The 280476-nt window shown below is 45.2% G+C and overlaps 5 protein-coding genes, 3 long non-coding RNA genes, 1 other non-coding gene and 1 pseudogene across 13 annotated transcripts; 5 read left to right on the top strand and 5 right to left on the bottom strand.

Moving 5' to 3' along the window:
- The first annotated feature begins 37210 nt into the window (after positions 1-37210).
- Positions 37211-68728, top strand: LOC103664559. Its single transcript, XR_005834843.1, has 3 exons — positions 37211-37382; positions 41736-41804; positions 68447-68728. It is a non-coding gene; the product is annotated as an uncharacterized LOC103664559 (long non-coding RNA).
- On the bottom strand, positions 63235-63307 carry TRNAE-CUC. The gene has a single exon. It is a non-coding gene; the product is annotated as a tRNA-Glu (tRNA).
- A 6263-nt stretch (positions 68729-74991) lies between the features above and the next one.
- On the bottom strand, positions 74992-82245 carry LOC121102755. 2 transcript variants are annotated; one of them, XR_005834844.1, is made up of 3 exons: positions 82166-82245; positions 76240-76450; positions 74992-75284 (listed from the first exon to the last, which is right to left on the bottom strand). It is a non-coding gene; the product is annotated as an uncharacterized LOC121102755 (long non-coding RNA). The 2 variants fall into 2 exon arrangements; XR_005834845.1 differs by having other exon boundaries at positions 74992-75267.
- Positions 79844-135642, top strand: LARP1 (La ribonucleoprotein 1, translational regulator). Its single transcript, XM_040630380.1, has 19 exons — positions 79844-80399; positions 112080-112141; positions 112390-112455; positions 113423-113597; positions 114546-114674; positions 114751-114957; positions 115057-115219; positions 116122-116266; positions 119144-119318; positions 119441-119610; positions 121402-121794; positions 122558-122681; positions 122803-123008; positions 123451-123557; positions 124413-124564; positions 127048-127192; positions 129970-130079; positions 130276-130403; positions 131910-135642. Exons 1-19 carry the CDS (start codon positions 79958-79960, stop codon positions 132117-132119), a joined length of 3309 nt encoding a protein of 1102 aa, XP_040486314.1. The 5' UTR covers positions 79844-79957; the 3' UTR covers positions 132120-135642.
- A 1006-nt stretch (positions 135643-136648) lies between these two features.
- Positions 136649-163680, bottom strand: FAXDC2 (fatty acid hydroxylase domain containing 2). Of its 2 annotated transcripts, XM_008692463.1 has the most exons (9): positions 163359-163680; positions 150177-150224; positions 148097-148188; positions 147862-147965; positions 144342-144463; positions 140488-140693; positions 139897-140002; positions 139364-139530; positions 136649-138578 (listed from the first exon to the last, which is right to left on the bottom strand). In XM_008692463.1, the coding sequence occupies exons 1-9, from the start codon at positions 163677-163679 to the stop codon at positions 138422-138424; spliced, it is 1323 nt and encodes a 440-aa protein (XP_008690685.1). In that variant the 5' UTR covers position 163680; the 3' UTR covers positions 136649-138421. The 2 variants fall into 2 exon arrangements, with proteins under 2 accessions (XP_008690685.1, XP_008690687.1); XM_008692465.1 differs by lacking the exon at positions 150177-150224.
- Positions 163681-170744: 7064 nt separating this feature from the next.
- CNOT8 (CCR4-NOT transcription complex subunit 8) lies at positions 170745-187177 on the top strand. Its single transcript, XM_008692462.2, has 7 exons — positions 170745-170966; positions 177226-177411; positions 178374-178567; positions 182127-182288; positions 182829-182973; positions 183696-183806; positions 185631-187177. The coding sequence occupies exons 2-7, from the start codon at positions 177295-177297 to the stop codon at positions 185778-185780; spliced, it is 879 nt and encodes a 292-aa protein (XP_008690684.1). The 5' UTR covers positions 170745-170966; positions 177226-177294; the 3' UTR covers positions 185781-187177.
- A 2081-nt stretch (positions 187178-189258) lies between these two features.
- GEMIN5 (gem nuclear organelle associated protein 5) lies at positions 189259-229541 on the bottom strand. 2 transcript variants are annotated; one of them, XM_008692459.2, is made up of 28 exons: positions 229309-229541; positions 228364-228524; positions 227498-227679; positions 224294-224445; positions 223963-224082; positions 222248-222380; positions 221195-221360; positions 220095-220307; positions 218967-219052; positions 216234-216316; positions 214999-215135; positions 213103-213176; positions 212243-212424; positions 210601-210740; positions 209615-209786; positions 206654-206881; positions 205132-205245; positions 204559-204681; positions 203285-203383; positions 202735-202872; positions 201379-201526; positions 198507-198626; positions 197896-198106; positions 196086-196334; positions 194454-194616; positions 193174-193678; positions 191760-191856; positions 189259-191192 (listed from the first exon to the last, which is right to left on the bottom strand). In XM_008692459.2, exons 1-28 carry the CDS (start codon positions 229472-229474, stop codon positions 191025-191027), a joined length of 4530 nt encoding a protein of 1509 aa, XP_008690681.2. In that variant the 5' UTR covers positions 229475-229541; the 3' UTR covers positions 189259-191024. The 2 variants fall into 2 exon arrangements, with proteins under 2 accessions (XP_008690681.2, XP_008690682.2); XM_008692460.2 differs by having other exon boundaries at positions 203285-203380.
- Positions 229542-230911: 1370 nt separating this feature from the next.
- Positions 230912-256060, top strand: MRPL22 (mitochondrial ribosomal protein L22). Of its 2 annotated transcripts, XM_008692461.2 has the most exons (7): positions 230912-230977; positions 231060-231102; positions 237525-237660; positions 243196-243261; positions 244268-244345; positions 249228-249297; positions 255767-256060. In XM_008692461.2, exons 1-7 carry the CDS (start codon positions 230914-230916, stop codon positions 255976-255978), a joined length of 669 nt encoding a protein of 222 aa, XP_008690683.2. In that variant the 5' UTR covers positions 230912-230913; the 3' UTR covers positions 255979-256060. The 2 variants fall into 2 exon arrangements, with proteins under 2 accessions (XP_008690683.2, XP_040486313.1); XM_040630379.1 differs by lacking the exon at positions 243196-243261.
- Positions 256061-268535: 12475 nt separating this feature from the next.
- Positions 268536-271697, top strand: LOC103664553. Its single transcript, XR_569067.2, has 2 exons — positions 268536-268581; positions 270130-271697. It is a non-coding gene; the product is annotated as an uncharacterized LOC103664553 (long non-coding RNA).
- A 2158-nt stretch (positions 271698-273855) lies between these two features.
- On the bottom strand, positions 273856-277588 carry LOC103664803 (annotated as a pseudogene).
- Between the last annotated feature and the right edge of the window lie 2888 nt (positions 277589-280476).

Below are 280476 nucleotides of genomic sequence, written 5' to 3'. Positions count from 1 at the left end.
CCCCCCCCCCCCCCCCCCCCCCCCCCCCCCGCACGCGTGTGCACCCCTGGTGCCGGCGAGCCCATCCGGCTTCCATTCCAGCCTCGCCGCGCCTCCCTCCTCCGCTTTTGGGACTAAGGGTTCCACCCAGCCCTCTTGAGGCCATCAGAGGAGGGAGTCGGGAAGGGCCCTAGGCCCCCACAGGCAGGCACAAGGATTTTAGCAATTTGCTGGCTGTAAATTTTCCCCCCAGGAATCCCACCCCCTACCCCCGCCCCACTTTCCTTCTCCCCACCCTCTGCTCGCCCCCAAGGTTCTCCTCCAGCTAATCGGTGCGATCCACATGGGACCATTCACCTAGCGATCGTGGGCACCACACCACCATGGCCATTTAGACTGATAATGCTTGAGTCCCAACTCTGCTCTGACCAGGTAGGTGTCAAGTGGACTTGAGCAGTTGAACAAGTGACTTGACCTCTCTTGGCCTCAGGGACTTCCTCTGCGAAATGTGACTAATAACAGTACTTACTTCCCATGGGAATAAGGGACAATGAAAAGAGATCATGCATAAGCCCCTGCCTCAATGCCTAGCGCCTGTGAAATGCTCAAATATGGAATTATAGTTATTCTTATAGGGTCCTTGATATGATTAATCTTAGGCTTCTATTTAGACTTAAAATAGAACTAGACAGGCTCTTAGAGAACCTCTACTACAATCATTTCATTGTAAGCTGGAGATAAAGAAGCCCGGAGAGAGGGAAGTGGCTTGCTCAAAATCACACTGCCAGTCAGTGGTAGAACCATGTCAAGAATTCTGGTCTCTCAAAGAGTTCTTAGACATGACGCCAAAAACACACTCTATAAAAGAGAAAAAACTGTTAAATTGGACTTTATTGAAATTGAGAATTTCTGCATTTTGAAGGACATTATTTTTTTAAGATTTTATTTATTTCTCAGAGGCAGAGCACAAGCAGGAGGAGGAGCAGAGGGAGAAGCAGGCTCCCTACTGAGCAGGGAGCCCCAACACCCTGGGATCATGACCTGAGCTGAAGGCAGATGCATAACTGACTGAGCCACCCCAGGCATCCCTTGAAAGACATTATTAAGGGACTCCTGGGTGGCTCTGTCAGTTGGGCATCTGCCTTTGGCTGGGGTCATGATCCAGGGTCTGGGGATGGAGCCCCGCATCAGGCTCTCTGCTGGGGGTGGTGGGGAGACTGCTTCTCCCTCTGCCTGCCACTGCCTACTTGTGCTTTCTCTCTCTCTGTCAAATAAATGGGTAAAATCTTTAACAACAACAACAACAACAAAAAGACCTTATTAAGAAAATGAAAAAACAAGCCACACAATTGGGAGATAATATTCACAAATCATATATCTGATAAATCACAAGTATCCAACATATATAAAGAATTTGCAAAATTCAATAATAAGAAAACAACCCAATGTTAAAATGGGCAAAAGATTGGAAGAGACACTTCACCAAAGAAGATATATGAATAGTAAAGAAGCACGTGAAAAGATGCTCATCATTAGTCATTAGGGAAATGCGAATTCAAACTGTAATGAGATATACTACACACTTAGTAGAATGGCTAAACTTGAAAGATGAAGCCGACTGACAATACCTGGCACTCATGAGGCTAGGGAGCAACTGGAATTGTCATACATCGCTGGTGGCAATGCGAAATGTGCAGCCACTTCAGAATACAGGTTCACGATTGTTTATAAAGGTAAACACACACTTACAATAAAACCCAGCAATCCCATTTCTAAGTATTTATTTACCAAGTGAGATGAAAATTCATGGGCACACAAAAATCTGTACATAAGTGTTTGTAATAGCTTTATGTATAATCACATAAACTGGAAACAATCCAAATGTCTTTCCACTGGTGAAGAGAGAAAATTATAGCACGAACTTACCCCCAGGAAATGCTGTTTCTAAGTATGAAATACCATTCGATTTGACCAGGGTCCCCTGGTGGAAAAAAAAAGTGTGCAGAACTTGAAAAATACTGTTTTAAATAAAATCACAGTGTAGGTCATAAATTATATGTGTTTTATCTCCCAAACAATTCTTTGTGGTTCTAGGAGAGTCACCTGCAGTGTTTAAAAAAACACACATTTTAGGGTGAATTCTGGAATGGTACTCAGGAATCTTTGAGCGTTTTAACTTTTTTATTGTGATATATAACACCTCCTGAAAATTGCACAAAAAGTAATTTATATAGCTCAAGTAGTTTCCATAAAGCGAAAATACCCATGTGGCCAGCCCCGGTCAACAAATAGAACATTGCCTAACGCCCAAAATCTCCTTCACTCCCTTCCAGATCACACCACCCTCCCTCTTCCCCCAGAGGTCACACCAGCCACCCTGACTTCTAACACCAGCTTTGCCGCTTGCAGACTTCATGTGAATGAAATAACAATGCATGAACTTATTTGTATTTGCTTCTGTTGCTGAGCAACATGTTTTAAAGATTCATTCTTGCCATCGTATGGAACATTTTTATGTTTATTTTTTTAACTTTGTTTTTAAGTAATGTCTACATCCAACATGGGGCTCAGACTTACCACCCGGAGATCAAGAGTCACATGCTCTACAGACTGAGCCAGCCAGGCGCCCCTGAACGGAACGTTTTTAAATCAGCTCTGCTGATTCTTAAGCTCATCTAGGCTTGAAAGTCTTCTCCAAGAAATCTGAGACCAGAGAGGGAGACGAAGTCATCCAAGGTCACGCAGGCAGTCAGTGGAAAAAGCAGGACAAGTTCTTCTAACCCACATCCTGAGCTTTTTGCGTGTCATCACATTTTACTTGTTATTTATGGTTCTGGGGACAGAATTTTGGTTTATTAATCACATTTAGATGGCAAACTACGTAATGGAGTATAGCCATTCTTCCTAACCTGGGCAACCTTCATAGGAAAATACCCAGCACACTGGAAGAAAGCCTGGATGAAAAGCCCAGCTCTGCCACTTAGTGTTGTGTGAGCTTGAATAAGAGGCATGAATGCCTCGATTTCCCCCACTGTGAAAGAGAGATGGAAATACCAAAACCTACTTCACAAGATTGTGGAGAGAGCTGAGATAAAGCATAAAAAGTGTCTCCTCAAGTAGCTTCAAGAACTAAATGGCTTTTATTATTTTCACCCCCCAGGGACTCGCACTGAACCCAGGGAGACAGCAGCTGCTCAAACAAAACCATGGCAAATGCCCTCATGGTATCAGTGGGACACGGGGCATCGCGGTAAGAAGTTCAGTGTAGAGACTATGCTTAGGAAGAGCATGCGGGGGTGCGGTGGTCCAGGGCCCCATTTTAGCCACTAACTGCCTTGCAGCCTTTGGCAAGTTTCTTTCTCTCTGGACTTCAGTTTCCTCCTACTTAAAACGATCGTGTTGAACTAAACGGTCCCTAGGTATCAGAGCGGAGATCTCAAGTCAGTGTACCTACCCACGGTCCTCCAGCTTCAGGGGTGCTCCTCCCTGTCTCTCCCTGAGTAACGAACGTCCTACCTGCTGTGGCCTCTGCACCTTACCAGAGTAAGAGACCCCACCAAGACACAGTGTAACCCAGAAAAATGCACATGCACCCCTACATCACTGGCCACAGGACTTCCTCGTGCCAGGGCTCCCTGGAGCCTCTTCCTAGATCCCCTGAGGTCTCTAACGCCCAGGTTAAGAACCTTCAATCTCTATCCTAGCCTTGAGTTCCAGACACTTTTCTCCCAGTGGTTCACAGGCACTTAAAAAAAAAAAACCCTACAGTTTTATGGAGACAGAATTCACATACCCTTTTAAAGTGTATAGTTAAGTGTTTTGTATATCCAGAGAGCTGCACAACCATCACCACTGTCTAATTCCAGAACATTCCCATCACCTTAGCTGTCACTCCCCATTTCCCCCAACACCTCCCAGCCCAGGGCAACCATTAATCTACTTTCTGTCTTTATGGATTTGCCTGTTCCAGACATTTCATATAAATTGAATCATACAGCATGTGATTTTTTGTGTCTGGCTTCTTTCATTTATCATAATGTTCTCAAGGTTCATCGATGTTGTAGTCTGCGTTGGTACTTTCTTTTTATTGCTGAATAATAGTCCACTGTACGGCTGGCCCGTCATATTTATCCACTCACCATTGATGGGTATTTGAGCTGCTGCCACCTCTTGGCTATTGTGAGTAATGCTGCTGTGAACGTGGGTGTGCAAATATCCGTTCGAGTCCATGCTTTCAGTTCTTTTGGGTACTACCCAGAAACGGAATGGCTTTATCTTATGGTAATTCTATGTTTGATTTTTTGAGGAGCCACCAAACTGTTTTCCACATTGGCCCTAGAGGAGGGCTCCAGGTTCTCCACATCCTCTTCAATCCTTGTTTTTGATTCCAGTCGTCCTACTCTGTGGGATGTGATACCCCATTGTGCTTTTGATTCACATTTCCTGGTGGCTAAATGATGCTGAGCATCTTTTCATGGGTTTATTGGCAATTTGCATATTTTTTTCCAGGGAAATGTCTATCTTTTTCCCAGTACCACACTGCTTTTACTATAGCTTTGTAGTAAATTTAAAAATCAGCAAGTGTGAGTCCTCCAACTTCGTACTTTTCAAGATTGTTTTGGCTATCCTGGGTCCCTCGTGTTTCCATATGAATTTTAGGATCCGCTTGTCAATTTCTGAAAAGAAGCCAGCTTTGATTTTGTAGGCATTGCATTGAATTTACGGACAGTTTGGGGGAGTACTTCCCATGAACATAGGCTGTCTTTCCATTAGGCCTTCTATTTCTTTCAATGGTGTTTTACATTTTTGTTAAATGTGCTCCTGGTATTTTATCCTTTATGATGTTATTGTTTTGGTTTGGTTTGGCTTTGGTTTTGGTTTTTGACAGAAAGAGCACAAGCAGGGGGAGGGGCAGAGGGAGAGGGAGAAGCAGGCTCACCAAGCAGGGAGCCCAATGCGGGGCTCGATCCCAGGACCTGAGCCGAAGGCAGGCACTTAATGACTGAGCCACCCAGGCATCCCTATGATGCTATTGTTAAATGGAATTGCTTTTCTTAATTTCCTTTTCAATTTTTCCATACCAGGGTATAGAAATACAATTGATTTTTGCATATTCAAAAAAAGCCAGTGTGTCTAAAAAGTCTTTCAAAATGCTGATTCCCAGGCCCACCACTATAGAGTCTGTAGTGAGGTCTGGAAATCTGCATTTTTAATCCTCATCCCCAGTGATATGCTTTAGGAAGGGTTAGCCTGGTTCTTTCAGACATCGTGCTCCAGCTCCCATCTGGGTCTTTGCACTGTTCCCGCTGCTTAGGACACTTTTTGTCCAGGTTTCTATATGATGAGAACTACTCAGTCTTCGAAATTCAACTCAGTCCCCCTTCCTCCAGGAAGCAAGAGTCCGTTCCTCCAGGAAACATTCCCAGATGACCACCTCCTCCTACCTGTATTGGGCACCCATAGCACTCTGAGTTTCTCCTTCTCTCTGAGCATGTATAATGTATCATGTTGACTGTCCTTTCTAAATTATGAACACATTTTCCTTGTAAAAACTGAGAACACTGAGGGTAGACGTTAAGTCCTCTTGACAACAAATCTCACTGTTTGGCATGTTTTTTGCCCAGAAGGGTTTCAGTGCATGAAGACTACAGTAGTTGGTTTTGCATAAGTGGTATCATGCCGTGTATATTGTTCTGCGACTTGATTTTTCACCAGTAGCATACGTACGAGATGCATCCGCACGTCAGCACCCACACATCCTGCTTAACTCCCGTGCAGCATGGCGGAGCGCGGCTATACCCCAGCTGACTTCACCACCCCGCTACTGATGAATGTTTCCCCTTCACAACCGTCTTTTCATGTCTCCAATTTCTCCCTAGATTGTCAGCTCTTTGAACAGAATCCACAGGCTCTGAGTCAGACCACCCGGGTTCAAACTGCGGTTCTGCTATTTACCAGCCATGCAACCTTGGGCAAGCTCCCTTGTCTGTCTCATCTGTAAGGCGGGACACTTCACCGCTGATCTGAGTTACAACATAGAAAGCACCTAGCGCAGGCACCTGGGACACAGGAGGTGCTCAATAACTAGTTGTTAGATGTACCAGCAGATGAGGGTGAGCAACCTGCAAGCCGCTTTGTATCCCCCGGAACATAATGCCCCTAAGGAATAAAGACAAGCTCCATGGTTAGCAGACATTAGGAATGGCTGGCGTTAGAATGCTTGTTTTCCACAGCTGGGGGGCTCGGGAAGCTGGATTCGGAGGCAGCTGCTTGGGGTCACCATGCAGATCTGTTAAGCAGGGCTTGCCATGGGCTTTCGTAGCGCCTCTAGCACGGTCAAGGGACTTGCATAAGTCAGGGAGCCAGGGTTTGCCTAGTGGCAAAAGGTGCAGCCTTGGAATCAGACACATTCCAGACAGAACTCGGTTCGAGTCCTGATTCTACTACTTGCTAGTTGCATTGACTTCGGGGAAGTCGCTTTATCTCCCTGAACCTCAGCTTCTTCAACTGTAGAACGGGAAAGTGATGAGGCTTATTTGGGAAGATGTTATGAGGATCACTATAAGGAGTTTGCCTTGGGACGCCTGGGTGGCTCAGTCGTTAAGTGTCTGCCTCTGGCTTAGGTCATGATCCCAGCGTGCTGGGATCGAGCTCCACATCGGGATCCTTGTTTGGTGAGGGGTCTGTTTCTCCCTCTCCCTCTCCCTCAGCCTGCCATTCCCCCTGCTTGTGCGCTCTTTCTCTCTCTCTCTCAAAATAAATAAATACAATCTAAAAAAAAAAAAGTTTTGCCTTGTTGCTCGGTATATGATGATACTCGCTTTGTTGGTCCTCTGGACCTAGTTGTGCCTGAGCTCGGCCCCCCCAACTTTTTAGTTAACTGAGCCAATAAATAAATAATTTTGGCTTAAGCCCATTACAGCTGGGTTTCTGTCCTTAGCAGCTCAAAGACTTTGACTAACAGCCTGGGTGAACTTTGTTGTAAAGCTCCATATTCTGACCCCCTATCCAACTCCCAGTTTCCGTTAATACCCTGAATAAAACAGCCACATACTTCTAGATGGTCACGTTAGGATAAAATGAGCTCGGCGTCTCACCACTTCCTTCTCATCTCCCCTTATTTAAGCCCCATCTCACAGGGTCTGGGGAAGCAGCATTTATTCCAGCAAATCAGAGGAAAGGCAGCCTTCCATCCTGGCCCTGGGGGAGCCCTACCCCAGCCCTCGCCACAAGCATCCTCCCCAATTCCTTCCAACTGAGGAGATGGTCTCTCTCTGTGCATCACGGGAGGTGGGGAAAAGGCTACCCCTGGAGCCATCCGTGCTCGGTTTAAAGCCCAGTTCTGCCGCTTGCTAGCTGTGTGACCTTGGGCATGTTACTTGCTTCTCTGGACTCCATGACGTCAACTACAAAAAAGGGAAAATAGAGACAATAAAATCTATCTCAGGGGATTTTGACACCAAATATACTAAACGCTAACACAAAGCTGACACACAGTAACACCGCAGAAAGGGTCGCCACTGTTATTGTTAATAACAACGGAACATCAGCACCTGGTGTAGTGCTGTCAGGCGCTCAAATATTTCACTCAGTAAATATCTGCTGGAATGAGTTAAATTCAAATCAATGTCATTAAGTTTGGGGGAGGGAGGAAAGGAAACTGGGGAATATTTTTAAAAATCATTAAAAGACTCTTAGACTTTAAAGACTTGAAAGTATTTAAGAGAAGTTCACAAATACGGTGAGTAGATCTTGTTTGGACCTTCATTTGTCATTGTTATACAATTTGTATAAACTAACTGAATATGGGCAAAATTTTAACTTTGGTGAGTGTGATAACCACTTTGTGATTATGTAAGAAACTGCCTCTCTGTTTTTTTCAAATGCATACTGAGCAATCTAGAAGTGAAAGACATGACTCCTGAGATTTGCTTTGTAACACTCCACACAAAAAACATTAAAGACAGAGAAGGCTGGGGAGAGGGAGTATGCAAAGTGTAGAGAGTTGTTGAAGCTGCGTGATGGTACCTAGATGCCCACTGCACTCTCTGCTTTTGCGTATGTTTGGAAATATTCACAATGAAAAACGAAGTAGTGAATTAACTTGACTCCGTGACATCCAAGCAAGGTGGGCTATACCCTTGTCCAGGAACTCAGGTCTCGCAGCATGAGACTAAAACACAGGCTTCGGGCAAGCTGAATGCTGTAAACTCCAAAATGGGGGATCCCAGGGACAAGCGGTGCTCAGCCATGCCACTCCTGGGAGCCTGGGTTCCTGGTGGGGACATTTCCCATCTGGGAGCCTCACGCACAGGCTGTCAGAAGACCCCACAGACCCCCTACCCCACCCACTCTCACACACACAAAACTGGCCTGAGGAGTAGGGGGAGAACCAGGGCTGCTTTTGATGATACCTCTGATTAAATGAGGGCTGGTTTTGATTAAACTTTCCCAGTAAATTATTATTCAGCCTAGAGCCCCATTGGGAAGCTGTTGTTTAGGATGGCATCTAGAATTTGCGGTCACGTCAGAAGCACCTGATGTCTGAGAAGTTCACTTCGGTCACCCAGAGGATCTTTCTGGGTCACTGGGGTCCTTGAACTGCCGCTGGAGAGCTCCTGGCTGGATCTGGAGGAAGAAACACGGCACTGGGTGGGGAGTCAGAGCCCAAGCCCCAGTCCTGACTCTGCAGCCTACTTGTGAGCGACAAGATAAGCACTCAGTGTAGGGACAGAGGAGCCTGCAGAATCCCACAGACAGGGCACAGGGCAGGTGCCAACTGATGTCCGGGGCCCCTCCGCTCACTGGCTCCATACCAGGCACTGCTTTACCTGTCGGAGCCTCTGTCTCCTAGTTTATCAGATGGGGAGGTAGATCTTTCTGGGTCTGATCCCATGTCACTTCCCTGACATCCGGAAGGGGTCACACTTGCTCCCTGTACCTGCCGCCCCCCCCCCACCCCCGTGCTTCCCCAGTTTGCAATCACACATTGCTTGTTGACTTGCTTATTTCCTGTGTCCCTCCCCAAGCCCACTCCCCAGCTGCAAGCTCTGGGAGGCTGTGCTCTCTTTAATCTGCCATCTCATCACCAGCACCCGGCCCAGCACCCAGCCCAGTACTGGACCCCTGTGTAAGTATACACTGGATAGATGCAAGAAAAGGGCTTGGCCCCTGGTCTGATACATAGTAAGTGCTCAGTTAAGTATAGCTAGTCTTCTTAGCAGTGGTAGTATTGCTATTATAATTCCCGAGCTTCGGTTTCTTCTCTGCAGCGTGAAGATCCTCGTATTTACACCCCCAGAAGTATTGTGAGGACTGACAATGGTAGTGTGTGGACGGATTTTGATTAACCAGGGTGAATGCAAAGAACTGCTAGCAAGTGTCTAGTGGAATGGAAAGCCAACAGCAGGGGGCTGCCGGGCCACAGGCAACCGGCTTTAGCAAGGCAGACGTCTCTGTGAGACGGCAGGCATGGTCTTCCTTCCCTTTGCTTTTCATTTTTGATGCAAATGTTCAAACTTTCACACTTGCAGAGCAAATAAAAAGTGATTTATAGTTCACAGTTTTCAAGTGTCTTTTAACCATTCCAGCATGTGTCTAACAATTGTGGTTTCCCCTTCCAGAACACAACTTGGAGATACTTGGGAAAGAACAAGGAAGTGAAGGGGAGACCTCAGCTACACTTATGGGGAGACCTGTCCACTCCTGGGGAGGATATAGGAGACAAGGTATTCCCAAGTCCCCAGGAGACAAAGGCCAGTGTCCTACCTCCATTGTCTGTTCTCTTTTTCTTCCTTAATAACAGAACCCCAGTTTTCAATGTTCCCAGTTGAAAAACTGAATTTCCTGATCTCCTTTGCAGACAGGGAAGACTAATAAGATTTAAGCAAAAGTCATCAGGTAGGACTTCCAAGAAATCCCTTGAAGGACAACTGACTAGGATGAGAAGTGTGCCTTTTACAAGCCTTCTTCTTCTGTTATGGAGCTCCAGAACTCAGATGTGATGGCTGGAGTTCCAACAGCCATCTTGAACCATGAGGTGACCTCAAGGATGGAAGCCAAACACTAAAGATGGCAGAGCAGAACGATCTTAGGTTCTTGAGGATATCATGGAACAGCCATCCCAGTCACAGACTGCTTAGCTCTAGGCATGTAATCATATGAGAAATTTAAAAATTTAGTCAGATTTTTGTAACTAGAACCTCAATACAATTTTTTACAGGCTGCGAAATGATGAAGGAAAGGGCTTGTCACAGCACTCAACAAGAAGGGAGTAAACAGATGAAATAATTAGTGCGTAAGGTGGGGGGAGGAGGAGTGGAGGGAGGGAGGAGGAAGGAAGGAAGGGAAAGGCAGGAGGAGAAAGGAAGGGAGGCAGAAAGGAAGAGGGGAAGAAAGGCGGGGCAGTCTTTGATGGCCTAAGAGCATCCGCTGATCTGGAAGTGGATGGAAAGTTTGAAATGAGAGATCTATTTGGCAAATTCAAGCCAAGACCCTCTACATGCCTCTCCCTTATAGCACCCTCTTGGGAGAAGCCAGTGGTGCCATTTTGTCAGTGTGACACCCCCCCCCCAAGGTTCTGGGGGCTGACTCCCTCAGAATCTAGTGGACATTGAGGAAAGGCCTGGCCCCCAGTCTCACATCTGCCCCAGAGGACTCCACACACATCTCCTTCCCTGGCTGGGCTTGTTTCTCCGTCTGGACAGTAACGCAGCCACTCTGGAAGGGTCTGTCCAGCTGTGACTAACTCACTCAGTAAGCTGTCTTTACACTTGTCCCCACCCCAGACAGCCTTTCTTATGATAATTGTAACCACTGAGTTCTGAGTTGTCTCCTTTTCTCCTTTATTCCTCAGGCCAGCACTTAAAGAAAGCTTAATGTTATTTTATTAGGCAGATTATACCTTCTGGGGCCGCACAAGCCAGGAGGGCAGAGCGAGCTTTTGGACCCTCATGGGCATGACACCGAAACTGTGCTGTCTGTCAGCTCTGCATTTCATTCCCTTTCCAGAACTTCCTCTTCACCATGTCCCTGAGTTGAAACCCCAACAAGAGGAAGAAGCGGGTGGGAGCTGGCCGCACCACACCCCTAGCCCCTTCCCATCTCTGCCTCCAGTGTGGAGAGGCGGCCGGCCAGCTGCCCAGCCCAACAACCCAGACGCCTCTAGGGGAAAACAAATAAAAATAAAACTGTAATAACTCGGGCCCCAGCCAGTGCATAGACAACAGCTTTAGCCAATTAACATTCCTTCGAGGTTTGGGGCGCCCCCCCCCTTCAGCAGCACCTCGTAAATGTCAGGAGGGGCTTGGGAGTGGTCAGGGTTTCTCCGTGGTCTGGCTGAGGGCAGCACCCCAAGCCAGGCCAGCCTAAGTAGCTTCTCTGGGAGCAGCTTCTCGGCACAGCCTGCCAGGGGCTGAAAGGACACGGGAGTGAACTCTCCCCTGGGAGTGCTAACCAGTGTCCCAACACCAGGGAGAGATTTATGGTGATAACTGGAGAACCCGCCTGCTTTGGGCCTGCAGTGTGTTAAGCCTTGCCCAGCTAGGAGAGAGGGGGAAAGGCACAAAGGCAGCCCCTCCCCAGCTTGATTCCCTTTCTACATCAATAAGAGATGATAAAGTCTTGTCCAGTCTCCTCACATCACCCATTGCACCCATTTCACAGGTACAGAGAGTGAGGCCCAGAGACTGGACATGACTTGCTCCAGGGGTCTGAAAGCCAGTATAAACTACAGGGAACACACCAACCTCTATGCCCTCTTTCTCCGTACTCTGAATTCTGACCCACACACCCTAGCCTGGGAAGGGGATCCCCCAGCTTCTACTTCCTCTTTCCTGGGAGCTCAGCTTCCCTGTGGCCCCTCCGTAGGATCTGATCCCTTCTCATGCCTCTCCAGATCTTTCTCTCGTAGCACATTTTGCATTGTGTACTGATGACTTTCCATCTCCCCCACTGGGCTCGAAGGTTCCAGGGCAGTGGCAGGGGCAGGGTCTGCTCTGCGTCCAGCACGGTGCCTGGTGCCTGTGAATAGATCAGTTCACAAGGGGACAAATGTCCCATCTCTGCCTGAAGGTTCCCAGGTCCCTGGTGGGACAGAGGCCCCTGTCTGGGCCCTTTAGGGCAGCGCTTCTGACAGGCAAGGATCCCAAAGGTGCTGGCACGTCAGAATCTCCTTGGGCTGCGTGTGGCAATGCAGGTTCCCAGGCTCCTCAGCCGGAAATCCTGAAGGAGGGGTGCTGGCAAGCTGCATTTTAGCAAGCATCGCACAAGCTTCCTACGATCCCGTGCAGACCTCTTCACCTTTCTAAGCCTTGCCTTCCTCATTTGTGAAATGGGAGGAAACAGAACAGACCCCAAAGGGCTGCTGACAGGAGTTAAATGGGATTTTATAAAGGGCTACAAAATCACACGCAGGCTACTGCTATCCTATGCACCATCTCTGTCACTGTCATCGTCATCGGTAGCTCGGGACAGGATTAAGGAGGCTTTGAATGCCAGGGTGAGAGATGTATGTTCAGATTTGAAGTCAGAAACGTGTGTTTACTCATTCGTTTGTTTAACGAATGGTTGCTATGTTGTGACCGTGCTCCAGGCCCAGCGCTGGCACTGGGGATACAGACACTGTCCCAGCCCCGAGAAGTCCCCCGGCCAGACCAGGGGCCCCAGCGCCCACAGGGCCAGGCAGATCACGTGGGGGGCGGGGGAGGGGCAGCCAACCAGCAGCCAGAGCCCCCATCTGCACTGGGCAGCCAGTCCTCAGCCCCACCCCTAGGAAGTCAGGTCAAGGGAGGCCAGCTTGGAGTTTTACACAAAAAGCTGGGAACTTGGATGTAACTCTCCTTATTCTTAAATGTTGGCTTCTAATTCAGAAAATTATTTTAAGCTGCGAGCTGAAGCACTGAGTGATAATTCCTCAGGGCCTCAGGGGAAGCCTATCAGCCTAGGGAGGGGGAGGGAGAGGGGGAGGGGTGCCCTCCCCAGAGGAGGGGCCTGATGCAGGCCCTTGGGTTTTGCCCAGAACAGCAAGGCGGCAGGTTCCGGCCCTCTCCTTCCCTCCTGAACAGATGCCCCCTGGGAGGAGGAGCCAGCTCAGACCCCTCACCAGGAGGACCAAGGAAGGACCAAAGTTGCTTTCAGAGATCATCATCCAGGAGAGCAGCACCGTGGGCGTGCGAAAGTTTGAGCGGATCTCCCAGGGAGCCAGAGACCCAGATCCAGATGGGGGCCAGACCCAAGCAAGGTCCCGCAGCAGGGAACTGTGAGGCTCGGCTGAGAACCAGCCTGCGGAGATCCCTGCCCAGGGCGATTTTCGCTTTCCTAGGTCACCTAACCATGACTTGCTGCGGCGGCTCTCTGTCCCCGAGGGGCAGGGGGCGGGGCAGGGGGCGGGCTGGCCGGCTGGGCTAGGGGTGGGGGTGGGCCGGGATGGTCAGCCAGGCCCGGGGTCAGAGGGCAGGCAAGCTGGACAGGGGGAGGACAGAGGTGGAGTCTGATCTGTCGTACTCTCCCTCCCCCACAGATACACCTGTAGACTCAGCACGGAGCTGGGCACGTGCAACAAGTGGAAATTAAATGCGTGCTGACAAACTTGTTCTCTCTGGCTAAGACTGGAAACTCCCCCATGCTCGGCCGGTGGAGTTCGGTATCTCCCCTCTCCCCGCCCACCCACTTTGGGAAACCCTGGAAAGTGGTGGGGGCGGATTTCTCGGAGCCAGTGTGTTGGGAACGCCAGGATCACCGTGACCTCAGCAGTTCTCCGGCAGGCCAGGCGGCACCTGCGGCACCAGCTCTGGGAGCGCGGGGTGAGCGGCGCGCGCTAACAAATCCCGCCACGAGGGGGCGATAAACCCCAAGACCTGAAGCTGCGGACCGGGGAGGTCAGGGTCCTCGAGATTGCGTGCATCTTTGGGCACTGGACCCGCCACTGGCCGACTTGGACCGCACCTCCGCTGTCCGTCGGCGACTCTTTCGAGCGCGCTCCCCAGAGTTTGGGTGAATGTGGGGGAGCAGGGGGAACGCCCCGCGAAGACTCGTAGCCCCGAATCCTAAGGAAGAGATGGCGCGCGTTGGAAAAGCTGGCACAGTGGGAGGAGGGGGCTAGAAAATGCTGGAATATCGGGGAAGACCGCGATTAAGGCACAAGCGAACACTTCTCCACTTCTCGTCTGTGTTTCTCTGTCTCCCTCTAGTGGGAATCAAGGGATCTTTAAAATCTTTTCAACGCAGAAGATTCCTTGTTTGTTTTCCTTTTCTCTCCCTCCCTCCCCCCCACTTCCTTCCTTACCATTGCTTTATGCTTTTGTTTGTTGTTTCTTTTTTTTACTATTAAATGCCCATCCGTAAGAAAAGGGACTATAAAACAACAAATGAAGTAGTAAAATTTATCTGGTTCCTCGCGGAGTTCCAAGTCATATTGTTAATCTACAAAACCAAGTTATGGAAAAATATAAACACATAATTCCGTGTGTGCAGGTGTGTGTATATGAATATAAATAGCCTGAAAAGTTTGGGAAAAGATCCGCAAAAATGAACAGCCAACGCCGTGATTTCTGGGGAGGAAGGGACAGAGATTTTGCTTTACCTGTAATGTGTGCATTGTTACATGAGAATGCACTTTGTGTAATTGAAAATTAATCAAAGAAACCTTTTTAGCATACAATTATGCTTTTTGAAAAAATTACAGTATTCAATATATAGTTAAGTAAAATGCTAGTTATGAAGTAATCCATGTGCTATGATTCCGTATCTTTAAATAACATGTGTGTGCACGGACAGAAAAAAGGCGGGGAAAATATAAACACAATGTTTACCAATTGTTATTTCTGAGTGGTGGGGTTAAGGCCATCTTTGTTATTTACTCAGTAATATATGTCAGTGCTAAAGGTCTGTATTTTCATGTTTAATAGTATGATCTAGTGTTGTATGGGCATACCATAATTTATTTAGCCAATTCCCTAATTTTTTTTAAAGATTTTATTTATTTATTTATTTGAGAGAGAGAGAGCATGAGAGGGGGGAGGGTCAGAGGGAGAAGCCAACTCCCGGCTAAGCCGGGAGCCCTATCCAGGACTCCATCCTGGGACTCCATCCTGGGACTCCAGGGTCATGACCTGAGCCAAAGGCAGACGCTTAACCAACTGAGCCACCCAGGTGCCCAAACGAATTCGCTTATTGATGGACATTTAAGCAGCTTCCAACATTTTCCTATTATAAACGATGCTGTGAGAGACATCTTTCATTACTAAGGATAAATTCTGGAGGAGCAACCTCTGGCTCAGAGAGGTGGCCTTACATTTTGATATTATCAACCCTTTGCCCAGGAAGGTTTGACTCATCCTCAGTCCCCCCACATACACACGCACACAGCAGTGCAGAGAGTGTCTGTCTCCCCACTTCCCCCCACCACTGGAAACTGTCATTCTTCACTTCGCCAGGCTGATCGGTATAAAAGGTGATCTTGGATCACCCGGCTAGTGTATTAAATTCTGCAGAAGACCTCAGTGGTGTTTTGACTGTACTGCTTTGCACTTCTAAACTGGAAAGAGTTGACATCTTTCATCGATGATGGTGATATATCTTGCCGTATATCAGATTTTTGTGTTTTGTTTTTCATCCTTCATTAGTTTTCTAGTTGCCTTTATAAAGGTGACTCTAGGGGTCACATCCTCGGCCACAGCTCACGGCCAGGGGAGCAGTGACAACAACCATGGAAGGAGAGCTGAAAAGCAGGAGCCAGCTCCTTACAGTGTAGCAGTCACGTGCACCTGCCCGTAGGTCTGCAGGCGGTGGAGAGTTCTGCTGAAGACGGCCAGCTGTGGGCTCCATCCACGCTCCACCCCGACGTGCCTGGACAGGTCCCTTGGCCCAGCTCAGCTTTGGTTCTTCTAGGGTAAAATGGAATTAATGATAGGGGCCACCATGTGCTGGCAATTCAGGGAGATGATGCCTATAAAAGTGTTAGCCTAGTGCCTTGCACGCAGGAGTGAGGATTTCAAAATGTGGCCTTTCCACCTTTCAGCTGTGACACCAAATACTAGCTGGGTGATTCCGTCACATTCGTCAACCTTTTGGTTCTTGGGGGTTTTTTCTTTTGTAGAAAGGGATGACCGTGGCATCTCCCCTCAGGATTTTGTATGTGGGTTGAGAGTGGATACGCCTGGGTACGATAAATATCAGACAGAGGTGGCCATTTTACTCCAGGGATGTCATTGGTCAAGTGCTCCGCTGGGGGCTGGGGGATGCAGAGAGAAGCCCCAGGGGGTGCTCCTCAGGAAGGAAGGGCATAACTAAACCAGGTAATATTCGGATAAAAGGGTCAAGTGGGGGGTGCCTGCGTGGCTCAGTCAGTTAAGCGGCTGCCTTCGGCTCAGGTCATGATCTCGGGGTCCCAGGATCATCGAGCCCCCGCTCAGCGGGGGGCCTGCTTCTCCTTCTCCCTCTGCCTGCCGCTCCCCCTGCTTGTGTGCTCTCTGTCAAATAAATAAATAAATAAATTCTTTTTAAAAAAATTAAAAGGGCCAAGTGGAAATGGAGCAGCCCGTGTAGCAGAGGCACGCTGGGGACCAGGCTAAGGAGGGGCTGGGATGGGGCAGGTTTGTCCCAAGCCAAGGGGCAGTGGAAAAATCTCTGTGTTTCTGGGGCTGACTTGGCTGCTTGTTCGAGGGTCTCCTGCCTTTGCACCGGGCCATCTGATTCAAGGGTGCCCTGCCTGCCCCCTGCTGCAGAGAAGGGTGGCTGGTGGCTTTGGCTGAGTGGCAAAGAGCGCCAGCACCAGAGTCCCCTCCCTGGGATTAACTCCCCACCCCCCCACCCCCAGTCTAGGAGACTGGCCCGATGACCCCAGGCCAGAGCTGCCCTGCTCAAGAGCCCTTTGCTGCTTTTTTTTTTTTTTTTTTTTAACTTCCCTGGGTGTGTTCTGGGTCCACTTCCCAGAACCACACTGAGTCACCCGCTGGAGGGCGCCTAACCTCTCTGGACCTGCCTGCTCAGGCCTAACGTGGGAAATGGCAACCTTCTTCCCACAGGGAGGGGCTGTCGAGCCTATCTGTTTAGCGGATGGATGCGGAAGGGATTTGTGGTGAATAAAGCAGCCTGCAAATAGAACGTCCTCTCTAGCCTGAAACCTTAGATCCAGCTGTCACTTAGCCTTGCAGGCCTGGGCTTCCTCGTCTGGGAGTTGAAGGCAAATGTGGCACTTCTTATGAGGTTTTTCACTGGCGTTTCATTCATATAGACAGCCAGTGTTCTGGGGTGCTGGGCACTGTGTGGATCCCGGCCATGCTCAGGCCAACCGCATCCCCTCCTCTCCTCACTTCCCCTGAGCCGGTGTGCTGTCCCGCTCCGGGGAGGAGGTTCCGCTGCTAGGCCAGGCACCAGAGCTCTGCAGAGTGAGGAAACTCAGGACCAGTGGGCATTTCACACGGGGCCACGTGTACTCACCCAAAAGGCCTACCCTTTATTCTGAAATTCTCTCTCTGTACATAGACAAATTATTTAAAAGGTCTGTTTCATTTATGAAATTATGGTAGCCAGAGGTGGGGGGTGATTTTCTAAGTGGGTGACAGGTGTGGCAGAAAGGTTCTAGAACGGCCCCCTGAGATCCCCTCTTCCTGGTATTCAAGCCCCTGTGTTCTCGCCTCCTCTGGAGAATGGGCTAGGCCCAGTGACTCCCTCCTAACAAACAGAACACAGCAAGAATCCCTTCCATGATTAGGCTACGAGAGATTGTGCCTTCCGTCTTGCCTTCTCGCCCTGCTTTACACTTTAATGAAGCAAACTCCCACGTAGGAGAGATCGGTGGTGTGGCCAGGAGCTGAGGGTGGCCTCTGGCCAACAGCTGGGAAGACGTCAGCCCAACCGTCCTTGAGAATGAATCTTGCCAGCAGCCACACGACCTTGGAAGCAGATAGTTTCCCAGTTAGTTCCCTTAAGATTACCAGAGCTCAGCTGCGGGCTGGGACTAGGGGCGACCGGAGCATCTAGGCCACAGAACAGGTTTTAAAGCTATTTGTTTCGCAGCAATAGTCAATGTACATCTGGGTATATTTTTAATGCTCCCGGTATGTGGAATCCAAAATTTAGGAACCAGTGGTGGTTAAAAAAAAAAAAAAAACCAAAACCCTGCTCCCCAAGACTCCTTTTCAGACGAGCATGGGAAATGGTCTCCTGAGGGTGGGGATGCGGCTCCTGGGCAGACTTGGATTCTCACCTTAGCTTTTACTGTCTTAGCCAAGTAGCTTTGGGCAAGTTACCTTGACTTTTCTGAGTCTCAAGTTCCTCATCTGTGAAATGGGCATAATACTGCTTTCCTAAGCAGCAAGGAGATATGTGTGTAAGTACCAATAATTACCATTTCTAGGACATTCTTTTGTGTTGGGGCCATTGTTAAATGCTTTACATGCATCATTGCCTTTTATCCTTACAAAGGTGTGAAGTAAGTAGTTATTACGCCCCTTCTGGAGATGAGAAAACTGAGACTCATGGAGCCCTGGGACCAGTCTCGAGCCTGACCATCCCCAACTCCAAGGCCCAGGACCTGTGTGTGCCTGACGCCTTCTAGGCCCTTGATAAACGGGGACTTGAATGCACAAAAGCAGGAAGGCAGAAGGAAGAATTTCAATGTGCGCTTTCTCACTGTGACCACTAGGTGGCAGCAAAGACAGGCAGACGAGCCTCCAGCACCGAAAGAGGAGTTGAAAATTGACTCCTGAAATAAAATTGTTTCGCTGAAAATTGATTCCTGCTTTACTTCCCTAAATATTTGTGGACTGCTTGTTGTGTGCCAAATGATTTACAATCATTAGTTATACTAATTTTCATCACAAGCCTATGAGGTTTTTATTACCAATTTTTAAAAGGGGGAAACGGAGGCTGAGTTGTCCCTTCCCAAGGTCACACCGCTAGAAATGGCATGCATCAATCATTTGCTGTGACTCCTTCCAGAACTTTCCATGGCAATATACTTGAGTTGCCATATACATTTGTTAAGATAGGGAGAGTAGTTTTGGGTTATGTATGGTTTTCAGAGTTCTGTTCCAACTTATTCTTCAACATGCTTCTTTCACCGGCTGTGAATTTTGGAAACATTTCCAAAGGAGGCCACACCTTGGTGTTCCATAGCGTGGTTGGCTCACACAGTGTGTGGGTCATCAACCGTCTGTGGACTGTCATGTGAAATACTTCCAATATTGTTATGCTTTCTCCCGCTACCCCAGCCCCCACCTGCTTTCACAAACATGCATGAACAGATGATTCTTTGGGAGCGTTTCTGTCCCGTGGATTCCCAGCAATGTGGCCCCTGGGTTGTGGGTTATGTGTGTGGTTGTGTGTTGCTAGAGATGCTAGTCACCAACCTGGGGGCTGTGCTCATGGTCCTTCTCATCCACAGTGAGGGGAGAGCCTGTCTCCTGGGGCCCCGCCAACCCTGGAGGTGGTCCCGGTTCACACTTTCTGCCAGTTTGATACGAAGAATTGTTGGTAAGTGTCTGAGCCTCCTCCTTCCTTGCAGGTGAGTAGTGAGAATTTGTATAAGCAAGACTGTCCTGGGGGAGAGAGGAGAGTAGGTGTCCCCTCCTGGGCGGAGACTCCAGCTGAGTGCACACGCCCTGTGTGTGCACAGGGTCCCGGTCTTTTAAGTTGCAGTGTGCAAAGCCCAGCACCACAGCCAGACCGGAAGCATCTACCCTGTGTTTGTGCCTTTGGTGACTTAAGCTGAGAGATTGCATATAGTGGCCCCAACCATGAGAGGGGTGAATGGGCGCTGGGGAGGAAGCAGGATTCACAGGTGGCTGGGGAGAACATGGAAAGGGACAGGCAAGGACTTCTAGGTCCCACCCTGTGACTTCAGGCTCAGACAGCAGACCCCTAAGCCTCCTTACAGTGCTGTGGGGGCTTCCAGAATGTGGAGCTATCCCTAAAATTAGAGACTCCTGGCACCACCAGGCCTTAGCCCCCGCGCCCCACTCTGCACCCTATCAGGAAACAGCTGTGATGGTCCCCATTTCACAGATGAAGAAGCTGAGGCCCCAGGAGGAAGGCACCGAGCAGCGTCCAAGAAGCGGTGGGTGGTACAAAGCAGGCAGAGAGGCTCAAGGAAGCGGAGCTAAGGGGTCTTGGTGCCCCGAAGCCCGCAGGGGAGATGGAGGTTCCCCAGGCACGGCCCACAGTAGCAGAGCCGGCAGGGGCTCTACCAGGGAGGGCAGCCTGGGGGCCGCTCTTGTCCCATCCTGGGGCTGCCCACCCCTCCCCAGGGCACACATTATCTGCGTCCTGGGCGCACAGCTGCGGACTCTCACCAGCTGAGGCCCTCCCTGGCAGGCCGCGTCCGACCTTTGGACACGTAAACAAGTCTTGGCCTGGCCCAGGGTGGCCCCGCTGGGCGTCCTTGGGGCCTGCAGACGTGGGTATGCCCAGACACGCATGTGCACATGCGCCCAGCATCCCGAGGGTGCCTGGGAGCCTCCACATGTCCCCTCAGAGTTGGAGCTGGGCGCCGAGGACCTCAGGTCTATCCTGCTGGCTGTCCATACACTGGGGACCGTCATGGATGGTTTCATGGTCCAGGTTACTTCCTAAAAGAGGACCAAGCTGGAACTAAAGAATCCCAAGGAAACCTGAGGATCAGAGAAGGCATGAAATGTGCCCAGGGCTGCACAGCAGACAGAGCCAAGTCCACATAGCCCAAGCAGGTCACACCTTCTCTGGGTCTCAGCAGCCTTGTCTGCCCAGCAGGGAGAGACCTCCAACCCCTCTGATGAGTACCGCCCTCCCTGTGGCAGACCCTCACGCTGCTGGTCCTCACCGCCAAGCCCAAGCTCCTGTTATCGCCAGGGCCCGGGAGCCGGCTGATTTCTGGAACAGGGCCCTCCCTCCCTGGGAGGACAAGATGGATGGGACCGTCAGGGCTGCTCAGGCCTGATATGGGGCGCAGTGGGCCCTGGTCTTTATCAGTGGAACTTGGGGCTCTGGGCAGGCATGTGGCCCCGTCTAGAAGAGGGAGCAGAGGGAGAGGGTGCCCTGATCCTGAGCAGACGAGATACAGGACAAGAATGTTTTTCAGTAATTTTTTTTTTAAATCTATACTGCTTTCTCTGATTAGGAAAGTAATTTAGGCAAGTTACAGTAAGTTCAATATAACAGAAGGAGATGGTTTTGAAAGTGAAAGTGCTCATAAATCCACCTCCCAGACATAATCCCTGGGCCCAGATTGGGGTCATCTCTCCAGATTTTGTCTGCATGTAGACTAACATTGCCCATTATTTGCTAGATTGGAACCATTCAGTAGAGTTTAGTGTGGTGGCTCAGGGTGTGTCCCAGGTCCCGGCCGTGGGGCTCGCTGGCTTCATACCCAGGCACATGAGTCCATCTCTTTGAACCTCGGTTTTTTCTTCTATGAAACCTCATATGGACATTGTCAAGGTTAAACAAAGTAATGCACTTGAGGCACTTAGCCTGAGCCTGGCCCGCACTGAGCTCTCCACGACTGTCAAAGTCCACCAACCCGGGCTCGTCCCATAATCTGCTTTTTTTTTTTTCACTTAACAACACAACGTGGACATCTCTCCATATTGATGCCAAAGTTGTGGCCCTCTCTTTTTGACAAATCCAGAGCTTTTCTTGTGTGTGTGAATCATCATTTGTTTGGGGATTTGGGGGTTTTTTAAAGATTTTATTCATTTATTCATGAGAGACAGAAAGACGGGGGGAGGGGCAGAGGGAGAAGCAGGCTTCCCTCTGAGCAGGGAGCCCGATGCGGGGCTCCATCCCAGGACTCTGGGATCATGACCTGAGCCGAAGGCAGATGCTTAACCGACTGAACCCCCCAGGCGCCCTATCATTTGTTTTTTAAATCAATTTTATTATGGTATAATTTGCATACAGTAAAATACACCCATTTTAAGAGTACTTTTCAATGACTTTCAAAAATTGTACAGTCATGCAGCCACCAACCATAATCAAAATCGGGACTATTTTCGTCACTCCAAGAGTTCCTTTGTGTCCCTTTGCAGTCAATCCTTCGCCCCCACATCCTGCCCCAGGCAACCCCTGGACAGTTTCCTGCCCCTATGGCTTAGATTTCCTTTTTCCAGAACTTCACTTCAATGGATTGATACGGGAGGCGCTCGCTAGGTCTTCTTCGCCTCGCACAGTGCTCTTGAGCTTCTGACCCCTGTTGTGTGACCGAGAGGGGACGGCGCGGCGCTGCTGAGAAGCGTTCCATTGTGTGGATGTACCGGTTTGTGTCTCTTTGCACCTGCCGGCGAACGTCTGGATTATTTCCCGTCTGGGGCTATTACCCCCATGTGTTTAAAATCCCAATGAGGAGGGCCATTGAGATGGCTTCTAGATGCTTACCGTTACCTTATAAATGATACTGCAATAAACAGCCACGTGCACTTTCACGGTCATGATTGCCAGAGGAATATCGTGATGCTAGAGGTACAATAGAACTCTTAAAAAATGGACCCCCCAACCCCAGTTCCAGCTGGGGACACAGAGACCCGGACATGGCAAACAGTGTGCCAAAAGCCCCTGTGAACCAGTTTCCCTGCATAAGACAGAACACGACTCTGCATTTACCCATCTCTCCCCAGGGCCTTGAACAAAGCAGGGTGTTCGCTTTATAAGGAACACCCCCAGTGTACCCCCAGCGATGTTCAAGATCTCGGTGATGACGGGGAGGATGACGTGGTGACGGGCTCCTGGTGTTAACTATGGTATTCAATGCTGCAGAGTGTTCTGAGTGCTTGGTGTGGATCGACTCACTTTAATCCACATAAAATCCCAATAAAGGAGGTAAAATTGTGATTTTCATTCTACAGTTAAGAAAACTGAGGCACAGAGAGGTTAAGCCTCTTGCCTGAGGTCACACAGCCTGGAAGTGGCAGGGCTGAGACTGGCACCAGGCAGTCAAGCCGCAGCGCTCTCGAGTCCTTGCTGAGCGAGGAGGGCGGCGTGGCACAGTGGTCACAGCCTGAGTCCGATGCCAAGTGGCCTGGGCCTTTTGTCCCCAACTTGCTGTGTGATGAGGGTTGTCTGGTTCCCTCTGTGGGACTCAGGCTCTTCACTTACCAACAGAGAAAGGGAGCAGTTTGGCAAGATGGTTCTCAGGTCCTCTGACAGTGTGGTTTAGACTCTCTCCTAGAGCTGGGATGATGGGGAAACAGGGAGCTGGAAGCTTCACTCGTGGTAAGGGGTCGGGAGAGGAGGTGGTCTGGTGACTCTTCTGGGCAGGAAATTGGAAGCCTGGCCTCAGTCCCCAGTGGCCAGCTGGCCCCGAGCAGGGGTCCAGCCTCTGTGCCCTGGGGCAGTGAGGCTGGCCCTCCCTTCACACTGCATCTGTCTGTCGGCTTGGACACCCGGAGTCCCGGGAGTCCAGGCCAGCCTGTGCCCACCACTTGAGAACAGCACGCTCTAGTCTGGAAGCCCCTCCCTCACCCTCCGGGCCCCCCGTCTTCCCCCTGCCTTCAGGACCTGTGCTGTAGCTGCCGCCTGCCTCTCTCCAGCTTAAGCGAAACCATGTCCATGGCCCTGTTCCCAAATCTTTGCCAGCTAAAAGGCGTGTATTATATATGACATTTATTGAGCACTGTTACAGTTTACATGAATTAACATTGAATCCTCCCCATGCCCCCGTGATGTCACTATCATATTATCACATTTTTCAGAAGGAGTACCTGAGGCTCAGAGGAGTCGAGCACTTTGCCGCTGGTCACACAGCACATACAGGGCACAGCCGGGATGTGGGTCCAGGCGCTGTTCCCAAGCCCATTATCTTAACCGCCACGCTACGTCCCCCCACTTAGGGTACCCCAGAACCTCTGGCTCCTTCTTGATCCATTCCTCCTACAACTAGTCCATCAGCTAGGGGCTGTTCAATGTTGCTTTTAGGAACTCACTTCCCCAGAGTCGATTATCTTGGATTCAAACCTTGACACCCTTGCTCGCGGGCTGTGGGTCTTTGAGCAAGACTCACAACGTCTCTGAGCCTCATTCGGCTCATCTACAAAATGGAAATAACGACAGGATGCACCTCGCACAGGGTGGTGAAAATAAATCGAGAGTGTAGACCAGTGGTTCTGAAGTATGGTTCCTGGGAACCCCTAAGTTCCCTGAGACCCTTTCAGGGGATCCACGAGGTCAAAATTGTTTGCACTATAAGACTAAGGTGTTATTTGCTTTTTTACTCTCACTCTTTCATGAGTGTACCACGGGGTTTTCCCGAGGCTGTGTGTCATATCTCACAACACGCTGAATACAGACGCAGCTGTGAGAACCCAGTTGTCTTCTTTTAAGCCAGGCATTAAAGAGATTTGGAAAAATGTAAAACAATGCTACTCTTCGCAATTTCTTTGTTTTCAAAAATATGATTATTTTTCATAAAATAGATTCTTTATATTAGAATTTTATTGTTATTTTTACATTAATTAATACTTATTAAATATCCTAGTTTTAATTTTTAATACAGTGAATGTTGGTGGATATAATGACCACAAAAAGATCTTTGGGGTCATCGATAATTTTTAAAAGTATAAAGGGGCCCTGAGACCAAAAAGTTTTAGAACAGCTCTGGGAGTTCAAGGCACTGGCTACATTTGCAAAGGGAGACGCCCTTGTCCTTGGGCTTGCTAAAATGCATCGTTATTTTTCACCAGGGCTGTGTCCCCCTCCTCTGCCTGCCCTGCTGGAGGTCACTGCTAAACCGCAGGTGGCTGAACACTGGCCAAGAGACACATGTCAGACCTTGGCCCTGGTTCCACCATGGTTGATTGCTGTGTGACCCTGGACTAGACCCTGGGATGCTCTTGGCTTTCCCTTTCCTCACCTGAAGGACAGGCATGGTCAGCCAAGCAGATTTCTCGGGCACCTTGAACTGCTAACATGTGGAGAAAGTGTGAACAGTAAATCCTAAATCTTCCAGCCTCAAGGTTGGAGCTTGAGAACTCCAGTAGGAATGCAGCTGTTTGCCCCCAGCCTCCAGGTGACATTTGCAAAGGCCAGGTCAAGAGACAGGATACAAAGTGTGAAAAGCTCCACAGTGGGGTCTCCCGGTCCGGGTTTCCAGCCCCCGCAAACTCTGTGGGGCAGGACCCACAGCCTCGTGACGCCCCAGCAATGGCCTCTGTGAACGGGAGGATTGAACTCTGGCTTCCCGATGCTCTAGCCGGAGCTTGGGAAGCCCCAGTCATGCACACCTCCTTTGTCTTTGTCGTGTCGCCTAGAAGGCAGCAGGGTGCAGAGGAGAGGACACTGAACAGAGGGAAGGGCTGGATTGGAAGCTGTGCAGCCTTATCTGGCTCTGCCAGCATCCCATGTGACCTCAGGCAAGTACCTGTCCTCATCCGAGCCTCAGCTCCCAGGAATTCAACATGGGCATAGCCTGGTGGAACTGAGTTGGCTTCTGCCTGCCCTGCAAATCGGATAGCTGGTTGGGGGTTCATCAGCCACTCCTTTCTCAGGGCCTCACATCCCAGACTGAAATGCCATCCCCAAACTTCCTTGTCTTTCTCCAGAGGGCCAGTCTGTTCCTAAGTCACTCAACGCAACTTTATTCAGCACTTACTGTCACCAAGCCATGGGGCAGGCTGGAGCCCAGATAGTTTCAATTCTTTGTATTCCAGTCTATTTAATCAGGTCTCCTGAAACATTCACTTGGGGCCCAGGGCTGTGCTAGAGATAAAGAAGAATGAATTGTGGTCTTTGTCTTATAATAAGCCTGGCACCTCACTAGGAGAGGCATTCATTCATTCATTCATTCATTCATTCAACAAATACATACTGAGCACCTACTCTATGCCAGGTCCCATGCTATGAACAAAACAGACATGGGCCCTGCCCTCATGGAAATTATAGTTTAGTAGAGGAAGCAGACATTAAACAAATCAACACACAAGTGCAGGTATTATCCTACATTCTGATGACTTACCTGAATGGCATGAGATGGAATAATAGGGAAGATTTTTTAGTGGGGATTGTGAACAGCTCTTCATAACACCTAAAGGACATTAACATAAGCACATAAGAGTCTGGAGGTAGTGGCTGCTGGTATTAATTAAGTTCGGCAATTCAGGAACAGAAGTCTCTGTTGTGCCTCATGTTCCCAAGATGGCTGCTGGAGTGTCAGCCTTCGTGTTTGTATTCCAGACAGAAAGCTGGAAGGATCGGTGAGCAAAAGGGTACACCTTTTAAGAAACCTTCACAGAAATCCACACTCCCTCTGCTTATATCTCATTGGCCAGAACCTAGTCACATAGTCACACCTGGCTGGAAAAGAGGCTGGTAAATGAAGAAATGAGCTGGGCATCCTTAATGAAATAAGAATTCTGTAAGAAGAGTGAAAGGGAGAAAGAATATTGAGTAGATGTATTTGTTTCCTATTGCCACCGTAACAAATTACTATAGTCTGGGTGGCCTAAAACAACAGACATTTACCCTCTCACAGATCCGGAGGCCAGAAGTCCAAAATCAGTATCACTGGGCTGAAATCAAGGGGTTCCCAGGGCTGCACTCCCTCTGGAGCTTCTACCGGAGAATCTATTCCCTGCTTCTTCCAGCTTCCAGTGGCTTCTGGCATTCCTCGGCTTGCGGCCACGTGACTCCAGTGTTCAAGGCCAGCACGTTCACATCTCTCGCTGCTTCATCTTTGTGCTGCCTTCTCCTCCATACACAGGTTCAATCTGCCCCTGCGTCTCTCTTACAAGGATACACGCGATGGATTTAGCCCCACTCCCCCCCCCACCAAATAGTCCAGGATAATCTCCCCACCTCCAGTCCTTAATTTAATCACATCTGCAAATGTAACCCTTTTTCTAAACAAGGGGACACAGGTCCCAGGGATTAGGGCCTGATGGTTTCTGTTTGTTTGTTTGTTTGTTTGTTTGTTTGTTTTTTAAGATTTTTTTATTAATTTGAGAGAGAGAGCGAGCCAGGGGAGGAGCCGAGGGAGAGGGAGAGAGACTCTCAAGCAGACTCCACGCTGAGCGCAGGGCCCAGCACAGGGTTTGATCTCACATCCCTGAGATCGTGACCTGAGCCGAAACCAAGAGCTGAGTGCTTAACCAACTGTGCCACCCAGGCCTCACCTAGGGCCTGATAGCTTTGGGGGCCATTTATCAGCCTTCTACAATAGGGAACCTCAGTTTCTCTTCCCTGGGACTTCATTTAAACTGAGGGGTTTCCAAAGAAGAGATACTGCACCTGAGTTGGAAAGGAGGCATGGGACTTAGCCTGGGGAGGAAGGGAAGAGTATCTTGGAGGGAACAGCATGTGTGAAGGCCTGAGGTGGCAAAGAGCTGGCCATGTGGCTGGTGAAACTGGCAAGGGTGGAGGGCAGTAGAGAAAGATGACCTGGAGTCCAAAAGCCCGGAAGCCACGGTGGGGCTCTTTGTCTTTATTCTATTTTTATTCTTTTTTTTAAGTTCTTGGTTTTGGTCTTTGGGGTTTTTTTTTGTTTTGTTTTGGTTTTTGGGTTTTTTTAGTAATCTGTACACCCAATGTGAAGCTCAAACTCACAATCCTGAGATCAAGGGTCATATGCTCTCCCAACTGAGCCAGCCAGGTGTTCCTGTTCTATTTTTAAAAGATCGCTCAGGCAGCCATTTGGAGACTGAGGCTGCTGCCCTAATCCAGGGGAGGGAGGATGGCAGCTTGGCCGGCGCCGTGGCTGGGGGCTGGGGGCAGTGGCCAGGGAGGGCACAGGGGTTGGTGACAGATTGATGGGGTAGACCTGCCCCCTTGATTCTGGGACATAGGATTCAAGGCTCCCTCAAAAAATTACAATGAAAAAACCCCAGCATCCTGTAATTCTATAGTTCAGAGACTTAGAGTCTGCATCCCAGAGAGGGAACTCTACTTGCCCACGCCACAGTGAAAGAAGAGCAGAGTAGGGACATAAATATCTAATGATGCAAATAGGAAGAGGCCAGAGTAGGCCCATGGAGTCCTGAGGGGCTTCCTGGAGGAGGCAGAAGTTGATAAGATCTGGGTAGAGACAGGGAAGGGCCTTGGGGGGTGCAAAATATATTTGGCCTTATAACAGCGTTTCGTTTTGTCCGGGTTTCAGATCTGGCCTTCTCCTTCTAACTTGGGAGCACTTTGGGCTGGGGATGTGTCTGAGTTTATTTACCAAACCCAAGAATCATGGGTGTGTAGGGCAGGGTAGTGTGAAGGTCACAGTGGAGAGCAGATGACCTTGGACAACCCACTTCCTTTCTAAGCCTTAACTGCTCCATCTACGAAATGGGTAATAACAGAGCCTACAAGATAGAATTGTGAAGATTCAGTGAGGTAGAGAATTAAATCTAAGCTTCTGGATTTAGCCGGAAGCTTAAACCCTCACTTGCCCTAAAGCTTCCCCTGGGAGGGGCCCTCGAAATGCATTCACAGAGTGATCTGGAGGGTGAGGGGCCAAAAACAGGAGCCGAAATACAATAGGGGTGTGTCAGGCTGTTAATTAATAACAGTGTTATTTAATTTATCTGGATTTTGTCATGTTTTATGGAATTGGTCGTTTTAAAAAATGTGTTATTTGCTGTGCTTTCTTCTCACACGCTGTTTAGAATTCTGTATTTAGAATTTTGCATTTTGCACTCCTTTTCCTAAGGAAGGCTCCAAAGGTTGCGTGAGCTTCAGACTTCCCCACACCTGCCCCCGTGGGCCCAGGGGCACGCGCTGACCTCATCGGCTCGCTGATGGGCGCAGGGGCACGTTGCTAGCAGCCTTGCCTGACCTGGAGCCAGGGCCCTGAGCAAGCAGCAGGTGCATAGGGCCTTTTCTCTTTCTACCTGCAAACTCTCTCCTCGGGACTGAACTCCCTGAGGACGGGGATTTCTCCTTTCTGAAACCCCCACCAGACCCCCAACGCTCACACAGCACCCGGCACGGGGCAGGCCTGCGGTCCAGAGGAAGTAAATGGATGACCATGAAGGAATGATGGGTGCTGCGGCCTGGTTTTCGGGAGACAGGTGCTGGAGACCAACCCTGAAGGGACGACAGTGCCTGATCCGGCTGCCCTGAGCTTTTCCAGAAGCTGCGTGCGGTGGAGGTGGGGGTGGGGCTGACCCTGGACCAGCTGGCCCAGGGCGGGAGCAGCGGGGGAGGTAATTCAGAGGGAGGACAGCATGAAGCCTTGGCTGATGAGAAAAGTTCTACCCCAACAAGTTCTTGCTAAGCCACAAGAGCACCTCTCAGAGAGACCTCTCCGGTCAGGCCACCACACCTCTGGCTGCATGGCAGTGGGACCTGCAGTGTCCTGACCTTGGACTGAACTTCAGACTCAGGGCAGGTGACCCAGTGGTTCTCAGGGCTCAGGGTGGGCAGAGAGCAAATCACCTGGAAGTAAAGGGGAACGGACATAGTTTAGTTAACCTCTCTAGAGGTCGGCATCCAGATGTGTAACTTCTGCTTCGCCTTTCTGAACCTCCACTTCCACATCTGGGAATGGGGCAGTGATAGCTTCCCTCTCACAGGCTTGTGGTGAGGACTGAGTGGGATAAGCCCTGCAGAGCACTGAGCGCAAGGCTGGGCATGCAGGAGGCTCAACAAATGCCGTTTATTATTATTCGTTCTACTTATGATTTCCAAAAGCAGTCTGTGAAAGTTTTCTTTGATTCAAGGTGAAATGAGAAAAATTAATATGGGAGAAAGCCTAATAAATATTAATATCTCCATTTCTTCTGTTTATTTTTTTCTACATTGCCATTAATGTACTACTTTTACAATAAGAAAAAAGGAACAGAAGTCATATATAAATTAGAAATACACACACTATATATGTTTAATAAATACTGCGAAGAAAGAGCTGAAATGTTAATGGCAATTACCCCTCTGGGTGCTGAGAATAAGGGTGGGTAATTTTTATTCTGTTCGTGATAAATTTCCTAAATATTTTGCAATGAGTATGTGTTTCTTTGACTACATTCCTGGAAAACAGGAATAAAATTTTATTCAACTTTCTATTCTGTGCTTGTGTCCTTCTCACTAATTTCATGTTAAAATGTTCTTTTTCTGAAATCATGATCAGAATAGATAATTCATTTTTTAATTTTTTATTTTTTCCCCTCCCCTCTCCCATTAATTCATTTTTAAAAAAGATTTTATTTATTTATTTGAGAGAGAGAGAGAGAGAGAGAGATCACGAGCTGGCGGNGGGCGGTGGGGGGGGGGTCGGTCAGAGGGAGAAGAAGGCCCCCCACTGAGCAAGGAGCCTAACGGAGGACTCAATCCCAGGACTTGGGATCATGACCTGAGCTGAAGGCAGATGCTTAACCAACTGAGCCACCCAGGCATCCCCGATCATTCATTTTTAAAAAACCTATTCTGGGCAAAATTTAAAATAGACATCCCTGTTTCCGATTTTTTTTCCTGAAATTTCGCTGGTCTGTGAAGCCCGTTATCTGGTAACCACCCACCGTTCTGGATGAAGTACCTTATTTTAGAGACGGACAAACTGAGGCCTAGAAAGAACGAGCAGGCTTTTATTCTAAAAACACAAACAATATAAACAGTAAGATCACTAACATCAGGTCCTTCCTCTCAGAATTGACAACCGGTAAGAGGTAGTTATATTTGCTCAATCCTGTGTTTTTATTTTTAATTACGAACAGAGTCAAAGCCCCATTGGCCTCCATCTCTGTCCCATCCCCTCCTCCCCACTTCCCCTCTCATGCAGGCCCCACCATCCGCCATCCACCATCATATGCAAAAACAATATGTGTAGTATTGTTGAGTGTGTGTATTTTGAAATTACATAAATGGTATAAAATGACACATCTCATTGCGTCACTTGCTTTTTTTCTCCTCTCTCAACATTATGTTTTCTTTTTTTTTTTTTTTTAAGGTTTTATTTATTTATTCGACAGATAGAGACAGCCAGCGAGAGAGGGAACACAAGCAGGGGGAGTGGGAGAGGAAGAAGCAGGCTCATAACGGAAGAGCCTGATGTGGGGCTCGATCCCATAACCCCGGGATCACGCCCTGAGCCAAAGGCAGATGCTTAACCACTGTGCCACCCAGGTGCCCCTCAACATTATGTTTTCTAGGTATATCTGCATATAAACTCTGAATCATTTCTCCTTAGTATTTAGTGTTCTGGCTGGTCTATCCATTCTCCTTTGAGGTACACTGAGGTTGTTTCCAGATGACTTTTCCCAGGTCACACAGGAGTCAAGTGCCCTTTCTACTGCCCAATGGCATAGTCACTCTGGGGCAGACACAGTTCAGAATTCAGGGCTCCACCACAGTCACCCATGGTCCCATGATCTAACTGTCTCCCTGGACCCACACTTCTCTGTTCTCCTTATATCCTGGGGCCCCAGATATTCAGGGCACCTGGGCTTCACGGTGTAGGCAAGAGAGGGTTTAGAGGCAAGGGTCTTTCCTCAGGGACAGAATGCCAGAGATGCCCAGGCACTTCTGGCCTGGACTTAATGGTTCCAAAATGTGGTTAGGACTGACAGACTGTTTCTAAGTGCAGCAGAGGACAAGGCCTGTGGTGGGCATCAGTACTGTTCACCAAATACTCCAGTTCTCCCCACTTGGGGCACATGGAAGAAAACATGTCTCTTCCCCTTTAGAGTTAAGTGTGCCTATGTGATTTGCTTTGTCAAAAAGGAAAAAAAAAATAGTGAGAGGAAGTAACAAGTCACTTCTGGGTCAAGCTTGAAGAGCCAGTGCGCCATTGACTACATTCTCTCTTGCCTCCTGGAATGGCAATTGGCAGTGTTCAGGTTGGTGGCTGACCACGCAAGAGAACCCGTTGTGACCCCACAATGAATGTTTTAAGCCCCTATCTTGGGGTTGTTTGTCACGGCAACATAACCTGGACTATCCTGTCTGTTACGGGGCCACGTCTGCTGGGCCCAGGCTGCTGGGAGCCTGGTGATAAGCTACCAAGACCTGTCCTTTTAAACCGATGCCTCTTTCAAGTCCAATGCCTCTCATGAACCTGCCACAGAGCAAAGACAGTGCTCCTCAGGGGCCCTATTAGAACAAAGAACTTTAGGACTGAGAAAGCAGGGAATTATGCATCCTTAAAAGGTACTCTGAGTTAGACAAGAACCTTAGAGTGACATTTTCTAGCTGAGTTCCTTTGGCTGGTGGAGGATCAAATGAGGTGCCTAAACCTCCAGTACTTAGGACAGCCCCTGGCACGTGATGAGCTCTGGGCTCCAAAGACGCTCCCTGAAACTCACTGTGACTAGGAAACCCTCAGAAGCTAAGTGTACGACAAGAGGGGAAACAGTTAACTAATTACGGTATGTCCACATACAGGGGTCCCTTACTTTTGGGAAGGTTGCATTCTGCCACTTGCTTTTACAGAAGACCTATATTAGCACCTACTTTACCACTTCATCAGAGACTTCAGCCAGAGCCATTGCAGCTAAATCACTCCCGAATTCCCGATCCACAGGAACCACGAGATAATAAATATTTGTTTTAAGCCACTACGCTTTAGGGTTATTTGCTACATAGCAATAAGTAACAAATACAACTACACAATCACGTACAAGGAAGAACAATGCCTTGACTATCTTTGAAAGAAAACAAAACAATTACCACGTGACTCTCTTCGTCCCCTTTGGCCAAGTGTTGGAAGAACGAACATTTGCACACAGACCATCCTCTCTTATACACTCACCTGGCCACGTTCTCACAGCTCCCGAGAAGTGCACCATCTTTCTCTGGCATCAACTCTAAACCGGGCCTCCCTCTGTCCCTGTGACTTAATGCCTTCCGTACCTTTCCTACAGCCCAATTCAAACAAAAGCACCAGAACAACATATACCCTGGCTGGGAATAAACATAAACTTTATGCGCTAATAAAAACTTGGCAACACCTCTTGGAGGTCAGGCGACCACAGCCTACTGTGCTAGGGATTTCATCAAAAGCTGAAAAAGGGCAACTTCGGCCCTTTATTTTTTTAACTTTTTTTTTCTTAAGAGAGGAGAGTGCAGGGGCGCCTGGGTGGCACAGCGGTTAAGCGTCTGCCTTCGGCTCAGGGCGTGATCCCGGCGTTCTGGGATCGAGCCCCACATCAGGCTCCTCCGCTGTGAGCCTGCTTCTTCCTCTCCCACTCCCCCTGCTTGTGTTCCCTCTCTCGCTGGCTGTCTCTATCTCTGTTGAATAAATAAATTAAAAATCTTAAAAAAAAAAAAAGAGAGAGAGGAGAGTGCAAGTGGCAGAGGGAGAGGGAAGATCTTAAGCAGGCTGCACAGCCAGTTTGGAGCCCCATGTGGGGCTCGATCCCATGACCTCGAGATCATGACCCACGCTGAAATCAAGAGTCGGATGCCCAACCGACTGAGCCACCCAAACACCCCAATCCCTTTTAAGCCAAACCCCTCCTCTGCCCAGGGACTCCCCGCTCTGCCTTCTCCACGTCGCCCACATTTCCCCTGCCCACCCCAGCTGCAGAGGGGACCCGCTTCCTACGGCGAAATCTGCTTTCAGCGGAGAAGATCAGGGTGATTAGGCTCTGCGGGGACAACGCTTGGGTTCGGATTCCTCTTAGCTCTGTCACCCTGAGTAAGTCATTTAGCTTCATCACGTCGGAGCTCCCTCTTCTCTGCTGAGAGACTAATAACAGCGCTTTCCTTACAGAGCTGTTGAAGGGATCAAATGAGAGGGAAAAAAAATTGTCCAGGGCTGAGCGCAAGGCCTGGCAATTAATAAGTGCTCACGTGCCTTTCTTTGTCCCTAAGGAATAATGGCAATCGTGGTAACTGCTATTTATCAGGGGCTCGCTAGGTGTCTTGCAGCCTTTACACGCGCTATCTCATGGAGTCCTGCCAGACCGCGCCACTCCGTATCCCCACTTCAGAAATGAGGAAGCTGAGGCACAGAGAGGTGAAGTGCTTTGTCCGAGATCACACAGACTCAGGTGATGAGCTGCCAGAACCCCCACCTTTAACCCCGTTGCTCTGCGGCCCCCCAAGAGGAAATGGAACGAGGCCCTGCGAACATAGGCACATTGCACGGGGTGCAGGAGAAGAGAAGGAGCGGAGGAGAGACGGTGCAGTGAAGGAACACACGGTCGGGAGAAGAGAGCTTCCGGAGCCCGGAGACAGGGGTGGTGTGGAGGTCGTCTGTGGGTGTTGTCCCCTCTGTCTTGTCTGTAGCAGGAGCCTGGGGCCTCCTGCTTGTGTGACAGAGCTAAGCTCTCTCCTCTCCCTGCCACCCAGGCCCTGCCCCACAGCACGGACACCCTGCCCAGGCCTGGACATGCCGAAAGCCCTGCTGACAGCTCCACCTTGCCCTTCCTGAGCACCTGCTCTGGCTCCCAGGCAGCTCCCGCTCGTTAAAATCAGGCCCTGCTGCTGGGGAAAGTCAGGCTGCTTTCTTTGCAAAAACAAAATAACATAATTATGATAGCATCAAATGGGACCAGCTTTGGCTCAACACTGTAGCCTTGTATTCTCACTGAACCAGGAAAGCGAACTCGCAGAACCAGCGGCATCCACAGCTCTGGCCAGAGAGCTGGCCAGCTTGGGGCCCTCTTTCACCACGTTCTGACCTCAGGGAACCTCTGTGACTCGAATGATAAGAATAAGAGCTGTCGATGTATCGGTGAAGTGCCAAGCTTTCTGTGGCTGGGGTTCAGAGAGGTTGAGTTGCAGAGCAAGGTGGCCCAGCTGGTCAACCTTCTGTTTGTGGCACAGGCAAGGGGCTCCCTGCGTGAAAGTGAGGATCCCTGTGGAAGAAGAGGGGACAGCTGAAGCCACTGGACCAGGTGGAGATGGTGCAGCCCCTCAAGAAACATTTACCCAGGGAGGCAGGCTAGTCTAGCACAGTGGTTCTCAATCAGGGGGTGATTCTGTCCCCAGGGGACATGTGGACCTGTCTAGAGACATTTTGGTTGTCACAACTGGGGAGGGCGGTGTGTCTGGCATCCAGTGCAGAGACCAAGGATGCCAGCATCCTACAGTGCCCAGGCAGCCCCACATCACTGGATTGTCGGGCCTCAAATGTTAATAGTGCCAAGGCTGCAAGCCCCCGGTCTAGCAGTTGAGAGGGCATGCGGCCTCTGGAGTCCGACGCACCCTTCCTAGCTCTGCAAATAGGAGCAGGCACTTGACCAACTCAGTTTCCCCTCTGAAATTGGGGATACTAGATTTCCACCTCACAGAGCTGAACCAATGCCAGTTCGCTGCTTTTTCGGGGGCTGGCACACAGCAAGCGGGCCATAATGTTGCTGCTGTTCCTTACCAAGGACATGTGCTCTGCAGAGGAGCGCTGCCCAGCACTGGCAAGATAAGCCTCGAGGAGGCCACGAGAGAAACAGACCGAGCACCTGAGAGGGCCCAGGAGGCCAGAGGAGGCTACAGAGACTGGTGCTGGCGTTCAAGGTCTTGCTTTCGCTTACCTTGCTCGCCCAGCCTCCCACTGCACAGGATGGTTGCTGGGCCAGCACAACTAGGGCTTTTCCCTACTTCCATGCCCCCCCTCTGCCCCCCATCAAGGGCCTCTTCCTCCAAGAAGCGCCTCGACCAGCCCAACCCTGAATCACATGGCCTTGAAGAAACGAGGAAATCCTATCATGTGCCACAACATGGATGGATCTTGTGGGCATTATGCTAAGTGAAGTAAGTCGGAGAAACAGAAGTACTGTATAATCTCACTTAAATGTGGAATCTAAAAACAAAAACAAACAAAAAACAAGTGATAGAAAAAGAGATCAGACGTGTGGTTACCAGAGGGAGAGGCGAAGGGAAAATGGAGGAAGGTGGTCACAAAACAAACTTCCACTAAGAAGATAAGTGCTAGAGACGTCTTGCACACACGGTGACTATAGCTAACACTCCTGTCGGAGACGTCGGAAAGAAGAATAAATCCTGAGAGCTCTCACCACAAGGAGAACATTTTTCCTTTTTTCTTCTTTCCCTTTATTGTATCTATATAAGAAGATGGGTGTTAGCTGAACCTCTTATGGTAATCGTTTCACAATATGCGTAAGTCAAACCACCATGCCGTACACCTGAAACTTAGACAATGTTGGACGTTATTTTTCAGTGAAACTGGAAAGAATCACATGCCCCTTATCTCAGACCGAATCAGCAGAATGACGACAGGGACACATCAAGACACACAGGTTATATCAGACAGACTCTGAAAGACTCATATATACACACAGACACACACATGCAAACCTCAAGACACACTCCAGCCCTGGTCACAGACTCTCACACACACACACACACACACACACACACGCATGACACGATCTCACTAAGACACATGCAGTCCCCCATACACACACACACACACACACACACACACACAACACTGGCACATAAAAGCAATACATACCCACGGAGATGTAGTCACATACACAAACCTACAAACTCATGTCCATATACATATTTACAAACTCAGGCATGCCCATAGATCTCATGTACACACACACGTTTAACCTTGAAGCACAGGACACCTGTGCATATCCACAGAGACACATTCTAGGCCCACGATTCCTGCACAGCTATCAGTACGCTTCCGTGTACAAGCATGCATATACATATATCATTCAAGACACACACACGCACTCCTATACCGCCAAACACACATGGACACACCTGCAAAAAGACATTAAAAAAAACCAACTGTGCCCTCATACACACATACACGCTCCCATAGCACATTTCATTCATTCATAGATTCATTTATATTATCGAAGAGTTGCTAAGGAAACTTCCTTGGGGCACCTTCCAAATTCAATCTCCTGTTACAGATACTTGTGTAAGCCCAGCAAAACGCGTCAGTAGACCATTTCTCCCTGTGAACTTGCACGTCTGGGACAGGAGGTGTGGGCTATCTCTCGCCCGCAAGCCCCCCGCACGGCCGGGCTCAGGCTCCTTCATCTCGGTCTCTCACTGCTCAGGACCCAAGGCCCCCACGGGGAGGTGCTCACGAAAAGTCCACGGCTCAAGGTGCATTCCCTCCCGCTACTTTATCCGGGGCGAGGGTGGGCCACACGCGCATTCGGGAGTGGGGAGCCACGGGAGGGAGCATGTGACCCTCTCTTCTCCGCCCCAGCCGCGCCCCTCGCTATTCTCCACCCGGCTTCCCGCACCCAGCCAGCCCGACGTCGGTAGGTCCCCGAGAGCGGGGGGGCGGGGCCTTGGCCTTCCCCCGAGCCCCTCCCCTCCTGCCTCCTCCCTCCCTAGCCCCTCCCCTCCGCTCCCCGCAGGCCCCTCCTCTCCGCCTTCCCTCCTCTCCACCCCTCCCTCTCCTCCTCTCTCCTCCCTCGGCGGACCCTTCTTGGCCCCCTCCCTTTCCCGTCTTTCCTCCTTCCTCCTCCCCCCTCTCCCCGCCCTCGCCCTCGCCCTCTCCCTCGCCCCTCCCCCGCCGCGCCCGGGGCCGCCAGAGGCTGAGTCATCGCTGCGGCGCTGCGGGGACGGCGGGTGAGCAGGTAGGGAGGGTGCGAAGAAAGCGACGTGCGCCCGTCGCCGCCACCACCACGGACGGGGCCGAGTCCCTGCGCGCGGCCCTCTGCCGGAGAGGCCTGGGAGGGGGCACCGGTGGGCGCCGGGGCCTTGGTGGGGAGGGGCGGGCGGCCCCGGAGGGCGCGGATTCCGCCTCCCTTGCAGCAGCCGCTTTGCGGCGTTCTGAAAGAGCTACACGTAGGATGGAGTCAGACACTTACACCATTAGGATGGCATCCAGGCCAGGCAGCGTGAGCTGGCGGCCCACGGGCACATCGCCCTGCACCTGATCCCTGCTTGACCTAGAGTGTTAAGTTCAAGCAGATGCCAGTATTTAAACACCATCTGATATTCTGTAGGGGGAACATCAGATTCCCAACCCTTGAAAAATTAGAATACGTGGCGACACTGGACCCATATTTCCCAGGATGACAATAGCCTAATGCTGAGTGCGGCCGCCTTTTTTAGTCAGGGCAGTGCATCCTCTCGTTGGCCACAGTCCCCAGGACCCCTTCCTGTTTCACCTGGGCCACGAAACTTCGTTGAGGCTACCCGCCAAGCCCTTGATCTAGTGATTCCTAGTCCTGACCATCCTACCTACCCATTTCTCAGATGCCAGTGGGGAAGTGGAGACGGAAGTTTCCCAGAGTCACACAACATGTGGCCTTAACGCTAAAAGAGAACCCACTTATCTTTTCGCAAACCGTCTTGTCTCCTTTGGTATGCGGACTAAGAAAGGGAATTGTCCTGTGAAAGGCCGGTTCCAGGACATGATCTGGGGGTCAGAGTGCGCTCCAAATGGAAGATGATTCGGAGCAGTAGTTAACCAGGAGAGGTTTACATTACAAAGCTTTACATTTATTCCTGGATGAGAGCAGATCATACTAAGAAATTGAGCAGAAGCAGAGTGTTCGGCAGCCCCTCCCTGGAGTTGATGGTACATTCGGGGTCTTTCTTTTGGAGTCACAACAGAAAGCAAAACTGGGGCAGGTGGATGGATGGAGCAGTTGGCAATTCTGGCAAATTTGGTTAGAATAAGCTTTTTTCAAGTCACTGGAGACCTGGCCTGCGAGACCTGAGACTTGTGTAAGGGCTGCAAAAGCAGTTATTGCTTGGATTGTTCTCTGGTGCTTCTCAGCCTGTGATGTGTACATGAGTCTGGTAAAATGCAGATTTGAAGTCAGTAGGACTGGGATGGAACTTGAAAGCCTACATTTCTGACAAGTTTCCAGGTGATACCAATACCACAGGCCCCCAGATCCCACTCTGAGTGACAAGGCCCCCAGACTCCTTGTGCCTTCTGGTTTATTCCTGAGGGTCATTCTACATGGCAACCAAAAGGAGGGGCTCAGAATGCTACAGACCTGGGTGTGGGTCCCCGCTCACCCCTGAGTCACCAGGTAACATCAGGCAGGCCGCTTATCTGTGTGCCTCAATTTTCTCAACTGTTCGGTTGGAATCAAAGAATACTGACTCCTTAGGAGGATAGGAAAGGAAGAATGGACTGGACGTGTGGCCCCAGCATGGTGTGTGGCTCGTGGTAGATGCTCTGTAAAGGTGGTTTCTGTTACCATGTGCTCTGTGGGCCTGCCCATAAGCAGTGACACCCATCAGCAATCTGGGTTAGGAAAGGGGATACAGAAAACATTTCAGGATAAGAATCAAACCCCCTACTATGGCCTTTCCAGGCCTTGCATGGGATGGTCACTACCAGGCCACCCCTTGCTGCTCTTCCCCTCTCTGTCCACGCTTCAGCCGCACTAGCCATTTCTTAGGCCCTTCAGCCATGGTACTTTCTCTCCTCAGAGGCCTGGTACATGCTGTTGTTCCTCGTACTTGTATCTGCCTGGCCCCTTCTTATCCTTCTGTCTTAGCTCCTGTATCACTTGCTCAGAGATGATCCCCAGGGGCTCTCAAGTAAGGATTTAGGGAGTATATTCTTTTTTTTTTTTTTTTTAAGATTTTATTTATTTATTTGACAGAGAAAGAGAGAGACAGCAAGCGAGAGAGGGAACACAAGCAGGGGGAATGGGAGAGGAAGAAGCAGGCTCCCAGCGGAGCAGGGAGCCCGATGCGGGGCTCGATCCCAGGACCCTGGGATCATGACCTGAGCTGAAGGCAGACGCTTAACGACCGAGCCACCCAGGCGCCCCAGGATTTAGGGAGTGTATTCTGGTAGAAAGGGAAAGCGGGGACATCTTTTGAGGCTGCGTATAAATAGGGAGGTCACCATTCTTACTTCGAGTCTGCATTTATTTAGAGCCGCTTTTGGAGGGGGTTGGGGGGGTCAGAGAAACTCAACACTGCCCCTGCCTTTCTGCAAATTAGAAAAGGGCACAGCTTGGGCAAGCAAGCAGGGACTGGGCTTTAGCTTTCGTCTGCCCTCTCAGCTGGTTACCTTTGTGCAGTATACAGACTGTGCAACCTTATGTGGCAGCCCGGAGTGCTAATGCTTCCCCCAAGCTGCCTCGTGACCTGCTTAATCCGGCCTGGATTAAGCTCCTTTTATAAAATTTCTTAACTCCATAAAACTCACCGCAATTGGAATTAGGTATCTTGGGAATGATTTATTTAAGCTCTGTCCCCTGCAGTAGACGCTATATTCCATCAAGGCAAAGTCTGTCCGTCTTGTTCTAGGCCGTATTCTTAGCCTGAGGCCTGCAACAAAGCAGGTACTCCTTAAACATTTGTCGACTCTTCCAGGAGCGAGCTCATTGTCTACCAGGGGAGATCGGACTCATTAAAATTAGCTGTGGCACGAGATGGGCATGCACGGAGCCTGGTGCAGCCCCAAGGAGGGAGAGGTCACATCTAGCCAAGGTCATCCGGGGCTGCTCACGGCAGAGGTGGTGTTTCAGCCGGGCCTGACGGAATAGGTGGAGTGCACCAGACCCAGAGGAGTGGGAGGGTGTTCTTGGCAGTGGAAATGGCAAAAGCCAAGGTACAGAGGGAGAAAAGTTCAGTGTGTTCCTATGAGAAGTCACAAATTACGATCAGCTGACGGGCCAAATGTGTTTGGCAAATTAGCTGCCAATATTTAAAAAAAAAAAAAAAATCAGGAGATTTCCCATAAAGATCCAGATTTCCGGATTTTCTTTAAAAGAAATTGGAAGATACCACCAAAGAACAACTGACAGGCCCTGAGAAGGGACAGGCCCTTTAGAACGTGTGCCCTTGCTCGGTTGGCCACAGTCTCCCCCTTTCCCGGCTCTGTTCGTCCACCCAGCTCTCCTTGCTCCTCACGGTTCCTTCCTGGCCTGCTGTGCCGCTGGCTAGCAGACCATTTGATTGACCCGTGGGAGATGTGAGCGAAGTTGGTTCAGATGGTCCAGGCACTTAAATGCCAGACGAAGGAAGTTGGCAGATACCCACCCTGGAGGAAATGAGGAGCCACTGAGGGACGGTGAGCTGTAAACCTTGACTGTAAATCACAGTCTCCAAGAAGGTCCTTGAGGCCTGTAAAGAACAAGAGGCATAATAACCCAGACTGAGGGAGCACCAGCGCCCCAGCGGGTTTTTGTTTTTGTTTTTGTTTTAGACTGGTAAATAACAGGCCTCCTTAGCTCACTGAGTAAGCTGGTAACTGCAGGGATTTGGGGGTCCTGTCCAGCTCCCCAGGGCGCAGCCCACAGCTACCCTGGCTATGCCAGGCCTGACTTCAGAAGCAGGAACTCTGGGCCAAGGAGGCTAGTGAAGTTCTGGAAACCCGAAGGAGTGGGGAGCTCTGCATGGGGATTTCAAAGAAAATAAAACATGGACTGACCCATGCTGGGGGACAGGGTGCTCCCTAAAGGCAGAATTTTCATCTTAAAGGTTTCTGATTACTCACACACGGGTGATCTCTAACTTGCTTCGGCTGAGCCTTGAATATTTTCAGACACATTATTTTTCCTTAAAAATCACTGTAGTTGTCTTCTGTTTATAAAAATAGTATACATATTAGAAAAAGGGAAATATAGAAAAATAGAGATGAAGACAATAGTTTATCAGTAACCCTACCACCCAGAGGTAACTTAACATGTTGGTGGATTTCCTTACCTTTATCTATTTTTGTTTCAGTCTATTTATACTTTTTAACAATGAAGTAGGGGTCACATTTCATATACAATTGATTGCCCTTTTCTGATGAACAATATACCATGAATGTGTTACCATGAGAAAATATTAATGCATCTTGCTGTAAAATCCTTGAATAAGAAATTCACGATAGGGAAGTAAACATTATATGTTGCATCACTTTTCCAGGTTATTAAATATGCTTTGAAAAAACACTTTGTATGTTTGTTTCCTTCCATTCTCAAAGTAGTCAGGAATCTGTATTTTTTGATCTTTCAAAACAGATGAAAGAGGGATTATTACCCCCATTTGACAGAAGATACTGAATCACAAAGATGAAGTGATTTACCCAAGTGAGTAGCTGGGGCTGGGGGGGTGGGTGCCTGCACTACAACCCCCAGGCCTTCGGAGTCTTAAGTTAGTGCCGTGGGGAAGGGGGGGACACGGGATGCTCTTCCCCACCCCAGTCGTAGTTTAGATCATGTCAGCTGTGCTTTAATACTAGAAATCAAGGAAGGCTTTACACTGAATGTGGTTAATCTAGGTGGACTTTGTGGAAGAGGCAGATTTTATTCCAGATCTGGAAGGTTTGTCCAGTTCGTAGGTAAATTAGTGGCAGGCACCCAAGCCTCCTGACTCCCAGGTTAATAATAATAACCAGCCTTTATCATGTGGCAAGTGCCTTACTAGGCCCTTAAATACTACTTATGTTATTTAATCCTCATATCGAACCCTATGAAGCACTGTTATTTTCACCAGTTTAAAAATGAAAAAACAGAAGCACAGAGAGGGGACATGACCACTCAAAGTTGCACAGCTGGTGAGTGAGGGCAGAGATTTGAACCAGGCAGCAGGCCCCAGAGCAGTTCCTGTCACTTCATCTATGCACCCTCCCCACCTAGGCTGAAGGATGGACAGCAAGGGTGCAGGAAGCGGGGAGTCCCCACCCCAGATGGGGGGTGGGGGGTGAGGATGGGGATAACCCGCTGGCTGAGAGGCTGTGCGACAAGAACCAACCGGGGAGGATGCCCCGTCCCTCAGAGAGGATTCCCAAAATGGGAAAATATAAATTAAAAAACGAAGTGTTCCCCAGAGTATTGGGCAACCCAGTGGCTAGTCCAAAGCGGTTTTGTCTTGGTCCCTCTTTGATTCTGAGACTCTATCCTCAAAGAGCAGCAGACTTGGAATTAAAAGAGACGATGTAACTAGTCCTGCCTCTGCCGAGATCTGACTGTGATCTTGGGCCAGTCGCTTCCCCTCTCTGGCTCTCAGAAGTTAAGGCTGGTCCTTCCAGCCGGTCTTTGCCACTCACGTCTCACCGGGACGTAGCCCACAGGTTTCTGGGCCTCTGGGATGGTGCGGTGGAACCCAAGCGGCCTGCAGGGCTCTGGGGTCCCAGAGTGCGGGGCCAGCCCGGCATCTGCCCGGCTCCCCGTGGCTGCGTGCGTGTAGGAAGGCTGCAGGTGTCCAGCGGAACCCAGCTCCCCCCCCCCCCCAGGCCTCCTGATGCCCGGGAGAGTAAGGGTTAGCGCACAGGTCTGGGAGGCACTTGAATTCCTCCCTCCAGCTCTGCTCGCCAGGTCCTGCTGGCCTGAAGGGACACCTAGCTTGCCCCCTAATAGCTCACCCCAGCAGCTGTCCACTCATCCTTCACAGGGCTGAGTTCCCAGGGTGCACGTTCCCAGACACAGCCCTGCTGCCCAGACCAGGAAACCTTCACTCGCTCCCCACTGCCGCTGGAATAACGTCCAAACTATATGCCTGAGAAGGCCTGTCTCCACCTGTCCCCAACCTGCCTCCCCCACTCCTTTGCCCTGTCACCTTAACATAGAGCTTAGTGATTCTTAAATGCAGAGGCTCAGGAATCAGGCGACCGGATTCAAATCCTGAGTCTGCCTGTTTCTAGCTATGTAACCTTAGACGAGTTACCACATACCACTCAACCTTGACTCCACACCCTCAAAATGGGGGTGGTAGCACCCATTCCATAGGACTGGGTGAAGAACTAAATGAGTCACTTAGCATAGTTCCTGGAACACAGTAAACTCGCCGTAAGTGCTTGGTGTTGTTAGAACAGTTCTCAACCACATTTGGCTACCACCTCCTACTTCCTAAAGCTGGCCATTCTCTTTCTCAACACTGTGCCTCCATGTATGCCTGGAAAACCCTTCCTCTTCCTGTTTCTCCACCCAGTAGACTCCTACACACTCTTTAAAGCCCTATTCAAATGTCATTGTGAAGACTTTACCATGCTTCCCAGTTCCTTTCTCCTCTACCTGTCTGTTACCACCTGAACCCAGGGGCCACACGGCATCGCCGGTGATGGGACAGCCAGCATGCCGTGCCTTCTGATAGGATGCAGGAGACTCCACAGCTCCACCTGTTTTGGCTCTTGCCAAAAACGTTCAGCCTAAATCTAATCAGGTCTTTAAAGCTAGCTTCAGTTTACAAGAATTGCAGGGGGAGAGGAACACCTTGAATAACACCCAGAAAAGCAGCCAGACAAATCCAGAATGTGGGACAGCTTATAAGACCACAGGCATGGTCTCTTTAAAGTCAATGTCATGAAAGCAAAAGCAATGGGAGAGGAGGTTCTAGATTTAAAGAGATCTAAGAGTCTTAACAACAAGATATAAGATGTGATTCTTGATTGTATGTTGGTTCATTTTTTTTTTAAAGCTATCGAGACCATGTTTTCAGACAGTAAGGGAAATCTGACTATAAACTGGGTATCAGATGATGTAAGGGAATGATTGTTAATTTTGTGAGTTGAGTGTATTGTGGTTATGGAGGAGAATTATTATTATTATTATTATTATTATTGTTATTATTATTATTATTATTATTTGGAAATGCATGCTGAAGTGCCAGAATATCTGTAATTAACTTTCAAATGTTTTAGCCACAAATTTAACATATAGCGAGATTAAGTAAATATGGTAAAATGTTTACAATTGTTGAATCTGTGTGATTGATATGTAGGTATTCAGTTTACAGTCCTTTCTACTTTTCTGTATGTTCAACATTTCCATAATAAAAAGATTCTTTACTGAAGTGTAATTGACATATAACATGAGTTTCAGGTGTACAACCAACAATTTGATCTATGTACATACTGCAGAATGATCACTATAATAAGTCTAATTACCATCCATCGGTGCACAGAGTTACAATTTTCTTGTGAGGAGAAGTTTTAACTCTCCTAGCAACTTTCAAATACACAGTACTATAACTACAGTCACCATCCCGAATGGGATATTCCCAGGACTCATTTGTTTTATAAAAAGTTTTTTTAAATGTTCCTTCTCCTGGCCTCCCATGGCAAGTTTCTGGGCCTTCATTAAAACATGAATCACAATATATGGAGATGATGTATACCAGTGGGTCTTGCCATTCAGATTACAGATTATGAACTCCTGGGTGTAGGAACCAGATCAACTGTATTTCTCTCACAGTGCCAAATTTATAATAAATACTCTTTAAATATTTGTCAAATGAATGAAGACTGTGCTATGGCTGTAGTGCATGATTCATCAGTAGACTTACTCTTAGAAATTTCCAGAATGGAAAATGATAATGCAAACTTTTATCAAGCACTATGTACCAAGTTTGGTGCCAAGCCCCTAATTTTGTTTGTTGTGGATTTTTTGCCTTAATTTTGGTTTTTAAAATACTGCATTCAAGTATTATTTATCTAGGTTACTAAGTTTTGGGGGGCCTCCCTTATTTTAGCACTGGAGGCACCCTGATATGGGCCTGATAACACAAGTTTTTTGGCACATGACTGAGTAATGCCCCATTGCCCTCTGGGAATCCTTCCAGATCCTATCATTTTATTTGTCTGACAGAATTGATGTTTGTTTGGCCTCACTGTAACATTGCTCTTGTCATCTGACCTGAAGAGAGGTTTGCAATCTGCAGTGCATATTTATTTTGCTGCCCCAGCAACATTCTCCCTTCTCTGGCAACAGCAACTCTGTGGTGCTTGGGGACCTTGCCCTCCCCGTCTGCACGGCGGACTCCAGCTGGTAGCCCAGAAGTGGGCATGTGACTCAGTTCTGCCAATCAGAGCCTTGCAATTCCTGGCCACAGTGATTGCTTTGGAGAGGTCATGTGACTTGATTACAGCCAATGAGACTCAGTTCTGGGGGTTTGACCTGAACTCTGGAGGAGGGACCCTTTCTCTTCTCTGTGGGAACTGAGGCAGGATGGAAACCACCATGGGGGCTTGAACTTCTTTGAGAGTGGCTCTCACGCAGAGGACAGTACAGGGTGAAGGAGTCAGGGAAGAGACATCCCAATAGTGTTTGAGCTCCCGGATCCGGTTGCACGTAAAGCAAGTCTGCTGTCTGGACTTAAGGGATGTGTGGGCCAACTTTGCGTAAGTCAGTTTGAGTTTCCATCACTTACATGATTCACTCCCTCTTGCCTGTGGTCTGGCCAGGCTGGCCCCAGGAGATGCCTTGGGGAGGCCCAGCACCCAGCACCAGACTTCCGCCCTGAAGTTCTCCATCCAAGGTGCCTTTCATCCCTGGGCAGCCGTGGAGGGCAGAGGATTGATAGCAACCACAGGAACTCCACAGAGCATTCCTGAGCACTGGTTCACTGTCAGATCCTGTCGTAAATATTTACACGTCGATTTACTCCTTGTGTCCTATAACAATTCTATGAAGCCCATTCCATGAACTCCAGGCCGAAATCAGCCATCTACTCCCAGGCCAACTGCTCTAAATCGCCAACAAGAGGCAAAGAGAAGGCCCCAGGTAACCAGCAGACAAGCCTGCTTCCCACTCCATTTCGTCTCCTTTGTAAATCGGTAGACTTTCTAGGAGGCAGACTCTTTCTAAAAGAGCCTCTGAGCCTGGGTATTAGCAAACCTCTCCCCGCACACTTTCCCATAACACTGTCTGCATCTCGAAGTCAAGGGCTTCAGGACAGCTTCCTTTGGCTTGGTAGTGTGCTCAGCACCGAGGGCAGTGTAGGCTTTCAAAACTGGCAAGGGGGGTTGACACTGGCCATGGCCGTCTCTGCCATCTGTGCTCATTTGTTCACACAACGAACATTTATCGAGTGCCAGGTACATGCCAGATCCCACTCTAAGCGCTGGGGATATAATCGTGAACCGCACTGGGGGCAGGCTCTGCCCCCAGGTTGCTGACAGTCTTGTCAGGGAGGCACGCATTAAACACATAATTGCACATGCAATTATTTAATTACAAGCCTGAGAAGCACTGAGAGGGGACAGCCCGAGCTGTTAGGATTGTTAGGATCCTGCGCTCATTGTGGTGCCGTGTTTGGTGCTGAGTGCCGGGCAGAGTGCGGAACCAGGCACAGCCCCTGCCCACGAGGAGATCACCGAGCACAGACGCACGCCGTGGGACAGGCTGTGTCTCCAGCCTGCAGCCTGCGAGCAGTGACAAGGTGACAGCTTTGATACCTGCTTGAAAGAACAACTTCACTCCTGCTTCCGCAGGAGAATCAAATCTATTTAACCAGTTCCATTAGCCTCACATCGGTCTTACGGTGTCTTTCTCTAACCCTCAATGGTTTTGACTCTCTAGGGTTGGGGAAATTGGGACCAATGGTCACTGAGCCAACTGAGAATGTTTCGTTAGGCTCTATAAAAATAGGGTCTTGGGTGAGGAATACACCTCGTTTCAGTGAGAAGAGAAGGCATCAGGAAAGGGAAGGAACTGGATATTGAAACTCCCTGTGCTCTGTGACTCCAGCAAGCTGGGGACAGGAGCTCAGCTTTGAGGGCAGGCCTCTTGTGATATTTCTGGCTGCCTGGCCCCAAGGGTGCAGACTAGAGTGTGACGCCCAGCTCGCCACAGGGAACTTTCTGGATGGCTCTGTTATTCAGAGCATGTGATGCTTTGGCTCCAGCAGCCTGAGGCAGTCAGGGATTCTGCAGAGCTGGGAACGGGGTGCTCAACAGCAGAGGTGAGCATGTGTGCGCATTCAGACCTAGCAGCTCTGGCCTGGTCATTTTTAGAGCCTGCTTCCCTGCGGGATCAAATCGTCAGGATCACTTGGCCCCCTGGGCCCTGATCCAGGCCTGAAATGTGACAGCATGGGGAGAAATGGAAAGGAAGGAGTGGCCTCTGACTACATCCCCCACTGGACTGAAGCACTCTGAGGGCAGGAAGTGCAGTTGATTCTATTTTGGGTCTCCTGAGCCTGACACCCTGGGATGGAAGTCTTTCATCATCAGCATCAGAGCTGCCATATATTGAGGGCTTCCTATATGCTAGGCACTAGCTCATCTAACGCTGACAACAACCCCATGACATAGGTTCTTTCTTTCTTTCTTTTAAGATTTTGTTTCCTTATTTGTGTGTGAGCAGGGAGAGCTGCCGAGGGGGTAGGTGAGGAAGGAGAAACAATCTCAGGCGGACGCTGCACTGAGCGCAGAGCCCAACTCAGGACTCGATCTCACGACCCTGAGATCGTGACCTGAGCCAAAACCAAGAGTCAGACGCTTAACCGACTGAGCCCCCCAGGCGCCCCTATGATGTAGGTTCTACTATTATCCTCATTTTACAAGGAGCTGGGGCTCAGGGTGGTGCAGCGGGAGGCACATAGATGTAACCATTTGAGAGCAACATAGAATGTAGCATTTTGTCCTTTTGCCAATGCCCTTCCTTGTGTCAATAACAGTAAAAGTAAATAACCTACCCACTGAGGCTCACTTGGTCACTTGGTCAAGTGCTTTATGTATATGAATTCATTTAATCTTCGTATCAACCTATGAAGTAAGTATTACTATGCTTCTGAGAAAAGGGAATAACTTGGCCAAGGTCGCAGCTAGTAAGTTACAGAGCCGGGATTCAGCTTAAGAATGTATGGCTCCGAGATCTGATTCTGCTGAGCATCAGACACCTCTTTCAATTCCTGGTTCCTCCACAAATTAACCGTGTGCCTTGGCAAGTCATTTAACTTCTCTCGGCCTTGTTTTATGCATCTATAAAATGGGTAGGTTGGGCTCAATGATATGTCAGAGTCAGCCCACCTCTAGCTCTGATATCTAGACCTTAAAGCCCTTCAGGGACATCACCTCTGTATTCCCAGCACTCAGAAAAGGCCAGGAGTGGGTACCAGGTTGACATATGTTGAGTTAAGTCTATCCTGATGGGGCCCTGGCTCCTATGTCCACATGCACTTGCCATTTCTAATCTCTTACATTTCATAGCCTCCCCCTACCTCTTGTGGTCCAAAGATGCCAGAAATCACCCATTTTGGTTGTTTTCCATTTTTCTTATTTAAAAATGCTTCTGTATATCTCTTAATGGACTCAAGTTTCTCTTGAGTATAGATCTGGTTGGGGAATTTTTGGATCATGGGGTGTACACAAATCACTCTCAAAAATTGTAGGATTTTACTTTCCCACTAGCTGTGAGAGCTACCTTTTCCCTGTATCCTTTCCAAACTTCGAGTTTGTCAGATTTAAAAAATTTTGTCAGTTGGTTGAGTGTGAAATGGTATAAATATATTTTAACTTTTCATGGCGGAAATTTTCAAGTATTTACAAAATAACAGAATAGGGTAATGAATTTCTATGTACCTGTCACCCACCATCCAACCCCTTTCCAGTTTTGTTTCCTTTAGATTTCACCACCATTCTTTTTAACCAAATCCAAGATATCATTCCATTTCATCTCTAGATGTTTCAGCAAATATTTCTAAAAGATAAGGACTCCCCCTTTTAAGTGTAACCACAGTGTATCGTCAAACCTCTGCAAATGTCAACAGTAATCCCTCCACATTACCAAATATTCAGGACAGCGTCCGCATTTACCCAATTATCCCATATTTTTAAAAATAATTGCTTGAATTAAGAGTCAAACAAGGTTCATACAATGTGATTGGCTAATATTTCTTAAGGTTTTTTTTTTTTTTAAGTTTTCATTTATTTATTTGACGGAGAGAGAGACAGCCAGTGAGAGAGGGAACACAAGCAGGGGGAGTGGGAGAGGAAGAAGCAAGCTCCCAGCGGAGCAGGGAGCCCGATGTGGGGCTCGATCCCAGAACCCTGGGATCATGACCTGAGCTGAAGGCAGATGCTTAACGATTGAGCTACCCAGGCGCCCCATTTCTTAAGTTTCTTTTAATCTAGAGGTATCCTTCTCTCTCTCTCTTTTTAATATCTTGACATTCATTTGTTAAAGAAATCAGGTTGATTTTCCTGTTAGACTTTCCCCCAGTTTGACTTTTGCATATTGTGTCCCCAGTGGTATCATTTCATGTGTTCCTCCGTCCCTTTATTTCCTGCAAACTGGTAGTGGGGTTAAGAACAGGGGTTGGCAAACTATGGTCCATGGGCCAAATCTAGCATCTACCCTTTTTTGGAAGCAGGATTTTGTTGGAACACAGCTTCGCCCATTTGTTTAACAATTGTCCACAGCTGCCTTTTTGTTCCAACAGCAAAGTACTTGCCACAGAGACCAACGTTTAAATTACCTCGCCCATTGGAGACAAAGTTGGCCAACAGCTACTCCTAAGGCTTGATCAGACTCCTGCTTGATTCTTGCGGCATGATTTCTTCATAGGAGGTGGTGGTTAATTCCACCAAGAGGCTCATTACATCTACTTTTTTCTCTTTTTGTAGGATTACCAGTTCGATCAACTAATTCATAACGAGTTGCAAAATGGTGATATTCCGAGTTAATCCTTCTTCTTTCCTGTTTCATTTAATTCGTTGGAATGCTTACATAAAAAGCACCTTCCTCTCATCTACTCTTTGGTTGCCTGAGGCACAGTTCTTACAGGAAAGACAGAATAAATGCTTAATTGTCTTCTTTTATTTACCAGGCTTCAAAATATAATGAGTTGATTTCCTCATATCTTCCGGAAATGATCACTGCGGTTTTTTGTTTATTTTAAAAATATCATTATGAACTCCTGGATTGAAATATATTCAATGTTTTCTACTCACTGCAGTTATTTTCTTTACTGATGCTGAAATTGTCTGGACTTTGGCAAATGGGAGTCTCTTCCAGTTGTCTCTTAAAACTCTAGTTTCTTTGATTTGTGCCATTAAAAGTCTATGTACATGTTGTACATTTTCTGCCCCCAAACTGGAATCAGCTGTTTGTTTTTTTGAGGACCGTGGGTTCCTTTATAGAAAATTGGGCTTAGAGACCACAGTCAGGGCACTAAAAATGCTCACTCAAGTGTTGGTTGTTTCTAGACCTGATGACAGTAGGCAGAGCTAGGGAACACGGTGCTTGTTTTCAGATTGGCTACATCAAAAATTCACATTAGAACTTCCGATTTAAATCCAGGATTGTAAAATTTTTACTTAACCTAACCTTTGTCTTTCATTTGTGTCTCCTTTCTCTCCCACCAAAAAGTCCTGGTTCTCAACACCACCACCATGAAACTCACTTGCTTTACCCCACACTACCCACCCGACAGTTTCAGAATAACAATCCCAGTGTTCCCACCAACAACACGATGGCTGAAAACAGGCAGCCCTTTTTAAAACTCAGAGTAAAAGATTCCGAAAACAAAAGTGGAAAGGAATTGAACAGGAAGGGTCTGTGCTGACCCTATGTCACCATATGGCGGTTTGCATTGCTGCTGCGAATTTTAGTATTATATTGTTGGTCAGGATTTCATTCCTCAATGTGGGAAGCGCCTGAAATCATAGCTCTTGCCCTTTGGGAATTTACACATGTCTACAAAGTGGAAGAAACATGAGGTAAAAGCAGTGTAGGCTCGTGGAATGATTGTTTTATTGGTAACTCAAATGTGCTGATTAACTCCAGACTTCAGTTTCCCTCCATAATGAATGAGGATAAAGAAAGGAAGGTGAAATTTGCAAGAGGGGATCTTGGGCAAGTCATTGCTCTGAATCATTTTCTTATCTATTAAAAAGGGAGTGCAGGGATTGGACTATACTTTAGCCACAGCAGCTTTCTTTCTAGTCTCCAAATACCCCAGCCTCAGGGCCTTTGCACTTACAGTTTGCAGTGCCTAGAGCACTCTTGCTCCAGCTCTTTTAATGAGTGGTTCTTTGAAGCTGAAGTCTCAGCTTCAATATCACCTCCTCAGAGAGGGCCTCACTGACTACATAATCTAAAATAGCCCCTTCATTACTTTATTATATCAGCCTATTTTATTTCTTCATGGTACTTTTACCTATCTAATCCATTTACTTGTTTATGTCTATGTTTCCTCTCTCTAGAATGCAACCTCAATAAGGTCCTTGACTTTCCTGTTCACTGATGTTGCCCTAGGACTTAAAACAGGTGTGGCACATAATAGTTGCTGAAGAACAATGCCTGCTGTATGAATGGATGAGCTAAATAATCTCCCAAGTCCTTTTTAGCTCTAAGTCTATGATACGCTCAATAAATTGAGTGGAGACTCACATACAAGCATGACTGTACCATCTCACAGATGTGGAAACTGAGGCAGTGAGTGGCTTGCCAAAGGCCTCACCAAGAGGGAGGTGGTGTGGTCCAGGAGCAGTGTATGGAAAGTCAAATGCAGGAGACTCAGGTTTGGGTCCTCACACCCTCCTCCTCTGTCAGCCTTCCTTCCCAGAGCTGCGTGAGCTGGACAAGCCATCGCATAGCTCCAAGGACAGTTTCTCCATCGACTGAGAAGACACACAGATAACTCTGGTCTGGGGTTACTGTGAGATAGTGAGGCTTTGGGAACTGAATGGCACTAGGCACTTTGCAGAATGTTTGCCCTTTCTTTACCTCCAGCGGGTCCTGCGGTTGGGGCGGGGATAAGGAAGGAAGCCCGGGAAGGAAGGGCTGTCTGTGGAGGAAGGGAGAGCCAGCTGGTTGCCACGGTTTGTTTTCTCACCTGGGTCCCCAGCCCTCCCCTAGCCTTGCTTCTCTCACCTGCTCAGGTGAAGAGGTAGGGGGAGCCTTGCTCAGCCAATGAACCGCAGTCATTCTCTTAAAGGCACCCAGCAGCTGGCAGGAAAACCAGCCATGCCACCTGGAGCGCTCCGCGGTGGGGGCCAGAGGCAGCTGTGCCGGCTAGGTGTAATTAAGCCCTCCGTGGCCACCCCGTGACCCCAGGGCCTGGTCATTTGATGTCCTGGAGGGTGCTTTCTACAGAGAGGCCTCCTTCACCAGAGCTGGCTTTCCAGGAGGCTCCCATACCTAGCTGCCCTGGCAGACGCCCAGGGAGGGAAGACAGCGTGGCCTTGGCAAGTGCCTGCCAGGAAGAAGCCCACAGGTGCGAGGGAGCAGCTGTTTTCCTGTCCTGACCCCCTGCGCAACCCTGGTGAGTCCGGATAGTCTGGGTTTCTTAAACCTCAGCCCCGCAGGGTCTGGTGGGAAGATGCTTCTCCGGAGGGGCAGAAACCGTGGGTGCTGGTTCCGGCCCTGCTGTGTGACCTTGAACAAGTCACTCCAGCTCTCTGAGCCTCGTGTTCTCCGTGTGGGAAAATGAGGACCTCAAATTTTCCATGTCAGCTTTCTCCTTTTCTTCTTTTCCCCTGTCACACCTCTTGTTTTGGAAGATTTTTGTCTGCCAAGCTGTACCTGTTACATAATGTCATTAATTGTTTTTCCCCTTCTTTGTTAATTGGGACCCTATACTAGCCAATCAGCGTTTTCTGGTCGGCAGGAACAAACCGCGGTGATACCATTGAGCTGATGTAAGTTAAACCAAAAGCAAAGAAATGTGGTGTTTTAGTCTGCCTGCGCCAGCTTATCTAGAGTCAATATTTGCTTTTCATTTGGCCTTTTGAAATATAAGAAATAGGGCAATTTTCAGAGAAAGGGGATCCTAGGTGGGACCCCTAGATCTAGCTTGCGTGGTTTACGAGGGCACGGGCAGAAACACCACCTTCACACCCCAACCCGGCTTTAGTCTCTACATAGATGGGATGTGTTCTTGAAAGTGGGATCCTGTGGCCTGAAAATTTCCTATTTGGGGCTGGACTGCTCCTAGGAGACCCCACACTGGGTTCATCCCCACTCTGCCTGAGATAGGACCACCCTGGATGGGGGAGCTGTGTCCCTCAGTCCTCTGCTAGAGGTGGGCCAGTGGGATGATGGAAACGGGTAGGTGCGAGCACAGTATCTGGAGTCCAGGAGCATATGGTGGACCCAGCTTGTGCTAGGAATCAGGACACAGGGCTAATCTGCATTGACTGGCTTTGTGACCTGAGGCAAGTTGCCTAACCTCTTTGAACCTCAGTTTTCCCAGCTGTAAAATGGGGATTGTAATCTTGGCAATGCTTGCCTAGCAGGATTATTCTTAGGGCCAAATAAAATTGTGTATATCCTGGAAGCTCAGAGTCCACAGATTTTAAAATGCTTCCCAAATTCAAAGATTGAAAACAAAAAACCCACAGACATGCATTTCAGAATTGACAAAATAGAGTATGGATGTTTTATAAAACGTGACCTCCACGATAAAGAATTATTCCAATTATGATGGGATTGTGGTTGCTTGTTAAGTTCTTTTCCTTTTTTACAATACCATTTACTGGGACTTTTTTTGAAATACAGACTCATATAAACACAAAGCGGGGGAAAACAGCTCACTGAGTCATGATATTTTCTAATGACTCCTGGAACTGAAATCCAGGTCGGGAATGTGGTCCTAATGGACGAGGCGCTGTAATATGTGGTTGGAACGTGCACTTTGGAGTCAATCTTGAGTTCAAATACAGACTTTAAGACCTACCAATGACCTTGGGTGTAAGTCACTTTTCTCTGCCTCAGTGTCTTCTAAATTCTAAAATGAGGTAGAAGTGGAGGAATACCAAAAGTGTTGGCTGGCTAAGTGGTGGTGGTGGTGTTAAGCTGAGTCAAAGCCCACATACTTGTTCCATTAGAGAGTCCCAGAGGGGCAGGGCTCCTGATCCTTAGAGTGGGCTGGAGGAACTGATTCAGAACAAGACGTTTGGGTCTGTCTCCCCGTCCGTGAAATGGAGCCCCTCTCAGCCCTGCCATCATCTGGGCTTGGCAGGAGACTCCTGGAGACACTGGATGAGGAGGTCTTTGGAACCAGTCCATTCCCCTGAGTCCAGGGGGTTGTCGCTTGCTTCGGGGGCCTGGACAAGGTACCAAGGCCCTTCTGTTCAGTCATTTGAGCTTCTTTGCCTTGTCACTTCTCCCACAGCTCCCTGCTGAGCAAATCAGTCTCAGGGAATGCTGGGTCAAGGGTCTTGATGTGGCTCAGTGAGCCTGCAGGAGAATGAGTGCAGTGAGAGCTAGAATACAAGTTCCCCAGGAATGGGAAGGGCAGCCCCTCTGGCCCAGGCTCTGGGCAGATGGTGTGTGAGAGCGTGTCTGCGCGTGTGTGTTTGTGCACCTGAGCTAACAAAATTCAAGTTGCAAAATTCTAATGCCGTGAAGGCCCCCACAGGTCCTGTGAGCCAACCCCCTGCACTGTACAGGCCTCTCTTCTAAACAACACTAGAAGGTTGCGGCTGCACCCCAGGGAAGCCTCCTAAACATCTTTCCTTGGTAACCAAACTTGGCATCTCCACGTCCTCCCGAGGGTGTATGCAGGGTATGTGTGAGCATGTTTGAGGGCCCTGCGTGTCTCCGTTAGAGTTCCATGGACACTGAGCACAGAGACCTTGCAGAAAAATAAGCTGAGGTGGATGGACTGGGGTGCCTTGGGGGTTCATCCGACCACCATGGAGCTTAGGGGCTCTTTGGTGGAGGAACTACATTTATTGAGCACCTACAGTGATCGAATGATTGTGCTGTTTAAAATGCATGACCTCACTTAATCAGTAAAATATGCCATTTTAGTATTCCCATTTTACAGATGAAAGCTCCGAGGCTCAGAGAGGCTACAGATCTTGAGTAAGATCGCTCAGCTTACATGTGGCAGAACCATGACTCAGGTCTTTGTACTGCCGATTCCAGAGCCTGGGCTCTCACCTGTTCCACCAGAAGTTGCAAATCAGACCAAATACTAAAGTCCCCAGATCCAATTTGTTTGGCCTACACAGTGTTTTGTTTCGTTTTAACCTCTTAAACTTTAGATGCCAACATTTGCATATGGGGATGTTTAATATAAAAATCTCGAACCTGACTTCTCTTTAAAAATCAGGAGAATGTGGCCCTCTAGGTCCACACCCTCCCATGCCAGCCAGCAGCTTAAACTGATAGTCAGGCTGCTGCCTTGAAACAGAACACATGAGCTCTAGTTTGCCACAGTTCCCACCACTCCCTACTATCTACCTAGCACGCTCTCTCATTTATGTTACCTGCACAGCCCGACACGTCTGCAAAGACCTGGGGCCCTGGTCCTGGGACTTGAACCGGCTGTAACCTTAGGTCAGTTGTAACACTTGTCTGGGCCTTAGCTGTAACCTGGGAGAGTGAACACTGTGAAACAGCTTTCTAAGTGGCTTTTTGTGCCGTTTGGGAGAGAAACGACACGTCTCCTGCATAGCCACGTCTTGACAACCTGGCTATGAGTGATGTAAGTCCATGTAAATGACACTAGGAGTGGTGGGTGTTACTCTGTCACCATCATTCTGCTGCACTGCGTGTCTGATGCTTCTTGTGACAGGAGACATTTGGGGACAGGTAGGGCCTGGAGGCCCTGGTGCTGGCATGATGCCCATTCCCAAACTGCTCAGAGTTCACCTTCCATATGCCTGTACTCATCTGTTCTGGGAAGGCTGATTGAGATTTCAACATCCCAGTTTCCTATTCTGACCCCATTTTTGCTCTGGAGTGTACAGGAGAAAATCTACAGCCCAGCTAAGAATGTTCGCTCTTTCCTGTTACACACACATACACACACACACACACACACACACACACGCCCTCTGAGTGAGAAATAGCCATGCTTTAGAAGTCTGCACTTCTGTCTAGGGTCTTACTTGAGTTTCTGGGATCAGATCTTTAGAGGCGCAGACCAGCCCAGATGGAAATGTGCAGATCATCTAGCCCAGCAATAGCAGATACGATTCACTTCATTTGCTAATTCCAATCAACTGGTAGGGCGTTGAAAAGGCTTCTGAAGCTGCATGTGAGCGGGGAATGATTGTATGCTGAGATCCACCAGCAGTGTCTACCGTGCGCTTGGCCAGGCTTGTAGCAGTACTTCTGCCAGCGATTATACCAACACAAAAACTACCTGGGGAAGGGAGGTGAGTTGCCCAAAGTCACTCAGCAAGGCCAGGAAGAGCCCATTCCGGAAGCAGGGTCTCTTTTTATCTTGAGGCCACTCTTGCTTCCACTCTATTATCTCAGAGAAGACAATTGAGACTGGGCAGGGAAACGAGCAACAGGACTCAAACCCACAAGTCCTGGCTCCCCCGGAAGCCTGGCTGGGGTTGGGGCTGAGGAATTCAGTTCTGTCCCACTAGACCGAGCCCTGCCAGCCTGGCCTGTTGGCTTCTGCTCCACTTCTCAGAGTCCCTTTGCTCCTGCCCCACTTTCCTGCCTTATTTTCCTCGGGCTCAGAGTGTGCACGTTGGAGCATGGGGCCTCGGGGGATTCTGGGTCCTACATGCCCTCTTTCGGCAGAGCCTTCAACAAGCTCCCAGCCCCCTCAGTTCTGGAAGAGAAGTCCTAGGACAGGGGCTCATAACCTACTGATGTCAGGGCCTCCTCTGGCAATCTGTGATGCTGGAAGGACCCCTTTTCAGAATGTTTTTAAATGCACAAAAGAAAATACATAGGACTGAAAAGAAAACCAATCCTATCAAAATATGGTTATCAAGATATTTTTTAAATCATATGGCATAATAATATGTACTTTATTAGTAACTTTAAAATGAGATCTGGCAGCAGACATAATAACTATTGTCATTTTAAAGTAATGATGAGCATAAATGATATTTTGAAAAGTCTATGACAACTATAATGTGATACAAAAATATCTGATTTCTCTTGGTGACACAGTCAGAGGAACTGTCAATATTGCTGTGGTCACTGCCGACATTTGTAATGGAACAAAGTATTTAACTTGCGTTAGAGGTTAGGGAAAATAAAGATGGAATTTTTCCTTCCAAGTTCAGAGAATTCTATTTGTGGACCCAGGCGGAGAATCCCTCACTCTAGGATGCTCAAGTAGGAGTCCTCCAGTCCAGTGGTTTGCAAACTGTGTGCTGTGGAACCCTGGGGATTCTGACACAGTGTCACGGAGGCTGCCAGATGGTGGGGGCAGTCAAGACAACCAGACAGCCAGATAGCCAGCTCTGCCTCAGCCCGAGCAGGTTCTTTTTTATTTGAGTTCATGCTAGTGATTCGTAAGGTTCCTTTGTAAAAAAAAAAAAAAAAAAGTTCACCCATTTTTGTCTGAATGTCAAGAACTTTCACTTGGCTCCACCCAACTCTTCATAGGATAAGGAGCAAAGCCAGAGCAGGGGCATGAAGGTGCTGGAGGCACACGGCTGGAGGCTTGGGCTGTGCAGTCCAGGGGAGGCGATGGGAAGCAGCTGGGCAGGGGCAAACTTCCCTCCACCTCTGCCTGCCAGTCAGTTTTGGGAAGCCATTTCTGTGGCCAAGGGTGGGGCCGAGAGTCAGGAGACCTGAATTCGAGGTTCTAATCATGGCACTACCTTAAGCTTCTCATTTGTAAAACAGACAAGTGTTGGGAGGGCCAAAGGAGAAAACATTTCCTTAAGAAAACGTCATAAAGAGCTATTGAAGGGGTTTTAATGGATCTGTCTCTAAGCCTGAGATCCTTTTCTCTACTCTTCCTTGAGGTCTTGCTCCCCATACTAACAAAGCAGATAGTCCCTCTGACCCATGGCAGTGTAACCCCAGTTGCCCAGCATGCGGCACAGTCAGATTTGCAGTCAGATTTGTGGTGGAACCGCCAATCAATCGGTCACCCCGTCTGCCAGCTGACCTCAGTTCCTCCTCTTTGCTGGCCCTACTGCTATGTCATGGTCTCTGGCCTGCATTCTTGAACAGTGCCCCTCCCCCCATCTCTCTCTGCTCCAGTCGGCCTTCCATGGAGCCCAAGCACTTTGTGACCATTAGTTTTGTCCATGACCTTCTTCTGCTCCAAGGCCCATGTTGTCTCCTCCCTGCACACCAGGCCAACTCCGGCCTCCAGAACGTCATAGCCCAGGTTCCTCAGGATCTGCCTCCAGCCTCCCCACACTCTCCTTACCCCCAGCACCCCTCCCTCCTCTTGCAGGGAGGCTGCTGTGCTCCTCCTGCTGGAGTCTTCCTTGCCTTTTCCATCTGATTCTCCCAAGCCCTGGAGCTGTGGGAAGAGGAGATGATTCAGGAAACTGGGAGTGCTTCCCCCCCAGAGGCTGATCTGGATGCAGGAGGAAGCTGAACATGCACGGGACTCAGAGGAGTTCTGTTGCTGGCGGCCTGGGGAAGGTGTGGCTCTGCCCTCTGTCGGGACCAGGCAGGGGTTCATTGCGGAGCCTGCCAATAATGTGCAGGGAGAGCTGAGAGCACTTGCACAGTCGGAGAGAGTCTACTATTTGCTACACTTATCTGAACCAGAGGCAGGAACCAGGTCACCAGGAAAAGAATACTGTTGAGTGATGGGGAATTCATAGAATCCCTGAGTCTTAGAATGTCAGAGCCAAAGGGACCATGTAGATATTTCCTCTAGTCTTCCCAATCTCCATGTCCTGGGCTCTGGCCTCTGGACTCCTACCAGAAGACTGAATAACTGGTCCGGGACTGATTTACCAACAATGCGTTAATATGTCACTTTTGGGCAGTGCAGTGTTGGCTTTTACCTGGGGCTGTCAACATCTTAACCCAAAGGGCTGCAGACAGGTTATAAGTATGATGAAATATAGAGCCCTCAGTTCTCGAAGGGCCAGGTGGAGCCTAGGGCAGCCAGACCCCCCAAACCTGATGAGACAGTCACCTGAAGCCTCATTAGCATACCCCAGGAGGTATCCAAATGTTATCATGTACTGTGATAGGCAAAGTTGAGAAATAATGCCTTAAGCCTAGAGCAGGAGAAATTTTAGGGGTGGTGTGGGCAAAGGTGGGGAAAGGGAGAGTCTAAAGACACAGGTTCTATCCTGGCACTACAGAGAGGAGTAAAGCATGGTTTCTTCCCACTTAAAAAGATAACATAAATGTTAGATGAGCAAGGGTTTTGTATTTCCAATAATTATGGGATAGCTTGTTGAAGACCAACGCTTCTACTGAGAATTGCTAAATGAGCTGACCAAAATAAATGTGTGTGTGTGTGTGTGTGTGTGTGTGTGTATTTGAAGGCATTAGAGAGCTACCAAAGCAACAAGGACCTGAGGGTTCAAGATTCCAGAGATAAGAGACATGCGGAGAGGTAAGGTCCATACTCAGCTGCTACTTTGCACCTCAAGGCATATGCCGTTTCTCAAGAGCTGACTAAGAAGCTAAGCAGAAGCTAAACATCTGAAGGTGTCATAAAGCTAAGATATAAAAAATGGATTTCAGGGTCCACCAAGTAGGAGTGTCCCTAAAAGACACCCCAAGCTTTCAAATGGAACCCCTAAAGTGTTCCACCCTAGGAGTAGAGGCAAATCAGAAATAGACTAGCTCCACAAAACTGAAGACCAGCGTGTAATCAATTCAGCCCCATATAAGACTAATAAGACTCTTGCTTAACAAAAGTAAAAGTAAAAATTCCTCTGAAGGAAGATAATACCATTTAGGGTCTCAAATTTTCCTATAATTTTTTTCATACACAATAGCTAGCATTCAGGAAAAAAAAAATTAAAACTCTTAGTAGACAAACCAAATGGCTAAAAACCAGAAGAAAAAATAGACAACAGAAGTAGGTCCACAGAAGATCCAGATATTGGCATTATAAGATATGGACTTTTTTTTTTTTTTTTAAAGATATGGACTTTAAAGTGTGATTTATATATTCAAGAAGTTAATTGACAAGATGGAGAATTTCAGCAGAGAACTAGAATCTACCAAGGAAGATTCAAATAAAATTTGATCAAATGAAAATTCTAAGCCTGAAATACAATAACTGAAATTAAGCAGTCACCAGACGGATATAACACTACAGTATCTTAAGCACAGCTGAAGATAAAACCAGTGAACTGAAAGGTCAGCAGAAAGTACCCAGACTACAGCACATATAATAAAGAAGAGAGTCATATGGAACATGGTGAAAATGTCTAACTATGTATAATTGAAGTCCCAAGGGAGAGTGGGAACAAAAGTGGGAGGTAGAAAAAAAGGAACAGGAGGGAAGGGAGAGGAGAGGGGAAGAAGAGAGGAGAAGAGAGACTCAGAGAAATGAAGTGATATTAGAAGCAATATTTTAGGATATTAATTTTCCAAACCTGATGAAAGACATGAAGCCACAGATTTAAGAATCACTTTAAAACCCCACACAGAATAAATAAAGAGAAAACTAAACTAGGGCCTATTATGGTATAACTGCTGAAAATCAAAAATAAGGAGAAAATCTTGAAGGCAGCAATAATGAAACTGACAGGTTCTCAACAGAAATAATGAAAGCCAGAAGGCAATGGAACAATATCTTCAAGGTGATGAATGAGAACGGATATTTCATGAGCATGGATTAATCGTTCTCAAGTTTGATTATGGTATGGATCACCTGGGCTGGGGTAAGAAGAGAGGAGGAGTGTTACAATTTTAGACTCCCAAATCCCACCCCGGGTATTTGGATATAGCATCTCTGGAGCAGAGTCAAGGAATAGACTTTCAAGAAGTATTCTGCTGTTTCTGGTGCTGTTGGAATGTGGTAGATTGTTTGCAATGAGGGCTGCAACATTCCCACCATTCCTGTGCCCGTGCCCATTTGCAATGTGACTTTGCCACTTTTCCAATCAAGAGATAGAGTTTATTTTTCTTCCTTTTAAATTTGGGCTTGCTCTATGGCTTATTTTGACTGATAGATATCAGTTAACCTGATGTTATGGGACATCTGAGCCCTGGCCTCAAGAGGCCTTACATTTTCAGCATTCATCTTTTGGGACACAGCTGCCATGTTAAAAAAAAAAAATCAAGACTATCCTGCTGGAGACATTTGGAGAGAAAGGCACAGTCAATAGCCAGCACCAATAACCAGACAGATGAATGTGGGATAGGTCCAACCAGGAGAGAGAAACCAAATAGTACGTTGAACAGGAAAAGTTTAAGGAATTTTTCATTATAAAGGGGGTTGAAGTAACAAGGGACTGACTAATCAGAAGTAAAGAGAACTCTAAAGATTACAAGAATAGCAAATATCAGGAGCAGCCACTATCCCTGGGTTGGACATAGAGCCCCTGAGGAAGAGCCTCCCCCACCCCACCCCCAGGGCTGAGACCCAGATGTCATCACAGAGGACATGGCTATGACCTCTAAATGGCAGAGAGGTCACTGTGGTACCATGCCAGGTCATCCTCTGAAAGTTGCTGGAATTGTGTCCTCTCATGTTCTAGGAAAGCCATTCATAGGGAAAAGTCTTACCTTTGACGCTTTGCTACAAAATCACCTAAGAGAGATTCCTGGGGAAGCTGTTGGCTGCCAGGAGCTGCCGGCCACTGTGCACTGCCAGAGCCTGATGCTGGAGAAGCCATGCACCGCAGGAGGCTGGTGAGCTGGCACACGAAAATCAGGAAGGAAACACTTTCTTACTTTAATGTCTCCCCAGCTCCCTCTACCAGCAAGAGTGAGCATCCTGCCAGCTGGCAAAGAAAACAAATCTATAAAAGGCCCAGATTCATTATCCTAGAGCAGGCAAAAAGGGTAAATAGCACAGGCCAATTTAGGCTAGCTAGTCCCAATCTCTCTCTCTGACTACAATCGTTTGAGTGACCTTAGAGGAGACAGCACCACCTAGCTAAGCCCCGCCCAAACTGCCAACTTGCAGAATTATGGGCAAATAAATGTCATTGTTTTTAATCCCCAAGTTTTACAGTCATTTATTTGTTTATGGCAAGATATTGCAATACCAATGTTGCACGCCAGCTGGATTGCTTCCCACATTTGCACCTTTCTTTGTGCTATTTCCTCTGCCCAGAGTGACATCCTTGGCCTTCTCTACCTGATGGATGTATTTACCTACAGCTACTTAACTAATTAATGTTTTATTGACTTGTAGACCGTATGTAGAAAAGCACAGAGTCAGAAATGTACAGCTTGATACATTTCATCAAGTGCTTATATGGTGTTACCTACAGTCAGATGCCTCCCCCCATGGTCCCTATCCATGCCCCCGCGAGTAAACAGTGCTTTGACATCTTTTGTTAATTTGAATTCAATTAGCCAACTTCTAGTGCATATTAGTTTCAGATGCAGAGTTCAATAATTTGTCAGTTGTGTATAACACCAGCGCTCATGGCATCGTGTTGTTCTGACATCTTATATCATGGTTAGTTTTGCCTGGTTTTGCACTTTATATCACTGGATCGTACAGCATGTTCTCCTTTGTGCCTGGTTTCTTTTGCTCAACATTATATTTGTGAGATGCGTCATGTTGCTATGTGTAGCTATAGTTTATTTTCATCACTGTATACCTTTCAATTTAGGAAATACAGCACAATTTCTATATGTCTTCTATTGATAGATATTCAGGTGGTTTCCAGTTTGGGGCTGTTTTGAAAAGTGCTGCTTGCACATGCCTTTGGGTGAACATCGGTATGTACACATTTCTGTTGGTTATTCTTAGAATTAATGGGTTATGGAACACTCTCGTCGTATATTAAAACTTAAAAATCAAGGGATGCCCGGGTGGCTCAGTCAGTAAAACATCTGATTCTTAATCTCAGCTCAGGTCTTAATCTCAGGGTCATGGGTACAAGCTCCTCATTGGGCTCCATGCTCCATTAAAAAAAAAAAAAAAAGACTTTATAAAAATCATTCTGCTCTTTTTTTTTTTTCAAGTAGGCTCCCATGCCTGACGTGGGGCTTGAACTCAAGACCTTGAGATCGAGAGTCACGTGCTCTACCAACTGAGCCAGCCAGGTGCCCAGACTTTATAAAAATCAAAATATAAAATGACACACATAGATGAACAACCATGAGAAAGGAGAAAAAAATATGCACAGAGTAAAAAGATACTAGAAGAGAAAAATAAAACAAAATGTTGGCATAGCTTATGGGTAAAGGAAATAGGAGTGATTTTACCTCTCAATATTCTGTCTTTCCAAATAATTGTGAAATGATCATATATTACTTTTACAGTCAAAGAAACATGCAGTTCATTTCATCTCCAGAGTCTTGCTCAAATGCCACCTCCTTCCAAGTGGCCTCACCATGGCCAGATCACTGTAGCCAGCCAATGTCTGTCTTCATTTTTATACTCGAGCAAAACCACTTTGCAGTAGGCGCACAGTACCTTACCTAGAGAAGGTGCTCTCAAAATATCTGACCCTTTCCCTACAGTCATAGAAATTTCAGCAACAGCTCACATTTCTCAATAGAGCACCCCAGTTTGCCAGTAAGAGAGGCAAGAATATGAATCCAGATGACTGTCTCCATTTTCAACTCGAAAACACCCGACATGCAAAGATTTTAAGCAATAGGCTTGCTGCCGCTTCCAGATCACTGGTAGGGTCATTCTAAACAGCTCTGGAAAGAAGAATCTGATGCAAAACATATGATCTACCAAGTATATTCTGAACAGAGCAAAAAGGCAGGGGTGGAGATTAAGAAAAAAGCAAAAATTTGGAAACCTCAGCTTTGCATTATCAGCTGTGTAACTTTGAGCAAGTTAATTTACCTCTCTGAACTCCAGTCCCCTATCACATGGGGGGGATGGGACTGGACCAATTTCCGGGATGGCAAATAGAGTTTGACTCTGATTAGGTGGTAGTAGCTGCCTAGAGTGCTCTGTTGAGAAAGAGTCTGAGGATAAGTCCAGGCTTAGTGAGAAAGGGTGCTGTGATTGATTAATAAAATTTCCACCATGAGCAGGGATTTTGAAATTGCTATTATGTTTATTACATATTTATTTGTCTTTTTTTTTTTTAAAGCTTACAATTTAATGTTTTGTTTTTGGTATATTCATTCACAGGTTGAGCAACCATCACCAAATTTTGTTTTGTTTTGTTTTGTTTTTAAGATCTTATTTATTTTTTTATCTGTGAGAGAGAGAGAGAGGCAGAGAGAGAGAGAGAGTGCACAAGCAGGAGGAGCAGCAGGCAGAGGGAGAAGCAGGCTCCCTGCTGAGCAAGGAGCCCCACTCGGGACTTAATCCCAGCCAGGACCCTGGGATCACGACCCGAGACAAAGGCAGACACCCGATGGACTGAGCCGCCCAGGTGGCCCTCCAAATTTCTTTTTTTTTTTTTATAATAATATTTTTTTATTATATTATGTTAGTCACCATACAGTACATCCCTGGTTTTTGATGTAAAGTTCAATGATTCATTAGTTGCGTTTAACACCCAGTGCACCATGCAATACGTGCCCTCCTTACTACCCATCACCAGCCTATCCCATTCCCCCACCCCCCTCCCCCACAAACTGCTTGTCAAGATCCTTGCCAGCCCTATGTTCAGTGTTCCTGAGTTTAGGCAATTCTCTTAATTCCAAAGGCAAAGAAATTTTAATTATCTTCTAAAACTATAGACTTTGGGGTGCCTGGATGGCTCAGTCAGTTAAGCATCCAACTCTTGATTTTGGCTCAGGTCATAATCTCATGGTCGTGTGATTGAACCCCATGTTGGGCTCCATGCTGGGCATGGAGTCGTCTTAAGTTTCTCTCTCTCCCTTTGCCCCTCCCCTCCTGTACTCTCTCTCTCTAAAAAAATTAAAATGAATAGAAAATAAAGCTATAGCTTTTGTCTCCAACAATGTATGTGATATATATTTAGACAATCTGTAAGACTCTCAGAGATCCTCAGGGATGAAAATGTTTGAATACAAAGTGTTAATTACATAATCATGATCATTCTTTTGAAATCATATCATTACAGTTACCATCTTTGACAGCCTTTCTTTCCTGTCTGCCCGTTGCCCTCCACTCAGGTTGAAGTTGGTCCTGGGAGGTGGGTGTGTGTTCTGCTTGCTTGTAGTGGGTAGTGGAGTTAGTATCCATGTGAGTAAGGTGAATGTCCTGGGTACAGTCGCACAATCCCAAACCACTCAGAATCCCCAGGATTGGCTCATTCATTTGCTCTTTGTGGGCCCATCTGGAATGTAATGTGGCTTGGGATTTCGGGAGGGAGGTTGACCTTTGTCTTATCTGAGAAACAAATGTCCTACGACCATCAGGAGAGTGGTAGGGGTGTTGACTGCACAATGTAAGTAACACATAAATTTTATGTACATAACTGCTGAAGGGACCCAGGCACAGGATGATAGGTGAGTACATCGTGAGTGTCTAGCAGAATAGGCAGGCTATCAGAAACACAGGCTCTGGGATCAGACTGCTATGGGTTTCCACACAGCCCTGATGTTTATAAATGAGTTTGTACCAGCTACTTAACCTCTCTTTCCTCATCGGCAGAATGGGTTTAATAGTGGTACCTACTTTGAAGGGTTATTGTATGATTCATGAAAAGCCCAAGTGTTGAACACAGATTAAGTTTGCCCTATATAGGAAATACTACTATTGCTATTGTTTTCTTAAAATTATTAGCAGTGATTTCTAACTAAATATACAATAAAACTTAGGAATGTGAGTTTTGCTTATGTAAATTTTGTGGACATAGAGACGGGCTGGAATGGGATGAAATTTTGGTTGTTGTCTGAGTAAGAAACTAAATGCTTCCTTTTAAAAAGTTAGAAAATACAGATGGTAAAAAGAACAAAATCAGTACTCAGAAGTAGCCATTGTTAATCATTTGGCGTATATTCTAATGATAATAATATATCTTAGAATGGAAAGGGACATTTGACAAAAATAGGATCATACTGAACAGGCTGTTTTATAACCAGCAGTTTTTCGGTGAGTAAAGGGAGGTTTACAGGCAAATGTACTGGTTTCTTGTTTCTTTGTTGTAATAAAAGACGTGTGACATAAAATTTACCATTTTAAAGTGTATAGTCCAGTAGTGTTATGTATATTTACGTCGTCGTAAAAGAGATCTCCAGAGCTTTCCCATCTTGCAAATCTGAAACTCTATACCCATGAAACAACTCCCCCTCCCTGTTTCCCCAGTCCCTGGTACCCACCATTCTATCTGTTTCTACGAATTTGACTGTTATTATTTTTTTCAATGTAAGCTTTATGCCCAACATGGAGCTCAAACTCACGACTCCGGGATCAAGAGTCTTATGATCCACCAACTGAGCCAGCCAGGTGCCCCTGAATTTGACTAGGTTAGATACCTCGTGTAAGTGGAATCGTACCTATCTGTTGTTCAGTGACTGGCTTACTTCATTTAGCAGATGGTCCTCAAGGTTCAACCATGTGGCAGAGCTTCCTCCCTTTTTCAGGCTGAATAATATCCTTTTGTAGGTAAACCCCACGTTTGTGTGTCCATTCATCCATTGCTGGACACATGGGTTGTTGCCACCTCATGGCCATTTTGAATATGGCTGCTATGGACATGCGTGTACAAATATCTCTTCGACGCCCTGCTTTCAATTCCTTTGGATAAATACCCAGAAGTGGGATTGCTGGGTCATTTAGTAGCTCTACTTTTAATTTTTCAAGAAAGCTACATACTGTTTTCCATAGCAATCGCACCATTTTGTATTCCCATCAGCAGTGCGCCAAGGGCTCCAGTTTCTCCACATCCTCACCAACACTTGTCCGTCTGTCCTTCCTTCCTTCCTTCCTTCCTTCCTTCCTTCCTTCCTTCCTTCCTTCTTTGATAGTAGCCTTCCAAAGGGGTGTGAGGTGAACAAATGCATCATTTTAATACAGCTCTAGGAAAAATGTTTCAAATCCTCAAAAGAACAAACCCTGTTGACACTGAGCAGCCTGGAATCTTCCTTTTTATATATAAACAACTAACAAACTGTTCTGAAATGTATCCGATCCAATCTGATTAAACGTAGTCTGCTTTGTGGATTCACCTCCTCCACTTCCATCACTCCACATTTTAGGCTGTTGACTTACTAAAGGATACTTACTAGTTTGCCCACACTGCAGCAGGTCAGCCGTGGCTACTTGCTTTCTCCTCAAAAACCAGGCTACCTCCAAACGACTCCGCTCTCCTTGATGTCCTCCAGCTGTTTATCTCCTCCTCCTTCCCTGGTTCCCCACCATGGCCCTCACTTCTCGAATGAGGCGTTCTCCATTGTGCCAGCTTTTTCCAGCCCTGCTCCAATCTCTTCCCCTCAGCCCTGCCGCCCAGAGGCCCAGAAATTCTCCTGACTTAACTCACATGCTGGGTCCCAGGAACCCTCGGATCCTTGTCCCCGGCTTCAGGCCCTCTGTTCACTTGCTCCAGCACCTGCTCAGGGAGGGCGTGTGTGTGGGGGGGTACAATATCAAAAACTACATTCCCTTAGCAGTCTTGGTTTCCACTTGGGCCTCTCACCACACCACATATCCCCCTTTCGTACAGATACATTCTTTCTCTCACAACCTGCCCCCTACATGGCAGCCAGCATCTAATCTGGACCTTCTGAAGAAGCAGCGGGCTGTTACAACGCTTGCAGAAACACCAGCTGAGAGACCATGCTGGCTCTAGCGTGCTGCCTTCCGAAGGGCTTCATTTTGCCTTAATGCTGGCCTTAGACACCAACTCCCTCGTGAAATAGGACTCTGCCACACCATTTTATGGGTTCTAAAAATTGAGTTAAATTTAACACAAAATACTGTTCAGGTTTTAAGTGTACAGTTCAATAAGGGTTTTGGTTTGTTTTTTTTTTTTTAAGATTTTATTTCTAAGTAATCCCTACACCCAAAGTGGGGCCTGAACCCACAACCCCAAGATCAACAGTCACATGCTCCACCTACCATGCCAGCTAGGCACCCCCACCCAGTTCAATGAGTTTTGACAAATGTGAGCCCCCATGAATTATAAACTTTTGATACACAATCAGCCGATTTAGAGAAATTGCAAGATTCCATAGAACTGTTGGAAAGAGTATGGGATTTGGAGTCAAGAGACCTGGTTACCAGATCGAGTCTCTGCCCTTAACCAGCTGTGTGACTTTGGGCAAGTGCTTTCCCCTCTCTGAGCCTCTGTTTCTGATTTGCCCAGTAAGACCGGTTCCAGGGGCCACTTCCCCGTGTAGGCCCACATGACATGACAGGTGTTGAACAGAGGTCACACCAGACTTCCTGAAATTATGCAGAGCTGCTGTGTCCTGCCTACATTTGCAAAGTGAGTGCACCCCACCTGGATCCTTCAATCAGATTCCTAAAGAAGAGAAACTGAAGAAATAATAATTATGACAATAAAGATCTGAGAAGTCAGCCAAACTGAGCCCTGCATCCTGTCGGAATGTACCAAATGCTTATAAATAAATCCTTCTCAAATTTGTTTGCTTCAGTGCATTAGTGAAAGAAGATTCTGAAGGGGATTAGCTTCAAATTCACAACAAGTATCAAAAATACACTGTTTGCCAAATAGGTTGAGTTTAGCTAGTTTGCTGTTTGGGAGCTAATGTGCCTTGCTAAAAGAGGAAAGGGCTCTCCAACAAAATAAGATAAATCTCTCACATCCGTAGAGCATTTTTTCACGTCCCAAAGCCTTCTTGTTTATTTTTCATTTGATCTATACATCAGTTCTACAACAGGAAGCAGGACAGGGATTATTCTTTTTCCTTTTTTCAGGTGAGGTCCTGAAGCCTGAACAATACAATGAATATTCTCATAGTCACTAGCAAGCCCACCCCTCTGGATTCCCAGCCCTGTGTGTTTGGGCTGCGTCCCACTGTCTCTTATGCAAACAAATCCACCAACCCCAAGAACAGAGTCCAAGAAGATCTAAAAACAATAATAACAAGGGAACACTCACAGGTAGCAGTTAACAGAAACAGACATTTATTGCCTTCACACTAGGTGTTAATGCTTATAATTTTCCCAACAGCCCGAGGGTTCTCCCTGTTTTGCAGAAGATGAATGGAGGCACAGAGACGGTTCGTGGCTTGCTCAAGCTCACACAGCAAGTAGGTTCCAGAGCTGGGATTCTGCCCAGGCCACTCAGAGCCCAGACTTTTTGCCCCTATGCTACCCTGCCTCACTTCCACCATGCTGCTGAAAGGGGTTCCTGAACCTGTTCATTGGTGAGATGAGCACCCCTGAGAGTCAGCGAGGCCCCTGTTCCCAGCACTCCAAGTGGAATCCAGGTGATCGTGGTCACTACTGAGCAAGGTTTAGAGGGCGGTTACGTTTAGGGCAGACAGCCAGGCCAAGCGTCCCGGGGGGTCCCTTCTAACCAGAGATTATAGGATTTGTTGAACACTCCCAGAGTCCAGTCTTTCCTATTAGGACAGTGACAAGTCTTCTTGGCCTTTGAGCTTCCACACTGAACATCGTCTCCCACTTGGTTGTGCACGGATCACCCTGGAAATCTGACAGCATGGTTCCCAGCCCAGGGACTGGGGAGGAGGGACAGCGGAACATGAAATTACAGGGTATCTGCCGCCTGAGTAAATCAGTGAGCTGTGTGCAGTGCCGTGGCAGTGCAACATACCAGGCTCGCTCCTGGGCCCGGGGCCCAGATATTAGTCACAGAACCACAGTCAGAGCTGCAGAGGCTCTCAGCAGCACCTCATTCAAACACTGCTTTTCACACGTGGGGAGACAGAGGCCCAGAGAGGGGAAGCAACTTGCCAGAGGCCACACAGCATTTGTTCAACCCAACATTAAGTGCCTACCGTGTGAAGCACTCTGCTTGGGACTGGGAATTAAGAGCGAACGGAATAGCCAAAAGCTCCTGTCCCATGGAATTTATACATTATTGGAGAAAATGTGCAAAAGGAGGTAAGCACCTAAAGTCAGAGATTGTGATCTGTGGTATGAAGAACATGGAGTACTTCAGCCAAGTTGATCAAGGGAGGTCTCTCGGAGAAGGGGGGCAGCTTAAGCTGAGGCTTGAAGGATGGGAAGTGCATGGTGTGTGTGTGTGTGTGTGTGTGTGTGTGTTGAGGGCTGTGTGTTCTAGGCCGTGAGAACTATGCCCGAGAGCCCCCAGGCTGGGGAGAGCGCCATGTGTTTGAGAAGCTGGCACAGGGCAAGGGCAGAGTAGAGGCGAGAGGGGAGGAATCAGAGGTGGGTGGAGTCTGGAGCACATGGGGCTTGCGGGCTGAGGTGACGGGTCTGGAGTTTATTCCTGTCACGGTGGAGTCGCTGGAGGGTCTTTTGCAGGGTTGTGGCAGGCATGCCGAACATTTCCTGCTTTTCGTGGTTGAGGGCCCCCTGGGAGCCACCATCACCCTGGAGGCTGGCAGAAAACACATCCGGCGGTGCTACTCACACAAAATGAGCCTGGCTATTCCTCGTCTGTATCTAGTGATCTCTATGCACTTCATCCACATTAAGTAATTAGGCCACTCGCATTATTGGAGGTTCTCTCTTCCTACCATGTGTCGCAGATCTAGAAACTCAAGTGCTGTGGAACCCTGTGGAAATTGGCAAACCTCTCTGATCCAGTGACGGTTGCTGGGACATGTAGTCAGGCAGCTTCATCAGCTTGTCATGGCCTTTGCCCACCCATTCCTGTGACCAGCACTCATCCTCTTTGTCAGAGAGGTATGAAGTATTAGAACTGCTATCAAGACTGCTATAATGGGAAGAAACTTCCAGAGCATTCAGACTTTTTTTCTTTTTTTAATGGGAAAGTAAAGTCCAGAGAAGAAAAGAGACTTTTCTAGGTTCCGTAGAAAGTAGCAGCAGAGCCAGAGCTGGGAGGCAGACGTCTTCCTACATCCCTTTGTCTGATACCACCCCAGCAGAAAGGGAGTCAGTGTTTCTCAAAGGGGGTTCCACAAATACCCAGCTCAGATTTGCTCTGTATCGCATGAGTTTGGGGAATGCTGTCTTTCTGAGAGATTCACCATGAATGGTAAGGCCCGGGGCTATCCCACAACACAACATTTATTTAACATTGGTTAAACCCAATGTCTTCCCAGATGGTTTGGTGACAGATCCCATCCTGGTAGAGTATCTACTCACATTCTGGAGAATACACCCTGGGAAATGCACAACAAAAAAAACCCCTGACTACAGACCCTGCCATTATCCTTATTATCTTGCTATTACCACTGAGGGCAGGGGTCCTAGTTCATACTTCAGCTCATGTGATCACCTCTCTCTTCAGGTGCCTTGCACAGTGCTGAGTACTCATGGATGATGACACAGATTAATTACTCAATCAACAAACACTGACAATGCGTGTTGACTCTGGACCTCCTGAGTCACATGGCCGCATCTGAAATAAAGGGCAGCTTATTTCTTTTCTCTTCTCTACCAAGGGAAAGGCCTGGGGAAGGTGCTGGCAAGGAAACTCATCAATATCCCTGGAGGTCACCAAATGCTAAAGCAACCTGTCCATACCCTCCCTTCCATTCTGGACAAAGCCCACTCCCTAATTTTAAGTTTTCACGCACGTACAGCCACCTGTAGGAAGGCTTCCTTTACTACCTCTTCCCTGTCCCTCTGGCCTGTGCTCCTCTTTGCCTCATCTTTAGTCTCCAGAACTTGTCTATACCATGTGTTTAGTGACCGGCACTGTATGAGCCTATGCAAGGACCTAAATGAGGACGCTTGGCTGCTTGGTTGGGAGTAACACAGCAGAGGAGGGGTTAGGCCTGACGCTCACTAGTGTGTGTGGGCCCATCTAATCACAGTGAAATTCAATTAAAAAAAAATACTGTGTGGGCCAAACAAAACATGCCTGTGGGCTAAAATTGGCCAGAAGGCTGACAGCTTGCAAAGGCTAGAATATGATCTGGAGGGGCGCCTGGGTGGCACAGCGGTTAAGCGTCTGCCTTCGGCTCGGCGTGATCCCGGCGTTATGGGATCGAGCCCCACATCAGGCTCCTCCGCTATGAGCTTGCTTCTTCCTCTCCCACTCCCCCTGCTTGTGTTCCCCCTCTCGCTGGCTGTCTCTATCTCTGTCAGATAAATAAATAAAATCTTAAAAAAAAAAAAAAAAAAGAATATGATCTGGAGAGGGAAGGCACTGCATTCGGAATCTGTAGAGGTCCTGGAGCTGCTATCCACTAGCAGCAGGGCTCCAGAGAAACACCTCATCTTTCTGAGAGTTGGTTTCCTCACCTATAGATTAGGATAACACTTGTTCTGCGTTTTGTGTGTGGGATTCGAAGAGGGTTTCTCTTGATTCTGCGCCAGTGATAATAACAGCAAACGTTTATTCCGTGTGTACTATTTGTCAGGCACTGTTCTAAGCACTTAGCATGTATTTACTCAGTTAATCCTCGCAATAACCCTAAAGGTCAGTGCTCTTATCGTCTCCACTTTACAGATGAGAAAACCCACACAGAGAGAGGCGAAGGAACTTTCTCTAAGGCATAATGAATTTTCTCAGGCAAGTATTTTCCTTTCACCATTTTATAGATGGAGACGGTAAAGCTCAGAGAAGTGAAGTAACTTGCCTAACATTACACAGCTAGGAAGTAGGCAAACCTGTATCTGAACCTAACTCTTTTTTTTTTTTTTAATGATTTTTTATTATATTATGTTAGTCACCATACAGTACGTCCCCGGTTTCCGATGTAAGGTCTGATTACCCCCCTTTCTTTATCCCTTTCTTCCCCTACTGATCATCCTAGTTCTTATGTTCCATAGATGAGAGAAATCATATGATAGTTGTCTTTCTCTGCTTGACTTATTTCACTTAGCATTATCTCCTCCAGTGCTGTCCATGTTGTAGCAAATGTTGAGAACTCGTTCTTTCTGATAGCTGAGTAATATTCCATTGTATATATGGACCACAACTTCTTAATCCAGTCATCTGTTGAAGGGCATCTCGGCTCCTTCCACGATTTAGCTATTGTGGACATTGCTGCTATGAACATTGGGGTGCATATGGCCCTTCTCTTCACTACGTCTGTATCTTTGGGGTAAATACCCAGTAGTGCAATGGCTGGATCATAGGGTAGCTCAATTTTTAACTTTTTAAGGGACCTCCACACTGTTTTCCAGAGTGGCTGTACCAACTTGCATTCCCACCAACAATGTAGGAGGGATCCCCTTTCTCCACATCCTCTCCAACAATTGTTGTTTCTTGCCTTGTCTATTTTTGCCATTCTAACTGGCGTAAGGTGGTATCTCAGTGTGTGAACCTAACTCTTTTGACCTCAAACCCTTTACCCTTTGTTTCCTGTGCTATAGGTAAAGGACAGGCAAGTGGTCTGTGGCGAGAACACTGCTCGTGTAGGGAGTTTTGTTCCCTGGGACAGAGAACGTGTCTTGTCCTTTACTGTTTCCACTCTAATCCCTAGGTCAGGGCCCTTCTGTTCTGAGAGCTCAGTACTTGTGACTGATCACGGTCATGTTGCTAGCAAAATTGCATTCTGCCTTCGTTTTGGCTGCTAATTTCTACCTCTCTCCGTGACCTTGGATGTTTCCAGACCCTGGAATGATTGAACGTGGTTGTCTGAGTTTGTTTGACTGGTGGCACAGGGGGTTTGCATTTCAAAGTGTGCTGTGTCTCCTGTGGGGTGGTGGAGGGGTCTGGTATTGGGGGGGTGTGTGTGACCTGGGTTCTTATCCTGATTCTGTTGCCCCGGCATTCTGGAGCAATGAACTGAACTTTTGTGAGCCTCCATTCTTCAGCTGCCAACTGGGGACAATCACGTCTGTCCTTCTCCATGAAAGCCCTTTGGGAAATGCAGTGTAGCACAAACAGAAGGTGGGCAGCTGTGAAGTAAGGCAAACCATAGGTGCTCAATAGATGACACAACTAACTGTGAAGGGAATTTGCCATGATGTGGAGTCAGTGCTCATAACACAGTGTTAAGGTGGGGAAACAAAAAAGAAAACTGCTGAATGTGCAATATGATCTCAATTATGTAAAAGACTAGAAGAAAATACACCAACGTGTTGCCAGTGATTGCCCCTATGGGGCAATGGGCTATGGGCTTATACACGGGTTTTGCTTTGCTAGACTTAAACTATTTTCTGTTTGTTAAAGTTAGCACCTTTTATTTTCATATTTTATCACTGAAAAGTACATAATTTAGTTATGTATAATTAATATGTTTATTATATACTATATATATTAAGTACATATAAAATTTAGCAGTTGGCCCTTGACAGTGTCACTCTAGCTACCAGAACATTGATGTGATCAGGAGTGATCCTGTAGTCATTCATTCATTCATTTATTCATCCATTTTTTGGTCCAGAAAATACACTGAGGGCCTGCTGTGTGGAAAGCACCACTGGTGAGTGCAAGAAGGGACACTAAGAAGAATGGGGTGCAGTCCCTACCTTCAAGAAACCTTATAATCTAGATGGAGGTTAAAGCATACTCATAAGTAACCATAATTGAGGTCAGAAAGAAAGTAAAAAACACCATATACTTTAGGGAAATTGCCACTAGGAGTTAAGAGTGGGGAGAAATCTATTCTAGCTGTGGAAATTAAATAAGATTTCGTGAAGAAGTTGGCATTTTGTGCTGAGCCTTGAAGGACAAGTAGGACTCTGGACAAGTGGAAATGGAATGACATTACTGGCAATAATACATATAGTGAAAGGTACTAGTTACTTACCACATACTATGTGCAGGCATGGTGCTATTAAATTATACACATTATCTCCTTTAAAGATCACTAAAGCTCTACGAGATAAGTACTTTATTTAATCATCTCCAATTTACAGATGGGGAAACTGAGGCTTAGAGAGAGGTTAAATACTTGCTCAAAGTCACCAGATGATCAAGCTGGGATTCACACTTAGGACCTCGCTCTGAACAGGAACGTCACAGTGAGAGGAATTCCATGAGTTGAGGCAGGAAAGCATGGCGCCCACAGGGTGAGACCGGGAGCTTCCCAAAGGCAGGAAACTTGTGTGTCTTGCTCACTAGTCTTAAGTCCAGGGCCTGGGCAGTACCTGGCACATCGTGGATGCTTCATAAATATTTGTCGAAGGAAAGAAACAGTGAGTGGTCCCCTGCTGCTGGAATATGGGGTGTGGTAGAGGAGGCAGGACAGGGAGGGGTGTGAGTAGGGAGATTTTAAGCAGAGGCAGGGCTCATCAAAGTCCAGGAAAGAGTCAGAGAACTGGCTCAGGCAGTGTGGTAGGCTTCCTGGCAGCGGGGAGAAGTTGGTGGGCAAGCTCATCATGAGACCATTAGAGAAGTGCAGGCATACCGGGGAGGGGAGCAGGGCCGGGGGAAGAGGGTAGTACCAAAGAGAAAGAGGCTCGGATGAGGCTGGTATGAGGTCGGTATTCACCATTCAAAATGGTCAATGTGTTAGAAGTTAAATTCTCTGTCCAACCACCTTCATTACAAACTCATTCCCCTCTTTTCTTAACCCCCTGGGGAGGCTGGGCTGCCTCTGAGCCTACTTCCTCATCTGTAAAATGGGGATAATCATACTTACACAAAAGTGTTGCTCTGGGGGTTAACCAGGTCTTAGGAGGACAATCAGTACTCCCCCATCCCACTGAACTGCTGTTTGCACTAACTTCACAAGAAGAGGTTTAGGCTAAGCCTCCTCCCACGAACTGAAATAAATTTCTTGGCATGTGCCAAAGAACCCAAGAGTTTTCAGAGTTTGGAATAACACTCCCCAGCTGGCACAGTTTGTATTGGCCAAGGCCCCTCCCTTGCTGACCCCACCCACTCCTCGTGTCTGCCTAGAGCCTCCTCCCCAGGAGCCCCTGATATCAACAGATAAGTTACACAGCCCAAGTTCTTCCAGAAACACGAGTTCCTTTGGAAAATCAACTGAAAGAGGAGTAAAACTATACACCTACGTGTATTAAAATTTTTTTCCTAATACAGATAACTGGAGGAACCTCCATACCACCTTTTACCTATGCTCCCCACAAAAGAATGAAGTTTCGTGGAAACTGTACCTTTCACATCCATAAGCCACCTAGGCAGCAGGTACTATGCTTCCCATTTTGTGGATGGAGAAATGGAAGCCCAGGAAGGCAGAGAGGCTGCACAAAGTCATTCAGTTGGAGGGAGATGGGCTGCAGCCTATCAAGCGGGTCTCCCGGCTCTCCAGGGTCCCTCAGTCCCTGGGGTGGCTTCCTCTGTCTCTCTTCAGGAAGTTTATCAGCACTGGGGGCAAACAGAGCACGTAATTAGATACAAGTAGGTATTTGGACCCACTTGACAATTTTTATTTTTTAAGTTTGATTTTCTCGCTCTGTGTCTCTGTGTTTTTAAGCACATGTGTATTGAAGCCCTGGGCTCCACTCGGGTTAGTTTAAACCTTGTCACTTACTGCCCAAAGCAAATCTTGTCTTACCTCTTTTTTAGCCTGGGGTCACATATTGCTTAATTACTTGCTCCCCCCCCCCCAATTGGGGTTTACCTTCTAGGGAGACAAGATTCAACATTTTTAGCATCTTTCCCAGGCCCGTGTATGCGATGGTTTCTCCATAATTACTTGTGGATTTGGCAATGGGAGGAAGAGAGGGAGGCCTTACAGTGTGGTGTGGGTAAGAACAAGGCCTGGGAAGTTACACTGCCCTAAACAGGTCACTCCAATTTTTAGCAACTGCCTATGACCTCAGGCACTCACCTTACTGTCTTTTTAAAAGATTTATTTATTTATTTTAGAGAGAGAGAGAGAGCACCAGCGGGAGGGGGAGAGGGAGAAGAGAGAATCTCAAGCAGACTCCATGCTGAGTAGGAGGACCCTGAGATCACTACCCGAGCCAAAACCAAGGGACGGATGCTTAACCGACTGTACCACCCAGGCACCCGAACCCACTTTATTTTCTTTTCTGAACTTTAGTGACCTTTTGTGATTGAAGAGTGCAGCCACAGGGCCTCGCCATGCCAGCCACACAGTAAGGACTCAATAGATATTTGTGGTAAGAATTAATACCTATCTCATTGGGTTATTGTGAGAATTAAATGAGATAATGAATGTCAAGTATTTCTCATAGAACCTAGCATATAGTAGCTACTCAATAAAAGTAGCTACTCTTAACTGGTTTTGGTCATTATTAATATTTAGAACGGAATATAGAATGCCACAGTGGGTCAGGAAGTTTAGAGACCTGAACTCAAATCCCAATTCTGTCATTTTATGTAGAAAAAGCTACTGGATTTAGGATCAAGAAATTGAGGTGTGAGACCTGGCTCTGCCCTGAACTAGCTGTGTGACCTTGGTTAAGTAACTTCACTTCAATGAACCTCAGTGTCCTCATCTGCAAAACAAGGAAATTGAGTAATTGTTAAGATTCCTTTTTCCAGCTCTAACAGCCTCAGTTTAAGATGTAGTCTTTTATTTTACTGTCTCTGGCCCCAGTTTGCCCATCTGTAAAATGGCACACTGGTGTTTAGGAGCCCCTTTCTGGGACAGAGCAGGCCCAGGCTGTGCAGATCCCAGTGCCCCTCCAGCCTCCAAACAGCAAGCTTGGAGGTGCTTGTTCAGCTCAGATGGATTGCTGGGTAGTGTGAACAGGTTACTCGTCCACAGCGTCCTGGTCCCCTCACAAGTTGCATGGGGGCACCTCTACCTTCTACCTCCAGTTTCAGGAATACAGAACAGAATGACCAACAATGACCATAATGTCCCCTATTAACAAAGTTTGGAGAGGGTCCAGTGTGAATTACCTCTTCAGGAAATACTTATTAGTAAGTATGATAAAAAATAGTGCATTTGAGTGGCAAGGTACAATAATTTGCCTTCCGATTAAGGGCATATATAATGCAATTATGAAGAATCCTGCTTTAATTCATTGAGATTCCTGTAATCATTACCTTTCTTGGTACTTCTTTTGAAGCACTGGCCTCAGTCTCTATAATTTACACAGCACTTTGGCTAACATTGTCTCACAAAAGCTGAGAGGGTAGAAGCAAGTCAGGCATCATTTACCCCCATTTCACCACCAGGAAAGGGTACTCAGGGAAGAGTGGAATGCTGACCAAGGTGCAGAGGCTGAGTTGCAAGTTAGGGAAGAGCTGGGACTAGACATCAGATTGCTGGGCTGTCCCCAACAGTGCCTCTCCCCAGTAGTCATGGTTACAACCACCCTACAACCAACTCCCCTGGGGCAGTTGCTATTCAATAAGCCTCCTTCCATATCCAGCAGGTCGTGTGTTCTAGTTCTTGCTTTGGAGATGGTCAACATCCCAGGCTGTTGTGTCTTGAGCAGGTGGGATCACAGCCCCTCAGGGAGGCCAGGAATTCTCCAAGTGAAGTGTAGGACCAGGCTGATCAGTAATCACCCAAGGGGGTGTCTTAGATATGCAGGTTTCTAGGTCCCATCCCAGACAGACTGCTGCAGAGTTGTTAAGGGGCCGGGGCAGGGGCAAGGCCAGCGCCAGGATAAAATCTCGGATCTCTGAGTCCCAATCAGGCGTCTGTTTAAAGCCGCCCAAAGCAATTCTTTAGAAAAAACGAAATGCACTTCAAAGAAAAAACATTTCCTGCCTATAAACACTCGGTTTCGGGCGGCTTGGCCGGGTGGGGGGCTGTTGGTAATTCCGTTCCCACTTTGTAGGCACCCTTGTCCCCAAGGGTTAAGGGCCTGCTTTCGGGCCGGGCGTCGAACCCAACCCCGGGCAGTGTCCTGGCCGGGGCCCGCGGGGAGGAGCCGAGCACGGCCCGCGGAGGTGAGGGCGGCTCGCCCAAGGTCACCCAGGCGGCGCCCAGACGAGCCAGGCCCATGGGGCGACAGGGAGCCGGCAGCATCGGCGCGTCCTCGAGGTGAATGGGCACCCCTCTCCTTCACCCTGTAAATCAGGGATGACATTAAGGACTCCTCCCGAATTTGGCGCACCCAACCTAAAGAGCGCGAGCAGGCCCGGTCGGCCGCGTGGCCCGTTCCATGTGCTCCACCTGCGGACGCCCTGACGCGCTGGCCCTTTAAGACACCTCCCCCTCTTCACCCACCCATCTCTCCTGCCCCCCTCACTGCCCTCCCTCCCGAATTGCATCAGGCACGTGCTCGCCCCCGTCCGGTCAGAGCACCCCTCACCCCCCAGTCCGGGAGGTGCTCCGAGGAATCAGAGGCGAGAGGCGGGGCGAGGGGCGGGGCCGCGAGGCCGTGCGCGCGCGCTCCCGCCGCCTTCGCCCGCCCGCCCCCCGCCAAGGGCCGGCCTCGGCGGGCGCGTCCCCGCTGCGCCGTCCCCTCCCCTCGCCCGCCGCGTCGCGAGGCGCGCGCCCGCCCGCCGCCTGCCGCGGATCGCGTGGTCGCCTCGGCTCGCCGCGCCTCTCCCCCGTCCGTCCATATTGCTGCAGCCCCCGAGCCGGGAAGCCCGGGCCGCCCCGGCGGCGGGGGGGAGGGAGGGACGGGACGAGAAGCCTGCCAGGCTCGGGGTGGGGGCGCCTTGCGAGGAACGGGCGGGGGGGGGACGCGCGCCGAGGAGGCCTGGACCGCAGAGTGGGGGGCCTTCCTACCCCCCCCGCCCCGCCAGCGGGCCTCGGATCTACGGCGGCTGCATCCGACCGCGAGGGGGGCCGCGCCTAGCGTGAACCCCGACCCTTCTCCGCAGGGACTGGGGCCCAGCGCCCCTGAGGAAGGCGTCGCGGGTGCCCTGAAAGCCAAGTTCGAGGCGGGGGAGGCAGCCTCGGGCGCGCCCGGCTTCTCCGGGGGGGCGGGCGCGCAGATGGCCACTCAGGTGGAGCCGCTGCTGCCGGGGGGCGCCCCCCTCTTGCAGGCCGAAGAGCACGGGGGTCTAGTGAGGAAGAAGCCGCCGCCGCCGCCGCCCGAGGGCAAGGGCGAACCCGGGGCGAACGACGTCGGAGGGGGGGAGCCGGACGGCGGCGCCCGGAGACCTCGGCCGCCCTGCGCCAAGCCACACAAGGAAGGCACCGGGCAGCTGGAGCGCGAGAGCCCGCGGCCGCCGCAGCCGCCGGGCGCCGAGGGCCTGGCGGTCAGCGACGGGGAGGAGGGCGGCGGCGGTGAGCCGGGCGCTGGCGGAGGAGCGGCTGGAGCCGCGGGCGCCGGGCGCCGTGACTTCGTGGAGGCCCCTCCGCCCAAGGTGAACCCGTGGACTAAGAACGCGCTGCCGCCGGTCCTGGCCACGGTGAACGGACAGTCCCCTCCAGGTAGGTCTCCCTGCTTGCTCTCCTGGGTCCGGGGACCTCTTCCGGGGACTTGGGCGTCCCCTCCCCCGCGGCCTTCAGGGCCCGGGGGTCCGCCACTGGTCGTGGTGACTCGGGATTTTTTTTTTTTTTTAATTGCCTTCTGGTTAATTTGGGTCGCCGTGCCCTCCCTCACACACTCGGGAAGCCGCCCCTGCCGGAGGGCCCAGCCCCCGGGAGCCCACGGCCACCGCCTGGGCCTCAGCGGTTAGTGGGCAACGGCGTGGTCCGGGCCTACCTCGCCAGGAGAGGGTGGGCGCTGGTTTCGGTGAAAAGGGCCCACCCCCCCTCCCGCGTGTTGGTGTCGAAGACGGTTTCTAGCCTAACCCCTTCTCGGGAAGCCCCTCTTCCCACCCCGCCCCACGTTCCCCGTTTTGGTAGCGTTGCGATCGTCCCCATGTTGTAAATGTTTAATGAGCATATGTCATGGGCAGCGAAGCGCCCGGTGATGAGTTCATACCGACCACACGGATTCGGGCTTTAAAAGTTAACAAGTTTTGTTCTCTGGTAGATGATATTAGGGGGTAGAATCGCCATTGGCGACGGGTTGAGGGGTCGGTTACGGGGAGAATGATGAGAAGAGGAAACCCAACGTGTCATTGAATTCGGTGGTTTCCCTTTCCGATCCTGGGCACCTTCCGCCTCGAGAGGGAGCCGGATGGCGAGTGTGCGGGGATCCAATTAGGGGTTGGCGGAAAATGTGAGGCGAGGAAGGGGGCATGCGGCGACACGAGGGGCGTGTGGCGGCGGGGGAGGGAGTGGCCGGGCTGGGCGGGCGGGTGACAGTTGGGCGCCATGCGCCGCGCCGCCGGCCCGCGGGCTGCTCGCGGCCGCTGGGCCTGTGCGTTCGGCGCCCGCCGCCGTGCTGGGGGTGGAAGGCGGGTGCGGGCCGGCGGCGCGGCGCGGCCGGGAGTGTGCGTGTGCGCGAGTGTGAGTGCGCGGCCCCCCTTCCCGGCATTCCTCCGCAGCCGGGACAACGTGGTCCCTCCCCGCGCGGGGAGCGGCATGTGACCGCCGGCCGGCGCTCCTCGCGCCCTCCCTCTCCCTGCTCGGATTTTCGGTCCTGTGGACCCGGTCCCTTGGGCGATCCCAGCGGGGCCGTGTGAGCGTGGGGGGAAGGCGGTGAAGAATATGGAGGCTCGTCTCGGTCTCTTTGCCGAGACTAGATCGGCGGTTGGGTGGGGGGCGCGCCCTGCCGCCTCCCTTTGCCGGCGCGTAGAGGCACAGCGGCTCTGTTTTGGGTCCTTTAGAAGTGGATCATTTTGCAAAACTCCTCCCCTTCTGCAGTCGCTGGTTGAGGCTGACTGGTTTAAACCATCAAAATGGGGAAAGTTGAAGAGGGAGCTTAATGCCTTCACATTCGAGGGATTAGAATCATTCGTAGTCCTAGGGAAACCAGGACAGCCAATTCTGAAAATAGCATGTTGCAATTTTTTATTTCTTTTAAGGTTGCTTCATTCGGAGGAGGGGACATTTGGGGTTTACTAATAATACCTCAAACCGTGTTCTCTTCCTTCTGCCCTCTCTCCCTCTTTCCCTTCCAGAACCCTCTTATGCAAAGGGCAGTGCTGAAACCTCCATTTTCTTGCATATCCCTCCTGATCCACCCACAGAGGGAGGGAAAGCAACTTTAAGACACTCTTTGGTCCTTCCCCTCCTCTTTAAACTCAAAGGGGTATAATCATCCCCACGAGAGAGCACTCCTCAGAAGTTTAAATGGGGCTACTCACCCTGGTTGCTGCTTCTTAGCTAATGGTGAACCTGCCTTGTGGGTTTTAAATCAGCCATGACATCAGGTGGTATTGGGTGCCTGAGCTAGCATTTTGTGCAAGTGCAGGGGCCCTTGATAGGGTGCGTCACTGGGGTTATTGATCGTGGGAAGAAGACAGCTTGGCTGGCATCTCGCTTTTCCCTGGAGTGGAGAAGCCAACTTGCTTTAAATGCCCAAAGCAAAATTCTGAGTGTGGTAGTTTTGCTCCGCTCTTGTTTTTCTGGAATCTTAAGGCAAGAAAGTGTCTTGTCTACTCCTTGGTTTTTGAATCTTCGGACTAGTTTTTGACAGACTAATTCTGAATTAATCCAGTAGCTTCTCTGTTTAAGCCTGTTGTTAGGGCTTGGATGCTTTTTGATGGAGAATTTTGTGATTGAATTGTCTGGTAAGGTTAGATAGTGCCCCCCCCTTTTAAGAGTCTACATGGACTGCTAAGGCCGTTTTTCAGCAGATTTTATTTGCAGCTTAGACAAGTTTAAATGTGACACCAATGGAGTGACAGTGTGGTCTTGGGATTTTTTGTGTTCTGTGATGCACATGTTTTTGGGAGTCTACAGAAATGAGTGCCTCATAAGCAAGCTAAAAGCTTTCCAGAGCTTGCTGCAAATGCCTATTTTTAGCCCTCCTTTTGGCTCTGATGCTAGTGTTTTAGTGCTTTAAGAGACACATGCAGTAACTAGTAATAAAAGATGTTTTTCAATACCCCCCCCCATTCTTGTGGGGTTCTCTATTCTGGTTTAACCTTCCCCATCTTATATTTGTAGTTTTCGTTTTAAGTCAGGATTTGCATTTTGGCTTTTTGTATATCCCTCCCCTAGGATATTTCGAAGACCTTTAAATTTTTTTCCTTATTCTAGCCACAACTCTTGTGAGTATGAGAGAAGCAGGATGGGAAACGATACACAGCAAAGGTTCTGGGGTTAAAACTGCATTGGCTCAAATGCCAGCTCTACCACTTGCTGGTTGTGCCTCCTTGGGCAAGTTACTTAACCATTCTGTGTTTCAGCTTCTCCATTTGTGTAATAGGGATGAAATTATGATTTATTTGCTTTATGGGGTTGTTGTGAGCATTCACTGTGGTGATAGCCCAGTGCCTGGCATGTGGTAGTTGTTATACCATGTCTGGGAGACTGCGGGGCTTTCCAGGGCTTTTTCTGGGTCTTCCTTTTCTCCACCTGTAAGATGAAGAGGGTGGAGAATGCAGTACTTTCCTTTTCTGGTATTGTGTCAGTACTCCATGAAATATATGGGATCCATCTCCTTAAAAATGGATTTTTGCTTATCCACAGACAGGAAGGCCATATTGTGTATAATCTTAAAGGTTGCTGACCCAAGGAATTGGCTATTTTTGCTTTGGAATGTGGTATGATGAATGTTTTAAAAATAAATTTAATTTGTTTATTTGCGTTTTGTAAAAACTACCTTTGGTAGAGTGCACATGTGCTCTCAGGGCTGTGGGGAGAGACCATAACTGAACTAAGTTTGCTGTGGCTAGTGCACGTGCCGTGGGTTGAGACCTGAGAATGTATCATCACCACAAGCTTCTGCCCACCCCAGGAGGGGAATCAGTGGGTTGGTTGTGTGGGACCTCTAACTTCATGTAATGAAATGAAGCAGTGGTATAGTGTTCTTGACTTTATTTTATTTTATTTTTAAAGACTTTTTAAATTTAAATTTATTTGTCCGTGGAGGGGATGAGCACAAGCAGGGGGAGCAGCAGGATCCCGGTTGAGCAAGGAGCCCGATGCAGGACTCGATCCCAGGACCCTGGGATCATGACCTGAGCCAAAGGTGGACACTTAACCCCCTGAGCCATCCAGGCGCCCAGTGTTCTTGACTTTAAAGGGAAATCCAGGCAAGGTCTCAGACTTGAGTGTTTGTGTTCTGGGCATCACTTTTTTGTGTGTTCCTTTGAAGTGCAGCTGACTGATGGCACAAAATACAGAAGACATAAAATCCTAGCTAACCCAGGGGCAACCCCAGGGATCCTCTACCACACTGAACTGGCCCCAAATAAATCTCTGCTCTCTTTCTCTACTTTTCTTCCTGGGCTTAGGCCCTTTGCCGCGCTCTTCCTAGCTGCGCTAGGGTGGGGCATCTGCGCGGATCTGAGGTATCCGTTTTCACTATAGCATCAGAGCTACATCAGACCCTGACCTTTTCCTTCCCCATCATGAGAAGTGGACTGTGGAAGCAACAGCTCTGCCTCGGAATCCTACAGTCTGCAATTTTGAGTCCCAGCTTTGCTTGTTTTGCTGCTACTGGTGCCTTTTTTTTTTTTTTTTCCCTATTGAGGTATAATTGACTATTAGTTTCAGATTGGCAACGTAATGTTTCAGTATTTGTATATATTGAGTTTTGCTTCTAACTTGCTGTGCAATCTTGAGTGAATTACTCAGCCTCTCTGAGCCACCATTTTCTCATCTTCAAAATGAGAATAATGATAGTTACTATTTCTAAAGGTTGTGAGAATTAAAGAAGATAATGTTCATAAAGCCCTTAGCATAGAGTGAGGCACAGACTGTCTAATAACTGCTACCTATCCAATAATTGCTATTTTAAAATTATTAGGCGTGTTCATTCCACTTCTCATTCTGTTGGTGACCATCATTGTGGATACCAGCAACCCCCATGCTTCCTCTGCCTCTGTTTTTTCATCTGAAAATGAGGGACTCAGATAAGGTCTGAACATCTTCAAAGTATTTTTAGTATCGAAAAAAAGTTTTTAAGTACCCCCCCACACACACACACAAAAGAAAGAAACGAAAACAGAGCTTTTTATATGTGTTTGTTTCTGTTTGCCAAGTTCTCTTGTGTCTTGAGGAACCTAGGCAGATTGCTTGGGGTGCATAGCAGATACTGTGGAGCAAGCAGAATTATGTGCCTTGCAATGCTGAGATAGAAAGTACACAGCACTGCCTGTGAAAATTTCCCCATGCCAAACAAGAATTGAACCCAATCCTAATAGAGCCCTAGATCTGTGGACATCGAGGAACAAGTTGATGAACCTTGAGGTAGCAGTCCTGTAGTTTCTGAATGTGAGAATTTATCAATAAATGATAAGTTATCAATAAATGGCATTTTTTAAAGAAGAGTTGAGACATCAATCAAATGCTTTGTGTGGATCCTGATTCGAACCAGTTTCAAGAAGACATTTTGGTGACAACTGAGGAAATCCGATCCCTTTAGATTATTCTTAAAGGAGTTACTTGTCAGGAGTGATGAGCTCCACAACTGTTTATATAGTACACCCTCAGCTAAGAACTGCTAGCTTATAGCCTCTCTAAATGAGGCTTTAAAGCTGTTTTCCTGCAGTTCAAATTACTTTTGCCCCTTCTAAAGAAAGCACACAATTAGGACCCTCTGAAAGGGAGGTGGGGGAGGCTGACTGCCCCCTCAACTCCAGGGTGGGGTGTTTCAGTTTTATACTTCCCAGGGAAGTGAGTGCCTGCTAGGAAGGGAGAGGTATGCCCATTCAGGCTGGGGGATAGGGGGTGGTCTCTGCAGTCTGAAACCCTGAACCTCCTGAGGGCTGGAGTGTCTTGGCTGACCCACTCCCTGTCTGCAGTGGGACCTAGGCTAGAGTAAGCATTTTAGAGCTGTTACTCAGCACTCAGTTCCCTCCCAGAGGGAGGTGGGCAGAGAGAGGAGGAGGAGCGGGCCTGAAACCACAAAAACCTCTTTAAAATGGAGAGCTTGGCAGATGGGAGTGCCCCTGTTTGCAGAATCCAAGACAAGCTCACAAAGGGGGTAATTAGGGTGCTGGGGCCTCGAGCGGGCTCACAAACATCCCTGGCTGGTCCAGAGTTACCTGGTGGAGTGGTCAGGAGAGAGGATGGCCTTACCTTGCTGGGGCTTCATGAAAGGAACTAAGTTTTGATGCCTGGCTAATGAAAGCATAGGAAACAGCGGGGTGAGGGAGCCAGAGGGATAGGTAGTGACAGGATTTAAATCAGAACATGGGCAGAGTACCTCTGTCTGCTCTCACTTGGTGACTTAGCTTGCCTAACCTCTGTTTTTCTTAGCCACAGAATGGGACCAATCCCTGTGCTGAGGTTGTTTTGAGGATCAAATTAATTTGAGTATGGGGTAGCCCCATTCATTAGTTAAAATGTCCCACACAAGTGTAAGTGGTTTATGTTCCAGAAGATGCATTCCAAAGCCAGATATATGTAGTTTCAATTACGGGTTATTCATGACTTTCCTACGTGAGGATGGATAATCCGGAGTTAGCTTAATTTTCAAGTAGCGCTATTTGCAGAAGTTACCAGGGCCATTTGGCCAGCTTCTTGTGACAGAAAGCCTAGGGTGCCTCCCTGAGGGATTTTCTGAGAATCACAGGGACGTTCTTGACTTGACATCTTTCTTTCGGCTGCACCTTTGGACTGGCAAAGCCGTAGGTGTGGGATATGAGGATGTAGGCCTTTATTGATGAATTTTGTAAAGCCAGCCATATAAATCTGTCATGTGTAGTGAGGGGCTTCCCCATCTCAGTAGGTGGTGCTATTAGTAAACCCAGCTGACCCCCTCCATCAGAGGCCTTGTTTAGAGGGCACTTTGTTTTTTGGTGTATTGTTGTTTTAAGATTTTATTTATTTGAGAGAGAGCAAGAGTGAGAGAGTACAAGCGGTGGTGGGGGGGTGAGCAGCAGAGGGAGAGGGAGAAACAGCCTCCTCTCTGAACAGGGAGCCCAGTGCAGGGCTCGATCTCAGGACCCTGGGATCACAGCCTGAGCCGAAGGCAGACACTTGTAATAATAATCCTCCATACTTGTGATAACCACCTTAGCCTCCAGACATGCATTCCAGTAACTCGAGGTAACCTTTTCTCTTTTCTGCTTTAAAATGAAGTTGCAAGCTTGTCAGAGGAGCTGAAGTCCCACTGTGGCCAGGAGCCATCTGGATAAATGGTCCACTTGGGCTCTGTATGGTTTTCGCTCTCCTTTTCACAGACACCAGCTTATTTAAGTTCCCGGTGATCCCAAGATAAGGAATAGCGATACCATAGTTACCACTTACTGGATACTTGATGTGTTCTAGCCCACGTAATCTGCTAAGCAGGTGGTCTTTTTACCCTGTGAGTGAGACGCAGAAATTAGTAAGCAACTACCCTTGTAATTGCTTGGAGTAAGAGTCTTGGGTCATCCTTGTCATCTCACGTAGGATTTACTAGTACATCCTTTTGGCTCCTAAAAAAGTCTGTCCGAAGCTAATGACGTTTCACCACCTCCTCTTTTGCTAGCCTAATCCATACACCATTGCTTCTCCCCTAGATTGCTGAAGCAGCCTCCTACCTGCTCTCCTGTCACTTTCCCCTCAAGATCCTCTCATGGCTTCTCATCGTGGAATAAAATCCCAAGTCCTTAGAGTATTCTCTCTCATCTACCCTTGATGTGGCTCCCCACACCACCCATTCCCCCCAAGCTCTAACCTTCTCTTTTCACCACTTCTCCCATCCAACAACGTTGGTCTTTGGTTTTCCTAGAGATGTTGTGTACTGTCTGCTTCAGGGCTTCAGTTCTGGAATGCTCTTTCCCCAGATAGCCACGTGGCTCACACTGTCGCTTTGTTCAGTTTCCTGTTGAGATAATTAGTGAATGAACGGATAAATCTCATACTTTGACAGCATCACACAGCACATTTTGAGTTTGGCATAGAAAATACCACGGTGAATAACAAAGATCTGTGTTGGGAAGGAGCACGTGCGCTCACAGTCCAGTATGGAAGGTGCTGTATAAGAAAGGGATGGGATTCTCTGGGAGTGGAGCAGGGGTACCCCCTCAAATCTAGGTCAGAGAATTCTTTCTGGAGGAAGCAGGGGCTAAATCACGTGAAATGGGAAGGATGGGTAGTAGTTATTTGGGAAAAAAAAGCCTGGAAAGAGAGCTCATGCTTGGAGCAAAGGCCCTGGGGTTCAGGGAATTGAGTAAATTCCCTGTGGCTGTAGTGTAGATGACTTAGATAAACTGTGATTTTAACTGGAGGCAGAGAGAAGCCATTACAGATTTTAAATGAGAGAGTGGCGTGGTCAGATTTTTTCTTTTGAAAGATTATTCTGGCCACATGAGAATCTCTTAAGAGTAGATGGTTTGGGGTTTCCTGTCTGATCTTTGGGGCAAAGTTCCCAGATTACAAAAGGGAGCAGATTTCCAAGTCATTCCTGAAGTGCTGGGCAATTATCAGCTGTCATCCTTTAGGCATAGGGAGCGGCTCCAGTTTATGGGATTTCTCTGACCTTTCAGAAGGCCACATTAGCTGGAATGCGTCTCAGTTGCCGGAGAAGCGCAATTTCTGATGGACTGACTGAAGCTGAGCTCATGCTTGAGCTTAGAGCCACCAGCCTGCTTCGCCTTGGTGCAGCAGCATCGGCGCGAAGAAGCAGCAGCCCTGGAAGTGGTAGCAGGGGACAGGCCTGCAGGTGGGCTGGCGTGGCAACTCCCGCCTCCACCAGGGGAGGCAACCCTGTGGCAGGACTTCCTAGGCTCACTTAGGCCGCCGGCCATCAGCCACTCTGTAGCTTGGTTCTGTAGGCTTTTCCACAGATAGCCGCGTGCACAAGGTTTCCTTCCATCAGAGCCACCTCCCCTCAGCTTAATTCAGCTGGTTTTACACTTGTGCTGGGAGTAGTGGGTCTGCATTTGCCCATGGATAGAAGGCTGTAGTAAGTCCCTGAGAATGTGCTGCTGTAATCAGGCTCACCCAGCCCAAGGCCCAGCTGTCAACTCTGCCCACTGCTGTGCTCTCTTTCCTTTCTTCTTTTTTTAAAGATTTATTTATTTATTTTAGAGAGTCTGAAGCACACTCCACGCTGAGTGCGGAGCTGCTGTGGGATTCGATCCCACGACCCCGAGATCATGACCTGAGCCAAAACCAAAAGTGAACGCTCAGCCAACTGTGCCACTCAGGCGCCTCTCCCTTCTTTTTCAGAGGTAGGAGTATTTAGAGCTGGAAGGGACCCCAGAGGTCACTGAATCTAAACCCCTTGTTTACAGGTTACGTACTTCAGGCCTAGAAAGGAAATAGGAGTTGCTCAGGATCACAGTTAAAGAAAGGCTGAGACTTGAACCCAGTCCTCTTGGCTCCCACTCCAGTTCTGTTTTCACTCCACCTCTGGAGGAAGAAGTAGAATGGGGTGGTTGAACAGGGACTTTGGAGTTAGTCGAGCATGGTTGCAGTTAGCGCCGGCCCCTTAGCAACTGAGTGCCCTTGGACAGGTTGGTAAGGTCTAGGCTTCTGTGAATGGAGCTCTGTCTAGAGTACTCACGCGTTGGAGTCCCTGTTGAAAATGAGGTAGATGAACATGAGAGCTCAGCCAGAGCCTGGCAGACAATAAGAAGTGATAGTTCTGAGAGTGTTAAGGACGTGGTTTTGACCCATGTCTTCATTCGCTAACAGAGGTCAGGTGCCAAAGCCAGCCTTTCTCTGTCTTCCTGGATCCTTTGCCCCTTGATCCCTTCTGTTTGGTCCTGAGCATAGACAGGAAGGCAGCCCATGCCTCTTCTTAGAGCCAGCTTTGCAGACCTGTCCTGGCTGTCAGACAACTGTAGAGTAGATGGGGACTTAAGGAGTCACTGGGGGTATAATCCTGCAGTGAGAAGCCCGTGCTGTGGTGTTTAGGAGTCCCCTAGTAGTAGAATTTCAGTGAGAAATGGACTCAGGTGCTTTGAAGTGAAACCCTCTTACTCCATCTTGGATGCCTTTCTCCAGCTTTGGGTTTGTTTGGCGGAGCAGAGGTCTCTGCTTTTCCTGTTCTGTGTATATGTATTAACAGCAGCACGAGAGAGACATACCAATTACATGCATAGAATAACGTGGCTTAGGTTTTCCCCCAAGTGGAACTGAATGTAGGGGTAGAGTTTGGATGTGGTGAGAGCAAGGTTCTTGGGTGTGGGAAGCCGGATGCTGCCGCTAGGGAGTGTGGGAGGGAGGCAGGAAATCAGGAACACAGAGGAGGCAGCTCACTGGAATGCTTGCACCTTTCTATGAGGCAATGGTTGAAGGAACTAGGATTATTTTGCCCCCCAAAAATCAAAGCTTGGGGTGGGTGGAAATGCTGGCTGTTCTGAAATAGAGCATTTGAATAGACCTGCTTCCTGTGTCCCTATGGGTAAGGCTTTGGTGGCAGATGGGAGGTAGAAGGTCAAGAAGTAACTTTCAACAGTGTCCCCAAACGGATTCAGCTGTTCATGAGGTGTACTGAGTTTCTTGATACGGTGATAATACTTAAACGGGTTGGATGGTGATTTGCTCCAGGGGCTTGCAGCTGCAAATTTGCAAAAGTACTTGCCCAGATTTGTTCATTCAGAAATTTTTGAGTACTTGTAGGTGCCAGTCCCTGAAATTCAGGGGTAGACAGTTTAGGGGCTGTCATGATGGGACTTACGTTCTGAAAGGCAGGAGTCACAAACTGGCATCCCTCATCTTACATCCTCAGGCCCATTCCAGCCGACTGACAGGCTTTTTGGTTTTTGTTTTGTTTTTAAGATTTATTCATCTATTTTAGAGAGAGAGCACGCGTGAGAGTGGGAGGAAGAGCAGTGGGACAGGGACAAGCTGACTCCACACTGAGCACAAAGCCTGACATGGGGCCCAACATCATGACCTGAGCCAGAATCAAGAGTCAGATGCCTAACCAACTGAACCACCCAAGTGTGCCCCCCCCCTTTTTAAAGATTTAACTTACTGACAGGTTTTGATTGGCCTTGAATTTAAAAACAATTTAAAGTAATCACCTATATTTTAAAATCAAGAAAATTTATCTGGAAACCTAGAAATTTGCAACTTCTCTTTATAGGGCAGGCTCAATATGCAAAACAAAAATCAAAACAAAAACCACACACCAAACAAACAAAACCCGTTGACTTTTATACTTTGAATGGATGAATAGCATGGTATGTGAATGATATCATGTTACAGAAAAAAATGAGAAGAGCTGGCCACAGTGAACCTCTGTTCCTTTATGAGTGCTGTCCAGTGGCAGTACCTACCCCACTTTAGACTAGGACACCAGCATGCGTCCCATGGACCCAGACTTTATATGTTTGATCGTACAAAGCAGAGAGGCTAGCAGTCTGTCCAGCCTGCAAGCTGAGGAGTATCCTTACGGGAGGAGTTTGAGAGAGGAGGGGAGGGAGGACTTGAAGGCCTATGGCAGGAATTGGGAGTCCCTAGAGGGGACTCCTTACCAGTGGGGAGACCAGACACCCCTGGGCATTGTGGCCTAAGGCCCCAGAACCGTGATAGAAAGCTATCTGAGAGCTAAGGGGTGGGAAAACTGGCTTATGTCAGGTCCCATTGAGCCTTTGCTCCCCTCTGCCATCTGTGAAATGGGTATGGTATCTTTGATCTCAGTCTCTAAGGCCCCTTCCAGCTCAAACACTGTAGGTGTGAGAGTGGCTGAGGCAGGTGTTACTAGTTCTCAGATGAAAAGGGAAAAGATCCTGACTAGGTCCTGTGTCATTGGAGCACTGAATTCTCTCGGGGGAAAGAGGCACTGGAGAGAAGCTTCCCCAAGGCAGGCCTGTTCCTCACACCGTTGTTGGTGTGAGCCCTGTAGTAGGGGTAGGATAGAGAACTCTGGGCAGGTAACTGGAGACCAGCCTCTAGTCCCAGCTGTTTGGCTCACTTGCTAAGACACTTTGGGCAGTCCAGTTTGGACTTCCTTTTCCTCTTCTGTAAATGAAAATGGTTTAAGCCAGATCTTTCAAGGTCCTTTCCTGCTAGGGTTAAGTTTGAAATATCAAATTGGCGATGAATACTACACTGTGTTGAGAAAGGTTTCACCTAAAGGGGATTGCTTGCCCCCACCCGACTGGACCGGCTTTAGTGTTACACCTGAGAGCTTGGCCAAGGCTTTGGAATTCTTCTACCTAGGCATGAGACATTCTGCCATAGGCTCTGGAAGATGCTAGGCTAAGATGAGCTGCCACAGAAGGTTATGAGTACCTGCTGCAGTGTATAAACAGCGGTGGCCGGTCTCTTGACAGAAAAGTCATTGAGAAGATTCTGTATCTGGTTACACTGGGTTGTTGCTGAGACCACCCCCCCTGCTTCTTTCCCTGAGATTGAGAACCTATGTTTTGTGGAGGCCAGGGTCAAATACCAACCAGCTCAGTGGAAGGGAAGCTGGCCTATCTCAAAAGACAGTATTCAGAGTTCTCAGGCTAATCAAGAGAAGCACCAGGGCTTGAGCCTAACTTTGTGAAAGGAACTAACTTGGCTACCAGCAAAGTGAAAATCATTCATTTAACTCATTTGAGTAAACCTACTGAGTATTAGACCATGGGAATTCTGATGGGAACAAGACAGGGGGGGCGGGGTGTGTGCTGCCCTCAAAGTTTACATTGTAGTGGGAAGACACAGTAAACCAACACGGTAGTTCTTGCTGTCTACTGCTGCCTAACCAATCACCCCAAACTTAGTAACATAAAAAACAACCATTGGTTCACTGATTAGTGTGTGGGCCAGGATTAGGACAGGGCTCAGCCAGGGGATTCTTCGCTCTCTGGCAGTGATGGAGGTAGTTGGTGTCCTGGTCTGGAGCGCCCACCAAATTTCACTCGCATTTTTGGTACCTTGGCAGGAATGGCCGGAAGTCTGAGGGCAGCTGGAACTCGAGTGCCCTCAGTGCCCTGTCCAGCCTGGTGGTTTCAGAGTAGTAGGACTTACTGTGCAGTGGCTTGGTGCTCCCAGACAGAGCTTTTTAAGAGACAGGAAGTAGATGGTGTCCGTATTCTTAGGTCTGCGCCTGAGCACTAGCACATGGCTGTTACCATGGTGTGATGATAGAGGTCCCAGATCCTGCTGAGAATGAAGGGGAGGGGTCGTGGGCCCTGCTTTTCAAGGGGAGGAGTGTCGATTTGCAGCTGACTTTAATATTACATGGCTGCCGCTGATATGTAAGTGCTGCGAAAGGAAACAAAGTAAGGTGGTGTGCTGGAGAAGTGGGGGTGTGTGGCTGGGGACAGCTTCAAATACTGTGTCAGGGCAGCCTTCTAAGGATGAGCCAAGATGAGATTGATAAGGAGCATGGTGGTGAGCAGTCTTGCCTGGAGGAACAGCAAGTGCTAGGTGGTGATGAGTTCAGAGTTCTGCAAGGAACAGACCAAGAGGCCTGTGTGGATGATAGGTGAAGGGCCCAAAACTCAGAAGCGAGAAGCCTTGGGAGGCCAGCTTAGGGAGTTTGGATTCTGTTCTGAAAGCATTGAGAGAGGTAGCGTGATAGGATTTCTGCTTGAGGGTTACTTTGTCCTGTGCAGAATGGACTGGCGTGGGAGGCAGGGAGACCCCTTGGAGACTTCTACAATAGTCTGGGGAAGAGATGGAAAGGAGTGGATGATGGCATGGTGAGTGGGCCCAATTTTTTTACCTTACTGTTTTCCTTTGAGACTAAGCCACTTAAAGAGGAAGTTTTCTGATTGCTGTTTCTTACTTCCTCCTGTCTGTCCAGATGCCAAATTATTGTTGTATGGTGCCCATTAATAAGAAGAGGATGGCCTGAGGCAGGCAGGTGTTTTACCCAGGTTCTGGGTCCCTTGGCCCCAGGGCCAGAGAGTATTGGTGTTTCCCTGCTAGGCAGCTTCCCTTGGCCTGTCACAGGCTCCATGCCCCAAGGTGGACATGGGAGTGAGAGTGTGGGTAAAATAGCATGGGGGCACCAGCAGGAGCTGGGACTGGGATGGTGGGGCCTGGGGGATAGGGGATGGGCCTCACGTGGGCTCTCAGTGCCACAGTTTTCTGTTCTGACTTCTTGTTAGAAACTGCAGTGGCTTTTTAATTTCAGGTAAGAGCTTCAGGGTGGGATCAGAGCAAACTGAAATCTGGATCCAAGTTCTGTTTTCAGCCCTGCTCTCTTGATTCTCCCAGCTGGATCTTCATTTCTCACAACTTGTAAGAAGGGGTTGGGTGAGTGCTTATGAATGCATTACTCATCTATCACTAATGTGCCCTTATCATGTCCCTGGGCTTAGCCAGGTGTCCTAGAATCGGCCTCATGGGTTGCTTGCCTTGAGGACAGGTGTCCCCGGAGGCCAGGCCAGACTGCCCCAGACCCTCCACTTCTGACAGGATTATCAAACTTCTGAGCCACCACACCATCTCATTCATTATCTAGGTTCATTTTCACAAAAACCCTGTGGGATCTGGCTACAGTACGAGTCCTCATTTTATTGAATGAGAAAACAGAAGAGTTCAGAGAGGTTCTTAAGTGTAAGCAGCATTTAGTAAGTAGCTGGGCTTGCACTGCAGCTCCTGGCGCACCGACTCCGGAGTTCCCGCAGTACTTACCATCTTGCAGTACTTACCATCTAGTTTCGCATTCTTCCAGACCACGAAGTGTACACACCCGACCTGGAAAGCTTTCTGAGAGGGAGAGGACCCACACAGGTCTTCAGACAGCAGGAGTCTCTACAGGAGCCTGGTGCCCCAGCCTGGACTTCCCGGTTCTGCCCCCTGGCCACCTTATTGGCGGGAACCAGGCCCTGGAACTTCTGACCTTGCAGAGGAGCCCTGGCGCTCTTCCCCAGAGATGTTCCTCTTCAGTTCTGTCAGGCCCCGTGCAGCCTGCTGGAAAGAGTGGTGCTNACCTTGTGGTTTCTCAGGCGTGGCCTCCGGGCCAGTTGTGGCAGGGAGGTGGCTCTCTGCAGGCATTGGGAGGCTCTCTGGCTCTTCCCAAAGGGGACAGGAAACACTGTTAGGTGTTGGGCATTTTAACTTCTTTCAAAGGGGAGATCTTTTCAATTTATTTAAGCAATACAAATTCATTGTAGAAAAATGTCCACCAACCACCATAAACACTACTAAGCAACCACATCCTTTTAGACTAGTGTTGCCTAATAGAAATACAACACAAGCTATGTGTATAATTTTAAATTTTTTAGTTGCCATAGTTTTAAAAAAGTAAAGATAGGTGAAATCAAGTGAAATGATATAACCCAAGATAATCAAGAGATTATCATTTCAACATATAATCAACATAAAAATTATTAGTGAAATATTTTATATTCTTTGTACTAAGTCTTTGATATTTGGTGTGTCTTCTACACTTAAAATATGTCTCGATTTGGACTGCGCACATTACAAGTGCTCAGCACCCACATGTGGCTAGTGACTGTTGCATTGGACAGTACATTTCTATAGTTTTTTTGACTGAATGTATACGCATGCTTTTTTAAAAAATGGGACCATAATATCTCATGACCTGTGGCCCCCTCCCTTCCCCCACACTTAAAAACATAGGTTTTCAAGGGCACTTACCTGCTTGTAATCCTGAAAGCAGCCCTTGGTAATGAAGGTAGCATTTTCCTGATGAGAAGGGTTAAGGAGCTGGCCAGTGTTCCATCACTGCAGACAGACAGACAGACACACACACACACACACACACACACACACCAGCTCTGCTGCCTCTGAAGCCACCCCTCCTTCACTGCCCCCTGCAGGCACCTGGAGTTGACCCGATCCCACTGAGCCCAGTCCAGAATTCACATGGACCACGTGCACATGCCCACACACACCATGCACTTTGCTGAGGAAAGCAAGCCCTCATAGGGGAAGCTACTGACCACGGCTGCCTTACACGGGTGCAAGGTTTAAAACACAAGTGCACTGATGGCCAGGTTAGTGCTCTTTCCAGCACACTCACCTGCCCTCCAAGAGCTTACTGCTTGGGTTTGCAACTAGCCAGAGTACAAAAAGAAAACCAGCATGGGGGGGGGCGGGGGCTTTCACTTGAGTTTGTTTTGGGGTTCCCGCAAGCCCATGGTACATGCCCTGTGAAGAAGAGATGACCTAGGGCAGAGTGGGTGCAGAAAGGGACATGGTTTGACCTGGAGGAGGTTCAGACTTAGAAATCTCTAAAGAACTTTTTGTCAAGCAACCCTTCCCCCACTAGAGCTATTGCAGGGATGTGTGTGCTGCACACCAGGCCGCTTCTGTGGCAAGCACCTCATTCCGTAGCAGCTCTGAGATTTGTAGGAGCCTGGTTTCAGTATCCCCCCCACACACACACAGTTGTGCTTCAGTTTTTCAGACTGTAAGATGGAGCTCCCTTTTAAGTGTATCACATGCTGCTCACCAGCCCCTGCCCCTTCGTAGGACAGCTGGGGATGAGCAGCAGACCTTGGGTTAGCCCTCCGGTGGTGCGGACTGGAGTATGATGATTGAGGTTTTGAAGACTGGATAGATCCCGGGAAGCCGGCCCTCTCCCCCATTACTGTGGCGCCCAGGAGCCCTGAGCCAGGGCTCCACAGGCTGGGAGTGGCCTACTCCAGGGGATGAGAAGGTGGCTTGGTTTGCACTCTTTTGGGAGCTCTGTTGCCCTGAGGTAGGGCAGGTCCAGGGTGGCACCTGCCAAAGCTGAGGATTGTAAGCCATCATCCATTGGTTTATCCTAGGGTCTAGTCTCATTCATCAAGTCCTTGGATTGTAAGGGTTGGTAAGATTTTAGAAGACTTCACAAAACATTTCTTTATTCATGTCTCACAAGTGCCCTTGAGGTGGGTGGTAGTTGGCCCCCTCTTAAGGAGAAATTCCTTCTCCATAGGCTTATGGTGGTTAAGGGACCCATCCAGGGTCAGAGTTAAAAACTGGTAAAGCCAGTCTGGGTTTTTTTCCCCTTTAAATCACAACTAATAAGGAAAAGATAAGCATCAGTCTTCCTATTAAGTAAGATATCACAAGGGAGGCACTTAGCACAGTGATAGTTCATACTAGGGGCTCAATAGTAGCTCCAGAAACATTTTTTTGAAAGATACTTGACTCCATCCATCTTTCCAGGAGCTGTGAGCCCAGCAGTTTGTCCACTGAGCTGGAAGCCCTCTTGCCAGGCACAGGGAAGGAACACGAGGGCAGCAGCAGCCTGGGAATGCTAGACTGCTGGCTAGGAGTGGAGAGGCTGCTCAAGTTCCCCATTGGCTGCTGCTGGGCTTGGAGTTGCTCTGGAATGTTCCCTGCCATTCTAGGCCTTTTCTGTTTCACTCCCTGATTTGCATCATCACTGCCACTTCTCCTCTGAGGTGGCAGCTCCTTGGAGATCCTAGAGGAAGGCCAGAGTCCAAAGGGGCTTTGGAAGCCATCTGGTTACTTCTCATTTTATAGAACACTGAGGCCGTCTCTTGGCCAGAGTCTCCCACATGGCACTAAGGGAATCGTGATGCCTGTGCTGGGTCTCTTTTCATTCTGCTTTGTTCTTTCGAGGAAAGAAAAATGGGAGCCCCTTTGCATGGTCAGTGCTGCAGGAGTATAGATTAGAAGAGGGCCGGGTCTGGCAGCACCAGCCCCCAAGGCTGATCTCGTATGTGCTGTCGTCCTGGTCCTCCAGACAGCAAGCCTTCGGCTCTCTTCCCTGCCCCACATGGGCCAGCCGTCGACACACCCTGAGCCCTCAGAAGGCCAGGAAAGCCTCCCCAAATGGAGGACGCGTTGCCCAGAAATGCTCTACATTTCGTGAAAACAGGTCCACCCTCTACTCTGCCTTGTTGATGAGCTCTTTAAGATAGGGCATAAAGCATGGTTCTGGGAAGACGGGGCACTGAACAAGCATCCAGGACTAAGTACCTAATAGGAGGCTCTCCTCAGAACTGAGCTTGGGGTGGGGTGGAAAAATTTGTTAGTGGCCTTTTTAGAGAAAATCGATTCTGCAGTGACTTTTATTGAATTCATAGAGGCATTCCTTTATGAAAAACAAAGAACTTAGGTTGTTCAGGCGTGCTTTGTAATGAGACAGACCAGTGATGAAGCCTGCTGAGATACCCAGAGAGTCCTCTAAAGTTCCAAGATAATAGCTGACAAGTATGGATTGCTTACTGTGTGCTAGGCATTTTTCTAAGCAGTTAACAAATAGCAACTCAGTCTGTCCTCTAGAAACTTTCCCCATTTGCAGAAACCCGGAGTCACCGAGGTAGAAGACCTGTTGGAGCCCAGGCTCTTAACCATTACACCACCCTGATGTTGGGGTGAGGTAGGCAGTTTCCTGACTCCCAGTCCAGTACCCTTTCCACAGAAGCACCCGTCCCATAATTCTCACTCGTGTTTCTGCATTTTGTTCTTCCTGGGACTTGCCTTAATTCCTTCAGAAGAGCCCAGGCCTAAGGGTTTGCAGATCTTTTCTAAGGTAGAGACATAGCTTTTGGAGGGAAAGAGCACTGACCCCACCACACCTGTCTGCTCTCAGCATCAGCTACTGGTTTCGTGGGCTGGACCCTTGGCAGTCTTACCTAATTTCTATATCCACAATACATAGTATGTGCTACATTGTTGTTGAGAAGAGCATTTTTATAGTCATTGCAAACAGCATACCCACAGCAGACTTTGCTAATTGATTGTAGGCTATTCTTGAGCCCGTTTACTGCCCGAGGATTTAGCATCCCAGGCAGTTGAGATGAAGCCATCACATGTGGAGTTTAAGATTAAAGCCCTTGTATAAACTGAGCCCTCAGAGGATGGGGACTTTCTTATTCACCACTGCTTCCCCAGAGCCTGGCACACTGACCCCTCAATAGCCCAGTTACCAATGGTCGAGTGTCCTGGTAGGATGGTAGGAACTCAGGGCAGGGATCTCAAAAAACAAGTTGATGTTCTTGGCGCAAGTCAGGAAGCTTGCTGTGTCTCAGTTCTTGTTCTGTGATCTGGGGAGAACTACATCTGCTCTTCTTCCGTCAGACTGTTTTGAGACTTGGGCACAGTGATGGATGAGGAAGTATCTTACACGCTCTTTAGCCCTGGTCAGCAAGGGTGAGGAAAGATAGTTTGCCTGGATGGGTAGCATATGCTCTGTTCAGCTTTTCTCTGGCCCCAGAGCAGGGCCTGTACAAAGTCCCTGCTTTTTCCACCTTCCTGTCCCTTCTGCCTGCCCTTTGTCCTATAAAGTGTTTACAGTTTCCTCCATCCTTTCCTTTCTGATCTGCTAGAGGAGGCAAAATCCTCCTGGGCTTGGTGCTGGCTAGAGCTCAGGCCTTCAGGTTGCAGGTGGCCCTACAGCATTGCCTTTCAATAAACAGTGCTTCAATTCCGGACTGTGCTTTGCCCTTCTTCCCTTATGCTGCGTGGTGGCATCCCCACCTGGCGAGTAAGCAAGCTAATAAGCTCAGAGAAATGGATTCTGGTGCTGGTGGCCTCAGTCCCCTGTTGGGCCCACCCGCTTGAGCTGGAGCCCTTTGGGGACCTAAAGAACCTAATGTTTGTCTTCTTCAGTGCCAGAAGAGGCCTAGGGTAGCCTGGGATTTCATATCCTTAGGGTCAGTACCTTCTCACTGTGACGTTTGGCTAGCCACTGGTCTCTGAAACTGGCACAGAGTTCCACCATTGTGAAGATCAGAAGACAGCGCACAGAGAGCCTGCGGCAGGAGGCTTCAGGTGAATGCTTAGTGAAGCCGTAACCATTATTGCATAGCGGACCCAGACCTCAGGGCCATCGGGTGAGCAAGGAACAGGCTTAGAGTGGAGACTGTTTGGCTGTAAAGGTGGAGGCAGGCAAACAGTTCCCTTCGAGAGCCTTCATTCTTCTCCGTCTGGCACTCCCATAGTTTGGAGCTCGCTGTGAAAGTGAACCCCGAGCCCAGACGGATCCTTTATGACCTCACATCTGTCAAGACTCTCAGCTCGTGGCTTCTTGGCCGGATGAGTCTTGATTCCTGATGCTAGAGATTGAACTGGTGGGTAAATGGAGGGGTTGTGCTCCTTGTGCCCCCCTCGTGTGGCTGCTGTTTGCGTGTGTAATGAAATCACTTTACCTCTTCCTGCTCTTGTGAGCCAGGTAATTCCTGTCTGCAGACATGAGACCCTGGACCTGAGGTCGGAGACCAGGGTTCCTTCCCGGCACTCTCGTTCCCTGGCCGCCCAGCTCTCAAACATTAACTGGCAGCAGCACTGCATTGGAAACTTGGTAAAACTGCAGATGCCCAAGCTCTGTCTTCCTCACCAGACTGATTCCTGGAGCTCAAGGGAATCCAGGAATGGGAATTTAAACCGAGCCTCCCCTCTCCGCGAGTGGTATTGCAAGCCTGAGGGCTCACTGGTCCCAGCTTCCACCTCTGTGAGGTGAGGGTTTTGCATACAGGCTTCTGCTCAGGAACTCCAGCTGAGTGGAAGGTAAAGGGGGGGGGCTTGGGTTATACATTCATCAGAACAGCTCTGCCAAGTCAGTAGAGCCTGTGATCTTCTTCTCAGGGTTGTGAGTTCGAGCCTCACATTGAGTGTGGAGAGATTACTTAAAATATTTTTAGAAAAATTATTAAATATACTTTTTAAAAAGAACATACATGTAAAATTAAAAGTATTAAATGTTTTAATTTTAATCTAATTGTGTTAAATTTAATTATAAATACATAGATATGTTAATTTTAATTATTATAAAATAGGGGTACCTGGGTGGCTCAGTCAGTAAACATCTGCCTTCAGCCTAGCTCATGATCCCAGAGTTCTGGGATCCTGCCCCACTTCGGGCTCCCTGCTCAGCAGGGAGTCTACTTCTCCCTCTGCCCCTACCCCTGCTTGTGCTCTCTCTTTCTCTCTGAAATAAATAAAATATTTTTTAAAATGATACAAAATATTCAGACGAGACCGGTGTACCCACTACCAGTTTAAGAAGTGCAGTCCTGTTTTTAAAATGGTAAATGCGGTGTTGTAGTTCTGGGCAACCCCTATGAAAATTAGCAGTTGAAACTTTTTGTTTCAACTCCTAAGTATGTCCAGAGAAAAAGTGCCTTAGAATTACCTAGCAGAATAAATAAATAAAATCTTTGAAAAAGGAGGAGGCACCTAGGGTGGCTCAGTCTGTTAAGTGTCTGCCTTCTTCTCAGGTCACAATCCTAGGACACTGAGATCGAGTCTCACCTCAGGCTCCCTGCTCATCGGGGAGTCTGCTTCTCCCTCTGCCCCTCCCCCCACCCCTGCTCGTGCTCCCACCCCCAAAATAAATAAAATCTTTAAAAGAAATAATTACCTAGCAGATTCTTGGCCCCACCATTCCTGAGCAAAAAATCTCTAGAGCATGCGACCCAGGAATCTACATTTTGATAAGCTCCTCATAGGGTAGGTAATTCTTCTGCATGTTAAAATTTTAGAGGACACCTGGGTGGCTCAGTCAGTTGAGTGTCTGCCTTCAGCTTGGGTCATGAACTGAGGGTCCTGGGATCGAGCCCCGCTCCAGGCTCCCTGCTCGGTGGGGGGGCCTACTTCTTCCTTCCCCTCTGCCTGCCGCGACACCTGTTTGTGCTGTGTGTCTGTCTGTCTCTCTCTCAAATAAAATGTTAAAAGAAAATAAAATCTTAGAACTGATGTCCTTTGTAGCAGTGGTTTTGATGGTAGCTTGTTCCCCTTGGAAGCTGGCTTCATCTAAAGTTGTAGTTAGGATGATCAATGAGTGTAGGGATAAAAATCAAAGGCTGTTAGGCTTCATCTGAAGGACTGCAGATGACAGGATCTCCTCCACTCCAACCACAGGCCTCTGAATGGAGGGACTGAAGACACCCAGGTGGGAATTCATGCCAAGCTCCCACAGCAAGGGCTCTAGCACCTGCACAATACTGGCATCCCGTCTCCTGACTCCTAGCCCAGGGCTTTGCTCACCATCTCACTGTCCTGGAACGTGGGGCAGTGGTCCTTCCTTCCCATGGTGGCCAGATTTAGCAAGTAAAAATATGGGACACCCAATTAAATTTGAATTTCAGATAAATGGTGCAGTATAAGGTGTTCCAAATATTGGCTAGGACATACTTATTCTGAAAAATTACTTGCCGATAATCTGCAATTCCAATTTAATTAGATACGTCCTGATATATTTTTTTAAATCTGGCAACCATAATCCATCTCACTTTTTTTTTTTTTTTTGGCACCAGACAGATTGAAGAATTGCCTCAGATAAAAAAATAACTATCATGCATTCTGTGTTTAATGATGACCTCATTTAAGCTGTTAAATCTGTGAGCTAGCAGCTTTCATGAACCTCAAAATGAGAGAGTCAGTCTGACTCTGGGATCTCCGATGTATTTTGCCTTTTTGCCTCCATCGTGAACCTGTTTGGCCCTCATTCCTGTGTGGCCCAGTTTATGCCCGACAAGTTACAAGTTGCATGAAAGGTTGGTCCGATATGACCACATCCCCTGGCCTTGTGGGTTACTTATTTGATGCCGACTCGTGGCTAGAATGTTTTTGGGTGGACTCGAGTCCATGCTTTTAACTGCTGCTCTGTCCTGCCTCTTAGCCTGGCAGCCTAGTAAATTGGTGATGGGGTGGGGTTTGGGTACAGTTTAGGCACCGTCTCCATTTGCTGAAGGGAAAGGGATGGTAGAGTAGGGTAGTAGGGTACCTGCTGGGGCCTTGAGGGCATCTGGGAGCAAGGGTGGGGAGTCTGCAGGTGGTGCAGTCCCCTCTGCTCATCCGTGGCGTCCCAGGGCTCTACTTTTTCCCGGTCAGGGTGTAGCACGTGGCACTGAAAGGGCCCCCTGGCCTGAACTCAAGAGAGGCAGATAGCTGCTTCTGGGAAGCAACGCCTGACTGGTTGACCTGGATTGGGATAACTAGTCCCTACCCAAGAACTCCATCTTGGCATCTGCTTCTGGGATACCTGGCAAGTCTCTTCCACTTCTGTGGAGTTGCCCTTTGCCAAGTATACCCAGCCTGCAGGGCTGGAGCTGTTAGGGCTCCGTGATTTCAGAGAGCAGGAAAGTGAGGGCTAGTGAGGGTGCCTACCCTACCACGCTGCATGGCTGTGTGGTCAGGCCTGTCTACACTACGTCTTCCAGAGGGAGCCGGGAGGTTTGGCCATCTCTGGGGAGGTGTGAAGAACAAAGTTGGAGGTAGAAGTGACATCTGCCTCCTAGATCCACGTCAACAAGAGCACTCCTCCTTTTCTGTCCTGTATTCCAATTCCATGTGAGATTTCTTCTTAAAAACAGGCAGTTCCTGTAATGCTTGGGTTTCTAAACCTGTCCTCCAACCCCCACACATGCCATGCTCCCATCCCATGAGTGGGTGTTGAGGTGCACAGAGCGTATTTTGTTTAGGCGGGAAATTGGCTTCCCTACCAGCTGGGAGAGCTCTGGACTTGGAGGCAGGAACTGGATATTTGGTGCCAGCTGCACAACAATTCACTGGTCACTTTGGGCACAGCCTGGGCCCTCCTGGGCTGTTTTCCTGTGTATGCAAGGAGATGAGTTCTCAGGTCCCTTCTGGCCTTGGCTGCGTCTAAGAGCCTCTCCACTCCAGGAAAAGTGATAATCCAAAGTAACTGGGAAGGGGGCCACTCAGAAGCCTCTTGAAGCAGAGAATTAGATTAAGACAATGAAAATGAGGGCCGTCTGGGTGGCTCGGTCAGTTAAGCGTCTGCCTTCGGCTCAGGTCCTGATCCCAGGGTCCCAGGATTGAGTCCGGCGTCGGGCTCCCTGCTCAGCTGGGAGTCGACTTCTCCCTCTCCCTCTGCTCCTCCCCCCCGCTAGTGCTGTCTCCTTCTGTCTCTCTCTTTCTTAAATAAATGAATAAAATCTTTAAAAACATGAATTTACATTACCTGAGGTAGTGGGTGATCACTAGGGACGGGAAAATCAGCTTTGAGGTCAGCAGCTTCCCGCATCAGGATGGTGGAGTCCGATGGGCAGCAGAGCGCTGCTTGTGCTTCCTGAGGGGAGTGGCTCTTGAAATCCAGGGCCCAGCTGCCCAAAGCTTGGTCTGTCCTTGAGGGCTTAGGAGAGCATGCAGGAGCCCGCAAGTGAGATACGGCTTGTAGACAATTTTTTTTTTAAGGTGAACTGATTAGCAGTATTTGTAAAGCAGGAAATTTCTTTTTAGTATCTATTTTTCTACTTTTCTGGAAAACTCAGAAACTCTGGCAACCCCAGGTCGTTTGAGGGTAGAGCTTGGCTGCTTTTGAGTGGCTGCTCCCACCACCCCCTTCGCTGCTACCTGTGCTCTCCAGCTTGCCAGGGTTGCCAGCCAGCCTTGTGATTTCTGCTGGGGCCTGGGGCCTGGAGGCTTACGGCTGGGACCTCTGGGGAGTTCATGTGCTGTGTTGTCTGCTGTGTACCCTCTCTGTCCTCTCTTTCCCACAACTGGCCAGTGGTGTTTGGCTTAAAGCACATTGATTCCAAGTCTGAGAATAAAACATAGATCTAGACTCCAAAGGGGTGCCGGTGCTGGACCGTACGGCTGTGCTATCCCGTTGTAATGCAGGGGGCTAATTCGCCTTTCTCCCCAGAAGAGAATGCTTTGGGAGTTCTTTGAGAAGCACCCTACTTAGGTAAATTCCTTCATTCAGTAAAATGTTTCCTGTGGGCCTGCCATGTATGTGCTGCCGTCCGGGGTTTCACAGGCCACTGGGCAAGGTAGAAAAGATCCTCACCCTATGGAGCTCGCAGTCACTGTCCACAAAGGGTGTGTCACAGGCTGCCAACGCCCTGGGGTGGGGTCGTGCTGTACGAGGGTTTCAGTCCCAGCTCTGGAACCTGGTAGCCTGCTGAGCTTGGGCCACTTAGCCTCTCAGCCTTTGTGTCCCCATCATCCTACCTGCCTCCTGAGTGGTCGTGAAAAACGAATGAGCTACTGTATATAAAGAACTTTGGCACCGTGCAAGCATGTAATACGGCCTCAGTAAGTGATTAGTGGGGTGGAGATAAGATGCAACCATTTCTGGGGGTGGCTGTGAAGACCCCACGTTGTAGACTGAATTAGAATTTGCTCCAGAGTTGCTAGTCGGGTAGCTCTTTACATTGGGCATTCACATGGAGGACTTCCTTGGAAGAAATCTGAAATTAATGCTGAGTTCTGTGAGTTATGTCCTATAAACTATATACTCGGCAAGTTCCTTGCCTTCATTTTGTTTTCTGAGCCACTGGAATAATGGTGTCTTTTCGAGGCAGCCTAGTAAAATCACACACACAAAGTAGCTTAGACTAGCGCCCAGTAAACGGGGGTGGTTCCTACTAGTGTTCTAACTGGAATCAGATGTGCTCTTCAGAAAGGCTGGGTTAGGGTCCTGGCACTTGGGGGGCTTGTGAGTTTCAGCTGTGATTGTTAGTTAGCTTGCGGGCAGCACCTGAGGGGCTGGCACTGGCCTCGGGGGCAAGGTCCATGTCTGGTCAGGGAGAGTGGGGGCACCAGGCCGCCTGGGCCACCGCAGGCTAAAGATAGTCCACTGGGGATGGGCCTGGGCCAGGCTGGGCAACACCATGTGACTGGAGCCCAGTGGCCCTGCTCCCCCTCTTAGGCCAAGGGGCGCAGACTGTGGCCAGCAGCTTCCTTTGAGCAGAGCCTCAAGATGGTCTGATGTTCTTAAGCCCCCCCCCCCACACACCCCCATGCAGGGATGCCCTCCAGCCCTTTCCTGTGTTTCATCCACAGGTCTGGCGGAGTTGGGGTGGGAGGGCTGGGCAGAGAGAGGTCTCTGAGAAGTGGTGGCAATGGCAGCAGCAAGAACTGGTGAGTAGGGAGAGGAAGTTAGCCCAGCGTTCTTTTTACTCTGTAGAAGGTTTCTGCCTAAGAGCCGTTAGGGTCAGTGGAGATGGGATGAGAGGCCTGTGGTCCCCAAACTCCTCCATGAGTCTACCCCATCGCCAGGGTGGGTGATAGCTGAGAATATACCAGGTTTCCAGACTCTGCCCGTGGGCTGGCGTAGGAGGGGTGAGCACAGGTGGGCAATGTCCCCCAGGCTCCTCCTGCCTCACCTTCCTCTTAGGTGGTTTTGCTGCCTACCACATTCGGGGTCCCAGGCTGCAACTCATACGGACAATGGTGGCCTTCCCCATATTGGGAGACTGAGGGTGGAGGCAGAGTCCTTGGCAGCTGGAACCCCATTGGATTGGGGCAGAGGCAGGAGTGGAAGAACTGGGAGGTGGGCCTGGAAGCAGTGCCTCTTTCCTCACCAGGGCTGCTGGGGTGCCAGAAGTAGGGACTTGAGCTGGGTGCTTGGTGGCAGTTTCCCTTGCCTGTCTCTGTGTAGGGGAGAGGGGGATTGTCAGGTTGTTGGCATCCGGTCATGGGAGCGTTACTTGCCTTGCTCCATGACATTAGGTTTTCCTGCAATGGTCTTGGTTTTCCCCAGTGTGTGGAATGATACCCTGCCTCCCTGCCACCAAGGGCCTGCCCTGTTGGCCACAATGAGGAGGTAACTTGGACTCTCCTAGTGGAGAGCACAGGTTTTAGAGTGGGACTGCCTGGCTTTAAATCCTGTTGTATTGCTTGCTGGTGGTGATCTTTGGCCAGTAATCTTTCACCTGGTGCCTTGGTTTCCTCATTTGTAAAATGAGACCAGTTAGAGAAACTAACTCAGTGTTACAGCAATGCATGGCATCTCGTAAGGGCTTACTACATGTCATATGCACTTGTTAATATGACGACCACAGCTTGTTGCTGGCATCTCTTCTGCTTGCATGAGAAACCTCAGTGGCTGAGGTTTTGCCTTCTCTCCCATCATACCTCTAGACCTCATGTTACTACCTTTCGTTCAGTTGAGGAAGGTGAGGCTCGGGGAGGATGGGAGGTAGTACCCCTCAGGGTTATACAAGTGCCCGAGTCTGGATTAGGACCCAGCCCTGATTTCGGGTAATAGAGTGCCTCAGAGTCAAGGCAGGGTGGGTGTGGGATTCCTCTGGAAGCCAGCAGTGCCTACCTTATTCGTTTCTCTGCCTGGGGAGAGCTCTGGCTAAAGGTGGGAGGGTTGAGGCTGTAGCCTTGGGAATTAGCACTTGGAAAACAAAGCCTCTTTCTGTGGTGTGAAATCATGGGGGAGATGGGTTTGTGAATTTGCTGTTCATTCAGCAAATGTTGCCAGGCCCTGAGTGAGACACTGGGATTATTGCTATCAAAACAGCCTAGTTCCTGCCCTCAAGGAGCCACATAATCGGGGCGAGGGTTACAGTGCTGAGAGAGCATGGAGCAGGGACACTTGCCTTGGGGTCTGAGAGGGCTCCCCAAGGAGATTGGCCTAATAGCCAGATGAAGGTCCGCAGGTGGGTGAGTGTGAACTCAAGTAATGCAGCCCCTTATTTAGCCTAATAAATTCCCTTGTTCCCCAAAGTAGAAATTCTTTCCTGTCAGGGTAAACTCAACCTTTTCAGATGCCATTCTGCTGGCACTGAGGCTGAAATCTCTGGCCACCCACTCAGTCCTACAGGTTTTCTCCCATCTGGCCCAGCCTGGTCTCACCTTTTACCCACGTTTGCCCCCCAGTTTCCTTTCTAGCTTCTCCCTCTTACCAGTTCTTTTTACCATGACCCGATGAGTTTGACTCACCCATGTGCCTTCTTCCCCTAAAACCCCTAGTTTCTCACTGGTTGACCAAGTTTTTGCTCTTTAGATCTCCTAGATCTGGCCCCCTGGGTAGCTTTTATTGCAAAGGGTCAGTAGCGTTAGGATCTTTCTAGAACAAGACTGTATAGAAAGTGTGTTTGTTTTATCTGGCTTTATACCAGGTGTTTATGGGTTTGGTCCCTTTGTAGGCTGAGAGATACTCCTGGAGGCCAGGCTCTCTTCCTCTCATGCTGAGTAAAAAATTGAGGATGGCGGGGAGGAGACCCCGAAAGGGATGTGTAATTGAAGTCAGAACTTCAACCTTCCCTATGCTCTTCCTTCCTCTAGCATGGCAATGGCTTATGCCAAAGCCTCCCTCGGGACTTGTGGTGAATTTCCCCCTCTTTCTTTCCTCCTTCCTGGGGAAACCTGCCCTGGAACCCAGCCTGTCTATGGAGGGCGGTGTCCGGAAGAAGGGCCAGGCTGGAGTCGGGCTGCGGGGGGGTGGGGGGGGTTGGCATTTGTAATCTGAATCAGTGAATTGAGCTAATTGATCCCCAGGAGTTTTTCTCCACACATTCTGATTCTTTTCATGTTGAGAGGTCATTTGATGTGGGTTTTTTTTTTTCTTTTTTAATGATGAGGATTACTTAGAAATAGTAAACTTCTTGTGTGAATCTGAATTAAAATGTTTGGTATTTGCTGTGTGCTGGGCACTCTTATGCTCTGTTCCTATAACTGTCACGGCAGTGCTATGAGATCATTAGGACTTCAGTCTCAGAGATGAGGAAGCTTAAGTTTGGAGGGGTTCTCCAGGGGCAGAGAATGTGCAGTTGATAACAAAGTCATGCAGTTACTCCGGCTGTCTGCTTTCCTAGACTGTGTTTGAATGAAGGGGTGACAGTTGAGGCAGAGAGCGAATCTCAGAGGGTTAGACCGTGTTGTGCGGTCTGCCACTCCACTTTGCAGGGGGAGCTGCCCTCTGCCCTGCCCACCCTTAGCACCCACCTTCTGCCCACCTTGTTTCCTGGTATCCTGCATTAGCCATGGGGGTTTAGCTCCCCTCGTCCCCACCACTCTCAGTAGTCTGAAGTGGAAATAGTGAGAGTTTGCCATGCAGATACCAGTTCACAAAGTCTCCTGGTGTTCCAGCCCTGCGACCACAACCAGACATAGGTTCTGGTGGGCTTCATTTAATACCCGAATGCACATGTATACTTAGGAAGCCCCCTCACTGTCTGGAACTAGAATCACTCCTGACTCCTGGCAGAGGATGGTCCTGTGGGACAGAAGGTGGCTTTTCTCCTTTTCCGGGTACCTGTTAGCCCCTGACTTACCTTAATCAAGGAGGAATGTCCCCCTGGGGCCTCTCTCTGCCGTCCTGCTCCCTTAGAATGGTGGGCCTTAAGTAGGGCCTGCCTTGCCACACTTCTGCCTCCCTCAGTACCTGAGAACCTCTCCCTGCCTTCAGTAATTCCATTTACCAGGAAACACCCCGGAAGTACCCTAAGATGGCACCAGGAAGGAGCTTTGACCCTAACAGTGGACGCATGGGATTTGTGGCAAGCCAGAGGAGCACTTGAACAAAGAGAGTTGGGACTTCGGCTCTCATTCTGGCTCCACCCTAGGGAGGCCCCTTCAGGGCCTTGGTTCCCTATCTGCAAACAGAGGGGATTAGAACTGTAGTCCTTTTTGCTGCTCTAACCTGTAACTGTTTTCTTGGGCTGGTGCAGGGCGGTGAGTTGAGTGTTTCCTGAGCTGGGCTTGGGTCAGTGGCAGCTGGCACAAGTTTCAGAATGCAGAGGTGGGAGGAGGGGGCTTGCTCCCTTTTATGGCTGGGACGATGCTGGACCTGGGGCCTGGCACCTGCACAGAGGATTGGTTTTCACTGGGAGCCATTGCAGATGCCAAGCCCTGTATATGTGGTGGAGCTGGAGAGAGAGAGTGTGTTGGTTGGTTCCCTGGTGAAGGAGGATGGTGAGGGGGGGGGGGAGGGCGGGACCAGAAAGGGATGTGTAATTGAAGTCAGAAAGCCTTGTGTTTTTTCTGATCTCCTGTGGGGCCTGACAGCAGTGCATTTGAGCCTTCCCAGCTTCTCCTAGGCCCCACAGGATTTTAACAGATCTAGGAATTTTACATAAAGGCAGAAGTTGTTCTCTCTCCCTAGTGGACTCTTCTGTCTCTCTAGGAGACTTTGCTCTTCCTTGGAGTAGGAGCAGCCTGAGGCTCTGGCTGCGAGCAGAGCAAGAGCAAGGCACTATGGGTCCTGGGGGCAGAGGGAGGCTAGCTAGGCATGGGGCTTTTTCAACAAGCTGCACACAGGACTCCTTGAAGAATATTCCTGCGTATGCCCAGACTGGCCATATTCCCTTGGTCATCTTGGGGTTGGTGAGGGAATAGGAATTTAGTGGCAGGATGGCTCTCGCATTAATTGGAGCCCCAACTTTGAGAACATTACATGTCCCTTTGCGATCTTGGTGAGTGAAATATCAGGCATGGTGATCACAGAATATGACTCTTCCCAGTTTTAAGAGTTTTTATTATTTTTATTTTTATTAGAAGAAACATACAATGACCTGAAAAACGTTGCCTCACCTTTTCATGGAAAGTCTTCAGGAACACCTTGCCCTCTGAGTCTTGATTCTCCTTTGCCACTTTTTGTTAATGAACTTGAAGTTGGAGGCCCTTGGCCTGCTCTTGTCCTGACAGCATGCAGGGAGTGTTGCTGGGGGCTGGAGCATGGGTGCTTGGAGAAGTGATTTCTGCCGTAACGCAGGTGTAGTCAAGGGAGCTGGTCCTGTAGCAGCCGCTTCTGTCAGGTCCTGGTTCCGAGCAGCAGCCTCGTCTGGGAACTGGGTGGTAGTAGGCTTCTCTGGGCCACCCAGGATTGGCAAGAAAGTCAGTGCATAGTAGTTCCCTGGTCCTAAGAGCTTCATCCTCTTGGGCCTGAGAGGTTTTCTGGGTTTCCACTGTCGAGCACTGAGGGTGGAAGATGCTGTGGGCTGGGTTTCACAGCTCCGGCTCTCAGAAGGCCTGTGGTATATCTTGAGGGGGCAGTGGCTCCGGTAGGGTTTGGAAAGCCAAGAGTGCTGTGGCCTCCCAGGAGTCAGGGACTCTCTCTACTCATTAAGAGAACATGGGTCTGTTTAAGGAGTAGAAAATTCCTTTTGAGGCCAGCTAGGCAGATTTCTGTGCTCAGGGACTGGGGGCAGCTCTTTGCCTTGGTATGATTGGCCAACAATGGAGGCAAAGTGATTGGAGAGAAGTGGGTGAGCAGAGCCCCAGGATGTACCTTTTCCCATGGGTCTATGGGGGTGGCAGGGTTCAGAAACCCTTGTTCTTCAGACGTGTGTTTGGAAAATAAGTGTAGGTGTACAAGGGACTAGACCTACTTAGAGTTATTTCCTTAAAAATTTTTTTTTCTTTTTAAAAAGCCCATGTCTTTGTTGAAATGACTGGAAAATCCCAAACAGAATTAAATCACTGCTAACACACTACTTTACTCCTGATAATACTTGGTTATGTGGCCTTCCAGTTATTCCTGCCTGTGTATGTGTGCGTATACATGGGGCTTTTTAAAAATATTTAAAGAGCGAGAGCATGCGCAAGCTCGGTGGAGGGTCAGGGAGAGGGAGAGGGAAGCTCCAGGGAGCTCACCGCAGAGCGTGACCTGAGCTCCAGGAATCGTGCTCCACCTGCTGAGCCGCCCGGGGCCTCTAAATATACATGTTTGTTGTTTGCTTTCTCAAAATAGGATTGCAACTCTTCTCATTTATTGTGTTTATCTTTTTATATCTTTTATCTCCGGTAGAGAGCATTATCTTCTTAATGACTACTCTAAAAATTGTTAAACTTTAATTTCTTTAGCCAGTTTTCTGCTTTTGGGCCTGAAGGTTTTCGGTTTTTTTAAAGTTAGAAATAGCGCTTCTGTTATGGACAACATCTTTTTACATAACTCTAAACACTCATCTAATTTGTATGATTAGGATAAATTCCTAAAGGTGGGACCACTGAGTCAAGTGGGTCACACTTTTGCTTTGGGAACTCGGAGAGCAGAGAGTCTTTCCTGAGTGGCTAGCCTTCTGTTGACTGCAGGTCATCGAGGACTGAGCCGGCCCCGGTGGGGGGATGGGGAGGCCTAGAAGAGAGAGCTCTGGACTTGATTGCCGGCTCAGGGTTTTTATCTGGCCCTGCCTGTGATCAGTGGCCCAGATTTGCTCACACACAGACCTCCACCGTGTTAGAGCCAGAGAAGGCCTTTCAGATCCTTCCTTTATGGAATCTGCTGGGATTAGGGATACGTTACAGAGTCAGCTCTGGCGTGGCTCTAGTCTGTCACAGACTTACCCTCTCCATTGCTCAGGGCCCTCTTTATTGGAGGGTACAGAGCTGGGAGGGCCCTTCTGCCTCAGAGTCGAGTTCCTGGGGTGTTGGCTGCTGGTTGTTTCCATGATCTCACTTTCCATGATTTCTTCCGACAGAGACTGGTACAGTTGTTACTGGTGTTTGAGCATGTGTCCTTCCCCTCTTCACCATGTCTTCCTCCTTTGGAAACCTGCAGGTTGCTCGATGGAATAGGGGTGGTAATGAAGGTGAGGAGCTAGAGGTGGCCCCCTCCATGAGTTTTGATTAACCATCTCTCCCTTCTTGTTCCCACAGAACATTCTGCTCCAGCCAAGGTGGTGAGGGCAGCAGTTCCTAAACAGCGTAAAGGCAGCAAGGTAAGGAGTAGGTGCGGGCAACCTAAGGGGACTTCCTTGAAGAAAGAGGTGGTGGCCTCTTCTGATCTCCAAGGGAGTTTTGGATCCTCTCAATAGCAGGGGAGCCCCTTTTGGGCTTCCGGTGTGGATGGTCCTAGCGGACAGACTGATTGTGGCTTCTCATCTCTTAGGGGAATGGTATTTTGGCCAAGGGGCTGAATGGCAAGAGACAAGGCCGCCCCAGGGCCCTCATAGAATGTGTCTTGCAGGTGGGTGACTTTGGAGATGCAATCAACTGGCCCACACCTGGAGAGATAGCCCACAAGAGCGTACAGGTGGGTCTGTGGGGAAGAATGGGCAGGTTTGAATGCTGTGGGCATACACACATTTGGCTTAAGTTCTCAGAGCCTTGGATCTTACCTTTCTCAGTTTTTTAAGAGAAGTGGTTAGTATAATAACGGCAGCACAAATAGCTAAGAATCATCGTCATTTGAGCCCTTGCTGAATGTCAGGAGCTGCCACGTGCTGCTTACCATTTCACCTGCCCTCACAGTGACATAGAGGTAGGTCCTTCAGTAATTCCCATTTGACAGATGAGGCCACTGACAATAATAACCATGAGCCTTTGGGAGAGGCTCATAACCAGCCCTTGATGCTCAAGTGGGGATGGGAAGTCGAGTGTGTTACGTTATTCCAGAGCTTGTGTTCTTCATCAGCTATGCTTGAGTTGCCAGTGAGTGAAGCAGGAGAATGGCCATTAGGCCAGGCACCCACCTCTAGACCATGTGTCTTAAGGAAGTTGTGTAGCACTCTTTAGTCCCAGCAGAGGAGGAACTCCGGATCAGTCCTCTCTTTCTGGTGCTTTTGTTCTGGGCTGATGGCCTAGATTCCTCACTGGCTGTGGCTACTGGCCTTCAGTTCACAGACAGGGTTGCTGTGGATAAGCCAAGGGCTGGCATCTCTTCCATCCCACAGACTACCGGGATGGTATGGTCTTCTGCGGAGCAAATAATATGGCCCCTGCGGGCCTAGCCCCTGTGTCCTGAGGGTTGTTTCTGTCCCTTAGACTCAAGGAAGATGATGGAGAGATAAGTTGTCTCCCACCTGCTGCCTGTTGGGCCACACTTCCCAGTGGAAGCATCTCGCGTAAAAACAGGACCTTATAACACATCTAGTCAGACTCGTTGTTGCCTGCTCCAGCTCCTCTGCCCTGGCATTCTAGCAGCAGCGGTTCCCTCCTGTCCCAACCCAGGAGGCTCTCAGATTCACCTCACCTCCCTGTTACTCTGCTTCCTGCTGCAGCCACAGTCCCACAAGTCCCAGCCTGCCCGTAAGCTGCCACCCAAAAAGGACATGAAGGAACAGGAGAAAGGAGAGGGGAGCGATAGTAAAGAGAGCCCGAAAACCAAATCGGATGAATCTGGGGAGGAGAAGAATGGGGACGAGGACTGCCAGCGAGGGGGCCAGAAGAAGAAAGGTGAGTGACTTTGCCACAGGGCTTGGAGAAGTGGCAGGCAGAACTGTGAAGTGTCAGAACTTGGGGTTGCTGGACAAGTGTCAGGAGGCCTAAGGAGTCCTTGGGAGGCAGACTGACGTAGGCCACTGGGCCAACAGTCTTCACTTCTGCCTTCCGTCTGTCAGTTCCTACGTTACTTAACAAGCATCTGGTAGGCCCTGTTCTCAGCAGTTGGGCTCTAGCAGTGCACCGAACAGATGAGGTCCCCGCCTCACAATAATCCGTGTGTCTTGCTGTGTTGCTGTCCCGTGTAAGATTTTGTTTAAAGACAAGAGTTCCCATTGCCTTGGCTGAGGTTTGTTTAGGGTACGGGTTGGCTGCTCTAACAGAGATTCAAAGTAACAGTGTTTTAAACAAGGTGGAAGGTTCTTTCTCTCACCTGACAGCTGGGTGTAAGTAGGCCAGCCCTAGAATGGCAACCATTTCATTTCATTTTCCTTTCATCTTGCTGTGGTGTGTTGGCTCTTCTCATCCAAGGTGGTTCACTCTTTCTGTCTCATTCCAGCTAGCAGGAATGGAAAAGGGGCAGAGTAGCTCCCTTTGAAGGATTCAACCTGGAACTGACTACCCTCACGTAGCTCTTGTAGAGAGAATTTTGGCACACGTCTCAAGGGAGCCTGGAAATGCCAGCTCAGTTTTGGGCAGCCACGTATCCGGCTCCAGAGAGGGGTTCTCTGACCACAGAGAAATTGATATTAGGAGTCAGCCAGGAGTGTCCTGTCACCCTGAGGTCCATGGCTTTCTTATTTTAGAGGTAAAAATGAGGTCCAGTGTGGGAGAAGGAATTTGCCCAAGGTTATCAGATTGTGAATCAGACCTGTTGCTCCAGACAGAGGAATAACAGAGGTAGAGATGGCTAGGAGGGACCTCTCTTTCAAGCTTTCCTCATGTCCCTGTGCTGTCCTCCAGGGAACAAACACAAGTGGGTTCCATTGCAAATAGACATGAAGCCTGAAGTGCCCAGAGAAAAACTGGTCTCGCGCCCCGCTCGCCCGCCGGAGCCCCGACATGCACCCGCCAACCGAGGGGAGATCAAAGGTATGCATTGCCCACTGTGGAGTGCCTGGGCATGGGGGTCATCCTCAAGTGTGACCCCGTGCCCCTCTCCCCATAGGGTCTGAGCCTGCCACCTACGTGCCCGTGCCCATGGCCCCCCCCACCCCAGCCTGGCAACCAGAGACCAAACCGGAGCCTGCCTGGCACGACCAGGATGAGACATCGAGTGTGAAGAGTGATGGGGCTGGTGGGGCGCGGGCTTCCTTCCGTGGCCGTGGACGGGGGCGCGGTCGCGGCCGGGGACGCGGCCGGGGTGGCACTCGAAGTACGTGAGGCCCCTTTGGGCTCCGGGATGTCCGAGGGAGTGTGGCGGGGGCGGTGGGCAGGGATCTCCCCTCCCTTATGGCACCCATTTCCCCCATAGCCCATTTTGACTACCAGTTTGGCTACCGAAAGTTCGATGGTGCGGAGGGGCCTCGCACCCCCAAGTACATGAACAACATCACCTACTACTTTGACAACGTCAGCAGCACTGAGCTTTACAGCGTGGACCAGGAGCTGCTGAAAGACTACATCAAGCGGCAGATGTGAGTGGACAGGAGCCTCCTTCCTGCAGAGAGGCGTAGGGGGTCAGGACCTGTCAGAGGATGGCTGCTGGGCAGAGTAGGGATGGGCGGGTCCTTCCGGTGCGATGCTAGCAGCAGTGGCTGCCCCTGGCTGAAGCCGAGAAAGATAACCGCTGCTCGTCCTCTAAAAGCTAAATTTTTCATAAAGGTAATATTTATTGCAAAAGTAATACCATATTTGCCTTCAGAAAATTTGAAATTACCACCAACGAAAAGGAGAGGGAATGTCCGGAGTCCGTCCCCTTCGGCACCTCTCTTTGTAATGGCAACACGGTCAGAATGCTAGCAGGCACCTACGGAGTTCTCCCTGTTGCCGAGGCTCAGTGTTAAGTGCTTTACGGGCATTTCTTATTTAGTCCTGCGCTTACTCCTGTGAGCTGGGTCTGTCTCCATTTTGGAGATGAGCAGACAGACCCAAGAACTTGCCCAGAGTCTCACAGCTCGTCAACAACAAGGCACGGATTTGAATCCCATTTCCGTCTGATGGCAAAACCCTAGCTCCAAACCACTCTGATATATTGTCCCTCAGTCCAGTGGGGGAGCCATTCAAGGAAGTAGATCATTTCAGGAGAGTGTGATAGTATTTTAGGAGAAGAGAAAGTGGCTAGTAACAGTGGAACTGGGTTTTAAAAGCGGATGAGGGGTTTGCCGGGCATACAGAGAGGCCAAAGGGCCGGGGGAATGGGTCTGACCCGAAGTTAAGGGAGCCACGACAGGATAACATCTCTTTTGAGCCCATAATACTGTACATATGATAGGGTCAGGGTCGGTCAGAGGCTATGTGAGGTGTCTGGGGTGCACAGGACGAGAAAGGCAGACTCCTAAGTGACGCAGCAATCCTCCGTCTTCTCCCCTCCATCTAGCGAATACTACTTCAGCGTGGACAATTTAGAGCGGGACTTCTTCCTGCGACGGAAAATGGATGCTGACGGTTTCCTTCCCATCACCCTTATTGCTTCCTTCCACCGAGTGCAGGCCCTTACCACTGACATTTCACTCATCTTTGCGGTAGGTCTCCCTACCTGGGGCTGGGGTGCAGGGGAAGGAAAGATCCTTACTATGGAATGTGGGCCCCAGCAGAAAACCCCGGAGGAGTCCTCATCTGATGGTTTCTGCTAAAGCTTCAAGGCTTGGCCAGCCTCTGTGCCTCCCTTCTCTCCTCTCTCTCCCTCTTACTGTGGAAAATTGCAGACATTTACAGAAGTAGACAGAATGGTATGATGAACCCATCGCCCAGCCTCAGCAATTACCAACTCATGGCCCGTCTTACTCCATCTATCCCCCATCTGTTTCCTCTTCCAAATTACTTTGCAGAAAATCTCAGGTAACCTGACATTTCATCCATGTTTCAGTACTTATCTCTAAAAGATAAATACCTGCTAAAAAACGTGGTCACCATATCATTATCACCTGTAAAGATATTAACAGTTCCTCAATATGTCCAAACAGTCCGTTGCAATTCACCCCTCTTGTCAAAAAAAAATTTTTGTACTTTATGAGAATCAGGTTCCAGATAAAATGCATGTGTTGTCTTGCTAAATGTTCTCTTCCCCTCTCTTTTTCCTTCAATTCATTATTTGAATAAACTGGGTTTTGTATATCTTGTCGAATTTCTCATGGGACACAGTGGTGTCATCTAACGTGTTGTTCTGTATTCCACGTTTTTTGTAAATGGGTGATCCAGAGGCCTGATCAGATTCAGGTTTGGGGGGTTCTCCTCCCCTCTTTGTCAAGAGTCCTTTATAGATAATGCTATGTTCTCTCAGGTGGCGCATAGCGTTTCATTTGTTCTCTCTTGTGATGCAAGCTGTTGTCGATGATCACTGCCTGTTATCTCATTAGGGGTTGTGAAATGGAGAGATTCTAATTCTATCGATCTGTTTTCGTTAGCTGGAATACTTCTTTAAGGAGGAACTTTGCCTCATCAGCTATTCAGTTACCAAGAGGTATGGTTTGTACAGAAAGGGTGGAGAAATGCTTGAGCTTTCCCTTTGTTGACCAGTTGTCAGAATTATGAGTTGATTGATCCCTAATAACTTTCAAGGGTTTGGGTTGTTTGGTTGCTTTGTTTTTGTTTTCTGCTTTAGTGTCTTTTAGTATCATCACAAACCTGGGGGTTCAGACATACTGCAGTTGTCTCAACCCATTGCAGTTCATATGCTGAATTCGCTCGTCCCATCCGTGGCTAGGGGAGCCCTGGTTGATCTGGTACATTTCCTGCCTCTGATCCGGAATAGGCCATTTGTTCAAGGAGCTCTAGGTCCTCTCTTTTGGGGAAATGGTATTTATGTACCACACAGTCTGAGTTACAGGAATGTTTGTTGCTGCTTTGATGGGTCATTGTTTCTGAAGCTTTTTTTTTTTTTAATTCATCAGGAGAATATACTGATAATTTCTATTAAAGTTCAGGACTACAGGGTCTCTACCTAACACCAATGATCTTTTATCTCTAATACTCCTTTCTCCTATACCCCAAGTCCTAATTGCCGTTGACTTCAACGTAATTACTCGTTTGTTTTATTCAATGGTTTATATACCTTATTTTCGTAATAATACCTGTACAATTACTAAAAACATGGTTTTTTTCTACTTACACATTCAAATGACTATATTTTCAAGTACTTGGAATAATCTTTGTGTAGTTATGTCTTTAATTTGACGTATATTAGTTTTATTAGTTTCATTTTGCTCTCACGTTTTAGGGATTACTTTTTCCCCTCTGATTTCTAATTTGTTTTGCATTTCGGTAAAACATTTACATGGTTCTTAAGTCAACGTGGTATATTCCCACAAGTCCAACTTAAAATTCTCTCACTTCCGCCTTTCTCCTTTTATTCCCCTATCACCAACTTGTTTTGAATCCTTCCATTAAAAAAATAAGCAAATGCCTCTCAGTGTATTTGTATCCTTCCCCTGTGTTAGTTAGATGGCAACATGTAATGCATGCATTTCTTCACCTGTTCTTTCGTTCTCCCTTAATACATCTGGGAGCTGACTGCATAATAGCACGTTAGAGAAAGGTGCTCTTCGTTCCTGCTTAGAGTTGTGTATATAGCTTCCCATATTTTTGCCAGCATATCTTTGGTGTAGATTGCAAGAAGTGAGGAGGCTGCACTACAGGGCAAATCGCTGGGTTCCCTGTCTCCGGGGCCTGTGCCTTTGCACTTCCGCCAGCAGTATAGCAGAGGGCCTCTTGCCCCGGTCTCACCAACAGTGTGTGTTGTCATGTGTTGCGCTGTTGAAATGTTTCCCATTTCCACTAAAAAGATTTAAAGACAGCTGTCCTCCCTTCTCCACTCTTCACCCTTTTTTCTAGAGATAAACACCCATAGTAGTTTACCTGTGAATCCTATAAAAATGTGTATGTAGTTTGTATGTTTTATTTAAAAATTCAAACACCAGTGGCATCTTAGACACATTGACCTAGAACCTGCTTTTTTATGGCTCTTTCCACCTCAGCACATGTGAACCTATTTATACCACTGAATGGATGTGCCATCATTTATTTTAAATTATCTATGTGGTGGCAAGTTGGGTACTTTGCAGTTTTTCCCATATTGCAGACAGTGTTGCTGTGAATGGCTTTTTATCCGAATCTTACACATAATGTAATCTGTGTATGGCCCTGTTTCTCTGGGGGCACACTCCTGCATGTAGAATGGCAAGGTCACAGGGCAGGTGTATTTTTCATGTTGGTCCCCTCCTACAAGTTTGAATATCTTGTTGGTCCGCCAGTTTTGGAAGATGGTGCCAGTTTTCTTGCACCTCTGCCAGTACCAGACTCTTACCTGAGCTCGTGGGGCCCAGTCATCCATCTGCCAGCCTCCAAGACCTCATTCTGTCCGAGTCTTCTCTCTGCATCATCTCCTTGCTTCTCCCCTGCAGGCCCTAAAGGACAGCAAGGTGGTGGAGATTGTTGATGAGAAAGTCCGCAGGAGGGAGGAGCCGGAGAAATGGCCTCTTCCTGGTCCCCCAATAGTGGATTATTCCCAGACCGATTTCTCCCAGCTTCTCAACTGCCCCGAGTTTGTGCCCCGCCAGCATTACCAGAAGGAGACAGGTAGGTACTGCTGGCGTGTAGGCACCTTCCTGTTGTCCTTGTCCTCCAGCCAGCAGTCCTTCTAAGAGCTGGCATCAGAAGGAGGACTGGAAGGTTGAGGACCTCACCTTTCCACCCTTCAGAGTCAGCGCCTGGTTCTCCCCGTGCAGTCACCCCAGTGCCAACCAAAACAGAGGAGGTCAGCAACCTGAAGACGCTGCCCAAGGGCCTGTCTGCCAGCCTGCCTGACCTGGATTCTGAGAACTGGATTGAAGTGAAGAAGAGGCCGCGGCCGTCCCCAGCACGGCCCAAGGTGGGTGGGGCCCAGGGCCCAGAGGGGCTAAGCCGGCAGGCCGGCTGGCTCTGCGTTGTGATGCGAGCCAAGGTCAGCAGTGACTACGGGAAAGCTGGTGGGCCCATGTCCTTTTCCAGTGAGGATCACCTCTCAGGACAGCTCCTGCTCTGTGAGTAACTGAGTGGCATTTTTCACAGGAGAGAATCCTACCCCTGGCAGCAGTTTCCAGGTTTCTTGGTGGTTGACTCTGGCTTGCCCCATCGAAATTGCTGGGGCTGCCGTAGTGCTTGCGTGTGTCTTCATTGCTCCTGTGTAAGCCGCTTGGGCCCTGTGAAGAGCATAGGGAAAGGGAGCAGACACACGGCCTGGATGTAGAGTTAGTCTAGATGAGAACACAGGTCTCCTATCACTGATGGCTGTTGACCTTGGGAAGCTTGTTTACTATCTCAAGTCTTCAGTGTTCCCATCTTCAGATGAAAGAAAGAAGGGCTTAGACTGCTCTAAAAATTGTAAAACAATATGCCAATAGTACACATTGAGACCACTCTTCGAGAAGTGTTTCCATTTCAAACTAAAACTAGTGCGCCCTTTCCAGGAGCGGATGTGTGCTCCATCTGCCTCATCCCCACCCCCTCTTGGGAGATCTTTTTGGTCTGGGGCTTGTGAGGAGGCCTCGTAGATCACCTTCGACTTTGGGTCTCTGAAATTCTATGTCCCCTTTTCCACTGTGCCACTGTGACTGCCTCCCTCTTGTTCATACCCCGACTTCCCTATCTCTTCTGGCCGTGGTCCTTCACAGAGTGTCAAGGGATCAGACCAGAGTCCTGAGGAAAACAGTGGAGAAGGACTTTATGAGGTCCAGGCTTACAGACTGAAGGTTTGGAAAGGCAGGCAGGCTTGGCCGCCATTCCAGAATTAGAGCCCTGCTCCTACCTGGCCTATCTTGAACTTAAAAGAGAGTAGGTTTGGAGTTTATATGGGAAGCTTTTTGCGTAGCAGGGAATTGACTTTTTCTATATAAATTGGGAGGTGGACAAATACTTCTGCCCCAGAGTCTCAGATAAATTCATCCTAGCAACACTCTGAAATACTTTCTTTTTGCCAAGAGCACCCTGTTTTCTCTTGCCTCTGAACATGCTGTTCTTTCTGCCTCGTACACTCTTTGTCCCTGCCTTCATCTGGCTTACTTATGCTCGTCCTTCTTCAGTAATTACGTCTCCCAGGAAGCCTTCCCTGACTGTCCCCACTCCCACCTCTAGTTGGTTAAGTGCCTCTCCCTGTGTAGTCCACAAATTCTATTTATAATCTTTACCAATACCACATTGCATTTGGCTGGCTGGTTGTTTGACTTTTCTCCCCCCAAGCTGTGAGCTGCCTTACGTTCAGTGGGTTCTTGTTCACTCATCAAACAGTTGAACATCTGCTATTGCTCGGTCCCAGTCTAGGTACCGAGGATATGATGGAAAGCAAGGCAGCCATGGCCCCTGCCTGATGAAGCTTCCATTTTCTTGGAGAGATTTGGGATAGATGGAATGGATAGATCAGCCTGTAGAACTTACGCTGTGTGCCCATTCGCAGGCTAGGTAAATGAGAGCACGGGGCTGCGGGGCCTTACCACCTCATTGTTTGCGAATGACTGATGTGAGCTGGGAGAGAGGAAACCTAGAGTCATGGGGGACTGGCTGCAAGGCTGGCAGCTGCGGCTTGCTGGCATGGCCAGGGCCTCTCTCTCGACTGACAGCTACAGAGGCTGATCCAAGGACCCTCTGGTGATCTGCCCCCCCCCCCCCTTGATCTGCCCCATTTTAGAAGTCAGAGGAGCCCAGGTTCCTCCACGCGACCTCTCTGCCTCAGCAGCTGCCCTCTCAGCAGCTGCTGTCCAAGGAGCAGGACGAGCAAGAGGAGCTAGATTTCCTGTTTGACGAGGAGCTGGAGCAGATGGATGGGCGGAAGAACACCTTCACCGCCTGGTCTGATGAGGACTCTGACTATGAGATTGATGACCGGGATGTGAACAAGATCCTCATTGTCACCCAGACACCACCTTATATGCGTCGGCACCCTGGGGGGGACCGCACAGGCAACCACACCTCGCGTGCCAAGATGAGCGCTGAGCTGGCTAAGGTCATTAACGATGGGCTCTTCTACTACGAGCAGGACCTGTGGACTGAGAAGTTCGAACCTGAGTATTCTCAGATCAAGGTGAGGCTTGGACATAGCAGCGGGGTGAAGCCTGGGGTGTCGGTAACATGTAGGAAAGAGCAAAGCTGATTCGCTGTGTGCCCTTGGGTACAGAGTCTCGGTATACTCATGTATGAGAAGGGGGTAGTAATTGACACCTTGCTGGGGCGTGAAGTGAGGAGAGATGTAGAGACACTTTGTAAGCTGTGTCACCATGAGACGCGATCATTGTGCCACCCGAATGTCCATGTTTAATGTCCTGACAGTCAGCCACGCTAGTGGGGAAGAGAAGAGAGATTGGATTATTACTTCTCTTCTTAAAAATTAAGGCCTATATGGAAGTTTTTTAAGGACCTTGTTTTGAGTATGGAAGATAGAGGAAAAACAGGTTTAAAAAAAATCACTGCTGCCTGAACGCAGTCAAAACTCACAGGTTTTTATAGACCAGCTCTGTGAGGTGAGCCTGTGTAGCAGTAAGCAGCAGGGTATTTGGTGGAGGTGAGGAGACAGTGGCAAGAGGAGAGTCGGGTCTGCAGGGAGCTCCTCGTCTCAGTCTTGCTGCAAAGAGGGCTGGGCAGGGGCTCAGCCCTTCTGGGTCAGCACACTTGTGCCGAGGTAACTGGGGGTGGGGAATGGTGTGGGGCAGCTGAGAGCCTGGGGACCAGAATTCCACGTATGTGGACGTGGGAGCTGCCCCCTGCAACTTCCTGCACGTCTTGATTCCTAAACAGGCTGGGGCAGTCTTCTTACTAACATCGTCTCCCCACCCATCTTGTATCTGCAGCAAGAAGTCGAGAACTTCAAGAAAGTCAACATGATCAGCCGGGAGCAGTTTGACACACTAACCCCAGAGCCCCCCGTGGATCCCAACCAAGAGGTCCCTCCTGGGCCACCCCGCTTTCAACAAGGTGAGAGAGAGGTGACACTTGGGACCCTGGCCTGGGTGGGAGAGTACAGTCCTCTGACGGGGGGCCTCCCAGGTACAGTCACAGGCCTACCCCTGCTCACTGGCCTGCTCTCTCTCTGCAGTCCCCACTGATGCCCTGGCCAACAAATTGTTTGGTGCTCCTGAGCCCTCCACCATCGCCCGTTCTCTACCAACCACTGTCCCAGAGTCGCCAAACTACCGCAACGCCAGGACCCCCCGCACTCCCCGGACACCGCAGCTCAAAGACTCAAGTCAGACATCACGGTTTTACCCAGTAGTGAAAGAAGGACGGACGCTAGATGCCAAGGTGAGGCGCTCCTGCTGGGGTTGGCAAAGAGTCTTGGGCTGACTTAACCGCCTTCCAGTGCTTTCCTGCTTTCCCTTGCCTAAGCCAAGAGACTGCCACATCCCAGGCCTGCTCTGTGTTCTTAGGCTGGTGGGCCCCCCCAGGATCGATTGGTCACATCTGAGAAAGGGACTGGTGTGGGAGTGGTTGCCCCATGTCGCCATGATAAGGCACGGGGAGGATTGACCAGGTGTAGGTCCTTGGACTCCCAAGCCTCGATTTCTCACCCGTGAGACAGGCATACCAGTTTCTGGCTCAGAGCTGTGGACCTCATGTGTGAGAGACTAGATATGAAAACGTAAATTGTGAATAACACACACATGAGGTGATCTTAGTCCTACAAATGCTTCGTGTTCCTCAGAGTTGCGTGAGTTAATAACAAATTCTGGACTGACCTTTGCAGATGCCTCGGAAAAGAAAGACAAGACACAGCTCAAACCCGCCCCTGGAGAGTCACGTTGGCTGGGTGATGGATTCTCGCGAGCACAGGCCCCGGACGGCTTCCATCAGGTGCCGGCGCGGTGGAGAGGAGAGGGGAGAGATGAGGCTGAAGACAGGGTGGGCAGGAAAGCCAGGCAGTTGATGGGACCAAGAAGAAGGAAGCTCTTTGGTCTGTAAATTAAAGAAAGGGACCCTTACCTAAATCCAAAGACGTGGAGAAGTCTAGAGAAGGTAATCCAGGGCCTGGGAAGGTTTTCCCAAAGAAGTAGTGTCACAACTGCCTGGGACCAGATTCTCTCAGAAAGACATTATCTGTGAATTGATTTCAGAGGTGGATATCTGCTGCCTACCTCAGGACAGCCAGGTCATTAAGTAAAAATACAGATTCCTGGGCCGCACCCTAGATCTACTGACTCCGCTTCTTAGGGGTAGGGTTCAGGTTCCTCCCTCCCCCACCAGGAAAATTGCCCCAGTGTTTCCTGTTCCAGAGCAACACCTGGGAGCCACTGACCTGTATACTCTGCTCCCTGCAAACATGGCACAGACTGAGACTAGGCATGGTTTTAAAGAAAAATATGGATGAACTACCCCATAATAGCTCATCAAAGAAAGTTAAATGTGAACTTGGGATAAATAAATGCTTATAAGCTCAGGTTTGGGCATTGTGCCGCTCTGGGATGTAGAACAGTCCGTGACCCGGGACTAGTCTCCCACTCTCTGAGCCTCCGTGGCTGCTTTGTAAAACCCACCAAAGGTCGACGCGAAGACAGGCCGAAGGATGTAAGTTGGCCTACCCCAGTGCTTAGGTCTCTTTGTTGCCCTTTGAGAGGCTAGATCTTGGCTGATGGACCAGAGGGGCCCCTTCTCACCTGATGGCCAGTTGCTCCAAGGGTCTGGTGACACTGTCTATCTCCTGGCCTCTAGCTCCAGCCCCTCAGAAGGGACACCTGCAGTTGGCAGCTATGGCTGTACCCCTCAGTCTCTGCCCAAGTTCCAGCATCCTTCCCATGAGCTGCTCAAGGAAAATGGCTTCACACAACACGTCTACCACAAGTATCGTAGGCGCTGCCTTAACGGTAAGAAAGAAGCACGGGGGCGGAGGGGCCTAGACTCTGGGGCCACTAAGGTCCAGAGTGTAACGGCTGCTGGCGCAGGTGATTCTGCTTTCTGTGACCTTAGAGCAAGAAGGATTGGAGTTAGACTCAGGCCAGGTAGTTTTGGGATAAAGGAGGCTCAAAGAGTCTGATACTCAGAACATTTCTGTTCTTTGATCTTCCTCTATTGATAATAAAAAAATATCAAAAGTTTATCTATTTCTGGCGTGACTGCTAAGTCAGCTATTGTCCACTGTGGTCCACTGTTGATCATAAAAGGGTGTACGTGGGGCGGCATAGATTCTCTAGAACAGGGGTGGCTTAACCATGGCCTGTGGACCAAATCCAGCTAGCTGCCTATTTTTGTACAGCCCTTGAGCTAAGAACAGTTTTCATATTTTTAAGGGGTTATGAAGGAAAAAGAGAACTTATGACCAAGGCCATATGAAGCCTATAAAGCCTAAAATATTTACTCTGGTCTTTTATAGAAGAAAGTTTGCTGACCCCCTGCTCTTAGAAGTTGGTGTGAGGAAAGAATCTCTAGATTCTCCCATGTGTTCCCTTTTATCACAAAATGAGATGTCTTTTAACTGTGGGTTTCTGTCGGGTTGGCTGTGAAGATGCTCCCTTGTAGTTGTTAATTCCCCCACCCCTTTTCAGTTAGCACGTGGCTGCTAGGTGCTCTGCTCATCTGCCTTACTCCCGTGTGTGTGTGTGTGTGTGTGTGTGTGTGTGTGTGTGTGTGTGTGGTGACCGCTTTGTTGAGATAGAATTCACATACTCTACAGTCGACCCATTTAAAGCATATGGTGTATTGGCTTTTAGTATATTCCAGAGTTGTGCGTCTATCCCCAGAATCGATGTGAGAACGTTTTCATTACCACAGGAAGAACCCTGTGCTGCTTACCGGTCACTTCCCATCTCCACCCCCGCAGCACCTCCCAGGCCTGCCCAATCTCCAGTCTGTATGGATTTGCCTGTTCTGGACTTTTCCTGTAAATGCAGTCATCCGATCAGCAGTCCTTTGTGACTGGCTTCTTCCCTGAGCATACCGGTCTCACACTTCCTCTCTGTTGTAGCGTGGTACCGGTCCTTCATTCCTTTCCGCCGCCCGGTAGCATATGTCACATGGTGTCCGTCTCTCCTTCACTCATGGACCTTTGGAGTGCCACTTTTTGTCTATGATGAATAATGCTGCTATGAAGATGTCCATTTTTGTGTGGACATAGTTTTTTATTTGCAAGGTCATGTGATAACTCTTGTGTTTAACCTTTGGAGGAATTGTGAGACAGTTTTCCAAAATGGGGCCACCATTTGTTGTTCCTGACAGAAAGTATGAGGCTTCTGATCGCTCCGCGTCCTCTCGTCCTCTCGGCACTTGTTGGTGTCCATCTTTCTGATGATAGCCATCCTAGTAGGCATGAGGCGATAAGTGTTACGTCCTGCTGGTTTTGATTTGCATTTCCCCCCATAGCCATTTCTGTTGAACATTTTCTTGTGTGCGCTTATTGGCCATTTGTCTATCTTTGGAGAAATGTCCATTCAGATCCTTTGCCTACTTTTTAACTAGATTATTTGTCTTCATTATTAAATTATAAGAGTTCTTTATATATTCTAGGTACAAGTCCCTTATCAGATTCATGATTTGTAAATACTTTTTCTCACTCTGAGAGTTGTTTTTTCACTTTGTTGATAGTGTCCTTTGAAGCTACAGAGGTTTTTAGGTTTTTAGTTTTTTATTTAATTTTCTTTTAAGGAAATCTCATTTATTTTTTTTGATAGTTTTTTTTTTTTAAGATTTTATTTATTTGTCAGAGTGAGAGCACGATCACAAGCAGGGGGAGCGGCAGGCAGAGGGAGAAGCAGGCTCCCTGCTGAGCAAGGAGCCTAATGTGGGACTCGATCCCAGGACCCTGGGATCGTGTTCCTGGGATCAGGACCTGAGCTGAAAGCAGACGATTAACCAATTGAGCCACCTGGGCGTCCCTAGTTTTTTTAATGATACTAAATTTATCTCTTGTTTTCTTGTTTTTGCTTTGGTGTTGTATATTTTTAATGTTACCATTTTGTAATTGTTAATATTGTAGGACTCCCAAAATAATGATTTTTAATGAATAATGAATATAAGTTGTTGGGTTGCCAAATTATTTGTTCATGCTTTTCCTTGTTCTGACTACGTTTGAGAGCAGTAGCATTTGAGGTGACCAGCTAGACCACATGACCTGGATTAAAAGCTGATGCCCCCGCTTCTGATGAGGTCAGGTCCAGCGCCCAGCAGCAGGGCCTGACGCAGGATGGTGCTCAGTAACCGTCTCTTCACAGACGGAAAGGACGTGGGATGAGCAAGGGAATTGGATGGGGTGGGGAGACAGGAGAAAGGACTGCGGTCCTTGAGCCCAAGAACATTTGTCCCCTGGATCACAGGCAGTGTGACCCTGACACGTCTTTCCTTCTTCCCCCATCAGAGCGGAAACGCTTGGGCATTGGCCAGTCTCAGGAGATGAACACTCTCTTCCGCTTCTGGTCCTTCTTCCTCCGAGATCACTTCAACAAGAAGATGTATGAGGAGTTTAAGCAGCTGGCTCTGGAGGATGCCAAAGAAGGCTACAGGTGAGCAGGACGTGTGGGTGTGGGGTAGGGGGTTGGGGTCTGGCTGGTGCTGGCAGGGGGTGAGGGGTCCCTGGTGGGTCTGCCTCCAGAACTGTAATCAAAAATCTCTTGTGTGTATCCCAGATATACTTTATAAAAAGATGATGATTTTCGAATGAGTAATAATGTTCACATGGTTCAAAATGCAAAGAGGTCAAAGGTTATATCATGAGCAGTCCCCTCATCCCTATCCCCTTGCCTCCAGTTCCTTTCCCCACAGACAGCGAGCATGGTCAGAAACCTGAGGGCTTTCCTAAAAATACTTTGCTTGTGTAAGGAAGGAGATCCCTGTAGTCTCGCACCAGGGCCCTGTTGTTTACACAGAGGATAGCCTCTAATAGATATTATTTTGTACCTTGTTAATACTGTATTTTATTTTTTAAGTTTTTATTTATTTATTTGTCAGAAAGAGCGAGCACAGGCAGGGGGAGTGGGAGGCAGAGGGAGAAACAGGCTTCCAGCTGAGCACGTGGGGCTTGATCCCAGGACCCTGAGATCATGACCTGAGCTGAAGGCAGTCATTTAACCAACTGACCCACCCTGGCGTCCCTCATACTGTGTTTTAGAGATCATTCCATATCCATACGTAAAGAACGTTCTTGTTCCTTTTTATAGCCTCTACAGGCTTACACTGTGTGGACGCACCACAGCTTATTTTTCCAGTCTCCTGATAATAGATATTTTGGTTGTTTCCAATATTTTGCTATTAAAAAACAAATACCTGGGGTGCCTGGGTGGCTCAGTCGGTTAAGCATCTGCCTTTGTCTCGGGTTGTGATCCCAGAGTCCTGGGATCGAGCCCCATATCGGGCTCCCTGCTCCGTGGAGAGCCTGCTTCTCCCTCTCCCTCTGCCTGCCACTCCCCCTACTCATGTGCTTTCTCTCTGTCAAATAAATAAATAAAACCTTAAAAAAAAAAAAAACCCAAATATCTTTAAAAGACACTTTTCTTACCCCCCCCCAAGTAAAAGTTTCTCTTTGTAAGCAATTTGAAAAGTACAGAAATATTTAAAGAGGCTGGGGAGACACCCTTCAATGCAGAGGTAACCAGTGTGAATGTCCTGCCGTAGTTGCTGCATTTAGATCACCACACGAATGCCTGTGGGTGTCTTAGTTATCATTTATACGCATGAGCATTTTTCCGTGTTGTTAAAATATTTAACTTTTTTTGCTTTCTTACAGAAATTCTTACATGCTTTTTGCTGAAAGTTTAGAAAATATAGATAAGATCATTTGAAAATCCCAACTCCCAGAGATAGCCAGTGTTAATATTTTTAAGTATGTGCCCTTCCAGACTTTGCATGTATGTGTAGATGGGAAAGTTACATATTTATTTATAAAATGGGCTCATTCTCACATAACATTTGAAACATGTCTTTTCCACTTGATAATCTATCATAAGCATCTTTCAGTATCCTTCAGTGTATATTTACATTATAATTTTTTTGAATGATTTGAGAGAGAGCGCGCTAGTGAGCGAGCTCGACCACATGTGGGGAGGCGAGCTCAACGTGGGGAGGAGCAGAGGGAGAGGGAGAGAGAAACTCCCAAGCAGACTCTGTGCTGAGCATGGAGCCCAACACAGGGCTTGATCCCACAACCCTAAGATCACCACCTGAGCTGAAACCAAAAGTCGGACACTCAAGCAGCTGCGGCACCCGGGTGCCCCTACATTATAATTCCTTTTTTTTTTTTTTTTAAGATTTTATTTATTTATTTGACAGAGATAGAGACAGCCAGCGAGAGAGGGAACACAAGCAGGGGGAGTGGGAGAGGAAGAAGCAGGCTCATACCAGAAGAGCCTGATGTGGGGCTCGATCCCAGATCGCCGGGATCACGCCCTGAGCCGAAGGCAGACGCTTAACCGCTATGCCACCCAGGCGCCCCATCCCTACATTATAATTCCTAATAGCTTATATTCCGTTGTATAGATTCACCATGATTTTTCTTAACTGCTTCTCTAAGACATTTAAATTTTGTTTAATAATGTTGTTATGAACAGTTTTGTACATCTGTAAAATACAAAAATGTGTTTTTTTGGCCATTTCCCTGGCATATGTTCCTAGAAGTAAAATTTCTTTCTTTCTTTCTTTCAAGATTTTTAAAAAATTTATTAGAGAGAGACAGCATAAGAGAGAGAGCAAGCCCAAGTGGAGGGGGAAGGGCAGAGAGGGAGGGAGAAGCAGACTCCCCACTGAGCAGGGAGCCTGACACAGGGCTTGATCCCAGGACCCTGAGATCATGACCTGAGCCAAAGGCAGATGCTTAACTGACTGCGCCACCCAGGTACCCCAGAAGTAAAATTTCTGAAGTCAGATAAGCAAACCTACCAATTGACATAGTCTCATGACTTTATAGAGAGCTCATCCCAAGGATTGGCAAACTTTCTCTAAAGGGATAGGTGAGAAATATTGTAGGCTTGGCAGGACATGGGGGGTTTATGACACGGCTCCTCAGCTCTGCTCTTCTAGCACAAAGCAGCCAGTGACGTTTCATGAACAAATAAGTGTGGGCAGGGGGCCGTTGTTTGGCTAGAGTTTGCTAACCCCTGGCAAACCATAAACTGCTAGAGCCCACTTAGACTAACATTAAATGTTAGCCTTCTTAAAGATTAGTTACCATTTTCTTGATAATCCATGTGCTTAAAACGGTCTCTAAGTTCATTTATGATGCAGGTGCATTTCCCTGTTTTACAAGCAAAGAAACCATGTCCCAGTTTCACTGGCTTGTGTTCTACAGATACGGTTTGGAGTGCCTTTTTCGATACTACAGTTATGGCCTGGAAAAGAAGTTCCGGCTGGACATCTTCAAGGATTTTCAGGAGGAAACAGTGAAGGACTATGAAGCTGGTGAGAGCCGGAGTTGGAGCTCTGCAAGGCCTGGTCATCCAGGCCTTCTTTCCCTTCTCCCTCCCCGGGTCAGCCCGGGTCTGCCTGTGTATCAGTCCCATCCCACCTCCTGCTCCCGAGCCTCTTTATACTCAGCTCATCACCAGCCCAGCTTCTCTCTGACCTTCTCTCTACATCTGCCTCCTCTTTCCTGTAGGCCAACTCTATGGACTGGAGAAGTTCTGGGCCTTCTTGAAATATTCCAAAGCCAAAAATTTGGACATTGACCCCAAACTTCAAGAATACCTCGGCAAATTCCGACGTCTCGAAGACTTCCGAGTGGATGTGAGTGGAAGTCTCTCATCTTTCTCACTCCTGTCCTGGAAAGAAAACTGGACCAGAGATCAGGATACCTGGATTATGGTCCCAGCTGTGCCACTAGCCTAGGGACTCTTTCCCCTCATTGGGTCCTTAGTGTCTTTGCCTGTAACATAGAGGGTGAGAAGTGGACACTGACAGCTCATTGGAGGGGGTTGTATGGTTGTACCTCCCTCCCTCCCATGGCCCTGTAGCTGAATATCATAATGCTCTCTCCCTTTTACCTCATACTCCTCCTTGCTGGTGAGCCTAGTCAGCCATTACTAGTTGAGTGGGATGAGTACCCAAGTAAATGTCCTTGTTTTTTCTTGTTGAGACCAGTTCCAACCATCGAAGTTTAGAAATTACGTTTAACACCCTACCATGCCGCCACCACCCCAGTCTTCTTGGAGCGGTGACTCAATGGTGACATCCAGTGGTGGGTCAGGGTTATTGCTGCTGGGCATATCCAGGGAAGCGGTAGAGTGATGGATGTCTCTGTGTTATGAGTGCTGCAGGGACTCCAGAGATGAGTGAGACTTTCATTCAGAGAGTTTAGAATGTAGTAGAGCTGTGCTAGTCATCCTATTCCCTTGAAGCCTTTCAGCAAAAAGACAAATATAAGTAAATAGCAATAATAGTCCTCAGATGTATTGAAAAATTGCCATTGATTGAGTGATGACTGTGTACCAGACACTGTGCTAGGCACTTTATATCGACCTCCTTTAACCTTCATAATGTGGCGAAGGAGGCAGGGTTTATTGTTGCTATTGCTGTGCCAGTGGGTAAATGGAAGCCCGTGGCTGCCCAGTGAGAGGGTGTCAGTACCACTGAGTCCTCCCAGTATAAAGATGAATCTGTTGTCTTCCATCCTTAACACCTCCTCGCTTGGGGCTTTGGAGGGCGGCGCACGTGCAGAGAGAGGTGGAACAAGCAGGGCTGAGCTTTGGCTCCTGGGAATGGAAGGAAATGTCCTCGAGGTCACCGGACCTTTGGTAGCCATGAGGCCACACTGGATCGTGGTCTGACTCCCGGTCAGTGTCCTCTCTGGAGCCTGGAAGGAGTTGAGGCCATCCCCGGGAGCGTCTGGGCCTTCTGCGCTGAGGCGTCTCAGTGTACTGCATGTCCCATTCCGTGCATCGTCGTTAGAGCGGCAGGCCCGTCTCGGAAGGGGGGGGGCAGAAGCTTATGTGGGCGAAGGTCTGGGCTTCAGAGGTAGAGGGGTCTAGTCCCCATTTTGCCTTCACCAGTTGTAAGCTATGGGATCCTGGGCAAATTATTGTTTTGTGCTTTACTTTTGGGATGGTCATATCTCCATCAAAGGGTGGTGTAGACCCCATGAGTGAATGTGCAGAAAACAGCATGGGGCTTGGCATCTTGGCACGGAGACGTGCTTCATAAAACTGGTAGGTAGTTTTTAAGGTTATACCTATTATGTACATTTGGAGGTAGGAAGTGGCCCCTAATCACCTGTGACTCCCTCCTCTCTTACAGCCCCCCATGGGTGAGGAGGGCAACCACAAGCGACACCCAGTGGCGGCAGGAGGTGGCGGCAGTGAGGGCAGGAAGCGGTGCCCCTCCCAGTCTTCCAGCAGGCCCACCACCGTGATCAGCCAACCCCCCACACCACCCACTGGCCAGCCCGTCCGGGAAGATGCCAAATGGACAAGCCAGCACTCGGACACACAGACTTTGGGAAAGTGAAAAGCCCGTTTAGCCCTGGGGTTTGGGGGGGGATGGGGGGTGGGCAAGAGTCCATGGGGGTGCCCAGTCCCAGGAGAGGGGACAGAGAAGGGACAGGCCTAGAGTCATTAGAATGGGCCTTCGTGCTGAGTAGCAATGCGTACACCATTTGGGCTATCAGAGGTACCCCTGGGCAGGAGCCTCCACACACCCCCTTCCCCCTCCTCTCTCCATGACTCTTCTTCACATCCTAGCTTCTTCTAAGGGGGGAGGGAAAGGGGGGAGATTTTTTTTATATATATATATATATATATATCAAGTTTTAAATTATTGATAGTTCGTCTGGATTACCAAAATCACTCTGTAGCCCTGCCCGCGGCTGGTAGGCCGCAACCCTGGTTCCCACCCACAGCCTCCTCCTGCTCCCCCTCAAGCCAACTATGCAGCCCACAAGAAGGCCCTGTGGGCCCCATTGCCCAGCACTGTCCCATGGAAGGCTCTGGCAGCGTCCCTGGGCCCCACGAGCACCAGCCCCCTGATCATCTGGGGCTTGCCATCACCATGTTCTCCCCCTGCTGTCCCCACCATGCCCTTCTGCCATCTTCTGGGAGAAGGAAACCAAAGGATCTAGAAGTGGGGGCGGGGGAAGGTTTCATCCTCTCCCCACCCCCTTCTCCCCATACCCCTTACTCCCCAGCCCAGAGAGACGCTGCTCATACCAGAAAAGACTATTGAAAGATGATTTATTTTATTTTTCTCTGACCTTTCCATCCTTGGAAAAATGGAAAAAAAAAAAAAAAGACAAAATCGACCATAAAAGACCAAAAAAATAAATCAGAAAACCCCCACCTAATCCACAGAAAGTGATGTCTTTCCCTACCCTTGGATTTTGTTTTTTGTTTTGTTTTGTTCTTGGAAATAATATTTTTTTAAAAGTTGCCTTATTGTGGAGCGGGAATCTGAAATACCCAAATGCCTGTTTTCCTCGGTGGAGTCAACTCGAAGAGCTCACACCTTCTCTGGATGTGCCTGGGCTGGATTGGCTAGAATCTTTCTCTGGACTGAGTTGCATGTACAGTGCCTCCTGCCTGTAGGCAAGAGAGTTGGGGGCGGCTCAAATCAGAGCCGTGCCCGAACTACCCCTGCTGTTGCATCGTTTGAAGCTGACGTCCTGTGTCTGTATACTGCTGCCACTGTCGTGTCCTCGCTCTGCTTGCTGTTGCTTCATGGCAGGCCCCGGCCTGCCGTGACACCCTTCATCCTACCCTGGGAACCCCAAGGCCAAGTTGGCTTCAAACTGTTGAAGAAGAGCATTGGCCTGGATCTGGGATACACTTGGTCTCAGCTTGACCGTCTCCCCTACCTCAAAGGGGAAAGGTGAACACCTGGCAGCTGAGGCTTGGAAATGTGTTGCCCTGAAAGATCTGAGACCGCAAGGAGGCGTTGTCTCATAACAGGTGGAGAAGGATGCCATTCTTCTCCCTCGGGTCTGGTGGGGTCTCCCCATCTTGCATCCCCCCCTCTGCAAGCCATCTCTGTCCACCCTCCAATGGACCCTGCCTGGGAAAGAGGATGAGGAGGATTTGGGGGCTGGGGGGAATCCTGCCAGTTGGAGAAGCCCCGCGGCAGGAAGGTATATGTGGACATAGAGTATACCTGACTTCTCTTCTCCAGCCACTGACTGCTTGTGTTGGGCTCTGAGTGATAATGGAATGGCTGGAGTCTGCTGGCATCCGAAGCTAGGGAGGGTGACAAAGGACTGGCCCACGCAGATTGAGCTGTGTGTCGAGTGCGGGTGTGACGACACATTCACCCCCAGTGAGGACCGGGCAGCACAGAGAAGTTGGTGGTAGTGTTGCTGCATCGCTGACACTTCCTTGGCCCTCTTTTTAACTGTTTCCTCCATTGGGCCCAAAGATCGGGAGTAGGAGGCCGTATCCCAGGCTGGCAAGGGCTTGCCTTCTGTCGTGGGCACCTCATTGCTTTCGGCCTGTGCCCTTCCCCATCTCTGCCCTCCCAGTGGTTAGTATGTGGGAAGCCCACCTCAGTTCCTGTGAACCGGTTATCTCAAAAGTCAAGCATGAGTGTCTGGTCTCTGCTCTAAAAGTAGGATCTGAAGCCTTTCCCTGCTGTCTGGTGCCTGCCCCACTTTGTACCAGGCACTGGACTCCTGCACCCCCCTTCCTTCCCTTTTTAGCCCCTTTCTTTCCTTTGGGTCGCTCAGCCCTGTACTGTATCCAGCACCATAGAACCTCAGTGTTTGTCCTCTGCTGGGTTTGGGGGCACAAGGAAGCCTTGGGGTGTGCAGAAAGGCTTTTCTTACCTAGAGTTTACTCCCAGGCCGGGGGGCCGCCATCCCCTCCCTGATCCTCCCACAGACACCCCAGAGAGAGGAAGCCCCTTTGGGGTGGGGAGGTGAGGATTTCATCTCAACGCAGGCTGAGGATGGGGGGAGGGGGCTATTTTTTCTTTCTTTTTTTGTAACATGTTAGGAGTTAATGTTGCAAAGAGTAGTTTACATCTTCACTTTCTGAAGACACTTGAATTTAGGACCGACGTATCTGTGACAGGCATGCCAGGAGCGGCCAGAGCCACCGGGGCTCACCGCTTCACACCCACCACCCTCCTGTGGGGGTCCAAGACCCGAGACACAAAGCAGCAGCCTGCCCAAACCCTTCTGCTCATCCTGTACCCTTCCGTGATGGGTCCGCGCCAATACGACCTCTGGGCATCAAACATCACAGGTCTGTGTGCCTCAGCCCTGCTAAGGGGCAGGTTTCTCTCGCCCTCCTCTGAACCTGGGAGCAAATGCACTACCGGTAGAGAGTGGGTGCCTGGCCCTGCCCCAGCCTGGACCCCCGGGGCTCAGGTCCAGGTGCTGAGCCCCCATGTCAAAGTTGTTACGTTTTTGTTTCCATTGTAGCTCTTTTTTTCCCCCCTTTTCCTGATGATTGATTTTACAAAAGAAAGTAAGCTGCTCAGAAGGCCCTGGAAATGGGGAGGAGGGGCAAGGAAGATGACCAGACGAGGGACAAGGGTGGGTGGGGGTGGGTTTTGTTTTTGGTTTTTGTTTTTGGGTTTTTTTGCCAAAAAGCCTGGGTACAGCGGTCTGGATCATCTGGTGCCCTTGTGAGTGGGACCGGAAGTATGTCCTGTGTGGAAGGGTCCCTGGATTTGCCCCAGCCCCCACCCTCTCCTTCAGCCATGTTGATGGCAGAGGCAGAGAAGATCAGAACTTATAGCCCGTTTCTCACTGGAGAGGAAAACTTGTCATCTGGCTTTGCGGAGAAGGTTCCACCTTATGCTCATAGTACGTTATCTTTACCATGTGCTAGGATATCACATTTAAAAGGACAAAAAAAATGTAAAATACTTGAATGAGCTTGTATTATAACATTAATATTATTGAGAGTATCTGCTTTCCAGGCTGAAGTGATTCATTCATTATTCTAGTCCTGCTTTAGTCCTTTGTAATTTGTGGTAATTATGCTTTTCTTTTTAATACAAAAAAAATGTATAAAAATAAAAACTTGAAAAGGCAAAATACTGGCTGGTCTCCCATCTGGGGTACAGCTCTTGACGGATGGAGCCTGGTTAGGGTTCCTTCAGGTCCAGGGGAAGCCTGCACTCCGAATGTGCACATGAAAGCTTTCAGGGCTCTGCCACTGCGCTTGTGAGCGGAGGAACAGACTCCTGAGGCTGCCGATGAATGCAGCCAGGTGACTTCCTCAGTGGTTTTGAGAGCTGGTGCCAGCCTCGAATTCACATCCGCCTCGTGTCTTAGGTGAGACACGGCAGCGATGGCTGGTGCCTCAGAGCAGAAAGCTGCCGGCCCAGTGGCTCCGGGGTTTCTGCCCACTTGCCCGGCTCCCAGCATGTCCGGCCTCTGGCTGTGGCCTGGCATCTTACAAGGAGACAGCCGGGAAGGTTGCTGTGATGCCTCATGGACGGCCAGCACAGCCCCTCACCGAACAGACTTCCCCGCTCAGGTGTAGAGGCCTAATGGTTCGGCACTGTGGCCTTAGAGGAGTCCAGGTCAGCCAGGGAGCCCTGAAGATTGAAGCTAGGAAAGGCTGGAATAATGACAATACCCCACCCCACCCATGACTGGCCCCTGGGCTGTTGGTGGCTTTTCCCTGACCCATGAGGCCAGGCGCCAGCAGTAGTAACATTCGGAAGGCCAGTCTGGCCTACATGTAGAATAACAAAACTAGAAGCGAGGCATATGGTCTTCCTTACTCATTAATCTGACAACTCTCGCATGCCTGGCCCTTGAGCATCCCATCAGAAATGTTTTTCCAGAGAATTCCACCATTCATCAGATGGGCAGGTGCTGTAGGACCACCAGTGGCCTCTGGAGGCTGAAGGAGAGTTTAGGAGGTAGTAACCAGGGCTTCTGCAGACAGATTTGGGGACAGGAAGCCTGGTAGGGATGTTCATGAGCGCGGCCACTGATGGTTTAATTGCACTGCTAATGGCTCCCAGATGCCACGTGATAAGGAGCGTTGGAACTAGTCAGCATTGTGGAGAGAAAACACGGAAGCACCCACTGGAATTAAAGAGAGACTAGTTTATTTTCCATGCCTTCCCCTTTCACCTTCACAAGGTCTGTCAGGAATTTGGAAACCTCAGCCTTTTCTTAAGCCTCACTCTGTTCGCCAACCTCAGGGCCATTCTGTTTGATGAAGAGAATAGGGCTGGGCCCCTGTCCGAGCCCCACCACCTGGCTGCCAAAAGGGATGAGAAACTGACAGCCTCTTGTCCATCTGCGTTACCTCAAAGTCTAAAGACCTCATGGGAAAAAAGGCATCCGTTCTTCCTCTTTCTCCACACTCCTCATTCCCTACCCTTTTAAGCGTACTGAGGATGGGCTATTTCCCGAGCGTTGACGTGTAAGAACGGGTTGTGGGTGCGGGCTGCCAGCTGTGACAGTTTAGACCATTGGTGCACCAGAAGCTCTACTTTAAGCTCAGGGCATGGGTATCCTGGGGACAGGGCCAGGCCCACCAGGGCCAGAGGGGGCAGGTAGGGTTTGGAAGGCCAAGGAGGACACTGTCTGGTAAGTGCCTAGTTGGTGTACTGGGCAGGTCTGGAGTTGTAGGGCTGACAGGAAGGAAGGGGTCTTAGATCTGCTTGGAGACTTGGCCCTATACAATATGAAGGTATTTTATAAAACGATGGTTTTCCTGACAGCTGAAAGTTCAGGAACAGACCCAAATATATAACAAGAATTTAGTAACTGATAATGATGGTCTTCAAATTGTTCTTGGGAGCTGCGGGGTTCCTGACAATGTCTGGCTGCTGTGGAAAGATGGCCGGGGACTGCAGCAACCCAAGCAGCTCTTTAGTTTTGTTTTAGATAGTAAGGTTTCTGACAAAGTTTCATTTGAAATAAATGGTGTTGAGACAACTGGTTAATCATTTGGGAAAAATGAGAGTTTTGCCCTTTGGTCAGCCATGTTTTTCTTGCCTTCTCACCAGAGGAAGAGGGTTCTAGCCTCCTCAGTTGGGTGTCCCCAAAGGTCAGGAACTCTGACCCTTCCCTCTGTGGATAAAAGGGCCTCCAGCTTAGCAGGTTAACAGGGTTTGGCCTTTGGTTTCCATGTTTCCGTGTATGGCTCAGGGTAGGCTTTGGGGTTTGGTGTGCACCTCTCTGATAACTCAGTTTTAATCCAGGGAGGAGCTCTCTGTGATTGGCATTTTTCTTTTCATAGAGGGAGGATGTCTGTTTGCAGTGGGGCAGAGTTGAAATGGGGCCTTTGTTAGCTGACTCTGTGTGTGTGTGTTTTGGCAATGAGGGCGTCCTAGCCCTGGCCAGAGTAGGGTATGAGAAAAGTTTTTGGGGACAGGAAGGGGCAAAGCAATACCTTCTGGTTCCCTCACCCCCTGGTACCAGGAGGAGCTCTGCCTGGAGTCGGCAGTAACTTCCTATCTCGCTGCCACCTTTGTACTCTGTGTCTTGTCTAGGCCATAAAAAGATCATCTGGGGTCATCTCTCCCCTTCCACAGCGAAGGACCAGGGGCACTCACCAGGACTGCTCTTAAAAGTGGTTTCTTCTCTCTGGCCTCCATTCTGGGGAGCTGTTTTCCCTCCTTCCTTAAGCCAACTCCTGGTCCTTTTGAGGAACAACAGAGGCAGCTGGGGGAGCCCTGGCCCCATCCTTGGCCCTGCTTTTCTAGGAAGCTGATCTAACCCCCTGCCCCAGTGGTGACGTCATTAGAGAGTGCATGGCTGAAGGAACAAGTTAGGTGCAATCAGAATGCCTCTGGCCACCTTAACAGTCCACTGAGGGGGACAGCCAGGATGGCCCTTGGGCCCTCTCTCACTCCGTCTTCTTCGGGGCATCCGGGATGCTCTCAGACAGTGGAGTGAAGCCCAGCAGGAGGATGTGTCTTTCGTAGGCCTTGGTCTGCTTGAACACCGTGTCAGTCCCATGGAGGTGGTCCAGCACCCCCAGTACCCCATAGCACTGGTTGAACCTGGAGGAGAGAGGAAGGTGCGGGAAGCTGGTGTGCTGTTCTTTTCATTCGTGCCAGCCTCACATTTCTAAGCCCTCCTACCCCAAACCCATCCCCAACCATGCTGACCACCTCCAAAAGAATATCCCAGGGAGTTGTACACATTGCTGGGCTCCTGTATCCCACTCCGGACTGGAAACCTGTGATTGTCCTTTGAAAAGCTATGTGAGTCCAACGCACCCAAGTCAGAACCTGTGGCAGAGCTTGGCTTGTTCAGGTAGGTTCAGGGACCGCCTCCATCAGAATCCCCTAGAACAGTGACTAAAATGCAGTTTTCAAGTCCTGCTGCCCCACACACTTTGATTCAGCATATGTGGCGTGGAACCCAAGAACCTGCATTTTATCAAGGTATCAGGTGATTGTGGTGCTGGAGGTTCATAGACCACACTTGCAAAAGTCTGGAGGCTTCCAAAGAGAACAACTCCCCTTGAACTGCATGCGGTATTTTTATGTGTACATGCGTTGTTCTGGCAGTGTTCAGAGCTTACAATAGATACTCAAAGGGCCCAGGACCTAAGTAAAGGTTAAAAACCCACAGGTGCCAGAAGACCCAGTGTCAGGAAGAAGGAAAAGAGCAAGGTGATCTGGGTCAGCATGGTCATTATTCTCCCAACCTCCAGACCACTCCCTCCACTAGCACCAGCACACTGAAACTGAGACACGGGCGTCGTGTCTGCTCCTGGAAGCTCCAGGAGGGAAGGTGAAGGCTGTTGCCCAAGGACCCACAGTGGGAAAGGAGGTCTTACTTGAGATGGTGGTAGTCATGGAATTCAGGTGAAGGCAGGAAAGGTAGGTGGTAGCCACAGTGGGAAATGGTGGTGATGATGAGGGCCAAGGAGAACCACATGGTGATGGAGGACAAGTGGGAGCCCATTACTATGGGACCCACCATCACCGGCAGCATGTTGGAGACCTGCAAGGGGAGGGCTGTTTGAAGGTGGGCCCTAGAGAGATGGAGGGGACCCAAAGGGGGTCCACTCTGCCCCACGGTGGTTCCAGGAAGACTTCCTTGACTCAGATCTGGAGAGGCTGAAAGGGTTTCTGGACCTTGATTTGCTGGCCATTCAGCTTTATAACTTTGGGACAAGTTACTGTTGGAGATAACTTATGTTGGGCATCTTGCAAAGCCCAGCATAGACTAGGTCAACAACAAATGGTAGCTGCTGAATGGGAAGCAGGGTGAAGGGGCCACGATGGTCTAATTCTCTGCGGGAGGCCTTAGGGAAGGTGGTTGGGGCCCTCTGCCCTTTGCCTCTGGAGAGAGGAGAGCTCTACAGACCACGTGCTCGATAGGGTGGGCGTAGAGAGAGATCACGCCAATGGGAGCTGTCCACTCATGGTGTTTCTTGTGGATTTTTCTGTAGAATGTTGGGTGGTGAAGGAGCCTGGAAAAAGAATTAATAGTTAATAATCTGCCCATCTCCCTTTTCCCTTTCTCACCAGGCCACGAGAAACCAAAGGTAGGAGCTAGGAGGGCCACCTAGTGTGAAGTCTCAAGCACATTGGATCGGCACTCGGACAGACCTGCCTCCGAGTTCTAACCCCACCTGTTAGGCTGCATAATTTGGGGGTGGGTTCCTTTGCCTCTCTTTACCTCAGTTGTACTAGCTGTGGGGATGGTGGGGATGGTGCCCACAAAGGATATAATAAGGAAACGAATGGGAAACGGCCCCACTACGCGCATGAATTCAGAAGGCTCTTCCTTGGACACTTCTCAGTTGCCTCAAGTTGTCAGTTGTGGAACAAACAGTTGTGTCCATGTTAACTAAGTAGAGGCCAGGTGGCGGTGGTTGAGGCCTCGGTTTCCTCCCTTAAAAGTGAGCCTTAGGAGAGTGGGGAGGCAGCTGTGCTTGGGCCGGGACCTGCTCACCGGTGTGAGTAGTAGAACAGGACTTCCTCAATCAGAGTGAAGATAGCCAGCTCCAGGAGGAACCAGTGGAAGGTGGGTAGCTCTCGGCGGCAGGGGTCTCCCCACAGCTTGAGGATGGGATAGAGGAAGACCAGCATGGGCAGAGAGATCACCCACTGGTTGAAGAGAACTGTGCGGATTGACTGGCGTAGTTTCTCGGCATCCATCTGCCCGAGGTAAGGAAGGAGGGAGAGGGACAAGAGTGTGAGAAGTAGGTCTTTCCCTTCTAGAAATGGCTTCACTGTGACCCGCTCACAGGAGGCCCTCACTCTGGGGTGGGTGCTAGGTGTGACGTTTGGCCATAGCCAGCAGCCCCTGACTGCTGCCCAAGCCCTGGGGTGGAACCATCTGGCAATACCCCTGCTTTTGGAAACTCCCTTCTCAGCAGCTTTCAGTCGGCCTGAGCCTGCCTTCTTCCTGCGGCTGTCACCACTGTTCTCCCCATTTCTCTGGCCAGGCCCAGACATTTTCCTGACAGGCACTGTAGGGTGCTTCCAGGGTGCTTGAAGAAGCCCATCAACTCTCAGGTTGATATCCTTCCTCAGCCCTTGAGCCCCTCCTCATCCACAGAGGCTTGACCACGATCAGGTGCAGGGATCAAGGTTACCTGCCTCCTCGTGTGGCCCAGCCTCCCTGGACGAGGCCCTGAGTGAAGAGAAGGTGAGCCAGAGAGCGGCCTATCCAGGGCTTGACTGGACTTGCTGTGACTTGGTCTCCCTGGTTTTCACGGTGCGGCTGCCAGGATGGGGCTGCCTGAGCAGTCTGTCCAGGTTTTCCTCGCAGAGCGGGCCCCAGACCTCAAACCCGCTGAGCCTCAGTACCAGAGCCAGCATTTGCCCGAGAATCGGTACCTGACCCTTCCCTTCCTCAGAGCACAGGGACTCGCTGGCATAGCCCCAGACCACAGGTCACTTCCTGGGTCCTGATGGACTGGTTTGGGACTGGTCAGAAGGGCTTTCTCCCTGAGTTGCCTCTGTGAGCTGGAGGGGTTCTGGCTGCGAGGTAAGGCCAAATTCTGAGGGGTCCTCGGCCTTCAGGCCTTGCTCCTCCTCCAGCTTTTTCAGCCACTGCATGAACGAAGTCTCTAAGCTTTCAGGTCCATCCCATGGTGAAGCCGGCTCTGGCCAGCCTGGTTTGAGGCCGCCTGTAGAAGAGCCATACACCCCTTCCGGAACCCTTGACCGAGGGTGTCACACGTGTTTACTCCTTCGGTTACTCAGCTGATAATTCTCGAGCGCCCTCGACGTTGCAGGCAGTGTCCTATGTGCTGGGAAACAAGCAATGAGCAAAACAAAGATTCCTTCCCTCACTGCGCTTCTATTCCTGGCACCAATAAGCTTAAATAGAATGGTCAGGGTGAGCTTTGCGGAGACGGTAAGATGTGAACAAAGAGATGAGGAAGGCGAGGGAAGAGATACCTGCAGGGAGGGAGTCTTCAGGCGAAGGGCACCGCTGGTGAAAAGGCTCTCTGCACACTGCAGGCAACCTTGACAGGAGAGGAGTGTGAGAAGGAGGTGGTGAGGCCAAACAGTGGGGAGGAGCGAGAGACAGAGGGCCCTGTGGGTCATTGGGAAGACTGGCTTTTGCTCCAAGGGAAATGGGGGGTCATGGTGAGCAGAGAAGTGACAAACTCTTACAGGATGACTCCGGCCACTGTGTGGACCACAGACTGTGGAGGAGCAAGAACAGACAGGGAGACCAGTGGGACCTGCAGCCCTATAGACGGGAGCGGATGACCGCTCAGACAGGCGCAGGCAGTGGAGGGCGGCCCTGCTGTGAACTCAGACTGGGGGGGTTGTGGGTGGCAGTCTTCGAGCGGATGATCAGAAGTTCTCTTGGGGACATGTCGCATGTCGCATGGGAGATGTCAAAGAGGCCTTTGGCAATCTGACCCTGGATTTCAGAAGAGAGTTCTGGGCTAGAGACGGAACTCTGTAAGCTGTCGGCATATAGATCCCGACACTGGGAGAGAGAAGTGAGGGAGTGAAGACAGAGGTGGGGAGCAAGGCCTGAACCCCAGGATGCTTAGCATTAAGAGACGGGGGAGAAGAGGAGAGACTGGAAGGAAGACCGTGAAAGAGCGGCCACTGAGACGGCAGAAGTGGAGAGGCCAGGTAGGAGAACACAGAGCAGGAATGCGGGACCAGCAGCTGCGAAGACCCCCGCCAGGGCTAACGAGAGGAGCCTTCGAGAGCAGCTGGGGTGGAGCAGTGGGGGCGAAGGCCAGACCAGAGGAAGTTCACAGAAGAGGTGAGATGATGGGTTTGTGGTTATTGGGGAGATACCAGCTGAAGGACTGAGGGTGAGGTTTGTAATGTCTGGAACTTACTTTCAAATGGTCAAGCTAAAAATTATAGATGCATATGTGTTTGTATTTTTACATCTAGATAATGCAAATACTGTGAAACGTTTAAAAGTGGCGAATCTGGGCAGTGTGAATGAGTGATCATTGTACTCTTTTTTTCAACTTCTGTATCTATGTTTACGATTTTTCATAACTACAAACTGTTGGGAGAAAAGAGAGTGGACAGAGAGGAGCTGGATACCGTACAGACAGCTCTTTCAAGGAGCCTGGCTGCAGGTACGGCTCACAGGCTGATGCGGAGAGAGTCTGGGGGGTCTCTCTTCTGCTGGCCCCTGTTTCCTAAGTGAAGGAGGAAGCAAGGCTGTCGTCCCGGAGGTCAGGCAAGGAGGTGTTGGGGATGTGAGGAGGGAGGAGAAGGTGCGAACTGGCTATCCAGGAGAGCGGGAGAGCAACCAGGGCAGGGCCCACACCGCAGGAGCCCCGGACCTGGAGTCCGATGAGAGGAGCCCTGGCTCTGCTTCCTAGTGACACTCTGACCTTGAGCTAGTCCCTGCTCCTTTCCGAACCTCAGCTTCTGCGACACGCAAGCAGACCTTCCCTGCGTGGCTCTCCAACCGTCGTAGTCTGTCACGATGAACGTTGTCATGGTAGGTGATCCACGAGAGCCGATGCGGCCTCGTGGGTGAGAGCACGAGCCCCGGGGTCAGAGAGCTTGAGCGTGAGTCATCTGCCCAGGTCACACTTCAGAGCCCGTCTCCTCATCTGAACCATGAAGGTTAAGACAATACCTGGCCTTGATCGTTTACTTCACGGTGCCTGTCAGGAGACCGCCACTGTTTGACAGATGAAGGGCTCGCAACAGCCAGGCACTGGCTTTGACGGTGGCCCCAGTCTGTGCCTGCCAAGCTCGACCTGGAGGAAGCCCTCTAGCTGGCTGGTGGTTACGGTCTCAGGTGAGCGGGGCCATGAGCCTGGCTGGCAGCTCTGGTTCAAGAAGGGACGATTCCGAAAGCCTGGGTCAAGGGCATTATTTTTCACCCATTCTGCTTTCTGGAGTGCTGGGCGGGGGCCGAATGCCCCGATACTGAGATGAGCCACCTAGGCACCTGGGCGGATGATTAAAAGATGATTGTCTTCTCTGGGAAAGGAGCCAGAATGTGTTTTGTGTGGAGCTGGGGAAAGAATCAGGTAAGAATGAACTTCTTGCGTAAGAAAAGGCTCTTGCAGGTTGTCAGAACACCAAGTGGGTGACTGGGCTCAGGGCACAATGGTTCCCAAAATGCTGACTCCAGCCCAGGCTTGGGGATGAGAAGACCAGAGCATGTGTCCTGCCTGCTGAGAGATCTGGGGCAGATGATTTCCTCTCTCCAACCTTCTCACTGGGGACCCTCGTACACAATAATGGCTCCCAGCGGCCATGCTCTGTCCTGGGGCCACAGCAAGCACTGTGAGTGTGGTTTCTGCTCTTGCCTTCTGTGTTTTGCCCAGGAGAAGCCACGGCCACACTTACTGGTTCATTCTTGCCAACCTGAATTCGGTAGCGGGAGATGAAGTGAGGTTTTCCGGTTGTGTCAACCACCAGTAGAAGCCCGTTGAAGCTCCAGAAGAGCAGACTGGGTACCTGGGTAGCACCTAAGGTTGGGGAGCAGAAGGAAACAATCAGGGGACTTCAGGGGCTCGCAGCTCGCGTATTAACTGGACAGGAGCTGAAGGGCGACTAAGGCTGCGTGGTCGACCGTCCCTGCCAGGGAAGTCTTGGTGCTCCAGGCCAGAGGGCCTACCTTGAGTCCTGGGGTGGCCAACTAGCTGGGGGAACTTGGCCAGGTCACTTAAGGAGTGTCTCTATGTTCTTAGCTGTAAAATGGAGACCACAATCTTCTAGGTGGTTGAATACCAAAAAAACCCACAAAGATTTGTTAAATAGAAATAAAGAATATTTATAATTAATCATAGAATACCATAATGAATAAATAAACTACAAATAATTTTAGGTTGACATCTGGGAGTCTGTGCCCATTGAACACTTTATGAATTCCCAAGGAAGGGAGAAGCAGAGGAGGTGCTTGGTAGGATAGGGTTCCCAATAAGCACTGGACTGGGAGTCAGTCAGGAACCTAATCGCTATGACCCTATTAGCTGAGCAGTGGGACTTCAGGCATCTAGCCAGCAGTTCCCAAAGTGGAAAACTCCTCTCTCAAGGTGCTGCTTGGTGAAACAGTATTCATATCCTGCTTTCTTGGAGGGCCAGGGTCCAGGCTAGCCTGCTAACAGCTTTAAGAATTCCTGCAGCAGAGAAACCCATTTGACTTTGTTAAGTTCAGCCTTTCCTGGTCTTTTTTTTTTTTTTTTTTTTTTTTAACCCAGGTACTCTGTTTTCTCAGAACATCTAAGGATAGGATGGCCATGCATCCCTGTTTGCCCAGGACAGTTTCAATGGACAGCAGGCAGTCTAGCATAATTATTATTATTATTTTTAAAGATTTTATTTATTTATTTGACAGAGAGAGGGAACACAAGCAGGGGGAGTGGGAGAGGGCGAAGCAGGCTTCCCGCCAAGCAGGGAGCCCAATGCAGGGCTCGATCCCAGGACCCTGGGATCATGCCCTGAGCTGAAGGCAGACGCTTAACGGCTGAGCCACCCAGGTGCCCCAGTCTAGCATAATTATTAACACCTCACTTACTCTCTCAAATGTCCCTCTTTGGATGATAAATTGTATGGCCACCCCACCCATTCACATCCCACAGCACTGATGTGCCGCAGGATACTTTAGAAAATGCTGATCCATACTTCAAAAATTCAGATACGGCTTTTTTTGCTCCTCATCCCACTTCCCTGTGAAGTCGTCCCAAGAATCTCTGATCTCTGACTGAACAAACAAGCACTTTGTCCTGCCCGACTGGCAGTTATTCAAATGACAATACAATGTTACCTAAGTCTTGCACTATTAACTCTGTCCATGTTTTGCCTCCTCCTTCTAAACACCCCAAGGGGCAGGGCATTTTACTTAATGTGTCTCTGCTCTGCTCCTCCCATACCCTTCCTGCTCCCACCAGAAATCCCAGTACCTGTGCCAGCTGGGACCTGAAAAATACTTGGCCAGCACTGTGGGGAAATAGGATTAACTCAATCTCTTAGGGAGCACTTTGGCAGTATCTGAAGAAAAAAAAAAGCAACAAAAAGAGGGAAAAAAAGAAAAAAAAAAAAGAAAAAGGCCACACATGTCCATACACATATATATCCATTACCGCGTTAAAAAAAAATCACAATAGAACACTTAAGGAGCCTGAGTGTCCATTGATAGGGAATGGATTAGAGTATCTCTATACAACGGACTCGACAGGGCAGCTTAAAACAGTACGTCAGTTTATACTACCTGACATGGAAAGATGTCCACAATCTATTCAATGAAAAAAGAATAGTTAAAAAAATAGTTGATATCTTATAAATTCAACCATATATCCCATATAGACTTTTCTATATTTATACTAATTTATATATACAATTTATATATATATATACATATATATATATATTTATATGTATATATATATACAATCTATACTAATATATTAACTGTGGTTATTTCTTGGATACGATAATGGGTGATTTTCACTTTATGCTTATTTGAATTGTCTGGTGTTAATTTTTAACAATGAACATGGATTTACTTTTATTCTCAGAAATTGTATGTTTTCTTATTTTGGGAAAAAAAAATGTTAGGTTGGTGGTTGCCTAGTGGGCAATCAATCCATCAAGGTAGCACCTCCTTGTAGATCCAAAGGGTCCTTGTGGAATAAAGAATACAATCCCCAACAAGAGAAGATCTTGAACTTTTTTCCGCTGTAACACTTAAAATTACAAATATTTAATCTCCTTTGTATTTGCTTATCATTGGGGTGAAAGGCAGTTTTCCCATCATTGTAACAGAAATATATCAAATGCTTTCCCACCACTTTCCCCATATATGTTTGCAATCTGCGTTGTTCTTTTCAATGACTCTTCAATGACAACTAGCATTGAACCTGTCATATTTAATGTTTAGCCTGTTTTCAGAGTTCTTCCAGCTGAAAACAATTGTCAGGGACATTTTATTCGTACTTTTGCTTTGTGACAACTGGCACTTTTTTTTTTTATCTCCCCTCTAGACTGTGACATAGTTTTTTAATTATTATTTTTTAAAAGATTTATTTATTTTGAGAGAGAGTGCATGCGTGGGAGGCAGAGGTAGCAGGGGGAGGAGCAGAGGGAGGAGAGGCAGAGAATCCCAAGCAGACTCCCCACTGAGAGCCGAGCCTGAAGCAGGGCTCCATCTTGGGACCCTGAGACCCTGACCTGAGCCAAAATCAAGAACTGGACGCTTAACTGCCTGAGCCACCCAGGCGCCCCAGTGACGTAGTTTTTTAAATGAGGTAAACACTTCATCTGAAATATCTCTATATCCTCCATAAAAATTTGGCACAGAGTAACATTAATAGTATTCTTTGAGTGAATGAACCTGTGATTGAGGACATCTCACTACTGTAGATAATGTTGTCATAAATACTATGTAGAAATGCCTTTTTCTCCCATCACATTTTCTTTGGCTTGTTGGGAGTCATTCACAACATCAGTAAATATTTATTAAGTGACCACTTGCTGTCAAGCCCCAAGAGCTAGATTACACCAGGGACGAGGACACAGTCTCACGGGAGATAGAGCAGCTCTCTGTGGACCAGACATCCAGAAGCAGGATTATTACTCTAAACATGCATTCATTTTCACCCACATGGGATTTTTGTTTTGTTTTGTTTAATTTTTCTATTTTGGGGGGAGGGGAGTCTCAGGTTCTTTTCTTAGATATCCTTAGGCATCCATTTCAAATTTCCTATGATTAGTACTCTTTGGGATTACCACTGTTTTAAACTTTTAAGTCTTCCTTGCTTGGAATAAGGAGCTGAGAAATCTCAAAGTAGAGAAGAAAACCAGAGATAGAGAATTAAGCTATGATCGTGTACCCGAACCCTGAGCACTCCTGGTCTGGGAACCTCACCTATAATGTAGAGGGTCCACTCCTTCCCTTCGAATGTCGACAGCAGCCTCTCCCACTGAGCTTGCCAAAAATAGCCAGAAGCGCCCCAGAATCTCTGAAGATGCCTTGGAAGAAAAATCATTCAGGTTTCTGGGTGAAGCCTGGTGGGTGGATAGCTCCTTACCCCATGCTCCGCCTCCAGACCACCAGCACATGGCCCCCAGGTCCTGCATGAGAGCTGGCTGCACAGACTCACCAAGTGACTGAGTTCCAGAAGGCCACAAGCAAGAGAAGGCCAGAGCCCAGGATGAAAGCCGTCCTTCTCATGGAGCCCCAGATGTGTCCCTCCTAGAGGAGGGCGAGAAAGGGTCAGGCCCCAGCAAGCCTCCTGCTGACACAGGCAGCTCGTACCAAGTCCTGGCAGGAAAGATGTGGGATCAGGATCTCAACCACGTCAGCATTGCACATCTGCTGACCTTTTCCCAGCCTTCATGGGAGGCTCTTCCTTATCAAGAGCTCTTGGGTGTGTTTATGAAAATAAGAGTTCAAGGTTGGGGGAGGGAAGAGAATAAACCTGACTCCAGAGAAACCAGCAAGCAATTCTGTCTCCCTGAGAAGGACAGGTGAGCCTTCCCCAGCAGTGGGGCTTCATCACTCGTCCTCTTGTGGAAGAGAGATGCCCATTCTCTGCGCATTGGAATCGCCTGGGAGCTTTTAAAAAATCCCGGTGCCCAGGCTCCTTCCCCACCTGATTACATAAGAGTCTCCAGGGTGGGAACTGGGTCTCTCTGGTTTTTTTTAAAGCTCCCCAACTAATTCCAGCGGGCAGGCAAGGCTGAGACAGCCATCACTGAAAGATCTGCAGCATCTGTCCATGGGCCAGGTCTCCTTCCCCTTCCCCATCACCCTCTTGCTTGTGAAGAAAAGAATGAATGAACACACGTTCTGACTTTTAATAATCCCATCTTCTAGTGAGATGAGCCTGGGCTGCCGGCTGCACAGGATAATGGGCAGTTCCAGGGGCAAAGAACAGACCCCTGGCAATCCCCGGGAGGTCCCTTGCCTAGTCCCCGCCAACAGTCGCTAGCAGAGATCATTGCAAGCCTGATGCTTGAGCAAGGTGCCAGATTCGGAGAAGGAAAAAGCTGCCAGGTGTGTCACCAACTTCCACTGTCCCGGGGACAGAAATGACAAATGTCCCTTCCCTCATCTATTTCTAAGCCCAGATGGCGTCCGCTTATAGCCTTCCCCGGGAGAGAACTGGCTGTGGTGGTCCCTAGAGACGTGTGCCTGACGTTCCTCTGCAGTTAGTGAATCGGACCATGTACCCGCGCTCAGGGGGTGCTGGGGGTAGGGAAGCTGACTAGGACGCTACAATTGAATCCAGACTTTGGAGCCCTGAAGGAGCAGGCTGTGTTGACCTACCCGTTCAGAGCAACCTGAATCTGCCCTGGGTTGTTTCTTTTCAGCTTACCCCATCCCATTCTTGATCGAAAGACCAACATGAACGAAGTTATTTTCCGTGGCCTGTGAAAGGTTTTTGAAGCACTAGTGTTCCTCCGGGTCCTGAGCTCTGGAAACGAACTCTTCCGTCTCTCCTCGAGGGCTGGATGGGCCGGACCGGTCAGAGGAACTTGCTCTTTTAAGCAGGCCATTGAAAGGTCACCCCCAAGCTTGCTAGACGTTCAACTTGGGCTTTGCAGTTATTCCTTTTTTAGTATTCAGAGGACCCTTTTCATGAACTTTTCCAGACTCGCTAGGAATTTTTCATTTGAGTATAATCAGATCAATAGAAATCAAATTAAAAACCTCAGTTTCACGTACAGGATTAGCTTTTTTAATTTGATTTGATTTTTTTCCCCAGGGATTGTGTTTTCTCCCTCTCTGGCAGCCCAAGTGAAAGGACTATAAACAGGCCAGAGGTCTCTGTGAAGTACAAGAGCACCGTGCAGAAGTCAGCTGGGGTCAAGAGCTGGTTCCCAGCCCAGATTCCAGCCCCCAGGGGGCTTCTCCCGTCTCTGGAGCCGTTATAGAAAGGGGTGGTTTCAAAGGCCTGCAGGATGGGGCATTCTTAGGGGCCCAGAGACAATGGGAGAACAGCTCTCAGGCTTCTCAGCTCCTCCCATGCCGTCCTGCGCCCGCGCGGGAGCAACGGGCTTGATTCCACGGCAGCCCGGAGTCCAGGGGTCTTCGCTCAGCTGCTGAGATGAGCACACGACCAATGTGTCGGCTAGCCCTACACCCTGGGGGCGACCTCAATCCGCAGCGCGTGCCGCCGTGGACGGAGTCAATGGCTGCGTGCTCACTAGCTGGGCGGGTGCGGTGCCGGCATTTACCTGCTTCGGCTTCCCAGGACGTTGCGCGCTTCCAGCTTCTCCCTTCATCTGGAATGAGAAAGCACCCGTGAGTCACGCTGTCGTGCTCAGGGGCAACCAAGCAAGTGGAGGCTGAAGACAGTCAAGGGGAGTGGCTGGCTGGGATTTTTAATGCTGGCGACTCCTTAACGTCATCTGGGGGGTCGGACAGCCCCTGTCTGGGCTCGGCCTCCGGAGCTGGGACCGGTGTGGGCACAGGTAACACGGAGCACAAAGTCGGCAGCGGGGGCTCCGGCTGCGCGGAAACGGCTCTCTAGAGCCGAGCTGCGACCAACCCCTCCGGAAGAGTTGGCTCCCGGCCTCCTCCAGAAGATGTCGTCCCGCCACACTTCCCCGTCCCCTAACCGCGACGGCCTAGAGCCCCAAGGCACCAGGAGCGAAGCCAGGACGCGGCCCCTGACTTGCCCGGACGGCTCGCGCGAGCTCTGCGGCGTCAGCTTACCACACCCGGCGCTGTATTTGTCGCGCTAACTGAACGAGAAGCGTTTTGTAAACTGTGCCACAGGACTCAAGCCAGGGGTGTATTTATACGCAGGAATCATGAAGACAGTGAGTCTGGAAAGCCGACCCCTTTCTCAAGGTCCTATGGTAATCGTGTGTATCCCTCACTAGTTTTATGACCTTGGTCAAAATGTCCTCTCTGAGCCTCGGTTTCCTTCGCTGTCAGATGAGCATAACAAGAGGGCCTCCCACTTGCGCGACCTCTGCTGGGAGGCTGTAAGGGCCGTGGGGACAGGCTCTCTGGCGCGCGTGTCCTTGCGCCCCGCACAGTAGGTGCGCAGCACATGCACAGTGAGTGGAGGATCAAGCACAGGGTCTGGTTCGTTGGGCCAGTGTCTCCCCAGAGGCACCTCGGGAATCCCTACGTCGGAGTCACCTGGGGGTTGGCCGAAACTCAGATTTCCAGGCTACGCTCAAAATCAGAATCTCCTAGGGTAGAGCCGAGGAAAGTGCCTGTTAGACTTGTTCCTGACGCGGTCCTGAGGGACTTCACTGTCAACCCCCGCTACGCAAGCTCTGGGCTGTGGGTTAGTAAAGGGAATGGCCATCACCTGAGGGGTATGGGGCACAGGGCAGCCCTGGCAAATGTCTTCTCACCCAGTCCTCACTCCCATCCCCTCTTCTTGGCAGAAAATGGAAGCTAGAAGTTTGCATTGCTACAGGACAGTACTTCCCTCAGTCTACCCACTGGGGGAGATATCACCAACATCATGCAATCCAATCCACCTGATTTAGTCAAGCAAGCATGACCCATTGGGATCTACTCTGTACCAGGCCCTGGTCTTGGGTGGATACCACAAGGCACACAGGGAAATCCACGGCAAGGACACGGCCTTCAAGTTGCTCATGGTCCAGTTGGAACTAAGCCCAGCAACAGAAGATGAAGTCCAGCAACTGAGAAGATAAGGCAGGAAAAGCCTCAGGATGGGGGCAGAGAGGGCCTGGGCTTGGAGCTGGGGCTAGACTTTAAGGTAGCACAAGCCTGTGCAAGTCCTGAACAAGAGAGCTACGCTCACCATCACCACTACTTGTAACATTCAATGGGGCCTTCGTCCACACAATTAGACAAGAGGAAATAAGCAAAGGCAAAGAACTGGGAAGGAAAAGGTAGAATCCTCACTATTTTTGGAGGCAGTAGTCCCCTCCTAATTATGGGAGATACATCCCAAGACCCCCAGTGGGTGCCTGAAACTGCGGGTAGCACTGAACTTTACAGCCTATGTTCTTTCCTACACATATATACCTATAAGAAAGTTTAATTTATAAGTTAGGCACAATAAGAGATTAATAACAACAGTAAGATAGAACAGTTAAAACAAAATACTGTAATAAAAGTTACGCGAATGTGGGTGATCTCTCTCTCATCCTTTCTCAAAATATCTACAATATTTATCCTTCAGGGCAGAAATCCTTTGTCCACGTTCATACTCCTCAGTGTGGCACCCATAGATCAGACGACACCTGCCACAGATTGGCCTTTGCTCGTTGTCATTGCAGTTTGGTCCCAGGCTGCTGTGGCATCAACCTTAGCCCTTATTCTCTAGAAATTAATTGCATGTTGTTGTTTTTAATTGCTTGGTTTTTCTGATGGTTTGTGTCTTTGGTATGCGTTCTTGCAACTTCTGTGTGCCCTTTTTAATCTTGGCCTTTTCCAGTAGCTTCCTGGCATTCCTATTAAGTGTTTTTACAAAAAACTTAAAGCGTTTCTCCATATTTGAGACAATGCCATGGTTTTTCTGGGAAAGAGGCAGCCTGGGACAGCGGCTGGATTTGGTAGTTGGGTGGTTGGGGCTCGCACTTGCCCTGAGTTCCCAGCCAGCTGGACTTTGTACAGTATCCCACTACCTGTCTTACTGTAAAGCTTTAATAATTACAAGTGTCGTGCTAGCGCATTGAATAGGCAGACACATATACCAGACGAGAAAGTCCAGAAACAGACATATATATGAATTTAGTATATGAGAAAAAGAAATCAATATAAATGGACTTTGAACTGAACAGATGCTGAACCTCCCCTATGATAAGAGAAATATGAATAAAAGCTACAATGAGGGGGCGCCTAGGTGGCTCAGATGGTTAGGCGTCTGCATTAGGCTAGGTTATGATCCCAGGGTCCTGGGATCAAATCCCACATCTGGCTCCTTGTTCAGTAGGGAGCCTGCTTCTCCCTCTACCTACTGCTGTCCTGGCTTGTGCTCTTTCTCTCTGACAAATACATAATATCTTTTAAAAAATGTCTTTATTGATACACAATTCACATACCATATGATTTACCCATTGAAAGTGTACATTCGGGGCGCCTGGGTGGCTCAGTTGGTTGAGCGTCTGTCTGCCTTCCCCTTGGGTCATGATCTCAGGGTCCTGGGATCCAGCCCTGAACTAGGCTCCCCGCTCAGCAGGGAGCCTGCTTCTCCCTCTTCCTCTGCCTGCCTCTCCCCCTGCTTGTGCACACGCACTCTCTCTCTGTCAAATAAATAAATAAAATCTTTTTAAAAAGTATACATTCAGCTTTTAATATATTCATAGAGTAGTGCATTCATCACCACAATTAATGTTAGGACATTTTCATTACCCCAAAGGGAAACCCTGCACCCTTTACTCATCAATTTCCAATCCCTTTCTTCTTCCACCCCTCCCCCCACCTCTAGCCCTAGGCAACCAGTAACACACTTTCTGTCTCTATGAATTTGCCTATTCTGGACATTTCCGATAAATGGAATCATACCCTGTGTGGCCCTTTGTGAGCGGCTTCTTTCACCGAGAGTGTTTTCAAGGTTGGTCCATGCTGTAGCATGGATGGGTACTTCATTTTTTTATTGCCAAGTGACATTCTGTTACATGGATATATCATATTTCGTTTATCCATTCATCTGTTGATGGACATTTGGGCTGTTGCCATTCTGCAGCTATCGCAATGCTGCGGTAAACATTCACGCACAAGCTTTTGCCTGGAGATGTTTTTATTTCTCCAGGATATGTGCCTAGGGGTGGGAGTGCTGGGTCATACGGTAACGACATTGAACCTTTTCGGGAAAGTGAAATGGTTGCGCCATTTTACATTTCCAAAAGCAGTGTATGAGGGTTCTAATCTTATATCCTCACCAGCACTGAGGATTTTCCCTATTGAAGAGTGTCCTAAGCTGGCTGAAGAGGAGCATTCCAGATGGTCTGGTCCTGCCCTGGGGCGAGGATGAAGGAGCCTAGATAAAGGAGGCAGGCGACCTCTCAGAGTTTGTAGATGGCACAGCCGGGATCAGAGCCCGGCTTTCAGTATCTCTAAGGATATTTTCTTGTTTTGTGTTTGATTGTACATAATACAACCATATTATTCGAGGTGCACGTTTACCAGCTGTGACCTTAGGAAATACTGTGTCTCTTTGACCCGCATTTCTTGTAGACTACTTAGGCTGAAGAAAGACAACAGTGACGTATGAAGTGCCTTCCAGGGTTTGAGGAGTGAGCACAGCAGAAGGAGGTGATTTGCGAGCTGGGATGGCATTACGCAGGAGGGATGCGGTCAGCTCAGACGAAAAGCTGTCAGGGAGGAACACTGGGACATCTGATACCCAGTCAGGGAGACACAGGGATTTAAGGAAAGACACCAGAGGGCTTACTGTGGTGTCAGCCCAATCCCCACATGGTGGCAGGAGAAAGAATTTCAGCCACTCTTTGCCTCCCCCCCACCCCTCCCCACTCGAGGCCAGCTACCTTGCCACCCCTGCTCCTTCTTCCAGCTCCCTCTGTTCCAAATGACAGAAGGGGAACCTGTTAGCAGGCCCGTAGGTGTGGACTTCTGCCTCACAGTGAGTTCTCATGGAAAGCAATGGAAGAGGAGCAATGGATTGGAGCAAAGCCACCAGCATTCACTCTTGTCTGACCCAGGATGGCAGCCAGGAGTCCTTTGCTTGCTTGGGTGCTAGTGGGTGCGCCGTAGTCCTATTCCTTACCACCCCAGGCTTCCAGAGGGATAGCGGAGCAGGCACTCCAGGACGGCAAGTCTCAGCCCCAACCTGCAGCAGACACCCCTGCACCCCATCTCAGACAGCACATGTTACTTAAAAATCTGGGTTTAAAAGGACTTCCAAAAACTCTCCCTTAAATAACATTTTTCCCCATCTGCGTGTCTTGAGCAGTTCCTGTTGGCCCAACTCCAAGTTTGCTCCACACCCTCCATGTGGATAGGGCCCATTTGGAGAAGTCATCCTTTCCACGGGGATAGGATTCTTGGACAAGCCAGGGTCGGTGTCAACCTGGGAGTGTGCTGCCTGGAGTTCTGGCAAGCACGGCGCTTTAGCATGAGGAAGGTAGTGGTGCTAGTACCTTTGGGGCTCAGCCTGTCACGCGCCTTAATGATCAGCAACTAAGTGTCAAAGGAAACGCCGCAAGCTGAGAAAGACTTGCGGATCTCAGTGTCTGCAGATCATCTGCAGACAGGTGGGACTTTTCTATCACCTTGGATTTCTGTCCTCAGTTCTTGGTGGGAAGTGTGAAAGGCTCCATTGACCCTGTTGAGATAACCATCCCTTCTGGGGAAGGAAACAGAAGGATTTGGGGTTTATTTGTTAAGCTTCCAGGACTGCTGTACTGTGGGAACTTCACTTACAAGCCAGACTCTCGTCCTACCATTCTCTCCACTTAGCGTCACCATTATCTTCGCCAAGAGCACGCGAAGCTAACGCAACATGGTCTCTGATCTCTAGAAGCTCATCCATTCCTTCCAGGAATAGTTAGAAGAGCTTACTTTGTGCAAAGAACCCTGGAGATGCAAGGATAAATGAGAAACTCTCAGTTTAGATACATAAACCCATCATTCCAAGATCTATATGGAAAGTACTAGGCTAGAGGTCTAGGCCAGAGCTAAGAAAATATGAGCAGGGCAGGAGATCCAGCATACCCAAGAAATCTTTTTTTTTTTTTTTTAAGGATTTTATCTATTTGTCAGAGAGAGAGAGAGAAAGCACAAACGGGGAGGAGCAGGCAGAAGGAGAGGGAGAAGCAGGCTCCCCGCTGAGCAGAGAGCGCGAAATGGGACTCGGTCCCAGGACCCTGAGATCATGACATGAGCCAAAGGCAGATGCTTAACCGAGTGAGCCACCCATGCGTTCGCCAAGAAATCTTTAGAGGAGGACAATGCCCAGGTTTTCTCTGCATGCCTAGACACACGGTCTCCAACCTCAAAACGGAACATTTTCCTCCTAGATTTCATTTTAGTTTATCCAAGGAATGCTGGGTTTTAGTTAGATCATACTTTTTAAATCTTTTTTTTTTTTTAAAGATTTTATTTATTTGAGAGAGAGTGAGCAAGGAAAAGAGAGAGAGAGCACAAGTTGGGGGCAGGGGAGAGGCAGAGGGAAGGGAGAAGCAGACTCCTCGACAAGCAGGGAGCTTGACATGGGGCTCAATCCCAAGACCCCAGGATCATGACCTGAGCCGAAGGCAGGTAGATGCTCAACCGACTGAGCCACCCAGGCGCCCCTAGATCATACTTTTAAAAAATTAAGATAGATGTCACAAAAACAGACACATAGATCTATGGAACAGAATAGAAAACCCAGAAATGAACCCACAATTATATGGTCAATTAATCTTCAACAAAGCAAGAAAGAATATCTAATGGGAGAAAGACTGTCTTGTCAACAAATGGTGTTGGGAAAACTGGACAGTTATGTGCAAAAGAATGAAACTGGACCACTGTCATACGCCATGCACAAAAACAAACTCAAAATGGATTAAAGACCTAAGTTTGAGACCTGAAACCATAAAAGCCCGTGAAGAAAGCACAGGCAGTGATTTCTCAGACACTGGCTGTAGCAACTTTTTTCTAAATAGGTCTCCTGAGGCCAGGGAAACCAAAGCAAAAATAAACTACTGGGACTACATCAAAATAAGAAGTTTCTGCACAGCAAGGACACAATCAACAAAACTAAAAGGCGGCCTCCAGGATGGAAGAAGATATTTGCAAATGACATAGTGGATAAAGGGTTAGTATCCAAAGTATATAAAGAAATTATCAAACTCAATGCCCCTCAAATGAATAATCCAATTGAAAATGGGCAGAAGACATGAATAGACACTTCTCCAAAGAAGACTCCTGATGACCAACACATACATGAAAAGACGCTCCACATCACTGATCATCAGGGAAATGCAAATCAGAACTACAATGAGATATTACCTCACACCTGTCAGAACGGCAAAAATCAACAACAGAAACAACAGGTGTTGGCGAGGACAGGGTGAAAGGGGAGCCCTCCTGCACTGTTGGTGGAAATGCAAACTGGTGCAGCCATTGTGGAAAACAGTGTGGAAGTTCCTCAAGAAGTTAAAAATAGAACTACCCGGGGCACTTGGGTGGCTCAGTCGTTGAGCATCTGCCTTCAGCTCAGGTCATGATCCCAGGGTTATGGGATCGAGCCCCACATCAGGCTCCTCTGCTGGGAGCCTGCTTCTTCCTCTCCCACTCCCCCTGCTTGTGTTCCCTTTCTTGCTATCTCTCTGTGTCAAATAAATAAATAAAATCTTTTTTAAAAAAATAGAACTACCCTTTGATTCAGCAATCTCACTACTAGGTATTTACCCAAAGAATACAAAAACACTAATTCAAAGGGATACATGCCCCCCGATGTTTACAGCAGCATTATTTACAATAGGCAAATTATGGAAGCAGCCCAAGTGTCTATCGATTAATGAATTGATAAAGATGTGTGGTGTGTGTGTGGAATATATATACATGGAGTATATATGCCGTATATATACATATACACATATATGTATATGTATATATACGGCATATATACCCAATGAAATAGTATTTAGCCATAAAAAAGAATGAAACGTTGTCATTTGCAACAATGTGGATGGAGCTAGAGAGTATAATGCTAAGTGAAATAAGTCAGACAAATGCCATATGATTTCACTCATATATGGAATTTAAGAAACAAAACAAATGAGCGAAGGGGAAAAAAAAGAGGGGGTGGTAAACCAAGAAACAGACCCTTAGCTGTAAAGAACAAACTGACGGTTACCAGAGGGGAGGTGGGCGGGGAGATGGGTGCAATAGGTGATGGCGATGAAGGAGGGCACGGGTTGTAATGAGCACCGGTGCTGTAAGAAGTGCTGAATCACTACGCAGTACGCCTGACACTAATATTAATTACACTGTATGTTAACTAACCGGCATTTATTTATTTACTTATTTATTTATTATTTTAACTAACTGGAATGTAAATAAAACCTTAAAAAAAAATAGGGGCACCTGGTTGGCTCAGTCAGTTAAGCGTCTGTCTTCAGCTCAGGTCATAATCCCAGGGTCCTGGGATTGAGCCCCGCATCTGGCTCCTTGCTTGGCAGGGGAGTCTGCTTCTCCCTCTCCCTCTCCCTCCCCCCTGCTTCATGCTCTCTCTCACTCACTCTCTCTCCTCAAATAAATAAATAAAATCTTAAAAAAAAAACTTAAAAAAAATCTAGATAGATGTATGAATCTACCACATGAATATCAAAACTACCATTGAAGATACTCCCTACTCCATTATTTAATTCTCCAAAAGAAGCAATGTACTTTGTATGAAGATACAGATACTAAATTCTATAAAGAAATTGGTGTAGTTTTCCTTTTCGGAAGAAGTGGTATGTTTCTTTGTAAAACGCAAAAAAATAATTTAGGCAATCCGTTTTGGTTCCTGCCTTTTTGCTTTGGCTGCCAGGAAGCTCAGAGTTAAATTTAATGCTCAATTACACTTTGGGGGATTTTTTCCCTATCATACAGTCCTATATAAAAAATGATGTATGTATAAAGATGTTCAATGTGACAGTTTTTAATGGCTAAAGATTAGAAAGCAAGTTAGCAATTGGTTAAATAAATTATAGTACATCCAGTAGTGAAACATTTTTCAGCCAGTAAAGGAATAAGGCAACTTTGTGTGAACTCTCCAGAAGTATTAAGTGAAAAAAACCAATGTATGGAACATGTGTGTGTGTGTGTGTGTGTGTCCTGTTTATGTATGCATACGATAATATACAGAATGTTCGACTATTGCTGGAAGAATATCTAAGACACTGTTTACAGTGGTAGCTTCTGGTGAGGCGAACTGGGCCGCTGGGAGACAGGGTAGAAGGAAGTCTATCTTTTTACTATATGCTGTTTCCTGCCTTTTGAATTTTGTACTATGAGTATATTTTACCTATTCAAAAATTATAGTACTGTTAAAAATTTTTTTTAAGATTTTATTTATTTATTTGACAGAGATAGAGACAGCCAGCGAGAGAGGGAACACAGCAGGGGAGTGGGAGAGGAAGAAGCAGGCTCATAGCAGAGGAGCCTGATGTGGGGCTCGATCCCAGAACACTGGGACCACGCCCTGAGCCAAAGGCAGACGCTTAACCGCTGTGCCACCCAGGCGCCCCTAAAAATTTTTTTAAATAAATTCAATGCCCACTTGTAGGAAATATTTTATTGAAGATTTGTAGAGTAATTAGCTCTGTCTTTAATTAGCTTTCCATTTCTCTAAATCCAAATAATTTCAATTCCTTTGAGAAGTCTTTGTTTCCCCTGAAATTGTAGGCTAATTTTTCCATGTTCATTTTTCAGGATAGAAACCTCCATAGTTTTCATGTGGTTATTAAAAGTAACTCTGATTAAGAACCAGTGCCCTGTTTCTTCTTCTCCTTTTTTGGGGGGGTGGTGGTGGTGGTGGTTAACAACTTTACATGGTCCCAAAGAAGAGCAATGGCAGTAAAGCATCTGGTTCTTTTCTCTACAGATCACAACTCAAAACAGTAGGAAAGGCATTTTATTGAGTGCTGGATGGTTTCTGATCAGTTTTTACTTATTTGCACCTGTTCTATTGTGTATATCCTTTATTGGAAGCTATTTCAAACTCTTGAGATGGAGACTGGCTATAAAGTATAAATAAACAGAACCAGATATTAAAATTAAAAACAAAAACTAAGAGAGACTAGGATGACTGTCTGCACCATGAGACCTTGACCCTGGAAGGAGGCAGCTCTGCTTGATTGCAAGGGCAGAGTGCTGGGGCGCCTGGGTGGCTCAGTCAGTGAAGCGTCTGCCTTCGGCTCAGGTCATGATCTCAGGTTCCTGAGATCAAGCCCCCGTCGGGCTCCCTACTCACTGGAGAGTCTGCTTCTCCCTCTCCCTCTGCCCCCTCGCCACGCATGTGCATGCTCTCTCGCTCTCTCTCAAATAAATACAATCTTAAAAAAAACAAAACAAAACCAAAGGCAAAGTGCTGATGCCCACTGTGTCCATGTGATGGAAACTGAGTGCCGCTGGGCTGAGGGATTAGGGGCTGATATCTAAGTTGGACCTGGGAACTGTCGGCTCCAGGTAAACCTTCTGGCCAAAGGAAACGTGACTGTTATCTTCTGGTGGTGGGAAGGCGTCTCTGGCTGTGGGAGTCACATGTATCTGTCCACATCTGATTTCAGTGGATGCAATGAAGCATTTCCTAACATTTATTCTTATGCTAAGCTAATACACTCACATACTATCTCCCAAGATATTTATCTAGGTGGCTGACTCCTCTAAGCTACACAACCCTATATTCCACTGAATATTTTATGCCAAAGCAGCTTGTCTTCTGTGCCTCTCTACCTGCCAGCAGACATGTTTTCAGTTCTAAGTGGATGGAGTCTGTCAGAAAGGTTCTAGGAAAGCCCCCAAACATGGCAAGCACACGTGTCTTCAACCACAGAAGTTCCTTAACAACGATTGCCAATGGGAGTGCTCAAGTTAGAAATTTTGGCAAACAAAATCAACAACAGTTATTAATATTTAATATGTTAAGGTGCAAAATCATTACATTTTTATTGTGCTTTTTCTCTCTGACCTTTTTCTTTACCTTTTAAAGTCTCCCCATCTAACACTAGATGTGATCTCAGAGCCCTTCAATTCAGATGCTCCTGTTTTCCGTCGGAAGACATGGGGACATAGAAAGGTTCACTGTTCAGCTTCAAATTACACAGCTATTTAATGGCAGAACTTGATTTCAGTGCTTATTAGACCACCTGAGTCTGCAAAAAATGTGGAATGTGCTGATGCTGATGCATGCGGGGTGGGCATCAGGATTGTGAAGGAGCACAAAGGAATGAGATCAGCCTCTATTAGGCATGAATAATGGATTAGACGCTGCATGTGTGCGCGCGCGCGCGTGCACATGGTTTAATACCGGAGGGGAAACAGAACACGTTTTCTCTAAAATATTAATCATTTTTTCAAGAAATGTTTACTATGCCAGATACAATGGTAGCCATAGGGGATACAAAGATGAATAGGACACGCTTCTTGCCCTATTTAATAAAGTAATACCATAGCTTTGATTTTTCAAGTGAGAAAGTATGTAGGAGGAGAATATGAAATTTCATTTATGATGGGAATGCATTTAGGGAAGAGAAATAAAGGTAAATATTCTAATACTTTGTAACAATGAATTGGTTCCCCTTTAAAGGGAATTTGATATACTGTGAGATTATCCAAATTAGATACTTTTTAAGCATGGTTCTTTTGAAAGCAGATGATTCTGACTATGCAAACTTTTTATCCCCAGTCTAGGAAAATGATACGGTGAGGCTCGAGCTGATGTTCATGACCTCGGAATCTGAATACAGAACAGAGGAATGGGGGTGGGGGGGAGGAGTAGGGGCTGTTTAAGTTTTGTCTGCCGCCTGAGTCTTTCAGATTTTTTTTTTAAGGTCTTATTTATTTGTCAGATAGAGAGAGAGAAAGAGCACAAACAGGGAGAAAGGCAGGCAGAGGGAGAAGCAGGCTGCCCGCTGAGCAGGGAGCCTGATAGGACTGGATCCCAGGACCCTGGGGTCATGACCTGAGCCGAAGGCAGATGTCTAACAGACTGAGCCACCCAGGCGCCCCTCTTTCTGATTTTCTTTCAGATTCTCGGTCCCTGAATATTCTGCAGTTGATGAGTCTTCCCATTTTATAGGTATAAGATATATTATCTTTATATGACTGTGTACTGTTTCTTTGTAAACAGTGCATTTGTAAACATCTTGTGAAATTACTAGAATTATTTACTTTCGGAGGAGAAAAAAAAGACAAATAAGACCTCATTGATCATCTAATCTACCTGTTCTATTTTATAAGCAAAGAAGATTGGCCTCAATTAGCATAAGTGATTTATTCCAAACTCCACACAGTTTCTGGGAAAATCCAGGCTTCCTGAGACTTCGCTGGGCTCTGCACGTGTGTTTGGAAGAGCACAAATTCTCTTTCCTAAGTGGGAAATGACCCTGGGAGAGGGCTACTGACAGGAGGACAAGAACTCCCATTACTTCAGCCTCTGCTCTCTGATGTTCATATTCTTGGGAAAAGCTGGGCAGGCCGCCTCCGGGCTAAGGACACTGACCTGAAATGCAGTTGCACAGCCTAAAGCCTCTGGTGAGGAAGCTTTTGGGGAGCTGCTGTGACCAAGGTCTGCACACAAGCGCGACTTTTATGCATGAAAAGATTGTCATTCAAGAAGATGAAATGCCTGAAAGAAAGGTGAAACTCTGAACCCAGAAGACTCTGGATTGTTCTACCAATGTTCCCTTTGCTGCCTTTGCTGCAGGGTATGTGTACCCTTTAGGAACTGACTGTCCCGCCTGGTTGCCTGCCTGTGAAAATGAGCCAGCCTCTGTTTACTGTGAGATCCACAGCTCTAGACATAAGCCTGTCATGTAGCAGATACTCAGAAAGTGTCTGCTGAATGAACGAAAGAAGGGGAACTGAATAAAAAGCATTGGTTTGTTTGTTTGTTTTCCCTAGGAAGGTGTCCAACATTTGCTTTGAATGTCCCTGCCCCTTTCCCTGGTGCTTACAAGGCCTTTCCTTTCTAAAGCCAGAGGCTGATGTTCCGAGCATTTCTGTTTTATCGAATTGATTTCAGAATCTTGATGTCTCAGCCTGAGACACGTAATTGGAATTGCACACGAACCCCAGTCTGCATCCTGTATTGCTTGCCTGGAGCCCCAAGGGCCTGTACGAGCACCTGAAAACTACCAGCCCTATCGTTCACCCGCATCTACGCACATTGACTGCACCCTCTTGCCTGGTAAGCTTTGTGGTAATTCTTCCTGGGAATTGCCAAACTCCTAGTAATTCTAGATAAATCATAGTATGTTGCAACAAGACAGCTTTGAGATGATTGTCCATTTCTAACTCCCACGCTGATATCGGCACTTCCCAGTTTGAAGACCGTTAACACTGGCTACCTGCCTTCCAGGTGATCCTGGCAGGTCACAGAAGTACTTTGCTTCCCGACAGACTTGCTGTTGGGTTTTCCTCTTTCGAGTTCTGACTTGAGAGTTTCTCCTTTATTCACAGGGTTGTGAAGCCAAATCCTGTCCATCTGACAGGATTGATTGTCAGTTGCTAGAAAAATAAGGGTACAGAGGAGGGGATGGCACAAAGGCACAGCCTGCAGATACCAGCAAGGGCCATGAAGGGGGCTCCCGGCAGCGAGAAGACATCCCAGGACACTGTTCAGAGGCAAATCACACCTGTTCTGTCCGCGGGGGAGGACGGAGAGGGAGTGGAGGGGACAAGAACGCACTTTGCCTTTCTTTAAAGGCAACTCGGAAGCTCCCAGACGGTGGCGAACAGCTCCCTCCCCAGCAGCTCCCGCTCACCTCTGCAGTGGACCGTGTGCCAGCTCCTCCGACGTCCCGCCGCCACCCAGGCTGGCCTCCGCTTCTCCTTCGGCCCCTACCTCGGCGGCTGCTGTAGCCGCGCCGCTGCCCAGCCGCGCGTCTCCTGGGTGGCTTGGGGGCGCCGGTCACGGTGATCGAGTTACAGAGCAGCCGACTGGCTCGGGCCAGGCACGTGACGACAGAAAAAGTTTGGGTCTGCGTGGATTGGAGACAAAAAACGCCCTTCTTGCCGAAGGACATCTCCTTAAAGGAAAGCCAAGAGGAAATGCGCACTTTACGTAGGAGCTTGAAGGAGCGCATGTGGCTAAACTCGGGGCTTTTCCTCCTTCTTTTTAAAAACTTCCTACATCTTCCTCAGCTTAAGAAGATGTTGCTGTCCCAAGGAGGCAGGTGCATTAAAAGATGTGGCTATCAAAAAATAACTACAAAAAAAATTTTTTTTTTTTTTTTAAATGGGACACCTGGCTGGTCTGCTCGATGGAGTCCGCAATTCTTGATCTCTAGGTCCTGCGTTCAAGCCCCACCTTGGGCAAAGAGATTAATTTAAAAAACAAACAAAGAAAAGAAGATGTGGTTATCAGATACTGTGGTGGGCAGTCCAAGTGGATCAAAAGATTACATGGACCAGAGGATCTCATTTTCTCATTTTTTTATGACGTCTTTTGTTGCTGAGGGCAGGCAAGGGAGGAAAGATGCATCAACTCTTACTAGTGAGTCTTGGTGCAGGAAAGGTACACCTGTGGAGGTTAAGTGTACTTGACCAAAACAGGTAACTTTAGGATACAGGATCCATAACATGAAATGGTGAGTGCCTTTGAAAAAGAACGGAGTTTTATTTGTAAATTTCTTTCTTTCTTTCTTTCTTTCTTTCTTTCTTTCTTTCTTTCTTTCTTTCTTTTTTGTTTATTTATTTGACAGAGGCAGTGAGAGAGGGAACACAAGCAGGGGGAGTGAGCGAGGGAGAAGCAGGCTTCCCACTGAGCAGGGAGCCTGATGGGGGGCTCTCGATCCCAGGACCCTGGGATCATGACCTGCGCCCAAGGCAGATGCTTAATGACTAAGCTACCCAGGCGCCCCTATTTGTAAATTTCTAACATAGACCTGCGCCCAAGGCAGATGCTTAATGACTAAGCTACCCAGGCGCCCCTATTTGTAAATTTCTAACATATATATATATATATTTGAAGCAGCAATATGTGCAACAGATATAAATTACAAAAAGATCAAAGAGTGTATAGTACAAAGCGTTTTTTCACTCTTCTCTAGTCCCCTAATTCTCCCAAGAGACACCCCTGTGACCAGTGTAGCTTGTCTATGTAAATACAGGCATGCATGTCTCCCCGTTAGCATGCAAACATGGAAATGGTTCCATGTAGTTCCTTTAAGAGTTGCCACATTCTTTTTAATGGCTGCATGCTGTCCTATTACCTGCATGTGTCATCATTTGGGAAAGAAAGGACCATACATTGGTTATCCCTCCTTGCCTAATTCCTGGCACAATGCAAGGGCTTGGGAAACATGCAGTGCTTGCTCACAAATTAATTACACTTTGCACAACTTGTTCATGTTTTCCCTCCTCTCTCCTTTTGGAGGTACCAATATTTGTTTCAATATTCCAGATATTTATATAACCTATATAGTCCCCCACGGCCAAGTCGGTCTCGTCCATTGCTCAACCTTGCTTCCTGATCCAGTGCCCATCTTAATCTAGATCCTCTCATTTAACGTTATTCCCCACTACTTCCTATTTTCTAATGCTCTGAGTATCACTGTCATGCATAAATGTTTATCGACCACTTACTATGTGCAAAAAAATTTTTTCTACTTTCTGTTATCCCTACCTCTATGTCATTGCTCCTAGACTTTCCCATCCAGATTTTCCTTCCTGATCCTGCTCACTATTCTACCTCTGGTTCTTTTCTTTCTGAACTTTTTAAACTTATGTGGTCAATGCTTCCCTAGAGTAGCAGGCAATTTTTTTCTATAATCATTTCAAGTAGGAGCTTTATGTATTTCCATGGCATAACTCTGGCACACAGTAGGGCCTCAGCAGAGTCTGCATAAATGAGAATCTCTAGTCCTCCTGGATTTTCTCTCCATCCTGTCTTTGAGGAATTGCTCAGCTTTCTTGTTATCTCAAGCTTGTGTAAGACATCCATCCCCCTCCTGGCTGCTTTGCTTTAAAGGAAGTGCTCTTGAGGAGAAGTCCAGAGATCCTGGAAGAAAGTGGGTCTGGGTTCAAACTGCCACCTACCAGCTTTATGACCTTGGCTTCTCTGAATTTGTTTCCTCATCTGTAAAATCAATGAATTGGATTAGTGGATCTCTGAGGTCCCTCCCAGTTCTAATGTCTGATAATGTGGAGCCGAAACTTAGGAGTGTGTTTACCAATTTTTCTGGAATACATCATTTATCCCACCCCTCAAACAAGCACATCTAGTTAGAAACTTCAGAGGTATTCCAAAGCCTTTGTGTCCCTTTGCTCCTAGAACATTACAGAATGTTACAGAAGTTCAAAAGAAGATTCTCAAGGCTGGTCATATTAAAAAAAAAAAAAGTCACTGAGATTTTTGAGATCTGGCTGTAATACCAGAGATGCTGGTTTTGTCACATGAATGCACAGGGAAAGGGAGAGAGATTGAGAGGAGAGACCTTCAGAACTGACTGGAGGGTTCCAAAGAATAAATTTTCTCATCTGCATTAATGTCCTTAACTGCTGTCTTTCCATTGGTCTGCATTTGTATTTGCCTAGCTCTGTCTAGGCAGAGATCAACTTCGTTCTTCATAAAGAATTGAATATTCAGTTAGCAGCCTTGAAGAGTTTCACAATAACAATAATCAAAACGATGTGGTGGCAACTAATTTTCAATCAGAATCACCTAGTAAAATTATCTAAATTGTCAACTAATTCCATGGGTAATATATTCACCATGCCTAGGAGGAGCTTTCTTTTCTTACCAAATTTAGTGTAATTCAAATAAAAAAGTTAAAATGTCTCTGACTCCATTCCACTCTCTACCCACAGAAGTCAAAGTGTCTCTCTCTCTCTCTCTCTCTCTCTCTTTTTTAATATTTATGAGAAATAGAGAGAGAGAGAGAGGGAGAATGCAAGAGTGCTGGTGGGGGAGGGACAGAGGGAGAGGAAGACAAGAGAAGCAGACTCCCCGTTGAGTGGGGATCCCAACCTGGGGCTGGATTCTAGGACCCTGAGAACATGACCTGGGCCAAAATCAAGAGTCCGATGCTTAACTGACTGAGCCACCCTTGCGCCCCTCAAAGTGAACTTTAAAAACATAAATCCGATCTGCTTGTTCCTGTGAGTAAAAATCCTCTGGGTTTCCAGGTGCACTTTGAATAAAGTACAATTTTAAAGCCTCCCAGGCCTTGTCTCACCTGCTCTCCTTGCTAGCCTCATCTTGGGCCTCACTGCTTTGGGTCCACCTCTCTGTGGCTGCCCTGGCCTCTCTTCACTGCCTCTAACATGCAAAACTCATTTCTTATCCTCTTCCTGAAATTTATTGCTCCTGATTCTTAATGCCTGCCTTTCTCTCTCTCTGATTAGGTTCTTCTTGTCCTGCACCTAACCGCTACCTTCTCAGAGAGTCCTTCTTTGACCCCTCAGTAATTTCCCCCGTCTTCCCTCAATCCAATTATTCTCTGTCACTTTACCTCATCGGTTTCTTTCATCACAGCGATCACCAATTCTCATCGTCCTTTTGTTTCCTCCTCGAATGCTTGTTTACTTGTTTTACTGTGAGTCCCTCTCACCAAATGTGAAGCTCCACAAGGCTAGGAACCTCATCTGCTTCCAGTGCATCCTCCAGGGTCAACAGAGAACACAGCAGGCAGCACAGGGACCATAAACAGAGCCCACTGGATGAACAGTGAATCTCATACTGGACTGGGAATCAAACGTCTCAAATCCTGGTCCTATCTCTGGAAGCTGGCTGACTTTAGTTACTTTCTGTTAAATTAGGGGAATGTATTAGTTAGAACATCTCTATGGACCCTCAGAGATTTGGAAATTTAAAGGTCTGTGATTATTATGGGTAGATTGTAAAATTTTGTTGTTAGTAGACTCTGAGGGAGAAGGAAAATCCAGGAAAATCAAATGAGATATGAAGAAAATAGATTTGAGGTCTATTTCTAGATAAAAGAAAGAATTCTGGTCGCTGATTTCATCAGAGAACAGAGGTTTTTTGTTTTTTTTTTCAGGTTGAAATCAAAATATTGAAACAATACTCAAATGCTTAGTCATCAAACATGACATTTGCTTTATATTTAGGGGACGTCTGATGATCTGGATAATTTCCAAGAGTCAGAAGAAGGGTTTTCTATTATGTAAACACAGCAAGGACAATACACTTCAAAAGCAGGAAGTTGACCTCATTTGTACCAAGGAAAAAAGCCAGCTGGGGGCATTCTTCATTTGAATGTAAAGGTAAATGCATAATCTGATAAAAGACGTTATACAAAGTGTCAGACCTTGGCTAAGCTTGACGTGTGTTGGTGGCTTTTAACGATGGAATCAATTGACAGGCAGGCATCTAGGTATACCAGCACTCTAATGGGTAAAAAGGTTTTTGAGACTTGAGCTCAGAGGGTGGTTATAGTGGAACTAACCGGGAGGCATTTACCCTCTTTTCCATTTTCAAAATATTTCAAACCCGAAGAAAACAGTTGACTTTGAAACAACAGGGTCCACTTAATAGCCTACTGTTAACCAGAAGCCTTGATAACATAAACAAGGGACTAACACATATCTTATATGTTATATGTATTATACACTGTATTCTTACAATAAAGTAAGCTAGAAAAAATGTTAAAATCATAAGGAAGAGAAAATGCATTTGTAGTACTGTGCCATATGGAAAAAATTCACATATAAGTTTTGGGGGAGTCAAAAGTTATAGCCTAACCCCTGCAGTGTTCAACGGTCAACTGTATATATTTAAAATTTTATCTTTCTACACATACTTTAAGAAATGCATCCCATTAGATTTAGTATTTAGACTTCGTAACAGAAAGGCTTGGCTGGTCAAGGATTTCACCCTGTCTGCTTCTTAAGGAGACCCATTTTACAACCATTTCAATTTATTTAGCCTATACTCTCCTAGCTGAGAAAATTTGTTCAAGCCTTACTTTTTATAGTTTGTAGTCCAAAAACATTAGTTTTTTTCCCCAAATAGTAAATTATATTATTGAATATATTCTTCTCCAACTACCCTCTCCCTTTGAGAATCAGTGATTTACACATTTGTTCTAATTTTGCAGTAGCGTAAGCACAGCGTGAACTCCATTGTTTCCAACGAACACTCCAATGCCTCCTGAAGTACAAGCCATCAGTGTGTTTTTCATTTCTCTTCAATAACCTGAGAAATGAACGCCCAGTTCTGGGTGGAGGGCAGGCGGGTTGGGGAGATGGAGATGGTGTGTTTCCTGTTTGATTGTTTCAGGGCACACCAGGCCCAGCGCTGCAGGAAAAAACAAAAGTCCAAGAAAGGATTGTGGAGGCTGCTCTTCATGTGACTAGCTCCTCATAGGGCTGTCCTCTCCAGAATCTAATTACAAGCAGGTGAAAAGACACGAGAAACCCACGAGATGGGTGGGGTGTGGGAGGGTTTTGCCTGCTTTCTCCATGCCAGTATTGCTCAATGGACTGATTGTTAAGCCTGCACCGGAGCTAACAAACAATGAGTATCCGGCATAGCAACAGAGACACGCCAGAAACAATTGTTTATTGAATAGACTTACATGTCTTCCTCAGTGCGGAATGTTCTTTCCATTTATTAATACAGCAACAACCTTATGAGATAGTTACATCCCTATGTTACAGATAGACAGACACTCATTTGGAAGGGAGAAGAGGAGTGGGGTTCAGAAAGTGTGTCTGATGCTCTACTCTGGGGCCTGGGGGTGGGAGTTCCGCTCCCCGGAGAATACCTTTTGGGAGTCCAGTTTGAAATTGCCACTGAAGGCCTGCTCTGCCTCCGGCCTCGGAAATGGAAGCGTTTCCTCCTAGTTTTTTTTTTTTTTTTTTAAGATTTTATTTATTTATTCAATAGAGATAGAGACAGCCAGCGAGAGAGGGAACACAAGCAGGGGAGTGGGAGAGGAAGAAGCAGGGTCATAGCGGAGGAGCCTGATGTGGGGCTCGATCCCATAACGCCGGGATCACGCCCTGAGCTGAAGGCAGACGCTTAACCGCTGTGCCACCCAGGCGCCCCTGGAGGAAATGTTTAAAAGCAAGAAGGCCCAGTAGCTTGGGAGTCAGTTTGCTATCCACTTACCAACCGCCCCCTTCAAGGGAAGGCACCTAGGGCTATGGCTAGAGCCCTGCTTTGAGCAGTCCGAGCCTGTCTCCGAGGCAGGGTAGAGCTCTAGCGGCAGAGGCTAGGAGGGAGGCTCAGAATTGACAGCCGTGTGCAGGAAGTCAGTGCTTTGTCTTCTTCGCCTCTGCTAGAGAACGCGAGGCTGCGCCGCCCCGGAGCCTGCTCAAATGCTGCCAAGGACAGGTGTTGGCAGACCGCCCTCTCTCCAAGCAGGATTCAGAGGATCAGGGGGAGGGTGGAGGCTCTAGGGGCTCCTAAGCCAGGCCTTAGCCCAGTGCTCTCGCAAGGAAAATGTGCAAGGCCTGCCGAGCGTCCGCTGTCTCGGAGCTCCTCAGACCGCTTGGCAATGCCGGGCGCTTCCCCCACCGGAGGCCGGGTCCTCTTTGTAACTTGAGCAGGCCCGGGCGAGCCGGTTGCTGTGGTAACGGGGCTCGCGGACTCTGTGAGGCGGGGAGGAGGGAGGCGGACCTTGCCGGACGTCACCCAGACTCGGTTTGGGGGTGCTGTCCCACCCCCAACTAATTGTTTGCCTGAAAAGAAGCCCGGAGATAGATGTTTTGTAAGTGAGGGGTCCAGGGGGCTGCATTAGTACAAGGAAGGTTGGCTCCTGCCAACGATTTTAACGGTCCATCAAAGCAGGGCCGAGAGGGCGTTGCAATTTGCGGGATTTGGTCAGAAGGTCCACGCCCCTTCCTCAGCCCTCGGCCACGCCCACCCGAGCGGGGGCTAGTTCTAGACCACGCCCCTCCTGTGGGCGCGCGGAAGGAGAACTGAAACAGTGTGCTGTTGCTAATTGAATTGAGCCAGTGCAACTAACGCGCCAAGGCCCAGCACGGGTCGTGTTCCGCATGCGTCCTACGAGGCCGCCCCGCCCCGCTGTTTTCGGGGAGCCTTCTTGGTTCTGCGCTTGCGCGTTGCTCCCGCGAGCTCGGGTTGGACGAACACGCACGGAGTCTCCGGAGCGCGCAGAAAGGGAGGAGCAGGCTTGATCCGGCGCGCGCGCGCGTCTGGAGTGACGCTAAAGGAGCAGGCGAGTCGGGAGGATCCAGCGGGTAGAGTGGTTCGGCCAGGTTTTTAGGTGGGCGGTGCGTAAGGCCGCTCTGGGCACAAAGAAGCCCATCTCACTGGCCCGCTCGGTTCCCGGAGCGGATCCGGGGCAGGAGGAGAGCGCCGGGTCAGAGGCCATCGCCGCCGCTCCCGGGGGACTCTGCCCGCCTGCCCGCAAGCCCGCGCTTCGCGGGCCCAGCCGCTCAGGGTAAGCGAGCTCGCGCTTACCAGAGAGGAGCGTGAGATGAGAGAGTGTGGGAGGCCAGCGGGGACCTGTGGAAGGAAGGGGAATGGGGGCGTGAATGAGGGGCAGGGGGTGCGAAAACAGAAAGGCCCATCGAATAGTGGTAATAATACCACCCACTACCACACAATAATATTCTAGTGTTATGTGCCAGGACTTTATAAAGCACCTTGTATGCTTCATTCTCTTAACCTCTACTACAGTCCTCCGAGGTGTATGTTATTGAACCCATTTTACAAGACCGGAAAACTGAGGCACCAGAGAGGTTAAGTAACTTCTGCAAAGCCACACAGCTAGTTGGTGGCCTGGGTTCGAACGTAGGTCTTTCTGGCGTGAAAGCCTGTAATTTTAATATCTTTGCTTTGGGGGGAAAAAAAAGCTGGGTACATGGGAAGGGGTGGGATGAGTGTTGTTTGGAGAGGGAGGGTGATCCAGAACGGGAAGAGAATGATGATGGCAGACTGTGTAAGGGAGAGGACTTGAGTTTGGAACCTTGCGGGCCTCCCGCTTCTTGGTTCTTTTGGCCCCACAACTTTTCCTTGCCGTTTTGTGTTTATGAACAGAGCTATTGCTCTGGAGGCCTGGACCACATGGTTGGTTTTAAGAACTGGTTGAACTGCGGTTCAGTTCAGGATAGTTGTCCTCGGACACTGTTTTGGGGGCGGGAGTGATGGAGGACGGCGAGGGCCACCGTGTATAGAGAGGACCCTCCAAGCTGCTGCCATTTCTTGTAACTTGCTCCTACTTCCTTTTCCATCTTACCCTTGCGCGGCAAAGCCTTTGTTCAATTCCCTAGAATGGGGAAGTGATGTTTATTGTCTCCTTGCACACTTAGGCTTAAACAAAACAAAACCGGAAAAACCAAACATTCTTTTCCTAAGCAAGACGTGGTCCTCTGGATTGCTTGCAGAGAAAGCTTTCGGTTGGCCTTCTTCGTAGTTGCTCTTTAGAGCTTTCCTGAGTAAATAGGAGCTTTGTTTTGGAGAAGTTTACACTATAGGTCAGCAAGAGCGATCTGCACGGATTTTACTAGCAGATCAGCACAACGCAGGGACCTCAGTAATTCCTGTGTGTGACCTTTCCTTCTTGAACAGTCCAGTGTTGAGAAACAGCAGGTATCAGTGCTTGTATTTTGCTTTCGTATAGAGTGGAGTAGCTTGTGTGGTAGTCAGAGTTTCATAGAGTGGAGTAGCTCAAGTGGGAGTCAAAGTTTAATGTCAGCCTGTGAGGGAAACTTTGCATGTGATCATGGTTATCCTTAAACATTCCTTAGGAAGGTGTAAAGTTATAGATGGACATTCTGTTTCTTGGTAAATCTAGCAGTTTTTCCTTCAGCTTTCAAACTTATTACTGTTTCTCTGCTTGCAACCCAGATAAAGTAATTAGCTTACGTTTAAGGCCTGTATTGCACAAATAAACGTATTTGAATGGGGTAGAGTCCTTCCATATTGTGAGGTTTACTGTGCCCTGCTGGCACTGAGAGGCATAAAGGAGGAAGACTAACTAACCAAGGAGAAGAGTATGTTTGTGATTCCCATCTTGGGATCCTTCTGGATCATGTGCTCGCTGAGTGGAAAGCGGCAGGCAAAACTGCTGGCATCATTTATTGTTATTTCTCTCCTCTTTGTCTAGCATATCCAGTAATTTATGCTAAGCTAAATGTGCATAATGTGATTCCTTTTCAATTTTTGAGTGGCACTGCATTTTGGGATTTGCAAGCAATTTCCCCACAATTTTTCTAGATAAGGGTTTGGTGCAAGGATGTCTTACGTATTTTTGCCAGTGGTCTGCACTTGTGTTCCATATTTATCAGATATGTGTAACAAGGGTCAGCTTTTTGAAAGTAGCTTAGCTTTTTTTTTTTTTTTAAGGTTTTATTTATTTGAGAGAGAGAGCACGAGCATTGAGGAGGGGCAGAGGGAGAGGGAGAAGCAGACTCCCTGCTGAGCAGGGAACCAACAATGCGGGGTTCCATCCCAGAACTCCGTGATCATGACCTGAGGGACAGCAGATGCCCAATGGACTGAGCCCCGTGGGCACCCCATGGCTTAGCTTTTTTAAAAAAATTTTTTTTGGAAATGAAAGCCATGATAGTGCCTTTTAAAATTAATGTCTCTGAATTTCAGTTTTCTTATCTGTAAAAGGTAGAGGAAGATACCACTGTACAAAGTTGTCGTGAGATTTCTCCACTGTAAATTTTGAAGCAGAACCCCATATTTCATATCATATCACCTACATCTGTTTAACATTATCTCTAAAAGATAAGGACTCTTTTTAAAAAAACCATGACAGGGGAGCCTGGGTGGCTTAGTCGTTAAGTGTCTGCCTTTGGCTCAGGTCATGATCCCGGGGTACTGGGATTGAGCCCCACATCAGGCTCCCTGCTCAGTGAGGCCTGCTTCTCCCTCTCCCTCTGCCTGCTGCTCCCCCTGCTTGTGCTCGCTCTCTGTCTGTCAAATAAATAAGTAAAATCTTAAAAAAATAAAAATAAATTAAAAAACCACGACAATATAACACCAAAAAAAGCAAAAAACCCCCAAACAAAAAATCAAAACCAGCAATTGTTCAGACTTTTGTCTTGAAAATGTCACTTTTTTAAAAAAAGTTTCTAACGGTTTGTTTAAAGATCTAATTAGGGTCTATAGATTTTGATTGGTTGATAAGTCTCTCGAGAGTTTTTTATTTCTTAAAATTTGTTGCAGAAGCTGGGTTATTCTGTAGTTTCCCACAGTAGTTTCTGGATTTTGCTGATTGTCTTTCTGTGGTATCCTTTAACAAATTCCTCTGTCCTCTTCATTTCCTGTAAACTGGTCTAGAGGTTTGGTCAGATTCAAGTTAAATTTTTTTTAAAAAAGATTTTATTTATTTTAGAGAGCATGAGCACGCGGGTGTGAGGGGGGGGAGGGAGTGGGGACAGAGGGAAAGGCAGAGAATCCCAGGCAGACTCCCTGCTGAACAGAGAGCCCACTGCAGGGTTTGATCCCAGGACCCTGAGATCATGACCTGAGCCAAAATCAAGAGTGGGACACCTAACCGACTGAGCGATCCAGGTGCCCCTCAACTTAGATTTTTTTTTTGTAAGCGTAATTCATTGTGGTGATGTGTTCTGTCAGGAGGCACATGATACCTGGTTGTCTCTTTCTGTGGTTATTACAGCCATTGTGATATTTTAACAACTTTATTGAAGTATTATTTACATACTATAAAACGTAGAGTTGAGCGATTTTTAGTAAATTTACAGAGTTGTGCAGTCATCAGGTAGTTGAGTTTGGTAACCTGTCACCTCAGTAAGATAACCTTATGCGATTTACAGTTAATGCCCAATCCCATTCATCGCTGTAGTCTACTTTCTGCCTTTATAGATTTACCTTTTCTGAATATCCATATAGATGCCATTATGATTATTGCCTAGATCTGTGAATTCTTTAGGAGCTACAAAACAGTGATATTCTATGATTCCATAGTCATTAGTTTTATAACTTCTATTAAAAGAAACTTCTTTAGTTACTTAGTACAATTTATATAGGAAAGACAAGATACATATTTAAAAAAATAAATTGATTAACCAGCATTCTCCATTGGTGACCAGTAAAGTTTATTTTCTTAGTTTTTAATGTATGAGTTCAGGGGTGCCTGGGTGGCTCAGTTGGTTAAGCATTTGCCTTGGGCTCAGGTCATGATCTCGGGGTCCTAGGATTTAGGCCCCCTTGCCTCCTGCTTCTCCTTCTGCTGCTCTCCTTGCTTGTGTGCTCTCATTCTCTCTCAAATAAATAAAATTAAAAAAAAAAATCCATGAGTTCATAGTGAACTGTCTTAGAAGTTTGAAGACATTGTAGTGACTATTCATAATGGTGTTCATATTATCTTTTGTGTATATATATATCTTTTATATATCTTTTCTTTGACCAGACGGAGCCTCTTCAGATTATTTCCTGAGTTCTTTTGACACAACCTGAAGAGCTTCTGAGCTGGGGAACCTGGTTCTAAGGGTTTAGTGTAAATACCTAATTGTCTTCTTTATAGGCCTGCTTTTTTCTGTTTCAAGACCAAAGGCATTTTTTTGCTTGGGTCCCTTTTGCTGCTTTGCTTTTATGGAAATGTCTTCACAGTCATACCCACTTTCCCTAAAGTAGTTTATGGTTGTGCTTGAAATGACACCAAAAAGAAAGTACATTGTTTAAGTTAGGAAAATAAGGAAGTGAAGTGGTACTGATTTAACATTAATGGGCATAGATATGGCTTTGTGCCCTCCTTCTGGGGAAAACCTTAAACCTTAAACACAGTTTAGAATCTAATCAGAGTCCTAACATTTTCCTAATTATGGTCATATCGTGGAATTTACTCCACACTCAGTGTGAACTTCTGCCCTTTTCAGATGTTCTTTATTTGTTAATTGGCAAGCCTTTAATTCATGCCCATCGTGTACAGGACTGAAATGAGAAGAAATGGAATCTACCTTTAAGAAGTGTCCACTCATATTTGTTAGGAAGTTACCACAGTCTACTTAAGTTTCAGAGTAATTATAGTCAGTCTATTATAATTTCAGAGAAACATCTCTTGAAGTGTTGGGTACCTTGAATAAATGGAATCTTTTAGGGTTGCTGACAAACCAAAAGATCAGTTTCTCAGAATTTTCTCAGAGAAATGAAGACATTTGAGAATGAGAATTTTGTTTTGATCCAGATTCTTACTGTTGCATCTGCCTGTCTTGAAATTAGGAAGTAAAGATTCATTTTACTGTTTCTAAGAATTTTCCTCTGGATATATATCTATATACTAGAGCCCACTCTTATATCGAGGAGCCATGTGGTGGGGTTGCCCTTTTAAATAAAGGCTTTTATGATAAGCTCCTTTTGGTCTTTTTATAACTAAGCATCACATTATTATAATAACAACATTACTCCGAAGCCGAATCATGTTGAGTTTTATCTTGCAGAATACTGTTCTCCTCTGTAGTTTCCTCCCAGAATATGCACTATAACTCATTATGCGTTCTGGTTGAATTATTTATACTTGCCATCTTCTCTATTCCTATTGTTGAATTGCTTAGTTTCTTTATATTATTATGTGTTTAAGAGTAGACATTCTTATTCTTATTCCAATTCTTATTTTCATTGTGGTGGTTGAAGTTTCAAATTAGCAGGTGGGGTTGGTTTTTACCACTTGAATCCCTCACTTCGTGATCTGTTTGCACAAATCTAAAGAGGCCCTATATTAAGTTAGTCAATTGCCTGTAGTTATATTTGACTTTTGGATTGTGGAGAAAAAGAATTTCCCCTTTTATAGGGGCCAGAGGGAGGAGTCCCATGACCATATTCACTATGTAGTTGTTAAGACTTACGTGTGAGAGTTTAGGTCTACATTCTTTCAGGCTTTCAGAGATCCCGGTACATTTAAACTGGCTAAAGTGATTCCTTTAAAAATGTTTCCATGATTTGGTCTCTGTGCAAAGTGATGTGAAAGTCATAGATAAGGGAATATTTGTGGTCACTGGGACCTATTTTAGTCTTTAGATAGTCTGAAAAGGGCTCAAATACTGGTTTAGGGTAGTGGTTTCACTTCTGTGCTGAAAATGTCTTCAGCTTGCTTTTCTTTCTTTCTTTCTTTCTTTCTTTCTTTCTTTCTTTCTTTCTTTCTTTCTTTCTTCCTTCCTTCCTTCCTTCCTTCCTTCCTTCCTTCCTTCCTTCCTTCCTCTTTCCTTCCTTCTTTCTTTCTCTCTTTCTCTCTCTCTCTCTCTTCCTCCCTCCCTTCCTTCCTTCCTTCTTTCCTTCCTTCTTTCTTTCTCTCTTTCTCTCTCTCTCTCTTCCTCCCTTCCTTCCTTCCTTCCTTCTTTCTTTTCTTTTCTTTTCTTTTCTTTTCTTTCATTTTATTTTTAAGTAATCTCTACACCCAACATAGGTCTCAAACATACAACCCTGAGATGAAGAGTCACATACTCAACCAACTGAGGCAGCCAGACACCCCAGTTTCTTTAGATTTCTTAAGTAGTTTTAGTTTCTTTGAGTTCAAGAACAGTGTGTGTGTGTGTATGTGTGTGTGTGTGTGTGTCTTTGTTTTGACAAAGGCAGGTTTCCTCCCTGTATAAAATGGAGAATGAATATAAATATAATAGTCTTAATGTTTTAGCTTAAACTGATGAAGTGATTTTTTTTTTTTTGATCTTTGTTTTGTTGACATTATGCCAGTGTTTAAATTTATGTGATTTCAAAATGTTTTCGTCTAGGTCAGATCAACCATCAGCTTACCCTCTCTAACAGAGTCAGCTGAAAGCGACCTCTCGAGTTTCTTCAAGATGCCTGCAGCACTTGTGGAGAACAGCCAAGTTATCTGTGAAGTCTGGGCCAGCAATCTAGAAGAAGAGATGAGGAAGATCCGAGAAATTGTGCTCAGTTACAGTTATATTGCCATGGTAAAGAGCTCAACTCTGTTTGACTACCTTTGCTATGGACTTAGGGAATGTTCAGTGTGAGATTTTGAAAGAAAGGATTACACTAAAGCCATGATAGATTAAGCTTGGTGGAAGGTTGTGATGCTTTTATGAAACATCAGGGTAGCCAGTGTGTCTGAGAAGGATGTAACCTCTAGCATCTTAGATTTTTTGTAATGTTACTTTGTGTTTAATAGTGTTTAAGGCAGAAGTTATGTCAGCCTAAAGTGCACATCTGTCCCGCAGATATGGTGAATTTGACGGTGTTTAAAAATTGTTTTTAAAAATTAGCTATCAGCATGTAAAAATTAAGAGATCTCTTTTAAAAGTCCAGATTTCTGGCATCTCTGGAAAAAAATGGGACGATTTGGCATTACAGGATCCACATTCCTGTCTGTATGGAGTGGCCGGAGAGGCAGGTGTATGTCATGGTGATATTAAGGGCCTCTTCTAGAGGAGGCGTGCACTGTCTAGTTTGCCCAAGTCCCCATTACTCATAAGCAGTCAGTCTTTAGCCTCGTGTTTAAAACTGTCTGTGATCATGTTCCAGGCTTTTTACTCAAAGTAAATGTAGCTATTGTTTTTTTCTGAATGGCTGTTTCATTTTCCTCTATTTGTATTTTTATTCATACAGTGTTCTCAACCTAAACTTTTTTTAATTCACTGTATATGAATGTAGAGTGTTCTTAATTAATCTGTAGTCAACTACTCTTACTCACATCCTGCCTAGGTTCTCCAAGTTGCTGCGTAAAACTTCATGATTCTAGTACTCCTTGTGTAGATAGATACTTGTGTAGATATCAATGAGATCAGTATTTTAATATAGGTATTTATGCCCAAGCGTGGGTTTTGTCACATAACTTTTATAAATTAAGATAAAATTGATCAATTTAGCATCCACTGTTTTGTGAAACCTTATGATGAGAGACCTTTTCCTTTTCTAGGACACAGAATTTCCAGGTGTTGTGGTACGACCAATTGGTGAATTTCGTAGTTCCATAGATTACCAGTATCAGCTTTTACGGTGCAATGTTGACCTTTTAAAAATTATCCAGCTGGGCCTTACGTTCACAAACGAAAAGGGAGAATATCCTTCTGGAATCAACACTTGGCAGTTCAACTTCAAATTTAACCTTACGTAAGTGTCTGAAATATTTCTCAGTGTTATTCTTAGATCCGCTACATTTGTGCAGACTGTGATTTCTAACTGATTTTATTAATATAAAGTTTTGTTTCCATTGAAACCAGGTAAGGGTTGGACACAGCAGTCAAATAGAGGATGGAATAAGGAATCTCAGAAAGTAAAGTCCCTCTTAAAGAACTCTTACAGGTCAACAATAAAAAGACAACCCAATTAAAAATGGGCATCAGATCTGAATAGACATTTCTCCAAAGAAGATATAGATATGGCTAATAAACCCATGAAAAGATGGTCACCATCATTAGTCATGAGGGAAATGCAAATCAAAACCACAGTGAGATACCACCTTATACCCACTAGGTGGCTGTAATAAAAAAGACACAACAAATGTTGGCAAGGGTGTAGAGAAATTAGGACCCTCATATATTGCTATTGGGAAAGTAAAATGGTGTAGCCTCTTTGGAAAACAGGCAGTTTCTCAAAAGGTTAAACATAGAGTCACCATATGACCCAGCAGTTCCACTTCTAGGCATATACCCAAGAGAAATGAAAACATACATCCGTACAAAAACTTGTACTTGAGTGTTCATAACAGCATTATTTGTAAAGGCCCCAAAGTAGAAACAATCCAATGTCTGTGAACTGATGAATGGATAAAATAAATATGATATATCCGTGCCATGGAATGTTATTGGACAGCAAAAGGAAAAAAGTAGTAATATATGTTATACATTGACTTGTTTTGAAAACATGCTAAGGGAAAGAAGCCAGATACAAAAGACCACGTATTGTAGGATTCTCTTTTTATGAAATGTTCAAAATAGGCAAATTGATAGAGTCAGAATAGGTCAGTGGTTGTCTAGGATGTAGGGGGGTGGTGAGATTATGGGGTGGTGGGGAGTGATTGCATAATGGGTATGGGTTTTCTTTTGAGGTGATAAAATGGTTTACGCTTGACTGGGGGTGGTTGCACAACTCTGAAAATACTAAAAGTGATTGAATTGTATACTTTATTTTTAAAATTTTTAAAAAAGATTTATTTATTTGAGAGAGAGTGTGTGTGCATGGGGGTGGAGGTGGAGGGGAAGAAGAGGGAGAGAGAGTCTTAAGCAGACTCTGTGCAGAGGGTAGATAGAGCCTGATGCATCTCAGGACCCTGAGATCACGACCTGAGCTGAAACCAAGAGTCGGTCACTTAACTGACTGCCACCCAGGCACCCTGAAGTGTATACTTTATTTTCATTTTATTTTTTTAAAAGATTTTATTTATTTATCTGAGAGAGGGAGAGAGAGATCACAAGCAGGGGGGAGGGGTAGAGGAAGAAGCAGGCTCCCTGATGAGGAGGGAGCCCGATGTGGGACTCCATCCCAGCACCCTGGGATCATGACCTGAGCCGAAGGCAGACATTTAACTGACTGAGCCAACCAGGCGCCCCAGAAGCATATACCTTAAATGAGTAAATGGTTAGTATGTGAATTATAGCTTAATAAGGCTGTTTAAAATGAAAAAGTAAAGTTAATTCTCCAGTTAGGAGATGAATTGCAGTTCTGCCATTTTTCAGCTGGGTGATTTGGGGTTAGTAATTTTACCTTCTGTAATTCAGTTTCCTTATCTGTAAAACAGGATTATTGTTATCTTTTATTATAGAAGAAATAAGGAGATAAGGAGTAGATGTTAATTAAGGGTAGTTGAAACTGAAGGGAATTTTGATGTTTTAAAAATATGGTTAAAAACACGTAACATAAAATTTACCATCTCAACCATTTTTAAGTTTGCAGTTCAGTAGTGTTAAAGTATGTTTGCGTTGTTGTGAAGCAGACACCCAGAACTTTCTCATCTTGCACAGTGGACACTCTGTACCCATTAAACAACTCTCCTTTTTCTTCTTCACCAGATCTTGGTGAACCACCATACTACTTTCTGTTTCTATGAATTTGACTGTTTTAGCTACCTCATATAAGTGGAATCATACAGTATTTGTCATTTTGTGACTGGCGTATTTCACTTAGTATGATAGCCTTAAGATTCATCCATCTTGTGGCATATTGCAGAATTTCCTTCCTTTTTAAGACTGAATAATATTCCATTGTATATTTGGACCACATTTTGTTTATCTGTTCATTCACTGATGGACATTTAGGTTGTTTCCACCTCTTGACTGTAGGGAGTAGTGCTGCCATGAACATGGATGTGCAAACATCTTCACAACCGTCCTTTTCATTCTTTTGGACATATACCCAGAAGTGGGATTGCTGGATCATTTGGTAGTTCTGTTTTTAATTTTTTGAGGATGATGTAATTGTTTTTTTTTTCCCTAAGAGAGAGAGAGAGAGCACGCGAGAGAGCTTGCATGTGGGGGCAGGGGAGGGTTGGGGAGGGCCAGAAGGAGTCTGCAGTTAGTGCAGAGCCCGATGCAGAGCTCATCTCAGACCCTGAGATCATGACCTGAGCCAAAATCAAGAGTCGAATGCTTAACTGACAGCCACCCAGGTGCCCTAGGATCATGTAATTTTTTAAGGGGAAAATTTAGGGGAGACTATCATTTTGCTGATTGTATAAGGTAGGTTTAGTGTAATTCTGATTGGGCCACAGTACTCAAGTACTGCTTTATTGAATGGCACCAGGAGCATTTGATGGCTCAGGGATAATTTTTTGATTGTTCATGTGCTTTGGAAATTTGTTTGATGTTCAGGAATAATTTGGGGAGATGATCTGCATCTTTAACTGCATTTTTTTTTTTAGTCCATCACCAAAGCCTGTTATTTATACCTTAATGGTAATTAATACACAAATGAAAATAAGGGTTGTTTGTTATTGTAGAGTTTATGTATGTGTTTAAAACATGCTTGTTTTAGGTGAAACAAAACAATGATTCAACATTGGTTTTAATTTAGTAGAAAAAAGTAAGATTGTGTTTTTTTTTTCCAGTTGTCTGTCCTAAGTTTATGTGAAAAACAAATGAAAAAACACTGAAATCTAGTGGAAAAAGTTATATAACTTATTTCCCTACTTTTGCGATACATGGTATTATAAATATTCCTCTGTTTAAATTGATGGATGTATCTCTACAGTGGAATATTATGCCAGAGTTGCAAAGGATGTGGTATATCTGTGAGCTTTGGTCTGGAAACATGGTCTGTGCTGGTAGATACAGGGATGGAGGTGTGTATGTGTAGGTAGAGAACATAGTCTTCAAGGATATATAAACTGAGTTATTAACAGTTTTTTCTATGATGTAACATTTTAAAAAATTTTCTGGTGTTTTAAATATTTTTGAATTGGTCGATTCTGTTTTTCTGTAAATAATGGGGAAATGTGGATCTTTTATAATTAAAAATTTATTTTGTGGAGGCAAGTCTCACTTTTCCATCAGCCACAGAGATAAGATTACTTTGCATGCTTGCTGGAATACTGGAAAGAATGAATGATCTGTTCTTAAATTATGAAAGCATTTCAAGAGTACTTGTTCTGTAATTATAAGGTGATGTTAATATTGCTGCCCACTACTTCTCTTAGATTATCTACCAGCTAAGAAGTGAATGCCTTCTTTTTTAGAGAGGACATGTACTCCCAGGATTCCATAGATCTCCTTGCTAACTCTGGACTGCAATTTCAGAAGCATGAAGAGGAAGGGATTGACACATTGCACTTTGCAGAGCTGCTTATGACATCAGGGGTGGTTCTCTGTGACAACGTCAAATGGCTTTCATTTCATAGGTTAGTCCCAGATAATGTGTATTTCTCTTGCTTTGGGAACAGGGAATTGCATTCTTATGTTATTTCTGCAGTCCTATTGGCTATCTTCTTTTGGTCACTTATGAAGCAGTTACCGAGTTCAAATGGTAACTTGCCCATGTTGCAGTTTTTTAAAAAATACTTTGGAGCTTATACTGGTTTGTTTCACATAGTACTGGGCTCCATCATGTGGCTATCAGTGGGTACATTTCAAGTGGAAAGATGGTGACTGGGGGGATCAGAGCACTTGATCATCTTTTTCTTGTCCTTTAAATGGCTGGCCTAAAGTTTATGACGAAGAGAACCCAAATTTGAAACCCCTTGGGTTCTCTTCTATGTCTCTCATATTAGTCTGGTTTGTTGTTATTTAAGGGAAAGTTCAGATTACAGTAGGATAAACTACTTGGAAGACTGAAAGTTACTCATGAGGTAACACCATTAAGTTTTGAGAAATGAAGCAGTTGAACTCTGGGGCCTGGTGATTGCTGCTTTTTCACCTCATTGCCTCATTCTCTCCTGTAGTGGCTATGATTTTGGCTACATGGTAAAATTACTTACGGATTCTCGTTTGCCAGAAGAGGAACATGAATTCTTTCATATTCTGAACCTTTTTTTCCCATCCATTTATGATGTGAAATACTTGATGAAGAGTTGCAAAAATCTTAAGGTACACAATATTTTTCTTAATATTAGTAACAATAAAAAAGACAAAACAGACTTGTCATTTTGCTTTATCACTATTTTTAGAAATTAAATTATTATTTATTTATTTATTGCCACTTACACATTCTTCAGTGCCTGCTAGGTGCCAACATTGTGCTGGAGTGGGTGTATATAGAGTTGATTGGCACAGGGATTTGTGTGGTGAACGTCTTTAATCTGGGCATGAAGGGGGCCCTCTACTTCTCTTATTCTGAGGGAGACATTCTTCACTTACGGTCCACAAACCTAGTGAAACAGTTGGCAATGTAAGGTGTATATGTAGTTTGTTAGGGACGGGGTCTGTAGTGTACCAGACTCTCAGAGGGGTTCTTAACCCTCGATAGTTCAAGAACTCAGCACCCTAATAAATTGTTGACATAAGAGGTTTTCTGTCTAGAATTGGATTGGTATTTACTATTTCCTCAATCTTGTTTTATAGCTGTTAGGACTTTAAAACAGGGCAGAGGTCTGACACAATTAATGATATATAAAAGAAAGGAGTGAAAAGTGAAATATAACACAGTATATTGTTTGGAGGGTTAAAAAAGGGGATATTGCTGGCATAAGGCCTTAGTAAGTAACCTGTTCCCAATTGTCATCACCAAAAGAATTAAACTAAAAAGTGGAGTTGACTCCAGTAGAGGAGTGGTGGGTCTGAAGTACTCTTTGGTTTCTTTCCGTCTGCAGGGTGGTCTCCAGGAAGTCGCCGATCAGTTGGATTTGCAGAGAATTGGAAGGCAACACCAGGCAGGCTCAGACTCACTGCTGACAGGAATGGCGTTCTTCAGGATGAAAGAGGTAAGGAGGTGTGGGTTATCTTTGTGGGCTGAGATGTGTTGAAAATTTATAGTTCTGATGGAAGTTGATGACCACTTTGAAAGCAGTTGTTTGGTTTGTTTGTTATGATGTTCAGTATATTAAATGTAGTTTGGGAGGCAAAGACATCCTGAAATGGAGACTTCTTATTAGCATATTCAAGTCTAGACATGTGCTTGTTCTTAGCAGTTCTCCTTCTTACAGTGATTTGCTTTTCTTCTGATTTCTCTAATACGAGCACATTTGTTTGAACACTCACTTTATGCTTAAGTTCTTTGAATTGTCAAATGTCTGGCAGCTAACATATTCCGTGACAAGCTGAAGGGTTTTCTTCTAAGATCAGGAACAACACAAGCATGCTCACTCTCGCCACTTTTATTTAACATAGTATTGGAAGTCCTAGCCAGCGTAATTAGGCAAGAAAAAAAATACAAGGGATCCAGATTGGAATTGAGGAAGTAAAACTGTCACTATTTTCAGATGGCATGATATTATACATAGAAAACTCTAAAGAGTCCCCCAAAAAGTTCTTAGAACTAATAAACAAACTCAGTAAAATTTCAAGATATAAAATCAGTATACAAATATCTTGTGTTTGTGTATATTAATATTGAGCTAACAGAAAGAAATCAAGAAAGAATCCCATTTATAATTGCATCAAAAACAATAAAGTACCTAGGAATAAATTTAGCAAAGGAGTAAAAGACCTGTACCCTGAAAACTATAAGGCATTGATGAAAGAAATTGAAGAAGACACAAATAAATGGAAAGATATTTGGTGCTCATGGATTGGAAGAATTAATATTCATTTTTTTTAAAAAAGATTTTATTCCATGAGCAGAGAGAGGGCCAGGGGGAGAGGGAGCAGCAAACTCCCCACTGAGCAGGGAGCCCGACATGGGACTCAGTCCCAGGACCCTGGGATCATGACCTGAGCCGAAGGCAGACACTTAACCAACTGAGCCACCCGGGCGCCCCTGGAAGAATTGATATTCTTAAAATGTCCATACTATCCAAAGCAGTCTACAGATTCATTGCAATCTCTCTCAGAATTCCAATGGCATTTTTCACAGAAATAGAACAAATGATCTTAAAATTTGTGTGGAACCACAGAAGATCCCAAATAGCCAAAGCAGTCTTGAGAAAGAAGAACAAAGCTGGTGGCATCGTGCTCCCCCGAGGTTCCTTTGGCAATGTCTGGAGACATTTTTGGTTGTCACAGTCTGGAGCAGCAGAGGGGAGGCGCACTCCTGGCCAGGGACACTGCTGAACGTTCTGCAGTACTACAGTACACTGGACGGCTCCCCTCCATGCCCCGCAACAAGGAATTATATCCTGCCCAGTAGGGCCAGGGTCAAGATACCCTGCTGAAGTGTGTAATATCCAGTATCTCACTTGTAACAGCCCACTGTTATCCCGTTTTAAAGATAGGGAACCATGGCTGAAGGACAGTTGAAGATCACCCAGTGAGTATAAAGCCCAAGCTCTTAAGCACTGCACTGCTTGTTAAAGAGAAGGGAGGAGATGGAGGTGGCTGGACTAAACAGCGGCAGCGGCCCACGGACCCTGGCAGTAAAAGAACTCATGGAGAGTAGAAGTCTGTTCAGAAAGGAGAGCCTGTATATTAAGAAAGGAGCATGAAAAGACTATGTAGAGGAGAGGTTTGGAGCCTTTCTTTATGAAGTTACTTTCTAGTTGGGTAGATTTTCAGGGCTTTGAGACTGGGAGGTGCTGATGTAGTAGTGTTGAGACTTGGCGTGACTCTTGGCGGGATTCTCACCATGGGTTCTCTGTCCTATCCTGCAGTTGTTTTTTGAGGACAGTATTGATGATGCCAAGTACTGTGGGCGTCTCTATGGCCTAGGCACAGGAGTGGCCCAGAAGCAGAATGAGGATGTGGACTCTGCCCAGGAGAAGATGAGCATCCTGGCGATCATCAACAACATGCAGCAGTGATGGCGGCGAGCCTCTGCAGGGCGGGCCTGGTCCCAGAGTGGTGCTTATATGCTGACTGTGTGTACTTCTCTTCCTCCCCAAGAGAAAACGCTTCTTTTGAGCAAACCGTACCTACCATCTGCGATGACAGAAAGACTTTTGTTGTATTGAAGACAAAAGATGTCTTTTAGATCCAGAAGAGGGGAGTTTACTCTGAATTTGTAAACAAGTCTTCCCTGTTCCTCATCCCCAAGCCTCTCCAGTTGCTTCCTGCCACCAGCATCCATGGCTCATTTGACACCTTTTTAAATATCCAGGACAAGTCAGAAACAGACTAGTAAAATATATATAATTCTTTATCTGTTGTCATTCTTCTTCTTTTAAATCTTGCTACTCTCTGAGGATGAAGACTTTTTGATGTGATTCTCAGCTGAGGGCTTCCAGGGACGGTGGAACAAAATGGTGCTTTTGTGAAGTGGATTATAGATGTCTTTCCCTTCCTTTTTTTTTTTTTTTTTTTTTTTTCCCTTCCTTTTTTTTTTTTTTTTTTTTTTTTTTTTACCTTTCTCTAGGACATTTACTTTCCTCACACTTTTTTAGTCTTGGATTATGTGCTATTATGTGGAAATGAATTAGTACTGAAATTTTGAAGACCGGTAATGAAAACTTTTATTAAAAACAAAATTCTTCTGGATCTGTCTACCCTTGTATTCATGAGGGACTCCAGAATGGGTATTAAGTTAACCACTTTACGCGTCTTTAAAGTCTGGTTCCATTGTGCCACTGAGATTTGCTGTCACATGTCCGTCATTTGAAATCATTTTAAGTTTTAATATAATAAAATATCCTGGATTTGCTCCTGAACGAAATAAGATCAGAATTTTGGACCATAAGTCTTATATTTTCAGTAATGTGATTTCAGATGGTCATCTGTGTTTTTTCCACGTCTGTTTGTTCTCCCTGCTTTTCCTTTTGGCAAACCTGAGGAGAAGTTAGGGAGACTGATTATGTGAGTACCAAGAATGTGAGTCTTTAAAAAGTTAATAGTGGTACATGTAGACAGGGCAGTAAGGAATTTGGTTAGAGTTCTCTTGGAGTAATATCCCACAACTGGGGTAGGAAGCTCAGGACTGTGATTTTTTTTTTTTTTAAACTAGTCATTTAAAAAGTACATTGTATTGTTTTTTGAATGACTACAGTATAGACAATTTAGAAAAACCAAAAACCCCTTTGAAATGGTCAAAATGAAAACTGGTAACTCACTGAAGTGGATGAATAGTCTTACATTTTAAAAGCTTATGAAAACTCAGTTCCAAATGATTCGAAAATGTCAAGTATTATAAACTGGTATTTAAGATGCTTGTAAATATTATTTATGTTTTTAATTTTGTAAAATAAAGATTTCTTTTTAACCACTGGCACGAAGGTTTGGTCTTTCATAGCTATTAATTGCTGACTGTAGAAGATGGTCATTTGCAATCAGTGACTAGAAGCATCTCACCTGCCCCCAAACTCTTGTCTCCATATCCCACAAGTTGGCTTGCATGTAAAATGTCTTACTTTATAGGAAGTTTTTTTTTTTTTTCTTTTAAGATTTTATTTATTTGGGAGAGAGTCTGAGCAAGAGACAGAGACCACAAGCAGGGGCAGAGGGAGAGGGAGAGGGAGAAGCAGACTCCCGACACAGGACTTGATCCCAAAACCCTGGGATCATGGCCTGAGCCACCCAGGCATCCCTGTAGGATGTTTTTAATGACCAACTGTGTAAATGGAATTGTCTCTTCACTTCATAATCCCCAACTGATTGTCCAGCTTTACTAGTAAAACTAGTTTTAATTCTGTCCTGGGACCACTCCATTACATTTGGTGGATTAGCTTGGTAGTTAGTGGACTTTTAAGACAAACTGAACTTTGGTATTGTAGCAATGGCTCCAGACTATTTCCAGCCCTTCCAGTTGGCACAAAACAAGGAGTCTGAAGAAGTCTGGTATAGGAGCAGATCTAGGCTTTTCACTGGGATGTTCACATATAGGAAGAGAGGTATTTATCACTGATTTGTGGTAAAAATAACGTAGGTCAGGGTCAGTGGTTCTCAGCCAAGTTCTTTGGCATGCTGGTGACTGTGGGGCCTGCACAGATGTCATTAATTTATTTTTAGAGTGAGTGCACAAGTGGGGGTGGAGCAGAGGAAGAAACAGACTACCTGCTGAGCAGGGAGCCCGATGTGGGGCTTGATCCCAGGACCCTGGGACTATGACCTGAGCTGAAGGCAGACACTTAACCAACTCAGCTACCAAGGTGCCCCCAGATGTCCTAAATTTAGATTCAAATAGGGAATTTGTCTTTGCCACAGTTGAGGAAAGACTTACATGTCAAGAGAAATACTGAGAAGAAGGGTTGAGGAACTCATTAGTGAGTGGAAGGTCTGGTCATTGCATGTGAGGGATAAGAGTTTATTAAAGTGTTGCTAAAGAAAGGGCACAAGTCTAGTAGAATTGGCAGGAACTTTATATACATATATATGAGCACATGTAGGGCTCTGTAAGTGGTTATGCTCAGAAAGGGATGGTCCTGTAGAGAGTAACCAGAGGATGCTAATTATGGGGTGAATTCAAGCCCCTCCACATGAACTGCCAAATGTTCTCAAATTTGTGTTCTGCTAACCCAGTAAGGTTGACTACCAACTACAAGCCTGACTGTCAGCTAAAGCTGCTGTGAATGAGCTCAGTTTTTTAAGTCTAAGCTATTAATGAATAGTCTTTCAATTTCCTAATTTATTCAGTCCGTAAGTTTCCATTGTATACCTACTAGATACTAGACACTGTAAATAGGTGCTAGGGATAAAACAGCACATGGAAGACATAATCTCTACCCTCACTGGAGCTTACAGTCTGGGTTGCCAAAGAGTCGTAATTCACAAAAATATAATTTGTGAGCTGTAAAGTACAGGACACTGATGTCCTTTAGGTTGAGGTTCAGGGATAGTCTTTTGAGAAGGGACATTTCATCTGAGATCTAAGAGATGGGTAAGAATGGACCAGGCAAAAGAACAATGTGGGCAAAACTACTGGGATGACAAGAAAACTTGGTGGGTTCCAGCAGCCTAAGAGACCAGTGTGGGTGGAATCTAGAAACAAGGATGAGAGTGTAAGAACAGGAGGCCAAGAGGTAAATAGTAGGATCAGGCAAGGGCCTTGGAAGCTCTGTAAGATGATCTTCTTTCCACTAACAATGGGAAAGTACTGAAATAATTTTTTTTAACAGGAAATTGGTAAGATTTGATTTGTAATTTAGACTTGTCATTGGTATAGAAAAATGGAGAATCAGTAATAAGAGCAGATTGAGAGAGACAGGGGGAGGTGAGAGCAAACAAAGGGTTTGGATTGGGTAAAGGAGCAACACTATTTCTTCATTTGCTTAGTAATATCTACTTGGAAAGCTTGAGTCAACTCCTCAGTACTTTGACTCTTTGTGGTTCTGATAATTAGGGAGATAGAAATGAAAATCATTTATTCATTTATTCAAACTGGAATGGCTTAACCACATTATCTAGTATGGGAAAGAGGAGAGGAGTTTGGGAGGAAATGGAATCGTGTCACTTCTGGGTAGTTTCATTGCTTAGCTGTCAAGTAGTAACTCTTGTTCTTACCAAAGCAGTAGTCGAGGAGTGTGTAAGTATTCCTCCAAAGCACAGATGATGGTTCTGATAAATCACAAAGGAGTTTAGAATTTCTAGTTTAATAATACTGTTCTTTAATTAAGTGGAAGGGAATAAATATTTTTCTGTCTCTGCAAGTGAAGCATTTGTTCATTTCAGCAAAGGTTGTAGAACTGGTATCTAGTTCTCCACGTAGCCTTGCCTATGTATAATCTTTGCAACCAAGAGGATTTTCCATCCCCAGTAACAATGCATCTTCTTCTTCAGGTTCAAGTAACTGTGTAAAGAATCATGAGGATCTAAATTCTACAATATTTGCTTTTTTGGGTTTAGCATTTTTAAATTCTAAAGTTAGGTTTAATTAAAACAAACAAAACCCCTGGTCAGTCAGATCTTTAAACAATGGTCTCCTAAACTTTTTCCTTCCTAGAGTTCCTGTTAATGAATTTTATTCTTGCTGCCCACAACAACCCCAACCTAGGAAATAATTGAAAAATAAACTGGACACTCAAGCAGACAAGTTTTCACAATGAATCCCAAAGAAAATAGTTATATTATTGGTAAACAGTGCTCCTTCCCAACCCTACCCTAGACTATCTGATTTTTACACCCCAGCAACTGGGATATTACAGAAACACCTGTTCCTGACATTGTTCAACTATTTAACCAGAGTGAAGAAAGGACCTCAAAAGTATGCTCAATAATGGGGAGGCGAAGGGGAATGAACAGGTTTTATAATTAAATAGTATGTAGGATCCCATTATGCTGAAGTCAGAGTCCACTGATCCAAAAGTGGACATAATGCAAAATTATTCATTTTTCTTCAAAGACCATCTGTGGTTTTAATTCTCAAAGGGTGATCCAAAAAAGATTAAGAGCCACTGAAACAGTAATTTCTTCCTGAGCTCTTTTGATCACCATTATGTTTTATAAAACTGAAGGGATAAGACACATCTGAGTTTTAGTTATTTGTTCTTCTAATGTTTTAGTAAATGATTTGTTCAAATAAGCAATTACATGAAACAATAAAACGAAATTTTTGACCTTAAGTTCAGATGGATGGTAGAGTCAACATGATGGGTAAAGGCCTATTTCACATTCTAAGTGAAGTCTTTGAAAGAATACAAGGGGAGAACCCAAGTTAACAAAAACAGTAAGAAAAATGATACCAAGTCATAAAATGGAGCAATTCTGTCTCCAAAAAGAATGACATGTTTAGCATCAGGCAAAGTATTTATAAAGGTAGCTTGTGTTTAAGAACATAACACTTTGGGTAATTAAAAAGTTTCTCCTCTTTGGGTGAAACCTGCGTAAGGCTTTAGAGATGACCAACAATCACACTGCAGGTGTTAGTTGTGAATACCTACTGCTGGTTTTTCATGATCCTTCCTCCAGTAGGAAACCACAGTTGAGTCCAAAGTCCGATTCCACTATGTCTAAGGGTAGAACAGAGTCAATTCAAACTTGAGCCTCATTTGTATTATTTGGATCACTGCAAAAACATCTAGGGATCAGAGGGAATGTCTGGCACGGTGTAACTGCAGAGGTGAAGGGTGTCTGTCATACGTTTTGTATTTGGCACAGTTTTCTTATAGATCTTTGAAAATTCACGTGCAGAAGGTCTGGCAGTATCTTTTGTAAACTTTAGTGTTGCCATATTTCTGAAGGAGCTCTTGGGCCTGTTGCTGCATGTCCTGGGTCACGCTGCCAGGACACTGGGACCCAATGTGAAGCAGGATAAGGCAGCACTCCAGCACGTCTGGGAAGGGCCAGGTCTGAAAGATGACACAGGGATGAACAAGGAAGCATTTGCAAAAGAGCCACATATACCTGCACAGAGGCAGAAGCAACTCAAAGTCTCATCTAGTGAAACTTCTCAGGCACGGCTGAGCCATTTCCCTTATAAGGCTCTTCATCAGTTACTCTAAGGATAGAGGATACTCAAAACTGGGATGGCTATTGGGATATCCTTTCTCAAATGAAAGAATCATTTTCTAGAGCCCTACTCAATTCAAATCATGATTCTCCTTTAATACCAGGGCCATCCATCTGTAAGCTATCAAATACATGGTACCAATTTTAATTTTATTTTACCTCCTAATTCTAAAATTTGTTCCATTTCTCTGAAGAATGAGGTATAAAATTGCTTGTGTTATCAATAATCCTGTTCTCACAAAACATTTTAGTTAACCAGACACAATGGGATCCTAAATTTTTAAGCATATACAAATGTGTAGATTTCAGAAATGGTACCGAGAATCAGATGACCTTAAAGAATCTGGTATAGTCAGTTGATAATATAAAAAATCAAGTTTTACCAAAGGAACTGCTGTAAATCTTACCTTAACACTCTCAGGAAATTTAGCTATTTTCTCATTTGCCTCCGTAAGCCTTTTGGTTAATTCAGGCAGAGAAAGTGGCTGATTTTTTTCTTCTTTACTAGTAATAATAATAAAAAAAGCATAAATCACATGCCTTGCCCCACATAACTTTTAACTGTTATCCTACAAATAAAATTCTTTTGTCATCTGGGTCTTATCTCTCATCTTTAATACAAAGGTCAAGAGGAGGGAATTTAATGTGATATAAAGTTTTCAAAATGAAATACCATTCCTCATTATTTTCCAAATCCCCACTTCTTAGACACATAGCTCTAATGAAAATTTAGGACCTTGAGGGGATTCAGTCCTGCAGCCAAGTGCAGAAAGCCTGGATTTCTCTGGGGGAATAGTTAGACATTGCTGGGGCTCCTAACCGTAGATGTATGGATGCACATTTTTCTGGGAAGAGTGTCTTAAGCTTCTCAAAGAGTCCTGTGATGCAGAGGTTAAGAGCTGCTGGGTTAGAGAACTTTTTAGTGTTTTTCTTGTTACTAAAACCAAACCCACAGCTGCCTAGAGTGTGGTGGCTTACTGGAGAAGTGACTCAAAACTCTGACTCAAAATTTCAATGGGTATCTTTTTTTTCCCCCCAATGGGAGTATTTTTACAGCAATAAATATACAAGGGCTTCAAAACTTAATTTTTTTTTTAGTTACTGATACTAGTTATCAGTTTATTGATGGTACTAGTTTCGAAGTTTTAAGCCTTGTGCTGGAAGACAATCTAGGTAAAAGGCACTCAGCATAATAACCAATCAGTAATTGTTCATCACTACAAATGCCCAAGGCAGAGGGCCCTGCAATAGTGCAGATGCGCTTTACAGTGATTAGGGAGTGGCTCCTGTCATCCACCTGGTCCCTGTGTTCAACAGAAGTGATCAGGACAGCATTCTGATCACTTGGGATTTTCTTAATTCAGCATGCAGTTTTGTACCACTACCCTTTCTGTGTATTTTCTGGGATAGCACAGAACTATTGAAAAACTATGGTTTTCATTAATGATGCAATAATGCAACTCCCCATTTGACATGATTAATTTTTTTGGGGGGAAATCTACTTTTTGCTCAAAGGTAGTATTTTATTGTCTGTCCTATGGTTATTAACATTATTTGTGATTTCATTTAATTCCCCAAACAAGTGAGGTAGGAGTAGGTACTCCCAATTAAAGATGAGGGAGCAAAAGCTCAGAAACATTAAAAATCTTGCCTGAGGTCACTCAGCAGAGCCAGGATTAGAACCCCATGTTGGCCTCCAAAGCCTGTGCCTACTACATTATGGTGCCGGCAAGCGACCTGATCAAGCTCATCTGTGCTGATTTTTATCTGATGATGATGTGAGAACTCAGCAGGGTATTTCCAATTCCACCTTATACTTACCACTCGCTCGGAGGACTAGAGAGGGACTGTTCTGCTACCTGTTCTGATTCATTCTTATCAGGACCATTTGTTGAAGATTTACAGACTTGACTCTTCTGGTGTTGGCGGATCATTTCTGCCAAGGTCTCCTGGACTTCAGCAACGGTTCTCTGTGAGTTTTGGAGACTGGCATGCTTTTCTGAAAAGAGCTCTTTACAAGTGATCAGCATTTGCTCGCTTTGTTCTGTGAGTCTCACATCTAATTCTGGAGGCCTGCTTGGCTCTGGCTCGGAAACTTTGGGGTCCGTTTCTTTAGTGCTGGCATTGTTTATCTGCTGGCTTTGCTCAAGAGAGGTTGTCCTTCTGTGAGCAGCCCTTACCCAAACACTGGATTTGGGGCAAGGCCTGGAGAGAGACCACCAGAATTCATACAGATGCCCATAAATAAAAAAGGCCTCCAAGCTTTTGAAAGCTGGTGTGGTGGGGGACTGATGTTCGCCCAGTTTGTCTCTTAGATGGTCACAGCCTAGGAGGAGAAGAAAAGGATTTAGGGTTGTGCGTTTCTTTATCTGCTAGAAATCTGGCCCCTTCCCTTATGTTTCCTATCACCCAAGGAGAGGATCTCAAGAAGAAAGGATAGCAGTGATCATGGGACCACATGCCCTTCACCAAAAGCCAACCAGAGCCAAACATTTCCTGACCTAGGACAGCGTTCTTGTTGCTGTAGTCTACGTGTCAATCAAAGTATTAGAGAAAAAATACTGCATCTTCCTATGAAAGGTCTGGGGGGTAAGATCCCTCTATGTCTCTAAAAAAAAATCACAGTGATTTAGTTTAGTGACTATGCAGTTCAAAGAATGTCTTTCTGCTGTGCTTCACTATTCTTTTTCAAATTCATTCATCTATTTATTTGAAATGTTTCTCTACACCCACTGTGGGGCTCAAACTTATCCTGAGATCAAGAGGTCCATGCTCCTCTGACTGAGGCAGCCAAGTACCCCATGAGCTTTTCCATTCGTAACTAACTTGTGAGCACATTGCTATTTCTCTCAAACTGTGTAGGAAAATTTATAGAAGGCAGTAAGGTAGATAAGGTAGATAAGGCCAGGTAAAGGAAACCAGCCCAGTCATTCTGGTTACCTCTTAGGAGCTTGGGTAAGAGAATTCAAACTTGGTGCTGAATGACATAGCTGGCTGGTCTCTATCTTCCAATGATAAATGTATTCCTAGTGCGACACCACTGGTGGTGGTTGCATCATCCACTAGTACGCATGCCCCAGCAGAGGTGGCGGGTCACTTACCCTCAGGAAGAAAGGCTGAGTGTACTTCCTGCATGATGGTGAAGTTTCCTGAATCGTAGCTCCGGACCACAGCCCGAAGCAGGGCTTCCACAGCTGCGTCCCAGGAGGCCACTTGCTGGCTCAGCACTGCCAAGGTCAGGTCATGGCAAATGTGAAGCAGAAGCTGGAGGGAGGAGCCAGAGTTTTGGTTAAACATTCTCCCACAGCAAGCACTGGGATGATACCAGAAATATTCCTATTGACCGCACGTGGAAGAAGTATAGACAGTGTATGTTTAAGAAAGCTCCTCCTATCTCCACCACCCATTTTTGCTTCCCTATCTGAGAAACTTTCCTATCTAGTTGCATAGTAACATACCTTGTCTGGTGTTAAAGTCTGTTCATGCTAAAAAAAAAAATGCCTTGACATTTATATTTAATTAAAACAAAAAGTGAGTTTCGGAACAAAAAGGTGTAATTCAACCAACCAAGCTGGAGTATAATTAAGAAAATTTATAGTGAGCATTTATTGACTTTGATAAATACATATATCTGTATAGATATATACGCTACAATCACCACCAAACTCAAGACCTAGAACATTTTCATCATTCTAAAATATCCCCGTGTGCCCCTTTGCAGGCACTCCCCTCTCCCTGATTTGGTTTTGGCCAGTATAAATTTTGTCTTTTCTAGAATTCATATGAATAGACCTAGAGTATATGGTCTTTTGTGCCTTTGTTCTTTCACTTATTGTAATACTTTCAGGATTCGCTGATACTGGTTGTACATCACTAGTTCGTTCCTTTTTAGTGCTGCATAGTATCCCACTGTATGCTAGAACACGGTCTGCATATCCATTCACCAACTGATGGACATTTGGGTTGTTTCTCATTTTTGGTTGTTGTGAACTAAAGTGCAACGAACATTTGTGTACAAGTTTGTGTGGACACCTGATTTCATTTCTTTTAGTGAAATATCTAGGCAGTGGGATTGCTGGGTCACTGAGCATATCTATGTTTAACTTTACAAGAAGCTGCCCAACTGTTTCTCAAAGTGCTATAAATCACTTGAGGAAGTCTTGTTTCTCAAAAATAATGTGCCCTCATTTTCAAAAGAAAAACAAGATCAACTGATACCTATTTATAGGATGGGTATAGCTGTTACAATGAGTCAACTTTATTCTCTTTGCATCAGTATGGAGAGATTTTATAAACTGCTCACTGAAATAAGCAAGGCACAAAAGAATACATACGGCCTGACTTAGGGGCTGCCTTTGGTGAGCTAGGAAAGGGGAATGGGGACCAGGGACTTCAACCTTATTATATTTCTTTTACAAAAAACTAGAAGACTATACAAAACAAAACCAAAAAACTATGAAGCAAAAATGACAAAATGTGAACATCTGTTACTTCTGGTTGATGGGTACTCGATTTTTCTCTATGTTTTTCTGTATTTTTAGGCTTTTCTTCTTCTTCTTTTTTTTTTTTTTAAGAGAAAATTGATCAAGACTAACTTCAAAGTCAAAGGGCTTTAATTAGCCTGAAGGGATCTTTCCAGGTTGCCTGGGCCTGCCTTGGTCTTTTCTGAAATGCAAACTGGCATATACCAGACACGGATTAAGAAGTCTTACTACAGAGTGCAGACAGGGTACCTGTTTGGAGGGAGTGTTATTTGTAGCAGACGGGTACTTGATACTCTGCAGCTGCTGTAGTGCTGCCTGATACTGCTCTGGGGTATCCAGGCTGAAGATGCTCTTCCATACAGCCGTCACCCTCTCCACGAAGGGCCCGTCAGTGCCTGCAGCCCAAGCGTTGTAGGAAGAACTTTTGGCCTCTGAAAGCTGCCTTTCCTCCAGGTGCTTGGACAGTAGCTCAAGAAGGCAAAACACCAGTCTCTGCCCCTGCAACCCAACAACAAAGGACAGGAACTGTTATGCAGTGGAAGTGCCTGAGTATCTTGAGAGCTCTCAGTTTCTCAGTGTTCCCCGTTACCTCTGCAGCAACCAAACCCCTTAGTAGGCTGCCTCTGGCCAGTGAGAGTTGTGAGTGAGGGGGGAAAAGATGTGATCTAACAGATATTTTTCCAGATGCCTTTGCAGGAATCCTGGAGGTAGCCGGGAGCCCAAGCCAACATTTTTATAACACAGCCCTGCCCACTATAATGTGAGCCACATGCAGGCCAGCCACCCAAGTCTTGTGCCCCAGTTTGAGAAAAGATGGCCTGGATTCATCCAGTTCTTAGCCCCTGCCCAAACTTTAGATTCAGGGATACAGAAGTAAAGTGTAATAGGCAGAAGGTGCTAGAGCAGATAAGCTGTGTAGACCTGAGAGCTGGGGCAGGTGTTAGGCACCATGTCTCAGTAGGTTAAAGAGGGAGTCAGCTGGAAGAGAAGAGAATAAGCACAGAAAGAAGCTCTAGAAGAAAATCTTTCTTTTTGCTGGACTTTCAGCTGCCATGAGATTCGTGTGTACCCTTATAATAATATCTTCTCAGTTAAGCTTGGGAAGGTTTCTGTTCCACATAGCCAAAATAGCCTGATCATTATCAGAACAGCATTTAGCATAAGCTTAAAGGTTTTCTTGCTTTGGTAAGGATGCTGTTTAAGAGAAAAGAAGAAATGCTAAATAACCACTTTGGAAACTTTTTTTTTTTTTGCTATATATAAATTAAACTCTCTAGATTTGGTCACTTTATAACGAATATACCAAATGACACTATCTTTGAGGGTGTACTACTTTTGTCTCCATTTTTATTTTGCAGTTCCCAGAAAGCTACTATTTTTCTTGGGCTATGAATATTTAGCTAGGAACTGTCTTTGGGCCCAGTAACTCTACTAGGGAAAGAGGAACTTACAAATGTTCATGTTAGTGTCTGACCAGCAAAGTTGTCTAAAATGGACAAAATGTTTATGTGTTCTGGAAACTGAGAGTGCTGATGCTTTTAAAGTAATCTCTGTTTTGATGTGTCAAATAAGACAGTGGTAAATTACTCATTTTTAACCAGAAAGGGATAAACAGACATTTAACAAAATACTGATTTTACCACACTTATTTATGGCTTAAAGCTAAAGAGGGGTGCACTGGCAGAGCACCATGATTTCGGTCAGAGGCTAATCCCTCTTCCTCTCCCTCTTCAAAGAAGACCTGATGACACCAATGAAGAGATAACAGACTGCTAGCCCAGGGGCTCAGCTGACTGAAGTCTAATCATATTATGTTGAACACAAACTGATAAGGAAGGAGATTACTGTGAATGACCACGTTCTCTCTTACTTTGAATATGGCAACTGAGAAGCCACGGTACTTCCAGGGGATAGTATGGTCAAGGCTTGCTGGACGCTTCTAAGGATACCTGCCGAATTGGTACAGCTTGTTCAACTGGGTTATTCATTTGGAATTCAACTAGAAAAGGACTTGGGGTCCTTTCATCTTGAATACCAGGAGATACAATAACAGACTGACCTTTAGACTTTCATGTAGCTTCAGGGCTTCCTGAGCACCCACCCAGTTCCTGGCCAAAAGCAGCTCCTGGGCACATCGGAGAGCCAGGGAAGAGGACAACTCATTCTCTCCCACAATTGAAGCCAACTCTGCAGCTGTCTTAAGTGATGCTGCATCTCCCTTCTTGGCCAAAACTTTGGCTGCATCGTAAGCAGAAGCAGCCCCTAAATAGCTGTAATACAAAAGAAAACCCTAAGTGTCATAAACAGATCTCCTATTCCCTTTTCCACTGCCACACAGAGAATGACAGCATCATACAGGGGTAAGGACATAAAGGAACCTCAACATTTGCTGAACTGAACCCAGAATCTTTATTCCCTTCCAGTTTCCTTGTTTGATGGTAAAGACATCACTAGAATAAGGGGGACCTCCTGAGTCTGCTACTGAGGTTTCTTGAATAGTTATGGTGATTCATATAAATACCAAGGAGGTAGGTCCTGATGAATCTTATGAAGCTGGGTTTAATACACATATGCCTTTTTATTTTCTAGTCACTTTACCTTCCCCGCTAAACTTACTACTCTTATCCTGCTCTTCTACGTTCCGATACACGCCTGTTCCCTCAGGCTTACCATTTGGCCGCTACAGCATAATGGCCGTCTTTTTCCAGGATGGCTCCCCAGGTGAGATATAGGTCTTTCAGGATTGGGTCCTCTGGGCGCAATCGGGCCTTGGCAACTGCAATAGCTTCCCTAGAGGCAAGAACAGATATTAGCCAATTTGAAAACGCTAGAAGATAGGACAAACTGTCCCTCTTGTATCGTTTATACTGTTCCAACTGCCTATAAAAAACCATTTTCCTGCATTACATGAGAAATTAAAACCACACGCTGAGCTCAATTCTTCACCTAGGTCAGCAGTTCTTAATGTGTGGTCTGTGGATTCCTGCGGGTCCCCAAGTCTTGTCACTTCACAGGAAACAACCACCAATATTGTTGCCAATGATACAATTTGAGCTTTCAAGTGAAACCTAGAATTTTAGGAAATTTGTGCCTGCTACTCTGGGCCTGACAGCTTCCCAAAAGTTAAAGATTCTTCTGAAGAGACTGATGGTGGTATTAAAGAATGTGATTTTTTTTGATATTTTATAATGAAATGTGTTAACATTTGGAGTATCTGAAATTCTGTGAACTACTATTTTCCAGGTGACATACAACTTCTGAGTTGCAGCCCACATGAAGTCGTAGCTGGAATTAAAGTATATTAGATTGAGGTGATCTAGGCAGAGCAATGTTTAAGAAGTACTTTGAGACATCAGCTTCTAGCCATGACAGAGTAACAGGGACCAGACTTACCCTCCTGCCAAAAACTAGACAAAATATGTATTTTTTTCAGACACTGGGCACCAGGCAGCTCAGGACTGTCATCCTGGAGAGAAGGGAACCAATGATGTGAACCCTGTCAAGGCCCTCCTGCAGCCATCTTCCTACAGGGAACCCCAGCAGAGCCTCAGCAGTCTCACTGAGTGGAGGAGAGACAAACCAATTGGAATTTGAGGGCCTGCATGATAGGAAGGAAGCTATCCAGAGAAGGGACTACAGAACTGTTTGGGGATCCCATGGAGTCTTTTGCTAAACACAGAGGCCACACATGTGCAGGAAACTTTTTAAGGCTGGACAAAGAATAATCAGGGAACTGTAAGCTGAGTAATTCCCAGAGCTCACTCGGGCCTGGGGGACTTTTGTGTTTTGACCAGCCAGACATTTGAGTTCTGATTTGTTGAATACACAAGGGGTTCAGTAAAGACACCAGAAGGTAGAAGTGCACCCTAACTCTAGAGTATAGATTTCTCTAAACTTGTCCCAAGAAAGCCTAAAAGCAAGCCATGAAAAGATCAAGCTGTCCATAGCAACTTTTTTTTTGAAGATTTTATTTATTCGAGAGAGAGAGAGAGAGAGAGCAAGCGAGTAAGTGAGCACAAGCTGTGGGAGGGGCAGAGGGAGAGGGAGAAGCAGGCTCCCCACTAAACAGGGAGCCCTGACATGGGGCTCGATCCCAGGACCCTGAGATCATGACCTGAGCTGAAGTCAGCTGCTTAACTGACTGAGCCATCCAGCGCCCTGGATCCATAGCAACTTTAATGCCCTCTAGAACAGAGTTCAGCACTCTCTAAAGGAAGACAGACCAAAACCGAATAAAGAAAAACAGTCACCCCGAAGCCATCACATCAAATGGCTGAAAATCAGTGATGGAGAAAGTCCTAAAAACAGAGAGAAAGATGACATAGTTCCTATATGACAAAGATGAGATTAAATGCAGTAGTCAAGTCAAAAACAACATAAGAGAAAACAGTGTCATCTTTGATGCCCTGAAAGACAAAAACTGCCAGAGAAAGATCCTTTAAAATGAAGGCAAAATTAACGGCTTTTCTAGACAAAAGTTGATGGAATTGGCTGCCAGAAGAATCACACTACAAGAGTGAAGATCTTGTTCAGGTGAAGGAGTTGAGAGCAATTAGAACCTTGGACCTATAAGAGTGAAAAATGCTGGAAATAACGTATATGGGCGAATATTTAAAAAATTTTTAAATTAATAAATTATTTTAAAAATGACAGGTTAAAGCAAAAATTCTAATAGTGTAATGTGGGGCTATAACATGTCAAATATATGACAACAGCAGAAAGGACAGGGAGGAAGAAAAGAAAGATGTTGTCTATAAGAAGTAATACAATATTATTTAAAAGTAAACTGTGATAAATTGCTAATCATCACAAGCCCTAAAGCAACCATAAAATAAATGAATAGGAGTAAAGCTAATAAGCCAGTATTGGAGTTAAGAAAATATTCACTTGATTCAAAAGAAAGCAAGAAAAGACAAAATGAACAAATAATAGATGGGACAAGCGGCAAGATGGTAAATTTTAATTGCACCAATATTTAAGCACTCCAATTAAAAGACAGAAACCATCAGACTGGATAAAAAACAAGACCCAACTGTATGCTGTTTACAAGAAATATTTCACTCCTTTTGTTTGTCACTACTTACAAATGTATTATAGTGAAAGTGTAAGAACTCGGACAGGAAGGATTCATACCGGTCTCAGGAGAGTGGTTACTTCTAGAGAAGGGATGAGGACAGAACTGGAGAAAGGCAATTCAACCAAATCTGGAATGTTAAACTTAAAACAAAGCTGGGGGCACAGGGAGCTTTGGGGGTGGTTGGCAAGATCCTGTCCCTTTTGTCTCATACTGTTTTATTTGTGTTAGTTTATGGATAAAGAAGTTCTGAAAAAGATCAGTGGCAAACACTGATAAAAATTAACATTTGTTAAGTATAGGTAGTGGGTGCACTGATGTTTGTTAAGCCGGTGTACGTATGTTTCCGTATGTTTGGGATGTTTAATTACAACAGAGGTCTGTGCTGGTTATCAGTGAGCAGAGCTGTTCAGCAGATGCATGCCACCTTGTATCCAACTGCCGGTCCGACCGCAGGGCCATACAAACCTGTAGAAATGGTTTGACTTGAGCAGCTCTACAGCTTCGTACACTTTGTGGATAGAAAGTAGGTGAGAGGCAGCCTTGACATACTGATCTTGAAAGCACAGCTGTTTGGCAAAAGCTTCCACGGCCCACAGCCACACATGGTAGCCGGCTTTAAAAAAAAACAAAAGACAGTGGTTGAATAAGAAGCAGGTTTAAGAAAAAAAAATAAGCACATACACTTGGGTTGAAAATGCCTTGGTGTTAGTCACTGCATAAAGTACATTTAGATACTAATTCAGTTGCCATTACAGGTCATCTGCTTCATCTACTCTCCCTATACCTACATTTTAAAACATCAATTTTTTCTTTGATCATATAACACATAGAAAATAGTGCAGAATTCAAAAGGTACAAAAGAGTACGGATGTCAGGGCAGTGATTACCCTTGTTGGGGTGTGTGGAGACTGACTGAAGAGCAGCATGAGAGAAGCTTCCAGGGTGCTGGCAGTGTTACACTTCTTGATATGGGTGCTGATTACAAGGGTGGATTCAAGTTTGTGAAATTCATTGTCAGTCACAGCAATGACCTGTGTACTACCCCCTCTCTCTATATATAGTATACTTGAATACAGTTAAAACACTGGGCATGGCATAAAAACTTTCCTTGTTATCCTGGCATCTCCCTACCCAAACTCGTCCAAATTCCTTTCCCTGGAGAAAACCACTATTATTAGTTTCTTTTGAAACCTTTTTGACATAGTCTATGAAGATACATTGAAATATAAATCACAGAGCAGGAAATACTGTTGTGCGCCTACAGCTTGATTCTCCCCACTTGCTCCACTCTGGAGCTCCATTTCATATCAGAACGCACAGGGCTGCCTCATTCTTTCATAGCAGCTTCTACTCTGTAGAGGTACGAGATTTAACCAGTCTCTTCCTGAGGGACAGAGAGGTTCCTGTCCTGATCTTTTGCTACTACCAATACTGTTGTGATGACAGTCCATGTATACTTGTCATCTTGCATGTGTGAGTACGGTTAATTCCCAACACTTAGAACTACTGAGGTAAGGATATTAGACATGCCCAAACTGTCCTGCAAGAGAGGGTCCGTCTTTTTAGAAGATTTTATTTGAGAGTGCACGTGAGAGAGCACAAGCCGGGGGGGCAGGGTGGGGGGTGTGGGCAGAGAGAGAGGGAGAAGCAGACTCCCAGTGCAGTGGGGAGCCCAATGCAGGGCTCCATCCCAGGACCCCGGGATCATGACCTGAGCTGAAGGCAGACGCTTAACAGACTGAGCCCCCAGGTGCCGTGTGAGTGTCCATCTTTGGTGGACATACCCTAAAGGGGTTAGCACTTTTGTTGAAAAGAACTTACCAACTGGTGCCATTGCCACAAGACTGTCTGTCAGCTCCCCTCTTTCTGCTGCTGTCTGAAGAACACCTTTTAGATCTCCTTTCCAAAGCATGAGCTGGTGAAATAATTCGGGGTGGCCATTTTCCAAGTGACCTTTTCCTGTTTGGATGAGAGATAATATTGGGAAGATGTTTCAGAAACCTCTGTCTACACAGACTTCTAGAGTAAGAAAGGCCGGATGAAAGAGAGGAACAAACTCCTAGAATGCGCTGTTGCTGGCTGACAGGAGAGTCATCTCCCAGAGTGTTCGTAACGTGGTGTGAAGTCCACTCAGTCCCTTGTCTACCCACTCACTTTCACTTACACTCACAGTGAACACTGTACGTTCTGGTCCTATGACCGAAGCACGGGCTGTATGCGAATATGCAGATCGGGGAGCTCAAAACCTAGTTAGTTGACATGTAAAATGAGCCATTATGATGCAGCAGGATGGCAGCCATAAAAGAGGTACCAATGAAGTGTTAGGGAAGCATAAAGATAGACTGGGTCATGTTCACTGGACTTGCCTCACCTTCAACCTCAATCATTCTGTACAGGGCAGCCCGGTCTGTGAAAAGCCCCAGGTGAAATCTTTCCTCAAGATCAGTAGACACCTCCTCATTTAGCTCTGCTAATTCAAAAAGACAAGGAAAATGAGGTTACTATTTTCTGTCCAATTTTCCAAATGTATGTCCAGAACACCCATTTCAGACAGTGAAAAGAAGAGTCTTGTGCTCTTGTTTACCCTAACAGAGACCCCTGCTGGATAGGACGGTAGGAAAATCTGAGAACATTTTGAGTTTTTTAAGCTCAGCCTTGGCAAAATCCAGTGAGACAATTTAGTTCTCAGTTTGCTCAAATAAAGATTCGGTGGGGGGCGGGAAAGGGGATATAAAAAGCCAACTGCAAATTCAACATGTATTTTAAATGCAGTAAAAAACAAAACAAAAAAAACTAACATGAAATGTTCTTAACATTCACTAGGATCTACCACAGAGGGATTCAATATTCATTCTGTTTTTAAAAAAGTCACCTGAGCAATTTTCCAGTAAGGTTAATAATGTAAAACTATATTAGGTGTATAAGTTATAGGAAGTCATCAAAAAGTCCCCGAAAGAGGGCTATGTGTATAAGAAGAGCATAAAATATTTCTGGAGAGAGACAAGAAACTGGAAATAGTGTGGCCATGGCCTTGAGGGGAAATGGGAAGAGTAGGTATCAGGGTGGAAATATAAAAAAGGTTTTCTTTTTGAATCTCTGAGTAGCATTATCTTATGTATCCCGTTTTAACATGTAGAACTGAAAATTAAAAATCAAAATGTCAAAATGATAGGCATTGAATGAGGGCTTTGCAAAAGTAAAATTAAAAAACCTCCTAAAACAAAAACTTCCACCCAAATTCTAAAAAAGGAAGTGCCATATAATGGGTATATTTCTAATAAGCAAGTATTCTTTTTTCTACATGAAGGTACTATTTCCTGGGGAAAAGATAGTTGAAGGAGTGGATTCATGCTGAGCTTTTTAAGCCATCCTACCAATTCTGGCACACAGATGGCTGGTAACAACTCAATTTATAACAGTAAGTCAGAGTACTGCATCTCAAAGTCAATGGGGAGTGCTGATAGTGGATCAGAATAGGAAGCTTGGCACTGGGGTCGGGGGGGGGGAGGGAAGCCTGGAAGAGAATGTAGAAATACAGACCATTTTAGACATTTGGTTGCGCATTCATTCAACATATATACAAGTGCCTCTTATGTGCTAGTTCCCAGAGGAGTATGGATGGGCCAAGGAAGTCTGTTTTTGTACCTTTGGAGTGTTTTGCAGTTGCTAATACCAAACAGTCCTGATGAAGCTCCTCCTTGGACCTGTGGTCCAGGCTGGTAGTCAGTGGAAGCATGGAACGAGCTTTTCGCTTCTTGGTTAAGGATTCTGAAATGTAATAACAATACAGACCTCCTGAAGAAGAGCTGATCGGAATCACAAAACCAGATGGCCATTGTGTGAAAGTAAGCTACTGAAAGGATACTGCTGGGCATCAGAAAAGTTCCTACTCTTACAAAGAAACTTTCAAGTTAAATTAGCTGGGGGCAGTGTTTACAACACACACAAACACCCGTGAAGCATTCTCAACAGCTGCAAAATGACAGTTCGTCATTAAAACATTGAAAAATGCTTAAAATTGTTTAACTGTTAAAACTGTTTAAAAACATGACCCAAAACCGAAACAATCAATACAACAAACAAATATTTAAAACCTAAAAAACAAACAAAACTCCCAACAAAAACCAAAAACAATAAAAACCAAACACTTCGGAGTTTTCGGTTGCATGTAATATTTGAGGGTGCTTTCACAAAATATTTTAATCAGTAGACACCAACCTGGCTTCTCTTTAGGTGGCTCCTTCTTCAGTAAAGTGACTTTGTTATTAACAGTGACCTTTGACTTTTCAAAGCCTAATAAAACTGGAGCGCAGGTAACTGGTTCTCTAGAAGCTACATCATGGGGGATAAAAAAAAAAAAAGTTTGGAGAAGAACAATGCAGAATCCAGTTCTTTTTAATAATTAACAACTATACCAGACTTAATAGTGTGATTTTATATATTCCATAAAAGGAGATAAAATACTTTGGAAAGGAAGCATGGGTAGTCTTCTCCCTTTTCCCACCTCACAAACTGTATTCTAGGAATCTGTAAGTTTATTACTTAGAACTCTAATTGGTCTAAAGAGAAGTTGTTTCTAGCCCCCACAATTTTATACCACAGGCCCAGGAATTCTGAAACTCTGCTCAGATGGCAAAAGACTTCTTACATATTTAGATGACAAAGTACTAGTTGCATGTTTAATTACACCAGAGAATATTAAGGGTATGTGGTAATGGAGTCACAATCCTGATGACACATAGCCATGAACTTTTTAAAAAAGTCTAGCTTTTTTGATCTGTAGGGGTAAAGGACATTTTGTGCAACCATTTTGTGATGAAGAGGTATTTTCATGGGCCTAAAAAAATAAACCCATTAAACTTTTAGTTCTTTATTTTCCTAAACTATGGGTCCAACAGCCATCCCTTGGGATGGAAAGGGTCTGGATGTGTCTGTACCATATATTTTGGCCATTTTAATTCTGTCACATCAGAACATTCCATTTGAGAATTAAACACAAATCACTGCTTCTATTTATATTTTTTGCTATTTAATCATTTTAACAGGTCATAGGCACCACAGCTTAAAGGTAAACATATAAAAAAGAATTAAAGTACTAAAATTTTATCCAGTAACTTTTTTTTCTCTTCAAACTAGAAACAGACTACATTATTAGAAATTAGTGACAAAATCCTGAAAAACTGTTTTGTGAGAAATCTAACTGCCACGACAGTTTACCAGACTAGAAGAACCTAATTCATACATTTTTTTTAGAAACAACAACGCCACCACAAACACACTAGGTACAAACCCCGTTATGAAGGGTGAGAACTTGCAAGTTCCCAGAGTGGTGGTAGCTTCTAGGCCAGGCATTTGTACGGAACAGTGGTTTCTTTCTGTAACTGGCTAGATGTCCTACTGGGAAAACTTTTCCCATGTAAGTTTCTATGACTATACTCCCCTGGTTTCACTTTGCCCTGTAGTCTTGTTGTGCCCAAGTTGGTAAGACCTTTACTATTTCCATCCCAGTCTTCCACCAGATCCCCTTTAACACTTCAAACAGGTTTAGAGGCTTTAAACAATCTTTTAAGAAACTCAATGCAGTTTTTGACGGGACCAAAGATACAACCTAAGTTCAAGAGATGGGACAATAAGTAGGTCAGAGGCAGAGAAGTTGCAAACTGAGTAAGAACCTGGCTTAGTTTGCTGATCATGCCTACTAACTCCTAGAGTCTGGGAAACGCAGGATTTGGCCACATACCCACTGAGGCAACGCCACTGGGGAATTCTGGCTCCCGGGCTTCCTCCTCACCCTCCTGGTCTGACACGCCATTCTCAACAGGTCCTGAGCTCTCCCTGATGCTCTCGTCTTCATTCCCATCGTACACTTCCTGCTTTATGGGAGCTCTTGAGGTGGGCTTTTTCTTCTTTTTGGGCTTTGGCTTAGGTTGAGAGAGCCTTTTTTTCTCTAATTCAATACTCTTCTTACCTAGAGGAATCACAGTTAAGACAAGGACAGACTAAAATACATATTCTCCCATATAAGTACTAATCAGGCCTGACCCTGCTTAGCTTCCAAGATCAGACAAGATTGGGTGCGTTCAAGGTGGGATGGCTGTAGACTAAAATATATTTTCTTGGTTAAAGGCACTCTAGGAGATAATCTCCAAAACTTCATCACTCTTCTTTTTGATAGCATTCTCACCATTTCCCTTCCTTCCCAATGAATTTTTAGAGTTGTATGATCGACATGTTAACCAAACCCTTGTAGGATTTCATTAAATTATGAATATGATATGCCCAGTTATCCTTGAATACTTACAGTATGTATTGTATACACAGGGACATTCTCCTACATTACTACAGCACAGCCATTAAAATCAGGAAATTAACATTAATACATTACTACTGTCTGTTCCACATACTTTATTCAGGTTCTGCCAAATGTACCAAGAATGTCTTTTATAGCAAAAGGAAACAATCCAGGATTATATGATGTACTTGCTTGTATGTCTCTCTAGTTTCCTTCGGCCTGAGACAGGCTTGTTTTCCTTCGACTTTCATGACTTGAAACTTGTAAAGATTACAGGACAGTTACTTTGTTGAGTTTCCCCACCGCCTGATGTTTGCCATGATTAAATTTAGGTTTTGCATTTTGGTCTGGAATGATGCTGTCAATACAACATTCGAGGTAGCATAAAACTTCTGTCTCATTATTTGGTTATTTACTTTGATCACTTGATTAAGGGGGTGTCTTGCAGGTTTCTCCCTGAAAAACTGTTTTTCCTTTGTAATTACTAAGTATTTGCATCTGCTAGTTTTAGTATCCATTAATCTTTCTTGACCACAAACTGTTACTGTGATGGCTGCTAAAGGGTAATTTTCTGATTCCATCATTCATCCTGCATTTATTAGTTGCATTCTGTTATGAACAAGAGCTTTTGTTTCTCCCCATTTATTTAGACCTTTTTTTTTTTCCCCCAATACGGACTCATGGATTCCTATTTTGTTTTAAACCATTACACTGGGACACCTGGGTGGCTCAGTTGGTTAAGCATCTGCCTTTGGCTCAGGTCATGATCCTGGGGTTCTGGGATCGAGTCCCGCATTGGCCTCCTTGTTCAGCAGGGAGCCTGCTTCTCCTTCTCCCTGATGCACCCCCTGCTTGTGCTCTCTCTCACAAATAAAATCTTAAAAAAAAACAACAACATTACTACTTATTTACTTTGTAAGTTTTTTTTTTTAATTTTATTTGTTCATCTGAGAGAGTGAGGGAGCACATGAGTGGGAGGGAGGGGCAGAGGGAGAGGGAGAAGCAGGCTCCCCACTGAGCAGGGAGCCCGATGATGCAGAGCTCAATCCCAGGACCCTGGGAACAGGACCCTAGCCGAAGGCAGATGCTCAACCGACTAAGCCACCCAGGTGCCCTACTTTCTAAGTTTTAAGGCATTTATTATCTTTATTGAGGTATAGTTTAACATAATATACCCACTTTTTAATACTCTGATGAGTTTTGACAGATGCATTGTCATGTAACTCACCACCACAAATTAAATATAAAATATTTCCATTATCTCAAAACATTCCCTCCTGCCTCTTTGCAGTAAGATGCACTTCCTGAGTCCCAAGCAGTCACTCATCTGCTGTCACTATAGTTCTGCCTGTTTTAGAATTTCATATTATATATAATTGCATTTCCTACTGTACATAAGAATTATACAGCATGTAGTCTTTTGTGCCCAGCATCTTCTGCTCAGTGTAACGTTTCTGGGTATTCATCCATTTTATTGTGATTATCAGTAGTTACTTTCTTTTTATTGCTGAATAGAATTCCACTGGAGGTATATACCACAGTTTATTTACCAGCTGATGGACTTGTGGGTTGTTTTCAGTTTGTGGTGATTACAGATAAAGCTGCTATGAGCATTCTTTTACAAATTTTTTATGTGGATATATATTTCATTTATTTGGGTCATCTTTACTCGTGTATTATTCTGTCTAGTTTTTTTTTTTTTTTTTTAAGATCTTATTTATTTATTTGAGAGAGAGAAAGAGAGAGAACAAGCAGAGGGAGCGGCAGAGGGAGAAGCTGGCTCTTTGCTGAGCAGGGAGCCTGATGCAGGGCTTGATCCCAGGACTCTGGGATCATGTCCTGAGCCAAAGACAGACGCTTAACCAACTGAGCCACCCAGGCGCCCCTCTGTCTAGTTTCCTAGCTGTTTATGGCACGTGGGCAAGTTTGCACCTTGATCTTTGACTTCCAGAAACAGAATTCTCCTGTTCATTATTTTCAAGTTCAGACTGTCCCAGATTTGGTTAGCGGGAGCCCCTGCGAGCTAGCTTCTTTGTCCTCTTGGTAGATCTCAGTTCTTTGAGCACTTTCTTCCTCTGTGGCACCAGATGATGTTCCAGGCCCATCCTGTCCCAACCTGGCATTAGCCATTTATCTAAGGAGCTCTGGTTGGTCTCTTTTAAAAATGATATACAGAAACCAAGATCTGGGTGCTAGGTATACCTGTTACTACCTGGATGCTGTCCTCATGGCCCCTCATGGCTGCCTTCCTTGATTAGGAAGGACCCATGCAATACTATCACTGCCAGCCTGCAAGAATGTCCTCTTCTCTTGACCTTGATCAACTCAGTTACTGAGGAATTGATCAATTACTGAGGAAGGGAGAAAGGGAATTAGGCAAGCATTTATGCGCTCCTGGTTCTAACTGACCTTGAGGAGGCCGGGAATGTTCTTGCATGGAAGTGAGCCATTTGTACACACAGAAGTCATCTGCCCCTGAGTAGATGCAGTCTGGATCCAGTGGGGACCACGCCACACAAAGCAGTCGACCTCTGTGTCCTCGGAAATTGCAAAGAGGCTCTTCTCGGAGAGTATCCCACACCTAAAACCAAAAGTCACATGATAGCATAGATAATTTCTGGCTTATCTATTGCTTTGGGGGGATAGAAGTTAAAAAAAGATTAAAAAAAATCTGCTTAGTTTTATTTCCCCTTAGGATTTTTTATTTTCTCTTAGTTCGAATTTTAGAACTGTTATTTCCTGTAGGAGGTTTATGTACTCTGGGATGTAGAGACATTCTTATGGGGATGATTCGGAGTGAGCTTCTAATGGTGCCGTGTGGATTTCACTGTACTGAACCAGTATTCTATGTTTTTTGGGCTGGGGTTTCTGGTGGACATCCACCAGAGGTTAGCTCTCCGGTTCCTCTTGTCTGTTCTGGTTCTGGTATCTGAAAGTCCTACCTCATAGCTCTGGCTTGGCATCTCATCTTTATTTTTTACACCCTGAAGATTTTCGACTCACCAACTTATCATTAAAAACCATTCATGATTTATAGCCACTGTTTGTGTGTTTAAAACAGGAGCAAGTACTTCTCACATCAGTTTAGTCCATCATATGACAGTAAGAATGAAAAGTTAAAAAACATTAGAATTTGGCTAGTTCCTATCAATACTTTCCCTTTCATCTAAGCCAAACAAAAATAAAAACAAAAACAAAACCCAAAAACCCAATCTTAGCCTGCCAAGGGCCCAGATATGTGCGATGAACTAAAATGCCTACTTCTAGAGCTCAGAATACCCCATTCTGTAGAAGATAACGGCCAGGGAAAGAATGTACACAACTGGGGGAAAAGAGGAAAGAGCTCCAGTTAGAGTACGTAGTGAAGAACCTACAGAATAAGGACCTACTAGTACCTGAGCTGTACCATCGTAGGAAGCAGATACCAGCCTTCCATCATGATGCGGGCTCCAAGCCACACTGGTAATCTTGGCTGTGTGCCCTGACAGGGTCCGGTAGGGCTCTGTAACGGTCACTGGAGATTCAGGATTGCTCTCTAAGAGACAAGGGGAAGATGTCACTTCTACCAACAGCAACAACAAAAAGACACAGTGGAGTTAACACGGAGAGTCAAAATTTTGCCATACGCTTTCTAGATGACTTTTAGCAGGCAATATTATCTATTGGTTAAGAGAGTGGGCACATACGCGGTGCCTGGCACATGGGTTTACCGCAAGAAGCATTCGCTATCTTTCTGTCTTTCTAAAAGCCACTAAAATGAAAATATCTTTTGCATGTGATATCAAGAAGGACGTATCATCACTTTTATGGTAGCTAGAGATATATAATCTGATCTTAATCATGAAAAAATACCAGACCGACACAGACTGAGGGGACATCTATAAAGTAACAGGGCAATATTCTTCAAAGATTAAAAAAAAAAACAAAAAACTTAGAGACTATTCCAGATATAAAGGACATTACTGGATCAACTGACAAAACTAGAATATGGATGGTAGACTGATTGATTGTACAGATATAATGTTAAATTAACTGAAGTTCATAATGGAACTGTGGGTTGTAAGGGAATATCCTCATTCTTACAAAATACACAAATATTAAGGGCCATGGGGGCATGATGCATGCAACACAAACGGTTTGGAAAAAATATGTACACAGGCACGCACACACACACATACATGGAACCACGTGAATATGACAAAAGGTTAACAGTTGTTGAACGTGTGAAAGGGTGTACGAGAGTGCTCTGTATTATTCTTGCATCTTTCCTCTAAGTCTGAAATGAAGTAATATTGATTCTGGCCATTTTCTGGTCTTTTTCTGTTATTCAGTAGATATGAAATAAAAAACAAACTGAGATGTTAGTGTTAAAGTAGACGAAGTTCTGCATTGCTCTGAAGAATTAATGCCCTCTGCCGAGTGGATGCTTAATTTGGAATCCCACTAATAATAAGGACCAGGATAAGCTTTCTAACATATCACGCTCATAAGTTACATACTGTCTACTATTTATTGTTAGGAAAGTCTGTCTATACTTTAATAGTTTCTCCATATGCTTTTAACGTGAGAGAGCTAGAATAATTTTTTTTTTTTGTTTACAGATAAGAATTCTCAGAAAACTATGGGAAATTCTAGAGAAAATAAAAATGTCAACTATTTTCACTGTGGCTGACAGCACATACTTGGCAGTACTCTGGAAACAGCACAGTGTTAGATTATAATTTCTTCATATTAGGAAAAAAGTAATCTCACTGTTTTCCTATTTTAAAAAGGGGTTCTTTTAACCACCTGCGTGGGGCTCCATCTCACCACCCCAAGATCATGACTTGAGCCGAAACCAAGAGTCTGATGCATAACTGACTAAGCCACACAGGCACCTGTCTTATTTTAATTAAGAAGACTATGTTACTTTTGAAAGCAAAAAAAACCCCAATGAGAATAACATTTTAATACCAAGAAGCAAGTAAAAAGGTATAAACCTTGGAATGCAAAGTAGCTGAACAGTTATCATCCCAGGATGTAAGAAACCCAAGTTACCTATGACAGTCTTTAGGTTGTGCACGTAAATGACCGCATTGTTGGACCCAGAGGCCATCAGATAGCTCAGCTCCGGCTGACTGCCATGCTCATGATGCCAGCTAATGGTATTCACAAGCTTGTGATGCTGCTGGATGGTGCATATCAGTTTCAGGTTGGGAACCTGAAATATTTCTATTGATCTGGAATAACAAACGCATGAGAAAAAGATGGATGATCAAAGTACAGTCTAATGTAAACAGGTATCTCCCTCATTCCATCACTCAGATAAAGGTGCAATGGAATGGGATAACCCTATCTATCACTGCAAAGGTCACTCTCCTACAGAGAACCAGATACAAAAGGCTGTTTTTTCAACAAGTATATTCAGCTTTAAAAAAATCTCAACAATCTCTGTAAAGTTGTGTTTATCAGGCTCTTGTGATAAATGGTGCTATGGAAAAGCGAAAAGAAGAATTAATGAACCAGTGGCTAAATTAGGACTATGTTGCTATGATCAACATCAGAAGGATCACAGTGAGGTCTAGAAAGCATTTCTGCCCAGGCTTACTTTAAAAAAAAGAAGAAAGATTTAGGCAGTTCAGTGCAGTAGATGAGCATTTTGTGAAGCATAATGACAGCCCAAACACTGAACAGGCAAACATTCCTCCAGACTGAAAATACCCAGCTTATTTTGCATTCTCAAAGATGCAGGGAGCTCCTGGATCATTCAAGGATATCAAGGATAGGTCAGAATGTCATATTCCACAGGGCTGCCCCAACTAACATTATAGATGGCATTCATCAGCTGTGCAATGACAAACGTATGTGCAATGACAAAGTTTTCTGGTTTTTTTTTTTTTAAAGAAACAAACACATACCCATCTTCGTTGCCAAGAGCCATGATTTTGCCATCTGCTTTCCAGCTGATCTCTGTGTGTACCGGCAATTTGTACTAGAAAGCAAAACAAACCAATCTTGACTAAAAGCATTGTTCTTCTCTCTGAATATCTTACAAATCAATGATGACAGCATAAGAAAAAAATCCCTAGAGTTTAAAATGTTCTAATTATGCAACTTGTAAATAACCTACATAGTTAGAGTTACTACAAGAGTTATTAAAAGCAAGCATTCTAATTGTAATTTCCTTAACTGGGACAAAAAAGAGAGGCCAGTTTTTATCCCACAACAGAGCTTGTAACATGTTCATTGGCTTGATAACATGGGGGTCAGTCTCCTTAACAAAAGCTTCATATAAACTACCCTGGTTTTCTTCCTATTTCTGTTTCTTTTCCTTCTATTTTTTTTTCCCTCCCAACTATTGGTATTTCCCCAAGGCTGTCCCTCTTGTCTTCTTGTCTCTTTAGACAATTTTATATATGCCCACAGCTTCTTCAGCTACCATTCATCTGAAGGAATTCCAATTTTTTTTTTTTTTTTTTTTTGAGAGAGAGAGAGAGAGAGAGAAAGAGAATAAGTGAGCGCTCAAGCAGTTGGGGAGGGGTAGAGGGGAGGGAAAGAGAGAACCCCAAGCAGGCTCCACACCCAGCATGAAGCCCAATGCAGGGCTCAATCTCATCACCCTGAGATCATGACCTGAGCCAAATGAAAGAGTCAGATGCTTAACCAACTGAGCCACCCAGGTGCCCCAGGAATTTCAAATTTCTAACTCCAGCCCAAACTCCTTGTATGAAGTTTTTGTTTGTTTTTTAAGTTTTATTTTTAAGTAATCTCTACACCCAACATGGGGCTCGAACCCATAACCCCGAGATCATGGTCTGGGGCGCCTGGGTGGCTCAGTTGGTTAAACATCTGCCTTTGACTCAGGTCATGATCCCGGAGTCTCAGGATCAAGCTCCATTTTGGGCTCCCTGTTCAGCAGGGAGCCTCTTCTCCCTCTCTCCCTCTGCCCCTCCCCGCTTGTGTTCTCTCTAATAAAAATAAAATCTTAAAAAAAAAAAAAAGTCATATGCTCCAATGACTTGAGTCATCCAGGTGCCCCCCCTTGTATGAGGTTCTGATCCATATATTCAACTACCACAAAACTAAAAGCTCTTTAGGAATAGGAATTTTGTCTCTTTTATTCATTGTTGGATGTTAATGTTGAGATAATATTTAATGAAAAAATATAGATGATAACAATAATTCAATTTATGATTAAATGTTATTTTTGCTAGTCATTCAAAAATAATGAGCACCAATAAAAATGCTCATTTGAAAGAGTAAGGAAATCTCAACATTTATGGTTTCACTTCAAAAGACAATTCTGGCATAGACAGATAAAATGGTAAGGCAAAAATGATTAAATGTGGGTATCTGGGTCAAGGATATAAGGGAACTATGTGTATTATTTTTGTGTAAATTCTTTAATTATTTCACTAAAAAATTAAAAATAAAATGGTTATTCTGTGTTGAGCAAAATGCTTTGCAGCCACATTTGGCCACTATATTAATTTTTACCAAAGTCTCACTCTGGAGGAAGTGGCTGGCCTGAAAAGGATGCTTTATATCCAAGATCTGAAAATTCATCATAAATCACCATGGCAACTGAGACAAAACTTTTGTGCATATGTATATGTGTGTGGTTAAGTTCCTTGCTTTACTCAGGGATAAAGACTTCTATCTTATGTGTTATAAATCACAAATTCACTGAGGCTTTTAGGAACATCTAAGAAATCTGATTAGCATATTGGATATCTCTAATAATGGCATTTATTATGCATGATGGGAAACCAAAAAGATGAAGATTCAGAAGGTTTTAGACCACAAGAACTCACCTTGATTGAATTGGTGTCCCTGATGAGTTTGTTGATATCATAGGCCTCTCCACCAAGCTTCCAGGGGTTATGCTGTAAGACAACCCCTTCCCCTCCGCAGCTGTATAAAGTGAGGGAAGGTCTGTCTCCTTCTCCTCCTATAGGAGATAAGAAAAGAAAGTTGATCGGTTTCGCATTTCCTCAGCTTAACTATTTGTTGCTATACCATAGCATACTATGAGTTGTTTTAAAAGAATTGGAATAAAGTCACTGTTCTCTGCATATGAACACAGCTGTTGGGAGAAGTAAAAAGATATACTAATTCTACAGTAATATTTATAATACAGCATATTTGCTTTAAACATTCTTCTGCCATTCAAATAGTATGGGTGCCAAAGCTGGGATCAAAAAACATGTTCGCAATGTTTATGAGAATTTACCTTTTCTTTCAGAAATGAGCACACCACTCTGGACATTTAAATATATAGAGCTGTAGCACTTCCTATGACTAACTATAAGGAGCTGTCCTCAAAGCAATGATTTGTTTAGTATTATAGCAATCCTCTTGTTGACTTTTAAGAAGCAAACAGTGGTTCTTGTGCGGTTCTGTAAGGATAAGTTTTATTTTCACGACTGCTAGAACTATGCCTGGCACAAATCAAGGAACCAATAAACAGCTGTTGAATGAAGGAATGACCTATAACCTCAATGCTGCTTGAGTTCTGATGATTGACATTATTTTCTCTATGTACTGCAATTACTATGGATATCACTTCAGGGATAATAAAGATAAGGCTAAGGAGCAAGAAGAGGTAAAGGGTCAGAATACGGTGATGACGAAGAGAGATCATTTGAGGAATGCTAAGTTTGCTTTAAGTGTAGGTGACATTACTCCATTAATACAGTCAAATACCATTGTAATTGTGATAAAATTAAAAAAGTGATAGCAAATTTTAGTGAAAACACATTAGGCTGGGTACCAGAAGCCAGCAGGAGCGAACTACATGCACAATGAAAATATTCAGCTCGAAGAGACCAAATAATGCTTTAGAGTTTGGGGATTCTTATTATGCGTGAGTGATTTCTAACTTATCACCTGCTATGATTGCCCTCATGGATCCTTGGGGGGACACAGCAGTCTGCATAAGCAGTTATTATACTAGAATATTTATGACTTTCTAGCTTGAATATCTTAGAATTAAACCAAAAGAAAGAGAATGCTCTCATGTTTGCTAGAGAATGACTCAGATACTTACCGAGTGAAATGGGGGGCAGTGGTGGCCCCCAGGCTAAAGTGTACACAGTCTTCTTGTGATATGTGCTAGAAATCTGTGGAGGTCTGGGGGGAAAGGAGATGACAAACAAAAATTTAAACAGAAGGCATAGTGGAAAACAGACCCATCTTTTTCTAAAAGGTTCCTACCTATTAGTTGCTGATACTAGAGAAAAACAATTTAACAGTATCCTTCTCCAAATAGCTGATTGTGGAGAAGCCAGCACTTCAATAACGTACCATATAACGGTATCTGCCACTAAAATGATTAAGTCCCAAATGTACTTTACCCAGAAAAAAAATGTTATCCCTCTCCCCCTCAGTCTGGCCAGTTTGGGATTTTTCTCTTCTCCCCTCCCAATTGCCCACTTCACTTAAATGTCATATATTCTAATGTTACTGTAGTTACAAGGAGTATAAAGGCTATCACAACTAGAGAAAAACAGAATAAGACAGAAAATGCAAACTGTTCAGCCCAGAACTAAGGTTACTGCTAAGCGTCTATTATCATCATGCAGATGGACCCACCTCACTTTCAAGTAAAAGACAAGAAGTCATTTTAGGCTTACCCTGTTATTAACATTCTTAAACTAAGACAAAATTTTAGAGAAGTTTGATTTTAAAGTTTCTGACTGTGAAGAAAACTTGCTCTGGAGGGTAATGTGGAAAGCTGTGGTGGTTATGACATGTGAGGTGTCAGGAAAGGGCAGGATGGCTGTTAGCTTTACTGTAAACTGTGTTCTCTGTATGATGTGAGAATTCCTGGAGTCCAGAACCTATGGCCAAACTAGCTGTTGACTTATTTACTTCCATGTTTCTGGCATATGCATCACTATCATTCTGGACAACAAACCGCAATTTCTTTGGGCTCAAAGAAATAGAGTAAGTAGTGCTGGCTGAACCCTGCCTAACAGCCTATCTACAGTAGTACCCTTCCTCCTACTATACACCTGTCCGTGTTCGTTTGGATATTCAGCTTATAGTAACCAGAGATATTAATTTAATGGAATTAGTCAACAATTTTGTGATGACACAGAGCTATTTAAATTGAAATATGGTTTTCTTTTCTTCAGTGCCTCTTTGAAATAGTGTATTACTTTTTGAGAATTAAAAAATGGAGTTAACTGCAGAACAAAAAATGCAGGTAACTAAGGGCATACAGGTTTTACCTATGTACTTAAAAAATTGCATAGAAAAAAGGTTAACTCTGCAGTGTAGTAAATAATTCTTACGTAGAAAGGAATGATCTAGAATAAGCGTTGGCAAACTTATCCTGGAAAGGGCCAGCCAGTACATACTTCAGGCTTTTTGTATCATGAGGTCTCTGTCACACCTCCTCTCACTGTGCTCTGGTGCTGCGAAAGCAGCCTCTGACAAGGTGAGAACAAATGAGCGTGGCTGGTTCCAATAAAGCTGCATCTGTGGACACTGAATTCTATTTAATTTTCATGTCATGAAATAGTCTTTTGATTTTTTCTCCCAGTAATTGATAAAGGTAGAACCATTTTTAAGTCATGAGCCATGGCTCTCCAGTCCCTGGTCTAGAATGGTGCTGTGCTGTTCAATAGGCAAGCACTGGGTCTTGTGCACTCGAAATACGGCTTATGAGAAACAAGGAACGTAACTTCTAATTTGATTTAATGTTAATTATTTTAACCGTAAATAGCCACGAGGGGCTACCGAAGTGAACAGCATAGGTCTGGAATCCAGTCAAGCATCTAGGATAGCTGCGGGTGCAACAGATTCATAAACTGAGCCATACGTACAAGCCACATATGCACTTAGGAAAGCTTTCTTGTAGTCACATTAAAAGAAGCAAAAGAAAGAAATGAAATTGAATTTTAACAGTATATTTTATTTAGCTCAGTATACAGAAGTATTATTTTTTAAAATATCAAAATAAAATAATTATTGAAATATCTTACATTTTTGAAGTGAACTCTGGAGTGTATTTACACTACAGCACATCCCATTAGTCACCTGTGGCTAAAGACTATAGAATGGACAATGAAGCTCTAAATATAACTTCTAGCTTATAGGGAAAATGGGGAATACTGAAATGAGTTAGAAATCACCACAAAGAAATAACTAGGTAAGTCCAAAATGTAGAATATTCTCACCAAAAACTTATCTGGAATCTTCAAGCTGAAAAGACAATGTTATGGAAAGAAGTGGAGGTGCCCTTCTAGAATAAGAGAGACTAAAGAGACCTAACAAAATGCAATGTGTTGAACCCTAGTTGAAATGAATTTGAAAAAAAAATAGCTAGGAAAAACATTCTTGGCTCAACTGAAGAAATTTGTATATGGACTGGATGTTAGATCATATTATGGAATTACTGTTAATTTTAAGTGTGCAAAGATACGGCAGATATGGCAAAATGTTAACAACTGGTGAGTCTAGTTGGAAGGCACAGGGCTGTTCTTTGTACTAGGTTTTCAATGTTCATGGATACCTGAAAACTTCTGTAAGAAAAGCTGAAGGAAAACAAAAGCAAATGGTTTATTTTTGTGGTAACCACAGATCAGACAGGCTGAACCACTATCACCTGAAAATTTTCTTTAAAAATAAAATTCCAAGTTGTAAGCCTGTCTCACAGCCAGTATCTTAAAGATGTTTCCCAGGCCAATTCTGATGTATATCCAGGTTTATGAATCAAAATTAACTCCATCAATGACACTATGGTCAGTGGGCCAAACAATCTTCTATTTCTTACTTGTTGGAGTAGGTGTCATACAATCCCACTTTCCCATCATCAGTCCCAAAAGCTAAACAGCCTTCCTTGGTTGGATGCCAGCACAGCTACAAAACATATGAGGAAAGGGGCATACTGTTAAAGGAACTGTTAGGTTATCCTTCAAGCATTCAAATGGACAACTTTCTTGCCCTTGGTATCTTCTAATTTTAAAAGTAACAAATTCTCATTATTTAAAAGAAACAAAGCATTGAAACAAAGTAAAAGTCACTGGTAATCCCACCATCTGAAACACCCCATTGCCAATTTTGTATCTTTCCAGATATTTTTTGTGAATAAAGTTAAATATATACAGTTGAAAAAAACAAAAATAGGTTCAAACATTTAAATGATGTGCACGATACACTGTTGAGTGGGGATAAAAGAGTGCATAACAGTTTAGAAAATAGGATTCTATTAATTTGCAACAGTGGTTCTCTGCATTATAGAAGTGGGAGAATAGAGTGGAGGGTAGGAAAATTTTTTGTGTTCTACACTTCTGTACAGTTTGGCTTTTTTTTTTCTCTTTATATTGTTATTATTTTATTGTTTTTTTTTTTAAAGATTTATTTATTTGAGAGAAAGAGAGACTCTCAAGCAGGCTCCGGAATGAGCGCTGAGTCCCTGCATGGGGCTCGATCCCATGACCCTAAACTGAAACCAAGCTGAAACCAAGAGTCAGACACTTAACCAACTACGCCACCTAGGCATCCCTGTTATTATTTTTTTATTGAAGTATAGTTGACATACAATGTTATATTCGTTTCAGGTGTACAACATAGTGATTTAACAATTCTGTATGGTTTTTCTTTTAACCAAACATTTATTGCTTTTAGACTAAATAGAGAAAAACAAAAAACATCTATATATTGTTATGTAATCTGCATTTCACGTTTTGTAATTTTCATTTTTCACGAATCATCACCTTTCCACATCAAAGAAGGAGACACATTATCATTTTTAATAGTTTGATAAAATTTCAATATGTGTTTATATTATAACTTAAATGTATCTTCTATGAATGCATATCCAGGTCATTTTTAATTTCTTACTACAAGAATTACTTATTTGGAAAAAAGTTCAGAGCAAGCTCAAAGAAATCATCCTTACCGCTGTAACCTTGGACTTGACACCCTGCCAAAAATTTTTCACATCATAGTTGTTCTTGATGGAGAGTGTATTCCATACACGGATCATACCATCCCCAACGCCTATGGCCAAACAGCCCATGTCCACAGGAGAGAAAGCCAGGCTATAGGCAAACCCACCGAGGGAAGGTAGGGTCCAGCAGCACTCGAGGGTGGCCATGTCCCAACATTTTACCTGAAAAAATCAAGGATTAGGGTCTAAATATAAAAAAAGATCAGAGAAACTGGAAAAAGAATGAACATCTCAAATAGCATGGACTCAAAGAATGGGTAAGAATAATATAATTTTTTAACTATTCCAGTAGGTATTGGAAAAAGTGTCTCTTAGAAAAAAAAGTAATAAACTGTAGAGCTCAAAGGACCTTAGAATCCATCTAAGAGATGGCAAGTGAATTCGAGGTCACACAGTGAATAAACCCGACCCAGGCCTCCCACTTCCCAAAGTCCACTGGCGTTCCCACTCCTACTGTATTATAGCATTGGTAATCTCCTCATTTGGCGAACCCTAACTAAGAATGAAGATGGCCTCAGGGCACTAGAAAGAGAAACCTAGGAATTCCTCAAAAAGCAAAATATCTTATACCCAGGGGAAGGGGAGTGCTACATATTTAATCTTCACTTGTTTAACAGAGGGGCTTGGGAGAAAACAGTGTATCAAATAGGCCTAGCTTAACTGCATAACAATAGTCATAGACTCTATTAAGCCAATTCTCTCTTGGAGACTTCACCAAGAGCAGATGTTTCTCTACCTAAACTATAGACAAGGATATTTTAAAGCCAAAGCATGATGATCTCACACATCCTTCCCTGGACACATCTACAATTCTTTATCATATCTGCTTTAACGAAAAGGCATCTTGGTGGTTCCTCACCTTTCCCCAAACTCTCTGCTGTTGACAAAGTTAGTGCTGATCAGTAACAGTAACTCTGAGATTGGTCTGCTCGGCTCGGGGGTCTAAGGTGGGGCATGAGAACTGACGGATGGTTTGAAAAGCCCCCTAATCACATCCAAGTCATAAATCACCGCTCTACAATGCTGAATGCAAAATAAGCAGTTCTTACATCTCTATCCATTGATGTGGAAAGCAGCAGCTGTTTGTCATCCTCAGTTTGTAAAGGGCATAAATTAAATACAATTCTTGAATGATTCTGCCCTTCTGATGAAGCACTAAAGAGGGTATATTTCCGTCTCCAAGACTGAGTGAGATCCCACAGCAACAGCTCGCCTCTGTGAAGGAAAAACACGCAATCTGAGAACAAGTTCTTTCACAAGCAATCTGAAAACAAGTGATCTGGGGACAGAGAGTAGGGGCCCTCCGTTGCAAAATAATTTGCTAATTTTCTTTTAAGGAGAAGAAACTGCATAGGCACAAAGCAGCCCAGAAGAACACACACAAAAACAAGGAGTCACTCATTGCCCCTGGGGAAGGGAATCTAGTCGCTCGAGAAGATAGAGGTAGGAAGAGTACTTCACTATGGTCCTGCATTCTTTTTGAATGACGTGATTATACTGCACTACCTTTCAGCAGATTTTCCTAACAGCTTTAATTGTAAAATGCCACCATAATTTGCACAGCCCCAAAGCTTTATGACATACCCTCTCTTTTTTGGGACAGTGTGGGGGAGGTAGGGCCCTGTGGGGGGGATTTTTATAAGCTTTAACTGTCATTTCATTTAAAAGCAAGGCCCTTGTCTGCACCTAGAAGCCAGTACTCAATACAGTTTGTTCAGTGAATGGCTATAATCACCCTAAGAGACAGGAAATCCTGTGAGCTCCCTGTTTTACATATGAAGTAACTGAAGCTGAGAGTAAAGGGTCATGCTCATGAACACACAGAAGTTAAGACACTGAATCTGAAATGTAGTTCTGCCTGACTTCAGAGTCCACGCTGTGAACCACCAGGCTATACTTACTGGATTTTTTTTCTCAGTGCTATTATTAGACAGCATAGGAATTTGTCTCATGGTTTTTCCATTACAAATGGCCCATGATAATATAAGCCTTAACCATTGCTTTTTCCATCTTCCGTGTCTAGAAAGAGAAACCTAGGAATTCCTCAAGCTATAGCGGAAAACAAAATATGTCAGAGAGGGCATGACCAAAAAGAGACTTACCCAAAACAGCTGGATACCAGCTGTGTTGGTTGATCCTTGGGCCAATGGAGTGTCAACCAAAGGCGTTCTTTAATAGTTGGGTCTATACCCCCTCCTCTTCTCTTCAGAAAGGGTAATTTCAAAATCATCACCCCTGCAGATTAAATGAAGGTCAGTGGGTGCTCAAGACAGTGAAACTACACACATGAAGTCCCCAGCAGTTCACAACACAGTTTGCGGTTCAAAAGTCTTTTAGTTTGGTTACTTAGAATTCAGACCTCATTTCCTCATGGAAACGTTATTATACGGAGTTTTATTTATTTATTTATTTATTTTTTTTTTTTAAAGATTTTATTTATTTATTTGACAGAGATAGAGACAGCCAGCGAGAGAGGGAACACAAGCAGGGAGAGTGGAAGAAGCAGGCTCTAGCAGAAGAGCCTGATGTGGGGCTCGATCCCATAACGCCAGGATCACGCCCTGAGCCAAAGGCAGACGCTTAACCGCTGTGCCACCCAGGCGCCCCTATACAGAGTTTTAAGTGAAACAAGCTTTTACAGGCTGTTCTGGCAACCTAAGCACATTAAGAATATTGTCTGTCTGGGAAAATGAGGTTTCAACTGAACTGTGAACCCAGGTGGTAACACAACTCAAGATTCTCCAAAGTTGGCAGGACAAAGAGTGGGATTCCTTCTTCTGGCAAGAAAGCCAAAAGAAGGGACAAATACAGCAGTCAACCTGAGAAGTCCCTCCGCCCCTGACATGCTACTCACCAGTGGTCCTTAATCCCTATTATGTATCAGAACGACTCACTGGTGGAGCCTCTAAAAATATATATGCGAGGGCCCAACTCCTAGAGATTCTGATTCAGTAGATTTGAGGTGGGGTCCAGGTACTCACATTTTCCAGAAACTCTCCAGGTGATTTTGCTGCATGACTAGAATTGAAAACCGTTGTACTAAACAACCATAAGCTTAGAGATTACCCTTCTGGAGGGATTCTTGGACTAATGTTGTCCCCATTTGGGAGGATCAGCTGTAGTATGTCCAAAAGCAGCCCACAATTCTTTAAAAAATTCTATTTTCCAGAATTACACTATTAGTTACCACGGACTAAGCTATAACTATGTGCCAGCACTGTGCTATTTGCTTTATATGCATTACTCCACTTGGATAAGATGATAAAACTTTCATGGCTTTTAAATAAAGTGGAGAAAGAAGACTGCTCTAAGGAGAAAGGCTCAATTTTTATTATGAAGGTCACTCACGTCCACTCTTCCCTCTCAGTTTGTAAACTGAAGGTGAAAGTTCTGTTCAAAGAGAGAGGCTTGGGAAACATGAAGGACTGAGGGTCCCCGTAGTTTGGATAGACTGAGCTTTAAAATTTAAACACGTACTTCTACACTGGGTATATATTATTTATCCTGCATTTTTGCATTAAAACCTCTAGCTCTTTTCCATTTCTCTGATTCAGGCCTTGCTATTAAGTTCCAGTATTTCTATCTTTGTAACAACCATCTTGCCTTCTTTGACAAACAGTGCCCCTTCTATGAATGCATCAGAAACCCTCATCTCCAAAACCGAAGTCAGACTGGGGGGAGCGCTGGATAGAAAAGTAAAGAAGTGCCTTCTGGCAGATGACACACTCTGAGGATAACAAGACACAATAAAAAAGTTTCTACTTCCACCAATCACTATAGGTTATATCACAAAAGAAACATCAAACATCAATCTTACCTCGGCCTCGAGAGCAGCTCCAGATTCGAATGGTCTGATCTTTGCTTCCAGTGGCTAAGTAGCAGCCTTTTGTTACTGGAGTTTGTGCTATAACTTTACCATTGGGAATTTCAGGTTCTTCTAGGGTAGAGATGGTCATTTTGTTTTTAATTTATATGAAACATGAACTTGTCAAAGAAAAACTAGTTTGCAAAGTTCTTAAAACTTAGCTATTATGCTTATAGATCTGATCTGTAAAACCTAAAGTTTTGAATGTAATTCAAATGATACAGGTTTACCCACATTGTTCCTTAGGTCTGAGGAGTACTCAACCCTCTTAAATCATCTCTACCTGAATTTTCCTCTTGATTTATGGATAAACAGTCTTCACCAGGCAGGGGACACCAGGCTATGGAGTGGATCTCATCATCGTGGCCTCGAAGCCTGTGAATAACTTCTCCTTTCTTACTGATGTCAATTATAACCACTATGCCATCCTTGTAGCTAAAAAACAAGAGTTAGAAATATTGAAAAATGAAGACAGAACAGTAAACATTTTGGATTAGGAATTATTATTGTGCACTCCTAAAGGTAAGTGTATTTGGGATGAGGGAGAAGGGAAGCAAGCAAGAAATAATCTTGTTTTGTCCTTTTTCTAAAATGTTCATTTTCTGTTTCCTGACACTTGGTCCCCCTGGCCCTCCAATCAAACTCTTGGCACTAATAAAGCATACATTGCCTGGCATAAAGCTCATAGAGTGTTCGAAGGGAACTTCCAGAAGAATGGTTATTTGTGGGGCCCAGCAATCCCTCTGATTAGAGATGAATGTGTCCTAACACACTTACACCTCCCCCCTTTTTTACAAATGATCCTGTTTTTCTAACTATGAACTTAACAAAAGCTAAGTAGTACTGTAGCTTCTAGATCTGGATATTCCAAGACTATCATTTTTTTAATTCAGAGGACACTGAGAAATTCTAATAGCTTTTAAACAAAAAAGACGAAGTACTTCATACACATAAAGAAGTCCACCAACCTACTTAAGGGGAAAAAAACCCAATTACCGATATGGTTGAAGTCCTTTGTATAACCCACTCCAATCAAAACCTCTCTCCCTCTCTTCCCCAGAGGTAAACTGCTATTTGTGAATATTCTGTTCCATCATTCCTAGCCTTTCTCTGTCTACATTCCTAAAGATGATGGAAAATGATTCTGTAGATTTTAAAGCTTCATATTATAAATGGTGTCATGCGGTCTGTTTTTCTGTAGCTTGTTATTTTCACTTATTGTTAGTGAGTCATCCATGCTGATGCATGTAACTCTGGTTCCCAGTCAGTCACTTGCACTACTGGATAGCACTTCATTGTGTGAAGATGGCACATGTCTATTCAGTTTCTCTTTTGGAGGGCTTCCGTTTTTGGCTATTACAAACAAAACCAAACCAAAATGCCATTAATAATCTTACGCACACTTAAAACAATTTCTGATTTGATGCGTAGTAGTGGAAGTGCCAGGATGTAAAATGTGCACATCCTCACTTTACTAGAAAGTGCGCAAGTGCTTTCCAAAGTGGCTGTACCTATTTACATCTCCTATGTACTAGATAGTTCTATAGGGAAAAACACCATTACAGCTCTATTTATTTTCCTCCTTTTATTAAAAACATTTTCCCCCACTACAGCTTTATTTATTATTTTATTTTATTTTTTTAAAGATTTTATTTATTTGACATGAGAGACAGTGAGAGAGGGAACACAAGCAAGGGGAGTGTGAGAGGGAGAAGCAGGCTTCCCCACGAGCAGGGAGCCTGATGTGGGGCTCGATCCCAGGACCCTGGGATCATGACCTGAGCTGAAGGCAGACGCTTAACGGCTGAGCCACCCAGGCGCCCCCACTACAGCTTTATTAAAAAAAAAAAAAAGAAAAGAAAAGAAATCGTATATCAATCTTTGCAGACGTGGACTTCGAAAACCATCATGTTTTACAACCTAATAGTCAAGTGATCAAGCTGTTCTGTAATTTTAATCAGCCCTTCAGGGAATGATCACCATTTTGAAGAGCCTCTAAAAACAAATCGTTCTGATTCAATCCTGTGTCTGAATGTGCAGTTCCTTCTACCTGAAATATTTCTTTTCTTGTGAATTTTTGCCTGTCTTTCAAGGTCAGTTTGATTCAACCTTCTCTGACCCCTGCCTACTACCCATTCTGCTCCCTTTCTAGTGCCCCCACTGCAACATTGCTCCCACTTCACCCAGCAGACCACCCATCCACAGACTCCTGTTTTCATTATTACACATCCACACCTGTCTTCCTGTCCTTTCCCTCAGGCCGCAGATTGCACCATCCATCATTATAATCACTCCTTTAAAAACACCCTTAGCTCCTTTTGTCCTGTCTCTCTCAGCAATTTACTCCACAAAACCCCAAACCTTGTCAAATCCAACCATACCCTTTCTCAATCAGTTTGAATAGTTTACTTTGAATTCATGACTTTGATCCATAGCTTGGCACTCAACAGGGACCACTGGACCTACAATCTCCCTCAGTAAGCTCGTTTTCCCAATCTCTGAGATGACTATTTTCACATCTTCCTGCATGCTCCCAGACCCACTTTGAGCTTGACTCTACCTTTCTGATTTATGCCTCATGGAGAAAATCAGAAGCCATCAGAATGAAACACCCTCCTCTTCCAACCACATCGACAAACCTACCTGCACCTGTTTCCATATTCTCACTTGTCCTTTCTCCTTGTGATCGGATCTAATCCCCCCTTGACTTCTCAGTATCACTTCTGTATTTATCACCATTTATCTGTGCGGCCAACTCTTCCTCTTCCATCAACAGAAACACATGCCTTATCATCTTCCATTTAGTATTCCCTTAACGCCCACATACCTCCTCTGGCTTCATGTCTATGCACATTTGTACAACAAACAAAAGTCTCCATGTGTATCTTGACTACAGACCCCCAGTTTCTTGAATCCACTCCAGCCAGACTTTCTCCCCCAACATTCTAGAGCTTATGTCAAATCTTCAAACTAAAGTGAAAAGACATCTTTGGGAGAGCAGTAGATGGAGTGGTGAGGGAAAGGGGGGTGCCCACTCAGGCAGTTTATGTGAAACAACCTTGGTGATCGAGGTGGAGGCAGAGAGCCCAATGCCAGGCTACTCTCCCAATCCACACAGAGGGCTGACACCGGGACAGAGCTGAGCCCTCTGACACTCCAGGAGTACATGTTATCTCCAGGAGCAAGTATCTGAGAGAGGGAAAGGGGGGAAGAGGGTATTTCCTACATTTGGAGGCTGACTGAAGAAATCAGATGTGAAGAATGAGGAAAGTACATTACTGTAGAAACTAAAGAAATAAAAACAGAGAGTGAGAGAAATAGTAAGGACCTGGAAGTCACAGGAATAAAGGATACCAAGGGCTCAGGGAGTGGTTAATACCTACAAATGGCTTCCTCTGAGGAATAAAAGAGGCAGGAGAAGACAAAGCAAATGCAAAATATGCTCATTAACAAAAATAAATTATCAGAACAGATGATAAGTACTTACCCAATGGCTACTAAATCTTCATGATGAGGTGAGCAAGTAAGACAGAAAATTGTCCTGGGTTCTATAAAGAGGTGCTGGCTGTCATTTCTGTTAAGCCAGTAACAGAAAACTACTCCTTTTTCATCTCCAGATACTATTAAATCCTTTACTTGAGGAGACCAATGCAATGCTGATATTGTATGCTTTAAAACAAAACAAAAATACATTTGCTTCTCATTTGTCAGTGCTGAATACTTTGTTTTTAACCTGTATAATATTAGGCACATTGATAGGTACTTAATAAATAGTGAGTACCACTTGTATACCAAGGATACCGTAACCAAATGGTAGAAGAATTTAAGCTCCTAAGGATCAAAGAACCATTTAAAAACATTTCTTCCTTTAATAGCTTAATGCAAAGTTCTAACTAAGTGAGTCTTTTCCTTTTCCACATTCTTTCAAAAGGCAGGTTTATCAAGTAATCATCTGGTTTAGAAACAAGTTTTATTCACTCATTTACAGTTTATATCAGGAGTCTTTTTCATGTAAAGAACCAGACAGTAGCTATTTTAGACTTTGTCAGCCATACCGTCTCTGGTACAACTACTCAACTCTGCCGCTGTAGTATGCAAGCGGCCGATACTTAAATGACTGTAGCCGCATTCCAATACAACAATTAGCAAAACAGTCAGCACTGTAGTTTGCTGACCTCTGGTTTATATGTATCTCCTTCCAAAAAAGTTTTGAGGCATCTTGCAATATAGAGCTTCTCACCCAATTAGTGAGCTTAATTATAAGTTAACCTGCACAGGTGAGCTAGTGCGCTTGAAACAAAAACCCCCAGCAGATACATAATAACGGTCCGAGAAACCCGGAAGCCACGATACCTGATGGAGAGCATGTTCTGTCACAACTGTTTTTGTCTCTACATCCCAGATTTTCACAGTTCCATCATCAGAGCTGGTGGCACAGAGGTGGTATTGACCCGGGTGATGAGAAAACGTGAAGCCAGAGACCCTTTCGGTGTGTCCCACCAACTCCCCTATGACTTCAAGCAAAACCAGACTTCAGGTTAGAGTGCTACCTAAGATTTGGGGCAGAATCATACTGTTGTTAGATGAGCGGGACCTCACTTATCCTGTGGTACAACAAAAATATCCAGGCACTCCAATCAGAAATCCCAAGTTCTGGTTCTGGCTCTGCCACAAGACTTCAGCCCACTCACTTTATCTCCTTGAGCCTCGCTCTTTTCAACCGTAAAATGCTGCTGATATCCCCTGATGTTCTGAAGAGTGGCTCAAGTGAAGAATGTAAAAGTGATTCTTATTTAGATATGGCCAGAGGTCATCTGGGAAATAATAAATACCTGGCTTGCCATATCCCAAGGCATAATCAAAACCTAGTTTGGAGCCTGAAAGCATCTGCCTCAACTCATTCGTCTTACAGAAACAAGTATGTATTTCCAGGATCTTGCTTAGGGCCTGGAGCTGTAGGCAGCCCCTAAACCCAGGAAGGCTCCTAGGGGGCCCGAGCGCGCTGCGTGGGGGAGGGAGGCCATAAATGTTATAAATGCCTGCGTCTAGCAAGGGATAACTTCAGTGAGCGAGCGGTCCTACGTGAGAGCCCCAGGAGGCGGGACCGCTCAGCCACAACGTGGTGTAGCTCAATCTTGGAGACGCGGACGCAACTCAGCCTAGTGACCATAAGCATCTTCTGCCTACCTGGGCCTCAGTTTCCCCATCTGTAGAGAAGGGTAGCTAGAAAAGCCCACTCGGCGCCTCCGGCGAACCCAAGGAGGGCAGGAAGGCGGGGGCCCAGAGGTAGGGACTTACCTCGAAATGGGGGCGTCCCAGGGATCGCGCCAGCGCTCGGGCCCACGCGGACAAGGAAGACGGAGGTCCGCGCTGCGAAGCCGAAGAGGCCCCCGGGCACGGCATCGCTGCATCGGGCACAGTACCAGTTAGGAGAGGGCGGCAGCGTGCGCGGCTCCTGTCCCATGATCACCGGCCAGCAGGGATGAACCAAGGAACCACAGGGCCAGACCGTTCGCAGCTCCACGCCGTAGCCGCGGGAGGGGGCGGGGTTGGCTCGGAGCCCCGCCTCACCGGGCCCGCCGCTACGGCGCGCGCCGAGGCCCAGGCCACACCGCGAGCTCCGCTCCCGCCGCCGCCGGGCTAGGAGGGCGCGGCTGCGCGCGCTGGGCTCTGCCTCCCAGCCCTACCCGGGGCCAGAAGGTCTGCTGCGGCCCGAGCTTAGCCTGGGGGTTAGGCATTCTCGCTTCCTACAGCAAAGTACATAATTAATGGGTTAGACTAGTGGAGTCACCTCCTCGCACGTCGTTTTAATTTTTGGACCTGTTCAACCACTATCCCATCAAGTATTTTTGAACACTATGTACCAGGGCATTTTGCTAGTTCTGGAGATTCTTTAGAGATATCTACAACAGGCCAGTTAACAAAACGATCAAAGTTCGAATCAAATCAAAAAGGAAAGGAAGAGTCAGTTTCGGCAACTGGGTGGAAATTCTGGCTCCAGAGTCTTAGTACTCAAAGAGGAGCGGGATAGAGTGTTGATTGAATGCCAGCTCTGTGAAGGGATTGTATGGGGTTAACTGCTGTGGAGGAAAAGGAATGGAAGTTTTAGATTCTGCGCTTACATCCTCCTACTCCTGTATTGCTTGTTTGCATAGGGTATGTGGCACTCCTGCATACGCAGCGAACGAAACCTGAAATATCTATCCTTATGTAGAGAGGTCAAGCATATATTTGGATGTGGGTAGGGGCACTAATTTTGGAGGCATCCAGCCCCAGACTGAATTAGTGGTTTTGTCAGTTGTCGGAGAGACTTTAACCAATCCTAATCTGTTTCCTCATTTGAAGGAAGACGATAATCCATGCCTCGTTGGATTGCTGTGAGGAATACATAGATTTAGTGAAATACCTGCCTGGCATATATGGTAGCAATTTGCCGATGAGTATTAATTTATCTCTTGGAGGTCAAGCTGGAGATTAACATAGGGATTAGGACATCATACTTTGTATTTGAGCTGTTTGTACTTTCTAGAGCTTTCCATACGATCTCTAGTGATCTTCACAACAAGCCTGTGCTGTAGGGATAGTTATTTCTATTTTGCCGAGAAGAAAACTGAGGCCCACCCAGGTTAGGTGGCTTGTTCACCGTCTCTTTTCCTAATCTTTCCGGCCACTTGTGAGGTGAAGTTTCTCAATTTTTCTGGATCTTGATGAATGTCCGGAAACTCACTAGTTTTGGCCTTTATTAAAGTCATGCATTCCCACGCAAGGCTGGCCGGATCACACCTCAAGCGCAGGCGGCGTGTTCGCAGTCTCCAAGACAGCATCCCGGGTGTAAATAACTGCTGGGTCTCCCGTAGGGGAGGGCAACCTGAGAGTCGCGCATGCGCTTTGCCCTGGCAGTGCATGAACTCGGTGGCTTCCGTAGAGGGAGGGAGAAAGATGGCGGCGGCAGTACTGGAACATATGGGTAGGGATTTTTTAGTGGTTTAGGCGCGGTGGAAAGGAGTGGAGGTGGGAGTCTGAACTGACCGCTTGTGTTAATGTTTCAGGTGCATTATGGATGCAGAATCTGAGGGGGAAGCTGGCCTTAGGGTAAGTTTTTCGCCTCGGAGTTGCAGACGGCTCAAGGCCACCTTCCCAGTTTGTCAGTTAATTGCTGAGGGTTTATGCATGCCACCTTCAGCATTTAGGCTCTGGGGCTGTGGAAGCGAAAGAGACAGTCAGTCTCTGCTTCGTCACTCCATCTTTCCGCCGCCGCATTCCATAACTCAGGGAAACAGGATAACCTGTTACGGGACGTTGTATCTCTTTTTAAAACAATCTCTGAACATGGTTACACTCTCCCAACCATGTTTGGAGCGTCCGACTTTTCTAGTTACCTCTCTGGTTACTTGCTTACCTGAGCAGGGACTGTGTTGTAGGCAACCGCGCTTTATTTACAACGTGTCTAGCATTGTGTTACACGCTTTATATGCGTTATCGCATTCTCATAACATCTTGCATAGTGTAGGTATTGCTACACCCATTTTTCGGACAATGACATTGAAGCTCCCCAAAGTCAAATAACTTTCCTAAGGCTCCCCTAATCATTGGAAGTTTTAAAGCTTTATACTGTATTCTCTAGAGCGTTCTTAGACCTCAGGACAAATGCGTTTTTTTAAGGCTATAGAATGCAGTTAAGTCAGGACTGGTAAGGAGCCTTTTGCTGTCACTTTCTCGTCCCTATTCCCCTCTTCTGCAGTATAGCTATTGATATTTGGAGATTGATTATTTGAGTGTAAATTGTCTGATTGGCACATTTGTTGGAATTTATTTTGGTTTAGTTCATAGGCTTCAGAGACAGATAAGTTGGGTGTGAATCCACTTTTTAAACTGTATGATTTTGGAAAAGTTACTTATCTTTTCTAGGTTTTAGTACTTACATATGGTAGGAGAGTAATATTGGTACCTATGTCATAGATTTTTTATGAGGGTTAAATGAGGTAATGCATATGAAGTGTTTAGTATAGTGCATGGCATATAACAATCCCACCCTAAGTTCTAGCTGCCATTATTGTTTTTATCATTATAAATTATTACTGAGTTCCCATTATATTTAGCTCTGTTTCCAGTTCTTCGGTCAGGGGACCGAAGAGGTGGGCTAAAAAAGAAAATTGGAGGCACTGTCCCTTAGGACTTGTCTATGCTTTGCTTTTTTTAGATTATCTCTTACTATTCCACCCTAGCTATGCTAATTTACTTCATCTGAATATGCTGTCATTTATTTGCTTCTTGGCTTTCATGTTGTGCCTTCACTTCCTGTCTATAATATGAGTTCTAATTATTTAAACCCTGTTCAAATGTTTCTTACTTAGATTTATCAGATCTCACTAAAAGGAAAGAAATTAATCTTTCCTTTTAGCATGTGTGCCTCGAATAGTGGCTTCATGTTATGTGTCTGTGCTCTTTACTAGCTTGTATGCCCTGGATAGATAGGGACAGTTCTTGTTTCTCTTTGTAGTTACAGGTTAGGTAGGGTCTTGCACAAAGTGAATATTTTGTTAATGTTTGTTGACTTAAATTGTCCTGCGCTGACTTATCCTTGGAAGCTCTGAGCAAGCAACTTAAGCAGTTTGTCTTCAGTCTTTTCATCTATGTAATACAGGATTTTGCTGGATAATCCCTAAGGCTCTTTTTAGTCCTGAAGTTATATAATTTTATGAATCCCTATTCTGGACTTTCTTTCTTTCTTTTCGTTTTTCTTTCTTTCTTTCTTTCTTTCTCTCTCTCTCTCTCTCTCTCGTTCGTTCGTTCGTTTATTTTAGAGAGGGGTGGGAGTGGCAGAGGGAGAGGGAGAGTGAATCCCAAGCAGACTGCCCATGGAGCACAGAGCCTGAGGTGGGGCTTGATAAAGGATCCTGAGATCATAACCTGAGCTGAAATCAAGAGTCAGACACTTCACTGACTGAGCCACCCAGGCTCCCCGAAAATCTGGCTTATTAACCATCCACATGTGTATGAGATGGTAACAAGAACCTTTTGAAACAGAGAAGTCATGCTCTGTAGTCTGCAAAAGCTCTTGCCCCCCCCACCCCCTTTTCCCTTTCACTTTAGCTGTTAGTGACTTTCAACTGGGGGCAGTTTTGCCCCCACCCACTACCTCCAGCCCCTTGAGACATTTGGCAATGTCTGGAGACATTTTGGTTGTCACAACTCAGGGGGTGCTACTGAAATTTCGTGGCTAGAGGTGAGGAATTCTAAATATCCTACAAGACACAGGACAGTCCCTACAACAAAGAATGATCTGGCCCCAAATGTCAATATTGCAGAGAAACTGTTTGCTGAACTCTTGTTTCCTTGTTTGATTGTCCTTGACTTTCACAAAATGGAATTGAGTTATGACAATACACATATCACTTTAGTCCTTTATTTTAGATTCTAATTGAGGCAAGACGGAGGATGTTCTTTTATTCAGTCTCAAGTGTGGGATTAACTTAATGTTAACAGAAGTACATTGGGAACAAAGAATTTTTTACCTTGATGCATATAATAGCATGATATTCTCATGTTGAGCCAGAGGCCAGTATCATCTTCACTTGGGATTTGGGTATATCTTGTACTAAAGTTCAAAATGAACTTTGAGCAATAAATAGGAAGTATTATTTCTCAAATTGTGACTTTTTTTTTTTTTTTTTAAGATCTTATTGATTTGAGGCAGGCAGAGAGCGCATGAGAAGTACGAGCTAGGGGGAATGGCAGGCAGAGGGAGAAGCAGACTCACCGCTGAGTAGGAAGCCTGATGTGGAACTCGATCCCAGGACCCTGGGATCTGACCTGAGCTGAAAGCAGACACTTAAGTGACTGAGCCACCTGAGCGCCCCTCAAATTGTGATTTTAGAAACTTTCAGATACTGTTTTACCTGAATTCTTAATCCTAAAACTTGCTTTGTATCTGCTACTTTTCAATGTCTAATGGTTATGGGAAGAATTTGGAAAAGTGATACTTAAACTGAATCCTTAAGTATTGGTAGGTGGAAGGCACGGAGAGTAACCAGGAGTAAGGAAGGTCATATGCTAGTTTCAGTATACCTCCCACTTTCCCTTTGGGCTCTGGCAGTCTCACCATAATGTGGGCACCTGTGTATCTGCTGTGTGTACAGGCACTTTGGAATGTTGGTTCAGGCCTACCTTTCTCCCTCCACCCTACAGAGGTCTAGTGAAGCTAAAAGGATTTGAGCTTCCCAATAAACGAAAGGATATTATAAATATCAATAATGATACTTGACTTTCAAAATGATAACAAGTTGATCCTGGATGCATTTCATTTTTTTTAAAAGGTTTTAACTAGTTTTGATCCTTTAGAATGCTAACAATGAACTAGAGTGCTAGGCAGCCTTAAAATTTAATATTTGTTGGAAAAAATTTTACAGAAGGAAATGGATTCCAGCAATAACTCAGGTTCTCATTTGCTAATTCCACAAATTTCCTTTTCTTGAGTTTGTTTTCTCTAGTGAGTCTTCACAGTTTTTCCTACATAAAAAGGTCTTAAAAGTTCTAAGTTTCGAATTACGTAGTTAAGTTTTGAATTAAAGATTTTCAATTTATGATTGCTTCATTTTCTGCTTTAATTCGGTGTTATTTCAACAGTTGACCAGGAGAGGGCGTATAAGAACTTTTAATATAATACACTCCTGAATTAAGTGCTCTGTTTGGAATAGTATTTTAATTTAATTTGATTACAGTTGTTTAGTATTTGCTTGATAATTCATTTTATGAGCCATTTGAGCCCTGAAAGTATTGTAGGTATTTAGACATCTTTGTCATTATTTATTCGTAATGTGTTTAATTTATTAAGCACCATATTTAATTCATTGAATGTGTATTGATTTGAGTATAAGACTAGATATGATGGATACAGAAGGCACAGGCCTCACCCTCAAGCATTCTTTCAGACTGGTTGGTATAACCGTGGTTTCATTGAAGAAGGATTAAATAGAAGCCAAGGGATTTGTTTCTGTAATCCTGTGTCAACAATGAGTTTCAAGATAGAATTAAGGTTCAGAGAGCCCCTAGAGATGATGTACTCCAATTCCTCTTTTCATAAAAAACCGGAGGCCCAAAGAGTTGATAAACTTAGTGTACCCCTGAATTACAGCAGCATAGAAGCAAACGATCATGATCACAAACACGAGAAGAAGGTTTGAAATTGTGTAATATAAAGTTTACAGTTCATAGTGTTCAGTTTTTTGGAGAACAGGAGAGATGAACTGTTCAGAGAGCCTGATTTAAAATTAATACTAGCCATCAGTGTTTATCATCTGCTAGACACTGTAGGGTGCAGTGCGTTAATCATTTATCCACCACCGACAGAATGAAGTCGGTATTATTCTTCTCATTCTAAAAGTAATAACATCAATTTTATTGAGCTCTTTTACGTATGAGGTTAAGTATTTTACCTAAAGTATCTTTGTTGAGCTCCTTAAACCTATGAGGTAATTACGGTTATTATTCCATCTACCAATGAGAAAACTGAGCTCTGGAAAGTTATGTGACTTCCTCAAGGTCATTTACCTTGTATTAGAGTTAAGATTTAGACTCAGGTTTACTTGACTCCACAGTCTCTACCCTCATCCCTTGGCTTATGGTTTTTTTAGGAAATTCTGCCCTCTAACATCATGCATCCTAATCTCGTGCTTTTCAGTTAAAAATAGTGGAACCTAAATGTGGATGGCAAAGGTTTTGTCACATATTTTGATGGTACTGATCTTAATATCAGGCTGTAAAGGTGAATTTGAGGTAGAGTAGGAGAAATGAACCAGTAGGAGAATAGATTTTTAAAATTCTTTAGTCTAGGAGAGCCTGGGTGGCTCAGTTCCCCACTCAGGGGGGCGTCTGCTTCAGGATTCTCTCTCTCTCCCTCTGCCCCTCCCCCTGCTCACGCTTGCTCGCATTCTCTCTCTAATACATCTTAAAGAAAAATTCTTTAGTCTGAATGGCTTAAAAACTACAAACAAAGGCCTTGCTAACTGTATTATCCAGTTGCATAAATTGTGTGAAGATCTGCCAGTTTATTAAATATTTACTCAGTATCTATGTGCCAGATATTGTCCTTAGTGCTAGAACACAGAGGATGGTGTACTTGCCCTCAGAATGCTCAAAAGCACATTTACTACAGGAACTCACTCTTCTACAGCCACCTCACAGTACCATAGTCCCAGCTCACTGCTGCATGGCTGGCAGGAACAGAAGATGAAGATAGTAGGGAGAGTGGTTGTCTGGGAGAAGGGATCAGGTGAGGCCTTGCATTGAGGTGCCCTTTGAGCTGGAGCTTAAAATAGGATAAACATTTCATTCAGGAGGTGATTATTGAGGAAAAAACAATAAATCAAAAGTATAAAGATGAAGGTACGTGGTTTGTTCAGAGAACAAGGAATGTTTGTGTGGCCAGGCCGTAAGGTGAATGAGCCAAGATGGCCAGGTTGGGGTTAGATTATAAAAGGCCTTCTGTGTCTTCCTAGGAGTTTAGACTCTATATTCTGTACCACAGGGAAATACCAAGTTTGTGTGTTATTTGGATATACCCAGACATACAAAAGTAGATAATATGACGAACCCTCATGAACTTATCACCCAACTTCAACTCATGGCCAATTTTGCTTTATCTATGGCCCCTACTCTCTCCCATCATATTTTGAAACAAATCCCAGACACCATATTATTTAATTCATAAATATTTCACTATATATCTCACTAAAAAGTATCAAATGTTCAGTTAATGTTCAAATTTCCAATGGTTAATAACTGTCGTACATTTAAAATTGTAGTAATCAATATATTGAAATTAATTGATATTTCTTTTAAGTCTCTTAATCGGTAGGTTCTTTATTCAGCTTTTTCTTTTTCCCCTTCTAGTTTATTTGTTGAAGAAAGTAGGCTGTTTGTCTTGTAGAATTCGTACAGCTTGGATTTTGCCGAGTGCATTCCTCTCATATTGTTTAACATGTTCTCCTGTCTCTGTATTTCCTGTATTGAATGTAGAAGCTCCATTAATTCAGATTTGGTTTTTGCGGAAAGACTACTTCATGGCTGGTGGGTAGTGATTTCTTTCCCCAGGAGGCATGTAATGCCAGCTTTATCTATTAATTTCTTAGGGATTACAAAATATTGTGATTTGTCTTGCCTACTCCACAAAATTGAGGAATTCCACAGGTCAGGTCAGGGATCCATTGTATCTTTAAGTCTATTTTAGGACTGAGCTGGCTTATATTAGAGAGTCAATATTTTTTGGCCACTCAGGGCAAGAGATCTTGAGTTAATATCTGTTTATTATTTGACTTATGTGGTGATCAACTTTTTACTCTTAGCTTTCAGTGAACTAGCTCTTTATGGTATTTTATCTAGAATTGTTCCCTGTTAATTAACATCTAGACTGTTTCCTCTTGTGATCCTTAAATAGTTTTGATCAGAAAGGAGCTGATGTGGTTCAGGAGATTCGTAAGCTCTGGAAAAAATTCTAAGTGTCTTTTGTTTTACAGGCTTCTTTCATCTTATAATGTTTTACCCCGATTACATATCCACACGAGTGGGTCTCTGGACACTTCTCAAAAATGGGAAAAGAAGAATAAAATTGTTTATCCTCCACAATTGCCTGGAGAACCTCGGAGACCAGCAGTAAGTTTGTGGGTAGAAATAATCTCTTGGGGCACCTGGGTGGCTCAGTTGATTGAGTGTCCAACTCTTGGTTTTGGCTCAGGTCGTGATCTCGCAGTTGTGGGAGTGAGCTGCGCATTGGTCTCTGAGCTCGAGCTCGGTGCAGAGTCCGCTTCAGATTCTTTCTCCCTCCCCCTCTACCCCTTCCCCTCTGCTTCTCCCCCTCGAGTGCACGTCCTCTCTCTCTAAAATAAATAAAATCATTTTTTTAAAAAAGAAATTATCTCTTAATTTTGATAAAAAGCTCTTACCCTTTTGTGGCTAGAATTGATTTATTGTTCCATGTGAAGGAAAGGGAAAAAGTATACCACAATTTGTGTGATCATTAGATTGATATAGAAGATGTTCTAGATTTATCTTCTTGGTAGTTTTAAAAGGTTGTCTTTGGGGGCGCCTGGGTGGCACAGCGGTTAAGCGTCTGCCTTTGGCTCAGGGCGTGATCCCTGCGTTATGGGATTGAGCCCCACATCAGGCTCCTCCGCTATGAGCCTGCTTCTTCCTCTCCCACTCCCCCTGCTTGTGTTCCCTCTCTCACTGGCTGTCTCTATCTCTGTCGAATAAATAAATAAAATCTTAAAAAAAAAAAAAAAAGGTTGTCTTTGTTTTACTTGTTTGCCTTAATTTAACCTTCTGTTTGGAGGCTTTAACTCTAAAACTCTAATAGCTTGAGACATACTGACAGATTTTTGACTCTTAAGAGACTTGCTAATGCGTTCTTGGTAGTGGAGCATGAGGCGTTGGCAAGGATGACTTAAACCATTGACTGTGTTTAAATCATATGTTTGGTTTTCCAACGTCTTAAATTTCAACATAGACACACTTAGTTGTGATTTTTTTGTGATTGTAATTCACAAACCTTTGAACTAAGGTTTGAATTTAATCATTGGATTCCTTTCAAAGATACGGAGTTTTATCTCATCTTTAGCTGCTTGAAATTCTTTTACCCTCTCCCAACTGCTTGTGAGTGCTCTAGTCTGAGATACAAGACTAATTTCCAGCTTAATGTGAATTTGCGGTAGAATACATAGGTATTTGTTAAAAAGGTTAAACAAGTAATGATAGCATAAATGAGATGGAAACATTTGAATCCTTAAGAAAATAAATGTGGTGCTTGGAAATAGAATTAATTATTAATTAATAATTTATTAATACATTCAGTGGTGTTAATTATAAATCATTCAGTTCAGAAAACATCTTTTAAAGACCTTTGGGATTTAAAACTACCAAATAATCAATATCATCTAAGTAATGTCGTTTGCTTAGTTTTTATATGAATTTGACAGCTTGCCTTTTATTAGGATTCGGTTGGTAAGGATTGGTCTGAGGGAGTTAATTTATTGATTTAAAGAGCTCCCACCTCATTGGGGAATAAGGGGGAAAAGAGATGCTAATAGTTTAAACAAATAACTTTCTAGCTTTCATATTTTATTTTGCCATCAGAACTTAAAACTTAGATTTGTGACAGAATCTGTGCTATTAAGTATTGACTCCATTTTATAATTAAGCAAAGTTTAGGAAAAGTTACGTATTTGTACAAATATCATAAATAAAATATTTCCTATTATTAATGAGCTTTCTTTACTTCTTACTTGAGCTCTTTGAACTTAGATATTATTGAGAAAGAAATCCTAACATTTGTCATGTCCAGAGTCTAAAAGCAAAATTTTGTATTTTATAGTACTAGTCTTTTTGGATATTAAACTAAATGTAATTTAGGATATATCCCAACTGGCAAAATTCAGGTAGTTAATAGTAGATCACAGATTTCGAGTGAGTAATCCTTTTGGGAACAAATCATGACTTTTAGAAAATACTTTAACATTTTCTGACGTTAAATAGTACTTCATAAATTGACATTGGTGCATCATGTATACCTGTTATGATATTAAAATGATACTTAAGTATTAATGCCCTTCATTTAAATACCTAACTTAAAAATGGAATAGCTTGCACACCTAGCCACATAGTTCTTATACTGTCATTATGTGCATTGTGACCTTGTACTTGCCAGTCTGCTAACCACAAATTTAAAAAATTAGTTTATCCCTAATTTAAAAGAGGGTCAGACAGGGGTGCCTGGATGGCTCAGTCAGTTAAATGTCCCACACTTGGTTTTGGCTCAGGTCATGATCTCAGGATGGTGAGATTGAGCCCGGTGGCAGGCTCTGCCCTCAGAGGGGAGTCTGCTTAAGATTCTTTCTCTCCCTCTGACCCTCCTCCTAATTTGTGCTCCCCATTTCTCTCTCTTTCTCTCTCTCTCTCTCAAATGAATACATCTTAGAAAAAAATAAAATGGGGTCAGATAATATTTACCATTCTAACTCATTCTGATCTTCAGCATTGAAATATGCAGTTAAATAATAGTGGATCAGGGGTGCCTGGGTGGCTCAGTCCATTAAGCGTCTTCCTTTACCTCAGGTCCTAATCCTAGGATCCTGGGATTGAGCCCTGCATCAGGCTCCCTGTTTGTCAGGGGGCCTGCTTCTCCTTTTCCCTCTGCCCTTCCTTCCTGCTTATTATGTGCTTTCTCTCTTTCTTTCTCAAATAAATAAATAAATAAAATCTTTGAAAAAATAATAGTGGATCAGTAGTGAGTAAATCCTATAGCAGTAAGTTAAAACGAATGTCACCAATTTAGGCATGTTTCAGGCCATTCCTATTATCTTTAAGACTATTTTTTAAATTTAGTTAGCACCAATTTCCAAACAATATAGATTCCCGTGTAGACTTTATCTCTTGGCTGTGACTTCATCATGGTGAAGAAAATGAGCAAGAGAGAAATTACATGGCTTTCTTCATAATAGTCAGCCCTTGTTAATTTCAGCTTGGGTTTACTTTTGCAATATCTATGAGGAAAACTATGTTAAATAAACTAAAAATCTAGTGAGACTGTATCAAAACTGTTTGAACAACCCTTTCAATAGGAGGCATGTTTTTAATTTATGGATTGACACACTGGTAATAAGTCATACTTATAAGTCATTATGTGGATACCATAAGGCCCTAGTTTGGACTCCTATTAGGTGACACTTTTTTTTTGAGAGAGAGAGTGTGGGGGTGGGGTGGCAGGGGCAAGAAGGGGCAGAGAGAGAGGGAGAATCTCAAGCAGGCTCCACACCCCAGTGCAGAGCCCCATGCGGAGCTCAGTCTCACAACCCTGAGATCATGACCTGAGCCGAAATCGAGAGTTGGACACCTAACTGACCGAGCCACCCAGGCTCCCCATTAGGTGACACTTTTTTTTTTTTTTAATCATTTGAGTTATTACATGCATTTTAAAATAAATTAGTTTCTTTAAAAGTTACTGGTTTAGACATTTCATAATTTAAACTTACTTTTACTTCATTTGAATTACTACTGCACATTATGTCCTAACTTAACTTTATTTAATTTACTGTATAGGTTGGTTAATAGTGACATTTAACTGGACCTCCTGACCTCCAACTTTGCCACTGTATCTATTTGCTATGATAGATTTGTCTGATCTATCTTTAGAAAATGCCTTTAGACACTGCACCTGCCTAAAGTAAATGTTGAGCTTTTTTGTTTTATAAGAGCATGATTGAATAACTTTCTTCTTTTTTGGTAAATACTTGATTCCTTTTTTCCCCATGCTCCTGCCAGGAGGACAATATCTTTTTTTACAAAATGTGAAGATAATCATATACAGTTCAGGTTTGGAGATAGCCCACCATGGGAAACCAAGAATTGAAGGGTTTCTATATAAAAGATTTTATTGAGTGTATTAATTTTTGCAGATGAATATTATCAGTCATGACAGTTCTTTCCTCTCTCTGCTCCCCTGGACACTTTATTGCTGAAAACGTAATTAGGCTATTGCTACAGTTTTCAGCCTGTCAGCTTCTATTGCAACTGAAATGAAATCTGCTACATATTGAAAGATGGCCACCTGAGAAAACTCTGCTGTTTCTAAGGCATTTGAAAATTTCCAGCAGGAGTCAGAATGTTAGAAAGTTCTGAGGTCTCCTTGCTATTGTTTGCTTTGACAAATGTTTTCTAATTGTTTTAAAGGGGCAATATAGTATAGTAGTGGAAGGAATGTGGGTTTTATAGTCATAGGGGAACTTTTAAGATACACTTGCCAGACATTGTGTTAGACACTTCATATTCTTCCTGTATGGTGCTTTGACTTCCAGCTTTGTCTTTCGCAAACTTTGTGATCTTAGATAAGTCATTTGATTTTTCTGTTTTTTTTTTCTAGTTTTTACTTTGTGAAAGGATTATTATTATTATTTTTTAAAGATTTTTAAAATTTATTCGACAGAGAGAGAGACAGCCAGCGAGAGAGGGAACACAAGCAGGGGAAGTGGGAGAGGAAGAAGCAGGCTCATAGTGGAGGAGCCTGATGTGGGGCTCGATCCCATAACGCCAGGATCATGCCCTGAGCCAAAGGCAGACGCTTAACCGCTGTGCCACCCAGGCGCCCCTATTTTTTTTAATTTAAATTCAGTTATCCAACACATAGTACATCATTAGTTTTTGATATAATGTTCAATGAAAGGATTATTTTTTTAAAAGAGGTATTTATTTGAGAGAGAGAGAAAGAGACTGGGGGCGGGGGAGGGGCAGGGAGAGAGAGAGAGAATCTCAAGCAGACTCTGTACTGAGTGTGGAGCCCAACACGGGGCTCCATCCCACGACCCTGAGATCATGACCTGAGCTGAAACCAAGAGTCTGATGCTTAACCAACTAAGCCACCCAGTGCCCCTGTAAAAGGATCATAAAGTGTTTTCTCTCCCAACTCATAGAGTTAGATCAAATGAAATAATGGGCTTGGAAAGTGCTTTGTCAACTGTAAATTGTTTAATCGATTATTGATTAAAAAATTAAGTGGGATATACTTACTACTCTAAATAGAAGATAATAAAAACTGACATTTACTAGGATCTTACCAGGTGTTAGACACTGCAAAATGCCTTCTTTATGTAGATTATTGTCTTTAATTCTTACTATATTTTTATGAGGTTGGTACTATTATCTTCGTTTCAAAGAAGAGGAAACTTAGGTTAAACAGCTTGGTTTCTGTAGCTAGTAGATGGTAAAACTAGAATTCAGACCCACGCAGTCTGATTCTAGGACCTATGCTCTTGACCAAACACCTAAAAGGTCCTGTGAAGCCACTTATTTTGTCCATTTCACCATATTTTCTTATTTTCCCCACTGATAGGAAACTTTTTTTTCTTGTACCTTTTCTTTTGTTCTTTCGTCCAGCTAAATGTTTTTATTTAGATCTTTTACTCTTCCTCTGGATAGAAATGTTGCAAATATTGACACAAAGTAGCCATTTTGTAGTTTCTTTCACTGCTTTGATGATCTTTTTAACATAGATAGACTTTGGAAAAATACAATTTAGTGTTTGTTTTTCTTGTGGCAGCATTTTCATTAGGCAGAAACAGTTAAAGCTTTATTAACAGTGAATGTTAATGTTATTTTGATAAATTTGCTAACTTTTCTTTTCTTTTCCCTATTCGTAAGGAAATCTACCACTGTCGAAGGCAAATAAAATACAGCAAAGATAAGATGTGGTATTTGGCAAAATTGGTAAGCTAAAATGACATTACCATATAATACTCAGGAAAAGAAGCAGGGAATTTTCCCCCAGGATTTGAAAAATTAAAAAAATTTGTCCTTATTTCTCCAAAAACTGAGGAATATAATTACATGTTCACACAATTGGTAGGTAATCCACAAATGATTGCTCAGAGATGAGTGATTTTGCTTAATTTTTACCTTTCTTCTGAGAAACTGAATCATGTTGGATACATAGATATTTAGAACAAAGGTGTTAGGAATGTGTACCCTGAGAGAATTGAGGAAGCAAGCTTGTTTATCTTAAAAGTTGATTCAACCTATTTCAAAACGATTGCTTTTTAACATTTTTCCTGGGAGAATGAAATTTATCTATGAGAGAAGACAAAGCCCCTGATAAATATAATACACTTATTCTGCAGAAGAAAATGCCTTTCATGCGTAGTGTGGTGCTCGCCACCCTGTGATCTCTGTTATGTGTGCTCTCTCAATATTACTAAAACATTTATAGTCTAGGTTTTATGGTTAAAATATTTGTTTGATTTTTCACTTAAAGAGGGTGGCATCCCTTCTCAAACTTGTTTTCTTCTTTTCTGCCTACATTTAGTTAGCTATTTTTATTTTATTTTATTTTATTTTTTTTAAAGATTTTATTTATTTACTTGACAGAGGGAGACAGCCAGCGAGAGAGGGAACACAAGCAGGGGAGTGGGAGAGGAAGAAGCAGGCTCATAGTGGAGGAGCCTGATGTGGGGCTCGATCCCATAACGCCGGGATCACGCCCTGAGCCAAAGGCAGACGCTTAACGACTGTGCCACCCGGGCGCCCCAGCAATTTTTATTTTTAATTTTTTAAATCCCACCCCCAGTTTTATTGAGGTATAATTGACATATAACTAGTTAATTATTTTTAGAAGTTGTTTGTATTATGTAAGGCTCTTACTTTTCATTGCAAAGGGAACATTGACTTTGTAAACTAATTTGTTTATCTTCTCTTGTCTGTTACCCTTTAATTCTAGATACGAGGAATGTCCATTGACCAGGCTTTGGCTCAACTGGAATTCTGTGACAAAAAGGGGGCCCAAATAATTAAAGAGGTAAACTAAGATTTGTGGGGAGGGAGTGCATAGCTGTCTTGCTGGTGTTGGTAAGGTTAGCCTAAATCCTGAATTACCTGGTGTAAATGCATAGTTCATATAATACAGATTCAGGGCACTCAGTTTTATTAATGTCCTTGTACCTTAGGAATGCTGAATGCCTTAAGTATATTTTTTTTCCGGAGATGCTTTTATTTGCACCAGACATTTATTCATTTTTTACTGTCTGTCTGTGTGTCAATTCCATAACTGAGAACTTATGATTTTATGACTAATTGTGTAGAAAGACCACTTGCTGGGACTCAGGAGACTTAGAGTCTAGTCTTTTCTGTGACAGTTTCTATTGTGACGATGGGCAAAACACTTAACCTGTCTGGTTCCGTTTTTCTTATTTGTAAACTGGTTGGAATTGGATTAAATGATTTCTAAAGACCCTTCCAGCTCTGAATGTAGCTGAATCACTATGTACAGATGTGCTAATAGTATTTGCGTGGACTCATTCTAGGCACATGGTGTTTGTTGGTTTTTTGTTTTTGGTTTGTTTTTTGTTGTTGTTGTTGTTTTTTTAAGATTTTATTTATTTATTTATTTATTTATTTATTTATTTATTTGACACAGAGAGAGAGAGCCAGTAAGAGAAGGAACACAAGCAGAGGGAGTGGGAGAGGAAGAAGCAGGCTGCCAGCGGAGCAGGGAGCCCAATGCGAGGCTTGATCCCAGAACTCTGGGAACCGAAGGCAGATGCTTAATGACTGAGCCACCTAGGAGCCCCAGAGTTGTTGTTTTTTTTTTTTTTTTGCGACATTTATCAATCATATTAGTTTTTTCAGAGAACCAGTTCCTGGTTTCTTTGATCTGTTCTATTGTTTTTTTAGTTTCTTTATCATTTATTTCTGCTCTAATCTTTATTATTTCTTTCCTTCTGTTGGCTTTAGTGATAGCATTTGTTGTTCTTTTTCTAGCTCCTTTAGGTGTAAGATTAAGTTGTTTATTTGAGACTTTTCTTGCTTCTTGAGGTAGGCCTACCTTGCTATACACTTTTCTCTTAGGACTGCTTTTCCTGAATCCCAAAGGTTGTGTTTTCATTTTCATTCTTTCCCTATATTTTTAAAATTTCTTCTTTGATTTCCTGATTGATGCATTTATTGTTTAGTAGCTTGTTGTTTAACCTCCATGTATTTGTGGTCCTTCCAAATTTTTTCTTGTGGTTGACTTCTAGTTTCATAGTGTTACAGTCTTTAGAAAAGGTGCATGGTATGATTTCAGTCTTTTTGTATTTGTTGAGACCTGTTTTGTGACCTAAATAGGATCTATTCTAGAGAATGTTCCATGTGCACTTGAAAAGAATGTGTATTCTGCTGCTTTAGGATGGAATGTTCTGACCATATCTGTTAAGTCCATGTGTCATTCAAAGCCATTGTTCCGTGTTGATTTTCTGTTTAAATGATCTGTCCATTGGTGTAAGAGGGGTATTAAAGTCCCCTACTATTATTGTATTATTAACCATTAATTCTTTTATGTTTGTTATTAATTGTTTTGTATATTTGGGTGCTCCCGTGTTTGGCACATAAATATTTACAACTGTTATATGTTCTTGTTGGATTGTCCCCTTTATGATTATATAAGCTCTTCTTTGTCTCTTTTTACAGTCTTTGTTTTAAAGTCCAGTTTGTCCGATATAAGTATTGCTAATCCGGCTTTCTTTTGAAATTCATTTGTGTGATAAGTGTTTCTCCACCACTCACTTTCAACTGCAGATATTTTTAGGACTAAAATGGGTCTTCTGTAGGCAGCATAGAGATGGGTCTTGTTTTTTTTATCCATTCTGACACTCTGTCTTTGATTGGAGCGTTTAGTCCATTTACATTCAAAGTAATAATTTATTTGTTCTTTTAAAGTAATTATTCATAGATATATATTTATTGCCATTTTATTACTTGTTTTGTTGTTGTTTCTGGAGATTTTCTCTGACCCTTTCTTGTCTTTTTCACTTCTGATCTCTCCTTTGCACTCAAAGAGTCCCCTTTAATATTTCTTGCAGGGCTGGTTTAGTGGTCATGAACTCCTTTAGTTTTTGTTTGTCTGGGAAACTTTTTATCTTTCCTTCTATTCTGAATGATAGCTGGATAGGGTATTCTTGGCTGCAGATTTTTCTTATGCAGCACATTGAATATATTATGTCATTCCCTTCTGGCTTTCCAAGTTTCTGTTGAGAAATCTGTAGCTAGCATTATGGGTTTTCCCTTGTAGGTTAAGGACTTCTTTTGTCTCGCTGCTTTTGATTTTTTTTTTCTTTATCACTATATTTTGTAAATTTAATTACAATGTGTTGGTGTTGGCCTTCTTTTATTGATTTTGATGGGAGTTCTCTGGACCCCTGGATCTGGATGTCTCTTTCCTTCCCCAGATTAGGGAGGTTTTCTGCTATTGTTTCTTAAAGTAAATTTTCTTCCCCCTCTTCTCTCTCTTCTTCTGGGACTCCTATAATACGAATGTTATTACGTTTGATGGAGTCACTGTGTTCCCTAAGTCAGTTTTCGTGTTCCATAAGTCTTCTTTTTCTTTTTTGTTCAGTTCATTATTTTCCATTATTTTGTCTTCTATGTCACTAATTCATTTCTCTGCTTTTTCCAGCCTGATGCTCATTGCATCAAGCCTGTTTCCAATCTCCTTTATTGCATTCTTCATCTTTGGTTTTTTTTTAAACTCTTATTTCTATGCTAAGGGTCTCACTGATGTCTTCCATTCTTTTGTCAAGTGCAGTGAGTGTCCTTATGATCATTGCTTTAAATTCTTGATCAGGCATGTTACTTATATCTGTTCCACTTAGATCTCTGGCCATGCCCTTATTTTGTTCTTTTATTTGGAATAAATTCCTCCATCTTGGCATTCTGTCTAAGTCTGTAGATTCTTCTGTGTGTTAGGAAAGCTAGTTATGTCTCCTGTTCCTGAAAGTAATGACCTTATGAAGAAGGGATGAAGTAGTGCCCAGGGCCTGATGCTTCAGGGAGTGTCTTTGGTGTGTGCTTTGTGTGTTCTCCTGTTGTGCTCTGGCTGTTCTATCCTCAGGTCATCTGTACAGGCTCTCCTTGCTTGTTGTGGGCAGTGTTTGTTCCCTGGCCTGAATGGGGCAAGTTTTAACTAGATATGCTCTGGTCTGCTTGTGAAATGAGACCTGTCACCACCTCCACTGCAACTATGGCCCTGCAAAACTCTCTGGTCAGGAGACATGGTGTAGGCAGGGATTTGTGCTGGTCCTCTGGGGGAGGGACCTACCATGCTGGGTCTGAGGCAAGTTTGACTGAGAGGGACAGTCCCACCAGAGCACAGGGGGTTGGGACTTGGTGGATGCAAATTAGGCAGCCAGTGTTGGTGCTGAGCTGCTTCCCTCAGGTGGCTGTGAGTTTATACTTAGAGGTGGGGAGGGAAATGGCACCACCCAGCTCCTTTGTTCCCAGAGGTCTCTGTGTATGCCACCTCTCAGGGAAGTGCTCTGAGAAGAGTGAATAATCTCCCCACAGTGTGCCCCAGATGCTCTCCAGATCACTATTTCCATGATGTCTTCCCCTGGGTTGTTTGCCTGCCTTCTCTCCAGGAGTAATACAGTACCCTCTGGGGTCTATTCTCAGCCAAGCCTGATGACCATTAAAACTCCAGGCTTTAAGCCCCACTGTTTGTAAGAACTCACGAAATTCAGCCCCTCTTGTTTTCCAAGCCAGTGACTATGGGGAAACGTTCTCGTGCATTCTCCTGTGTGCTCCTCTCTCACCCTTATTTGTGACGATGTCTCCCTCCCCTCTGCAGCACCTGCAATCCATTTCTCCACTAAACCATGTCCCTGCACTTCCTACCTTTCTCAATGTGGATACATGGTGTTCTTCTTTTAAAATGCTGGATTGAGGATATCTGGGGATATCAACAGTATTTTCTCCATTTCAGTTAATTCTCACTTAAAGCGAGATCTTTTTAGTTTAGTAGTTCAGTAGTTTAGATTGATGGGTTCAGACTTCAAGAGATTCCATTGTAATATCTGTATTTAAATTTAGTTCATAATGCAATGACTAAGCATCTTTTGTGTACTCAGCGTTGTATTGTATTCTTCATTTTTAAATGAGTGAAAGATCTAGTTTTTGTTTTTTTTTTTTTAAAGATTTATTTATTTACTTATTAGAGAGTGTGTGCTTTTAAATAAGCGAGCAAGGGGAGGGCAGAGGAAGAAAGAGAGAGAGAATCCCAAGTAGACTCTGTGTTGAGCACAGAGCCTGATGCAGGGCTTGATCTCACGACCCTGAGTTCATGACCTGAGCTGAAATCAAGAGTTGATGCCTAACCAACTGAGCCACCCAGGCACCCCATGGTTTCTGTTATTTTAAAAAATGTGTTCTGGAGCAGGTTACCTTAATTCAAAATATCTACAGCGTATAAATTTAATAATTCTTAAATATTTCAAGTGTGATTTTCTCTACTTGTTTGATGTGTTTATGGTTATTTTGGATCCAAAGTTTAAGAATTTTCAATAAGATTTAGCTCTTAAGTTTCTTGAACTTCTTGACAATCTCTGGCTCAAAGGCTTAATGCTTATCACCAAGGGTACTGCTACCAGTGCTGCTGTTTCCTCCTTTCCAGCTCATACATCCCATTGTACACTGAGCAGGATGGACCATGTTGCCTTCATTCACAGTTCTTGTCTGAGGAAGGAAAGCTCAGTGTATCCCTTCTCCTTAGTACTGTTATTATTTAATAGTCTCTTATTAAAATTGGCTATAAAACAAAGGCATGTGATTAGCAGTCATATTATAGAGATAACAACAAGAAATGAGAAATTTAATTCTGTTTTAGTTCAGGGTCAGCCATATCAATGCCTGTCTTTTCTTTGTTTAAGATTCTCTTAGAAGCACAAGATATGGCAGTGAGAGACCACAATGTGGAATTCAGATCCAATTTATATATAGGTAAGATGTTTAATATTCTTAGCATTGGAGAATGTCTTCCAATAGTGATGCCAAGTTCATTATCTAACAATAGTCTTTGATATCTAACTACTTAGGACTGGGTTTGCCAGTGAAAATTGCTGGTAATAGCTTATTCTTCTGCCTTCAGCGTGCTAATGTTAGTCTGTTATAAATGGTAATAACCTCACTGCTTTATTGTTACCTGTTCTGTAATGCAAGTGAGGTCATGAAACTGATTGCCAATAATTATTTAATAATGTAACCAGATGATGGTACATGGAGTAGCCCTTTAATCATGATAAAACTAAGAAGGAACAACTGATTTTTTAAAAAAATGAATTCTTTGTCAACCTGAAAAAGGTAAATAAAGAATCACTGGTGGATTTTTAAAAATCTTTATCTATAATGTGCCAAGCCAGGTGCCCAGTCCATAAAGGTGTCCCGTAATTTAACCTTCCAATTATGAGAATGGAAAATCTGTTGAATTGTAAAAGCCAAGGCTCAGATGACCCAGATGTGTTTGTTTCCTTTTGTTATTACATTCTGAAGCATGATCTCAGGCTTTGTATGCTTGCTCCATATCAAGTTAAATTAACGTAAGTGAAAATGCTTTGGGAAGCATGATGCACCATACAAATGTAAGGGATTTTTGTTGTTGTATACCTTCACACAGCTCTTTTTCTAGAAAGAGATCATTGCTTATTACAAAGCTCCCTTGCCCCCCTCCCAACACCACAGTAAAGTGGAGTGGAGGGTGGAGTTGCTGTTTTCCTCTCACTTCAGCAGCAATTATTCCTAACCTCAGCAATTTTGTAATCACACAAAGATGTTGATGTCGAAGCAAAATTTCCTCAATCTGCCAAACCTATGTATAAGAAGAACTGAAGATATTTTAAATTCACGTTTTGGGGAACTGCTTCTCTCCAAATAGAGGGGAAAAGTCTGAATTATTATGGGAGAAATTAGTTGTACATTATGATTTTTTAACAATTAGAGTAAAAACAAGTCATCTAAATTCTACTTTGTCATATTACTTCCACCCTGCTGGAGGTATTTATTCTGGTTAGGTTAAAATTCTACCTCAGCTAACCTGGAATTGATGCTGGCAACCATACCTACTCCTGAAATTCAAATGACTTACAATTTTCAATTGAAATATCTTTTTTTTTTTCTTAAGTCTGAATTTTGTACAACTGATTATATTCTGATACATGCATAGATGCAGAGAGAAATCAAAATGGCATCTCAGAAGATGCAGGGCCATAGAGTTACTCCTAAGCTTTTTCTTCTGAGAGCAGCATGAATAAATAATGCAGGGAGGGCCCAGAATCATTGGAAGAGATGAAACAGATGAAAAGCAAGACCATTTGAGTAAAACCTCTTGGTGACCTTTCGTGCTTTATGACTGGATATCAAATCCAATTTAATTAATTTTATTCATTTTCATAGGAATATGGCCTTCTTAGCTGACAGACAAAAACTTTGTAATGGAATTCAGATACAAATGAAATAGAATTTGTCTTTAAATCCTTCTCAGTAATTTTAGTAAAGAGAGAAAGGGTGAGGAGCTTCATCTTGGCTTCCCAAACGGAGAAGCAAAGTCCAGTGTTGCCATTAAGCAAAAATAAACTTAACCAGTCCTGCACAAATGGGCCTTTAATTCATCAGTCTCCTTATGCATGTTTCTGCTGAAAAATCTCTGCTGCACCTGCACCTTTTTTTCATCCGGTTTTGTGTAAAAATCTCTTCTCTCGAGCAGGGCTGATAAATTTGGATTTTTCTTACAATTATAGAAACTCATTTGCTAAGTATTTTGCTGCCCAATTCTTTTATGAAGGTAAAAGAGGAGTATATTCAGGAAGATGAGGTATCTTACTGTGACATGTCAGGCATTTTATCCCTGGATTTGCCAGACTTCCTTCGTAAGAATCATCTGAGGTTTTTAGTAAAAAATACAGATTCCCAGGACCCACCCCAGAGCCACTGGGTCTGAAACCTCCGGGGAGAGGCCTGGAGAGCTATTTGTTTAATAAATATCCCAGTGCTTCGTACCTACAAAATATGAGAAACTGATTTTTCTCATTGTATTCTTGGAAAAGGCCAGGCATTTCATTCCCTAGATAAATGTCTTTTCGAGTTTTGAAAGACTCGTCACTTGTTGGCTACAATTTCAGCTCAGCAGTGGCTCCTCAGTCTCTTGACATAAGTAAGTACAGGCATTTGAAGGGAAGTGCTTTTTTGGTAGCGTATGTTCTCATTATATGGTAATTCCTTCAAATGCCTGTCATCAGTCTAAAGCTAATACCTGGTGTTGCATGACCACAGATTTTGAAAATTCATTTCCTTTCCAAACTTATAATGATGACTAATGGCACTGTGAATAGACCTTAACAAGTGGACATGGACTAATAAAATGTCACTGTTTAGTGATTCATGGCATCTAAAGTGATTCACTTGAGGGAAAGTGATTGACTTTGTAAATCAGTCTTCTGGGCTAAGAGTGATGAAGGGGGAAGAAGGTTCCAATTTTAAAATGTCAAGATTCACATTTACCTAAATAGCAATAGGAAATATTGACAATATTTTAAATATTCTTGGTACCTGCTGGGCATCATCTGTAGATGAGCATCATCTTGGGCATAATCTTTAGGCTGTTCCCATTTTTGAGATGTCTTAATGTTTTTTCTCTGTTTCAGAAAGTATTTGAGTACTTTCCATGTGCGTACTGCCCACACAGTTAGGTGATGGTATACCTTATTAAAGCAGTTTAAAACATTTAGCACATACGGTTTTGTTCTTTGACAGTAGTGGTCCTTTGGAAGGATACATAAATTGTGTTTCTGAGTTGGAACAAACCATATATGTTATTAGTACTGTATGCACTTGGAAAACTTTGAAACTTATTTTAGAATTTGAACAAATGATAGTAATTAGCAGAGTTAGTATTTCAAAATCATTTCTATTCCTTCTTGCACATGGGGCAATACAAAAGACAGATAAGATTGTTTGAGGAAGTGACTTTTACAGATTTAACATGAACACTATACAAGGTAGCATATGGTTTGAGACCGAAAAGAATAATATAGGTAAATAGTAGAAGAAGAGGAGGTCACTATTGGTTAGATAAGTCATGGTAATTTTCTAGAAAAATTTAGCTTTTGAAGGTAAGTGTTTGGGTATCTGAAAGAGTATCCAGGAAGAAAGAAGATTTTCAGAGTGGAGTAACCACATGACCTAGGGCATATAGGTTGGAATGAGCAGTAATTGTGTGGTCCAGTGAGTAGAATAGTTGAAGGAAGCAGAGGGTTGACCTTGAGTAGATAAAACTGAAAGGGTGGATTGGGCCTAGATCCAGAGGGCTGAGCATGGCGGGCTACGGAATTTGGTTCACACGATATTGAAGAGGAACCACAGAAAGTTTTGGGGTAAGAGATTTATGTTATTAAGGCAGTGTTTTAAGGCTATTAACTATAAAGCAGTGGTTTTGAAATTGTGCTGTGGGGCCTCCAGGGGTGGGGTATAGGGCAAACAGAAGGGGTCCTTCATACCTGGGTCACTGCTGCAGCCTTGGAGCCCAGGATGGAGCCTGGCACGCCGCAGGAACTCAGAAATATTTGGTGAGTGAATGGCACAGTTTTGGATCTCTCCCTACTCATGTTTTAATTAGAACAGAGCCACAGGACAGTGGGCTTCTATTTATTGTTTCATTTTCATTGAAATGGTTCTATATAAAAGCAGTTAAAACCTCTAACATACAGAATTAGTAAAAGAGACTGGAGGAGGAGAAACCAGAAACCAGTTTGGAATCTATACTCCTCAGTCCTGATTTCATTCAGGCATCATAGTGGCTGGGTTGCAAATTGCCATTACACTGTATTAAAGAATCCTGGTGTTTCAGAAGAATTAATGTTTTTGTTCTGATATAAAAAATGTGTCATCATGTGCTACAAGATAGGCAGATGGTATTTTATGGCTTTAGGATGAAATCATGACTGGCATTTAGCAGATACTGATGTTTGCTCTTAGCATTTGGGGGAGGTGGAAAATGGTAGTTAACACAGACCCCGATAGGCTGATCATTGTGCTTGGATAGGTTATGTAGTACTGCATAGTTGGCTAATTCAGATACTATTTTCACTGGAGTAGTGTTCCTTTTCCTCAGACTGTTTAGAAATGGGTGTTCAAGTCGAGTAGAGTCGCAGTTTTGGCTGGAAGCAGCCATCATGTTTGTAAAATGCCTTTTAGAAGACTTCTACACTTTTTCTAGTGTCATTGTGCTTATTTGTAGGTTTCCTCCTGACAGGTAGATCCAGAGGAACGAGTGGTACTTCATTCTAAAGTGATTTGTGTAATTTGGCTTTCTCTGGAAATCCTCAAACACATTTCTTTAGCGCCCGGTGATGAAGTTGGTATAAGGACAGTAGCTCTTTCCTTATCTCACGGAGGCCCTAGGCAGTTTTCTTAATCACTCTCATCCTTAGCTTTGTCTCTGGCCAAGCTAGGATGTTTCTGCTGAAACCCATTTCATGAGAGGACTGTAGTTAGAGAGTTATCAAGTGTATACTTAGACATAGTCCCTGTATTTATAAAGTTATGTCACAGTAAGAATATAAGAATGGTGAGTATTGAAGTGGATTAATTTGATATGTCTTCTCTAGGTTTGGCTACTAAATAAATTCAGAAAATAATAGAAGGTGGTTACTCTGATTTACTGTGGGTGAAAACTGGTGAACAGATTTCTTCTTAACTAGTATTGGAAAAATTTCTTTAAATTTTACAAGGTCAGACGTTGACATGCAGAATTGGGGAGGGAAGATAAGGGAGCAGTTGTGATGTGGGAATTCCTAAAATTGGCCACAAATCAGAATTACTTGGGGAAGGGGATTGGTGTTTGTTCAGAATGTAATTTCCAAGGCCCACCCCAAATACAGTAAACTAGAATCTCCAGAGATGGGGTCTCAGCATCTGCATTTAAAATATGTTCTGCAGGTCAGTCTGCTATTGCCAGAGGATCACCATTTGGGAACCTTTGGTTCTAGGGGCTCTTCACCACAGTTGGAATGAAATAAAAACTCCTTACTTCAGCCTTTAGGGCTCTCGGTAACCTTGCCTTCACCGCTGATCTCCTTCCCTTGTTTGTACCACTCTTTGCCTTGTTTACTGTGCTTCAGCAGGCTGGTGTTTTTTCTGTTTCTAAAACAAGCCAACACACCAGTCAGAATGGCTAAAATTAACAGCTCAGGAAACAACAGATGTTAGCGAGGATGCGGAGAAAGGGGAACCCTCTTGCACTGCTGATGGGAACACAAGCTGGTGCAGCCACTCTGGAAAACAGTATGGAGGGTCCTCAAAAAGTTAAAAATAGAGCTACCCTATGACCCAGCAATTGCACTACTAGGTATTTATCCAAAGAATACAAAAATAGGGATTTGAAGGGACACATGCATCCCAATGTTTTCAGCAGCAATGTCAACAATAGTCAAACTATGGAAAGAGCCCAGATGTCCGTCAACAGATGAATGGATAAAGAAAATGTGTATATATACAATGGCATTTTATTCAGCCATCAAAAAAATGAAATCTTACTATTTGCAATGACATGGATGGAACTAGAGGGTATTGTGCTAAGCAAAATAAGTCAGTCAGAGAAAGACAAATATATGATTTCATTCATATGTGGAATTTAAGAAACAAAGCAGATGAACATAGAGGAAGGGAAGGAAAAATAAGATAAGACGAAAACAGAGACACAAGCCATGAGAGACTCTTAACTATAGGGAACAAACTGAGGGTTGTTGGAGGGCAGGAGGGTGTAGGGATGGGGTAACTGGGTGATGGGCATTAAGGAGGGCATGTGATATAATGAGCACTGGGTGTTATATGCAACTGATGAATCACTAAATTCTACCTCTGAAACTAATAATACACTATATGTTAATTAAATTGAATTTAAATAAAAAATAAAACAAGCCAAGCACATTCCCACCATTGGGTCTTTGCACTTGCCTTTCCCTCTGCCCAGAATACCATGCCCCTAGATATTTGCACAGATGATTCATTCTGGTCTTGGATCGAATGTCTCTTCCTCAGAGATGCCTCTTGACACCCTTCAGTCTGATGTTGCCCCCAGCACCCCAACAGTCTCTCTCACGTCACTGTTTAATTCATTGTACTTGTCAGTGACTGGAATGATCATGTTATTTTCTGTTCTCCTCTAGAATGTACACTGCATGGAGGCAGGGCCCTTGCTCATCTTGCTCACTCTTCCCTCTCCAACACCTAGAATAGAGGTGGTCCTTAATAAGTACCCAGGAGATACTTGTTTTGAGACAAATCTGCTCTCACTAGCCAGTGAACTCATGTAGTCTTAGAATCCAGTCAAGGAAAGGACAGAAATTGCCCAGGTGATCGGGTCGTAGTCTTATGGATGCAGTCATTTCCTATAACTCTCTTTGTCTTCCCTTTCTAGCTGAGTCGAACTCAGGGCGAGGCCAGTGCCTGAAACGCATCCGATACCATGGCAGAGGTCGCTCTGGGATCATGGAGAAGGTTTTTTGCCATTATTTTGTGAAGTTGGTGGAAGGCCCCCCACCTCCACGTGAGGCACCGAAGACGGCAGTCACCCACGCCAAAGAGTATATTCAGGAGCTCCGCAACCGGACCATTATTCACACTCTGTGATGGGGGAGTCAGACTCCACCGTGTATATATTTTGCCATTTATTTCTTAAAAACAAACAGAAATTAAAGACAAATGCTTTTTATGATTTGTCATTGAGTTACTGCAATATGAAGTATAATTGCTCATTTTATATCAATATTTATAAGGTTTTGCCCAACACTTTTGAACCTCTGGGTATATTTATGCATTTGCAACTTGGAAGGGGAAATCAGCTTTAAACAGAGTATAATTCAGAAGGCTTTTCTGAGTACCTTTGCAAGGGAATGTTAACTTTCCAGCTGCAGATGACAGTTTAGATCCTGGCCTTGAGTAGAATGTTACAGAGTATAAAGCTTGTCCTTGTTTCACTTGATTTTTCTCTTTGGATTGGGGAGGAGGTGGTGGAGGTGAGCATAGCTACATGTATTTTAGGGCATTCTGTAGTTCTGTTTTTGCTTTCACTGTTGGCATAGGCCAACGGGTGAGGTATTATATTTTCCTTTACTGCTTTAGCAGTAACTTGGAATTATAGAAGTTTATTAGATACATTAATCTAGAACTCCAAGAACTATTTAACTGAGAAAGTTTTCTTCTAGTTAAATAAAGTCTGTTTTCATGTCTCCTTCCAACAATGCTTTCTATTGCTTGGATATCTTGTTCTGGATTGATTCATTTTTCAGAGTGAATTCAGTTACCTGGAGAAGAACTGGATCAGGCTGAGCATTGCATTCTAAAATAAGGCAGTAGGTGGCACTCATTTACCTCTTATTAACAGAAAATTGTTGGTATTAGACTGAGTGTTCAGCACCAGCTGGCTCTCACTGATGGGAGTATTTTCACTGACAGGAAGCACTTGGTCCATAGCCCTAGTCCAGTGTTGCTCAAACTTTGGTATACAGAGGAAGAACCTGGGGTACTTGCTTGTTAATACAGACTTCTGGGTCTCGCCCCCATGATTCTGATTTACCAGGTCTTGTGAGGGGCAAGTTTCAGAAGTCTGTATTTTAGCTAAGTGAAATAAGTCAAGCAGAGAAAGACAATTATCATATGATTTCTCTCATCTATGGAACATAAGAACTAGGAAGATCGGTAGGGGAAGAAAGGGATAAAGAAAGGGGGGGTAATCAGAAGGGGGAATGAAGCATGAGAGACTATGGACTCTGGGAAACAAACTGAGGGCTTCAGAGGGGAGGGGGGTGGGAGAATGGGATAGACTGGTGATGGGTAGTAAGGAGGGCACATATTGCATGGTGCACTGGGTGTTATACGCAACTAATGAATCATCGAACTTTACATTAGAAAGCAGGGATGTACTGTATGGTGACTAACATAATATAATAAAAAAACATTAAAAAAAAAAGTCTGTATTTTAAAAAAACGAGGACTTCTAGATGATTCTGTTTGTAGGGAACCACACTTGAGAATACTCCTCTCATCTGAAGACTGTGGTTGTAGTGCCATGTTTTAAGATGACATTAATGATACCTACTATTTATTGGAACCTCATTATTTACCAAGCTCTGTGCTATTATTTTATATAACTCTTCACAATATCCTGCAAACCATAGGTATTATTTTGTCACTTTATAAAGGAAGAAACTAAAGCATATAGAATTCAAATAACTCAGTGTCACACAGTGTGTAAAAATATTGGAGCAATGATTAATTTCTAAAGTACCTGGTTCTGTATACCTAATGAATATACAGGTGGGTTTGTGTGCCTCTCCAGTTAACCAAATGCATGGGTGAAAAGGCAAAGGGCTCAGTGAAATAAGCCACTAAGGCTTAGGACAGATTCATTTGGGGTCCTAAGTTATTGTGGCATGGATCCATGGGAATAACACTGGAGTGGTAAAAGGCTACCTTCTTTTAGTCCTGGCATACTCATTAACCAAAAAGAAGACTCTGGGAAGGTCCCTTTCCTCCCTGGCCTCTATTTTATTCATCTACAAAACAGGAGGTTCGTTGTTTCTTGTAGACCACCTTCAGAATCACCCAAAGAGCTGGTTAAGAAATGCAAATTCCTAGGTGCTACTCTCACACTAAGTGAATAAGAATCTGATGTGGACACTTGAACTTTTAACAAGCGCCCCAGTGATGTGCATACTGCTGAATCACTGGACCAGAGGGTCTCCGTGCTTTCTTTCAGTGCAGATGTTCCATGACTCCTAGCCTGGGAGTTCTGAATTCCTCAGGCATGACTAAAACAGGTGGCGATGTGGACTCCATAACTTTTGAAAGAGTTAAGGGCAAAGGAAATGAAGGAAATTTGCTGTAGTCTAAGCTGAAGCCTTCATTCATCTGGAAATGCTTCTGGTGTGTTACAAAGTGTAATAGTAGCTAACATACAGCACTATGTACCTAGTACTGTTTTAAGAACTTTATGTACATTATCTCAATGAATCTTTCCCATTACGACTGGTACAGTATACTTCTGGTTAGTTTCCATGGCCAAGCCTGCATTTTCTGACATAAATGAACATTTTGGTTCTTACTTAAAGTTTAACTTTACGTGTTCAGAAACGGTGTCTGTTAATTATTATTATTATTTTTTAAAGCAGGCTCCATGCCCAATGTGTGGCTTGAACTCATGACACTGAGATCAAGAGTTGCAAGCTCTACCCACTGAGACAGCTAGGCACCCCTATTAATTATTTTTAAAAAGGCAATCTCTGAATGCTTGTAACTTCCTGCTGCATCAGATAATGATAAACTTTTTTTTTGCTGGAGTGTAGCACATTCAAAAAGTTCACTAATTACTAGTATATAGCTCACTAGATGATCAACTGGTGAACACGCCCAAGTAACCTGGTAGATAGAACATGATAGCAGCCCTGAAGTCCCCTTCCTGCCCCTCCCAGTCACTACCCTCCTCCTTTCCCCCAAGGTAACCATTATCCTGACTTCTAACATACCATAGATTTTAAAAAATGATTAGCTTTTGTTTTTGTTTTTCAACTTAGCTTGTCGGGCAACCATTATCAGCCTGGTGCTGAGGATTTAAGCAGTGGAAGAGGAAACAGCCCTGCCCCATGGAGACTGTCAATCAGTGATTGCAAAGGTTTACTGTGCTGAGTGTTGGAAGTAGAGGGACAAGGCTATGTGGGCAGACATCAGGGTGCCCTGAGAAATAGTGCTTTTGGGGAAAGTTTATGTCCTTAAGGAGATACAATGAGGGGAAAGGGTAAAAACAACAAATGTCATACAGATCAGTAAAGAGTTGTATTAGAATGCCAACTTGGGTTCTGTTTTTAACAGTGTGAACATGAGGACCACTTCATCCTTCCACAAGTTAAGATGGATGTGGGATGTGGATGGAGAAAAGGCTGTCTTGGAGCTGACTCAAATTTACCAAACCTTATAAGGCTCCAGCTAAGCCCAAGGGGGAAAGACACGTGAATTGTACTGCAAACATTCCAAAATAAAATGGGTGAGTTTTTCTGTAAGTGATGAAAAATAGTAGACTTTTTTCTTTTAATTTTAATACAGAGGTTGTAATAATGATTTTAGTTGATTAAGATGGGCCCAATCACATATGTAGGTTTAAAATAGGAAATGTTTTTAGAGTAAATGAGCTTTCAGACAGATTCCAAAGCAGGAGAAAGTTGCATAGGTGACATTATTAACACTTCTGAATTGGGCTCCTTTTCTTAAGTCTCTGTCTCTGACGTAACTGTGTAGGGTCAGATCTCTATATGAAAGAGGTTTCTTTAAGTCAAACCAGCCTCCTGTGAATTCAGAAATATCTGTTAATGGAATCACAAATACATTGGATGAAAGAGAAGAAAGAAATATCAGTAGGTGAATCACACTTGTGCATGCAAATAAAAAAATTTTTTTTAGATTTTATTTAAATTCAAGTTAGTTAACATACAGTGTATTATTGGTTTCAGTGGTAGTATTTAGTGATTCATCATTTGCATATAACACCCAGTGCTCATTACTTCAAGTGCCCTCCTTAATGCCCGTCACCCAGTTACGCCATCTCCCCACCCCCTTCCCCTCCAGCAACCCTCAGTTTGTTCCCTATAGTTAAGGGTCTCTAATGGCTTGTCTCCCTCTGTTTTTATCTTATTTTATTTTTCCTTCCCTTGCCCTATGTTCATCTGTTTTGTTTCTAAGTTCCACATATGAGTGAAATCATATGGTATTTTTCTCTGACTGACCTATTTTGCTTAGCATAATACCCTCTAGTTCCATCCATGTCATTGCAAATGACAAGATTGCATTATTTTTGATGGCTGAGTAATATTCCATTGTATATCTACACCACATCTTCTTTATCCATTCATCTGTTGATGGACATCTGGGCTCTTTCTATAGTTCGGCTATTGTGGACATTGCTGCTATAAACATTGGGGTGGGTGTGCCCCTTGGAATCACTATTTTTGTATCCTTTGGGTAAATACCTAGTAGTGCAATTGCTGGGTCATAGGGTAGCTCTACTTTTAACTTTTTGAGGGACCTTCATACTGTTTTCCAGAGTGGCTGCACCAGTTTGCATTTCCACCAAGAGTGTAAGGGGGTTCCCCTTTCTCTGCATCCTCACCAACATCTATTGTTTCCTGAGTTGTTAATTTTATCCATTCTGATGCGTGTGAGGTGGTATCTCATTGTGGTTTGATTTGTATTTCCCTGATGCTGAGTGATGTGGAGCATTCTTTCATGTGTCTCTTGGCCATTTGGATGTCTTCTTTGGAGAAATGTCTGTTCATGTCTTCTGCCCATTTCTTGACTGGATTTTTCTTTTTTTTGGGTATTGAGTTTAATAAGTTCTCTATAGATCTTGGATACTAGCCCTTTATCTGATAAGTCATTTGCAAATATCTTCCCCATTCTGAAGGTTGCCTTTTAGTTTTGTTGACTGTTTCCTTTGCTGTGCAGAAGCTTTTTATCTTGATGAAGTCCCAATAGTTCATTTTTGCTTTTGTTTCCCTTGCCTCTGGTAGTGTGTCTAGTAAGAAGTTGCTGTGGCCAAGGTCAAAGAGGTTGCTACCTGTGTTCTCCTCTAGGATTTTGATGGATTCCTGTCCCACATTTAGGTCTTTCATCCATTTTGAATTTATTTTTGTGTATGGTGTAGGAAAATGGTTCAGTTTCATTCTTCTGCACGTGGCTGTCCAGTTTTCCTAACACCATTTGTTGAAGAGACTGTCTTTTTTTTTCCATTGGATATTCTTTCCTGCTTTGTTGAAGATTAGTTGAACGTAGAGTTGAGGGTCCATTTCTGGGTTCTCTGTTCTGCTCCATTGACCTATGTGTCTGTTTTTGTGCCAGTACATACTGCCCTAATGATTACAGCTTTGTAATACAGCTTGAAGTCTGGAATTGTGATCCCTCCAGCCTCATTTTTCTTTTTCAACATTACTTTGGCTATTCGGGGTTGTTTCTGGATCAGTACACGTTTCAGGGTTGTTTGACCTCTGTGAAAAATGCTGGTGTTATTTTGATAGGGATTGCATTGAATGTGTAGATTGCTTTGGGTAGTATGGACGTTTTAACAATATTTGTTCTTCCAATCCATGAGCATGGAGCATTTTCCATTTCTTTGTGTCTTCCTCAAGTTCTTTCATTAGTGTTTTATAGTTTTCAGAGTATAGATCTTTTACCTCTTTGGTTAGCTTTATTCCTAGGTATCTTGCAGGTTTTGGTACAATTATAAATGGGATCGATTCCTTGATTTCTCTTTCTGCTTCTTTACTATTGGTGTATAGAAATGCAACGGATTCTGTGCTTTGATTTTATGTCCTGCAATTTTGCTGAATTCTTGTAACAGTTCTAGCAATTTTTTGTTGGAGTCTTTTGGGTTTTCTACATAGGGTATCATGCCATCTGGGAAGAGTGAAAATTTGACTTTTTCTTTGCTGATCTGGGTACTTTTATTTCCTTTTGTTGTGTGATTGCTGAGGCTAGGATTTCCGGTACTATGTTGAACAACAGTGGTGAGGGTGGACATCCCTGTCATGTTCCTGACCTTGGGGAAAAAGTTCTCAGTTTTTCCCCATTAAGGATGATATTAACTGTGAATCTTTTGTATATGGCCTTTATGATGTTATGTTCCTTTTATCCCTACTTTCTTGAGGGTTTTTATCAAGAAAGGATGCTGTATTTTGTCGAATGCTTTTTCTGCATCCGTTGAGAGGATCATATGGTTCTTATCTTTTCTTTTATTAATGTGGTATTGCACGTTGATTGATTTGTGAATGTTGAACCACCCCTGCAGCCCAGGAATAAAGCCCACTTGGTTGTGGTGAATAATCCTTTCAGTGTACTGTTGGATCCTATTAGCTAGTATTTCGCTGAGAATTTTTGCATCTATGTTCATCAGGGATTTTGGTCTGTAATTCTCCTTTTTGGTGGGGTCTTTGTCTGGTTTTGGGATCAGGGTAATGCTGGCCTCATAGAATGAGTTTGGAAGTTTTCCTTCCATTTCTGTGTTTTGAAACAGTTTCAGAAGAATAGGTATTAATTCTTCTTTAAATGGTTGGTAGAATTCCCCTGGGAAGCCATCCGGCCCTAGACTCTTGTTTCTTGGAAGATTTTTGATTACTGATTCAATTTTTTTGCTGATTATGGGTCTGTTCAGTTTTTCTATTTCTTCCTGTTTCAGTGTAAGTTTATATGCTTCTAGGAATTTGTCCATATCTTCCAGATTCCCTAATTTGTTGGCATACAGTTGCTCATAGTATTCTCTTATAGTTGTATTTCTGCAGTGTTGATTGTGATCTCTCCTCTTTCCTTCATGATTTTATTTATTTGGGCCCTTTTTCTTTTCTTTTTGATAAGTCTGGCTAGGGGTTTATCAGTCTTGTTAATTCTTTCAAAGAACCAGCTCCTAGTTTCATTGATCCACTTTATTGTTTTTTTTGATTTCTATATCATTGATTTCTGCTCTAATCTTTATTTTTTTCCTTCTGCTTGATGTGGGTCTTCCCCCCTCCCCGCCCCGTTCTTTTTCCAGCTCCTTTAGGTGTAAGGTTAGGTTGTATATTTGAGACTTTTCTTGCTTCTTGAGGAAGGCCTGTATTGTTATATACTTCCCTCTTAGGGATTGCTTTTGCTGCATCCCAAAGGTTTTGCACTGTCATGTTTTCATTTTCATTTGCTTCCGTGTATTTTTAAAATCCTTTAGCGGCGCCTGGGTGGCTCAGTCGTTAAGCGTCTGCCTTTGGTTCAGGGCGTGATCCCAGCGTTCTGGGATTGAGCCCCACATCAGGCTCCTCTGCTGGGAGCCTGCTTCTTCCTCTCCCACTCCCCTTGCTTGTGTTCCCTCTCTCACTGGCTGTCTCTCTCTCTGTCAAATAAATAAAATCTTTAAAAAAATAATAATAAAAATAAAATCCTTTAATTTCCTGGTTGACCCACTCATTCTTTGATAGGATGTTCTTTAACCTCCATGTATTTGTGGTTTTTCCAAATTTTTTCTTGTGGTTAACTTCAAGTTTCATAGCGTTGTGGTTTAAAAATATGGATGGTATGATCTCAATCTTTTTGTACTGGTTGAGGCCTGATTTGTGACCCAGTATGCAATCTATTCTGGATAATGTTGGAGATGTGCACTTGAAAAGAATGTGTATTCTGCTGCTTTAGGATGACTGCTCTGAATAAATCTGTTAAGTCCATCTGGTCCAGTGAGCCATTTAGAGCCCTTGTTTCCTTGTTGATCTTCTGCTTAGATGATCTGTCCATTGCTGTGAGTAGTGCATTAAAGTCCTCTACTATTGTATTTTTATCAGTGAGTTTCTTTAAGTTTGCTTTTAATTGACTTATATATTTGGCTGCTCCCATGTCAGGGGAATAAATATTTACAATTGTTAGATCTTCTTTTTGGATAGACCCTTTATTATGATATAATGTCCTTCTTCATTTCTTATTACAGTCTTTGGTTTAAAGTCTGGCTTGTCTGATATAAGGATGGCTGCTCCAGCTTTTTTTCGATGTCCATTAACATCAAAAATGGTTCTCCACCCCTCCTTTTCAGTCTGGAGGTATCTTTGGGTCTAAAATGAGTCTCCTGTAAGCAGCATATCGATGTGTCTTGTTTTTTTTAATCCATTCTGATACCCTATGTCTTTTGATTGGAGCATTTAGTCCATTTACATCCAGAGTAATTATTGATAGATATGAATTTAGTGCCATTGTATTACCTGTAAAGGCCCCTTTCCTGTAGATTGTCTCTGTGCCTTTCTAGTCTTTGTTGCTTTAGGTCTCTTTTTCCTGCTCAAAGAGTCCCTTTTATTATTTCTTGCAGAGCTGGTTTAGTGTTCACGAATTCCTTTATTTTTGCTTGTCTTAGAAACTGTTTATCTGTCCTTCTATTCTGAATGATAGCCTTGCTGGATAGAGTGTTCTTGGCTGTATGTTTTTCCCATTTAGCACATTGAATATATCATGCCAGTCTTTTCTGGCCTGCCAGGTCTCTCTGGACAGGTCTGCTGCCAGCCTTATGTGTCTATCCTTGTAGGTTAAGGACTTTCTTTCCCTAGCCGCTTTCAGAATTCTCTCTTTGCCTTTGTATTTTGCAAGTTTCACTAGGATATGTCTTGATGTTGACCCGTTTTTGTTGATTTTGAGGGGAGTTCTGTGCCTCTTGAACTTGAATGCTTGTTTCCTTCCCCAGATTAGGGAAGTTCTCAGCTATAATTTCTTCAAATAAACCTTCTTCCCTTTTTATTGCTCTTCTTCTTCTGGGACTCCTGTGATAGATATATTTTGCTTTATGAAATTGCTGAGTTCCCTAAGTCTATATTTGTGATATAATAGTTTTCTTTCCCTCTTCTTTTCAGCTTCATTATTTTCCATAATTTTATCTTGTATATCACCTATTCGCTCCTCTGTTTCTTCCATCCTCATTGTGATTACATCCAGTCAGTTTTGCTTCTCAGTTATACCATTTTTTATTTCAGCCTGACTAGTTTTTAGGTCTTTTATCTCTGCAGCCAGGGTTTCTGTCTTCTCTGCTTTTTCAAGTCCAGCTAGTAGTCTTTTGACTGTTCATCTAAATTCCTGTTTAGATATATTGCTTGTATCTGTTTTCAGGAAGTCTCTGGTTATGATACCTTCCTGACCTTTCTTCTGGGGAGAATTCCTCCGTCTTGGATTTTGGCTAAGTTTCTTTCTTTTGAGTGTTATGAAAGCTTGTTATGTTTCCTGCACCTCAGACTAATGCTATATTAAAAAGAGGTCATACACTGTCCAGGACTTCGCCATTCAGGAAGTGTTTCTGGTGTATGCTGTTTGCACTCTGCTGTTGTGTTTTGGTTGCTCTTTCCCACTGGTCCATCCTCTGCAGAGTTCCTCCTTGCTTGCAGTGGGGAGTGCCTGGACCTTCATCTAGGTGTGGTTTGATTTGTTGAAAAGGGCCTGGAAAAAAGGATAGAAAGAAAAAGGAAAAAAGAAGAGAGAAAGGGAAAAAAAAGCCTTCAAAAACAAAAAGAGAAAAGGAAAGGGAATGAAAGAAGCCAAACAATCAAGCCCCCCCCCCCAAAACCCACTATAAGCCTGATTCCAAAGATAAAAGAAAGGAAAAAAAAAGAAAAAGAAAAGAAAAAAAGCCTGATTCCAAAAAAATAAATAAAAGAGAGAAAGAAAATGAAATGAAAAAACAAACTAACACACAAAAAACTATGAGCCTGATTCCAAAGCAAGAAGAAAAAAAGAAAAAACAAAAAAAAAATCCAGCCTGGTCCCATTTCCACCAGAACTGAAGGGGTTGCTGTAAGGCACTGTATGACCCGTAGACGTGGGGCATGAGCTGTTGGCTGTGTTGCTCTTTTGGGGGAGAAGCCCGCTACACTGGCTCAGAGTGAATTCTGCCCCAGTAAAAAGAGCACTGGCAAAGCACAGAGGGAGGGGTTTGAGTGACGCCCACCTCCACTGTGGGCCGGTGTTGCTCTCTGATGTCCCACCATGTTGGTAGTGGAGGTAGAATGACACCACCCCACCCTCTTGTCTGTGGACAGGGGATCGCACACCGCTCCCTCCCCATGCTGTTCAGGAAGCCCTCACAGAAAAGCAAGGGCCCACAGCAAGCCCAGTGCCCACGCTCCTGCATTTATCTCTGCTGGCTGGGATTCAAAACTCCAAATCTTAAAGAGCCCACACCGCTCAGATTTGCTCCCTCGTCTGGGTTAGAGGCTCATTGACTCTGACTAGCGCCCTTTGTCCCAGAGAAGACAGTCCCCCTCTTGCAGGTTGCACAGATTCTATGCTGTGGCACGATGAAAAGCAGCTACCAGGTTATCTAGCCTCCGCACGTGCCTTTGCTCATTGCCGATGAAAAGGCTGTTTGCTGGTGCCTGCAGGGTCTTTTGTCCTTGGGGAGGCAATATACCCTCTTCCAAATGTACTGCAGGAAGGGGAGTGATCTCTCTCACTGCGAACCTGAACATCCCGACACCACTTCGTGTGGGCTCCCGGGCCAAAGCCCTCCCTTCGAGTAAAATTTTTTTTATGTTTGTTCAGTAGGGACATGAATGAATTGTTATTTTCACTTAAGTCCCAAGGAGACTCATAAAAATTCCACTCTGAAAAGTAAGGGATGGCAGTATTAATCGCAAAGTGGAATGCAAGGAAGGGGCATTAAATAAAACTAAAATGGTTGTTGAGTACATATATTGAGGAACATATTCTGGAGTCAATTTGAGAAAATTTCTAAACCTCCTGATGGTCATCTATAAATTCCAGCTATCTGTAGTGGACCCCAGGATAAGAAATTCTAATCTGAATGATTTAAGTTTATCTATCTGGCCACAGTTCTTTGCTCTTTCCCTATATCTGTGCACTTTGCAATGTGACTTTGCAGGTCCTCTTATTATTAAGTGACCTCTTGAACTTGGGCTGACTTTGAGACTTCTTTAGCCAATAGAATGTGCCAGAAGTGACAGTCTGCAGTTTTCAGCCTAGGCCTTGTGTGCTTCCTCTTTCTGTCTTAGACTTCTGCTTCTGCCATGTCAACAAGGCCAGGCTGAGCTGCTGGAGGATGAGCCCCCAGCTTGCAGCCAACCAACTACCAGACATACAAGAGAGCACAGCCTACATCAGCACAGCTCTCTACCTAACCAAAAACTGATTATAGAAGCATGAATAAATCCAGCTGAGACGATAAAAAACCACCACAACTGACCTATAGATTCATGAAGAGTACTAAGTTCTTATGGTATAAGCCACTGAGATTTGAGGTGGTTTGTTATATAATAATAGCTGTGATAAATATTTCAAACTTTGTACCCTACTTATCTGTATCAGATGGCTTTGATTTACAAATCAATTTATAAAATTGATTCCAGGCTTATCACAAAGAAGACCTCAGTAGATTCTCCCAAATAACGATTATATAGACCACTTTTAAAAATACTACTGCCTTAAAACTAGAGATTTGTTCTTTTTAAGAAAATTTAAACATAATCTTCTTGGTAATGGAACACTCCTAACTCTTTGTTCTTTGAAAAGAAAAAAAAAAATTCCTGAAATAGACAGATCCTGTGAGTCCTATCAAGAAATACAAATGAAAAAATAGGTATGAGAAAGAGGCATAAAGCATGCAGAGAAAATGAAGAATCCTGCGTAGGAATGTGCTCAATCATCCTGTTGCCCACTTGGTTGACCTGGAACTACATTTCCCAGAATCTCCCTTTCTATATGGTTCTGGGTTAGAAATGGCCAAAAGCTGAACTTGAGTAATATTCAAGAATGGAAATGATGCCCTTGTAATCATTTTGGCATCCTGACAGCTATCACAGTGGTATAAGACACCACACTAGTGCAGCAACCTTCCAATCCCAACACCTTATAAGACTAATGTAAACAAAAGCAAATTATTAGAGAATATTAGATAGCTCGAAGGATTTCTAAGAGGGCCTAAGAACCAAGATTTTAAAGCTACATGCAACCAGGATGATCCAGCCACAAAAAAACTCCCTCTACCACAACAGGACTGTTCTAGTAGAAAGACCACCCATGATTCTATGGACTCAATACCAGGATCCATTGTAGCTGCTCTAAAAGGGCCAGATGTCTGTGCACTGTGCTTTCTAGAATATGTACTCTCTGTCTTTGACCACCTCCTCACATGTTCTCTTTCTTTTCTCTCATGGGTATAAATGATTGGCAGGAAATGTCATATGACTTGAACGATTACCCAACATTTGCAGCAACATGGAGGGGACTGGAGGAGATTATGCTAAGTGAAATAAGTCAAGCAGAGAAAGACAATTATCATATGGTTTCGCTCATTTATGGAACATAAGAAATAGCAGAAAGAATCGTAGGAGAAGGAAGGGAAGAATGATGGGGGGGTAAACAGAAGGGGGAATGAACCACGAGAGACTATAGGCTCTGGGAAACAAACTGAGGGCTTCAGAGGGGAGGGGGTTGGGGGAATGGGATAGGCTGGTGATGGGTATTAAGGAGGGCATGTATTGCATGGTGCACTGGGTGTTAGAGGCAAACAATGAATCATGGAACACTGCATCAAAAACTAATGATGTACTGTATGGTGACTAACATAACATAATAAAAAAAAAAAAGAAAGAAAAGAAAAGTACTTTTCATTTTCTGTTCTCTTAAAGCATGTCCCTGTCCTCCAGCCAGAGACTACCATGAACACAGCCATAGCTGAACAAGGTGGGTTTTCCTAACTTGTTGCAGTGAGGGAGAACACACATCCTAGGGAACCATGGGGACCCCTGAACAAGAGGGTGTTAGATAGAACCTATTATAGGATTTGGCCTTTGGTTGGGTGATTTGTGGAGGATCCAAGGAACCAAAGATTCACTCTAGGTAGGATGCCATCTGAAAGTGTGTGTGGGGAGATTTTATGATTGAATATCTCAGTAAATAACTAATTTTTATATATAGGCAAACTAGAGTGAGAAAAAAGGTATCATTGAATTACCAGTCACTTATTTTAGACAAGAGGGGGTATGTTTGGTATTTTGTGGGTGGCACAATGACCTTATTTTTGTCTATGTTTAGACAAAATTATGGTGTGGTGTTACTTTATATCATTTAATCATGGTCTCAGAGTGACCTTGTCTAAGCTGGTATTCTGTGAGATGGTTTATGTCCAGCAGGAGAACAACATAGCTTAGTGTTGAATGCCTGGCCAGCTTCTGAATGTCAAAGGCTGCTCATTTCTTTCTCAAGTGCAATCTAGAATGGGACTGAAGTGGCTGTTGAGTAAGCAAATTTACTATGTTTGCCCCAGGTATCATCTACTTAATGGTGAAACTCTGGTGTTTCCCACCAAAGTCAAGTACAAGTCTAATATGCCCGCTATCCATAGTCATTTAATATTTCCTAGAAGTTGAGTGAAAGCAGTAAGACAAAATGAAATAGAAAAATTTTCAGAAAGGAGGAGAAAAATTATTACTTGCATATAATTGCCTACCTGGGAATCCAAGAAAATCAACCCCAAAATTATTGGAAGTAAGAAGTTTAATAAGGCAGTTCGTTACAAAATCAGTATACACAATCAACGCTTATCTTTTAAATCAACAATCATCAGCTGGAAAACACAATTTAAAAAAGGTGTTAAGATAGACACTAAAATAGACAATATCTAGGAATAAACTTGACATAAGAAAAGTATGCAGAACCCATATAAATAAAACTAAAACTTCACTGGGAGACGTGAAGACTTAAATAAATGGTAGGGCACAGCACATTCTCGGATGGCATAACTCAATGATTCTGCCATTTCAATTCTAATAAAAATGTCAAAAGTATTTTTTTAACTAGACAATATAATTCTAAGGTCACCTGGGAAGATTAATAAAAGGCTGAAGAATTTTTGGAAGATTGAAGGGTGACTTACACCGCTAGAAAGAAAGATTTATTATCAAAGTAGCATGATTCTTTTTTCTTTTTTTTAAAGATTTTATTTATTTATTTATTTGACAGAGACAGCCAGCGAGAGAGGGAACACAAGCAGGGGAGTGGGAGAGGAAGAAGCAGGCTCCTAGCAGAGAAGCCTGATGTGGGGCTCGATCCCAGAATGCTGGGATCACGCCCTGAGCCGAAGGCAGACGCTTAACAACTGTGCCACCCAGGCGCCCCCAAAGTAGCCTGATTCTTGTGTAAGAACGAAAGTAGCGCCCCAGACAGGCTCAAGTCTATACATTTGGTATAGGATAAAGGTGGGAATTAAATGTTCCTTTGCTTCTGCTTCAGATATAGAAAGCCATTAAGCACATCGCTCCTGCCCTACTAATGAGGAAATGACAGATAAACTGCAACATCATGACTTTTGCTGAGCCCGGGAGGAAGATGAGGGTGCGAGGCCACCAAGTCAGCCAATTCAGAAGAGACACAAGTCCCTCTGAGGTGAGTTGGGCTTCACAGCCTCTACGCTCCCGCGGAGCCCAGGAGGCCGAGGCACCCCACTCTCCAGGGGGGCAAGAAAGCAGTGAAATGGAACCCTATCAAAACCCACCTGTATGTCAGTGTGCACGCCGGAGTAGCTGAGGTAGCCAAGGAGTTCACACTCAGCGGAAAACTCCTCCCCACAGACTTCTACCAGCTGCTCCCAGGTAGTCCTGGCGGCCGGAGACGGGCTCTTCTCCAGCGCGCCACGGAGGTGCAGGCAGGCGAGAGGCAAGTCATGGTTGTTGGGGACAAAAATGCCGTGTGTGTCCCTGGATTCTTCTCTTGGAGGAATCAAAAGCCTTAAGCTCCCAGGGGTGGGAAGCAAACTCACTTGTTCACAGGACACGAAGTGAAGTGGGGTATGAGGCCCTGCCCACTTCACTGGACAATTCTCCCTGGAATGTGGACTAAAGCTTCAAGTCTCTGGGGCGGTGAAGTCTCTTACTCCCGGGGCAGACAGAGATGCAGAGCTCAGTAGATGCATGAAGGCATTTGATAAAATTGAACATCCATTTGTGATTTAAAAACCTCTCAGCAAACTAAAACTTACTCAGTCTGATAAAGGACATCTACCAAAGCCCTATAGCTACCATCATCCTTAATGGTGAAAGACTGAACCTATAAATCGTGATCCATCCATACAACAGGATACTACTCAGCAGTAAAAAGGATGAATTACTGATGCAAGCAACAGCACGGGTGAATCTCAGAAGCATCATGCTAAGTGAAAGAAGTCAGGCTCAAAAGACTCCGTACTGTGTGCTCATGTGAGGTTGACCATCAGGAAGAGGCGAAACTGTAGGGACAGCAAACAGATGAGTGGCTGCCAGGGGCTGGCGCGTGGGAGTGGGGGACTGACTGCAAAAGGGCACAAGTGAACTTTGTGGGATGACAGAAATCCTCCATCTCTATGTCCTGCTTGTGGTGGTGACGACACAACTGTATATGTTTGTCAACATTCATAGAACTATACTCATAAAAGGATGAATTCCTCCCAAGAAACCTGTCTTTTAAAAACCTGGTTCAGGAAGAAAGTATTGTGCTATGTGCAGTGCCTCAATAATGAATGAGCCACCTGAAGAAGAATAACTTTTGATTTCTCACATCATAAAATAAGATAAATTCTAAATAGATTATAGGTATGAATGAAAAAATCAACCATTAATATGCAGGAAATATAGTTTGATGAATACAGAGGAGACAGAGCAACAAGGAAGCGAAGACCTTAACGTAGTGATTATACGCAGGATAGTGATTGCCAAGAGGTAAGGGGAGTGTGTCCTTGAGAAAACACCGGCTGCAGGAATCTCTTTGTCTCTCCCTTCCCCCTTTCCTCTTCCCCTTCCCTCCCTCCCCCTCCCCCTCCATCTCAATAATACAGACGACAGTTACATGGATGGTTGTCTTATGATTAGTTATCCCTGTGCAGTCTTCTGTACGTGTGCCATATTTTATAACAGAAAAAAAAGGTAAAATTGAGGTCCAAATGTAATTTTTTACATTTTACACACAGAGGATTTAGGCACAGAGAGGCCAAATCTATTGAAGATTAATTTCTCCCATCTCCTAGTCTGATTTCTGTACTCTCAGTCCAATGCTCTGCTAGCCAAAGCAGCCACATAGCTTAGCACAAGTTAACAGACTCTGAATCTTATAAACCAAGGCCAGTTTAAAAGGACCTAGGTTACAGATATGAGATGTTTAATAAAAAATGAACAAATGGCAAAATCTGTGTTGGAATGGTGAAAGTCTTTTAAACATCAAAATAAAGGCAGAAGCCATAAAGGAAGAGATCAATAGATTCAACTACTCTCACATTAAAAATGACATAGAAATTTTGAAGTATCAAATAGCAAAATCAAAAGACAATATGCAATTGGGGAAAATATTTTTTTTAAAAAGATTTATTTATTTATTTATTTGACAGAGATAGCCAGCCAGCGAGAGAGGGAACACAAGCAGGGGCAGTGGGAGAGGAAGAAGCAGGCTCCCAGCAGAGGAGCCCGATGCGGGGCTCGATCCCGGAACGCTGGGATGACGCCCTGAGCCGAAGGCAGACGCCTAACGACTGTGCCACTCAGGCGCCCCGGGGAAAATGTTTTTAAAATACATGGAAGATAACAGGTTAACATTCTTGAAATCCAAAGAGCCCTTAAAATCAATAAGACCAATATCCCAAAAGCAGAATAGGCAAGGAATACAGATAGGCTATTTTTAAGGGAAGAACTACATATTTTTAATAAACATTTAAAAATATTCATCCTCTCTAGTAATCAAGTAGTTGCACACTAAAAGTGTGCACTTGTCACACTTTCAGTTGTCTAGGATTAGAAAGAATGGAAACATCTAGTATTGAGAAGCTTGAGAGAAGAGAGCACTCTGAAGCATCTGGTAGGAGAGCAGTTCAGCAACAAGAGCCTCAAAAATTTCATATTCCTTGATTTAACCAGTTATGCTCAAAGATATTTACAATAGTGATAATTGGAAGTGACCCAAGACATTCCAGTGACAGGGAACTGGCTCGGTTATGTTACTTTTTTTTTGGTATTTTCTAGGCAAAATGGCACCTCTGTGTGACTTGGAAAAGTCTCCTCTTGCCCCGGGGAGATCTCACCCCATGCTTGTCCCCCGGCTTGTGCAGGAAGCAGCTTGTACATTGGATACCGTGGCTCTGATAACGCACAGGGCCATGCTATGCTATATAGCCATTAAAACACATAATTTTGCATAATTATGTTTGAATAATTTGAATTGTGTTTGACTAATTTTGAATGACATAAAGATATGTTCACCCTGTGCTATTAATCACATAAAATGTATGAAGTGCAAAGAGTAGTTTCTGGAATGTAATAAAAGCTATTATTTAATTTAATTAATTTATTTTTATAGAAAACCTTGATTTATTTGTTGAACTATTACGAAGGCAAAACAATGATCATCTGAAGTACTCTGAGGACTTCATCCCAATTTCACTTGTTGATATGGAAACTGACCTAAGAGCTTAGACATTGAAGGCTACAACCTTAGAGGTTGTAACAAAACAGACTGGTGAGACATGGTGGAAGGAGTCAAAGCTAGTCAGAAGCACTTGTGTCAGTGGTAGTATATGTGGCTGGGATGTTTCCCCAAGAGGCTCCCTAAAGATGCCAGAGTGAATTTATCTGGGTCCCAAAGACCCAGACCCCTGTGGAGAATGAGCAGAGGCCAAGATTTCTCTGAGATCTCTTTGTCTTTCCTTTTAAGGGGCGGGGGTTCCTTAGGCTCTAAAGGGGTGTATCTTAGACTCAGCCTCCCTCCTTCCCGTCCAGTCTACCTAGACCTTCAAGCGCCTGTGCATTCTCAGCACACGAGCCTGCCGGGTTACAGAGGGCGCATAGAGCTAAGGCAGGGACGGTCGGCCCCCTGAGAGGGGACCTAGACACAGAAAGTTTGGGGTAGCTGATAAACTACAAATACCCTCTTGGTTAAGTTAATTTGGCTTTATGAATCAAGGTCATGGTTTCTTCTGCTCGTGACAACTTTTCGTCTCAATATAGTCTGTCTCAAAAAAGGTCGGGTTCAGGTAAGTTTTGGAGAAGGAAAAGACTTTCATTGACATCCACTCCGCAGTAGAAGGGGCACCAAGTTCTTTCCTACGTTTGCACGTGGAACCCCGCAGCAGCATCAGTCATTCTCAGTGGTCAGCATCTGCACCCTCAAACCGGCCAGCAACGGTCGGTGTAGGACCTTCCTCCCTGCCGTCTTCATAACCTCTTACTGACCCTTCTGTCCGGACTCCAGCCGTGACCTACTGGCCGCTCACGCACTGAGAGAGCCTTCCTTCTCATCTTGCCGGTGTGGCTTGGCCTTCTGCTGTGAAGTGGGATGGCCCTTCCTCATCGGTGTAAAATGTAGGGAGGCCTCCCTGGCCTCGTTCAGGTGCTTCCACATCCTATTCTTCTCCGTGGTCATCATCTGAATCTGCACCCGCAGGAGCCGGATGCAAAGCCTGAACGTGGCCTCCCAAGCTCATGTACCACCAGGCACAAATCTAAGTTCAGCAGTGATCATCACTGTCTTCTTCTGCAGCAACAGATTCCTGTGTTCTCCAAATCCAGCATTCACCAGAACATACGAAGGCTCTCAGGCATAGGCATTTTAGGTCCCTGGACACTGCGTGCAAACTAATGGTGGGGTATTCCAGGGACAGTCCTAATCCAGAGCCATCTAACCAAGACAGGCAGCTCAGCGATGCCAAGGGTGCCAGTGCCCAGGCCCTGGCCGTTCAGCACAGCCTCGGTATCTGGCTGCTGCCTCAGCCAACCCAGTTCTGGCGAAACTTCTGAAGAAGCTCACAGCTGCTCCCCTCGTCCTGCCTGGCAAGAGCTATTATTTTAAAGGTAAGTTTTTAAGTGTGTATGCAAGCCCACCTTAACAAAGAAGTAATATATGCACAGAAAGAAAACAAGAAAAAAATTAGAAGGACATATACCAAGAATTTAAGAGTATTACATCAGGCTGATAAGATTAGAGGCAACTGTTATTTTTACTTTTTGTGTTTTTCTGTACTTTTGATATTTTCTAGGTGGCATATATATTGTTTAGGTAATTAGAAAAAAAACCAGTTAAATCCAAAATAAATCTCATTTAAAGGGTTGAGCAGAACCAGGTCAACAATACAGCTTACCCAGGAGAAATGTGTGTTTTGGCTACTTTCATTACTTTGAGTTTTCACATAAAAGATTAAGGAGAGAAAAATCAGTGGAGAGCAACTGTTTAGAATGATGTTTAGTGATAGTGGTGGAAATGAGCACATCAGAATGTGGAAGCGAGAGGAGCCTGTGTGACACGGGCCATCCATGTGCAGGTTGTAACCTGAGCAAAACTGTCTTCTGACCCAGCCCTGCTCCTCACAGATGTTCGGGGTCCAAAGAAAGCTTGGCACGGGGCAGAGAACAGATGAAGAACACGGTGGGAAGCCCCTGTGCCCTCCGCCCAGTGATTAAGGGGGAAGATGAGAGAGGAGTCTTTTTGGAGTTCATGCTTAAGCCTAAATTAACTTTATAACGTGGCTAGTTCCTTCTTTGTATCTGAGTTCCTCATTCTGAGAAGGTGTGGGGTGCAAAGTCAGAATGTTAAATGTGGCATGGTTCCTTTTCCCTTAAGCCACTGGTGTTAAGTACCAGTGTTAATGGAGAAGAGAAAGCCCACAGGCTGAGTGAAAGAATCAGATGTCTGTGTCCTTAAAACTGAGCTTAATTTATCCCTTCCCCTCTCTACCTCCTTCTCTAATATTTTCCTGCATTGTTTACAGTCCTCCAGTGACCCTTCACAGAGCAAAGTTTAAACTCTTCATCTTAGCACAAAAGACCTGATTTTCATTCTAGCATCTTCCCACGTCACCACATCCTCCAACCATACCAAACTAGCTTTAGTTCTCTTAAACATGTACGGCATGTTATCTCATGTCTCTGGGCACTTACAGACTTACTAATATTATTAAATGCCTGCTGTGTGCCAGGCCCTGTGCTAAAGGTATTAGCCTCTGCCTCATGCCAATCCTATCTTGTCTCTAGTTTATAAATGAGAAACCTAAGGTTCAAAGACAGTAGATAATTTGCCTAGAATCACACAGTAAGTGGCAGTGTCAGAACTTGAACCCAGATTTTAACTGCTTTATTGAGCTATGATTGACCTACAAAAAGCTGTAGATATTTAGTTTATACAACCTCATGTGTTTGGAGATAAGTATACATCTGTGAAACTATTATTACTGTCAGTGCCATAAACTTATCCATCACCTTCAAAAGTTTCCTTCTGTGGGACGCCTGGATGGCTCAGTCAGTTAAGCGTCTGCTGTGGGCTCAGGTCTCATGATCCCAGGGTCCTGAGATCGAGTCCCACATTGGGCTCCTTGCTCAGCAGGGAGCCTGCTTCTCCCTCTGCCTGCTGCTCCCTCTGCTTGTGCTTTCACTCTCTCTCTCTCCCATACTCTCTCTCTGGCAAATAAATAAATAAAATCTTAAAAAAAAAATAAAAAAATAAAAATTTCCTTCTGCCCCTAGAACCCAGCTTTGACTCCAAAACTTGATTTTTTAAAAAAAATTCTGGTAAAATAGATACAACATGAAACTTACCACTTCAGCCATGTTTAAGTGTATGCTTCTGCGGCATTAGGTCCACTTACATTGTGCAACCATCCATTTCCATCATCACCATCCATTTCCAGAACTTTTCATGTTCCCTACCTGAAACTGTGTTCCCATTAAATACCAACTCCCCAGTTCTCCCTCCTTCCAGCTCCTGGAAACCACCCTTCTACTTTCTGTCTATGAATTGGGCCGCTCTGGGTATCTCATGGAAGTGGAATCATACGATATTTGTCTTTTTTGGTGCTGGGCTTATTTAATTTAGCATAATGTCTTCAAAGTTCATCGATGCTCTAGCATGTGCCAGAATTTCTTTCCTTTCTAAGGCTGAGTACTATCCTGTTGTGTGTGTATCTTGCATTTTGTTTATCCACTCCCCCAGCAGCGGACACTTGGGTTGCTTCCATTGGCTCTTGTGACGACTGCTGTGAACATGGGCGTACAAAGATCTGTTTGAACTCTTGCTTGCACTTCTTTGGAGTATTTACACAGAAGTGAAATTACTGGCTCACCTGGAAATTCTGTGTTTCATGACATGGGCAGGGTTGAAGATTGTAGGCCAGTCATTTTGTAGACTCTCCCTCAGTTTGGTTAGACTCAGGCGCTGGCTTGGGCTGGAAGGTCACAGATACCATGTTTTATTGTATCACACCCCACCGGGTGGCACACGACGTCTGTTTGGCTACTGGTATTTTTTTTCTTTTTTAAAGATTTTATTTATTTATTTGAGTGAGAGAGAGACAGCCAGTGAGAGAGGGAACAGAAGCAGGGGGAGTGGGAGTGGGAGAGGAAGAAGCAGGCTCCCAGCAGAGAAGCCTGATGCAGGGCTCGATCCCAGAACGCCAGGATCACACCCTGAGCCGAAGGCAGAGGCTTAACGACAGCCACCCAGGCGCCCCGGCTACTGGTATTTTTCACCAGCATTGGATCACTCATGATGCTGAGGCCCGCTCCGGTGTCCCTACTATAAAGTCTTTTGGTGATTCATAAGTATCTTGTGAGGAGATACTTTGAAACTATGTAAATATCTCTTTGGGTATAAGCCTCTCACCCACTAGAGTTTGGCTTCCATTGATGTTTCTTGATGAATTGATTATTACCACGATGGTTACCAAATGGCGATTTTCTAATACCATCACTCCTCCTGCATTTATTAGTTATCAATGCGCTCTAAAGAAGAGCTTTCTCTTCTCATTTATTTATGCTTCAATTTCTATCAGTCTGGATTTATGGGTACTACTCTATCCAAGGGGTTCTAATCTGTTACTGTCATTATTTATTTAAATGCTCACAACTTCTCAGACTCAGTCAGTGGAAGCACTTCAAATTGGTTCTTGTGTCCTCTTGCCATTTCTTCATCACTGTTTGGGTGCTTCCGTACTTCATGACACAAAAAGATGCTTCCAGGCTCATCTTATTTTCTCCCTGAATTCGGTGATTTGAAGACAGCATATTTATTTATGGAAATAGGGCTACTCCTAAATGTTTGAAATGCAAAAACAGTGCAAGCCAGGCTGCTTTGTGCGCACCCACCGTCTACCTACACAGCTTTCAGACGTCACCGCGGTTGGTCCCCGGATTCGATAGGTGTCAACTCCAACGGAAGACGTGTGTGTTTTATAGCTAGTTAAATGTTAGCCCCCAAGAGGGGCTAGCCCTGATAGGTGCAGCAGGATTGTTGGATTTCTTTCTCCCAGATAGTCCAGGGCCTGCCAGCATGGGAGCTCTGTTTGGAGGGAAAACAGTTTTTACATATTTCTCCTTAATGGTAATAGAAGTGAAACTATTGTTGTAAAGAGACACTAGGTTTAGACTGTGCCATATGGCACCGAGAGGTGTTCATCACTACAGCTTCCAACGGCTGAACTCAAAATAGCCCATATTTCTGCCTTGATGGAGAATTAGCCCTTGACTGCCAGGAAACACTCATTGTAGCAGCTCTTCAGCCATGTAATCTAAAATAATTACTAATTAAATGAGAATAAAATAGAGTCCATAATAACAATAATAATCACTGTAGCATTGGGCATTATCCAAGTTACTGTTTGGTGGAGCGTTACCTAGGGGAAGATGGCTTGCCAAAGGGGAAGACCTGAGAGGGAGCTGAGGCTTTCTCACTGCTGCTGGGGTAAGGGGGTTTGGGACTGCTCTCGGGGGCTTGACAGTTGCAGACTCAATTTCACATTCCATCTATACGGCCGATGTCATGTTGTTTCAAGGCATTTGTTCACTAATACAGCAGGCAGCATGCCGTGGAAAACCAAGGAACAGGAACAGCTGTGCGGCACTTGTCAACGAATTTATATTATCGTAGGAAACAACTCAAGCAGCTACCTTGTCTTCGGCACGTGACAAGCGTCACTCTTACCCCTTCTCGGGAAAAGCCAGGCCGTTTCGCAAGAGGGACTTTGGTTGTGTCTGTCCAACACCAAGTGCTTGAAAGTGAGTATGTGGGTTGGCATTAGGTGGGGCGGGTTTCAGATCATGTGCGCAGGCCTGCCCGGCGGCTATCTGCGAAGGTAAAAGGTGGAGGCTGTCTGGGTCAGAAGCAGGCTTTCTGCTCCCCATTGTTTGTGTGACCAAAGAGAACATGCATTCCTTTACTTATTCATTCACCCAACAAGTGAGTACCTACTGTGTGCAGGTATCGTACTGAGTGTCTGGGAATACAGATCAAGACACACATGGGTGCTGCACTCAGGGGTCTGACAGTCCCGCAGGTAGGTGGGGCTATACCAATATAGAAGTGTAAAAAGGGCCGTGGGGTCAAAGAAGAAAGTGCAGGAGAGGAGAGCAGAGGGCTCTTTGCAATGTGACATCTGTGAAGGACCCTTGAGGGAATGCCATTTATAATGAGGCCTGAAGTCACAGGAGTGTTTGGCCAGGCAAACAATGAGGGGCGAATGTTCCTAGCAAAGGGGTGCCATGGGCAAAGGCCCTGCGTGACGATGGACCCTCATGAGTTTGAGGAGCTAGTGGAGATGCGTTGTGTGAGTGAGGGAGACTGTGACACAAGGAGATCTGGGGTGGAGGTGGGGTCCGTGGCTTCAGGGCTTCTGTAGGCTTGGGGAGGAGCCCCGATTGGTTCTCAGTGCCAGTGGAAGCTTTGGAGGTGAGCAGCGACAGGACCTGGTTTCCGTCTGTAAAAAGCTCAGTCTAGTAGCTAGTGGAGAATGGCCTGGAGAGGACAGGGCCTGGGCTGATCCCAGAGACCAGGTAGGAGGTGATTAGGGAATCTAGGTAAGAGAGGACAGTCACTCAGGGAGAAGGCAGGACACGGCAGCAAGTAGACTGACGGGACTTCTATTTAGGAGTAGGCTCAACTGGGGGTGGCTGGGACTTGGGGAGGTATCAGGGTTAGTTCTCAGATCTCTGACTCAAGCAACTGGATGAATAGATGTGCCGTATGCTCAGGTGGGAACTATTCAAGGACAACTTTATCTGAGGATTAAAATAGTGTTTATTTTTATTGTGGCGAAATGTACATAACAAAATGTACCATTCTAACCATGTTTAAATGCTTGTTCATTTTGTGTCACCATCACCACCATCCGTCTCCAGAACTTGTCCATCTTCTGTACCTGAAACTGTACCCATTACACACAAACTCCATGTTCCCCTCCCCTCGACTCCCGGCTGCCATCCTCTCTGTCTATGTGAATTCGACTGCTCGAGAAACCTCAGATAATCATACAATATTTGTCCTTCGGGACTGGCTTATTTCACTCGGCACACCGTCTTTAAGGTTCATCCGTGCTATAACATGTGTCAGAATTTTCTCTCTAAGGCTGAATAACTCTGTTTTATGTATATACCACATCTTATTTATTCATTCATCCATTGATGGATATTTGAGTTGCTTCTTCCTTTTGGCTCTTGTGAACATTGCTGCTATGAACGTGAGTGTACAAATGTCTGTTCCAGTCCCTGCTTTCACTTCTTTTGGGCTTATACCCAGAAGTGGAATTGGTGGATCATATGGTAATTTTATATTTAATATTTTGAGAAACCACCAAACTGTTTT

This window comes from Ursus maritimus, unplaced genomic scaffold (assembly GCF_017311325.1).
Source record: "Ursus maritimus isolate PB19 unplaced genomic scaffold, ASM1731132v1 scaffold_15, whole genome shotgun sequence".
In the NCBI taxonomy this organism is placed as follows: Eukaryota; Metazoa; Chordata; class Mammalia; order Carnivora; family Ursidae; genus Ursus; species Ursus maritimus.
Note: the sequence above shows the minus strand (reverse complement) of the source record. Positions and strands in the feature narration are given on the sequence as shown.

What these genes read in the sequence shown, in the direction of transcription:
- LARP1 (XM_040630380.1), top strand. Translation starts at nt 79,958, where the DNA reads ATGGCCACTCAGGTGGAGCCGCTGCTGCCGGGGGGCGCCCCCCTCTTG. An exon ending in AACAGCGTAAAGGCAGCAAG is followed by an intron (nt 112,142 to 112,389) that starts GTAAGGAGTAGG and finishes TGTGTCTTGCAG; the next exon opens with GTGGGTGACTTTGGAGATGC. An exon ending in ACATTTCACTCATCTTTGCG is followed by an intron (nt 116,267 to 119,143) that starts GTAGGTCTCCCT and finishes TCTCCCCTGCAG; the next exon opens with GCCCTAAAGGACAGCAAGGT.
- FAXDC2 (XM_008692463.1), bottom strand. Translation starts at nt 163,679, where the DNA reads ATGCGCTCCTTCAAGCTCCTACGTAAAGTGCGCATTTCCTCTTGGCTT. An exon ending in GTCCTGGGAAGCCGAAGCAG is followed by an intron (nt 148,189 to 150,176) that starts GTAAATGCCGGC and finishes GCCCTCCTCTAG; the next exon opens with GAGGGACACATCTGGGGCTC. An exon ending in CTGTTCTACTACTCACACCG is followed by an intron (nt 140,003 to 140,487) that starts GTGAGCAGGTCC and finishes TTCTTTTTCCAG; the next exon opens with GCTCCTTCACCACCCAACAT.
- CNOT8 (XM_008692462.2), top strand. Translation starts at nt 177,295, where the DNA reads ATGCCTGCAGCACTTGTGGAGAACAGCCAAGTTATCTGTGAAGTCTGG. An exon ending in AACTTCAAATTTAACCTTAC is followed by an intron (nt 178,568 to 182,126) that starts GTAAGTGTCTGA and finishes CTTCTTTTTTAG; the next exon opens with AGAGGACATGTACTCCCAGG. An exon ending in CGTTCTTCAGGATGAAAGAG is followed by an intron (nt 183,807 to 185,630) that starts GTAAGGAGGTGT and finishes CCTATCCTGCAG; the next exon opens with TTGTTTTTTGAGGACAGTAT.
- GEMIN5 (XM_008692459.2), bottom strand. Translation starts at nt 229,474, where the DNA reads ATGGGACAGGAGCCGCGCACGCTGCCGCCCTCTCCTAACTGGTACTGT. An exon ending in AACTGCAAAACACTCCAAAG is followed by an intron (nt 203,384 to 204,558) that starts GTACAAAAACAG and finishes TTTTTGAATTAG; the next exon opens with CAGAGCTAAATGAGGAGGTG. An exon ending in AGCTACATGAAAGTCTAAAG is followed by an intron (nt 196,335 to 197,895) that starts GTCAGTCTGTTA and finishes GTTGGGTTGCAG; the next exon opens with GGGCAGAGACTGGTGTTTTG.
- MRPL22 (XM_008692461.2), top strand. Translation starts at nt 230,914, where the DNA reads ATGAACTCGGTGGCTTCCGTAGAGGGAGGGAGAAAGATGGCGGCGGCA. An exon ending in AGGGGGAAGCTGGCCTTAGG is followed by an intron (nt 231,103 to 237,524) that starts GTAAGTTTTTCG and finishes TTTGTTTTACAG; the next exon opens with GCTTCTTTCATCTTATAATG. An exon ending in GGGCCCAAATAATTAAAGAG is followed by an intron (nt 244,346 to 249,227) that starts GTAAACTAAGAT and finishes TCTTTGTTTAAG; the next exon opens with ATTCTCTTAGAAGCACAAGA.